The sequence below is a fragment of the Canis lupus genome, chromosome 12, assembly GCF_048164855.1.
Source record: "Canis lupus baileyi chromosome 12, mCanLup2.hap1, whole genome shotgun sequence".
NCBI classification, from domain to species: domain Eukaryota; kingdom Metazoa; phylum Chordata; class Mammalia; order Carnivora; family Canidae; genus Canis; species Canis lupus.
The window spans coordinates 7,959,785-8,187,384 of record NC_132849.1 but is presented as its reverse complement, the minus strand read 5'-3'; the positions used below and the strand labels follow the sequence as shown (position 1 = coordinate 8,187,384).

Genomic DNA, 227,600 nt, shown 5'->3' with positions numbered 1-227,600 from the left:
AGAAGTAAAAGAACCAGACAATACAAAGGGGATCTAAGATTCCACAATATTTCATACCTGAATGCTGTCAACACATCCACAAGTAGAGTCCCTCTTACATATTCCAGATAATCAACTCTCTATCCCTTCAGTACTTATCTATCTCTTTTTGGATAATATGCACACTCCTTGATTGTAGGGCTATTCCTGACCTGGCCAGTGCCCATGCTCCTGCCTCATTACACATCAAGTCCCCCTCATATCCTACTCTCTGATGTTACTGATTAGTTTGCACTTTCCAGAACATGCCATAGTTCCTCACACACTGGTACTCTTATCTATCCCATTCTCTCTGCATAAAGTGAGATATACTTACTAGACTGCTGCTGTGGGCTTTCAATATTCAGCTCAGTGTCCCCGGCATTAGGACTTCCTCAGCCTGGCCCCACAACCCTGCCAGCTGACCTGGTTTCCTAGTGCATCTGAGACCACATTCACCAGAGCATTTCCCAGATTTTCTGTGTCACTGATTTACCTGAATGTGTGACCCACTGACTATCAGCGGCTCAAAGCCACAGATTCTTTCTTATTTGCATAGTTCCTGGCATATTTTAATTAAGCCATAAATGTGAATAAACAAATACATAAATGAATGAATGAATGAATATTTACCCCAGATGCTTCAACTCTACTTTGTTTGACTTATAGTTGAGGTGAGTCTTATAAGTTCGTACAAATAGGCAAAGCACAAAGAGACACTGAGGTAAAGTAACAAGCAATCAATAAAATGCCCACAAGAAAAACAGTCTCAACGAAAATGGTTTCAGAATAAGAGAAAATAAACAATCATCTTTGAACACATTTGCCTTTTTTTATCAAGTACGTACTCTTCAAACACACCCAGAAGAGTCGTCCCTCTTTTTTCTCATCATGGAAAAGTAGTAACAAGTAACTTGTTTAGGATGCTTGCTTTTAAGTCATGTTCACATTATTTTTTTCAGGACATGTTCACAATGATTCTGATTTCAGATGAAGACAATGAGCTACATAGAGAAGTGACTTATCACAAATCCAGTAGCCACTATGTAGACAAACTGAATGTTTATGAACTCTAATTATCAGATTGCTGATTTACATCTTCTCTGCCTATCTAATGTCCTAGAAGTCTCTGTCTGCCTCCTGGAGAATACAGAAACACAAATACTTATTATGTGCATATATTATACATCATCTAATAACTTGGTACATAGATGGTTGGACCAAATTGCTAATGAGGATATAATCATGAGCTTGACTCTAGAATTTATCAGTTATCATTTTTCTCTCTCTCAGTCTTTTGCCAATTTCTCATCCCGTCAAGTGCCCCTCTCAGTGCCCGTCACCCATTCACCCCCACCCCCCGCCCTCCTCCCCTTCCACCACCCCTAGTTCATTTCCCAGAGTTAGGAGTTTCTCATGTTCTGTCTCCCTCCCTGATATTTCCCACACATTTCTTCTCCCTTCCCTTATATTCCCTTTCACTATTATTTATATTCCCCAAATGAATGAGAACATACACTGTCCTTCTCCGATTGACTTACTCCACTCAGCATAAGAAATTTTGCCAATTTCTAAGTTAAAAACTCCTCTGAAGGGCAGCCCAGGTGGTTCAGTGGTTTAGCGCTGCCTTCAGCCCAGGTGTGATCCTGGAGACCCGGGATCCAGTCCCACATTGGACTCCCTACATGGAGGCTGCTTCTCCCTCTGCCTGTGTCTCTGCCTCTTTCTCTCTCTCTCTCTCTCTCTGTGTGTGTCTCTGCTCTCATGAATAAATAAAAATGTTTTTAAAACTCCTCTGAGACATAAAAGGTTTTTCCATAACCTCCTTTTCCAAATCAATCTCTTTTCTTTTCCAACAGAAAGCATCTGCTACAGGCAAGCCAACCTCCCCCTTTCCCCATCTTCATCTCCACCAATCTCTAATGCACATTACTGCTTCCATACTTGTGCTTAGGAACCACCAGAAAGGCCCATTCTACTTCAGTGCTTATCCTGTCCCATCCTATCCTATCCTATCCTATCCTATCCTATCCTATCCTATCCTATCCAGTTTTAAAGACCCAGTCCACCATTCCATGAAGGTGGCTTCCAGAAAAGCCAGCCCCCAGTGATCTAGCCCACCTCTGAGCAAACCACCAAACATATGGTCCATTCCATTTTCTTGGTACTTAATGATGATAATAACATAATGCTTTATTATTTTTCATATCTTAACATTTATTACAGCTTATAATGAAGTCTTCAGTAAATGTTTGTGAAACAAACATTCTTTCTTATGAAAGAATAGTATAATGATTTTATTTAAATTTTCTAATGTCAGACTATGTTTGAAATATCACTGAGAACTGTTTGAGGACCATCACAGGTCCTGAGCCCTGAGCCTACAATACCTAATGGATCAGCAGCCTGGGCGGCTCAGCGGTTTAGCGCCTGCCTTCAGCCCAGGGCCTGATCCTGGAGACCTGGGATCGAGTCCCGCGTCGGGCTCCCGGCATGGAGCCTGCTTCTCCCTCTGCCTGTGTCTCTGCCTCTCTCTCTCTCTCTCTCTCTCTCTCTTTGTGTCTCTCATGAATAAATAAACAAAAATCTTAGAAAAAAATACCTAATGGATGAAGAGGCCTTGCTCCTGATTTAAAAGTGTGCCTCTGATACTAGTGTTTTAATGTGAAGTTTTGATGGTGGAGTTCCAATCTCATGGAAAATACAGAACTTACCCTGCTCTTCTGTAAATTTATCCTTTTTTTCCCTATGTCAAATTCCCTACACAGAATGCAAATTTCTTTGGGAACAGAGTGTGTATTTTATTTACTCCTGCATTTCCTCATATTACCAATCTCACATAACACGTTGTACAGAATAAGTGTGTAATCAGTGTTTGTCCATTCATAAATGGCATGCTGCTTGCTACGTACAGCTTCATGCAGTGGGTAAATTAACCGTGGTGTCAAAAGACTTGCACCAAGTCCCTGGTCTGCCACTCTCTAATTTTGAGCAAGTTATGTAACATTATTGTATTTACCCACATAATTAGCATTGCCGGGGCTCTCCATGCCTTTGTATAGATCCAGACAGTATCATCTTCCTTCTGCCTGAAGGACTTCCTTTAATATTTCTTACAGTGAAAGTCTGCTGATGATCAATTCTTTATGTTTTTATATGTCAAAAAAACATGTCTTCATTTCTGAAAACTGTGTTTGCTGGCTAAAAAATTTTTTTCTCTTTTCAGGGTTTAAAGACATTGTTAAGCTTTCTTATTGCTTGCATTGATAAGAAATCTGCCATCATTCTCGCCTTTGTTCCTCTATATGTAACGTCTGTCTTTTCTTCTGGCTGCTTTTAGAATTTGCCCTTTTTTCAACTTGCCTACATGATCGTTAGTGTAATATTTTTTCATGTATCTTGTGCTTGAGATTCATTGAGCCTCTGGATTTGTTGATTCATAGTTTGCTCCAAGTTTGGAAAAAATTTGGTAATGTTACTTCAAATGTTTTTCCTCTCCCTCATGCCCTCCCTTGCCAATGTGCAAAAAGGAAGAAAATTCCAGTTACATGTATATCAGGCCACTTGAATCTTCGAACAACTCGCTGATGCCCTACTAATTTCTTTTCCCAGTCATACTACTCTCTGCATTTCATTCGAATAGTTTATATCAATGTCTTCAAATTCCCCAATCTTGGGGTGCCTGGGTGGCTTAGTTGGTTAGGCTTCAGACTCTTGATTTTGGCTCAGGTCATGATCTCAGGGTTGTGAGATCAAACCCCAGCTAGGGCTCCCCACTCAGCCAGGAGTCAGATTCCTCCTTCCTCTCCCTCTGCCTGTCCCTGGCTCACACAGGTGTGCTCACTTTTTCTTTCTTTCTCTCTCTCTCTAATAAATAAATAAATCTTCAAATTCACCAGTTATTCTTCTATAAAGTCTAGTCTACTGTTGAGTCCATCCTGTGACTTTTCATCTCACACGTTGTAATTAACATCTCTAGAAAATTGATTGGAGTCTTTTTACATCTTCCATGTCTATATCTGACCTGGTCACTTTTCCATTAGGTCTTTTGAGTATATGGAATACAGTTCTCAGACTTGTTTTAATGTCCCTGCCTATAATATTTTTCATCTGTGTCAAGTTCTAGGTTGATTTTCATTAATTGATTTTGCCCTCATTATGAGTCATTGGTTTCTGTTTCTTTGCATGCCTGGTAATTTTTTATTGAATTCTATACATTGCAAGTCTTCCTTTTTGCACATTGGCAATTACTATTTTTCTACCCAAATTCTCAAGCTGATCAGGGATGTGATTAAATTAACTAGGAACAGTTCAATCTTTTTGGGTATGTCTTTTAAGCTTTGTTAGGCTATATCAAAGCAATACTTAGTCTAGAGGTCATTTTTACCTACTATTGAAGCAAGAGCCAGTCTCTTGTGAATTATGAGGGTTTCTGGTCTGGCTGGAAAGAATAGCAGCTGTGTGTGGCCTGTGTGAGCTCTAGAAATTATTTCTTTTAGAGATTATTTCCTGGATTCCAGTAGTTTTTTTACATGCACAAAGTGGTCAGCCTCAGCTGCAATTGCAAAAGACTTTCTCTTCCATATTTCCAGAATTACCAGTTTTAGGCTGGATCCTTTCCACTATTCTCTGTGATGTAACTCCATCTTCTTATCTCAGGGATACCACTGAGCATCACCTAGTTTCCCCATTTTGACCATGGCTTGGAAACTCTCCAGATAGTAAGCAGAGGCAATCATAGGACTTATCTTATGTGCTTCTTATTTCTCAGAGATGACTGTCTTTTGTTCTAACACCCAGTGTCTTGAAAACTAGTGTTTCTTATATTTGTCTTTTGTTTTAGTTGTTTCAGGTAGGGGATAAACTTGGACCCTATTACTCTATGTTGGTCACAAGCAGAAGTCCTGTGCAGCTTCTTTGAGAGCCTCAATTGCTCACCTCTGAAATGGTGTTGATAATATAAGTTTGTTCTACCTTACTGAGTCATCACTATTTTATGAACTGCACAATTCCTACATAAGATATATGACCTTATTTGCAGAGATGAAATGTGCATACAGGTAACTGTGAGAGAGGTAATATTTAGATTGTATCAGTTGGGATCCCTGGGTGGTGCAGCGGTTTGGCGCCTGCCTTTGGCCCAGGGCGCGATCCTGGAGACCCGGGATCGGATCCCACATCGGGCTCCCGGTGCATGGAGCCTGCTTCTCCCTCTGCCTGTGTCTCTGCCTCTCTCTCTCTCTCTCTCTCTCTCTCTCTCTCTGTGACTATCATAAATAAAAAAATAAAATAAAATAAAATAAAATAAAATAAAACTGTATCAGTTATTTGCACATTAGTGAGAATGGTAAATCCAAGATTTAACTCAAACAGATTCAGAATTGACAGTAGCATTAAAGATAGCAACCCGTTTGCCCCAGGCTTTCTCACTCTGTATAATACAAGAGATTAGGGGTCCTATATAGAAGAGTAAGTCTAGATGAGACTAAATTAATCAATGAATTATTCCAGATTAACCTAAAATACAACAATAAATGTTTCGATCAGAAGTTAAAGAACTGGACCTGGAGCCTGGGTAGAAAACAATACTGCCTCTTCGAAGATTTAAGGTTGGAGAAAGAGTAACTCTCACCTGAATATGTCAGAAGGTGACCTTAGAGGAGAAAAGAGTAATTCCAGGTCATGGATGGGAAGTTGGCTATCTGGAAGAGTAATGAAATTGAAGAACCTGTTAAAGATAGAGATTAATTTCTGCAGTGTAGCCAATGCAAACTGAATAAATGGAGACTTTGAATTTGTAACTCATCTCATATATATATATATATATATATATATATATATATATATATATATATATATATTCTGAAATCACCTAGGCAATGTGCTGTAGAACTTTGGACCCTTGGGCTTGAGAGATGTTGAGGAAGCCTGACCTTGGAGCCCATGGTTTCAGGGTGTAATGCTAAGGTTTTGTAGAGTGCTACAGACTGAATGTTTATGTCTTCCTAAAATTCCATATATTGAAGCTCTAACCCCAAAGGGATGGTATTTGGGGCCTTTGAAGAAGATAATTAGATTTTAAAGAGGTCATGGGGATAGAGCCTCCATATAGGGATTGGTATTCTTACAAGGGGATAAAGTTATCAGAGTGCTGTCTTTCTGCCATGTGAGGACCAGCAAGGAAGAAGCCATCTGTAAACCAGGAATAGGGCTCTTACCAACAATTCAGCCATAATGACACCACAATCTTGGACTTTTACCTTCCAGAACTGTGAGAAACAAATGTTTCAACCATCTAGTCTGTAGTATTTTGTTGGAGCAGCCTGAGTTGACTAAGGCATATATAGGAAAGTGGTTCAGTCCTCTACAGGTGTCTGATTCATTTTGGTGATGACAGGACATGAAATGGAAGAAACTTTCAGCCAGGTATCTATGTAGAGATATCCATTTTGTCTTCAATGTCACTTCCTGTGTACATGGTAAACATTAAGGGAGTGACAGTGCCAGGATCCTCTCCCCACCCAATTCTGCCCAAGACCCTAGTGGCATTGAGGGATCAAACTACACCTTCTCTAGGCATTGGTCACAATGCTTGAGTCTTCAAAGGTGTGTCAGAAGTCTGTACCTCAAGCCACAGAAGATTCTTCTATTTAGACGTAGCGTCTATGTTCTTACACTACATTAACATGAGAGGCTGAGTTCCCTGGTTCTTGCCCCTTGCCTCCCTTCTACTACTCTGCCAGCACTCACCATGATGACACCAGAATCTCTGCCAGCGATGCAGCCAAAGGCCCAGGAGGCACTAGAGTGATGGCCAGCGGGCCCTGCTCTCCCATAGCTCACAATCCAGCTCTTGAACTAGCTGGGGGTTGAGCCGCACCTTGTCCTTCATTTTCTCTTTCATCTCTGGCCTCAGATGTCACACTTGTCAATCACATTCAGAGTCACACCCAATTCTCTCCTCTGTTCAAAACCTACTAATATTACTCAGAGTAATAAATCAAGGTCAGTTCAATGGCCTACAAGGCCATATTCCTTCAGGCCCTTCTTGCTTCTCTAATTTTATCTCCTGCTGGTCTTCCTTACTGCACATAATGTATGGTACTCAGGCATCCTTTATCAACTAACCATCCAGGAAATAGATGCTTGAGGAGTTGGGAGGAGAAGGTGAGAGATTCCTCAGGTCCTGCCCATCCTGTCTCATTTGAGCCTTGACTAGGACTACCCAAGAATCTTCTTTGTTTGTTTTAAGGTGAAATTCCCTGGCTAACAAGAGGCAAAGTAGGGAAGGGTCCATTTAATGTTCCTTCTATCCTCTCTGTCTTCTAAAATTTCTTTTTGCTTCACTGCTGCTTAATCTCTCTGTCTAGGTGAAATTTTGTTGTTTTCACTTCACATGATTTCCAAGTTTATTAGTTTTCTATTGCAGCTTAACAGTCATCACAAAATCGGTAGCTTAAAACAATGCACCTTTATTCTCTTGGAGTTGCTGGGTTCCAAAGACAGAAATCAGTTTCATAGGCCTAAAGTCAAGGTGTCAGCATCACTGCTCCTCCCAGAAGCTATAGGGCTGAACCTGTGTCCTTGTCTTTTCTAGTTTCTAGACACCACCTGTATATCTGGCTTGTGGCTCTTCCTCCACTTTCAAAGCACATCATTCCAATTTCTGATTCCATCACCACATGGCCTTCTCTCTCTCCTCTGACTCCCCCTGTATCCCTCCCTGAGGACGTTTTTGATTATATCACACCACCCAGACAATCCAGAACCATCTCCCCCAAAAAAACTCTGTAGCATAATCACATCCCCAAAGTCCTTTCTGCCATGTAAGTTAGGTTGTGGGTATTACTCTGTGGACATCTCTGGGGAGTCATAATTCTGCTTATCAGACCAAGATTTACATTTCTCAATAAATACCAATATCTTGGGCAATTTCTTAGGCAACATAGAATCCTGATTTCTGCCTGTGATCAATAATTATAAAATTTGAAGGGCACCTTGAAGAGACCACTTTTAGGCAACAGGTTTGAGCAATGGAAACCTGAGCAAGGCAGAAGAACCCACAGCAACCACAAGATGAATGCAAATGGGCTCATTAAGCAACCACCTCAAAACGGTCATAGACCCTAACTGACCCTTTACAATCAGGCATACTTCCTAAGATTACTCAAAAAAAAGTTTTGGGGAGGAATTCCATATGTCCCCATACTCCCTCCATCTGCCCTATAACTGTGTCCTCTCACTATTAACTGGTTGCAGTCTCTCCTTTGCTGTCCTGTCCATTGCTTCCTTATGGTATATTCAATAAACTTCTATCACTTTTATTTTGCTTTGCTGAATTCTTTCAACACTGGCACCACCAGTCCCCACCCAATTGGGATGTCCCACATTTGATGAACCCCCCTCTCTGATCAGAGTACCCCACAGGGCTGGCTGCTCAGTTGGCAGAGAATGTGATTCTTGATTTCGGAGTCATGAGTTCAAGCCTCATACTGGAGTAGAGTTTTCTTAAAAAAAAAAAAAAAAAAAAAAAAAAAAGCTATAACATGAAAGCCTGTTGCACTGTTCCTTCATTTTACATTTTAACAATTTTTTAATTTGAGAGACAGAGAGAGAGCAAGCATAGAGGGGAGCAGAGATAGAGGGAGAGAGAGAATCTTTTTTTTTGTTTTTTGTTTTTTGTTTTTTGTTTTGGAGAGAGAGAATCTTAAGCAGATTCCACATTGACTGCAGAGGCCCACACAGGCTGGATCTCACAACCCTGAGATCATGACCTAAGCCAAAACTCAAGAATGAGACACTTAACCAGCTTTGCCACCCAGGTGCCCCTGTATTATTGTTTCTAAGTTGAGTATACTAATTTAGAGAAAGGAAGACTTTTGATTTTATTTTGAAAAATGCAAGGACAACAAAATTAGAAGTTTGACTAGAGACTAAAGGTAATGCTTTAATCATAGCTTTACAACCTATTGTCATGTAACTTTTGGCAAGTCATTTCACTTCTCTAAATTGTAAAGGTAGGCTGAATATTATCTCAGATTTACCATAAAACACAAATAATAGTGGCACCTATATCATAGAATTGTGATGATTTCCTGAGTTACACTTTAAATTAATCAATAAATAATTATATTATCATTATGACTATATTACACTTTGTTACCATTCCTAATCCTTGTAAATATGGGCTTCTAGCAAGAGGTTCATGGGATCACAGGAAGCACATGAGTAGGCTGTAAATGGTGTACAAATTCCGAAAACTGTATGAACAATTTAGAAGGTGAGTGGAAAGAGGTTTTGAGACATTGTAGTTAAAAGTAAGGAGACGAAGGCAAAAGAAACAAAAGCAAAAATGAACTATTGGGACTTCATCAAGATAAGAAGCTTTTGCACAGCAAAGGATACAGTCAACAAAACTAAAAGACAACCTACAGAATGGGAGAAGATATTTGCCAATGACGTATCAGATAAAGGGCTAGTTTCCAAGATCTATAAAGAACTTATTAAACTCAACACCAAAGAAACAAACAATCCAATCATGAAATGGGCAAAAGACATGAACAGAAATCTCACAGAGGAAGACCTAGACATGGCCAACATGCACATGAGAAAATGCTCCGCATCACTTGCCATCAGGGAAATACAAATCAAAACCACAATGAGATACCACCTCACACCAGTGGGAATAGGGAAAAGTAACAAGACAGGAAACCACAAATGTTGGAGAGGATGTGGAGAAAAGGGAACCCTCTTACACTGTTGGTGGGAACGTGAACTGGTGCAGCCACTCTGGAAAACTGTGTGGAGGTTCCTCAAAGAGTTAAAAATAGACCTGCCCTACGACCCAGCAATTGCACTGCTGGGTATTTACCCCAAAGATACAGATGCAGTGGACACCTGCACCCCCGGGACACCTGCACCCCGATGTTTCTAGCAGCAATGTCCACAATAGCCAAACTGTGGAAGGAGGCTCGGTGTCCATCGAAAGATGAATGGATAAAGAAGATGTGGTTTGGGATCTCTGGGTGGCGCAGCGGTTTGGCGCCTGCCTTTGGCCCAGGGCGGGATCCTGGAGACCCGGAATCGAATCCCTCGTCGGGCTCCCGGTGCATGGAGCCTGCTTCTCCCTCTGCCTATGTCTCTGCCTCTCTCCCTCTGTGTGTGACTATCATAAATAAATAAAAATTTTTAAAAAGAGATGTGGTTTATGTATACAATGGAATATTAGCCATTAGAAACGACAAATACCCACCGTTTGCTTCGACGTGGATAGAACTGGAGGGTATTATGCTGAGTGAAATAAGTCAATCGGAGAAGGACAAACATTATATGGTCTCATTCATTTGGGGAATATAAATAAAAGTGAAAGGGAATAGAAGGGAAGGGAGAAGAAATGGGTAGGAAATATCAGAAAGGGAGACAGAACATGGAAGACTCCTACCTCAGGGAAACCAACTAGGGAGGGGAGGAGGGCGGGGGGGGGGGTGTGAATGGGTGATGGGCACTGAGGAGATGAGCACTGGGTGTTACCTATATGTTGGCAAATTGAACACCAATAAAAAAATTTATAAAAAAAAAAGAAAAGATTCTGCATGGCATTAAAAAAAAAGTTCTTGTTGAGGAATTCTTGAAGATGTTCTTAAGAAAGAAGGGAACGTGTAGCAATGCTCTCAGGGCGAGAACAGATACTTCTTTTGAGATACGGATCTGCCACCCGCGCAGAGTGGGCTTCTACGGGCTCCCCAGGTGTAGGGAGGGCTTTGGCTGAGACTGAGAACTTCGTCGCTGGAGAATAATAAAGTGGGCGGGAACCGGCTCTGGCGGGAGGACGAGGCGGAGTCACCGAGAGTTTGAGTGTTTCGGTCCAATCAGAAGGACGCTGGAGGCGGCAGGCGCAGAAAGGGGAGAGAAGCGCGGGGCGGGAGGCCGAGGTCCCGCCCGGAGGCAGCAGCCCGCCTACCTGAGCCACGGCTTCTCCCCCAGGTGCTCCTGCCCCGCCGGCGGCCTACCCCGAGGCTGACGCCCGCGATGGCCTTCGCAAATCTGCGGAAAGTGCTCATCAGTGACAGCCTGGACCCTTGCTGCCGGCAGATCCTGCAGGATGGAGGGCTGCAGGTGGTGGAGAAGCAGAACCTGAGCAAAGAGGAGCTGATGGCCGAGCTGCGGGTAAGGCGGGCGGGAGGGAGACGAGAGCCGCCGAGCTCGGCGGCATCCCCTGCGGAAACGGCGGGGCCAGCGCGCCCCCCGCGCCCCCTGCCCGGCCCCGGGCAGTCCCGGGCCTCCCGCGTGGGGGTCGGGGGGGAGGAAGGGCGGCTCCACCGGGCCGCGGGCTGCACGCGGGATGCCCGCGCCGCCCCCAGCGCCTCGGCGGCAGTGGCCCCGGCAGCGCGGCGCCGCCTCTCAGCCCGCGGGGACGGGGAGCGCAGAGGCTTCGGCGCGGGGAGCCCGGGGACCGCCACCCTCCGACTAGTCCCGGCTCGGCCTGCGGCTCCAGCTTTCCGTGGGGGGCGCCGGCGGAGCCCCAGCCTGGCCCGTGGCAGCGGGAGGGGCTGCAGCGCAGGCCAGGCGACCGGGCCAGGCCCGCAAGCCCCGCGCCCGCCTCTCGTCTGATGCAAGACCGCCGCGCGCTCTCCCCGCCCCTGGGCCTCCGGGGAGCTCTCGGGGGAAGGGGGCGGGCGGGGGCGCCCCGGTCCTAGGACCGCCCCTGCGGCCGCCCCGCCCCCCCCGCCCCCCCGGGATCCCGGCTCACTTACCTCCCGCTGCCCGCCTCCCCGGGGGCCTCGGCCGCGGTCAGGAATGGCCAGCTGGATGAGCCCGACCCCACAAGCCCCCGGGGAGTCTCTGCGTCGTAGCAAACCTCTCGGGCCAGCTCGTTGCGCTCAAAGTTGGCGCAATCTACTTCGGATCTTTCCCTGCGTGTTTGTAAGGGGCCTGTGGGGCTGGCTGCCTCGTGCAGCCTTCGGACGTTTCTTGCGTGACCTCTTGGCTCTGCTCCTGCACCCAGCACCCCACCTTCCAGCTCCCACGACCCCGCGGCCCCAGCGCGCATCCACCTGTTCCATTTTCTCCCTGGAGGGCCCCTTGACTGAAAAACCGCAGAGGCGGCTGCAGTCGCTTTAGCTGTGCTGGAACCACACGGTGCTGGAAACCCACTGCGCTCCCTTGTCTGCCCTGGCACCTGCCGCTGTGTTTCTCCACGAGGCTGCCCTCCTCCCACCCCACCGCACCCGCGCCGGTGCTGTATCTGGTGACTTAGAGAGTAACCCTGTACTGTCCTGTACTTGGAGGAGCGGCTGACCCGGCCCTGCCTTCAAGAGGCTTGTGGACCAGTCAGGGGGCCTGGCCAGCGCTCCAGGGTTGACCAGATGACACAGTACAGACAAAGCCCCAAGTGAGACCCCCCAGCAGCCTAGCCTCCCCCTTCACCTCCTCTGCAAAAGTGGAACAAGACGGGTGCTTAGCCTGAATGGGGTGGGGGACAGGGGCTTGGGATCTGATCCTGGAACACGGTAGGACTGGATGGGAGGCAGGCACCTCACACTTGTCACCTCCTCTTTTGTATGGGTGCTATCAGTGGCCTTGGCTCAGGGCAATGGCCAGAAGGCAGTGCAGTGGCTTCTAGACCAGCTTCTGACCCTCCCTCCGCCAGAGCAACAGGGTGGGATGAGTGGCCTCACTTGGGGCTTTGCAGCTTTCTTGTGGAAATTAGAAATCCTCATGTCTAGGATTTTGAGAGAGGGACGGGGGGGGGGGGGTGTGGGGGGGGGTGTTAAAGGCAGAATTGAGAGGAACTGGAGGCCTCTCCTCTAGTGGAGGGGTTCCGAGAAGTTGGGAAGTTGGCTGCGTGGATTGCTGGGATCTGGAGCGGCAATTTGGAGGATATATTAAAGGCACTGAAATCTCCTGGCAGGAGAGGGGTGTTTGTTGGCTACTGGCTGGCGGCCTCGTTGGGCAGTTTGGGAACCCCCAGCCTTCCTGTCTGTCTTTGTAAAACGTTCACGTCAGAATACCAGTTGCTCAACCTGGAGAGGCCTCGTGTCCACACTATGTCTTCTTATTCTGGGTGGGGAGGTGTCTGAGTTGGTGGCCCCTGCCCTCTCCCATTAAATCTTTCATATTGACAGAAGTTGGAGCTCGTTGCCTGCCCAGGCCCGGCCTCTCTTCCCACTCCTTGGTATTCTGGGCAGGCACAGTTTGCTCTCACTGACTCCATGGTCGGGAAGTACAATTACCCCCGAGAATGGTGCTTTTCAGACTCCACGCAGGTCACAGTACAGTATTGGGGAGCGAAGTAGGTTTAATGGGTCATGATTAGCATTTTAAAAACCAGAATAAGAAATATCAGGGAGCAAGGCAGATAGGCAATCAGTAGTGTGTCGGGAAATTTGTTTCAATTATATGGGCAGTTGTGCTGTCTGTGTAGTTTGTGAGTATAAAATCACAACCTAAACGTATGTTTCGTGCTTTCTTAAAAAAAAAAAGATTTTATTTCTTTATTCATGAGAGACACAGGGAGAGGCAGAGACATAGGCAGAGGGAGAAGACATGGGCAGAACTCCATCCGAGGATCCTGTGATCATGACCTGAGTGAAAGGCAGACACTCCACGACTGAGTCACCCAGGTGTCCCCATATATTTCTTACCATAAGTCTTATTCAAAAAAGTTTAGAAAACCCTGGCTTAGAAGAGTAAAGCATCGTGTTCAGAACTCACAAACTCTTAGACCGGGGACTCCTCTTCCGTCAGCAGATCTGACATCTTACATAAACCTAATACGCAGGAACCTTTAAATCTTACCATGTATCCGTGGTTTTTAAACTCTGACCACGACCCACGAGAAGAGAAGAAATTCATTATACAACATAACTCGGTATATACATACATATGTGTACAATACACACAGTAAAGTTTCATGAAATAATACCCTTGCTATATGTGATACATACATTTTTCTTTGTTTTATTGAATAGCAAAAAAATAGCCAATAAGCTACATGCTAATAATGCACTTAACTTACTGAGCACATTTATTATTTTTGGCTCAGAATTTTAAAAAGGATAAAGAATGGGAAACTTGTCCATGCAAGAGTCCATCTTTTGAAAGTAAGTTCCGGTGCACCTGGGTGGCTCATTCAGTTGAGGGTCTGACTCTTGATTTTGGCTCAGGTCCTGATCTCAGGGTTCTGGGACTGAGGGCCCAGTCAGCCTCTGTGCTCAGCAGGGAGTCAGCATGAGGATTCTCTCTCCCTATGCCTTTCCTCCCACTTAAGTGCACTCTCTCTCTCTCTCTCTCTCAAAAATAAATAAACATTTGAAAAAAAGTTAGCAAGTTCTTGGCCTTTTGCAGTAGGATTTAATTTGCAAAAGTTAAATAGACATTTCCTAAATCAGGTTCTCACATATTGTGCCAACCGACACCTCCCTGCATTCTCTAGCTGAGCAGCAATGACCTGGAGAATTGGACTTTCCTTATGATTTATGTCAGAGGCACCAGCCATGCTAGAATTACCCTCAAGGCCAAGCCTGTCCTCCTTGGGAAAGGAGGCATGTTTGAACTTGAGAAACGTGAATGGCTTTCCACTGCTGAGTTAGCATAGTTTGCTTAGAACAGCCATAAATCCAGCAGAACCGTGGCCTTTTTCCAGCTGTAAGGCAGCTGCAGAGAGCAATAGACAGCAGAATGGGGGCAGTTTTGAGATTTGCCAAAATGGACTGCAGAGCCTTGGAGAAAAGAAAGTTGTAGTCACAGCACACTGCACTGTGGAAGGGGGAGGATTTGCAAAGGCCTCCAGTTTGCGTAACAGAGTAGAGGAGCAGGCATCTTGGAGTGGAGTCTTGGAGGGATGACCTTTGACTGGAGTAGGGGATGGTACCCAGGAGTGCAGGGGTCTTGAGGGGTCACAGACATAGGCCGCCAGTAGATGCGATCAATAGGTGCTGGTTGAATATCTCGATCGGTGATGCAATTGAATGAAGTGGGGGTAGTGGAGGGTGTTAAGCGACCTTGAAGGCTGGTGGGCCCTGGCCATGTAGGTTGTGGGACCAGGGTCTGTTGAAGGGGAGTCTCCAAAGGCAGATGCCCTACCTGGGTCAGGTGAGCTCTGAATGAACATCTGCACTGGTCTGACTGGAGACTCTTCAGACTTCCTGGCTTCAAAAAAGCTGGTCTGAGGGACACCACCCTTGTGGGAAAAGTGTGGAGAGACCACAGGGTAACAATCCTAAGGGAGATCCCTCCATGGCGAAGGCTGTGCCTGTGGAAGTCTGGTAGTGCCGTTTCTGTGCTTGTCCTGGGGCCTGCAAGCACGAGGTGGGTGGACTGCGGGAGAGCCTGCAGCCACCCCTGTGGGAGGCAGATTCCTAAGGTTTGGGGAGGGTGCTGGTGGCCTTGGAGAAAACGCTTGAGGAGGCCAGATTCTTGGGGCCCAGTGGAGGAGGTGATGGCCTCTGAGGAGGGCCAGAGCGCATGTCCGTTGCTCTCTCTATCACTTCTCACTTCCTCCTCACACACTCAAGACAGCCAAACCTCAGAATCCTAGCTCATGGGGGATGCAGCTTGGATTTGACCCCAGGCCTGCCTGATGGCAGACCCTTTCGGATGCATATGCTGTCTGCTTCTTTTCTCTGCGCACATACATCCGAAGTCGGCCGGCATGCAGGGACTCCCACTCTGGCAGAATGGGTGCAAGGCGGTCTTGAAGACCGGCTGTGGACAAGAGTGTCTTCTGCCCCAGGACTGTGAAGGCCTCATCGTCCGCTCGGCCACCAAGGTGACTGCTGACGTCATCAACGCAGCAGAGAAGCTCCAGGTGGTGGGCAGGGCTGGCACAGGCGTGGACAATGTGGACCTGGAGGCTGCAACCAGGAAGGGCATTCTGGTCATGAAGTAAGTCGCGAAGCCCCCGGGGGTGGGTGTAGAGGCTCACCACGAGTGGGGAGGGGGACACTTGGGTTAGTGAAGACCGGGTCAGAGTAAGAAGGGCTCCCACGAGGATGCCTGGTCCAGGCGGAGTCCAGACAGTCGGGTCTCGCTCACAGCGTCCTGGTTCCCCAGGTGTTTGAGGAGGAGGCTGTCCTTGTGATCTCAAATCACTGGACAAACCCACCCCACAGACATCTGCGCTGCAGCCTGGTTGGGGAATTAGAAGAATGTTTGTTAGTGAATCCATCTGCATCCCCTGTTCCAGGGGTACCCCCCCTCCGCTGCTGTGTCTGGAGCAGGGTTTTCCTAGGCTCTGCTTTGCTTTCTGCCCTGTGCAGATGCACAGCCTTTGCTAGTTGAGCGGCTCTACATCCTTTCCTTTCCTCACTGCCCTCGTCCTTCAGCAGCCAGGGTCGCAGTTTCTCTTTCACACTCCAGGGCCAAGAAGGGAAGGGTGAGGGCTGTTTTTGCAGAAACTCAGAGCAGAGGTTGTGACTGCATGCCAGGGCTGGGCCACACATTCCTGGCTCCCGGCTGGCCCTTAGATGATGTGGCCAGGTCATTGTTGCCCACTTCTTCGTCCTCAAGCCTTCTCCCTTCTCTCAGGAAATTCAGCGTCCCCAAAAATTTCCCCTCCCTTCTCTCCTCTTACAGAGCATGGGTGAACTGACCGGTCATCTGACTGAGGTCAACATCCAACCGAAGAAATGTTAAATGGTAACCCGTCCTACATTCTTCCCCTGGACACAGAGGCAGAGCCCTCAGCCCTGCACCCCTTCCTACATCCTAGTACAGCCTGTTCGCAGGGTTAGGCAGGAAGCTCGGTAGAAAGACAAACTCTGAGAATCCTTTACTCTTGACTTTTTTGGGGGGGATAAGATCTCTTGCCTTTTCCTCCTTGTAACTTTCATTTCCAGAAATGAAAAGATCCATAAAAAGAAAAAAAAAACGGTAAACATGTGTGTTAATAAACAGTTCAAAAACCAAAAAATAAAAAAAGAGTGAGAGAGCCTTTGAAAAAAGAAAAATAGATTCATGGATTTCAGCTGTATTCTCCTTTCTGTGAAATGGGCAGAGTCAGCATGGCCCTCGTCAACATGGCCCTGTGCATTAAGGTGTGAGGAAGCGTTCTCACTTTGGAACTTGTTGAGAGATAGGAGAAGTCAAACAGGTGAAGATAAAAATCCTAGCTTTGGGGATCCCTGGGTGGCGCAGCGGTTTGGCGCCTGCCTTTGGCTCAGGGCGCGATCCTGGAGACCCGGGATCGAATCCCACGTCAGGCTCCCGGTACATGGAGCCTGCTTCTCCCTCTGCCTATGTCTCTGCCTCTCTCTCTCTCTCTCTCTCTGTGTGACTATAGTAAATAATAAAAAAAAAATCCTAGCTTTGTCACTGATAGAGGCTGGGCTGGGCAACTAGGTGAAGGTGTGTAGGCAGTGGGCTGACGTGATGTGACGGGCTGGCTCACGCATCTTCTGCACAGCCTCAGTAAGATCAATGGCATAGAGTAGCGGGAATCTGTGGTTTCGGTGGGCAGGTAGATCCTGAAACAAGAGGGAAGAGAAATGCTGAGCCACCCACATATCTCCCCATCGAATGAGACACTTCTCTGCCTTGGGAGAAGGGAGTTTGGGTAGGAGGCCAAGTGTGTTGCTCTACCTGAAGTCCCTCCATGTGAAACATGCAGCCAGGGCAAGGGGGTTTCCCTCCCATGGGTTTAGGGCAGGTGTCCATCGGAGAGCCCAGGTTGGAGGCCTGCGGGTTGGGGGTTGGACTTAAGAGCAGGTGAGCAGAGGGGGCAGGAGCCTGAGCACACTTCACTCACGGCCTTCTCTTGGGACAGGAGTGGGAAGATGGGCTCTGGACGCACTGACATCCCCTCTCCTCTTCCATCTTTAGCACCCCCAATGGGAACAGCCTGAGTGCTGCAGAGCTCACCTGTGGGATGATCATGTGCCTGGCCAGGTAAGTCCATCTTCTCAGCAGAGGCAGCCTCTTCTGTGTCCATGATTACAACTCCCCAAATAACGTGCCCTGAAGAAGGGTAGAAACGCTTCAGCCTGACACTGTGCAGACAGCCGAGAATTTTCGAGGCCACCCGTCTTTATGGGACATTCAATACAGTGGTCCTGGCACACAAAGGTCAGACAGCTTCTCACAAATGAGTGGAGGGGGGGGCGTTCGGCATGGCTGCTCCTTACCTGGGAGCAGGCTCACCGAGAAAATGATTATGTGCCATCTTCCTCTCCTCCTTGGTCATTTCCTGTGTCCACGCCATCCTCCGGCTTCTTGCACCTCCAAGCCTCACAAATATGGTTTCTGCTCCCTGGAATATCCTTCTCCATCATCATTTCTTTTCCGAGTCGTTCTAGTACTTTATTACACTCGTTATTAAAAATACAACTTCACACAGGTTATAAAACAGAGGCAACACGCAACATTTTTATTTAGTTCAGAACATTATTGAGTGAATTAATGCCAAAATGTAGCAACCTCCATGCCTCAGAGACTCCTCATACCCCAGAGGTCCCAGACTTTGCTGCACATTGATAACATCTTGGATCTTGAAACACTCCTAATGCCTGACTTGCGCCCCAGAAATTCTGATTTCATTGGTATGGGATGAAATTTGGCATAGGGATTTTTTAACAAATTTTTGATTTTAGGAGTTTTAGATATAAAGAAAAGTCGTAAAGATAGAAGGTCCCACATATGTCATACCCAGTCTTCCGTATTATTCACATCATACGTTAGTATGGTGCATTGGTCACAATCAATGAACCAATGTTGAATTATCAATACATAACTTTCAACTGAAGTCTTCCCCATCATCTTTATCCAGATAACTCTTGTTCTTCAAGATTAAGCTCGAGTATTAGCTCATCAAGGAAGCGCTCTCTGGATTCCCCCCACTGGGCTGTGTCCCTCACTGACTGTTCTGACCCCGGGCTTACCTCTGTCACTAACCTTTCAGATCTTTATTGTGATAGGTTGGAGTAAGAACTGCTCTGGGATCCCTGTGCCAACCTGTGGATTCTTAACACAAGGGGACTCAAGTGGGGAAGTGTCTTGCTCTTCCAGCAGGAACTCTGGGGGTGTGGGGCTCTTGAGTAGAGGGCACAGCCTAAGAACCACCGGCTGTGGCACAGAGTGTACATGAGCCTTACTGTATTGGGTAGAAAATGATGGCATTGAGCCCTGCTGTCGAGTAGGCAATTCAGGCACCTGTGTGGCCAGTGGGGAGGGCGAGGGGCCGGTGGACAGGGCAGGGAGTTCACTAGGTCCCTTCACACAGCCTGGGATGCTTAAACCAGGGGACCCAGGCAGCCAGGGCTCTTTCTCTCTCTACTCAGGCCTGAAGCTTCTGGGGCCAAGAAATTACTGTTTTCCCCTCTGGAGACCTGTTCTCCCTCCTGCTGGGACGGGGTCTGGAGGAGCTGACCTTTGTTCTGATGCTCCTCAAGATTTCTACCTGAGCTCTTAAGTCTTCACTGCTACTCACTGGCCAGTGAAGAGAGGAGAGGAGACTGGAGAAAGCAAAGAGCATGGGCAGCGTGCACAGCAGAAGGGACCCAGCCAGGAGGGGGTCCGGGAGCTGGCTGTCTGGATCTCCCACAACATCTGGGCTGGACGTATTTCTCCCAGAGAAGCCCGATGCCCTGGTTTCACTTGTGCTATTAAATTCAGTGCTGCTTTTGGTTTTGGTTTTGAGTTAGGGACTGATCTGTCAGCTTTCTATCTATTTAATTCTCTTATTGGTTTACTGGAGGTGGAAGGGAAGGCTTGGGAGCCAGAAATCATTTTTCTCCTATTGCAGGACCAGCTTTGTTTAAGAGAGTAGATAAAGTGGAATGATTTCAAGACAGCGGCCCATTTCCAACCTCTCACCCAATGACCTCACTCATCAAAGATGCATCAAAACTAAGAAACAAGCACCCTATTGAGGAGGAATGGAGTCTCCCACACCTTCTGGTGTGTCTGCTCAGACTGCTTTTCCAGCAGGGCAGCAAGAGCAGAGTGGGAGTTCTGGACAGAAGGTTGAGAGCATTGAGCAATGTGGGTGGAGAGGGGGCCTGCATGGGCCTCACAGTGGGGGACTTTGAACTCACAGCAGGGGCTCCTGAGGTCTAGGAGCAGAACAATGACACAGAAAGAAAGAGGAGAATGCAACCTGTTTTGAAGTCATCTCTCCCACCTTACCTTCTCTTTCTCTAAGTCAGGATGGCTACCATTCAGTTCTTGGGATGCCCCTCCCCCACATCATGGTCCTCCCCAAACTGGCCCGGTGGGGACCCCAAAGTGCTAAAGCCTGGAGAGGATCCCTGAGCGGCCTGCCATCCCGTGCCCCACAGTGCCACATGCAGCTCTCTTAGATGGCACCGTGGGGCCAGGAGGGCCGAGAGCAGGACGTGAGCCAGACCTGAGAGGAGCCGGGTGGGCTCTGTCTCACTTGGTCAGGGGCAGGTGAGCGGGCTAGCCTTGCTGAGAAGGGGGCACTTCCTCAAGGCAAGTCATTGTCCTTGCGACATTCCTGAAACGAGGACCCTCTACTGAGGATGATGGACCAGAGCAGCCCACCATCCGTGACGGAGCTTCTTCCCCAGGAGGCTTGTTACTGAGGCTTTGGGAGTTTGCCCACGAGATCCCAGGAGCACAGATCCCCCGTCAGCTGGACTCGCAGATGGAAGCACGTCCTGGCGATGTGTAGACATGAGAGAATGCTTTTTTATAAGAAATCCGCGATGGACCTACAGGGACATTATGTTGGAGTCTCTCCCTCTTACACACGCCCGGGCATGCACGCCCGCACACACACACACACACACACACACACACAACCCCACTCTGAGTTTTGTGGCCTGCAGGAAAGACCGCATTTAAATCCCGAGGAGGCTCACTGCTGGGAATGTTCTTTGAGTCCATTCAACTACTTCCGATGGGGTGATGTCCTGCAAGATGTTGAGTCCCCAGTTGTCTCCATGCAGTTGTTGTGAGCGTTACATGCGCTAAAGCATCTCCAAGCATGTCTCATGGAGTGTCTAAAGTAGAGCATGGACTCCTTAAACATTTTAAACATTGTTTCCTGTCTCCCGGATTCTCTTCCAGAGAAGCCTGGGTGACCACATCCCACGTGACGTAATCTTGTCCTCTCACCTCTGACTCTGCCCTAACCCCCTCTCACCTCTGACTCTGCCCTAACTGCCTCTGTCCCTTCCAGAAACACGTGGAGACTCAGACCCCCCCCCGCCGTGTTAACCAATCAGAGGAGAGAGGCTGGGCTGGGGGTGGTTTGGAGAAGGGGTGGTATGGACTATAGCATCCCCTCCCCCCATTCCAGTGCAGCCTGAGACTGCTGGGGTTTCAGGAACTCTCGAGGAAGGGAAATACCCAGCTGTCTGCTGATACGGTGGAAAGTGCAGGTTGCGGGCTTGGATGAAAGAGGAAAATGAAAATCCGTGAACTTCTGGAGCACTGGATGTTCTCAGAGCCCCTCAACACCCCCATTTTGTTATCCCTGTGAACCGTGGAGGACTGGTGCTTGCTTTCTACATGCTTGTCACTCAGCAGTTGACTGACTCTCAGACTCCCAGCTGGGAACAGAAATCCTGGGGCTCCCACATCAGGTGTGCCTGACAGGTTTTCCTCTGCTCCGCTCCGGGTCTCTGTACCCGAGCTCTAGACCAGCCTGAGCCTGGTTCGCCCTGGGAATGACTGACTGACAGAGAGGGTGGCTGTGCAGACCTCACATCACCTCCCATGTGGGCCCACTGAACCTGTCTGTCCTTGCAGGCACATCCCCCAGGCGACAGCTTCCATGAAGGACGGCAAGTGGGAAAGGAAGAAGGTGAGCGGCCAGTCCTGCCTCGTCCCGCCCAGCTCGGCGCCCGAGGCCTCACTCCCGGGGCTTACTCTGGCCGCGTTGCCTCTTGCTTGTTTGGTTGCAGTTCATGGGAACAGAGCTAAATGGGAAGATCCTGGGAATTCTTGGCCTGGGCAGAATTGGGAGAGAGGTGGCCACTCGAATGCAGTCCTTTGGGATGAAGGTAAGAGGTTGGTGAGGCCCTTTGGTGTGGGGCTCCCTGTAGCAGTTTTGAGAGAGGCAGGTTTGCTTGAGAAAAGGTAAAGGCTTTTTCCTAGGAGGGGCTGACCCTCCTTCAGAGCCTCTACCGAAGTAGGCGGTGTAGCCGGGGAGGGCAGGGATGTTGGCCTGACCTCAGAGTCCGGGCATCCTTGGTGGAGGTCCCTCTGCTCTGGGGCAGTAATTGCCTTGAGTCCCAGCGGAACAGAGGGGCTCGTATCCTGTGCTGCTTCGCCTCTGCTGCCGCAAGGGCTCTTTGTTTTGCTGTGTCTGTTGCCTGTGATAATTCCGAAAAACAGGAGCACATCTGTAGCCTTATAGCAGGGCCGTTATCCATCCACCTTCTGGCTCCACTCCACAGTCAGAAGACGTGGCAAGATGATTGTGCAAATGCCGTGACACGATGTTAATCCCGTGGTGGCTGGAGCACCTCACGCATTTCTCAGCAATTCTCCCTGACCCCTGTTTCCCTCCAGGACCCTGCTTTACCCTATTCTGGGAACTCAGTGGTTCTTCTGGTCAAGGGAAGGCTGTCATCCAGAGCAGTGCCACACCCTGAGGCCAAGCCAGGAGACCTTGCAGAGCGGTGGCCCCAGAGCCATGGGAGGGGACCTGTAGGGGCGGGTGACAGGGTGGCTAGGTGTGCTAGCAGACATCTCCTTGTTCACTCCTCATGCCCTCTCTGCCGTGGGGGGATGATATATTCAAACTGCCACCAGGAAGGCTTTCGTTAAACATAAAAAAAGAAAAAAAGCAGTTTTGACAATCAGATCATTTCTAGAAAACTTTACATGGAGCTGCTCTGGCATTTCCCTTCTCTTTCCTTCTTCCTCCCTTTCTCTTTGTCTCCCCAGCTTCATAGAGTTAAAGGGAACCCTACGGATTAACCCTTAATTTTTATATTGATGTCAGGAGTTTGTGAATTTTTGCTGAGGCCTCCAGCAATGGAAGGTAAACAGGAGGGCATCCCATTACACCACGCGGAACATCTTCCTCTCCCTCCTGTCCTTATTCCCCACACAGTTATTTACATCAGCCAGACATCTTCCTAAGCCTCCGACGTTTCTCTAGATCCCGGAGAGGGGGCTGTGGCCCAGCAGGATACACTGATCATGAGAACAAACCAAAGCCAGTCCCTCCTGTGCAGGGCTGGCCAGGTGCCCTGTGCTGCAAGGAGAGCTTTCTCTTCCTCTTCTGTGAGGGATTAAAGTAAAGGCTTAGCTCACCTGGAATTCTGATCCTCTAAAATCAGGGGCTGGGGGTTAAGTAAAACTCGGAGTGCCATACTCAGACAGGTGAGCGCCTCATTGATGACACAGAGACTTGGGGACAGGCTGTTTGGCCCAGCTGCTCCTCTGTTAAGTTCCCTCCCCTTCCCCACAGCGCCACAGCTCACTGGACTCTGCTTGCTCAGGAGCCTTCATTATCAAGGACTTGAGACTTTGGGGGAGTGACTTACCCAGACAAAAAGCCCCACCTTGTTTGCTGAGTGAGGGACGTGATCAGTAAGCTTCTGTGCTCAGCTACTCAGCTGCTGCCAGGCTGCTCCCGAGAGGCTTGGAGGGATATGGATTCTGAGCATCTCAGTGGAAGTGGCTGACACCCCTCAGACATGTGTTTGATCAGAAACGTCTAGAACCTGTTCATGAATGTCATTCTGTGTGTCCAGGCATACCTCACACGACACGCCCGAATTCCCAGCGTGACTTTGAGGTTTTGCGTGCTTTTGTATGTTGCAGCACGTCACTGCTCCCCTCGGGGGTTCTTCTGTCTGGATATCTCTGGCCGGTCCCTGTAGGTTATCCTGCTTCTGGGACATGATCTTTATAAACCGCTGAAACACACCTTGAAACGGTCACCTGCCCCCTGCCCTTGCCAGCAGCCCCGGTCATTTTGCAGTGGCCCAAGTGGCCTTTGTTCACGCTCAGGGCTCACTTTGACTGCGCTTCCTAACTGATACCTAGGCCCAGAGGAACTTTGCACAGGGCAGACAGATTATGGACCTGCATCATCCAAAGCTCCTCAGTTGGTGTTTGAACATTTGGGGAAGCAAGATTTTCGAAAGTGCAAGGAGGGAAGATTCTAAAACAGGCTGTGAAAGAGTTTATCAGCATCCAGTCAGGAAACCATGCTCAGTGTTCACTAAGCACAAGTTGTTTTAAATTGGCCTTGTTCTCCCTTTAGAAGCCAATATTAAACCGATCGTCATGGACGTCCTTAGGGGTCTTATACCTGGATGATTTAAAATTGTATTTTAATCATGTAATAGGTGAAGGGATTTTCACAAAAATTGAAATCTAGATCCTCATCTCCTTGTTTACCACCCCAATCCTGGTCTGCTCCCAGTCACCTGTGAGGTAACATCAGTTTGCTGTGTATCATCTCAGACTTTTTTCTGTGCATTTATGTGGAACACATAGAGTTGTTTCCCATTGTGTGTGTGTGTGTGGGGGGGGGGTCTGTGCCTATAGAAAGTACAATACTGTACATGGTGGTAAAACATAGATCTTGGAATAAATAAATTTATCCTATTTGTAAACTCTTCCATGGGGTTCTGTTGTGTGGATGAATTGCTTTTATTTGGCTTCTTCCTCAAGGACAGATGTGTAGATTGTTTGGAAATGTGGATTTAGTGAGACATTGGTGAGATCTTCCCTGACACCCTTGGGGTTAAGATGGAGACTGTGATCTTGGTGCGAAGGCTTAGTAACGGGTTGAAGGATAGCTCCGTCTCAGTCTGAAGGGAGATGGTACAGGATGACGCAGGGCTATGCCTTACCCATCCTTCTCATCAGCGGTCTGGGTGATAGGAAGCAGGGGGAGGTGATTAATTCTTAAGACTGTGTAATCATATCCTAACTGATGTGAGAAGGCTAGCATGGTTGGGCATCCTAATAAGAAGTTGAGCTAAGATACCTACCAGGACCCTCTATATGGGCCCCCAAAGCAACCAAACACATTTGGATGTAGAGGTGTTGTTAAAACCCTTTTCTAGGGGAGGGGACCTTGGGTTGACAGAAAAGCAGTGTGGTTCACAGTGGCATGGCTAATAGAAAAGGTAATGTGACTTTTGGTAGCATTAAAAGAAGTACGACTTCCAGCACAGGGACGGTGACATTCCTTATGGTCTGTACTTCCTAAGGAAGGATTGGAGGCACTGGGGTCACAGCCCCTTCATGACTTGGGAGGCCATCGACTAGCTCTTCTATAGAAGAGTCATGCTCTCCAAGGAGTGGATCCAAGGAGGACCAGTAGGTACAAGCCATGGGGGACAGAGCTCCAGCCAGAGCTGGCCCCAAATGGAATGAGAGAGTTAGTCTCCCAGTACTGCAGATACTCAACATGAGACTGGCTAAGCACCTGGCCAGTATGTGAGGACGAGGTGTGAGCATGGGCAGAGAGGTAGAAGCAGATGGCCTTTAAAGCTGTCATAGCTCTGAGCACCCATTGCCCATGGGCTACGAGTTTCTTTATCTGCGGAATAGTCTTTAGCAGGGAGTTTTTTGTGTGATCATAGGAAATAGAGTAAAATTATTAAGGACTGTGGTTTGTTACAGTAACTCGTGGGCACACTGTAATTAAGACAGAGTGGGACCAGAAGGCATAGGGCACCCTGAGTAGTTCTGGTTGGGTGGCTCGGGCAGTGCTGCGAAGCACGTGAAGATGATTTTGATCACCCCTTCCTTCCCTGGTCCTGGGATGTCCCCTGGCCTATAATCTGTCCCCTAGGCTGTTAGTCACTAATTAGGCTGGGTAACTAACATCCAACCCTTCCAGAACATCGTGATTTAAGAGTTGACCCCTTTGTGTCACAGGAGCAATCAACAGAGTCCCTCTTGTGCTCAGACGTTGGGTAGGGACTGCCCCCTTTCCTTTCCCATCCCTTCTTTGTCACTATCTGCTCCCTCAGGGAAGCGGGGATCCTAGACCTTAGCTCTGCTAGGGAGCTCAGCCACCTGGCTTCCCACAGCACCTGGCGGGGGCGCTGTGTGTTGGGGAGAGAAAGCCCACCTAGGCCCCCATCCCAACCAGACAGGCCTGGAGAGGAATCTTCACGTGCCGCCACCTGAGCTACCTGACTTGCTCTGAGCCACATGGCACAGATGTGGGTGTCAGAATCATTCTGGCCATCTGCAGCCTGCTGGTTGTCGGAGTCATCTGAGTCTGATGCTCCATGGTGTTCTTTCTGCCTGGAGATTTTTCTCAACCCATTTGCTGAACATGTTATGTTGTACACTCTGGAGACACAACTCATTCATGCCAGCATGCCCGCTAGAGTGTTAGCAGGCCAAGCCAGCCAGCAACTGAGCCTTGCACTCTCTTACCAAGGTTTCCTGTGAGGAACAGGCCAGGATCTCCTAACGGTTTCTTGGTGGCCCGTGTTGTGATGAATCTGAAGTTATCCCAGAGGGATGGACATTGAACCTGAGGCACCAGATGTCACCAATTCTCTCAGGCCCAGCTAATGTTTACTGAGGTCTACTGTGTCAGAGACTGTGCTTGCAGTGACCCCTGCAGGGTCAGTATTCTTATTCCAGGTTTACAGACAAGGAAACTGAGGCCCAGGAAGGTTATATGATATGTTTGAGATAATAGGACTGGGAAATGGTGGAGTCCAGCTTGAGCTCCAGGTCTCCTGACTTCCGATCTAGTACGCTTTGTCTTGCATCCCCACCACTGTCTTCATGCCTGATCCAGGTGAGTTAGACGGTCTCTGCTCTGTCACTGTGCTCGACCTTCCTCGGGATGAAATCTCCTCAGGATGCTCCTAGCTCAGTCTGGTAACTGGAATTCCTACTGCGCCAGAGTACTGATTTTTTTACATTCTTCCCAGAGCCCCAAGTTCTGGGAAGGTACCTTAGGGACATGGGGATGGGACCCGAGAGAGAGAGAGTAAGTGGTAGGGCTCTGGGCCTTCACCTCTGCAGCTCTGATCGTTTTTTATAGTGGGTTTCTGAGTAAGATGTCATTGTGTGAAGGGAAGAGAGTTCTCATCTTCAGCCCGAAGAATTAGCTGTGAGGCAGTAGGAGGATGTGATGATTAGGCTCCTTTCCTGGAACCCCTTCACCGTGAAAGCCTCCTTGCTCTCAGGCATCCACTGTTAAGCCAGAGGCCCAGGGGAGGTGTAATATTCCTCGCAAGGCTGCCTTCTATGACACCAGCTAGGACGTGGCTCTGTAGCGCCACTTGAAAAGCTGGGGTTCCCCTGCTCCCCAGCGTTAGGAGCCTGTCCTGAGGCTGGGATTCAGGTGGAGAACCCCTTGGTGGCTCTCCCTCAGGCTCCTCCGTAGGGCAGTCTTCAGAGGGTACATACCTGGAAGTGCTGCAACGTGTGAGTATCGGGACATCTGACCCGTTCCAGGGTGCGTTAGGACCCTACTCAGACATTGTTCCCCTGGGCCCAACCATATACTCTTTCGACTCCCCCGCAACGTGGTCTCCTGGTGTAGGAATCCCAGCTCCTAGCCGTGTTCAGCTGCCATCTGCCCTGGGTCTCCCGAGTGAAAACTGAAAACCGTTTTCTCAGCCGAATTCTACCCTGCAGTTGTCTGCAGCCGAACAAGAGAAAGACAGCTGAGTCAGACCCTGCTGACCGCTGTGGAGGATGCGGGTCCCCTCCTTCCCCGTCTGCTCCCCACCAGCTGCAGGCACCCAGCACAGGGTGCAGGCCCCCAGCACTAGGCCCGGCTCCGCCCACGGGACCCTTCCTCCCAGCGCTCCGTGCTGCTTCTGGACTCCCGAGAACCCCAAGCCCCAGAGTGGCGGGAGCTCGCCTCCATCGGGGTCAGCTCTGTGACCTCTGCTGGTGGTCCCCGTCCTCCCCCGCTCACGTGAACGAAGTACATCTGGATTATAGATGAACAGGGCCCTTGTTCCAGGCAGCCCTGAGCTGGCAGACAAAGAGCACTTGTAAGGGATCCTCTCTCCTCCCCTGGACGCTGCTTGTTCCCCCGGAAACGAGTAGGTTACAGCTGAGGGGGGAATGACCACTGGGGCTGGTGGTTGTGAGCTTTCAATCCTACAGCCTCTCCCCCAAAATCTCCCCCTTGGCTTTGCTTCCTCCACAGGCTGATGATGAAAACTGTGATCTGAAACTTGTTCCTCATTCACGACCATGTCAGTCTCTTCTCTGCAAGGGCGGAATTGGTTACACAGGAATCCTCTTTGCCAGTATTTTCGAGATGACTTTTCTGTTTCCCACAAGGAAATTCATGATGAGCAGGGGAAGCATTACAAAGCACAGGAAAGCATAAAGGAGAACAAAAATGAGTTCCACCACACAGACATGATGACGGTTTCCAGTATTAGGCCTTCTGTTCTGCTTGTTACCTTTTGTTCAGTGCCAGGCCGCCTCTGAACATTCTGGGGTTCGCCCCTAACATTTCAGGGTTAAGAGAACTGTCTTTTCAAGGAATATTGAATGACTGAGTGTTGGAGCAGGCGATGACTTTGAAATCATCCACCCAGCTCCTTCACTTCGTACTGAGGACCCAGGTCCAGGTCTCCTGGGTCAGCGTCCGTCCCTTGGCTCCTGCAGCTGCGTCCTGCCTTCTTGAGGACACGATGCCTTTGAGATTGTTAAGGCTCCTACGCCTCTTTCCCCCAGTGGGTGCTGCGGCCCCGGCCAAGCCGAAGGAGGGAGCCGCGGCAGGCCTCCCCGGTGACCAGACAGAAAGTGGATTATGTCTCTGCTGTGTCAAGAGGTGGCTGCGTCCTGGTGGTTGTGGATTCTTCGAATCCCAGCTGCTGGTGCTGGCTTGATCACCTTTAGAGGCTTGCCCTTGCTGAGGACATGTGTGACTGGTGCCCGACACTGTTCTGATACAGGACATGTTTCCATTGACTCTACCCGGTTGCTCAGGTGGGGCTGTGAGCCCCCTGACCTCACCCCACCTAGAAGGGTGGGCACCAGGGGTGCAGGCTTCCAAATCCAGACATTCTTCTTATCCACACTCGACCATCTGCCAACCATGCGACCTTGGTTGAATCATTTCACCTCTCTGCCTTAGTTTCCTCGTTGGTAAATCGGGGCAGGCAGGAATCTGCCCAGAGGAAGGTTCTTTCTGGGACCTGTGCCTTCTATGGTGCCTTGGTGCATCCTTTTTTCTCCTCCTGATCCTCGCTCCCTATTCCCCGTCACTCCTGCCCTGTTGAAAGGATCCGTCCTGAGCATTGAGGCCTCTGTGTGGTGAGTCACCCAGTTATGCCTTCCGAGACTAGATGCATTTGGAGCCTTCTGAAAGGGCACTTCAGGATGGGACCAAACCTTGCCCGCTGGCGGGTCAGCACTCCTCCCCAGCGACCGGTCTTGGTCTCCTTGCCTGCCCTGCTCTGCACCGCTGCCCCAACCTACTTCTTTCTCAGTCTGTGCAAGAGTCAGGGCCCCTGCCTGTTCTCTGGCCCTGAGGGTCCTCGGCTGTGGCCAACCTGTCCTCTCTCGCCTGGTTATACCATGCTAGTGTAGTGTGTCTCTGCTCCCCACGTGGCTGTCCTGCCTCTCCTGGGTTCCCTGTTTGCTAAGGGTTCTGAGCTCCCCCTTATCCAACCTCACACACGCACATGTGCACACACGCACACACACGCTGCTCTTGCATCTGTTCATGGTTAAGAGCTCGGAGGTAAACAAACTCCCTTCACACTCTGGGCCAGCCCCTCCTAAATAGAGAGCCCCACTTTGTTCAGCTCTAAAGTAGAATAGTATCAACCCTTGTTGTATTACCGTATTTGGACAGACTTAGCAGTAGTACTTGGTAAATGCCCGATAAATGGCCTCCATCATAATGATACCAGTACTAGTAAGGAACAGTGACATTTGCTCGTCTCTCTCTCGTTTCTGACCAGACCGTAGGGTACGACCCCATCATTGCGCCAGAGGTCTCGGCCTCCTTTGGTGTCCAGCAGCTGCCCCTGGAGGAGATCTGGCCTCTCTGTGACTTTATCACTGTGCACACACCTCTGCTGCCCTCCACCACAGGTATGTGCGTCCCTGCCTGTGGGTCGGCCACGGAAGCCACAGACCAGAGAAGGGTGGGCCCTCAGCCTGGGCCTCCGCAGGCATGTGGACTAGGGCCCTCGAGCATGGAGTGATGCTCTGCTAGCTGATCCTGCATCCCACGGAGGAGGGATGAGCTAGCTGGAAATGCATGGCTCGACACGTACCACCCGTGACCCCATGGTGTTTGCTGGGGCCGCTGCTGGCCTTTCCGGTTCCGGGACTTACTCAAAACACTAGGATCTCCGGGACTCTAGGATGTTTCTAGACTGAGTTCGGTCTAAATCCACAACAGGGCCTTTGCCCCCGAGCCTGTGAGAAGGGAGAGGTGAGACCAGAGAGGCTGTCGGCGTGTGGGGAAGGAGCTGGTACGAGGCAGGGAGGGCTGCTGGCACTGGTGCTGGGGTCCCGGGCAGCGGTGCCGCAGGAAAGCCCTTCCCTCCTTGCAGGCCTGCTGAACGACAGCACCTTTGCCCAGTGCAAGAAGGGGGTGCGCGTGGTGAACTGCGCTCGGGGAGGGATCGTGGACGAGGGGGCCCTGCTCCGGGCCCTGCGCTCTGGCCAGTGTGCTGGTGCCGCGCTGGACGTGTTTACAGAGGTGAGTGCCTGGTGGAGGAGAGGAGCGGTGACAAAGGGCCCAGGGCCGAGAAAGCCCAGTGTGCACGAAGAAGGTCTTTGCCTTAAGGAGGCCTCCACGGCACTCAGGAGGAATTATGTTGCCAAGAATAACGCCTCTGTGGTTTGGGGAGCCCTCCGGAGTGCGATGCACAGGCCGCCGGGTGGTCTTTGCAAAACTCAGATTTTAAATAGGACCCAGTTCCTGGCCCCAGGCTCCCTGCGCTGCTGTCTTGTTGATGACTGCAGGGAGGACCGCGCGGCACATCCGTTCTGAGGCTGAGGGTTTGCGGCAGAGAGAGAGCATTTGGGGCCGGGTTTAAGGTCTCTTAATTATTGACCAAGGTCTCTGATGAAATGAATCCCGTTGCCAAAAAGACATTCTGCCCAGTGTCTGTTGGCTTTCCTTTCCTTCGTGTCTTCTGGGGAGGGAGGGCAGCCTGAGGCGAATGGCCAGAAGGGGTCCCCTGTGCCCTGGGGGGGCTGCTCTCCCCCAGTCTCTCTGTCGGAGCCAGAGACCCCGTCGTTGCTCGCCCGAGCCACCCCCCCCACCTTACACCAGAGGAATGACGGACAGCGCATTTCCAGCTGGACTCCAGCATCACAGATCCAGGGCAAAGAGCAGGGATTTTGGCTTAGGCACTGGAGGGTTGCTGGATATCTGCGGTGGGGCCCTGGCTCGTCCCCGGCCCTCTCTGAGCACTGTGTTGCCCTCACTGTGTATTCCCTGTCCTGAGCACGCAGGGTTTATACTCCTGGTCATCTTTCACAACTAGATGGTAAGCTTCTGGAAGGCAGACGTGCGCCTGGCCCTCTTTGTACTGACATTCCCTGATCAGCACCTTCCCCTGCCTGTCTCTGGCCTTCTCGTGGCACCTGCTACCAAGTGCACAGCACTCCCAGGCCCAGGTGGCCAGACAAGAGGCCTAAGTGACATTCCCAGGGGCAATACATTGTGCTCAGTGAGCAGAGGGGGTGGGCAGAGGTGCCCAGGTGGACCACCTGCCGTGGTGAGAGCCAGGATGGGACAGCTGTGCAGAGGGCCTGGAAGTGCTGCAAGGATTCAGGAGCGAGGGGGAGCTCGAGGCAAAAACCAGTAACAAACAGTAGCTTCACTGGCTGAGCACCTCCTGTATTACTGGGGTGCAGTCTGCACGACAGTGTTTGGTTCTGGGTAGTATTCACCCATTTTATAGATGGAGAAACCGAGGCCTAGAGAGGTGGAGATTTCTCCAAAGGCACATAGGTCTAAGCGGGGGAGCCGAGATGTGCATCCCGTCCTTAGCCCTGTCCACTCTGCTGTAGAGAGGTGTTGACGAGGAACCCGGCTGTTGAAACCAGAGACAGAAGGCGTAGAACCTTCTAGCAGAACCAGAGTAGAAGGCATCCTCGGCCCCACGCCTCTCCTCCAGCCTCCCTGGGCAGGCGACCGAGAGGTGTCTCTCTCTCGGCAGGAGCCGCCACGGGACCGAGCCTTGGTGGAGCATGAGCGCGTCATCAGCTGCCCCCACCTGGGCGCCAGCACCAAGGAGGCCCAGAGCCGCTGCGGGGAAGAGATCGCCATCCAGTTTGTGGACATGGTGAAGGGGAAATCTCTGGCAGGCGTCGTAAGTATGGCCAAGTGGGCCTGGGGCCGGGAGGTCGGAGGGAGGAGCCGAGGCCCGGGAGGGCGGGTGGTGTCCGGTTTGGGGCATGGTGACAGCTCTTGCGGGCAGTGGTGTGTTGACCAGATTCGGCCCTGGGGGTAGAAGATAAGGCCTCCTCTGGAGCCAGGCTTCTGGGTGGGGCGGCGGGAGCCCCCGTCCCGAGCTTTCCTAGTTGCAGCCTGGTTGCAGGGAGGCGGCTCGGCCCTGCCGTATTGTAGCCTTGGTGCAGAGATTGTGGCTCTTCTCAGGGCCCGGGCTCCAGAGAAAGGCTCCTTTGTTCTCCACATGCTTTGAGAATGGAGGAGCGTGGCCTGGGCGATGCTGGACGCCGTGGGGATGGCGGGTGGGGGCCGGGGCTGGTCCTTGACCTTCCTGGCTGACCCTCGGCGTGGGGACTTTCATTGCTGAGGACAGAGCAGTAGCAGGAAAGACACAGGGTGCTTTGTTCAGCCTGCCAGGCCTGGCGTGATAGCCCAGCTCGCCGGGCCACCCTGCCTGCTACACCCCGAGAGAGTAGGGGAGCCAGCTACTCCCCTGAAGGACCCACAGGACGGCGCTCAACCACAACACGTGGCCCGTCCACCTGTGCCTCTCCCTTCTCTCTTCTGCATCTCGCGGCTCCTCAGTGTGGGGGACACTTTCTCACTCCCTCTGCACATCTCTCCTCTGAGCAGCTCTCCCCAGGTGCCGTGCTGGGACCGAGGCCATTGCCAGCCAGTCAGGGCTGCACCTGTCCCTCTGCAGCCCTTTGCCGGGCAGGCCTCTGCCCTCACTGTTGCAGCCCTCAGGGGTTACCATGGAGTCCGTAGGTGGTGGTGGCGGTCCAGGCCTTTTCGTGAAGGGGGCTCCTTACCACCGGCTCCATCAAATGGAAGCATAGACTGTTCCCATCTTATACCAGAAGTAAACTCTCTTGGTCAAAGGCCTTCAACTGGGGCAGATTGAAGTCTCCACCCAACGTGACAGGTTGTCCTCCAGTAGGCTTTTAGAAAGAAAGACAGTTGTGTCACATGGGAAGTCCCTCCCTAATTCTTCTCTGCATCTTCCCCCGGTTTGGTTGTAACATTAGACACAGACTCACATTAGGGTCGGGTTGGTGCTCAATGGCGCCTGCCTCTTAGAGCCCTCCTGTTGGTTCTCCAGACCTGCCGTGAGCATCCCCGAGTCCACAGGTGCTGCCCGGAGGACACTTGCCTCCAGCGGCTGCAGGCTCAGCCCAGCCCACTGGCCCATGGCCCTTCCTCTCTGCTGCCAGCACTGGCCTTCCTTCGTCCCGCCTCCTGGTCCACGCTGGTCCTTTCTGTATCCTGCTGGAGAGGAGCAGAGGAGCCCTACCACAGGAGCCCCAAGCCAGGCTGCCTGCCTCCTTGGCCATTTCCAACACCAGCAGCCTGTTTGATTTATATCACACCCCAGGTTTCGAATTAAATCCTTCTTAGACTCCTTGGTTCTCTTTACAGTTTGACTCACAAAAGTGCCCAATGCTTCATTCAGAGCCAGACCATCTTGAACCACAAAATGGAATTGAAATTGTGACCCGGGACAAGCTGGCTTTGTTATCAAGCCGTGTTGGGACGGTCCCGCCGTTCAGACCCTACCCTAGACTTACAGCTTTAGGAGGAAATGTGGCTTTTGTCTCCTTTAGCTGCCTGGCAGGCCTCCTGGTTGACTCCACATGGGTCAAGATTTGAAGAATGATAGGATCATTAAGAGTATGTGAATCCAGGGGATCCCTGGGTGGCTCAGTGGTTTAGCACCTGCTTTTGTCCCAGGGCGTGATCCTGGAGCCCCGGGATCGAGTCTCGTGTCGGGCTCCCGGCATGGAGCCTGCTTCTCCCTCCTCCTGTGTCTCTGCCTCTCTCTCTCTCTCTCTCTATTATAAATCAATCATTCAATCAATCAAACTTAAAAAAAAAAAGAGTATGTGAATCCAGTGACACCTGGGTGGCTCAGTGGTTGAGCTTCAGCCTTTAGCTCAGGGCGTAATCCGGTCCGGGATTGAGTCCCGCATCAGGCTGCCTGCGAGTAGCCTGTTTCTCCCACCGTCTGTCTTTGCCTGTATCTGTGTCTCTCATGAATGAATAATTAATTAATTAAAAATATGTGAAACCAGCTTTGCAAATTGTAATATTTGGTCAAAGTGATTAATGACCGTGTAAACACTCACTTTTTTCTTTTCCTAAGCTTTTATTTATTTATTTGACAGAGAGAGGGAACCAGTGCTGAGCAAGTGCAGAGGGCGGGAGAGAGAGAGAAGCAGACTCCCGGCTGAGTAGGAAGCTGATGTAGGGCTCAATCCCCAGGACTCCGAGATCATGACCTGAGCAGAAGACAGTCCCTTAACCGCCTGAGCCACCCAGGCGCCCCCACTTTGTTTTTTAATTGAGGTGTAAAGTAAAAGGGAAGGCGTCTTGGAGTGACCTACCCCTCTAGGTCCCAGTGATCCGTGACTCCCCACACATCTTAAGTCAAAGACCACCTTCCTTGTGGTGTCCAGACCCATCATCTCAGGAACAACCAGTCTCCTGTGTAAGGGGTGAGGTGGGCACAGTTTGTGGGGGTAGGGTGCAGAGAAATGCCTTTTTCTCCCTTCTGGCAATTTTGTGCTCTTTTCTGGCTCTACAGCTCTCCCAAGCTGAAGGCACAAGTCTTGTGGTGGCTAATGGAAGTGGTCTCCACGCTCCCCACCCCAGGCACCCGAAACCAGGACAGCCCTGTGCCTTCTGCTCCCCACTGTGGAGCTGTGCTCAGGAGCCCTGCCCTGCCTCGTGCTGACCTCAGCTCTGCTTCCCCGTTCTGTGCAGGTGAATGCCCAGGCCCTTACCAGTGCCTTCTCTCCACACACCAAGCCTTGGATTGGTCTCGCAGAAGCTCTGGGGACGCTGATGCAAGCCTGGGCTGGATCCCCCAAAGGGACCATCCAGGTGGTAACACAGGGTGAGTTGGGGACACTGCAGAGGGAGGGAAGAGGTTGTGTCTGTAGCACGTCTCAGACAGCGAGGGGCTGGGAAAGGACTGGACATAGCTCTTGTGACGCCAAGTCCCCTGTTCTGTCTGCATAGGGCTCACTCGCTACCCAATGAGGACAGAGGGGACAGTCCAGAAAATACTAAGAAATACGTGTGATTTTCACAAGTCACGATTGTATAGTATTCTTAAGATGCACGTGTTCTGCATGCAAGAGAAACCTCCATGAGAGACAGTTTCATGGGAGAGGCAGTAGGATTGGGGGAGGGAGTCCCAGCTTAAGGGACAGGATCTTGATTCTGGGTTTGACCCTGTCGCTGTGAGATTTCCCTTTGTCTGAACCTGGGTTCTTCACGTGTAAAGTGAGAGTCGGGGCGGGTGTGCCAGATAGGGTGGTGGGACAGGGTGTGCCCCGTGACACGGTAAGGTAAGGTGGGTCCTGAGGCGAGCTGATGGTCCCCGGAGCATTGCTCAGCTGGGGGTGGGAGCAGAGAGAGTGGCCTCGGTCTCCCTTTGCGACTCTGCAGGCTCCGGCCACTTTCCCAGTGGGCCCAGCGTAGGCAGATGTAGTTGAGAGACTGCGCAGGGCTCTAGTTCCTACACCCGCAGAGGCTGGTCCTCCTCGTGGCCCGTTGAGCATCTGCTCACGTGGGAAGAGCTTGGGGGTGGTTAGACCTGGGCGCTGCTAGAAATAGGGGAGGTCAGAGCTGCGGGATCCCCAGAGGAAGCAAGGCAGGGAACTGGGTGCCTTCCAGAGGGAAGCGGAACTTGGCCCGCAGGCTGGGGCTTGGGCCCTGGGCAGTGAGGAGTCCCTGACCCAAGGCTGGGTGTCAGCGCCCTGCCGCTCCTGTGCTGCTCAACAAACAGCAACCTTATTGTAGGTTCTCTGTCCCCAGGGACGCCCCTGAAGAACGCCGGCAACTGCCTAAGCCCTGCAGTCATTGTCGGCCTCCTAAAGGACACTGCCAGTCAGGCGGATGTGAACTTGGTGAACGCTAAGCTGCTGGTGCAAGAGGCCGGGCTCAGTGTGCGTGGCCCCCGGAACGCTCCTTTCCTGTCCGCCCCGCCCCCCTCGGGCTCCATCCCGTGCTCCTTCGGCCCCGGCACCCAGGTTCTCGATCAGCTCGCCAGTTCTGGAAGCTCCTCATAGCTGCTGAGCGCCCGCAGCCCCGCGCCTCCCCTTTGGTGCCTTCCCCTCTGCTTCCCTTGTGAGATCCCAGCCTGCGTCTGAGCCGGGGGCAGCTGGCAGGAGCAGTGGGCAGCGGAGCTCCCGGGGCTCCCCCCCTGCTCCCCGCCGCACTGGGCCACTGACCTGCCCGGGAGCGGAGAGCCGGAGGGGCCGGGCTGCCCCTTCCTCCTCCTCCCCAGCTCGCACCTGCACCTGGACCCGCAGATCCCTCCTGCCCCCTGAGGGCGGGCGTTGACTGTCCCGGGCAGAGCCCTGGGCCCTCTCCTGCAGCCCCAGTGGCTGAGCGTGTCCGCCAGGCTGGCGCTCCGCAAAGCGGTGTTCGGGCCGCGGAGGGGAGAGGCCATGCAGCTGGGAGGCCTAACTGCGTCCTCGCCTTCTCCCTGCAGGTAACCACCTCCCACAACCCCGCTGTGCCCGGGGAGCAGGGCTGTGGGGAATGCCTGCTGACCGTGGCCCTGGCAGGTGCCCCCTACCAGGCGGCGGGCTGGGTGCAGGGCTCGACACCTGTGCTGCACGCGCTCAACGGAGCTGTCTTCAGACCGGAAGTGCCTCTGCGCAGGGGCCTGCCCCTGCTCCTGTCCCGGGCTCAGCCGTCTCCTCCTGAGATGCTGCCCACCATGATTGGTGAGGAGGGGTCTCGTAGGGCTTCCCGGGTCCTTAAAGCTGTGTGTGTGTGCGTGTGTGTGTGTGTGTGTCTGTGGCGGGGGGGGGGGGTCCTCTCCAGGGATGGGGCTTCCTGGACCTTTGCTTCCTTTAGTCCCACCCCCTCCCTCAGCACATTTCTGTACCATACAGAAGATCTGTCCTGCCCGTTCCCAGAACATTTGGGAAATGGATGCAGAGCTCAGAGGGCAAGCGCCTTCTCTCCTGTGTCAGGGCCCGCGGCAGAGTTAGAGCCCCAGAGTCCCTATTAGCCGGCCTGCTCACCGCGGTCAGCACACAGCGTGCACCTGCCTGCAGGGCTGCGTCTCGGAACTCCGGGCCTTTGGGTGCAGGTTTCTTTCTTCTGACCGCAGGCCCTGGGGGCCAGCCTGACTGCAACAAAGCATGTTGGGGCGGGTGCTCCAGCAGCTGGGGGCATCTTGAACCCTCCTCAGGACCCTGGCACCGGCCCACTGGGAGTTTTGGAGCACTTCCGGGCTTGGCGGTTGTGTCCACAGACCTCAAAAGGCCTAATTTCACCATCCTTGCCAACTGACCAAAGGAACTTTCCCCTGTTTCTCTCCTTTGCTCTTGGTCTGGATAAATCTGATGACCGGCATGGCAGGAGATTGCTCTCGCAATTTGTGGCTGGCTCATTCCTTCCCTACCTTGCGTGATGGTCAGGGGATTCCTAAAGGGTCTCTGAGTAGTGAGGGAAGCTGGGCAGATGCCCTGTTCTTCCATCTCTTAGCGCTTTGTTTCTGACCCCATCACCGTCCACTGCAACTTTGATCACAGAGGTCCACGGGTTCCGACCCCATTCCCAGCCTCTTTTTCTCCTTCCCCCCCTGCCTTGTGCCAATCAGCGGTTTTCCCGTCTACTTCCCAGGCCTCCTGGCAGAGGCAGGCGTGCAGCTGCTGTCCTACCAGACCTCGGTGGTGTCAGATGGGGAGACCTGGCACGTCATGGGCATCTCCTCCCTGCTGCCCAGCCTGGAAGCGTGGAAGCAACATGTGACCGAGGCTTTCCAGTTCCTCTTCTAAGCTCTGGGGGGCCTTTCGGAAGAAACCTGGCCACTGGGATCCAGAGAGAGGAGGTCCACATTCCTCAGCTGACACTGCTTACTCTGCAGACCCTGGCTGACCCCTACAGAGAAGTGATAAGCGGCCAATAAAGAGCCTACGCCCAATCTCCCTGTGCGTCTCTGTTATTACCCCGAGGAGCCACCAGAGGGGAGCCGTGGGCCGAGTTTTGGGCAGCAGGGAGGGCAGGTGGTGTGGAGGGAGGTGGGGGTGGGCAAAGTGCCCGCCTGGCTGTGTGCTCAGAAGAGGGATCCCTCTCCTGTCCGTCTCTCAGATTAGTCGAGGCATTTTCACAGGAAGTCCACTCGGTATGTCCGATCCCTCCCATCTGGGGATATACATGCACATTAACAAACATACCAGCAAACATGCAGCGCACTGCGTGCCCCCGACCAGGGCGGGTGATGTGCCCAAGAGGAGGGTAAAACCCAGACCTTTGGCACAGCGGTCCCCATTCGGTGGGAGGGACAGCACACAGAGGCCGCGGGGTGTGGGGGTGTGTGCGAATTCGGTGGAGTCCAGAGGAGTGATTTCAGCTGAGGGTGGTATCCGAGGTTTGGAAGGATTCCTGAGGGGAGAAGTGCGTTAAGGGGTCAAGCATGGGAGTAGTTGCCTAGTTCACAAAGCCAGCTCAGTACGGGGGGACAGTATATTCCTCGACTCTTCGTCGATGATTTTCCTGAGACGTGACAGAATGGCACTCCCTGAGCCTAAGGGCTTCACCTGTTAAGGAAACGGTTTCCCCCACTAGCAGGGGGTGATCCCTCCCTGGCTTGGGCCGAATGGCATCTGTTTTCGAGACTCCCGTGTGGACCGAGAAGGCTGGCCTGGGGCAGCTGATGGACACTGGCGGCTGTGAAGCACCCCTCTGGCCTCCGTGCTGTGACCGAGCAAAGGGTCCGTGGGAAGCCCCCGCAGTCGGGCTGCAGCGCGTCCGCAGCGCGTTCGGAGAACAGGTGTGTTCCGACCTGGCTGCAGCACGCCCGGAAGGGGGAGGCCTTCAAGGATCGTTTACTTCTCCTGAGCCTTTGTTTCCTCCTCAGTAAGAAGGATGGGGTGCCTCAGAGCCCCAGTGAGGGTTAAAGGGATGAAGACGTGGTTCATGGGAAGGGCCCGAGGCACTTGGTGAACACGAGTGTCTTCATCCCTTTGCGAGTGGGCAGCAGGTCCTCCTTCCGCCTCTCATTGAACCCCTCGCGCTGAGGACTTCCCTTGAGGGGAAGGGTCCCCTTGAGGGCGATCCAGGACTGCCCTTGATCCCAGAAAAACAGGAGGGACTGATAAAAACGGGGTGAAACTTTGAGCTCAGTATTCAGGTCTCGGCCTCGTTCCCCGAAACGCCCGGCCGGGCCAACACTGCGGAGGTAGAGCACGTTCTGGGCGCTCAAGTTCTGGAGCATCGCCCAGGAGCCGCCTAGCCCGGGTGGCAGGTGAAGGCTGGGACAACTTCCCGGCACCCCTGGCCCGGGGCTGTCCACGGAACTCCCAGGTCAAAAGCGTCAGGATTTTGAAATCCAGCGGGCGCCCCACAGAGGAGCTGTTTCCTCGGGATTGCTCTTGGCTGCGGCCTCTCCTCTGACCTCACTCCGAGCGCAGCGTCAATCCTGTTCCCTGGCTGGGAAGCAGGCGGGGGCCCGGCCCTTCTTCACAGCCCTTGCAGCCCCCCAGCTGATGCGGCCTTGCTGGGCCCGACATTCAGCGGCTCAGCGCCCTGCCTAGTGACTCCTCCATCCTCTCTGCTGCTCCTAGGCAGCCAGGGCAACTTTCTGCCTACACAGGGAAAGTCTTTCCCTGCCAGCTCATCTGGACAAAGAAATGGCCGTAGCCGACCTGAGGGTGGCCGTGGGACAGGGCACCTGGAAATCTTTCCCTTCTGTGTGGACCTTACACAGAGGGGAGCGCGAGGGCTCGATACCAAAGGTGGTGAAGGAGACTTGGCGGTGGGGCCAGGAGCCTCCATCTGCGCAGGGGGCAGCGAGCCTCGCATCCTGAGCATCCTGAGTGCCGCAGCTGGACCAGGGCTGATAATGAGCCTCTGTGCCGGGTCCCGGCGGCGTCCCTTCCACTGGCCAGCAACCCGATACCCCCTGGTTAAAGCTCTTCACCGTCACTCCCACATTGTGGCCAAATGACTCCTGAGTGGAGGCAGGCCTGGCCCCAGCACTGGGTGACATGGAAGGTCCTGGTTGCTGAGGCTGACGGAGGCAGTTTCAGCACCAAGACCCCACAGTGAACTCCGTGTGGATAGGACACAAGGCCCAGAGACTTAGCTCAAGACCTCCGGTGAGTCGGGGCTTTTTCCCGTGACGACAGACGCCACTCGAGATCTTAGGAGAGGCATGTATTGTGCTACCAGGAAGGCCAACCAGACTAAGGGCCTCCAGAGAGCTTGGGGGGAGGAGCAGGCTGCGGGGGCCAGCAGAGGGGGCGCCACAGCTGGTGTAACAGAGGAGTGCAGCACGCACCTGGAGGGGCCTGGGGAAGTCAGCCCCTGCTGTACCAGCTGCTCCAATCGGGATTTCACTCAGATTTTCTGGGGCCTGTGCTGACAGGAGCAGCCCTGGGCAAACAGTGACATGGGCTGGCTCAGCGTCTCCTTCCCGTGTGCCCAGCGCCCTATTATTCCAGACAGCCCCCTCCCAGCCAGCCCTGTTCCCCACCGATGAATCCATCTTCTCTCCTGCTGCAGGGCAGCTGAGGAAGCTTTTTAAAAGACCTGGTGTCCTCTGTACCCCTCCCCAGCTCAATCTCCACCTCCCCAAACCCTGGCTATTTGGTTCGAGGGTCCTGGAAAAAGTGGTGCCCTAATCCAAGGGAGACAAATCAGTCTCTGGCAGAAGCATTCCCTGCTAGGTAACTAAAGTCTCTTTTTTGGCTGGAGGAGTCAGAAAGCATGCTGTACTAACCTCGGCCCTGTGTTTATTTGCCCAGATAACACTGGCAAATTCTGAGCAAGGAGCTACGGCTGCCCTTGAGGTCATTTCCGGACCAAACTGCATGATGGCATCTTTACATCAGTGAAGGAAGCCGGGTGCAGAGGCCTTGTGTCCCCACAGTTTCCCCTGTTCCTAGGAGAATGGAATTGCATTAAGGCAGGTGTGTGTGAGGTGAGTGCTCAACAGTTTTACAGCTGTGGGGGTCGGTGGGGCTCCAGAGAGTGGGGCCCTCAGAGCCAGGAGGTCCAGGAGGCTCCTCTGCATGTCAGCTGGGGCATGTCAGCTGGGGCACGTCTGTGCTCTAGTTTCCAAGAAATACAAGACTGATTTCCTCCTCACTTTTGCAGTGTGTTTTATGGGTTTAGTACCAGCTACAACATTTGGAAATTGATAGAAAAACTTAAGAAAGGAATCAAGATGTAACAGCACAGAAATCTAATAAGGCTAATGGCCACAAGGGAACACGATAGGCAGTTATCTGGATTTGTATCCCAGGTCTGGAGGGCGGTGATTCTGGGCTAGGCCTTCCCCTCTTCCTCACTCCCTCTTCCACAGAGGACTCCTGCCCCACCACTAGCCCAGGACGGTGACTGCAGCAGAGAAAGGCAGGAAGGACCACTAAGGATGGCCCCTCACTCTCCAGGGCCGCTGCTTCTGGGGACAACTGTGTCCAATCCAATCCGTTTCCATCTAAGAGTGTGCTTTTAAAAACATGATCCATGGGCAGAAACTCTGCTAGTGTAGATTTCCCAGGCACCACCATCTGTAGGATCTAAAGAAGCAAAAGAAGGACATTCAGTGTGAGTCTCACCCCGGGCATCCCTCTGCCCTTGCCCCCAGTACCTATTTCTTGTCTGAGGTAAGGCTATGCAGAGGGGCCCTCCTGCCCGCATCAGGAGCCTGCCCAGCTCCAAGCCTGGACCTCTGAGCCACCTGTGCCCAATGTCACAGGAGCCAGGGGACGTGGGCAGGGTCCCCATGATGGTTCTGCCTGACAGAAGAGCAGGCTGGACAGTCTGAAAGTGCTGTGTGTGACTTGGAATGTTGAGAAATAATAAAGGTCAACAAACATAATGTTGGTGCAACATATGGGCAAACACACTCTTCTAGTCCAGGTATGTCCCACATAAGTGGTAGGATGCACATCCTGGATCCCATCTGACATAAAGTGACCAAAAACATTATTGAAAATTTCAAATCCATCAACTTCCTTTTAACCAGTTGCAACCAAATGGACATTAATTACCTCCTGCCTGGACTGTTTGCTGGAACAACCTGACTGGTTTACCCTTTCTACCTTTGTTTCTCTTCGACCTAGTTCCAAGTAGTAGCCAAATACTTGAACTACATAAATTAAACAAACATCATCCATTGCTTAAATCCCTTCAGGGAGTTCCTCAGTTCTTTTTTTTTTTTTTCTTTATTTTTGTTATTATTTAATTGTATTTATTTGACAGAGAGAGAGAGATTGAGAGAGAGAGAGAGAGAGAGAGCACAAGCAGGGAGATAGAAGGCAGAGGAAGAGGGAGAAGCAGGCACTCCCTGAAGCAGAGAGTCTGATGTGGGGCTTGATCCCTGGGATCATGACCTGAGCTAAAGGCAGACGCTTAACCAACTGAGCCACGTAGGTGTCCCCTTTCTTTTCTTTAAAGATTTTATTTATTCATTAATTTGAGAGAGAGAAAGCCAGAGATAGCGAGAGAGAGAGAGAGCACAAGCAGGAAGAGGGGGGGAAGGAGAGAGAGAAGCAGACTCCCTGCTTAGCAGGGAGCCCATTGTGGGCTCCATCCCAGGACCCTGGAATCATGACCTGAGCTGAAGGCAGATGCTTAACTGACTGAACCACCCAGGTACCCTAATTCCTCTGTTCTTAGTCCAGATGGGAGCCTCTGTACTGGTGAGGCAGAGTGGTTCCTTTTACCTGATGAATCTTACCAGAAGTGCTTGATAGAAAGACAGGACTCAGCTGGAGAAGCATCCCAAGACACTTGAAATTAAAAAAAACAAAAAACAAAAAACAAAAAACCTTGCTGCCAAGCCATAACTGTAAGGGAAGGCACCAATCCTGGAGCCAGCCAAGTCCTGGGCAGAGTGCCTGCACGTAAAGAAATCAAAACACAAGGAGCCCATTGGCATTATATTCTGCCCTTCAAATAAGCCATCAACCTATCACCCCAATCTAGTCAACCTCTTGTAAGTAGAAATGGGCTCCAGGCACTTTGCACAAAGAAGGGCTTTTAGAAGACCCTGGAAATAAACCCAGAAAGAAGGAAACTTGCCAGGAGAGTGGCCAAAATCCAAGATACAAAAGGCACATTGAACATAACAGAATTTGGAATATAAAAGGAGCTTCTCTCCAACTACAAGGACAAGAAGAGTTCAGTGAAATCTAAGGTTTGGAGGTCAGGCCACTTCAAGGCTTCCATGTTGTCTGGCAATGCTCAGCAGTTGTACCTTTTAAATCATCCCTTCATCAGTAATAATTTGATTGAGTTCATATATGTATCTCCTACATTATGTGTGGGTACAAGTACATAAAACCCACAAAACAGAGTATCAATAAAAGTAACAACTAGCATCTGAACACTTGCTGAACATTAGTATTTTAATGCCTTTACAATTTAACATTCATCAAAACACTGGACAGTAGGTATTGTTAGTGTGCATGTTTTATAGATGGAGCAAGTGAAGCACGTAGAAGTCAAGTATTTTTCCAAGATCAAAGCTAATAGGTGGTATTTAGACCTCACATATGGGTTCTACACTTGATCTTAGCCAAAAGAAGCTTCACTTATGGGTTCTAAAGCTACACTCTCCTAACCACCATGCTTTACTAAGGACAGAGATTTTAAATGGATGAGATAAAAATATGCATCAAAGTTCTACTATTTGCTTGCTTTATCCAAGTAGATCTTGCACATACCTTGACATCATACATCATCACTTTGGAGACCACTCTTTAATATTGATACTAAATCTGCCTCTACATGCACCTTTGAAATGAGTTTCTTTCATTATCTCTCATTCCATCTTCCTTCCTTAAAAATTTCTGAACTGGAAAGTGAACCAAACCTGGTTGACTCTTCAGACCATGGAGTGGGGCGTAGGAGGCGGGGCTAGGTGGTTAGGTGTAGTACTCACCGGGACAGAAGGGAGGCCAGGCACCCGTACAGGGATGAGGTGTACATATTCCTATAATGCATGGAGAGGTAAAGGGAGGCCTTGGTTTTCTTGTTGAATGTGTCCAGGGAGGCCTTTTGAAGTGCTTTATCCATGTCCTTGTTGTAGTTCCAGGCACCTGGGAGGCAGCCAGAGACACAGGCCAGGTGAGAGATCACAGAAAGGGAAGAAGGCATCAAGGGGAAAAAGTAAGAGCGTCTGGAGAGACTTTTAGGCACTTTTTTATTACAAAATATTTGGAAATACAGACAAGTACAAAGAAAAACAATGTCAATCATAGCCCTATGATTCAGAGAGAGTACTTGGGTCAGTTTTCCTTGTAGCATCCATCTCCATTTTCATAAGGCTAACTAGAAAATAAAATCATGCTGTGTATTCTATTCAGCATGCATCCCTAACTAATTTTCTCTATGACCTTAAATCACCATCCCTAAGCACTTTAAAGGCTGCAGAATGAGCCATGATATGATGTGCCCTACTAGAACCAGTCTCCCCATTCCTGTCCTCCCCAGTTTAAGCACTACATGTTCCCTTACACATGTGGATTTACTGAGCCAAAAGGTGTGCACATCTTTTGGGCCTTTGTTTTGTGTTTTCTTTTTCTCCCCAAAGCCCTTGTATCAATTTACACATCCACTGTTGCCTGTTTTCCCAGAGCCTCATCAATTCTGGGTATTCAAAAATTTTTAAAGGCTATGTAAGGAAAATGGTAACTTGTTTAAATTTGTTACTAATGAGTAAGCACATTTGAAAATAGGATCCTGTGCATTTCTTCTTTGAGGAAATTTCTGGTCCATATCTCTTGTTCATTTTTCTATTAGGGTGTTTATCACTGATGAGACTTCCATATATTAATGATATTAAACTATTGTCTTTGGTATATGTTAGAATTTTTTTCATGGAGCAAGTCTTATAAGTAGTGTTTGTGCTCATTTTGACGTTTTGTGTTTGATGTTAGTGGCAGGGTTAGTAATAGTAGTTAGTAATGGGGACAAATATTGGTAGAATACTCCAAAACTTGAACTTAACAGCGACCAAGAAGAAAAGGGAATATTTTGTTTCCAGTGGGAATTGTGTATTGAGGATAATTCTTTTCTATATGTCTTGGAGTAATGCATCAATAAACAATATTCTTCAAAGGGGGTGAGCTGGACTATCTCCATTTCATAGATAGGGAAATTAAGTTAATAGGGCAAGACATTAACTCAACAATGGCAAGTGAGAATGAGGCCTGATGCTCCCAAGCCATCTTTGGATGGCTCCAAAGTTGCCATCCTGTACTGTGTGTCACTACTGGCTGACAGGAAGTCATTGAACATCAGGCGAGCCAGGGATTTCTGGACCATCTTGCAGAAGGGTGTGTGAAAGATCATAAACTGTAAGTCATCGAGAGTGAAAGGCCGATCGATGCCAGCTGGAAGAGGAAGTGTGAAAGTAAGGATGTGCCATGGCAGATGAGCCGCGTAGACCTACACCCCAAGACCTAAGTGTGCTGAGGGACTTGTGGCATTCCAGAGAACCAGCTCCTACTCCAGCAAACACTTGAAAGGTTTGTTCGTTCACTTTACAAGTATCTTGCTAAGTACTCTATTTATAAGGAAAGAAACACATATTTTCTTCCTGTCTACTATTGCCAACCTTTGTGACAGATAATTCCTCCAAATAAAACTAGTGTTGTGTTACTTTGTCTATTTTTAAAAAGAGGAAACAAAGTTTCTAAAATATGAAGATAGGTCATGTGTCCAAGGTTACCCAACTTGAAAATGGCTGACATTGGATTCATTTTTATTGTTTATTTTAAAAAAGATTTTATTTATTCATTCATGACAGACCCAGAGAGAAAGGCAGAGACATAGGCAGAAGGAGGAGCAGGCTCCCTGTGGGGAACCCGATGTGGGACTTGATCCCAGGGCCCTGGGATTATGCCCTGACCCGAAGGCAGATGCTCAACCACTAAGTCACACAAGTGCCCCTGACTTTAGACTTTGGTTCTGATGTCCCTGACTCTATAGCCACCCCAGACTCTCTTTTAGTGCTGAGAGCCAAAGCAGCATCAGTCAAATTCCATATGAGGTTAAGGAGCAAAATTAGAATGCTGAAGGAATTCAGAGTTGGTGAGAGCAGTTAGCCAATAGGAGTGGTTGGAAGGTAGAGAAGTCCAAGTCCACTGCTTACTCATATGGGCCAGTGGTGATGGCTGGCATCCCTTTCAGTGCAGTGGAAAGGGCAAGAAGTGGCTCCTAAGGCCACCCCTACAGCATCCATGTTCTGACACTTCCACAAATGCCTTTTCCCACACTGAAAACTGCCTATCCAGGTGCCCTTCAGGCCATAGTTAAGCAGGTAAGAACCGTTTTCTTTTTTTTAAAGTAGATTGCTCTGTACTCTTAAAATATTGTTTCTTTTCTGATTATGAAAGCAATACATATTTTCTTAGCAGGAAAACTCAGAAACTAAAGGTGAAAATAAAATTAACTTATAACATTACCATCCAAAGAAAAATCACTAACACTTTAGTACACTGAGAGTAGAAGTAAGATTTTTCATCATCGATCAGACTTTAAAAGGTAGCAAATTACAAACTGTGAGTCAAATCAATCCTGACTTCAACAGAAACAAATCCAAGCCCCAGTAGGATGTGGTTATTCTGACTCACCACAGTACCTCTCCAGGTGGCTGACACCCACTGGTTTCCTACTGGTGGCTTTGGCCCTAGATTGTTTACTTTCTTTCATTTAGCTCAAGTTAAAGGCAGCTTCATACTTGAATTTGGATTGCTTCCAGATGGACTTTAGCATAGACCCAGAGAAGGGTGTAAGAGGAAGGGAACATGAAACAATTCTCTTGAGATCATTTTTGGAGGAGAGAAGGAACCTTGTCTAAACCTTTAGAACCAACTCATGGCCACAAAAATACAGTATCTACTCCTGTCTTCTGAGCCCTGTACCTTGCTTCCACTGGCTCTGGATTTTTTTATGGTATTATGCATAACACCTGTTCAAGGCCCATAGGTAGCACTGGATGGAGAGCTTCCCATCCACTTGGGTACTCTGTAGCTGTATCTGGTTTGTAGAAGTCATATATGTTCTTCGTGTGGGTTCCTCTAAGCTCAGGCAAGGCGCATGGAGAGATTCAGGAACTGTTTTATGCAGCCTTATGGAGCAGAGAGGATAGAGAGCCATGTACTAACAGTTTCCTCATCTTTCTCTGTCTCAGCCCACTCAACATCCCTCCTATGTTCAAAGGGAGTTAAAAGATGGTTTATCTTATATAAATGAGATTTATATTTCCATTTCCATACATATATGGCCTTAACAAAATCTGGAATAGTCACCAAAAGTCTCAAAGGAGAACCATTCTCCTTATATGCAATTATCTTCTTTCACCTTCAATTGTCAGTCAGGCTCCTTAAAGAGCCTCATCTGCAACACCAATGTCATTCATTCCATGCATCATTATTCCAATGCATGATGGTGCAGAAGAGGAAACCACACAGATCCCTCTCTTCCCTTCCCCCTTGCCCTTTGCTCCCCAGTTCAGCCCTTTGAAGGCAAGCCATGTCATCTTCAAATCCATACTTCAGCCCTGTGTAGTGGGTATGCTAACTTGGGATTGGGAGCTATGCATTTGCTGTGCACAGTCTCTTGGTACCACATTTCCACAGTTTATCACAGACCTCTTTCAAGGGTCAGAGGGGCCATGGGCCCAACCAGCACAGTCACAGCTCTGGCCCCACCTGTGGGGTGAGCATTATCACCAGTCACTATCACTGGGATAGACTGCAATGTCTCTGCAGACCACACTGCATAGCCACCTGTAATGAAAGACAAGAAGTAATTATCTCTACTCGAGATCACTACCCAAATCTCATGTAGACTCTGTGCTTCCTGTGAGCTAGGCACAATTTTAAGTACTAAAGATACACCAGTGAACAAAAAGAAAAATCCCTTCCCTCACAATAAGTCTATATATCAGGTATAGTTATTCCCTCCTTATCAACAAAGAAATGGAGGTCCAAAGAACTTAAGTCACTTGGCCCAAGTCACACAATTAATAGGTGGTATGGTAAGGATTCAGATTCAGGATTCCAACACAAATTCAATGAGAACCCAAGAACCTTCTAAGAATTATAACAACTCTACCTCCAACCCCAACAAAAAAGCATTGTTATACATATTGCTTGGAAACTATAGAAAAATATTTAGAAGACGTTAAGGAAAAGATTAGTAAATTTGACTACCTAAAAATTCAAACTTATCATCAGAAACAAACTCAGGCAAACTGGGAATGTATTTGCAGTACTTACAACCAACAAAAAACTATTTCCTTCATTTATAGAAGTCTCATTAAAAAAAACCCAAAAATATGTATTGGGAACGGCCAATGAACATCCTAAAAATATTGAATCTTTCTTATAATGAAAAAAAAAGCAAATCCTTATTTTTCCTTATTAAATTGACAAAGATTAAAAAGCTTGATAATATGCATTGTAGGAATGAACTTTTGTACAACATCTTGAAGAACAATTTGGGATATTTTTTTTTAAAGATTTTTATTTATTTGAGAGAGAGAGAACAAGCAAAAGAGATGGATAGAGGGAGAAGCAGACTCCCCGCTGAGCAAGCAGCCTGATATGGGGCTCTATCCCAGGACCCTGGGATAATGACCTGAGCTAAAGGCAGACACTTAACCAAATGAGCCAACTAGGTGCCCCTACTTGGCACATCCTATCAAAATTTTATATCAGCATAACTGGTAACTCCATTTCTAGAAACCTATTCTTACAATACATTATCACAAGCATGCAAAGCTATTATGTGATATTATGTAATGTTTTATAATTGCAAAAATATACAAAATCTAAATATCCATCAATATGGGACTAATTAAATAAAATTTGGAATATTCATCAATAGAATAATGTAAGGCTTTTAAAAGAGGAAGTAAATCTTATATATATTGATATAGAATGACCTCTAAGACATCATAGAGATAAGGAATAATATGTACAATGTTAAGAACTAAAATTGAATAGTTATGTATGTGTGTTCTTGTAAGTACAAAGAAAAATTCCGGAAGAATACATAGAAACTGTTGATGTGAAATTCTGGAAAGTAGTAATGGGGTGTCAAAATGGAACTCTGTCTTTGCTTTACACTCATTTGTGTGCATGCATATTTTTTTAGCTATACATTTCAATTACTTTCACTAACAACCCAAAAAATGACAAGAAAAATGACGTCTTCTGGACAATCTGAGGCTGTACCACTTTTTCTTCCATCATAGTACTGTGATTTGGAACTTCTTGGTGAGTCCCAAAACCACTTCTGCTCATCTGAAGAAACCCCAGCTGGATGGTTGGACAGGTCAAAGCTGACATCCCACCAACATTGGCTTTGTCTGGTCTTGGTGGTTGCCATCAGGCTCAAGCTTAAATATGGTTTTTGTTTTGATACAACTAATGATTCACATCTCAATAGTTTTTTTTAAAAAAAATTTCCCCTCTACCAAGGCATCATGTTAAAGAGGGAATATCTTGCCACTCATCAGAATCTACTCTTTTAAAATGACATAATTGAAGATGATGCTATTCCCAAACAAGGTTTTGATTTTCTGTTAGAGGCTAGTGAGTATCCCATGCCCTTCATTTCTACTCTTCAACTAAATGCTTGGCTGAAATATTGATGGTGATGGTAATAGGGGTTGCTAAGGAGGCAATAATCTAAGTGCCGAGTAGGAGAAGCACTCTACCAACAGATTTGATGATGTGGAGATTGGAACATCGCAAATCACGGAACAATTGATGGTGAGCCTATGCAGGGCAGTCAAAAACAATACTGAATAAATTAGGTGCCTGGGTGGCTCAGTCGTTTGAGCCTTGGACTCTTGATCTAAGCTTAGGTCTTGATCTCAGAGTCGTGAGTTCTCTCCCCACACTGGGCTCCACGCTGGGTGTGGAGCCTACTTAAAAAAAAATTACTGAATAGGTGTGTGGAATTGCACCAGATAGAAAACTGTCTAATTCTTTTTGACTTCGCTTTGAAATAAAAGAATATTTGATTAGATAATCTCTAAGGTCCCTACCAATATTAAGAATTTATAATTAATTTTATAATGTGTGTTCATTATGTTAATTGTAAATTATGTTCATTATGAATGTTTTAAATTCCAGTTTCCACTTAGTAAACATACTAAGTCCAGATAATATTTATTCACGTATCTGTGGATCTCTTGTACAGGCAGGTTGCCAAATAAGAACTCTGAGGCTCAAATGGTTAAGGGATATAAAAGAAAGATACAAGAAAATGTTAATATGTTAATATGTTAAGGAAGAAATATGGGGTGCTTTAGTGGCTCAGTAGGTTAGGTGTCCAGCTCTTGATTTCAGCTCAGGTCATGGTATTAGGATCATGGGATCATGATCGGTGTTGGACTCTACACTCAGCAAAGAGTCTGCTTAGCCCTCGCCCTCTGCTCCTCCCCACCCACTGTCTCTTAAATAAATAAATAAATAAACAAAATCTTTCTAAGACTATGTTAATCAAAAAATAATTTCCTAGTAACCAGACAAGGGAATAAGAGAATAAAGACTCTGTGTAACAGTCTGTCCTGTGACTCTTTTTTTTGTTTGTTTTATCCTGATCCTTTAAGTCTATTTCTACCAGGATGTTTTCTCTTTAATACCTAAACTTGTTTAAATCTCCTTCTCTCAGAGGCTTCAGAGAAACTTCTGAGACATAGGAATATATTTGATTTTTTTTTTGTTTTGGTGTCTCATCAATGCCACACACTATACGTAAGATATCAGATCCTCCATTTTTCTTACCTATAAATCAGGCATAATACCTACTTCCTAGGCTGTTGGGGGGGTCTAAATGAATGACTTGTGAACATGCTACCTAATTAACAGTATAAAGCTATAGAAGTCTAAGCAGTTATCAACATTGTGGTTGTCGATGATAGCAGCAGCTGTGTGAATAAGTTGTCGTCCCCTCCCTGATGAAATCACTTAGGAGATGGAGAAACAAAACTGAGGATTAAACCTCTAACCCAGCTCCTTTCTTACATAAGGTCTTGGGAAACACATACCATCCCAGGAGCTAGACTCCACCCAGTTGGCAGCATTGAAGAGGGAGGCAGTGCCACCATAGCAGGCATTGGTGGTACCTATGCCCTCAATGTCAGTATTCCCTGAATCCTGGAAGAGCTCCATGAGCACTGTTTTGACAGCCTTGGACTTGTCAATGACCATCTCTGTGCCCACTGCCAGCCAACCCACAGAGTTCCATGGGAACTGCATGCACTCCATTAGCTGCTGTACCACCGTCAGACACAGGGAGTTGAGGTCCTCCTGGACAGAGCAGAAGCCCATATGGGTTTGGCCAAAGCCCACCGCGTAGCTCCCTGCTTCCACATTGTTATAATTCTCCAGGTCTGTCTGGTCCATATAATGGGTGGGGAAATAGACCTCCAGGGCAAGGATACCATATCCTTTGGCCAAGTATCTGTTTTGGCCAAGGGGACAGCAAGGATTGTAGAAAACCTGTAGTGGAGATAACAATCAAAATCCTAGTAATGGTCTCCAGCCAGTCTTCTAAAAATACAATACAGCAATCATTTCATTCATTTTGAAAGCTATATTGTATATTTTGAAGCCATATTATCAGATGAGTGCAAATTTAAGGTGGTTATCTTTCTGTTAAGTTAATCCTTTTATCCTTATTGAAAGTCCCTCTTCCAGAGGGCCAGAAAGCATATTTGAACAAATCATAGCTGAGAACTTCCCTAATTTGTGAGGGAAACAGGCATTCGATCCAAGAGATAGAGAGCCCCCCACCCCAACAAAATCAATAAAAACCATTCAACACCTTGACATTTAATAATGAAACTTGCAAATTCCAAAGACAAAGAGAAATTCTTAAAGCAGCGAGAGACAAGAGATTCTTAACTTATATGGGGAGAAATATTAGATTAACAGCAGACCTCTCCACAGAGACCTGACAGGCCAGAAAGGTCTGGAAGGATATATTCAAGGTACTAAAAAAGAAGAACATGTAGCCAACAATAATTAATCCAGCAAGGCTGTCATTAAGAATAGAAGGAGAGATAAAGAGCTTCCAAGATAGGCAGAAGCTGAAAGAATATGTGACCATCAAACCAGCTCTGCAAGAAACATTAAAGGGGACCCTGTAAAAGAAAGAAGAAGCCCAAAGAAATAATCCACAAAAACAGGGACTGAATAGGTATTATGATGACACCAAATTTATATCTTTCAATAGTTACTCTGAGCGTGAATGGGCTAAATGATCCCATCAAAAGATGCAGGGTTTTGGACTGGATATTTGCTGTCTCCAAGAGACTCATTTTACACCTAAGGACACCTACAGCCCGAAAATGAAAGATTGAAGAACCATTTACCATTCAAATGGCCCTCAAAATAAAGCTGGGGTTGCAATCCTCATATCAGATAAATTAAAGTTTATCCCAAAGACTGTAGTAAGAGGTGAAGAGGGACCCTCTATCACACTTAAAGGATCTATCCAACAAGAAGACCTAACAATCATGAATATTTATGCCCCTAATGTGGGAACTGCCAAGGATATCAATTAATAGCCAAAGTAAAGAAATACTTAGATAATAATACATTAATAGTAGAAGACTTCAACATGGCACTTTCTGCAAATGACAACTATTACAAGCATCACATCACCAAAGAAACAAGGGCTTTAAACAACACACTGGACCAGATGGATTTCCATCCAAACGCAACTGAATACACATTCTTCTCAAGGGCACATGGAATGTTCTCCAGAATAGACCACACACTGGGTCAGAAATCATGTCTTAACCGATACCAAAAGATTGGAGTTGTCTCATGCATATTTTCAGATCATAATGCTTTGAAACTAGAACTCACAAGAAGAAATTCGAAAGAAACTCAAACACGTGGAGGTTAAAGACCATCCTACTTAAAGATGAATGGGTCAACCAGGAAACTAGAGAACAATGAAAACTAATGAAACTAATGAAAATAAAGATACAACCATTCAAAATCTTTGAGATTCAGCAAAAGCAGTCCAAAGAGGGAAATATATCGCAATTCAAACCTCCCTCAAAAAAAATGGGAAAAAACTCAACACAGAAGCTAACCTTGCACCTAAAGGAACTGGAGAAAGAATAGCAAATAAAACCTACACCAAGCAGAACAAGAGAGATAATAAAGATTTAAGCAGAAATCAATGAAATAGATATGAGAAGAACCTGTAGAACAGATCAACAACACCAGGAGTTGGCTCTTTGAAATAATTAATAAGACAGATAAACCATTAGCCAACCTTATTAAAAAGAAAAGAGAAAGACTCAAATTTATAAATCATGAATGAAAAAGGAGATATCACAGCCAATATCAAGGAAATACAAGTGATTTTATAAACGTATTATGAGCAGCTATACACCAATAAATTAGGCAATCTAAAAGAAATGGATGCATTTCTGGAAAACCACTAACTACCAAAACGGGAACAGGAAGAAATAGAAAATCTGAACAGGCCAATAACCAGGGAAGAAATTGAAGCAGTTATCATAAACCTCCCAAGACACAAAAGTCCAGGGTCAGAGGGCTACCCAGGGGAATTCTATCAAATGTTTAAAGAAGAAATAATACCTATTCTACTAAAGCCATTTCGCAGGAGAGAAAGGGGTGGAATACTTCCAAACTCATTTTATGAGGCCAGCATCACCTTAATTCCAAAACCAGACAAAGACCCCACCAAAAAGGAGAATTATAGACCAATATACCTGATGAACACAGATGCAAAAATTCTCAACAAGATACTAGCTAATAGGATCCAACAGTCCATTACGATTATTCACCATATCAAAGTGGGATTCATCCCCGGGATGCAAGGCTAGTTCAACACTTGTAAAACAATCAACATGATAGATCACATCAATAAGAGAAAAAACAAGAACTATATGATCCTCTCAATAGATGCAGAGAAAGCATTGGACAAAATGCAGCATCCATTCCTGATCAAAACTCTTCGGAGTGTAGGAATAGAGGGAACATTCCAGAGCATCTTAAAAGCCATGTAGGAAAAGCTCACAGCAAATATCGTTTTCAATGGGGAAACACTGGGAGCCTTTTCCCTAAGATCAGGTCTATATATACTCACTACTGCTATTCAACATAGTCCTAGAAGTCCTATCCTCAGCAATCAGACAACAAAAAGAAATAAAAGGCATTCAAATTGGCAAAGAAGTCAAATGCTCCCTCTTCGTAGATGACATGATACTGTACATAGAAAACCCAAAAGCCTCCACCCCAAGATTGCTAGAACTCATACAGCAATTCAGCAGTGTAGCAGGATACAAAATCAATGCCCAGAAATTAGTGGCATTTCTATACACTAACAATGAGACTGAAGAAAGAGAAATTAAGGAGTCAATCCCATTTACAATTGCACCCAAAAGCATTAAGATACCTAGGAATGAACCTAACCAAAGAAGTAAAGGATCTATACCCTAAAAACTATAGAACACTTCTGAAAAAAATTGAAGACACAAAGTGATGGAAAAATATTCCATGCTCATGGATTGGCAGAATTAATATTGTGAAAATGTCAATGTTACCCAGGGCAATTTACATGTTTAATGCAATCCCTATCAAAATACCATGGACTTTCTTCAGAGAGTTAGAACAAATTATTTTAAGATTTGTGTGGAATCAGAAAAGACTTCGAATATCCAGGGGAATATTGAAAAAGAAAACCAGAGCCGGGGACATCACAATGCCACATTTCAAGTTGTACTACAAAGCTGTGGTCATCATGAAAGCATGGTACTAGCACAAAAACAGACACATAGATCAATGGAACAGGAGAGAACCCAGAAATGGGCCTTCACCTTTATGGTCAACTAATATTCGACAAAGTAGGAAACACCATCCACTGGAAAAAGGACAGTTTCTTCAATAAATGTTGCTGGGAAAATTGGATAGCCATGTGCAGAAGAATGAAACTAGACAATTCTCTTACACCATATAGAAAGATAAACCCAAAATGGATGACAGATCTAAATGTGAGACAAGGATCCACCAAAATCCTGGAGGAGAACATGGGCAACACCCTTTTCAAATTGGCCACAGAAACTTCTTGCAAGATACATCTATGAAGGCAAGGGAAATAAAAGCAAAAATGAACTATTGGGACTTCATCAAGATAAAAAGCTTCTGCACAGCAAAAGAAACAGTCAACAAAACTAAAAGACAACCTACAGAATGGGAGAAGATATTTGCAAATGACATATCAGATAAAGGGCTAGTATCCAGGATCTATAAAGAACTTATTAAATTCAACACCCAAGAAACAAACAATCCAATCATGAAATGGGCAGAAGACATGAACAGAAATTTCACCATGAAGACATAGACATGGCCAACATGCACATGAGAAAATGCTCCGCATCACTTGCCATCAGGGAAATACAAATCAAAACCACAATGAGATACCACCTCACACCAGTGAGAATGGGGAAAATTAACAAGGCAGGAAACCACAAATGTTGGAGAGGATGTGGAGAAAGGGGAACCCTCTTGCACTGTTGGTGGGAATGTGAACTGGTACAACCACTCTGGAAAACTGAGTCGAGGTTCTTCGAAGAGTTAAAAATAGAGCAATTGCACTGCGGGGGATTTACCCCAAAGATACAGATGCAGTGAAACGATGAGACACCGGCACCCCAATGTTCATAGCAGCAATTGAACTCCAATTAAAAAATATACAAAAAAAATTTTTTAATTAATAAATCTTTCAAGTATTAAAAAAAGAAAGCAAAATGCACTCATTTATTTCCCAAACAAGAATATCATTTATTTGCCGATCCAACCTTGAAGAAAAGTTACATTAAAAAAAATTGGAATAAGAACAAAGTGCCATTTGGCTAAGTGCTAAGCTTGTTCAATATATGATTCTGTGTTATGAGATGACTGTGGATCGCCTGATTACTCGTTTGGGTCCTTGATATTTTTTGCCTTCTTTTTAGGGTTAACTGGTGGTGCTTCTTTCTGTTTGAACTGCATATACTGTCCTATCAATCTCCTGAAAAACACAACAATCACTGAGATGACTAAGAAAATAAGGCGCAGTAACATAATGGACACAATCTGTATTGGGGAAGGCGCCTCCTCTTTCTGCTTCCTCGCAGGCCCATTGTCAATGCTTCCTCCATACCCTACCTCCTCACAGAATGGAGGGGCCCAGCCATACATGCAGTGGCAGTTTTTTTTTTTTTTATTGTTGCAAATGCCTTGGTGGTTACACTTTTGAGGAAAACAGTTAAAATCCAAGACTGAATCGTTCACACAAGTTCTGTTAATACATAGTCCGTTATAACCACAGCGGGTACCATCATTTATTACACCTATGTCAGGTATTCCCATGGGTATCATGGCTTTGTGGTAGCCTACCCCCCAGCACATGAGATTTTCCTCTTGCAGATGAGTAGAGATGACGATCGTATGCTCTGGCAGATCAGGGATGGTGTTGACATTTATACACTGCAGCCTGCCGCACACTGCATTTGCCTTGGTACAAGCTTTATAGGCACGGACTCCTAAAATTTCACAGTTCCCATATTGATCACCCATTAAATTAACTGCGTGATAGCACTGATCAGGCGCCTCCTTGGCATGAGGTCCAAAAATGTTTTGGCACTGCACATATCTGGAACGGCACCTCTTTCTGAAACAAAGGGAGTTATGCTTGCAAGGGGTTCCATCAAGCTTATAACTGTCATTTGGGCAGAAATTTGAGATTCCATTGCAGTACTCTGCAAGGTCACATTCATTATCTTCCTCTCGACACATGTACCCAAGTGGACGAAAGTGGCAGTTATGACAGCAAAGCCCAGTGCTACAATTGGCACCCTCCGTGAATTTACAATCCGGTTGGCAACACTTGTCTTTTTTACACTCCTCTCTTGAACCACAATCACAGTCTTCATTCTCTTCCACAATTTTATTTCCACATCTCACCAGCCCTGTATCCAGTGCTGGGATATCATTCAGACAGAGTGCTGCTGAATTTACATGATCAAAAAACTGCAAATAACTACAATTACTAAATCCACTATTCCCAGTGCCCATGATACAAGTTCGCCTACCCCTACATTGACAAAATTCTGTATCATGTTTCATTCCTACACCATGGCCCAGTTCATGAGCAGACGTTCTGCTGGCAGCAAGAATATTTCGATTTCTATAACTACTTACTGATCCACTGTAGTTTGTTGTACATGCACCTCCAATATATGCCCATCCAGAAGCATGATGTAAAGGCATTGAAATATACAAATGTGACCAATCTTTTGCCGCAGTAAATTTGGCCTGATCTCTTAAAAATGTGTTTAGAATATCATTTGTTTCCATTCTGTCAAAATTTAATCTGTCCCTTTCTGTCCATATTTCAATACCTTGTAGATGTAGCCTCATACCAACCTCTTTAAAGAAGGTGTCCATAATTGCCATCAAAAGAACAGCATCATATATGACTCGAGTAACATTGGATTCTGAAAACAAATATACACCGTGATCAAAGAACAGGTACACTTCCATGTACTTCTGATGCTTATAGGAATTATAAAAGTCGCTACGCCTAGCCATATTCTCATTCTGGGCTGTTTTTCTAGTACATCATTAGTTAAGCCACAGGTATGATTCTGAAATTTGTCCTCTTCCTTCAGGAGATATATGACATGTTCAAAGCTGGAAGAGCCCCTGAGGGGCTCGATTTGGTAATGTTCCTCATCAATTTTCAATATGCCTCGAAGACTCCCCATGCATGTACTTAAAGTAGCCTCTGAATCCTGAGTTCCTTCAACCGAGCCTACGTAGTTGCAGTCCCTGGGTATGTAAGGATGATCCTCCAGGAGTTTCTCCTGTTCCGTGTAGGAGAGAACCTTCAGATTTCGGGGTAATAGAAACCTCTTGGGCCACAGGTGAAGGACATACTTCTTGCCTTTGACCTGCAGGAGGTAAGACACTTGCTCCACAGCACCCTGCTGACCTCCCCGGAAGCTCAGCTTCTTGGGAATGATGATTTCATACGACTCAAATCCCCACTCAGGGTGAAAAATCATATCCTCGCCAAGAGCACCCACCAGGAGCGCCACGAGGACTAGCGTGGGGAGCGAAGGGCCTTGGGGGAGTAAGGTCCTTCCTGACCTCATGGCCCCAGATCTCGGTCCTAGCAGGTCAGTCCCTGCAACTGGCCTGCGAGTCAGGGTCCAGGGGCGGCCTCTAGAGAAGTGGGAGCGCAAAGTGCGGAGCTGCCAAAGCAGGGTTTGCAGGAAACCCCAGCCTCCCAAGGCTCGGTCTAGTTGACATTCCCAGAACTTACCTATCTAGTTCGCTTCCTGGGCGGTGCCGTTGGGCGCACGAGGGAGAACCGAGGGAGAACCGAGGGAGGGGTGCGCGAGAATAAAACAGGCGAGAGGGAGGGGCTGCTGGCACGAGGGATGAGGGGCAGAGAGCAGCTTGGACAAAGGAGAAGGGCTGCAGAGAAAGGAGGACAACGCTCTTGCTCAAGGGTCAGTCCGTCCTATGCCGGTTGGGCTATTTCCATTCGCCCTAGGACACACCTGACGGTTTCCCTCGGTGGGTGTTTTCTAGGCAGAGCGGCAGAGGCAGACACCACCAGGGGTCTCACCCCCTCCCCTCCCCGGGCAGTGCCTGGCTTCCGGCAAGAGAAAGACTCCAGCTCATTTTGTCAAGTGGCTCTTTCTGCTGTGTGTCCTTGGGTGCCAGGGACTAGCCAGGTTGGGGGAGGAGGGGGTGGCGGAGGAGGGGGCGGTGCAGAATCTAGGAATAGAAGAGCACCTGTGAGAGCAGAAGAGCAGAACCCCGGGAGCTCTCCCAGAAAGGCATCCCAGTGGTTATGTTTGTAGTATGAGTGGTGGGTGAGGGAGGAGGTCAGGGATTCAAATGATTTCTAAACAGCTGACAATACCAAACTTTGATGAGGGTGTAGAATGACAACAACTCTTACACATCTCTGGAGGGAGTTTAATAGGCTGAACTGCATTAGAAAGCTCTTTAGTGGTATCTCATACAGTTGGAAATATGCAGACCCTACGATCCAGCAGTTCCACTCCTAGATACATACTCTACAGACATGTGTGCATGAATTCACCAGGATACATGAAACAGCAATATTCCCCAAATTGGAAACAATTCAGCTTTCCATCAACAGTGACTACAGCAATGGAGATGATGCATCAGAGTTATTTATATGCATGATGAGGACAAATATTACAAACAAAGAAAAACAAAACACAAACATAAAGATCAGAATCAGACGAAATTAAACGTTACTTTTAGGGCTACATGCACTTGGTAAACTGAATCTAGGAAATAATTACAGGAACCGTGAGGATGAGCTGTCACCCTACTTCTAGGGTGTAATCAGGAGTGGATGAGGAAGGGGCAGGGTATGGTTCATGTAGCTTCTAGAGTGCCTGGCTGTTGGGGTTTGCTGTACACATCTGTTAAACCATTCCTAAAAACGTATGCTCATTTCTGTGTGTGTTACATTTCACAATGAAAAAAAAAATGCTTTAATAGCCCAGAAGTTTGTTTCTACTTTCTGAGATGAGACAGATATGCTTTGCAATCATTAATCTTTAGGTTGACACATTAGCTGGAGTCATAAAGGTATCGGTAAGGGATAGTGCCAGTAGACTGACTATGGCTACTATCTTTTTAACTTATGTCTTGAAATTTTATAGCACGGAGTATTTTGTCCCTTCCTAGAATAGCCATCATTCATTATGTCCCTTTTGAAAAAGAATTATTAAAAAACTATAGATGAAGAGCTTCTAACTTGTTGATATTAAGATGAAAGTAAGCACAACACAGCAATGTTTCTCTGCAAAAGTTACCTTCTGTATCAGTCTGGGTTCAGTCAGGAGAAAGAATCCACATCATAGTTGAAGAGGGAAATGTTAGATAGAGAGTTATTAATTTGAACAGGGAATTAGAGGAATAAGAGATTTGCTGATAAACTGTACAGAGAATTCTAAAGAATATTGGAGATGTGGATAGAATACTTAATACAGCAGGTATGCAATGGTATTTCAAAAGTAGTGGTACTATTTGATAAGTGTTTCTGTGCAATTTCTAAATATCTTCTAACATATTTGTGTTGATAAATGACTTTTAAAATTCTTCATACAAAAAAAAAATTCTTCATACACATAGGGCTGCTGGTTGGTTACAATTTTTTTCTAATTTGATGTTGCTATGTTCAGTGATACCTGTCTATATAATACTGACCCTTTGAAGCACTGAGATTTTTAACATGGCTTCATCCATGTGCAATTTTTGTGATGTTCCAGATATTCTTAAAATAAATTCATCAGCGCTCACTGTCACAGTCCATGCTCTGTGTATAACATGGTGTGAAAATGGGATTCTTTCTGGCTTGGAGTTTCAGCACAGGCTTCTGTTGATGTCAGCCAGCCAGAGGCCATGAGGAGCACCCCTGAGAGTCAAACAAAGACGGAGTTATTGCAGATTTGCTGCAGGGAAACTGCACACAAAGGGGAGATGTGGGTTTGTAGAAGTGGGTGTAAGGCAGGGTTTATTATAGGATTGCCTTTGTGTTAGGTGATGTAGAGATGGGTTCAAAGATGAGCATCTTAGTGAATTTTATCCAGGTGGCAGGCATGATCAGATACAGTTATGATTTTTATCTAGCAGGTGAGAAGAATAGAGCAGCGTTAAAGCTATAATTGTTAAAGAGGCAGCAGCCACTGAAGTTGTCAGGAGTGGATGTATTTGGTAATATTTGTAGTAAGTAATTTTTTAAAAGGTTATGGTGTGTGTGTGTGTGTGTGTGTGTGTGCTATTATAAATGTGATATTCTCTTCCATTGCATCCCCCAGTTGGTTTTTGTTTATAGCGGAGGTTTCTTTGTGAATTAATTTTACATCATTCAATTCACTGGATTCCTAATGGTTAAGTGTTTCAGTAAGTTTTCTCGGGTTGTCTTATTAACCTCCGATGTAGATAGCTTCTCTTCCTCCTTTCCAATTCTTATATATAAAGCCCTATAATAACTACAGTAACACAGATTCTGGTATAACATGATTGGTGATTGGTGTTCATCCTCTGCCAGGTTCATGTTCTTAAACCTTTTCAAGGAGTACAGATAAAGTAGTCATGGAGGAGAAAAAGGTAGAGAGAAATAGAGACAATCCATGACAGAGAAACTGGAACTGGGTGCCTATAGCCTGTATTTGGCTGACTCAGTTCCTGTGATAGGCATACGAAGAAGGGGACAATTTGCAATGAGGTTCTTGCAAATCTCAGTCAGGTTTCAGAAGCTAAAATCAACCCCAAATATATTTGTACTGAGGCAGACAAGTGTCACCGGGTAGTGCCAAATAGCAGCCAAGATTCAGACAGAGATGGATTATCCAGCTAGCCTCCAGAACTCCTACCCAGGTAGCCAACAGCAGGCTCACCCCATCCACATAATTAAGTTTGCAATTATGCAATCCCACATTTTATACAATTGCATTTAAAATATATTGCCTTGTGGTTTAGGCTATTGCACATTAACAATTTTTTTTTAACAATGTTTTTAAGAATAAAATAATCCGGGCAGCCCTGGTGGCTCAGAGGTTTAGCGCTGCCTTCTGCCCAGGGTGTAATCCTGGAGACCTGGGATCGAGTCCCACGTCAGGCTCCCTGCATGGAGCCTGCTTCTCCCTCTGCTTGTGTCTCTGCATCGCCCCCCCCCCCGTGTCTTTCATGAATAAACAAAAATCTTTTTTAAAAAAATAGCCTGGAAACTATTAAAAAATAATAAAATGATCCCTACAAACCCATTTATGAAAACAAGTAACTGGGAAAGGAAACGGGGAGGAAGAGTGGGAGGGGAATGGGATGAGAGGGAAATACGGGAGTCTTTGTATCATCATTAAACATTTGAAACAAATATGATAACAAGTAACATTTTATATTAGATATTTATACATTTCTGTTATTATAGATATGTTTTATTGAAGTACAATTTATGAAAGTAAAATGCAGAAATCCTAAGCATAAATTACACAAATCTGTACATATATATATATTCCTGCAATCACCGCCCAGGTTAAGATATTTTCAGACTCTAGAAATATTTTTCTTGCCCTCCTCTCAGTCAAGACCCTTCTCCCAGAAGAATATCCACCATTATGGTCCCTATTTACCACTGGTTTATTTTTCTTGAATGTATATAATGGAATCATATATTCAGAATGTATTCTTTTGTGTCTGGCTTAATTTGCTCAACATTATGTCAACGACAATTCTTCATGTGGTTGCATGTTTCCTTTTTCATTTCTGTGTAATATTCCAATGAAAGGAGGTACCATAATCAGTAAGCTATAGGTCAAAAGAAAATATTTTCTGTTTCACACACATTCACACACCTACTCCTCCTCACCTACTTACATACTTCGCATATGCCCTCTCTCCCTTCCGGGCTTTACAAGCACTTGAGTCTCATTTCATTTTCAAAATATTGGCAGGCAGATGCAGCAATTGAGCCAACTACACGCACAGCTGGCTTGGAGCAGTGTTTGCTGGGAAAGTGTCCGAAGCAGAGGCAGTAAACAAAGTCAGTTTCCCCGCTGCCCATCCCATTCTGGACTGTGTACAGGCATTAAGGTTGATTGTTGTAGCCATCATGTTCTGAAAGAGGAGCTCGGCCTCCTGTCCTTGCGCTGTGAGGTAAGCACCAGTCCCTCTCATGGCATGACTGTGGCCCGGTGTCCAAGCCCACCATTCCAGCTGTGTGATGTAGCAGCCCCTGGCCTCCGGACTGCTCTCTCTCCTTGGATTTCATGGTTGAGAGAGGCCTGGATCTTTCTGCCACAAACAAGGACCAGGTTTCTAGATTCGCAACTGCAAAGGTAGGATGTGGTGAGCGAGCTAGTGGCCCATAGCTCAGATCCACAAAAGCAGGTTTCCAGCAAGTCTTTAGCTCCTAAATAGTCTGAGGAGGCAAGGTCAGCTCTGAGACGCCAGCCTGCAGAGGACCAGACTTGGGCAAATTGCTCCTTAGCTCTCAAATTCATTTTCCTTTTATATCATTACAAAAGTTAACATGAAGACTTAATTGTATCTTATATGAAATGATAATGCTCTCAGGATAACCAATATGTTCTATCAGTTGTGTTAAAATATATTTGTGCAGATCTTGAATAAAGCTCCTACATCTATTTAATTGAAGCATATCCTAAGATTTCCAGTCATTTAAACAAATATTTCTACTATTTAGAATTACATATGTGTGATTCAGAAGTTTCTGCAAAGCTAACAGAATATGGAAATAAACTCAATGCTAAAGTTGATACAGGACTGCTAATGCCATATATATCACCAATGTCAAATATTTGTGCTCAAATGTCTCCCTGATTGACTTCTACAAGTAAATACATAGAAGAACTTGGTGACATATTTATAGGCAAAATACTATTTTAGAATTATATATATATTAAATTCTATATAAAATTTACTTTGAGGGATGATATTGCAAGCTAACAGTTTAGGTAACAGTAGCATCAGCATTATTAGTCATACCTCACTTTTCAATCCTGGCTTTAGCAAACACACTCCATCTCCACTGGAAGGCACTCTGTCCTGAGCAAGTGTCGATTTGTCACCAACTAGTAAACAGAAAAGTGACTCTGTCTTGTGATGCATTCTGTTTGACGAAGTTTCTTTCCTCAAAAGTATTTCTTTGTAATCTGTCTGGAGAAAGAAAAAGATTCCTAGTGCTGGGCTTTGTGGGATTCAGAATGAAAAGAAAATTATTTATCTCTCAGCAAATTCTGACATCATCAGGTATATAATCGCAAGACCAGGGACACAGGAATGGAAAATAAAAACTGCAATGCCACAGAGTTTGACATGTAATCTTTATTTTGTGATAAAAATGTTTTCATATGAATTTCATCTTAACTACTTTGAATGAAACTTTGAAAAGTAAAAACATTGTGCATTTTCCTTACTGTGTCATAGTTAGGAACATGCAGTCATTTTTCTTGGTTACTGGGTTTCTCATACAAACAGATATAATATCACTTTTAAGAGAAATGTACACAAGGAAGGAGCGCCATAGTACCAAACAGTTACAAGTGGGAGCATCAGGTCTTTTAACTGTGTCCTCTCAAATGATCATTATACATTCAATGTGTTGGTTAAAACCACAATCTCCAAACTGCCTGCCAACAAAACATACCTTTGGTTCTTTTCTATGCAAGAATTGTGCACCAGCAAATATAATAACAAGATAGTATAATGGGCTTGAGCATCACGGTTGATTGCATACATCAAAGTCTTTCACTCTCTCTTTCCCTTACACTTTTCCTTCCCTTACCAACATGTAAGTCAGAAAATGATGCTTAACACAAAACAGAAGAAACAAACAGAAAAATCTATCCCCAAAGGTAGACAGAAGAGGAGTCAAAGGAAGAATTTATAAAAATAAAAATAAACCAAAAATGATAGGGGAAGGAAGGTGATCTATACATGGCATAAAAGATACATCCTATAAAAACTTAGTCTCTAATTCAGAAGCCAAATGAGAAAGTGGTTCTCCAACTCACCTTCTCTTTTATTAGGTGCTATACAACTCAAGGTTCTCAAAATCTAAGGGATTGATAAATGCTTGAAAGGCAGTGTCTTCTTCCTCAATACTGAAGCCTGTTGTATGTAATGGCAGCTTTCACATCCCCTTCCCCCAAGCCCTAAGAATCCCAAGAAGGAGAAACAAGCAAGTTAGGCCTACACTGTGGCTGGGGAGGGAGGAGGCCAGAGAGGATCCAAGCTGTTGGGTCAGAGGCTGATACTTTCAGGTAATGGGGATGAGATGGAATAACAGAGAGGGGCATATGTGGTGGGGTTCACAGTGGTCCATGCAGAGAAGTTCTCCCCATCTGAATTAACAATGGGTCCAAGGATAGAGAGTCGGTATTCAGAAGATAAAATGGTACACACTATGAAAGGACTGGTTGAGTTGCCACATGACAAATAAAATACAGAATGAACAAACAGTATGTTCATATTGAGGCAGAACTAATTATTTTTGTTGGCTTGATGAACTTGGGCAGGACTGAAAAAAAAATCTGTAGATTGTCATGTTAACAGACATCTAGGGGTTATACAGGAGGCCACAGAGAAATCAGGTTAAGTGGGATGCTCTGATGAGCACTCCTAGCCAAGGAAGGAATAAAGACCATCATTCAAACCAAAACAGAATAGGAAATTTCCCTGTCAATATCTACAAAATGCCCCAGCAGAACTAATTTCCCAGGTGTCATGACATCATAGCACCAGGTAGAGATGACAGTATGATCACAGGACCAACTATTAGCTGACTCAGGGAGAAGAGGAAGAAAACTTTTCCTCCTATTTCTAGTGTTGACTAGAATGCTTCTGCCCTTGACAGGGGGTCATGGAAGGTGCCAAGACCACAAATGCAGGAAGCAGACTCAAGTACAATATAATCACAATCTCAGCATGAGCATGATAAAGACAGTTAAGTCTTTCATTGTCCATCATCATCTAGAAAGTGAATCTAGGAAAGGAAAATGTCCCGATAAGCTTCTACATTCATTGCCTAAAAGGGAATGTCATGACTGCCATAAAGGAAAAAAATGGTAGCAACAAACAGCAAAGGCTGCCTCATGGTTTCAACTTTCTAATAGGGCTGGCGAGGACCCTAGAAAACCAGGCCAGCTTGCTTGAACATAGAAAACCCATGTGTTTGGCAAGAACCTACTTAGTTGCACAAATAACTCCGAGCACGCTGTGGAGAGGGAAGCCTGGTGAGCAGGCAAACAGTCAGAAAGGAGACTGCAACCGCACCACAAAAGGAACACAGCTGTCATGGGATCCCTCCAGCTAAGCAGAATTCAGTTCTCAGTGGCGAGGGAGCATCGTTTGAGACATAGTCTTCTATGGAGATACCTGGAAGGAAAGGCTCAACAGCTAAGGCTAGCTTCCCCTGCTGGATGAGTGAGTGAAGCAGGCTGGGGGTTCTGAGATCTGGGAACAAATACGTTTCACACAAGCTGACAGTGGAATGGTAGGCAGGAAGGGTCTTGTTAGTGGTAACCACTTCTCCCATGAGTTAACGTGTCTCTTGGTCATTCTGACACTCCAAATCTTAGTTTTGTTTTGTTTAGGGGGGCACAGTACCTGCACTGCCAACAACAAAACTTCACACTGACTAGGTCCACAAATAGAAAAGAAAAAATTCTCATCCCTCTTCCTGGTAAAGTTTATAGAAAGCCCTGCATGCAGGCAAGAGAATTAAGGCAGTCTTTTCAAAGGGTCTTCTGTCCCCAGGATGGGTTCAAAGAAAACTATCTTGCTCCCCTTCCTCTTCTAGGAATGATATTACATAAGAGACTGCAATAGATTCATTTTCTAAAGAAACATACTTGAAAGGTATATGCTGAGAACTACAACCAAAGCAAACCCTGTGAGACTCCTGGGGACACTGGGAAAGGAGGGTGAAGTTGCTTTCCAGAAAAGGAATGATTAAAAGCACAAAGGTCTTGTCCTGTAACATGCCGGTGGGTGGGGCTGCACAACCACAGAGAGGTGCAAAATGTAAAGCACCAAACGAAGTCAAAAGAATTTCCAAGGAAGGTAAGATGAGACAGGTCAACTTAGGCAGAATTCCAGGGTCCAAGCCCAAAAGGACTGTACTGTAGAGTCTTCTCAAGGATATGGCAGACACCCCCAGGGCTTAAAATGCAGCCCAAGATGCAAGAATGTCTGGGCTACAATAGGCATCCATTCTTTTCTCCAAAAGAAAAGAGTAAACATGGTCCCAGGTCTTATATTTGTTTTGCATTTCCACAAACTTGGCTTGATGGGTAAAAGATTAAAAGAGCCATGTTCCCCCCACCCCAATCCTGCAGATAGCCAGTGAAGCTGACAAAATTGCTTCCCTTGCATTATCTAAAAGATAAAAGCATCTTCTTTCTCCTGCCTCCAGAAGCTAGTTCCAGAGATTTCTTCATTTCTCTCCCGGATGACCTTCATTTGTTCCTCAGCAGCATTTATAATAGGCAGCTCTGTCCCTACACTGGAGGCAGGCTCTTTCATGCATAAACCTGCATGTTGCTGCGTGGTGGCTCAGACATGTGTGTTCCAGGTCCCCGCTGACCTCCTCCAGCACCCCCAGGGGTAGGGCTGGTGGTCACATCTGACCAGTCAGAAGCAGAGTGGGGTGATGAACTTGACCACTGGTCAGGAGACTCTGGGGATGGTGTCAGGTAGGGATGCTCACCCTGGAGGTGACCACTGTGACTAGGTGTTCGCTCAGCAGCATTTGAGGAAGCATAACTATGCTGTGAAGGTGGTGTGGGATACTTGCCCACAGATGCCGGAAAAGGATGATAGGCTGGGAGAATGGTCTGAGCAACCTGCCCATCCTGCTGCGGCACCATGGCAGTGGGGAAAGCCATACTGGGCAAACGAGCCATTTCTGGAATCTGATACATGGTGGGCATAGGGCCTGCAACAGGTGGAGGGCAGTTAGACTGAGGCTGGGGAGTCCCTGCTGGTTGGGCAATACTGCCTTTGGGGATTAGCTGGAAAGTCACAATGGGGGGCAAAGGTTCCCGAGGGGTAGTTATGTGCTTCCCTTCAGGCGGCCTGCTCTGGGGAGGTATGCCAGGATGCGTGCTCTCAGCTGGAGCCAGAACCATACCAAACATCTCATTGTACTGGGTCTCATTCATCTCCATGCGGTTCATCCAATCTGCCGAAACAGTGACAGGATGGAGCCTACCCAAGCTCCCTGCACTGCCGTTGCCTGGGGGAGCAATGTGGTGGTGGGACAGCAGCTGGCTAACTGAGGGAAGCACAGTGCTGGCACCATGAGCCAACGGCTGCATCTCATGCAGGTTAGAGAAGGACAGTGCATGCTGAGCATGGGCTGGGGCAGGGGGGGCAGCGGTGGCCAACATAGGGTTGGGTGAGGCCTGTAAGATTCCAGGGGATGTGATCATTGGAGAGGATGTGGTGTCAGAAACATATGTGTGAGGAGACTCTAAGGAATCAACGGGGGATAAGGTCACTGAGCTCTCAGACAGCTGACCCTTGTCACTCAGAGACTTCTTCCTCCTACTACCCTTGGCATCCTTGGCCTCCTTGGCAAGGTTAGGGAGGCTGGTAGGCATGGTACTCTTGGTATTGGGCCGTCTAGGCTTCTTGCCCATGGGGGTATGCTTTAGGCTGAGGAAAGATCTGTTGGGCCCACAGATGACAGGTGAGAGTGCAGAAGTCAGCACAGTGCCTGGAGGGCTTGGCGTCACATTGTACTCATCCAGGAGGCGCACGATGTCATGGTGCATGCGGTCCCGAGCCACATCCCGGGGAAGACGATCCATATGGTCTGTGATGTCCCGATTGGCAAAATGGTCTAACAGGATCTTGGCTGCTTCATAGCTTCCCTCCCGGGCAGCAAGAAACAGAGGTGTCTCTTCCTACAGAAAAGGCCAATTAAAATTAGCAACGCTCTTGAGAATATGCCAGGGTTCTCAAACTTTTTGTTATTAATAATCTCGTAGACATTTTTTTCTCCCTGTTAGAAATTTTAATACCACAGATAAAACGTCTATCTGCTTATGCACTGAATGGATATATGTAGCTATATATATAGAAAGAGTAAGATTATTTCTTCCTTCCAAGAATCAATTTTGCCCAATGTCTCCTTAGTTGGTAATGTATGAAATAAAGCATGCCCCTGAGACAAAGATTTGCTTAAAAGGGCACTGAGCTTGTCAAAATGAGTTCCAAGAGGAAAAGAAAGAAGTTAGAAATAAAAAAGGTAGGAGGGGAAGAACCTAAAGCAGGAAAATAAGAGAAAGCAAAAGGAAACAAAACATGATCAAGAAAGAATTAAAGTAAGGGAAAAGAGAAATTAAACAAGAGAAGGTAAGATGAGCAAGAGAGGGCAAACATGACCTAAGACTCAGAGGAAGAAGAGCAAATAGCAAAACGCTATGGTGTCCCAGGACAGAAAACAAAAGCCACAGCAAAGAAAATGAAAATGAACAAGAGAAAAGGAACTGAGTGTAAACAGAACAGATAACCAGGAGAAAGGCCAGGGTGAAAAAGGCAAAAGGTAGAGAAGGCGACACTGACGTTATTTATAGGATGACCTGGTTCAGACTGAATATTGTGGAGGCAGAGGACTCACTCTTCACACTTCCCTGGGTGAGCCCAATGCCCTCCCCTCCAGCTCTCCGGGGCCAGTTTCCATCCAACCTGCCTCCCTCTATGTGTATACTCCTCACAAGAGGAGCTACAGGACAAAAGGGAAGGCTTTATAATCTGAGGCACTACTCCGTCTGACCTCCAACTCAGAGCCCAGATTTTACCTTGTTGTCTTGCATGTCTCGGTTGGCCCCATTTTTCAACAGCAAAAGGGTTGCCTCCACGTTATTGACAGCAGCTGCCCAGTGAAGAGCAGATTTCCCTGCAGGGAAAAATATGTTTACAAGAAGACAGAGTAGAGGGACATGTCCTACTCCCGGTATAAGGAAGCATCATGACCTAAACAAGGAAACTTTGACCTTCCCAGAGAGCAGCAAGCCAGTTGTCTGTGGGGCCTGTGGAAAAAAAGCTGAAGTGTTGTCTTTTTATTCAGTTCTAAAAATACTTTTAAAAAAGGCTGCCTAGCCTTCAGAAGACATATAGGTTAAAGGGTCATTTGTCTATGGTACCCACGTCCTCCACAAGCCAGAACCAGCACACTGAGGACAATAACCTATTTATCACACACCGGAATGTCTATTTAAGATATTGCTCAAGGGATGTCTGGGTGGCTCAGTGGTTGAGCATCTGCCTTCAGCTCAGGGTGTGGTCTTGGGGTCCTGGGATTGAGTCCTGCATCGGGCTCCCTGCATGGGGCCTGCTTCTCCCTCTGCCTGTGTCTCTGCCTCTCTCTGTGTCTCTCATGAATAAATAAAGAAAATCTATTTAAAAAAAAGATATTGCTCATAAGGCCCTAGGGAAGTCAGTTCACAAGTCCTCATATCGAGAGTGATATGCCTGGGAACCTACAGAGGCAAGCCTTTTACAGACTGGCTTTGAGATCCAAGAACCTTCACTAAAAATCCCTTCCCACCTTTGTCTAGGAACTTCCCAATGGCTTAGTTCTCTGAACTTACAATGTTGAAAGAAAAAACAGATGAATGAAAGAATCTGCAGTGGATTCAAATCTGGGACAGCTCTTTAAAGATTGTGTAATGATTTTCCCCTTAGAAGCAAGGCATGCTTTGCAGGCAAGAATCCGACTCCCTGCCTCTCGGCCCTACCATGGTCATCCACTGCATTCACATCTGCTTGGCAGTTGATTAGTTCTGCCACCATTCCCTCCACAGCTAGGCGGGCAGCCAGGATCAGCGGTGTAGTGCCGTCGTTCATCCTGGCATCCAAATCAGTTACTCGGTTGCGGATCAGAATCTAGAAGATAAGAAAGTACAGAAAAGAGAGTTGCCTTGATAGAAGAAAATAATGAAGCTAAGTGAACAAACAAGAGCATCAGAGCTAATGCTACACTGTAAGTTCCTGGAGGGCAGGGAATGCTTGCTATCTTTGTGTCCAAGATTCTATCATCCTCAATCAATAAACGTTGAATAAATGGATGAATGAATGAATGAATGAATGAACAAATGGGTGCTCAAGAGACAATGGTTCATGTCTTCTACTTCCTAAAGAAAGGAGGGATGTGGGAAAATATGGTGTATAGTTTTAAGATGAATCAGAATGCTTCCAGTTTTCTCACAAGGGTAAAATAAAAGGGCATCAAGGAATACACTGTGAATATATGTCAAGAAAACCACCAAGGAGCAGCATGTAGCCAGAAAAATCTACAAAGGGAGAGCTGATAGTAGTCAAAAGCTATATATCAGGTACCACTTCCATCTGATCCATTCACTTGGGAGGCATTTTGGCACATCAAAAAGGACTGTGGCTAAGAATCAGAGGACTGGTGTGATCTGGTTGGCTCTATTGCTATCTGGCTGTTAAGTCAGTTGGCCACCATTCTTTTCCTGCTTTCCCATCCAGCAAGCATGACTCCATCACCTGCCCTATTCTCTCAAAGAATTTTTGAATGAAATGTAATTGGATCTTCAGTGCCTTAGCAAAGAGAAAACATTATAGATCCATGGAGAATCAGCCCTACTCCTGTTCTTTACCTGGAAGACCCCCTGGGCATCAGCTGCCACTGCAGCATGGAGAGGGCAACGGCCCATGTTGTCCTGTGCATTGGCATCTGCACCTGCATCCAAGAGACGCTTGGCAGCATCAGCCCTGGAGTAGCGGGCTGCAAGGTGCAGGGCCATCTCACCAGTCCGGTCTGTCTGGGCCTGCAGGCTGGCACCCTGGTAGACCAAGTCTGTGATGATGTTGGCAGAAGAGTCTTCTCCGTCTTCATCTTCATCACTCATATCTGAGCTGCCTCCTCGGAGAGAAGCCAGCATCAATGGGGTGCACCCATCTATAAGAAAGGAATTTTTCAAAAAGTATTCAAGGAGAAGAAGGATATTAATGTTCAATTAACCAAACTATTGGAATAGTTCCATTTGAATAGTTATTCTTATGGGGAAAAAAATCCCCCGGCTTCTCGTGGTAATTGGCAATTAGTTTTACATCTGCCATCTACTTTTCCTCTGATAAGAGTCCTTTCTGTGAAGAGTAATGGTAAAGTAAGTCTTTTTAAGCTGGGCTCTCTTCTAAGTTAAATGAGTCTTTCTGTTTAAGTTCCTAAGTACTATGCTATTTTAAGTGGGGCCATATTTTAAAATGTCCAGTATTAACAGAATGATATGCACTAAGGTATCAACCAAATTAATCTTCTATCCCTCTGCTTTGGGATATTATTTCTACTATATTATCCTACTAAAATCTTTTCCATTAAATCAGCATACCTATTCCCAAGCATGCTGTACATGAGGCAATACAAAATCCTTCCCTACTCATATAGGTTTTTAATTTCTGCAAGCCTGTATTCCCTAAGTATTCATTTCCTCGGTGATTTATTCTGTGCAATTGGCAAAGAGCATATCACTGAGTGGGGCAAGAACAGGCGCAACACAGAACCAAAGGCAGGCATGGCAGGTGGAAAGGGGGAGGCTTGAGGGTGCTGACCTGGGCCACGGACATTCACATCCAGCACGTCCACCTCCTGCTCTGCCTGTGGAGGAGTGAGTGCCAGTGATGGTGTCCTGCGGATATCTGCAGCCTCAAGGTGCTGCTGTGTCCATGGACGTCGATCAATGGCATCATCTTCTTCTGAGAGCAAAGCTTCATCTTCAGCCTGACAGGGGAAAACAATGCAAGAATGCTGCCTGTTGACTTGGACCACCATCAGGAGCTGCAGACAAGAAGCCAGTCCAGAGTCTTCTACCCATTTCTCTCTTTCTACTCTACCCTTTAGGGTGCATCATCCACACCAGCTTCCTGTTGCTCCCAGGAGGTGGTTCCTGTCACCCTCTTCTGTGCTATCAGTACAACTCTCCCAACTTGCCCATCCCAAATTACAGGCTTCAGCCTTAATATACCATCTATTTTGCCTACCAAATATACAAGCTGTAGATTCCCAAAGCACCATTTCCTTCCTCTGGACTTGTGCCTGGGTTGGACCCTCTCTATCTGCCATGTCCTGTCCTGATTCTTTGTCTAACTCCTACCATTCCTTCCAATAGAATTAGACTTTAATTTCTCTTGTGGGTCTCAAAAAGCACCCTCTGCTTACCTTTACTTAACTATGTGTTAAGTGCTTACAAGGCACTACATGGCAACTTCTACCGCTATAGGTTCATGAGAACAAGAAAACATACCTTGTTCAACATCACCTACCTGTACTTAACACACAGTGCCCAGCGCATAGCTAGGACCCAGGGAAATAACTATTGGGCAATAATTACTATTATAGTTTTAAAAGCAGCTCCCCTTTATTGAATATTTACTATGTGGTAGAAAATGGGTAGGATGCTTCATATGTATTGCCGTATTTCATCTTCACAACAACTCCCTATTTTAGAGATAAGGATAAGTAGGTACAAAGAGGTTAAGTCATTTTCCAGCTACCAAGTAACAGAGTTTTGGATTTAAATCCAGTTCTGATTGCAACTAAAGCAATGTTCTTAACCATCATGCCGTACCGCATGCCTGTATTCCTCAAGCATGCATATCTTCAAGTTGCTTTAGACTATCCATGGATATATGCATATCCCAGTCATGTAGAGCTATGGAAGGATTGTCTCCTTTTTCACATCAGCTTCAGCCCGATCTACCTCTTACTTCTATATGGTTTTAGTTTCCTGGGCTCAAGATTCAGAATCTCTAAACTCAATGGTCACTGGATTTCTTCTACTGTGTAACTGCACCTTCCTTTCCAGAAGGAGGAGTATCCAGACAGGATAAGGGAGAGATCTAGCAATAAAGGAAATAGCTACTTACACACATCAATCCTTATTCAGCTACCATCAGCATGATTCTTAAGGAAGTAAGCTCACTTGTTTTATTATTTTTAAAGAGTTCTTAATGAAATGCATATGCAGGAAACCCAAGGCCACTGATGACCTAACGATTCCTGGCTTTCAAGACAACTGGGGGTAGTAGCCATTGCCTGGCGGCATACAAAGACTATTACCCTTTTCTCCCATTCAGGACTCTAGATACCAAAGGACAGAAATCTGAAATGTGACCAGATAGTGGCTGACAATGATGGTTGTACCATGGCCAGCTTACCTTGGCTTTCTTTGGCTGGGGCCCTTCATCATCAACCCAATGTTCACTTGTTCCAGAACCAATTAGGTTAGCCTCTGAGACTTGCACTGAGAGATTTCTGATAGGACAAGATTAACAAGGGGAAAAACAAGAACACAGGTTATTATAAACTAATATCATGTTTTCAATCCTTTTTGCCATGGCTATCCTTAAAGACTTTCAGGGGCCTTGGCCCAGGAAGGATGGGCAGTATTTTATGTCCCGTTGCCTGAGTAGGCATCCTTTTCTTTCCCATGGATCAAGAGCTTACAACAAAAGTGTGCCTCAACACAGAAGCCAAGCACCATCGCTTGAGTATGTACAGAATAGTTATTTGATAGTCACTCAGCAGGAATTCAGAATCACAGTCAAGTATGGTAATGTGGTGTGGCCAGAGATTGAAATTTAAAATTCTAATTCAACAAGATCTCCTTTCTGATTTATCCCTGCTTATTACTATTGTGAATAGTAGCTTGTTGGCAAACCATCTTACTTCAGCCCCACGGCATCTTGTCCCACTGGTTCACGACGCTTGTGATTGCTGGAGTCTCGGCGAAGGGTGAAACCTTCAGGCAGCCAGAGGGAGCCATGCTTACGTTTTCTTTTGGCCATGATAACTCCCAGCAGGATAATAAATAGGATAATGACGACAGCGACAGCAAGTAGATAAAGAAGCTGAGTGGGTTTTGGATTCAGAGATTCACCTGGAAGTGCAGAGGGAGAGGGAAAGTGCTGAATAAACCTCTCAACATTAGCATAAAATTCATTTAAAGGGCATGGACTGACTGACCACACCAGCCCTGAAAAACAGAGTTGCACACTGAAAGGCATGCCCTTTCCTCACTGCCCTCAAGTAACACCTCCCCTTCTCCAAACCTTCTCCTTAACACCACTGTTACTCACTGACAACAGATACAAGAGGGTAGGACAAGGTCCCTTGGATGGCGTGAGAAGCCAGAAGAGCTGCTGCTGCATCTGTGTTCTTGAAACATTGGTCTGAATCTTGAACACACTGGCGGTTGTCAATTTCCAGAAATACCTTAGAGCTGTAGGATGCCAAGGGGAAAGAGGAAAAGGGGAAATGGTGAATAAAACAGAAGAGTGTCAGTCAACCAAGTCAAGTTGGAAAGGATGACATAAGCCTTCCTTCCTCACCTTCTACACTAGGCTCTCCACCTCTGTGATGGTGCCTCCAAAAGAACTCAGAAACTAAGACCCTGTCCCTTTAGATCCTAATCACTAATTCTCATTCCCTCTTGGACTATGTTTCACATTCCTGGCACCTTCTGACTAAAGCAATGCAAGACCAAGTGAGGAAAGTGGGTAAAGCTGGTCCTTATTCTCCTTTCTCTCTGCATCTGGATCCTAGCTAGGTACAGAGTCAAAAGTCATGGGACACACCAACCAATAGTGGGGTGCAGTGACAGAACAATTCAAGATCATTACAGAGACTTCTATAATAAATGCAGTGCCTTGTACAGAAGACAAGATTAATATAAAAGAGGAGTCAGTAAGTACTAAGGGGATTTGAGGCAACCCTGGCAACGGGTACAGGTTCTGACATTTGAGGAGGCCTCCCTGACATCCTGCCTTCTGCTTGCTCCAACGTACTTCTTAGGATACCAAGACCAAGTCAAACCTTCACCCTTAAACACAGTAACCGGCATAATGAATTTGTTGTACTTGGTGGGCTGTTCTACTTGTTTGAGCTCTGCATTTTTAGGTTGAGCTAGTCATTTAGGTTGTTATGACTTCTGTGTATCAAAGTACTTGGCTTTACAAGCTTTGAGAAATTAAGAATTAAGCTTTAAGAGGTCCAAAAACCAAAAACCTACCCAGCCACCTCTTGTTCTTGATCACCGGGAAGGGATCTGCGAGTCATCCTCTGCTTCTTTGTGGCAGCTGACTTCTCACCATAATAGGGGTAGACCATGAGTGCCCCCTGGGAGTCCCGTTTAATGTGCAGGTTGGTATGGAGCAGGGTGCCCAGTGCCCGCAAGAAGCTGCGGGCATCCTGGAGCAGTTGCTCTGGGGGCATGAGCACCACTATAACCAGGGTCCCCTCTGCCAGGTTCTCTGGCCGGTCAGCAGCACAGTCCAGCCCATCCCAGCCACACTCCTCACTGTTGCATCCCTGGTCACAGTGGTTGTCTTTGAAGTGGTCTGCACAGTATTTGTCATACCTAGACAAGGAGAAGCAGAAGAGGGAGAGAACAAGGAAACAGTTCAGAATAGACTACAGGGCTATTTGGTTTTCTACTTGGAACTGCTGTGGCTTTCCTTACCTATCTTCTGTGGCCCAGATGAGATCCCTTTGTCCAATCTCTTATCCCCAACTGCGCAGAGTCCATATAATCTACACCACTTCCTTTCAGTGAGCGTTCCTCAAAGGAGAAACTGCACTGTGCCCAGTATGCTGCATGGGTTCCAGCCCCCCAGGCAGCTGGTAATCTTAAGTCAGCTTTGTAAATAAAGCTGCATACCTGAAACAAAAATCAACCAGGGACACACTTCCTCTCTTTTTTTATCCACTGTGCCTGGTGAGTTGACAATGAGCTTTTAGAAGTAAAATGTGCTTCCAGGAACTGAATCATCAGGGCTCTACAGAGGACCCATTCCCTTCACAAACAGGACTGAATCCTAGCTCTGGAAGGTAGGTAGGTGTCCTATACAAGACACCAGATCTAAATTATACAGCCTCCTTCAAATCTGAGAAAAGGAAATCAAGTCCCCAAACCTAAAAGATGCACAAACTATTTCATCTCCACTCTCCTCCTCACTCCTACCCATTGATAGTTTTGCTATTGGTATGACTTGCCACACTGGCTCAATGAAGAGCTTGGGAGTCAGCAATAGCTGTATGGACTCTGACGAGTTCTCTAACCTCCTAGCTCTCAATTCCCTCACCCGTAAAAGACCACTAACAGTATCTATGTCTCATAAAGTTGTTGAGAACTCACTGAGGTTAAATTAAATGGGATGTCTGCTAGGAAAGTTGCTATGTAAAGTTACTATGTAAACCATAAAGCACCTTGTAATTGCCAGTGACGACCAGGGGGGTTAAGTGGCCTGATCTGGCTTATGCTTTCTGATAAATCTAGATGGGGAAACCCTGTTTAAGAGAAAGGATTGGGGTGAACACAGAGAGGTACAGACCTTTCCATTCATCCTGCAGGCAGGTTATGTGAGAAGCTGCCTGGGAATGGGTAACACGACTTCCAAAAGTTATTTTCCCTAGGAGGTCATGAGAGGCAGCAGGTGAGAAGGCAGAGAGAGGCAGAGAGAGGGTGGCTGCGCGTGAGCATTCCTGGACCTCTGTCAGCAAGGGAGAGCACAGGGCAGCGTGCGACGGGGCAAGGCTGACACCAGGAAGAGGGCCTCAGGGCGCCAGTCTGAAAAGCAGAGGCAGCTTGAGCTGAAGCCCCGGAGTGGTTAGGAGCAAGAACGAGGAACTGAGGTGTGTTAGTGATAGTCTCCCTCAGCTTCTGGGAACCCTGGACCCTTACTTGCATGTCTTGCTGTTCCCCTGGCATTCAAAATTGTCAAAAAGGCACTCCGCTGTGTTGCACAGCTCATCACACTGGTTGTTGATGTAATCCCAGCAGGGGAGTGGGGAAGAGCAGTTGGCCCAGGGGTTCTCCATGGTCAGGGAACAGTCACCCCCATCCCACTGGCAGGCATGGCTGTTGCAGGCCTCATCGCAGACGCCGTCCCGAGCTTTGTCGGCACAATACTGGCTCAGGCAGGTGGCAGGAGGGGTGCTGGTGGGAGCCATGTAAAGTTCACAATGGCTACCCCAGAATGGTGGAGAACACTGGCAAGAGTAGTAAGGAGGCTGGCGCTGAGGATAGCAGCTACCCCCGTGTTGGCAGGGACTACTGGCACAGCCTGATTCACAGTCCTGGGGGTTGGGGCAGAAGCAGCGTGGTCCTGAGGCCGTGTGCACACACTGCTCTCCTCTCCTGCACTTCACTTGTCCACAGCTGCTCTGACATTTCGCTCCGGAGAATCCCTGTGGAGATCAGTGAACAAATGAGGACAGCAGGCCTCATTTTTCCTCCTAATCCCTTCTCTGCCACACCTCTAGGAAGATAAAGATTAGACACATGGCTAAGATTCCTCCATGTAGCCTCCTGTGCCATGTTCTAGGAAGGAGCCTCTTCAAGTCAACCTAAGGTCAGAGATGAAAGTTCCACGGGATGAATGTAGAATTCTCTTGCTTTAAGAGCTTGCTTCCAGAAATTAAGTCCACAGGTCATAGGTGAGATAAGACTCAGGTGACATAATAAGCACCTTCCCTAACCTTCCTTACCATTCACATAATCGCTTTAGTAGGGGGAAAGTTATTTCAGGAATCTGGGACATCTAAAGCTTTCCATGTCACTCTATTCTTGTATTTCCTGCTCAGCCAGACCAAGGGTACTGCACAGGTTTCCTTTTGGTGTGTCCTCACACGTAGTGATCTCTGTTTTAGAGAGGTTTTAGCCTCTGGCAGAGGCCAAAGAGTTGGCAGAGCAAAGGGCTGAAAACAGGCTTCCTTCTAGTGTAACAAACAGCTTGCTCCCAAATAGTCCCTGCTAAGGAATGTAAGTAGAGTAGCATTTCCAAACAACTCTGCCCCAATCTAGGGGCAAGACTACCCTCTGGCACAGGACCCAAAAGCCTGAGACAGTAGTCTTGTTTTCAAGGGAACATTCCACTACTTCCTGTGGATTTCTCTTAGTGCTTCCAAAGACTGAGAGTCACAGGTTAGGGAACTCACTGTGTCTGGGAGTATCTTGACAGCTTTAAATGGGAAACCTCAGCACTTTTGTGAAGGAGCTAAAATTGAGAAATCTCCCCACCAAGAAAGTTCCAGATAGAGGTTGGAAAAACCAGTTTTAATCTGGGCTTTGTCCAGATCGTATGAAAGATAGCACGCCCCTTAAATAGACAACACGGCACTTACCGGGGGACAACGACAAATGAAACCATCAGGCATGTTGCTGGCCACAGCACACGTCCCCCCATTCAGACAAGGCATCTGGGGACACACATCGATGAAAGTTTCACAGTGACGACCTCAAAGCAGAGAATGGAAAGGAGTTTTAAAAGGCAGAAGTAGTAACTGCATATTACTGAACAGAGTGCTGCTGAGATGGGAGCTAGCCAAACGGTGAGGGATGGGGCAAGAGGTGTGAGTGCAGTCCTAAGCCTAAGGGAACATGAGAAGATGAGAAAAACTTACTGGACCGCCACTGGCTCAGGCCAATACCCCCATATGTCTTGTGCACACAGTAAATGTATGTGGCATACACTCCAAAAATAGACTCACAAAACAGTATGTACGTGGACATTAAAAATCACTCTACCCCGACCAAAAGAAAAGGAAAAAAGGACTCAGCTTTTCTTTTCTTTGAAGATACTTTAGCTTACATAAGCCAAAAGAAATATTCACTAAAACTGTTCAGTGCATTTTGTTAAAACTGTCACCTTCACAGAAGAGTCTACACTGGGCCAATACATCCAAGTGGTGATTTGTAGCTTACAGAGAATTTTCATGCATAACATCTCTTTTCAATCATTTTCTAGCCTTTCTGTAATCTGATCAGCACTGCTTTAAAGTACAACTTAATTTTTGCAGAGTTAATTTCCTCTAGGAACAGTTCCAAAACAGAAGGCACCTCAAGGCCACTGCTGCATGATAAAGTGAAGTAAGCAACTGAAACCGAGGGGAGACCTGGAGACACAGCTCCTGGCAAATAGCAGGAGATGGACCCTGTCTGGCCCACAGCCATTGATAAAGAGAAGAGGGGCTTTCAAAAAGAAAGTAAAATAGTAATAATTTTGGTCAGCCAGAATTAAGAGGCAGGGGTTACAGGTACCTTCTCTTCAAATCACAGCAGCAGCCACTACCCAAGAGCAGCCATCATGTGCACCTAGGAATCAGGGGGCAGATAGCTCCTCAATGTTCATCTCAACAACTACATCCTACAATAACTACAACCGATGAGCTCGAAGGATTCTTTTCAATCACAAGTGTGGAAAATGCATCACCACTACTTCCTGGTGGTGGGACCTAATTCAAGGTGGTCTTCAGTCCTTCATCTGTTTCCCACTTTCTTTGTAAGTGCTTGTCAGTCCTTCCAGATAAAGGAAGCCTCAGAGGCAATGAAAGAAGCAGCAGCCAGTTTTGCTTCTCTGGCTTCCCAGGCATCTCGTGGCTAATATGAGGCTGTAGGACAGACTGCTCATATTCCATCCAAAATTGTCTCAATAGGTATGATGTTCATAATGGACTGTTTCCCTTTTGACATCACATCCAGGCATCATTTGTAGTGCAAAATCCCTCCCATTCTTCATAAATTACCAATGTTCTTAAAAGTATGTCTTTAAAATTGGAAGGAAGGAAGCCTAGAGATGGGGTCACAATACAGCAGAATCCAACTTGCCAAATTACTACTAAGGTGACTACTGTTGCCTATTATCTGACTCCTAAGGAATACTACTACAGCATAAGGTCTGGAATGACTCCAGAAATGCCAAGCAAACTTCTAATCTAAGCATCTTGATGACACTGACAACGTTAGATATTACTGTAGTCCCATAAAGTCACCAAGCTGCCCATCTTCAGAGGTAACTAGTTAAGGACCTAGGACAAGCCTCTATTCTGAAGCAGGACTTGGTCATCTTTATGATCTGTGATGAAAAAGAAACCTAAGAAGGGACTTAGGAGTATGGCCAACTCTTACCTGTGCAGGTCATACCCCTACAATTTTCTAGTGCATACCCTCATGAACTGGTTTTTGCTTTAACATACCCCAATTTAGACCTATTCCTCTTAGATGACCTAAAAGATTCTAATACTCTCTGGGTCCCAGATATAGAAAGGTTACCGTGGCAGTGACTACCCAGTAACCCAGGTCATTACATGCAAAAGGAGATAGGGTGATGAAAGCAGAGTAGATGTATGGTTTCTGAACACAAGACATTATTTTCCTCAGAAGAAAGACTTCTGTGGATGGATTTGGTGTTGGCAGCACGGCAATGTGAATGTTTTTAATACCACCGAATTGTGCACTAAAAATGGTTAAAATGGTATACTTTATGTTATGTGTATTTTGCCCCAATTAAAAAGGGCTATTTTGCTCAACCACTCCCAACATTCAATTTTTTTCTGTATTTCTGCTAGTCTGATATAATCAATGTATAATAAAAGAGAAAAAAAAGGCAGAGGTGGACTACAACATCCATGAAGCACAGGCCTAGGGAAAAATTGGACCTCTGAATTAATCTGGTCTAGTCTTTCCAATGTAAGAAAAAAAGTTTCACTTGGGTCTGGAACATGACACTCAGGGCCCAATTTCCTCATTCAAAGGCCCACCAAGGGAGAGTGCAGGGGCACTGGAGAAGCTCTCACCAGTGAAGGCACTGCGACAGACACACAGGTAGTCATTGGTTAGCTGGATGCAGTCCAGGCTGCCCTCAGAGCTGCAGGGGTTCGAGAGGCACTCGTTGATGTCGCCCTCACACCGCTCTCCCGCAAAGCCAGGCAAGCAGCGACAACTGTAGCCCCCAATCCTATCCACACACTGACCACCATTGAGGCAGTGGGGACCCCCAACACAGTCATCAATGTTCTCTTCACAAAGCAGGCCTGGAGGAAAGAGAGAAGAGACAGAGAATGATGACATTCTTAAGAATACTTCTTTCCTGCAAAACAGAGTCACTCTTTATGGCACTTTGCAGCTATGCTGATGACATGTCTCCACCTGCCATGGGACCTTTCAGGTCAGGTGGGGCAAATCACACTCTTGATCCATGGTAGCTGCCGTCATCCCCGGTGACCAGTAAGGGTGAAGGAAAGAATATGCTCAGGTCATCATAGGTACTCTCCCACACAGCCCCCCAAAGTGGTCCCCTGTGCACCAGCTGGCATTATTCATCCCACCTGAGGGACAAGGAAACTGGAGCTCAAGAGAGACCCAGTAAATTTCTCATTAATTCATGCCTTTTATTCAAACTATAAAAACCAGTTCAAAAGAGGCTATCATAACAATACATAGATTATAAGTACATAAAAATATTGGTAAGAACTGGACTAAGTGTTGCGGGATTTTTTAAAAGTTTTAGACTCACTGACTTTTCTGTAAAATAATGTGTACTTGTTTCTTACTGTTGAAAATTATAGGGAAAATCTGTTAAGAACACAAAGGTTATTCCATTTAAAATAGAACTTATTTAATATACTACAGATGTAAATGAGTCACCTAATATGAATATCCATAAATATTTTTGAGAAAGTACAAAAGAAATCAACTGACAATTCTAGAGAAGATTCCATGAATGATTCAAAAAATTATAAAAGGAAAACAGTTCTGTATTCTTCCCACTTGCATTTGCAGCATACACTAATATAAGCAAGACTATTAAAAGGGAAAAAGAGGGGTGCCTGACTAGTTTAGTCAGGGAAGTGTCTGGACTTTGGCTCAGGTCATGATCTGGGTCCTGGGATGGAGCCCCACTTCAGTCCCCATGCTCAGTGGGAAGTCTACTTGTCCCTCTCTATCTGCTCTTCCTCCCACTCATGCTCTCTCTCAAATAAATAGAATCTTAAAAAAAAATAAAGGAAGAAAAGACCTCTTTTTCAATAACAATAGCAAAAGACAAAATTATAGGAATAATCTTAAGAAGAAATGTACTAGGCCTACATGAAAACTTTAAAATAGTCCTGAAAGATACAAAAGGAGATCTGAATAAATAAAAAGATGTTATCATTTGGTTAGGGAGATTCCTCATGGTAAAGAAAGATGCCAGTTTCCCCACACAGATTCATAAATTTAAAGTGACCCCAATAAAAAAATGCCACCAGGATTTTGTTAATAGACAATCTGATTCTAAAATTATATGAAAGAAAGAAAGTATAAGCCTAGCCTGGAAAACGCTGAAATCAAAGATCCTTAATAATTAAAACAGAGTGGGATTGATAAATTAACAGAATAAAGAAAACAAAACAAACAAAAGAAGTCCAGAAAAACACCCAAATACACAAGGGTATGTAGAATTTGATATAGTTGCCGTCTCCAATTATTGTAAAAAAGATCAAATATTGGGATGCCTGGGGCGTGGGGCATGATCCCAGAATTCCGGGATCCAGTCCCACATTGGGCTCCCTGCTTGGAGCCTGCTTCTCCCTCTGCTTGTGTCTGCCTCACTCTCTCTCTGTGTCTCCCATGAATAAATAAATAAAATATTTTAAAAAAGTGAAATATCCCATAAATTTTGTTGGGACAAATCAGTAGCCATAGGGAAAAAGTGCAACAGTATTCTAGTACCTGAAGAAAATATGGGAGAATTCCTTAATGATATTAAAGTCTAGAAGGTATTGCTGACTAGGATTCAAAACGCAGAAGCCATTAAAAGAGGTTAATAAATCCAATCTGATTAAAAACAACAAAAAAAAGCTCCAGGGGTGCCTGGGTGGATCAGTAGGTTGAGCAACCGACTCTTGGTTTCAGCACAGGTCATGATCTCGGGGTTATGAGATTGAGACCCACTTTGGTCCCTGCACTCAGAGCAGTCTGCTTGAGATTCTCTCACTCCTTCTGCCTCTCCCCCATGCTCTCTCGCTCTCTCTCAAAATAAATAAATAAATTTTAAAAAAATAAAAAAAAAACTCTGCATGAAAAAAATCATAAAGAAAATCAAAGACAAAAACCAATATATCAAGAATATTTTGTATCACAGTTAATCTCTGTAAAATATTATGATGAACAATGTAATGGGAAAAAAGAATATAGATACAAATAGAGAAACCACTGAAAGAGGAAAATCAAGGACTCATAGGTGAGAATATGTTCATCCACACTGAGAAGCCAGTATGGTCATATGCTATGATACAGAAATATAGATCAAAACCAGAAATGTACATAATTCTCTAATCCAGCAATTCCATTTCTGAAAATTTATCTACATATATACAGATTCAAGAAACCCAAATTTCTATTACTATGATATTGGTTCAATATATTAAGCTACAAGGGAATTCTGCTGGGTGAAGAAGATTAAGGAAGTTCTATAAGTTAATATGGAAACATAACCAATTAAGTACAAAAAAAATCAAGTGCAAGAGTAAGAAATAGGAGTGGGGTAAATAAAAATATCTTTGTATTTGGCTTCTAAATACATATAAAGAAATCTTGCAACTGATGAGTCACTGAACTCTATCCCCTGAAACTAATAATACAGATTAGGTTAATTAATTGAATTTGAATTTGAAAAAATAAAAACACACTCTAAAGGACACATAAAAAGAAAACTCTAGAAGATACAGAAGAAACTAAAATAAAATAAAGTGGAGGTTCCTTGTTGGTGGGAGGGGAGAACTAGGTATGGGGAAGGGGAACAGAAACAGACTTTTCACCTTATGCTTTCGCTGCATGTATATTGGTGTGTGTGTCTATATATAAAATCTGGGCCTGTGCATATATTGCCTAACTACAAACTAAATTGAAAACAGGATGGTAAAAAACAAAACCACTGTGTAATCCTACTTTCACAGAACATCTGGTAATTAGGGACTGCTAGACAAATGAACACTGAGGCCTCTCCTCCCATCAGCATGGGACCAGCAGTAATAGACCGACCTACCAAGTGAGAACGAGCTCAACCTCAGCCTGAAGCAAAGCAGTAGAGATAGGCAGAACAGCGAGCCCCTGCCCTGGAACTGCAGGTGCCCCCAGGCCAGGTTGCAAAGCTTCGGAGTACTGAAATAAAACAATTTTTAAATCTCTTCTATCCTAAAAACTGGCTTATAACTTAAGAAAATGCCCTAGATGGAGACGGGTAGGGCTGACTGCATACCTCGAGTGCCTGGTGGACAGGAGCACTTGAAATGGTTCACGAGGTCGACACAGGTGCCTCCGTTCTGGCATGGCTGATTCTGACACTCATCTACTTCATACTCGCAATTGACGCCCTGATATCCTGGGACACACTGATAGGAGCAAGCAAAAAGGAAGAAACACTGGACCATTGCTAGAAACAGACCACCAGAGCAAATGAGGTCTGGAAGGTTGCCATATACCTTTGCCCACTCCCTGCCCCCACCCAGCTCTCGGATGCTTCTCTGGCACCGCTTGGATGCTTCTCTGGCACAGCCACACGCTCCACCAATCATCCTGCGCAGGGCCAACTTGCAGCTTACTGTCATTTACATCTTCCAGCTGAAAAGCCACTTTATAGTGAAGGCAAGAACTCAGTATTCTGAGGGATATTTCAGGGTTGACCCCTGTGCAAAACTTTCATCGCTCCTCAATGCAGGTTTTCCCATCTTTAAAATATGCATTCCTTGGTGTGTGATGAGGACCCTGTGACTCAGTCCAATCAAAGTGTGGACAGTAGTCAACACACTGCATTTATTGATCTCTAGATTCAGGAAACCACACATACGTAGGAGAAACTGGTTGAGAAAGGGATGGGGGCGGAGTGTTAGTTAACGTGGTAGCTATAGGGGTTTGAGGGATTTCAGGGCTGGTCAGGGAAAAAGACCTTGACCATGAAGTGGCTTTATTGGGCAATGCTTTGACAAGTTTGCATGTGAGGCCATCCCTTGCAGCATGAGATTGTCCAGAGTGGAGAGGAGGGGAAGGAGAGGAGCGCAAGTGAATTCCAAGGAAAGGGAGTAACTGAGAGGGAACTAACATGGTCGGTGATGTCACTCAGCAGCCAGGCCAGTCTCTGGGTCAGAGATCTTTGAAGGGCAGCACTGGCTTGGGGTCTTTAAGTCCTGCGGCTTACCTATGGTTTGCAGATACTGGGTGCAGTTTTGCAGGATATGCAACGCAAAAAAGGCTCTAAATGGCTAAAAATTGGCTTTTAGGGCTATTTTTAAAACAACCGGATCTGTGAAAATTTGAGTTTGGCACCGATGGTGTTTGAACTAACAGGTCCCAGCCCGCATGAAGGAATAACTGCGGGCTAATATAAAGAGGCCAACTCTGGCTCATTTATGAGAAGTACGACTTCTCTCAGTGTTCCTGCGTGGCCTGAATTGGTGTCAAATTCAAGTTTCCAATGTTTTGTTGACATCTTGCTCTGACCATTATCAGCCCGGCCATTAGAGCAATATGTTCCTTAAAAGATACACACTTCCTCAAATATATACACATCATACTTGGTGTGATGCTACATGGAACAGGCTAGACAACTTCAGGACACACTTCAAAGTGGCTTCTCCTATATCAGCTGCTATTCAGGGATGTCCCAGGGGCCACTGAACTGCTGGCCTGTGAAACTCACTCTGGCAGTGAATGTTGGCTTCAGGGAATGGTTCTAGACCTCTATAGAAATACCTTACTGGAGCCCTGTGAACTTATTACACAAGGGGACTGAAACAAATGGTGGTGGTAAATAGCGTAATGGTGACGGTAAAGAAAAAAAAATGGTGACTCATAAAAAGTCACAAGCAGCTAAATCAGTATGCTAGTGCTCACGACAGTTCTGCCATCTTCGGGAGGTCTCTGACCTCTGGGGGCTTATCTTACCTCACATCTGTACCCGCCAATGAAGTCCCTGCAGGTGGCCCCATGCTGGCAGGGGTTGGATGAGCACTCATCGAGCTGCTCCTCACAGTAGCTCCCAGTGTAGCCCAGGGGGCACTGGCAGTGATGCGAGTTGCCAGCATTGATGCAGATGCCGGAGTGCTGGCACAGGTGGTCAGTGGACACCCCTAGGAAGCCGAGTACAGAAAGAAACATCACAGAAGAGCACACAGCATGTCAGGTTCAGACCAACTAAGTGTGTTCTCATCTACTTCACAACCCTTAGAACCAGATTTATGTTGAAAATAAACTCAGCCCTGGGGCACCTGGGTGGCTCAGTCAGTTAAGCGTCCAACCCTTGATTCCAGCTCAGGTGGTGATCTCAGGGTTGTGGGATGGAGCCCCCTGTTGGGTTCCACACTGAGTGTGGAGTCTACTTTAAGATTCTTTCTCCCTCTCCTCCTATATCCTCCCCTTCCCTCGCTCTCTCTCTCTCTAAAATAAATAAATCTTAAAAAAAAAAAAAAGTCCTGAAAGTGAAATATGTCTTCATTTCCTCTTACATGCATTTCTTTTTGGAATCTCTAAGCCTGTGCCTCTGCCCTTTCACCTTCTATCTCGGGACCGTTTCTGTAGAGCCTCACTCACCCACCACTGTCCACTCTTCCCATGGTAACAATACCTGCCCTAAAATGCTATTAGTTGGCTGAAACTTGGCAGAGTGACCCCAGTCTGAGAGGGCAGAGCTCACCTCTGTGTAAGGCCGCCACCTCACAGGACACATTGGGCACGTCACAGTAAGCACCAGCCCATCCTGATGGACACAGGCACCGGGACTCTGCTTTTTCCTGAATGCAAGTACCTTTGTTTTTACATGGAGACCGACTACAGAGGTTCACCAGTGTCTGAAACAGAAGCATACATCAACATCCAAGTATCAGAAAAGAATAAAATAAATCACACTACATTTTAAGAATCAAGAGAAAGCACACTAATATAAAAACAATAAAAAAGAGCTCTCAGTCAAGTCTTAAAATAGTCCAACACTCTCAGTAATCCAATTATTTTACTTATTCTAAATCTTCTTAGCTCAGCCATTTAAAGTTTTCACCACAGAAGTTTAAGAGTCTGAGGGAGCCTAATAGGTTAAAGTTATTCCCTCCGTTATGATTATGTCCTGTTCCGTGGGCACCTTAGACAGCCAGAAAAGAAAGAAATTATTGCTGTCAGAGAGGTCCATAACACCTGTGCTAATCATCTGGGAGAAATCTACATCAATCTCAATCAAATCTGTCCATGTGAATATGAGTAAAAGGATATACAGCCTATTAATAAACCTAAAAGCTATCACAGAGCCTTTTTAGAGGGGAGAAAATCAGGCTTACGCAAAACACGAGGGAAAGAATCTGAGCAGACTAGTCCCTTTCTCCATAACTCACATGTGGTGCCCTGACCCCAGGGAGAGCAAGGTTATACTCCTGGACCGTTTGCCAAAGAAGGGGCCAGTGGTTATGGGTGGAGCACTCCCTTGGCACATGTAGCCTTACACTGTGATAAGAAGCAAGAGCCCAAGGAAGAATGTCCTTCTGATCCACAGAATCAGCATCAAGGTGTTTAATATACAGAGGTAGTTATTTGCACATTCAATATAGCCAAAGCCTTATTGGCCACTTAGTCCTAAATTCTTTGGAGTTCTGTTATTCTATCATTCTATCATTGTTTAAGAAGTAAAAATAGCATAAAATTAAGTACAATGTGGGGCACCTGCAGGGCTCAATCAGTGTCTGTCTTTGGCTCAGGTCATGATCTCAGGGTCTTGGGATCAAGCCCCACCTTGATCTTTGCATCAAGCTCTATGTCAGGCTCTGCGCTCAGCCGGGAGTCCGCTTTTCCCTCTGCCCCCCACCTCTCACTAATTCATTCTTTCTCTGTCAAATAAATTAATTTAAAAAAATAAAAAATAATTAAATACCATGCTGTTTGGTATTCAACCTTGGAATGGTTGCTTTGCCCTCTGGGACTCAGTTTCTTTTTCCATGAAATGAAAGGCTGCCCTAGCTAGCTCTGAGAGTCTATAAAAATGCACATTTACATATTTGAAATTGAAAAACATATGACCAGCTTGATTTTGAGAATATTACAACACTGCAAAACATAATAATTATTATTATTCCCTTAGACATTGTATCCAAACTTTAAAAACTTTATTTTGATTATTCTTTTTTTTTTTTGTATTTCCAACATGAATACTACCTATGTGCTTATTTCCCATATGTATTTCTCTGCAGTTCTTGGTTAGCTGTTACAACAATCTCATGCTTGTTAATCTGCATAATCTTGCCAGTGCCACCATTTTGGAATCTACCAGTTATTAAGAAGTTATGCAGATTTATCTCAGGGACATCTCCCCTGAGACCCAGAATTTTCTTTTAGGAGGGGCTTATTCTGCTTACAAGAGAAATAAGTATAATATTCAGCTATTCTGAGTAGGACGAAATTTAATTACCTGACAGTTTTTCCCAGTGTAGCCTAAGGGACAGGTGCAGCGGTAGGTACCAAGGCCATCAACACATATTCCTTCATTTAGGCATGGGTGAGAGTTGCATTCATTGATCTCATGGAGGCAGAAGGGGCCAGTAAAGCCCAAAGGGCACAAGCAAGAGAAGGAGTTAATCCCGTCGACACATGTGCCACCATTGAAACAGGAGCTGAGAAGCAGAGAGAACAATGCCAGCTATGTAACCTGGTACCTCTGATCTGCTATTTAAAAGTAAGGTTCCTAGAATCTAACATGTTATAGAAGCAAAAACTCCTGAGCATCCTAAACTCCTAGACCCAGTAAATTTTCTTTTTCCAAATTAGACTGGGTGCCAACCAGCCTGAGTCCCAGCTTCCTTTCTACAACCAAAAAGGTTACAAGAGTATTTAAAAGGCTGAGTTTATTAGAGATTCCCAGAGAAAATGAAGGTTTCCAGGTTTTACCCAGTCCTTCAGTGGGTTTCCATGTATCACATTTCATTTTATCCCTCAAGTCAATTTAATTTATAAGAAAAGTGATAAGTAAATAGCTCTTAACTCTAGATTTCTTTCTGAAAAAGAAATAGAATAAACTTGTTGGGAAAAAAAAACACCTAGAAATTACTAAAAAGTGATGACAAATCTGGGGGTAAAAAAAAAAAGGAATTTTTAAATTGTCAACTGAAATGAACAAGAGACCAAGAGGAGAATGGAACAGAATTATAACTCTTCCTGTTCCCTAAGCATTAGAAATAAATGGTGGTCCATCCCACTAAGCTTTTCAACCTCTGATCTTTGACCTGCTAACCACACATCTACAGGGAATCAGGAAGTGGGCAATAGGAGTAGACGATGGAATGGGACCCAAGTGGATACCTTATCCCGTCCTGCAATCCCAGCACTGTGCTCTGTAGTTTTCCCTCCTTTCCCTCTTTTTCCAGGAAGACAATGGTGCCTGAGTGTATGTGTTGCTCACCTCTCAGTGCACTCGTCGATGTTGTTCTCACAGTGTACTCCATCAAATCCCGCCTGGCACTTGCAAGTGTAACTGTTGACATAGTCAGAGCAAGTCCCTCCATTCTTACAGGGTTCACTCAGACACTCATTCATGTCTGTTTGACACTTATCCCCAATAAAGCCAGGATGACACAGGCAGGAGAAAGTATTCACTCCATCTACACAGGAACCTCCATTCTGGCAAGGATCTAAGTCATTACATACAAGAATTAGAGCTCTGAACTAAAGCATTAGTTTAATTTTAGACCTATAAAGAAAGGTGAGTGACCTGAACTAAATCACACTAAGAACAGTAATAATTCTGATTCTACTTGTACTTTTCTTTACATCTGTTTTGCTTTGACTCCTCCATTTATGAAAATGAATGCAGTAACACTTGCCTGAGATTCCTAGCCTATTTGATAATTGGAATGAACTATGCATACATCACTAGCAATTTTGCAAACTTAAGAGTCCTAAAACTTACAATGATCCCCCACATTTGCTAAGCAAATATGTGCCCCCTATAATACACAGAATCTCAAAAATATCAGTAAAGATTTTCAAAAGGTGTATGAGTGGGTGAGGCAAGATAGGATATATACTAAGCACCCCCCGCGCTGATCTTTCTTTCCTATTTTTTCCCCTCCCTTCATCTTTCATTTCCTTTCCTTCCTTCTTCTCTTTTTTGTTTTTGCTTCTAGATTTAGGAAGAATTAAGAAACATTTAAAACATTTTAAGTATCACACAGCTCAATCTTAGAACACTCTAGGCTCACAGCAATAAATCAACAAACTTTGAGCTACTATCATGGCACAGTCCTCCAAAATATAGATGACATATAAATCAGAACAAGAAAAATAAGAGACAGCTCTTGCTCTTAAGGACCTTAAAATATAATCTGCAAAGACAGGTCATCTACATAAAAAGAGAACAAAACATCGGGTGGGTAACATAGTCCTGATTTTATAAGAGGCTTATTTAAAACCTTAATCATCTATTAAGCTAATTCCATTCTAAGGCTCATCTGCAATCTTTATTGGAAAAACTGTAAAAATCACATTATTTCTTCTTATCCACAGTGCATAATGGCACACTGTAATTTCCATAGCATCTTTCAAGAAACGCACTATAGCTTACTGAATTATTTTAAATTAATTATAAATATTGCTAGCTTTACTTCAAATAGGAAAAAATTTAAATACTGAAAATTTTGACTACATAACTAATGTGGAAAAGAAACCCAAATAATTTAATTCCACTCCCTTAAATTCTCCATCAACTGCTATGGACATATTTTTCTTCACTACTGCTACACAATGTTGAATTTGTCTACATATCTTTCTTTGATAATAGACTATGAGTATCATGAATGTAAGTAAGCACTGGGTTTTATCTATCTTGGCACTGCCAGGACCTAGTTTGGTACCATTCATATGGTGATCTGAAATTATGTATGCTGTGAATTAGGTGCCATTATTTTTAACACATCGTGATAACCTTGTTTGAAGTTCAATGATTTAATCACCACACAAATAACTGAGTACTGATAAGCAGTGAGCACTGATAAGTAACTAGGTATATCACATGCATACAATGACACCATCAAAGCTGGGGAAAGAACCATCAGAAAGAAGTAGGCAGATCAATCCCAAGAGTTTACATTATGCTGAGAATAGCTCATGTTCATGACAGTCCAAACAAAAAGACCTCCTAACTATGCACTAAGTAGGATCCTCAGAGAGTTCTGTCTCAGTAGTGAGCCATTTTTATCCTAGTCTAAAGGCCATTCTGGACCTAACAAATCCTGAAGAAAAGATCCAAAAGGATCAAACTGCTTCCACATGATCCTTAAAGCTTGAACATATTATAAAGATTTTTTTTTTTAAGTTTAGCATCTAATAAAAAAATTACCAGGTAGGCAAAGAAGCAAGAAATATATCCTGATGAGGATAAAAATCAACAATAGAAGCAGACCTAGGAATTTTCCATTTGGTAGAATTAATGTGAGGACAATAAAACAATTATGATAAAAAAAACAATTATGATAAATATACTCTGTTCAAGAAGAAGAAAGCATGAACATGACAAGGAGAGGAATAAAGGTATAAGAAAGACTCAAATCAAACTTCTAAAGATAAAAATACAATGAAGAGAAAAAAATATACTGGATGGGATTAACAGCAAACAAAACACTACAGAGGAAATGATTAGTGAACTAGAAGATATATCAAAATATCTTCTTAGTTTTTAGGGATTTTATGTATTTATTCATGAGAGACAGAGAAAGAGAGAGAGGTAGAGACAGAGGCAGAGGAAGAAGCTCCATGCAAGGAGCCCAATGTGGGACTCAATCCTGGGACTCCAGGACCATGCCCCAAGCTGAAGCCAGATGCCCAACTGCTGAGTTACCCAGGCATCCCATATCAAAATATCTTCAAATAATAAAATTATCTAAAATGTAACACTGAGGAAAAAAAACCCTAAAAAATAAGTAAAACAGGGACACCTAGGTGGCTCAGTGGTTGAGCACCTGCCCTTGGCTCAGGGAGTGATCCGGACCTGGGACTGAGTCCCACATCAGGCTCCCTGCATGGAGCCTGCTTCTCCCTCTGCCTATGTCTCTGCCTCTCTCCCTGTGTCTCTCATGAATAAATAAATAAAAACTTTAAAAAAGTAAAACAGAGCATTGGTGAACAGAGATAACTTTAATCAACCTAAAAGATGTATGATGAAAGTTGTAAAGGAAAGCAAAAAGAAGAAAAAAAAAAAAGGAAAGCAAAAAGAATCTGAAAAAATTTGAATATTTTCCACATTTGGGTCCATATATCCAAAAAAAGGTCAATGAACCCCACACCACCACCACCACCACCACAAAAAGAAACATGAAGAACAACTGGGGCATTATAATTAAATTGCTAAAAAACAGTGGAAAGAAAATACTTTAAAAGTAGTCAAAGGAGAGAAAAGAACATAAAGAAATAAATATAAGAATCATTGCAGATTTCTCCTCAGAAATACTGCAAGGCAGAAAGCAATGGAAGGATTATATGAAAGTGCTGGAGGGAAAAGTCAACTTAGAATTCTACTCCCTATGAAATTATCTTTGAAAACTACGGCAAAATAAAAACCTTTTCAGAAAAAAATTAATCACTAGGAGAAAGAATTAATCCCTAGGAGATAAGCACCACAAGAAACATTAAAGGAATTTTTTCAGACCAAAGTAAAATGATACTTGAAGGAAATGTAGATCTATGCAAAAGAATGAAAAACATCAGAAACTGTAAATATGCTGTTAAGTGTAAAGACTGTTAATTTATTTTTAAATTTCTTGAAAAATTAATTGGCCATTTGAAGCAAAAATAGTATTTTGGGTGGTTTATATGTTGCCATACATATATGGCAACAACAGAACAGAGGACAGGAGTGTAAATAAAAGTATACTGTTATAAGGTTTTTAGTGCCATACAAAGTGGTATAGTCGAAGGTAATGAATTAAAGTTGCATACTGCAAACCCAAAATCACCACCAAAAAGAAAAAGAAAAAGAAAGAAGGAAAGAAAGAAAAAATGTTAAAAAAAAAAAAGATATGGCTAATATGCCAGTGGATAAATAAAATGTAATCATAAAAATGCTCAATTATTCCAAAAAAAGGCCCAAAAAAAGAACAAAATGTAAAGAGATGGAAGATCAAATAACATGCAAGATGAACTCAGTCATATCACCATCAACCATTAAATTTAAATGGCATGAAGAGCTCAATTAGAAGTTAGACACTGTCATATTGGAGAGAAAAAGCAAGACTCAATATATGCTCTCTAAAAGAAACATACTTTAAAGACATAGGCCAAAAGTAAAAAAGATGGAAAAAATATCTAACAATAATCAAAAGAAAGGTAGGGTACTTATATTAATATCAGGCAAAGGAGACTTCAGAGCAAGGAATATTACCAAGTTAAAAGGGTCATTTCATGACAAAGGACTCAATTCTTCAGGAGAACACAACAATCTTAAATATTTTTTCATGTATTTAAAATCAGAGCTTCAAAAGACATAAGCAAAAACTGATAGAATTACAAGAAGTAAACAAGTGCACAATAAAAGTGAGAGATTTCAATATCACTCTGTCAATAATTTATAGAATAAGCAGAAAGAAAATCAGGGAAGATCTAAAAATACTGTTAACCAATTTGAAGTAATTAACACTTATGGAACTCCACCAAAAAACAGCAAAAGACATTCTTTTCAAGTGCACACAGAACACTTATCAAAACAGACCACAGACTAGGCCGTAAGACATGATTTAATACATTTAAAAATAATCCAAATGATGCAAAGTACATTCTCTGATCACAATGGAATTAAACTAGATATCAATAAACAAAACTACCTGGAAGGAACCAGCAACAAAAGATATTTGGAATTAGCAACAACACAGATGGAGCCTCGGCACTGCCCTGCTCCCTGTGTGCCTCAGGGGACTCAGGAACTGGCTGGCATACTCACTGGCAAGACAGTCATCGATGTCGTCCTCACAGTCCATACCACTGAAGCCCGGAGGACACTCGCACATGTAGCTGCCCTGGGTATTATGGCAGAGACCATGGTTCATGCAGGGTTTGGAGACACATTCATCAATGTCAATTGTACACCGCTGACCTAGAAATACAGGCACAATGAATGGTCCTGTCTTTGGAAGGTGAGTTCCACAGAAATGTATGGGGAATCCGAGCTGCAGCTGGGGTAAATAGGGATATTCTGATTGGTCTCCCGCTTTAGAAAGTCTTGTAAGGCTTTGTGCCCGGAGAACATCATAGGAATCTTCCAGCCACTAGGGGGCCCCAAAGGCATGAAAATGAAAAAGGCTTTCTAAATCATTCCAGTTAGCAGCTCCTGTACAAAGCTGGTGTTTTTTGACCATGGGCAGGCCTCAGAAGACTGGACCTTCCATGTTAATCTGATGATCTGACCACTTTGTTTAAAGCTCTTGGTTTCCTTAACTTCTGTGTTGTTACCTTGCCAGCCAGGGGCACACAGGCAGGTGTAACTCTCAAAATCGGGTGCCTCTTTGCAAACAGCAGCATTCTCACATGGGTTTGGGGAACAGGGAGCCAATACCGTCTGACAATTCTTGCCTGTAAAGCAAATGACAGAATTTAGAGAAAGAGCCACGGATATTGAAATTTTGCAAATTCTATACCAAAGGATGCTCTTTGAATTCAAGTCTAAAGGTAGCTTTGGAATCTGAGAGACCTATAGTCCTTTAAGACTTAGCTCTAACTTGATTACTAATTGTATGACTTCAGGCAAGTAATTTATCTCCCCAGAGCCCTCCACATAAGCAAAATGAGAACTAGGATGATACATAACTCATTGAGGGTTAAATGAAAAAAAAAATTTATAAAGACTTTATTAGCATAGAGCCTGGCACACAAAATGAGTGTTCAACAACTGCTGGGCTGCTCTCAACTTTATTATAATGGGTGGTTGTGCTTGCTTCAGCAGCACATATTTTATAATGGGTGGTTACACGGATCTGGAACTCTGCATCTCCACAGCTAAGAGTCAGCCACTCAGAAGCTCAGCCACACACAGATCCTCCTTCATGTGAGCCAGGAAGAAGCAACAACACAGTCTCCTACTCCTCATAACCTCTGCTGGCCTGTTCCAGAGGCAATGGAGTTGATCAGAAGGCTATGGGAAGCAGGAAACAGTGAGGTAATTCTGATTTCCTGCTAACATGTCTCCTTATATCAACAATATGACATTGATATTTGCACACCAATATTTCCTCCCTTAGCATATTGAATCTAAGCTTCCAGCACAGGATAAAAAAAAAAAAAAGAAAAAGGAATGCTTTTACTAAAAAGAAAAGAGGATTTTTAAAAATCAAGTTACAATGAACTCAATTTAAAATTCTATCCTAAAATTTCATATTCAAAAGAAAAAAATTACCACAAATGTTTACCAACATACCCAACCAGTTTTTAAGGTATCTGGTTAGAATAGTGGCTCACAAGGGAAGGCAATTTTGGTTAGTTCCCTTCATGCTGGCAAAAGCCCAATGACAGAACCCTTAGTTACACTCAACACTGAAATTTTAATCTGCTTAGGCTTTCAGTATAATATAATTTCCCAAAGTACACACACAGTAAATTCTCTTATTGGGATCGTAATCTGAAGAAAAATCAGTAGCCAGCAGAGAGTCAAATATTCTTACAGTATCTGAATAGGAAGAAGACAAAATAAATATTTTCGCACCTAAATTACACTCAAGTAAGCCTATGATGCCTGAGCATAGTGACACCTGTTTATATCTCCCTGCAGTCATCAAGTCTCAGTCTTTCTGGCTGTGAGATGTTCTTCTTACTACCAACAAATGTGATCAGCACTGTCATTATGAAATGTATTTTTTAGGCTTTCTTTGTCTGGGGATAGCTAGGGATCTCCAATAACTTTAATTTTATTTATGAGGCTGGCTAAATGCAGTTTGTCTCCATGAACATTTCTCTCAAAGAGGAACAAAGGTAACAATGTAGTATCAAGTCTTTCAGGTAACAGAGTTATGGTTTTGGCCACTCTGCCACTCTAAACAGCTAGAGTCACTAGTAATGGCTACTACTAACAGCACACTAGGGGAGTAAGACTTCAGCCATGCTCCTGTCTGCATGCTGCATACTGAAGAAGCATGCAAGCCATCATCCATTTTCCTGTTTTGTTCTCCACAGATGAAGAAAATGGATGAAGAGGTAAACAAGCCACACAAATACAACCACACAAATACAATCACAAGACAGCAGTAATGAGGCAGGAGGGTATAAAGAAGAAATAAATGTCCAAACATTCTCCTAAAATACCACCTGAAGCAAAGAACACTTGATACGAAATGAAGTCACACCCATGTCTTCTGTGTATGTAATCGCCATCCAAGGGGCAATACCTCTCTGAATGAGACGTAGTGGTACTGAATGTAAGGAGAAGAAGGGCTGTTAAAAGGACAAGCTTTGGATTGAGAGAGACTTACGGGCAAATCCTAGATCTACCACTTACCTATGTGGCCTTCAGCAGGTAACTTCTCTTTGCCTCAGCATAAAATGGTCATAGGAACTTCTACTTTACAGAATTATTTTGAGTACTGTATTAAGGAATCCAAAGTACACAAAGTACCTGGCATATAGTAAATTACCAGTAAGTGGTGGTTGTATTATTGAACTAAGATGAAGAACACAGGCCATGACAATACTAGGTCTATTCAAATAATGAATGAAACCAGCAGCCATACATAATTTTGAAAAACATGTTACAAAGAAGGCAAATGAGTTCCCCTATTGGTTGCATTTAGGTAGGCCACAGTGTTTCCTCAGAGCTCAAGATCTAGTCAGTGAGGGCAGGATGAGTGACCAGGGAGCAACTCCTCAGAGCAGCATCACTATTTCCAAGACTCAGAGGTTTAGAATGACAAGGCAAGAACACACATCTTCTCTGGTCCCTTGACCTGCAGAACTCACCTGTGTATGGCAGCACACAGTGGCAAGTGTAGCCACTTATGTTATCAAAGCAGGTTCCTTGGTTCAGACACGGATTTGAAGCACATTCATCAATATTCACCTGACAGTTATAGCCTATAGACAGAAAAGGGGAAAATCCCAAAACAGTGAAACTTCCTGTTAGCCTCTTTATTACCTAAATGAATAAGCAATTCTTTTCATGGTAAATAGTAACTGCTTTAGAAATTGAATTTCTTTAGGCCATTGGAACACCTGTTCATTCATTTCAGTGGCAAGTCCCTGACATACAGTCAGTCAGTAAAAGACAGTCAAAAAGATGAATGAAAGAAGTATATTCTAATGGCTTAAAGGTTGAATGCATCTCCAAATACAAGTGATTCCTCAAGAATGGACCAAGAAGCTCATTAAGGTTAAAATTTTGCCACTGTAATCTAAATATCAGCTCTTTGTATACAAAGTAGCTGGTCAGAACCTAAAAAGGGGTATAATTTATCAAGGGGTAATTTTTTTTAAAAGATCTATTCATTTTAGAGAGAGAGAAAAGAGTGAGTGTGAGTATGGGCAGAAGAGAGGGGCAGCAGGAGAAGGAGAGAATCTCAAGCAGACTTCCTGCTGAGCGTGGAGCCAAATTGAGGCTCAATCCCAGGACCCTGAGATCATGACTTGAGCTGAAATCAAGAGTCAGCCAATTCAACCAACTTAGCCACCCAGGTGCCCCAAGGGATAATAGTTTTTTAATACATTAGTTAAAGCCTCTGGTTTATGCCTACTCTTCATATGCACAGTCTCTACTAATAATGTAGTAATACTTCCTGAAGCCATAAAATTGTTTTCCCCTGATTCAAGACATGGAATCTATTTTCACTATGAAAAATAGAAAAGTAAGGAAGTATTAATGGGATAGGATAGTACCTAAATATTATACACCTTTGCATTTTCAACAGTACCTGACACAGAGCCTCAAGATAGAGGAACTATAAGCACTGTAAATAAAAATATATATATATATTGTCTGGGAGTACAGAGGTCTGGGTTCAAACTGTATACTGTTACTCACCAGCCATACAGCTTTGTATTTTACATTTTGATTTTATTTTGTTCGCTGATCAGCAAGTCTCAATGAGACAAAACACATAAAAGCACTTTTAAATTTCGATGCAAATGTAATATATCAGAAAATTAATGACTAAAATATAGTCTCAAAATTTTCAAATAATCAATAAATTGACTCTGGAACATCTTGATGTATCATGGTAGTCTGGCACAATTTTTGAGTAGGGAAATCAATGACTAAGTAGATAGAGGAGTGCAAAATAAATGATTTCCCCACAAATTTCACTTTCATGAGTTTCTAAGAGAAAACTGATGGTAGAAATACAATGACAACTCAAAAAATTATTTTTACACAATCCTCACTATAATACATTTTTCTAGAAATACATTTTTCTAGGAAGCCATAGGTACACTATATATTTATCTCAATGTGTAAGATAATTTGTTAGAAGGGTTTGGAACACATGGATTCTTCCATGGCATTATTGCTATCATAATTACAATAAAACAAAATTCTCTAGTAACTAAGTTCTAATTTTACTCCCCAAATCTCTTTTGAATTACCATAGAATCAAACCAGCACCAGGGAGCTTACAATTACAATACCTGTCCAAAGTTGTGTTAAGTGAAGTCCTAGCTGCCCACCTTAAATAGTTCTGCACCTCACCTCTTTGCTAGTAGAATCTATATTTATTTATGTTTTTATTCCCAAAGTGTAAAATATTAAGTTCTTATAAATACTAAGTTTACAAATTATGTTTGCCATAAGAGTGCATAGGAACAAAGAAAGGGAAAGAAGTCAAAGAATATGCAATAAGAAAAAGGCATGAAGGGAGATAGAAATAGGCATTTTTGTTTTCACCTTTAAAGCCCTTCTTGCAAGTACACCTGTATCCATTCACCAGATTGTCACAAGTTCCTCCATTCTGGCATGGGTTAGAAAGACATTCATTCTTGTCCACTTCGCAGTTGATACCAATCCAGCCTGCATCACAAAGGCACTTGTATCTGAAAAGAGATAGCATTCTTTAGTGTGGGGGGATGAATGTACAATTGAATCTTAGGTAAAATATAGGACTTAGTGAAGAAATGTGGAACAGAGGAGCTCATGGGAAAGCTAATCTCATTTCTACTCTTCTGGGAACCTATACTTGGATCACTGCAGGTACAGTGTGAATTGTGTGGTCCCATCTGGAGTACTCAGTAAAAAGGTTTTTTTCTGGTGCTTCCTAGCTCACAAAGATACTAGAGAAATTAATTAAATTATAGTGAGCTTTCATATGTAAACAGTGGTTGGTACAATACATTCGGCCAATCTGAAAGGCACATTAACATGGATAAATCTGTACTTTTATTATACAGGAAATTAAAGTAAAGCAAACATTAGGATCATTTGTTTCTGATGCAAGACAGACATTCAAGAAGTAGGTTCATATCAGAGACTCTAAGCTACTCTGAGGAGCTCCTGGGATGTATGACTTTTGAGACATACTTTGTCTCTCCCGAACCCTGCCTCAGAAAGTATGTTGGGTAGGAAAGGGAACAAAAATGAAGGTATCTGAAATATATGTACATTCTCCACAATTTGAACATCATAAACACTTAGATTATGGTATTAGGAAATAAAAGCTCTCTTGTCTGGAGATTTAGGAAAAAGGTAGATGGGTTGGAATGCTTTGCAGGCTGTCATACTCTGACACAAGAATATTGAGGCAATTCATTTGGAAATTACTTGATTTTCCTTCACCTCTAAATACATTCTTTATTCTTTCACATGTTTTAAGTATGGCAAATGGCAATCCCCAGAGCCTTATCTTCTGGCAGGCATAGCAAGCGTATAGGGACTATCTTATGTGACCTAACTTCACACTCTGAGTTTCTACAAAAGTAACTAGCAACACATCACACAACTCTCAGGGGCTTACAAACCATGAATATTTTATCAGGGCCATGTGTATAAAGTAGCAGAGACCAACTCCACTACAGTGGCACACCGAGGCACCATGACAGATAAGAATGGAGTTTTTAAGCAGGGGGAAAGATAAAATAGAACCTCCCTCAGAACTCAATCCTGCAATAATTACTAAAAGCACAATTGCCAAAGACTCATAAAATAATGCTGGATTTCTCCCATGAGCTGATTACCCCTCTATTTTCTACCTATTCAGTCATGGAAGGTAGAACAGAAGTGGCAGTTTGGAAGACTGAAGGAGACTACCAAAATCTGCAACCCACTTTCAGCTCAAGCCCATAAATGACTTTCCACAGGGCACAGTCTATACTGAAACCCAACTGGCTTGATAACAAGTCCATAAGAAACTATTCATACATGGCAGCGACTCACCCACTAGGGCCCCCGGTACAGTTTCCATGGATGCAGGGACTGCTCAGGCACTCGTTCACCTGTGAGTAGCAGCTGGGGCGATGAGGACCCTCAGGGCATAGACAGCGGAAACCATTCACATCATTGATGCATGTTGCACCCTTGCGACAGGGATTGGAGGCACACTCATCAATGTCAATGTTACATCTCTGTCCTGTAGAGAAGGAGAACAGTTTTTGTCATATTCAAAATGCTTAGGGAATAGACACAGAACTATGAGAGATACTGTGTTGACACCTTGCATCTGCACAGGTTGTCTTGGGCACTAAATGTCAAGATTTTTTTTTAAGATTTTATTTATTTATTCATGAGAGACAGAAAAAGAGAGAGAGGCAGACACACAGGCAGAGAGAGAGAGAGCAGCAGGCTCCATACAGGGAGCCCAATGTGGGACTTGATCCTGGGACTCCGGGATCATGGCCTGGGTAGAAGGCAGACACTAAACCACTGAGCCACCCAGGCATCCCTAAATGTCAAGATATAAATAATAAGACACCTAAGAGCACTTAGCGCGATGTGAGGAAGTAGCAAACAGTATAGATTTTGATAACACAGCCAAGTTAACAAAATGCTGGAACAGCACTGTAGTGTTTTGATGTATATTTCTTCTTTATTCCATCTTAGAAACAGGGAAACTTTAAAAGAAAACACCAAATGTTACCCAAAGTTGGCTGTTCCTCTGGCTGATGTTCTAGTACTGTTAAAGAAGCTTTTATTGGGGCAGCCCCAGTGGCCCAGCGGTTTAGCACCACCTTCAGCCCAGGGCCTGATCCTGGAGACCCGGAATCCAGTCCCATGTCGGGCTCCCTGCATGGAGCCTGCTTCTCCCTCTGCCTGTGTCTCTGCCTCTCTCTCTCTCTCATTCTCTCTCTCATCAATAAAAAAATAAAAAATATTTTAAAAAAGAAGCTTTTATTACTGCTTTTAGCTGATTCACCACAAACTATTTTTTTCAGTTAGTCAATCTCTTACATTCCTACATATGGTATATCTCAATTACCCGGAATACTTTAGTGAATAAACTATTAATTTAATATTAATATTGGTGAAAAAGAAAGCCATTTTGCTTTCATTCTTAGAGTTGCATTAATCCACTTTTTGCCTCAGAAAGAAGGTATTCTAAGTATTCTAAGCATAATTTTAATGTCTTCTGATAATTGAGAAAATAATCCTAGGATTCTTAACCTACTCAGACTTTAATGTGCAAAGAGTCACTTAAAATACTTGTTTTAAAAGGAGATTCTTAGGCCCTGGCACCATAATTTGTGATAGGTAGAGTCCAGCAAGCCATATTTTAAATAATGCAGATGGTTCAAATATTACATTTTGAAAAACTCTGATGTAGACAATTATTAGTCTATCATCATGCAATAATGTAAATGCTCAAAGTATATCAAATTAAATGAATATATTCTTCCCCTGAAACCTATACACTTTGCACTATGCACTTTGAAAAGATGTCAGCTCTAACCTTGACATTTGTTGCTTTAAGCTAAATGAAGTGTGCCACTTACATAAGAGTTTTGCTTTGTTAAATTTTGAACAATTGAGATTTAACTATATATTGCAAAATGATATAAAATTTTAAAACAACCCATAATTCTGTAAATAAGTGGCAACAAGTAACTGCTGCAAAGGAATTTATAAGTTTTAAAGAATATAATTTTCTGATTCAGATAAAAATATGCATTTTTATTTAAGAAAGAGAAACCTTGCATTTAGAACAGGAAATTCCAAATGAAATAGATCCACACCCCTTTAAAGTATGGGTATTAACATTTTTTCACTCTCCGTTGCTCTCTAAACCATTATTGGTGGTTCTTGTGGCAAAGACCCACAATCTGGTAGTGGTTGCTGTTTTCCTCTTAAGTGTTTTATTAATAACTTATTTAAAAAAAAGTTTTCTTAGCCTCAACCTCAGATTTTTTAAAAACGTTTGCCACTGGCACCAAGATAGGAGCCAGAACTCTTCAACTGCACAGCTATCCTTAGCTTCCTATCCAGTGGAGAATGAGAGAAAAACGCCTTCTTTTTCTGTCCTTTTTAGGAAGCATTTTCTCAGAAGTCACTCCTCTCAGGTTTCCCTCATTTGTTTTTTGGGGTTTTTTTTTTTTAGTTTCCATTTCTTTTATATATTCATTACTGTGGTTTCTAAGATTTTTATTTAAATTCAATCTGCCAACATAAAATGTAACACCCAGTGCTCATCTCGTGTGCCCCCATGCCTGTCACCGAGTTACCCCATCCACCCCCACCCTCATTTGCTTTAAAAACTCTTCCCAGAGTCAATTTTCAAGCCATCTTTAACCAAGAGGGTTAAGCACCCCCTTGTGCAGTCTACAATGTGGAGTGACTGCTGCTTCACTATCAAGGTCTCACCCTTATGGAGTTTCCACCCAGTATGAGAAAGGCCCAGCACAAGGCTATTGATCTTATTGGGCTTATTAGGAACTATTAAATGAGAAGTTAACCAATGTTTTTTACCCTGTAAGTACTCAATAAATTAGTGTTTAATGAAAAAAGCATGGTATAGTCCAGACTTTTTTTTTTTTTAAATTCATGAGAGACAGAGAGAGAGGCAGAGACATAGGTAGAGGGAGAAGCGGGCTCTGATGTGAGACTCGATCCTCAACCCCAGGATCACGACCTGAGCCAAAGGCAGATGCTCAACCTCTGAGCCACCCAGGTGTTCCTGGTATAGTCCAGACTTAAAGATTCTGGAACTGAATGACATAAGTCCCAGATCTGAGTTCTAGTCATTCACTCAACAATATTATTGAATGCTTCCTCCATGCTATATACTATTTTAGACACTGGCTAAAAAGATGATTAGGGAGGTTTCTGTCTTCTGGGAACTCACAGTCTTAGCTGTTTGACTCACTATAGGACTCGATATATACAAAATATGCAAGTGATATCATACAGTATATTTCTTTCTCTGACTCATCTCACTTAGCATAAAGCCCTAAAAGTCCATCCATGTTGTCTCAAGTGACAAGATTTCATTCTTTTTTATGGCGAAGTAATATGAACTGATTTTATTATTATTGCAAGATTCCTTGTTCTTAGCAGTGTGCCTATTTAGGATATGCCATTATTAGGTTAACTAAGGGCCAAAGAACCAAAAGCAATTCCATACTCAATGTTTATAAATTTGTGACTTTTGATTTTATATAGTTTTATAATGACATTAAAATGAGGATTAGGGCAGCCCCGGTGGCGCAGCGGTTTAGCACTGCCCAAGCCTGGGGTGTGATCCTGGAGACCCGGGATCGAGTCCCACATTGGGCTCCCTACATGGAGCCTGCTTCTCCCTCTGCCTGTGTCTCTGCCTCTCTGCCTGCCTCTCTCTCTCTCTGCACCTCTGAATAAATTTAAAAAAAAAAAAAAAAAGGTTAAAAAATAAATAAATAACTGATCTGCTCATGGATTTTTTTAAAAAATAAATAAATAAATAAATAAAATGAGGATTAGCTATCTTGGTAGATCTGTTACTCATGATTAGCCTTTCAAATGCTTTTTGAAAACCACTAGGGTTTGGTAGAGGGTGAAGCTTTCAAAATTTACCTGTTTCAGATAATATTGGGTTTCTAGGTACAAATAATGATTTACAGCTTAAAAATACAATCGTCTGTGGTTAAATCACGTAGCTCTAATTACAGTTGATACTTCTAGTACCCTCTATCTGGAAATTGTTGGGAATTTTCCAACAATAGTTTCTAAAATTGTGTTTAGTCTAATGTGTTTTTTTTTAATTGAGCTATAATTGACATATAATACATTAGTTACAGTATGCAACAGAATAATTTGGTATTTATATATTCTGTAAAATGATCACCATAATAAGTCTAGTTAACATCCATCACCATACATAATTCCAAAAATTTTTTTTCTTGCTCTTTGCCTATTTTTAAGTTGGATTATGTGCTTCCTTGCTATTGACTTGTATGAGCGCTTTATACATTTTGGATATTATTAATCCCTTTCCAGATATTTTGTTTGCAAATATTTTCTCCTGTCCCACAGGTAGCCTTTTCAACTTATTGTTCCTTGCTGTGCAGAAGCACTTTAGTTTAAGAAGTCCCACTTGTTTATTTTAGTTTTTGTTGCCTATGCTTTGGTTTCTTATTCAACCTATCCGCCTTTATGGACTTATAAGAAGTCAGCAAAATAATGGATATGAAGGTGAAACTGATAAAGTAGTTTGTAAAACTGAAAAGTAGCGATAGAGGTGTCCTTTGAGTTCTTTCATTTCCCAATCAGTAAGTGCAAAGAAGTCTGAGGAGAATACAGTATTTAGTCTGAAAAAGAAAAACTCATTTAAGTCTGTCAAAGCTGTTATAAGCGTTGAAAAAAAAACAAACTAGAAGTGTTAAAATAAAACAAAGAAAAGGATAAAACACCTCACATTTACAGCTCATGTATATATAATACCACAGTTGTCTGTGATATTTTCAGCAGCAGATTAAAAAAAACAAAAAAAAAAAATGAAAAAAAAAAAGTAGACAAAATCATTCCAAAAATAGAATACCATCCAGTAACCCAAATATTCCAGTTCTTGGTTCTGTAATTTCATGCTACCTTAGGTTTATTTTAGAATATTTTTAGCCTATGTCCTCCTTCCTTGACCTCCTCGGTTTGCTGAATGTCAAAAAGAGAGAGAATATGATTTACTGGCATTTAAAAAAAAAAAAAGTCTAGTGAAAGGCTTACATATCTAAAAAGAAACCACAATAGGCACCCACTTAGGCTGTCTGGTGAGGTGAGAATGGGCATGGACTCTCGAGCAGGACCACCTGGGCTGGAACCCTGGCCATAGTGCATTGGTAATGTTAGTTAACCTCTCTAAGCTCTGGGTTTCTCATCAATACCATAGGAATGATAATGGCTGTGATAATTAAATGAGATTAGGTGCCTACCACCTAGTTCAAAATAAGCTCTTAATAAATGATCACTATTCTCTTATTACCTATTTAACGAAAATGCACCTATTATCCTAGCTAGCAGGATATTTTTTGTGTATTCAGTTGGCTGTCACATAATCTTGGAGTAGCAAAAGTTCCAGGACCCAGAAGTACAGCTGGCCACTAAATATGACAGCTTTCATGATACCTGTCTTCTGAGCAATCTTCCACTGAGCAGAGATTACAGTGACCCATGTGAGCCACAAACATTACTCCCTAGCATCCACAATCATACCAAGCAGGAAAAGGGATTGTGAAATACAAAGGAAAGTAAGTTGCTGGCAAGTGAGAGACAGACATTCACTTCACTTGGTACTGAATGCCTTTTGACATCATGGTTTAAAAAGTTCTGAGGGAAATTTCTCACACTGGTCGCAAATGACCACATGGTATTTATTAAATGGTAACATTATTACATAAGTGCCTGCTTGCATGTGGCCTTGTCTAGAAAGAAAAAGATAGATACCATAAATGCCCTCTGATGGTGCCATAACAAAGAGATGTGTCAATAAGGTACCTCAGATTTCTCAGTAGCCCTTAGCACTTTTTGATCAGGAGCGTAAAAGATAAAGGCAATCTTACAAGCAACAAAAGAGAGAGATTTGTGTTTGTGTGTGTGCACACAAGCATGCGTGTATAAATGTTCTAGCTACTTATAATAATTAGAGCCAATTTTTTTTCTAGCCATTTACTTTCTGCCTCCTAGTGAGAAAAGATCTCCCTGCACTAGCCAAATTAGTTTGGTCCTCCCAAATTCTGGCCTCATCCAACAATCTCCCGCAAGATAAAGTACTCAGAAAAAAGCATTTAGTGTTTTCATAGAATTTATCTTGGCTATATTCTTATGGAAGGCATTCACTAATAAGTGTAGCAAATTAAAGGTGACAGAGATGCTATGTAACTCAAGTACAGTGACAAAAACACATGGTCTGACAAGAAATGCTTTTCAGGTAGATACAACACATGGTCTAAAAACCCTACCTAATGAAAAGCTTCATGCTTACAATTTTGGGAAGGACTATAAGTAGAAAATTGGGCCAGAGAAGTAAAGAAACAAACGTCTAGCCTTCGAAGAGATAGAGAAATATGAAACATCTGAAACATGATTTTCGTTTAGATACTCTTTTCCCAAAGTGATGGGACTGAAGAAGGGACCTCCTGACAAAATGGGCATTTGTTACCTGTGAATCCTGGTGAGCAGACACAACTGTAACGATTAATGCCATCCATACAGACCCCATGGACACAAGGGTTACTTGCACAGTCATCAAAATTGATTTCACAATTAACACCTGCAAAAATAAGAGCAAAAAGAAACCATGCAGTATTACCACAAAAATAGTATATTGAGAAATCTAAGGAGTATCTGGCCAACTCTGGATAGAGTAAAGCATCAGTTCTCCAAAGTGTAGTCTTCTGGACCCTATCAGGGTGATTATCAGGACAAAACTATTTTATTAATCATACTAAACCACTATCTGCCTGTTTCAGTGTTGGCATCTGCCCTCATGGTGCAAAAGCCAACAGGGGTAGGATTGCTGGCATGTTAGCAGGAATCCAGGAATTGGGATAGTAGTTAACTTCCATGCACTCACAATTTTTTTTTTTTAATTCATAGAGATGCAGAGAGAGAGAGAGAGAGAGAGAGAGAGAAGCAGAGACACAGGCAGAGGGAGAAGCAGGCTCCATGCAGAGAGCCCGAAGTGGGACTCAATCCAGGGTCTCTAGGATCACGCCCTGGGCTGCAGGTGGTGCTAAACCGCTGCGCCACCGGGGCTGCCCTTTTTTTTTTTTTTAATTTATTCATGCACTCACAATTTAAACCAGACAAAACATCTCACTTAAGAATGACTTTGGTGAAGAAGTCAAAATTATTAACTTTGTATTTGTATTGTATCTTGACCCTTGAATATACATCTACTGCTCTGTGTTCTGAAATGGGAAATAAAGCAGTTTTGTGGCATGCCAAAATACACAGTTACTTCCAGGAAAAGCAGTTGTTTGTGTGAGTTCTGAACTGAACATACTTTTTTCATGGACTCCCATTTTAGTTGAGAGAACAACTCACAGAGGAGCCAGGGCTATTCAGATCTAAATATCTTAGCAAACATTAAGTGAAAGAAGTAAACCTGTCCTTTCAAGAAAAACAACTGACAGTATTGTGTTCCAAAAATAAAATGTAAGCTCTTGCATGAAAACTAGAAGTTTTGAACTTATATCCACTGCCAGAAGCTTGAAACTCTCATTATTATGGACATAAGTTTTCAGGATAAATCTTAAAGGATCGGGATTCTTCAGTGCTGCCTTCCTTCTGGCCCATTCCCCAGATGAATGGTAGAGTTTGGCTATATTAAGAAAGGCTTAATTGACAATAATGAGTAACTAAACAGTAGGGATATACCAATCATAATTTTTACCATCATTTTATAAAAATACTCAAGATATTCTGTCATTTACTTAACATGAATTTAGTGATGTTTTATTTCCCATTCATAGAAAAATGCCTTGGTAGTTTTAAAAAAAAAATCTAAAAATAAAGCCTGGTAAAAAGGATATAAACTAACAAAATTTCCATGAAAAAATGTGGAAATTTTGGTTCACTCACACTTTGTATTAATATTTATTAATAATAATTAAGAATTAAGAATTTATTATGTGCAAGTACTTTGCCTCCTACCTTACATAACTTTTCTTGAGTCCTCTCACTCAAATGGCACATCAAGTTGCATTACACCCATTCTATCATGGACTTGCACCACCAGGATGTGAGCCAGGCATTTTGGATTCTACACTCTGCCACACCATATTGGTCACTCTGTGATGAATGAGGCCATGTTGCCTCACTAAGCCACAAATGAGGCAAGAGTTTCCCTATTCCTTGTATACAAGTGGACACTTTTACATGTGTCTAGCCATTGGCTGATAACCCCCCAATTACCCAAAACTGACCACAGCAGGTCATAGGAGGCTATATTTCATTCAAGCAGGAACAGACACCCTGCCCAAGATGGGCCAATGAGATTTACTCATTGCAACATTGGAATATGAACTGTGGGACCCATGGTCTACAAATGGCTCTGCTTCCTGCTAATCTCTGCAAAGCCTTATCGACAATTCTCACTTGGAATCTGTAAGATACTTCTGTGTGCTTTCAGTAAACTCTTTGTCTATTTTGTAGTTATTGTTTGTTTGTTTGCTAAAGATTCTTTAAACTAGTCAAATTGGTTTCTGTGACAACAGCTACCCATCATAAGACCACGGGTAAAAGAAGCTTCAGAAGGGACTCTGGGTGGTATATCTCATTTTAAGTACCCAGTAAATGAGTACCACAATTATAACCAGCACATTGTAAAGTATCCCTTCTGTTTATACTCATCCAAACCCCAACCTACCAACTCAGGACCATGTTATGAATGGGTCATGGATTCCTCCTCTAGAACTCAAGAGTCTATTCATAATGACTAATTAAATAGACCCATTCATCCAGGCCCCTAAGTACATGTCAGGTCTTTCTCCACCTACTACAGACCAAGATTTTTTCATCATGTCTGCATCTCTTTGCTTTAATTCTCCCAAGAGCCACAGGAAAGGATTTGATAGTTTTCTGAAAAATTCTGGATCTTCATTCTATGCTTCCTGCAAACTGCTCATATTTATTTCTTGCATTTCTCAGTGACAGCTACTTACACCTTGTCTTCTCTGTCCTCCCCAGGGAATACACCTGATACATCCTGGCATAATGATAGAATTCCAGAGAAAACAAAGTGCTTGCCAACCCACCACTCACCCAGGTTTCCAGTACATTTGTTATAATGGGGATGATAGCAAAGCCTAAAACAGCCCCACCATTCTAAAGGCATCCTTTCAATTGCTTGTAAATCTCTCAAATTTCTTTTCGTACTGCAATTTCTCATGTCTTGGGGACCAGCCCGGAAGCAAATTGCTTTTGGAAGGTTTCACAAAGATCTATTCAGCCCTTTTAGTAAGTTATCTAAATGTGGGGAGGGGAAAGGCATTTTCAACTGTGAAGGCATGGGATGTTTTTCGTATGCCTGAGCAACTCAAAAAGGACTTTGTTTTCAAACTTGGCATGTACGAGGTCCTGGATGAAGACCAGGGCCTTTGACAAGTTTGAAGAAATGGATTTGGAAATAACAAAATAAAACGAGGGTAGTTAACCACCTCCCCCACCTCTGCCCCCAACACAGGCCATTTTCTTTAAATCTAGAATGAGTTCTCAATAAATTACTCCCATGTATTGGTAGGTTCCCTTCTAACAAAGGTGCACTCTAGTTAATCTTCCACTAATACATTTTCTTTGATCTGAGACATAGTACTTCTCTGTCCATTAACCACAGTTGTGACCATAATTATTCCTCGAATAAGTAAAACAGACTCCAGTGAAACCTGTGAAATGCGTTGCCTGAGAAAATAATTCAACATTCCCCCAGTAAGGAGCAGCATGCCTTCCCAACTAACAAGCAGTCACTCAACCAGAGTTGAGAAACAGCAATGAATGTGGAGTGGGAAATAGCGGATCTGCATTCTAATTTACAATGACTGGGACATGCTAAAAAGTCTCTCCTCTCCCTGTGAATCCCCCTAAATGCCCAAAGCCCACCAGAGACACAGAGTGGAAGAAAAGTGTCACATTAAAGATACTGGATTCTTAAATAGAGAAAAAACTGAAAGCTTAAATAAATTATCTATGAATGTGTCTTGAAAACTGGACTGGCAATGGAGAAATTCATGCACTAAATAACTCATTTTCTCTATGATCATATTAGCCAGATATCTGTCAAGTTTCTGTTTTACTTTGAACTCTTTAGACACAGCAATGCTGATTCATCATGAAAGGAATAGAAGGACAGGAGGGAGGGAGAGGGGAAAGGGCCAGCTTCATTAAATTTGAGTGTGATGGAGGCTAAAGAAAAAAGGACAACCAAATCAAGCCACAAAGCCAAGAGGGTTCCCAATTTTAAATAATAATTTCAGTGTTTTGAAGTGGTATGTCTCCTTCTAATGAAAAACACACACCCAAAATCATCAGTTTTGCAAAGCTATTGTCTCTAATTTCTCCAGTGGCTAGAGACATCTGCCTCTGAGATGTTTCTGGCTGTAGCTTTGACTGTGCATCTCAGAATCAGGATTATTTTTCAGGTATCTGAGCATATGCCATGACAGTGTGAGATATCTGTGTAAACTATTTTGGGGGAACAGTGAAACCCCAGAGGAGACACAGACAGAGCAGCTTACCTGATGTGCCAGGCTGGCAGTTGCACTGGTAGCCATTCACCAGGTCAATGCAGCGACCATCATTCAGGCAGGGGCTGCTGTAACACTCATCTATCTGGTCACTGCAGATGGCACCCATGTACCCCGGGTTGCAGATGCAGGTGTAGGAATCAATCCCATCCTGACACTGGCCATGGTGGCAAGGATCAGGGTCACAGTTGTCAATGTTCTCCTCACACAACACACCAGTGAATCCTGGGAAGGAATTTTATCAAGAAGGCTTAAAATCAAGTTAGACATCCACACCTGAACATAAATGTGGCTGCATCCATTTATCCTACAGACCTCATGTCTTAAACAGTTTATACTATAGCAATGAGAAGTCAACTATTTGATTTACAAGGCAAGCCTAGAAAGTTGTGCTTAAAATAAAGTTTTTCAAATAAAATTTATAGAATTTAAATCCCTTTTTCTAAATGATCAATGGTTTCATTGCAGAGATACTTTAACTGCAGCTTCATTTCATACTGGGCTTCAATGAGGAATAGCTCTCAATATTTTTCCATTATACATTTATTTCTATATTCCTTTCTTCCCAAAACCAACATACAGATATTATATTAATGCTAACACGTACCTTATCTTCCCAATTCTGACCTTAGAGGACAGAGAACTTTTCTTTTCTTTTTTTTTTTAATTTTTATTTATTCATGATAGGCACACAGTGAGAGAGAGAGAGGCAGAGACACAGGCAGAGGGAGAAGCAGGCTCCATGCACCGGGAGCCTGACGTGGGATTCGATCCTGGATCTCCAGGATCGCGCCCTGGGCCAAAGGCAGGCGCCAAACCGCTGCGCCACCCAGGGATCCCACAGAGAACTTTTCTTTATTCCTTTCAGACCCTCCCAGAGTACTATGCTTATATACTAAGGTTTTTAATAAATACCTGTTAAATAAAATGAATGAAAACTTATTATTTAAAAGAAAAAGGGGCAAATAAAGCTTCCTTCATTCAATTCATTCTTTTAAAGAATTTTAAAGGAAGAGGGGCTCTCTTTCCTTTTAAACATGAATTCAAGGTTTTTAAACTCTCTCCAGTGAAGATTATCTCTGAGAATAATCTAGCCAGAGGAGGACAAAATCTGGAACTTCTCCAACCAAGGACAACATTTCATGAAAAGAGAAAGAAGTTAAGTGGTTCATCTGACAGGACCTAATCTAAGGAGGCCTAGTAAATGGTAATGTCCCAGTACTACCAAAATATTAATTCTCTGTTTATTTTTGTCATTTAGTTTGCTTTTCTGTCATCAGAAAGGAATCGTGTACATGATGTTTAAAATCCTTTAAGAACCCATCTTCTAAAAAGGTCTTGCATTATACCCATAACTTCTTTTTCTCTCAAGCGGTCATATAAAAAATAAATTGGGAAATCATCTTTTCTAATAATCTCTAGTCTTTCTCTATAATACTGGTCTGTGTAGGAGCAAATGTATAACAAGGGACATTTGGTTTATTCAAATCCACTCCCAAGTGAGAAACAGCCACAGATCAGAAATGTAGAATATTTGTAAGCAGATTCTTTGTCACTGTAGTAGCAGAAATCAGGAAAGAGGACCTAAACTTTCCCAGACATAGCTCTCTCTCCCGTTCAGATACACACCTGAGTGTCAAGGCCTGAGCAGTCTTTAATGCAGAAAACCTCTGCACTTGCACACAATGGCCCTTAGATTTCTAGGCCTTTGTTCAATCACTTGCCTCAAGAAACACAGAAACAGGTCTCTTGCTGAGAAGCCCCAGGGAAAAATAGCTCTCAGCTGGAATTCTTCCCTTTCCCAAAGGAGTAAGTCAAGCCAGCCAGAAACTCATCACTGCCAAAATTTGTCCCAGAAAGACATGGACACCAAATGGAAATGTCCAAGCCAGGCCACTATTGTGGTGGAGAAGGAGGCAGGTGTTGTAGAAGGAAAACAGTGAGAGCAGCGAAAAAAAAAAATATGCTAGAAGCAGCTCTCTCTTAACAGAGGGGCAGCCCATTAGTGGACTGGCTTGGTAGGGCAGCTAGAAGACAGTCTCCTATTTTGTTCACATGGACCTACCAGGGGAATAAAAAGTGAGGACAATCTTACCTGTGGCACACTGGCATTCATAGCCATTCGGGTGATCAATACACTTTGCCCCATTCAGACATGGAGTACTGGAACAGTCATCAATATCAATCTGGCAAACTGGCCCAGTGAAACCTTGAAAGGGCAGAGTGATGACAGAAGTCAAAGGACTATCCTATGTCTATCTATCTAAGGTCTACCTATGATGTCCCATGAGAAGGATGCCCAAGAGGGTTGGGTTACACTACCAGCAGAGCTTAAACCAGTGGCTCAGCAAACATAAAATTATTCTCCCAAACAGGTAACTGAGATAACTGAATAAAGCTCAGGGCATCAGAGGCAAATGCATGTGTCTCCACTTGTTTCTTCCCAGTACAGATTTCACTTCTAGTTGAAGTAGGGACTAAATGGTTATACATGGAACCCTCAAACAAGTGAGTACAGCTTCAGAGGAACTGGAACTTCTTTGAAGAAACACCATGAGAGGCTATCATTTCTGGAAGAAAAACTGGCATAGCAAAAGGAGACACAGAGCATTCTTTGGGAAAAAAAAAATTGACTTGTGCAGTCTGTTTTTGGACCCAGGGTGAAATATCTAAAAATAAAAATCTCACAGAGGGGCTTTAAGAATATGACCCATAGGGAGGGAAAAAAATCCTGAATAGCCTACAACCAAGGCTTCGGTGAGGTATGAACTTTCTGAAATATATACACAGACAGAGAGGTCATGGGCCAAACAGAATAGACTTGGACTTCTGGCCACAAAGGATTTGGATGATACACTAGCTGAAACAAACTCATTTCTGTACACACTCCTATCCCAAAGTGCTCACTTTAATGACTTCCTCATGTACAGCCCACACACACACTCTCCTCCTCCCTTCCCTGTGGTCACTCAGCTTTGTGCTTTCAAAGAAAATTGGGGCAGGTGGTGGGCACTTACCAGGTGGACATAGACACTGGAAGCGATTGACTTTATCCACACACTGACCATTGTTCACACAAGGGTTGCTCTGACATTCGTTTATCTCCAATTCACAATGTACACCTTTGAAACCTTGAACAAATTGGACCACACAAGTGGCTTAGAAAGACAGAAAGGCATATTCTAGCCAAGAAAGCACAAATTTGCAGAGTGGACTATTTCCTCTATGAGCATGAACATTTCTGCAGAAGTCAAAGGGGACTCTGCCATGATGGGAAATAGTCATTGCAAGTATCAGCAAGATAGGAGAATACTGCGAGATACCCATGTCACTGTGAAGAGGGAGAAGAGGTTACCTCCAAAGACACTGGTAAAACATAGCATGTCCCACATTCTCTGACCTGTCCCTGTTTCACTTTCAGAGCTGTACCAGGCCCACAGGGTCGCCAGTTGATGTTCTCAAAGACCAGCTGACCTGGAGATGCAACTGCTCTCAGGGTACAAGTCAAGATCAGGAGGGCCTCCCAATGCTAGAGGAGCTAAGCACCTTAATCTGGCAAAGCAGCCACTGCCATATGTCTTTTATCTAAGGATTCAAGAAATAGTTTCTGTAGAAACTATTTCATACATATAAAACTGTATGCACATTACTACGGATAAATGGCAAGTTCCTACAGAAGCACGGGTAAAATAATTTATATAAATGGAACAGTAAAGTATTTATAATATATCAGGAGATCAGAAAAGCTTACTATTTAAAGGATTCTTATGGTAAATCCTTTATTAAATCAAAGACTACTTGCATAAAAACACTCACTTCCGAATTTTTCTTACATGAAACTGATGTTGATATAAGGACTTACTTAATTTGGTCTCCATAGCTCTAAGAATTCTAGCACTGCGTACTCTAAGTAGTAGTGCTCTAAGGAGCACTACTCCTTAGAGGTCCCCTTGGTTGGGAATGCCGCCATTATTGGGAATTAAATGCTGACAGAGTTCATAGAATTGCCCACCCTAAACTGAAAAGTGCATGGCAGTGCCCTTTGTCTAACCCCACTCACTGATGGGCCCATGTACCTGGCATGCACAAACATGTGAAGCCTCCAATCTTATCCAGACAGGTTGCATCATTCTGGCAGGGGTCGGAATGACACTCATTGATGTCCATCTCACAACGAGGCCCTGCATAGCCCTTCAGACATTCACAGTGGAAGGCACCATCTGTGTTCACACACTTTCCTGCATGCTCACAAGGATTGCTATTGGCTGGAAAACACAAGCACTGATTATTGGGATCAAAGCACCCTGATGGACTTTCCACAAATGTGGATTACAGAAGTAGGTCTGATTGTTACAGCATTAGGGCCAGGCCTTTAATAATCTGATTCTCAATTTCGTATTTTCAAAGGAAAGGAAAGGAAAGGAAAGGAAAGGAAAGGAAAGGAAAGGAAAGGAAAGGAAAGGAAAGGAAAGGAAAGGAAAGGAAAGGAAAGGAAAGGAAAGGAAAGGAAAGGAAAGGAAAGGAAAGGGAAAGGAGAAAGGAGAAAGGAGAAAGGAGAAAGGAGAAAGGAGAGGAAAGGAGAGGAGAGGAAAGGAGAGGAAAGGAAAAAGGAGAGAGGAGAGGAGAGGAGAGGAGAGGAGAGGAGAGGAGAGGAGAGGAGAGGGGAGGGGAGGGGAGGGGAGGGGAGGGGAGGGGAGGGGAGGGGAGGGGAGGACAGACTAAGGTAATCTCAACTCTCGTGCATCTCTGCTGTTCTTCTGCCCAAAGTGTCGTCAAGGTGGGGCTTTCTATTAATAATCAGGTACAGACCTTCCATATATTCAATTTTCAGAACAGAGTATATGTTCACACAGAAAGGTTGTTTAACAGTGGGCATGTAACAGGAGAGATCTGAGATTTTGCTTCTGTCTGAATGCTTGCTGAGCTCTATAGATACCACGAGGAATAGGAAAAGTTCCACGTACTCACCCATAGCACACTCATCCACATCTTCTGTACAATCAGCCCCTTTGAAGCCTTGAGGGCAGGTGCAAATATACTGCCCGTTCAGGGGGTTGGTATCACACAGTGCCCCCTTGTGGCAAGGATTGCTGATGCATGCATCATCCAGATGACATAATAGACCTGGGATGGGGCAAAAAGAACAAAGAAAAAATGTCTCTTACCTGAGGAAGAGTTTTCTCTTTCATGGAGGAGGGAAAACCTTATGGTCACCTCACCAAAATCCAATATGGAGATTTAGAGGCAACTTCCCCTTTACCTAATCCTACCTTAGGGACATGCTACAGCTAGCAGCAAGCCAGTAGTTTCTGCAGACAACCTTGCTGCTTTGACCCTAAGCCCTCAGCTAGACCTCTCCTCAAGGGTCAAGTCATCCACAGGCCAGAAAGTGAGATGGCTAGACGATGAAGATAACTTTTTGACAGTGCTACTATATTTAGCAAATAAAAAGAGAGGATGCCCAGTTCAATTTGAATTTCAAATAAACAATGTTTTACTATATATTCTAAATATTGCACTCACTTTATATTTTATTTAGCAATCTACTTTCCCCCAAATTATGCTACCTGATGATCAGGGGCCACCTTAAAAGGAAGGAAAAAAATAGCTGAACATCATCAGCCTATACTAGGGCAGCCTTTTAATCATGTCAACATTCCTGGCTCAAGTGCCCTCAGCACTCCGAAGGTATTACTAGGCCCCACGTTCTGTGTAGTTCACATGGGAACTGGATTTTCCAGTCTGCAATTAGCTTAAGAACAGGTAACCAAGGCTTCTTCTACAAAGCTAGGGGTGGGGCTTTCAGAAAGGCATGGATATGAAAAGTCCTGGGCACAAAGTTCTCTCAGTTAAGCTAACTTCTTCCTCCATGGTCCTCCCCTTCACTGCTCTCTACTCCTAGGACTGGGAGCTGTTAACTTGAGAGTCTAGAGCAATATTAACTTTGCAGTCAGTAAAATTCCTCCCTTACAGGAATATTTCCATAGACACTGAGGGCTGGAATGCATTCAAATGCTTCTCTCCTCCTAACTCCTTCAAAGTAAAAAGTTCCTTCTCAAAATGAAGTCCCTAAATCCATTTATTAGTAATTTTATCTTAATTTCTGAGAAGTTTATCTTAATTTCTGAGGTGCTTTTCTCTCTCAGATCTTAAGGTGGTCAATAAATGCTCCTAAGGCAATAGCCACTAACTTCCATTTTTAGGGTATGAAAAACTGAGGTATACAGATTTGAGATGAGAGCCAAAAGTCCTCAAGAAGAAGACTAATTTCATAGTACTTCGGCTAGCAATTATATTTCCAGAACACTCTTGAGTAATATGTTCCTACAGATGCTAATTAAAAGGACACAACTTGGGGAGTCAAAGAGATCTTGAATGCTCTCTGGCCCCTTCCCTGAACTCCAGTTCTGTGCTGCTGGCCTTACCTGCCTTTCCTTCTGGGCACATGCAAGAGAAGGAGGCCACACGGTCAATGCAGGTGGAGCCCGGGGTGCAGGAGGCAAAGGCACAGTCATCAATGTTCTCACTGCAGTCATCTCCACTCCAGCCATTAACACATACACAGCCATAACCCCCATTGCGGTTGGTACAGGTGCCTCCATTCTGACAAGCATTAGGTTGTAGCAGACACTCATCCACATCCTCTGTGCAGAACTGTCCTTTGGGGGAAAAATGTCTTTGATTAGGGCTCTCAAGTCTCAAAGGATTAATACAATACTAGCTCCCACACATTCTTCACCCTCATGTGACCTGCCTGAAATTAAGGCAAGCAGATCTCCCTGCAGACTAGGTCTTCAAATGAATTTTAAGGCTACCATGGCTCATCCAAATGATATTTATTTCAGACAAATAACTTAAAGAAGAATGGAAATTGCTATCCCTAGAAATTATGACATGAGAATTGAGCCAACCTATCAAGGAGATTAGTCTTGTAGCATCCTTGATTCAGTTAAATCCCTGAGACAATGAATATGTAAGTGAGAAGAGTGAGGGAAGAAGAGCATATGAGATGAGTAAGAAAGATTGAGGAGAAGGACCTTACACATCAAAATGTCAGGGCAGTTATTCTATGTCCCTGCTGTACCAATGTTAACATCCTGGTTATGATACTATACGATAGTTTTGCAAGATGATGTTACCATTGCGGGAGCCTTGGTATAGGATACCTCTCTGTATTAATTCTTTTAACTGCATATGAGACTAAAATTATCTCAAAATAAAAGGTTTAATTAAAAAACAAAAGAAGGGCAAGCACAGGTAGAGAGAAGAGATGAAGGACAATGAAAAGCCTTGGTAAACTGTGGAGGTGAAAGGCAACACTGAGATGATGAAACTGGAGCAAACTGTGCATAGCCTAAGGCATCCAACCTTCAAGAACATGGATTTGTGGAGTAAAACACAGAAAGTTGACACAGGGTAATAGAAGATAGAAAAATGATCAAGCTGATCAGCCCGAAAAAGAGCCAACTGAAGGATGATATACCAGACTGCTTATGGATATAATGCAGGCCACTACAAGAGCAAAGAATGGAGGACTATGGAAAAGACTCTCAGGCCTTTGGACAAAGGAACAAAAGTATGTCTTCAACTTATAATCAAGGCATCTTTGATTAACAAGCAGTTTAGTGCCAGATCACTTGAGTTATAAAACAAGTTAATGAATCGTCCTTATTAATACCAGTTTCAAGAGCTACGAAAGGGAATTCATATTCAGATCATCTGAATTCTCTAAAACACAACAGGACAAGTGACTGAAACTTTAAAAAATCTCAAGGTGTCCTTTAATTCTTTGTAAAAGAACTCAATGAATAATTCAAAAAGGCATTCTGGTAAAGAGACCTCTTAATGAAAAAGCACATGATGTTTATACTCAGAAAATGCCAAGGCTATCCCTAGTCCTCAGAATACCAAATAATAATTCAAGTGGCTCAAGTATTTTCAGAAGGGCTTCAATGTACCCAGCTGCATAGCCATCATTGCTAACAGAAGTTAGTTGTGTCTGATCTAACCTAACTGACCATCTATCTTTTACCCCTAATATATACATCCATTATTATAGAACTAGTATCACTCTGTTGTACTTATCTGATTGCACATCCATCTCCCATCATTTGCCTACAAGCAACCTCAGTTCAAGAATATATTTTTGTATTTGTAACTAAGATCTCACTGCCCAGGATGGCAGGATGGGAATTTGGGCATCTCTGGAACTCTGTGCTCATCACCTTCCTTCTGTGTGCTTCTCCTCAACCCCACTTCATCCATATAATTATTTTTTTTACAATAATTCTTGAAGGAGCCACCATGTTTTTACATGATCGTGCTCTCCTACTTGAGCTGAGAGATCCAGGATGGGTATCTGATACAAGCTATATCACTGTGTCCCTTTTCTAAATTTTTGGACTAGGGACTCTTTGCCACATGGACCAAAATGATAAGTGGGCTGGTGACAGACAAAATGATATGGGTAAAATCAGAAGTAAACAGAAAAACAAAATCATGGTGGCATTCACGTTACTGGTTCCAGTTATTCCTGAAGCCCAACCGCTCCTAATGAGAGATGGCCCTTCCCACAGGTATCCTAATTCCAGATGGGGATCTGTCAACTGCAACTCACGGTATTAACTAATACAGACTGAATGAGTGAGTACATGCATTGGCAATCATTTCCCCCAAGGCAGATGATGTCATTTATTACAGAACACTTTGCTCCCTTACTATATGGGCAGAATGCTACCTCAGAGTAAAAACAGATGTGTAATTAGGATACAGATGTGATTTAGAAATGAAAACATGCCCAAGAAGTAGGTGAAAAGTGGCTGTAACCTGGAAATTACTGAGTGTTGTCTCTTACACTTTGTTCAAATATCTATGCTACCATCAAACCAAACTTATTTGCTTGAATGTGAGCAATTTGATGTTATTTTTCTTTTTGACTGGCTCTGTGATAACTCTAAGACACTGAGTGTTTAAAAATATCTTACATGTATTTCTTACGCAATATAATATCCAGACACTTAAATATTATAGTAAGACAGACTAGGTAAAAACAACAACAACAACAACAACAACAAAAACAAAAACAAAAAACAAAAAAACAAAACAAAAATAATGCTTGGAATGGGAATTTGGCACCCCTGGGAAAGGAAACCAAGAGTCATTGCTTACCTGCAATGAACCAGGCATTGTGCTTGAGCTGTCACAAAACTTATCTCATTTATAGTTGAGGAAATAGGCTTGGAGAGGTAAAAAAACAAAACAAAACAAAAACAAAACAGAACAAAACAAAACAAAAACTTGCCTAGCATGCGGCAGGGAGTGCAGGAGAAGTGGTATTTAAAACAGAGCTGCCTGCCTCTAAAACTCTTAATAAATACTTGAAGTGTGAGTCTGACCATATGAAAACCATCTTTGTGCACCATGGCTTCCCAAGTGCATGAAGGCCTAAGGAAGTAGAGAGGATAAAGCAGGAAGAGGAGGATTAAAATCATTACATGATCAGATTACTGGAAAAACTTAGGACTCAAAATTACTATCCAAAAATAAAATGTACTTTTAGGTACAGTTCACAACTTTTTCAATGAATATTGTTCTTAAAGATTAGAACACCTGACAACTGTGTATCTGCTAGATACGGATTGTTAGAGAAATCAAATCTAAATAGCTGAAAGCATACTGACTGGCTCACAAGTTATTTTCTACAAAGTGGATCATTTTTCTCTAAGATTCAGGCACATTTCTCCAAAAAAATATTCCCTTCCAGGCTCATTTCTGCCAGAATGTTTTTCTCTGCATTCCAATTCTATCAACCAGAATGAGGAAAACGGTAACCTGGGTGGCCACCACAAGTGTATGCTCCAAAATTCCCAGGGGAATGTCTGCTAAGATACTGCAATTCATGCCACTACTTCTTGCACAGGAGGAAATCAATGCAGAAGCCTAAGAATAAGAAATATAAGAGCTGGAAAGGTGAAGTAACCTTCCTAAGGTCATAAGCTAGTAAATACGAGCACTGCCATTCAAACCCAGACCAGCCTGACTCCCAAATCTACTGCCCTTCTCACTGTAGCACAGTTAAGTTTCCAAGCCTTGGTTTTGATCAGTAAGATCTGCAGACAAGGTCCCTGATCCTAGGGTGTTAAAGCACACCAAGAAGGCACAGAAGCATGCAAAAATTAAAGAACATCCTTGGTACAAGTGAATAAAGGCAGAAGATCACTACATATTGAAATAGAAGGAGCTTATGGCAACCATCTGGAGGGGTTGGGTGCACTGTCTGAGGTCATTGGGCTTTCCCACTACTCCACAACAAGAAAGCATAAATGCGGGCTCCAGGGAGAAGGCAGGCACAGTGAGGGTGGTAGAGCTAGGTTTTGAAGACATCAAAACAACTAAAAGGTATTCTCTGGGTAGGGTTTAAAAGGAGAAAAGGTTGGAGATCATTTAAGGTTTTGAATTCTAGTATGAATTCTAACGTGATACAACAAGCAAAGGGGAGTTATTATAGGCTCAGGGATAGGGGAAGACATGATCAAAAGTGGATTTGAAGATTAGTCTGCCAGTAAGTAGTATATAGGAGAGACTAAAAGCAAATGGTTCTCTGTTAGTAGGGAGAAGATGAGAGAGTACTGTTATGAGCTACCTAGCATATAAACACATCTGGTAAAAAGGGAGAGCTGTGTTGGATCCATGTCCTCCTCAGCTACTAAATCTTCCACCCAAACAAGTCTCAGCATGGATATCATCTGTGTCAACACATAAACTTTGCTGGTGAACTCCCAAAATATGTTGCACAATGCTCAGTTAGGCAAGTTTTTCAGGGCATCAATTATCCCTCTTAGTAACTGCCACCTGCCAGATATTGCAGGCTACTGCCATTTAACATGAAGACTAAGGCAGTGGGCTATGAGGCCCTTCCCATGTCCTATCAGCAAAGGAGAAAAGAAATAACTTGTTTTTAGTAACTACTTTCTCTACTGCCACCATGAGTTTGGGCTGACTTGGTACCAAATCCTTGGCTGCTACCTTAAATACTTGGAGCCACCCATAGCTCCTGATAACTTTCTGGCTGATCACTTTTGTCTCTTAACTATATCACAAATCCATATCTTTCCTTCATATATTTTACTCCAGATACTGTAGCTTATTGCTGGTTAATTAAACATTAAGTTCTTACTTAGAAATTTCTGCATATCCTATTCTCTCAGCCTCAAATATTCTTCCCCTCTTATTTATACGGCTAGTAACTTCTCATCCTTTGACTTCTCTTATAACTTAACTAGATCTCCAAAATCACATCTCCAAAATTTTCTCCATCACTGCATCTATTCCATTCAATCCATCCTGCCAACATCAGAAGTTGTACTTATTTATTTATTATTTATAGTCCCTGCCCCCATTAGACTCTAAGTTTCTTGAAGATAGAAACTGTGTCTGCCACTCACCTCAGTTTACATATGTGGACTTCACTAGACACTTGGTAAGAGAGGTGAAAGACTTAGACCTTAGATTTAATCTAACATGTTCATTTCACAGATGAGGAAAACTAGGGCCAGAGAGGTTCAGTAACTTGTCCACATTTGCACAGCTAGTTGGAAGAATGTTAGAAATTGACAAAATTAAAAATGGAAATCATTAAGTGCTAAAAAGGATGTTGGGGGTGTGAGGTCATAGCAGATCAAGTTAGTCTTCTAAATAAGGAAGGGGACTCGGACCTGGCTATTGAGAGACAGGGCAGGATTGAAAAACACAGGGAACGAGCAAGACGCTTCAGTAGTGCTATTAATGAAGACAATACTAATAACCCACCACTGGAAAAATGAGAATACTGTATCAGTTTTGAAAGAGTAGGTTGTTTTCATGTTGATCTTTTCTTACTAACTCATCCTATGGTCTTAAAACGAAAGGGTAAATACGTAAGATTATGGGCACAGCCTCCGGCAGTAAATATAACAGAGTAACCCGAGAGGATTGTACTGAAATGGAAACAGTGACCTAGGCTTCATTAGCAACAAGCTCTAGCCCAGTGAGCCGTGGACCACTAAACAGACATCATTTATGAGTTGCAACACACCAGGATACAAACAGCTCATTATGGCTCTCCCAAGGTACCACAAACAAACCATCAATCTGACTTGGAATTACAAGTGACTGGGAAGTGAGAGGAGGGGGAAAAAAAGAAAAGAAAAGAAATGATCACTGAGCCTTAGCACTTCGGGATAAAGTCCTTATCCTTCTGGTCATCTCTCAACTGTGAAGTGTGTGGGAAAAACTTTTATCACATCAATGGCCCTGTTAAGGGTCAACTCTCATTGCAACAACACATGAGGAACATATAAAAAATGAGTTTGCCTGGCCCTTGTCCTAACCCTGCTACCTTCTCTTCCATGGTTAAATCAAGAGAATTCAACCTCCAATATCTCCTTCCAGCCAGCAGTCACCCAAGCTCCTGGGTGTGGAGTTCAATCTTTTCATATCACAGCAGAGCACTTTTATAACTTCTGCCCTACAGAACCTTCTCAACACACAGATGATCTATTCTATTGCTGAAGTGAAAGAATAGAGAACAAGCTTGATTATCCTATCCTCCCGGGTCTAGAGTTGGTTGAAACATTCTGTATAAACCTGGAGTCTACAGGGTCTGCCTAATGAGGAAGTGTGTGCACTTGTGCACGAGCACGAGGCCTGGAGGTATGCAAGTGGCTAAGGGGATAATGTGCGAGTAGAGGATATACATATGGATAAGTGCAAGAATCTCAATGAATGTTCCCCCTAACCCAAGACACCATCATCTTTTCTAGGACTCTTCAAAAGCCTGGTTTCCTTGTATCCTGACCAATATATTTCCTGAAGAATCACCAAAAGGATCCCAGTATATACAGTGGGCTATGCCATTTGCCTGATCAAACCTTTGATGACAAATGGTTTGGTAACTTTATTACACCTAGGATGAATTTCTAAGGCCTATCCATGTTTTCTGCCAATCTCTCTAGTCTTTCCTTTGGAAACACCACTGGCTTTAGCCATTCTGGCTTTTTTCCATTTCTCAAAAGGATCAGAACCTTTCCCCCCACTCAGGGTCTTTGCACATGCTGTTCCCTGGCTCTGGAGCACTCTTATCTCCACTCTTACCAACTAATTCTTACTCACTATCCACAGCTGAAATGTCACCTTCTCAAAGACACATTACATGCCCACCCCCAACTCAATTAGTTCTGCCAATTAATACGCCATCCTAATAACCTCTACTTTTCCAGAAGACATTTATTACAGTTTAAAATTTTATAGATAAGTATATGATTTATGTCTGTGTTCCTCACTAGACTGTAAATTCCATGAAGAAATGGGTGGTAGCTATTTACTTCATTGGTGAATCCACAGCACTTAAACATAGTTCCCAGCTAATAATATTTAAGAAGTAGTCAAAAATATTTGTTAAGCAAGTTTATCTATATCTAAGTCTTCTCTTACTGAGGTCATTCTAATCCCAAAATAATAATCATCTTTCAACTCATCTCCTTCACACCTTTTGGGTATCTCTACTCTATTCATATCCTCAAAGTCTCCATTTCCCCCTAATTGACATTCATCAGTCAATACCCAAACTTTTTATTTTATCTCCCTGAACTCCATCCCATGTATGCCACATCCAATTCATCTCGCCTTTTAACCCTAACTATGTCTCAAGGGATAATTCTATACTATGGCAGGTACCCTCCCCCTCTTTCACTGAAACCTAAGATTTCCCTAATAACTGTACACTAGTGAGTCCACTTCAATAGAGGTCTCTTCTCCCCTTCTAATTGTCTCCATTTGCATGAGGGTAAGTAGGCAAAGAATCAATGTTTTCCTTATTCCCTAATGCTGCTACCACCTTCAAATAGTAAAAATATATTTATTAAGCAATTTCTAGGTACCACACTCTGTGATAAGTGCTTATATTGTTGTCAAATGTAATCTTCTCACACAATTAGTCTAGTTTCACAGATAAAGTATAGACCTGGTCCACAGTGAAGAAAGATACTAAAGTATCTCAGGAAGTAGGGAGAAGAGCTCCTGACAGAACTCAGTAACAGCCCTGAATTTGGAAGGAAGAGGTTGGGACAGCAACAACTGAAAAAATTAATGTTTTCATTCATTCATTCATCCATTCATTCAACAAATATGCACATACCATGTGCCAGGCACTGACCTATATATACTGAAATTATAATGGTAAAGAAAACAGTTGTGGCTTCTACCCTGTAAATAGGGATTTTACAACCAAACACACAATTATGACAGAGTGTGCTAAGTGCTCTAATAGATATAGGTTGCCTTGGGGGATAAAGTGGGAGAACAGAGAAACTATGTTCTGCAGATCCAGTTGGGGATGGTATGTTTCATTGGCAAGCCACAATTATGGGACCTAATGGTAGCCCATGTCAAGTCAGTAAGTTTTTTTGAATTTTATTTCCCTACAAACTTACCCCTTCAAGCTACCTAAGGTTACATTTACAACAAGAATTTATCATCCAAATATTAACAGTAACAGCAGCCTTTGTCTCAACATTTGAAGATCACAGTAGTGTCCTGCTTTAACTACTTCTAAAGTTTTTTATCCATTTGTTCACTGCTATGTGATCCAAACCCAGAGGACTCCCTCGTACCAGAGACTGACTGCATAGATCTATAAAAGAGATAGAGAGAAGCACAACAGAATATCTTGAGAATAAACTCATAAATATGCCATCTGATGATACCTTAAAGTTGGAATAACTTGCAGCATAGTTGAATAAACTTTAAACTACTGTTAACAAGAGAGAGAAAAAGTAACTTTATATGTTAACTGGTTTGTATGAGTGTGTATGTGTGTGGAAGCGTGTGTAGGAAGAGGGTAGAGGTAGAGAAGTAAGTGTATGTGTACTGGTTTGAACAGAAGAAAAAGCACGCCTCATTTGAGTCAATGAAAAAAACTCAGTGTGGTTCACTTATAAGACATGGATCAGGGAAGATATGGCTGGAGAGGGAATTATATACAGTCTTGGAACTCTATCCAAAGACAAGGAGGACCCACTGAAGCATTTTAAGCAAAGAAATAACACAATCCAATTTGTGTTTCAGAAAGCCCACTCTGTTGCTGTGAGGAGAATGGACTGAACTCCACCTCACCCCTCCAGGTCAATAGCAATTTAAAGCACTGGGGAGTCCCAGGGCTCCTGTGGCCGCTAGAGCAACAAGAGAGTCTGCAGTGAATCTGGGGCAAATTCCGGATGCAGCAGCACCAAAGAGCATACAGGCTCGGCCACTGTATGGAGAGCAATGGATGTTGTGCCAGTGCTGGATGTTCACAAAGCTGACCCCTGGCACAAAGGCTTCTCCACACAACAAGAAGAAAACAGTGCCAAGCTTCAATCCCCCTGCTAGGAAGCCAACACACTGGTTCTCTTGCCACCTTCTTGGGTTGCTGGGCTGTTAAACCAGTTTACATAAAGAGCCCCTCACCTCACTGCAGCAGGGGTTCCAAAGAAAATCAACCGATTCTATTTATGGGTAAGCAGTTACTATGAGCAGAATGAGTAAAATGGGAAAAACAACAACAATATGGGACCTATTAAAACATTCTGCAATAGGAAAGATGGAGAAGGTATCCCTTAAGATGTAGATGAAGAGCACACCTGTGGAAAAAAGTTCCCTTTCAGGATAGAAAGAATTGGCTCTGTATTCTCAAGAAATGTAGACAAATGTAGGTTTGAAAAAGAAATGAAAAATAATACAGGACATTGGACTCTGATGAAGAGAGATAGGCTGAGAAAAAAAAAACAAATATAGAGGACCTAGGTGCAATGAATAAATATATAAGAATATAAAAATGTAATTCAAATAAAAATCATAATCAGAAGCCATGAAGGACAGAACTGATAATGAAGAAAAATAAAAATAAATCAGTGTTTTAAGAAAAAGCTCAAGAAGCTCTCAAAAATGCAAAGAAAATTAAAATATCAGACACAAGATCTTAGCTATGGGAAGAATGAAGACCTAGTTAAGATAATAGGTGTTCCTGAAGATACAAAAGCAAATGAAAAGAATAATTTTTTCTGAAGTGAGAATAGACCTAAGTCTCCAGATCCAAAGGGCTCAAAAGTACTAGGAGAAAAAATTATCAGGATATACCTTTACCAATACCGGTTAAATATGTTATTTTAAAAAAAGAAGAAGAAGGGAGAGGTGGAGTCTGATACTGGACTTCCCTATAATGCTCACAAGATGCAACGGAACAATACTAGGAACCTTGTAAGATTGATTTGTGACCCAAGAATTCATTATCTAAACAGGATTCCATTTGCATATGAAAGCAACTAAATCAAAAGCTATTTTTCAAGTATCTAAGAGCTCTGAAGATATGCCAACATGCAGCTTTTCTGGAAAAAAAAAATTACTCCAAGATGTACTCATTTGACTGAAAAAATAAATCAAAATAAAGAATCCCGGAATGAAAAGGCTGTAAATCTAAGGTACTGGCAGATCAACACAAAACAGGTTACATACAGAATTAAGTCCAAAATATTATAAATTGGACTATAAAGCAATGTGAATATCAAGAATAATTTTTAAAGGGATGCCTGGTGGCTCAGCAATTGAGGGTCTGAGCTTCGGCTCAGGTAGTGATCCCAGAGTCCCAAGATGGATCCCATAACGGGCTCCCTGCATGGAGCCCAATTCTCCCTCTGCCTGTTTTTCTGCCTCTCTCTCTGTGTCTTTCATGAATAAATAAATGAAGTCTTTATTTTTTTAAAAGATTTATTTATTCATTCATTCATTCATTCATTCATTCATTCATTCATTCATGATAGACATAGAGAGAGGCAGAGACACAGGAGGAGGAAGAAGCAGGCTCCATGCCGGGAGCCCAACATGGGACTCGATCCCAGGACTCCACGATCACGCCCTGGGTCAAAGGCAGGTGCTAAACCGCTGAGCCACCCAGGGATCCCCAAATGAAATCTTTAAAAATAAAAAAAAGAAGAATTTTTAAAGAAAATGCTTAAGATTTTTCAAATTCAATAGCATTACTACGGTATGAATTTTTAAATCCTAGATCATATAAACAAAATCCAGAGAGAAGATACAGAGAACCAAGAGTATGCTTATTCCTCATCTTACAGAAGAGGCAATTAGTATATGCTGTTTCACTTTTGACGCTAAAAAGTAGAGATGGATTCAAACCCCAATTTTTTTTTTTTTAGATTTTTAAACAAATTTACTCATGAGAGACAGAGATAGAGAGAGAGGCAGAGAGGCAGAGACACAGGCAGAGGGAGAAGCAGGCACCATGCAGGGACCCCGACGTGGGACTCGATCCCGGGTCTCCAGGATCATGCTCTGGGCTGAAGGTGGCACTAAACTGCTGAGCCACCAGGGCTGCCCATGTATACCTTTTAAAAAAAAAAAAAAAACACTAAATACTATAATTTAAATCATCTCACCTAAATAAATAAATAAATAAATAAATAGATAAATAAATAAATAAATAAATAAATAATCTCACCTCTATCTCTTGTCCTCATGGACCAATTTCCACTTCCATGAATGACTTAAATACATGACTTACGATCTTCTCACTCTTTCCTTTCCTATCTCCCATGAAATTAATATCCTGGTTGAGAACTAATAAGGTCATCCAAATGAAGAGTTCTTTACTTTTCTCAACTCAACAGCCACCACCTCCGCTCCACATCACAAGCACACTCACATTCTGGATCTCATTACAAGACACTCATTGTTCCAACCACAAGATCTCAAATTTGGTACTTCAATTCTGACTTCCCATCTTCCTCTTTCCCCATTCCCAACAACCATTTCATCGAACTAGCCCCCATTAACACTCGTGAGAGTGAAGCCCTCCTAAATAATCCAGTTCATTAACCAACCCCTTTCTAGCTGCCCCAACTCAGTCTAGACAAGGTTCTACAGTCAGTCAATCGAATGAAATTTCTGTCCCCTCTAGCTACTGCCCTGCATTTCTCCCTCTTTTAGCTGTAAAAAATCTTGAATAAGTGATCTATATTCACTCCTCCCTTTCCTCCCTCCTCAATACCCACTTTTTCCCTAATTTAACCCCTTGCAATTTGGCATCCTTCCCTCCCTAATATTAAAACTACATTTTAGAAGATTTCCAATGACCTTAAAAATTGTGATTAAATCTTTGCAATTATCATTCTTATTTCAGTCTCTTGTCATTCATTCAATAACTACTATATGTCAAAACTGGTCCCAAGAATTCCAAAATAAGTAACACTATCCCCATCCTTCAGAGGCTGAGAATCTCTCAGGTGAGATAAGCATATATAAATCAGGAACAGTGGTAAGTACCAGAGATAGCTCCACAGAGGCATGCAGAGTTGAGGCAAAGGCACAGTCTTAAAATGGAGTCCCCTGGCTCAGGGTTTATTGTCATGGCAGAGCTTCTTCCCAACTCACACACATCCCTTTCTGCCACCTTCCGTCTTTGGATCCCTTGCCTCCTCCATTTTCTGACATGTGGACTTTTCTCATAATTTAGGTCCAAACTCTCTGTTCTTCTCACATCACACACTTTCCCTTACAGATCTGATACATCCCCAGGGCAACCAAAAACAAGACTCAAAATTGGAGTCTAGAGCTCCTGCCTCTCATCTGACCTCCTGGGTCTTTAAGTGTTTTTCTCTTGGAAAACTCACCTCAAACTCACCAGCATTTCTAGCCCATTTCTCTATCGCTGTTAATAGAACCCCCATTCTCTCATTACACAGATTCAAAACAGAAGTTAATCTACTCTATTTCCCCCTTCAACCAACCAAGTACTTAGATGACCCCCAATTTCTACCCATGTCTTCTCTCAAACTCATGTTCATTTATAGTTCCTACCTTCTACTATGGTTATGTATAGACTTTCTTCTTTTTTCCTAGTGAATTTGATCATCCTTAAAAGATAAGAATTTTTTGTGTGTGTTTCTCTTACAGCATCAGCATAATACATTTGATATAACAGTGAGTTACTGTTAACTGTTATTAAATATGTTATTGAAGATACCTTACAACAATTCTGTGGGGGCTTGAAAAGCCATGGAAAGAAACTATATCTTGCCTGGGATGTGGGCAAAGCCAGACATTGAGTCATGAACCACAAGGACAAAAAAGATCCCTCAGTCTTACCTCCTATGTTGTATGGGGGGCTATCCTAACCACCCTCCCCTGTTCACACCAATGTGACCACTCATCAACTTTGATACCTTTAGGATGAGGGTGCTTCAGGTTAGCACTCTGGCAATCTGCCCAACAGATAGCAAACTGAAATTGGGTGGTGAAGCAGAATTCCAGAAAACAGGCTTTTATCAAGTCCTTACAATCAGGTTCACAGCAGAGAACTGAAATGGGAGATGCATTTTCCCATTCCCTCATGTAGAATGCAAATGAGAATACTTTTCAGCCTCAGATATAAACAGTTCCCACTCTCAACCAAAAACCTCCATCCCTATAGTATTTAAAAAACAGAAAAGTGGTTGTGAGAAAACCCTCACCCTAGGGAACAGCTTGTCACCAACTAGAGGCTAGACTGAAATGAGGCATCTAGTTCAAAATCAAAATACTGCTATGAAAAGACTCCACTCCTAAACACAGGAGCTAGCTACGGCACCACCTCCAGGAGTATGTACTTGCTGATTCATGCCAAAAATTTTTAATGAAATTGGAACAATTGACAGTAAAGGGAGTTTTAAACAATTCTTTGGGCTCATCTATTATAAAAGGAGAGCTGAGAGAAAATGTGGTTGGTTTTATTTGACTCATGTCCACCTAACTTCCACTGTTCACTTCTGCTTAACGTCCCAAAGCACTATTCCAAGCCCAAGCTGAAATTACATTTCTGGGTTAATAACAAGCACAAGAAAATAAATCACGTCTGCCCTATGAGTGAACCCAAACCAAAAGCTGCCAGAGAGGAATTTGTGAGTTGAGTTTAGAGGCAACTTTAATTCTGAAGGAAATGAACCTTTAAAAAGAAAATTCAAATAATAATCTGTGTAGACAAAACATCAATCTACACTGGTTTAATTAATTTGGGAGCATTTATAACTTTTTTTTTTTTTCCTTAAGTGGATACCTGCCAGAGCAGAACTTCTTTCATAAGATGGCTTGGGGCCAAATATGGTAATAGTAAAAACATTTGTGCTCAGGCTTCACCAAATCCTTAGGTTTATTTCCATTTTCCTAAAGGAACATCCAACTATTCAGGCTTATCTCTATAACAAAATTCCTATAAAAAGTAAACCATTTGCCCAAATCCCAAGACCAATTTCTTTCTTCTACCTGGGCTTCAGTTCATCCAGAAGAATGATACCTTTTGAAGGTACAAACTAATACTGTTCCTGATGGACATGTCAGGTGAGAAGACTAGATTAGAACACAGTTTTGTCCACAACTGATGTGGCAACCACATTAGAACAGGCCAACATGCTTTCTTCTAGTGAGACAAACCCAAGGCCCCCTGTATAGACAAGTCTATCCCTTTACCAGCCCAGATCAGAGAGGATACTCCTACATAGTAGCAGCAGTTGTAATACCTACAGAACTTAACGTCTTACTTAAAGGAGTGCTGTCCAAAAAAATATATCATGAGATACACAGATTTAATTTAAAATTTTCTGGTAGCACTTAAACAAAAGAAAAGGAAACAGATGAAATCAATTTTAATATTATATTTTAACTCACTATATCCAAAATGCTATCGTTTAGGTATCTAAACCAATATTTAAAACACTATTAGTAAGACATTCAAACTTGGGTATTTTACAGCTGTGGCACATCTCAATTAGGCCTGTCACATTTCAGATACTCAATAGTAAAATGTGGCTCATGTCTGCCATATCAAACAGCACGGATCTGGAATGTTTTACATAAGTGCAATTTTCAGCTGTAATTGTAATTTACAATTACAATTAAATGTAATCTATATGATAAATGAAAGGCTCAAAAGGTTTTTTTATTATACCACTTATTCCCCTAATATCCCAGTAAAGTAACTAAGAGATGTTAGAGTTCTATGGATAGCAAAATAAAGCCTTCTGAAGAAAAGGAAGCTGATTCATTTATCCCAAATCAAACCATGAAAAGGCTCAGAAAAAATTTCTGGTTATCTTAAAGCCCAGAACTTGCTACTAAAGACCAAACCTTCTCTGTATGCATATTTATAAAACAACATAGTATCAGGCTCCTTTCATTATAAACTAATATAGTGCTGTATGTTAACTACACTAGAATTAAAATAAAAAACTTAATTTAAAAAAATATGCAAAATTCATAATCTCCTTTATTTCAAATTGATATCTAGTTTCTTCAGCTATATAATTCCATCCATTTTTTTTAAAGATTTTATTTAGGGGATCCCTGGGTGGTGCAGCGGTTTGGCGCCTGCCTTTGGCCCAGGGCGTGATCCTGGAGACCCGGGATCGAATCCCACGTCGGGCTCCCGGTGCATGGAGCCTGCTTCTCCCTCTGCCTATGTCTCTGCCAATCTCTCTCTCTCTCTCTCTCTCTGTATGACTATCATAAATAAATAAAAATTAAAAAAATAAAAGAGTGAATGTATCAAAAATACCATTCATACTAAAAAGAGTAAAAAAGAATATTAAAAAAAATGAAAATAAAGATTTTATTTATTTATTCATAGAGACAGAGAGACAGAGACACAGGCAAAGGGAGAAGCAGGCATCATACAGAGAGCCTGACATGGGACTCGATTCTGGGTCTCCAGGATCACGCCCTGGGCTGCAGGTGGCGCTAAACCGCTGCGCCACCGGGGCTGCCCAATTCCATCCATTCTTTTTCAGATACCTGGCAACTTCATTTCCTCTCCTAGTAGACTACTCCAAACTCCTTTTACTCTTTTGTCAAAACCCAGACCAAACACTCAAGTGCTTCAACTCTTGCTGCAAATTGTAGGGGGAAGTCTGAACAAAATTGCAATAAGGTTCCTGGATATAGTGAAAAAAAAATCACCTGCCCGAATATAAAATATTCACTCAATATTGACTTCTAATTTCAAAATAATTAGGAAAATTTCTAAAATAGAAAAAAAACAATAAATCACCACATCCTTAAATAATAAAACTGTAAATTGAACACTGTCTACTTAAAAGATTCAAAATCCTTAAAAAATAAAAAGGAACCTGCAGAGTCAATTTGTATAGAAAAAGACCACAGATTTGAGCACAGACCCAGGGTTCAACAAGCCTAGATTCAAACCCTAACCCAACCATTATGTGCCCTGAGTAAACTGTTTAACCCTTCTGAATATCCATTACTATCTGTAAAAAGGATATTTAATAAACTCTACCCTTGATTCAGTTATCACAAAGATTACACAAAACAAAACATTGTAATTAGCACAGTATTTGGTTACTAACAAACACTAGTCAACTCCCAGCTCCATTCATTTCTTTAATTTGTATAAAGCAGAAAATATTAATCTGAATTTATAGCTCTGATATCAGTATCTGACTCCCATTTTTCTTTCTATTCTTCTCAGACTGAGGTGAGGGCTGAGAAGGTGAACAGTTCAGCTGTATGCTACTGAGAACAAAGGTGTGTAGAGAGCTCTAGTAACTGTATTATCAACAACAGTTCAGTAACCCTATAACTTGGTATTTCCCTCACCTCAAGCATATAATAATGCCAAAATTAACATGGTGAACATTATCTCTGAGGCATGAACATACAGTGTAGTAAGGGAACCCAGAGAAAAATATGTAGCTCAGCCTGAAGAGAGGTCACAGAAAGCTCCCAGAAGGAGGGAACCATGAGACTTGAGCCAGGCAGGCAAAATTGGTGAGGACAACAGGCAGAGGAGTAGGGAAGGGAAATCTGTGGGAGAGGAATGATGTGAGTGAAGACATAAGATGTAGTAGATATGGGAGAACTGGAGGCAGTTCTTGTTGCTGGAATATAAAGTGCTGTTAGATGCATGAGAATACCGGAGAAGCCAACAAGGCTGAGACCTGAAGGAATTCATACAGCAGAGAAAGGACCTAGGACTTGATCCTGTTAGTAATGGGGATAGCAAAAAACAAGGCTGGAACAACAAGGCCACTAGAAATCAAAGAATCGGATGACTGAAAAAGAGGAAGGAAACCTATGGTAGGAAATCAAAGACTGAGAATCATTTTAAATGACAGCAGATCAAAAGAAATAAATATTGTCATACTAAACTTCTCTAGAAATCCGTCGTCCTTTCTAGAAAATACAAAAGCACATGGAGAAAGAGACATACGGTACTTATTAAACGTCCTGGAGCAAGAAATTTTGATAAAATATCACTTCACTGGGAGAGCTTTCCCAAGATTGCACCTTCCTAATTAATATCAAAGCATAAAATAGAGTACAGCATCAAAGAAATCATTTAATCTTCACTGGCATCAGAAGCCTAGTACCATGTACAACAAAGAGCCACTCTCCCACAGAGCAAAGAGAGATTAGAATAGCGCCAAGTTCCTAACAAGCATCTTATCCTGTCCAAAACCACTCTAAGGATCATTAAAAAGAGAAAAATTTAAATCTTTCCAGTTCTCTCATGTAATGAACTTCATAGTAATTTTTTTGAGTTGAAAAGAAAAATGGCATCTGAAAAAATCTACCAGAGAAACAGCAAAAGCTAAGGAGAAGAGAGAATATGACAGAAAAAGCAGAGTATTGGGAGTGAAGTCCTAGGATCAAGACACCAAGACACCAATTCTGGGGAAACTCAATACAAAGTATTAAAAAGGACAAGTTGGGGACGCCTGGGTGGCTCAGCGGTTAAATGCCTGCCCTTGGCCCAGGGAGTGATCCTGAGGTCCCAGGATAGAGTTCCACATCAGGTTACCTGCATGGAACTTGCTTCTCTCTCTGCTTGTGTCTCTGCCTCTCTCTGTGTGTGTCTTTCATGTATAAATAAATACAATCTTTAAAAAAAAAAAAAAAAAAAAGGACAAGTTGGGGATTAAAATCAGAAATGTGTGCCATTCTAGGAAATCATGTTACTAAAGTTTTAAACCCTTTTAATCTTTTCTATTATTAGTGTACAGCTCTAAAGGGTACTCTATATAATTAGCTCCTACAAAGAAGGGAAAGCAATTTGGAGATTCTAAAGAATATCAGGTAGTAATGGCAGCAATCCAACATTAAGACTTCTTTGCTGGGCAAAAAACTCTCACTGGTGCTAAAGTTTCTTTTTTTTTTTTAAGATTTTATTTACTTATTTCAGAGAAAAAGAGAGAAAGCACAAGTGGTGGAGAGGGAGAGGCAGGCTGCCCATGGAGCAGGGAGCCCAATGAAGGACTTGATCCCAAGACCCTGGGATCATGACCTGCAACAAAGGCAGCCACTTAACCAACAGTCACCAAGGCGCCCCTGAAATTTCTTCCTTGTAACACTAATTTATTCTTAGGTCTCCATATTAAATCATCAAGTTCTCTCAAAAAGGCTTAGTTCTTAGTCACTTAATCAGTTCTTAATTGTTTCCACTTTCAGTTAGATAAATAGATATAAACAGAAATTAGAACCAAATGTCTGCATAAAATCACTTAACTTTCAAAAATAAGTGGAAAATCTGCCTAAGACAACATCAGACACTTCCAAGAGGTTGTAAAATTAAACAAGACTAATGTCTGAGCCTGAAAAATCTGTTCTTGTCCAATGTACAAAAAGGGATACAAAAAAGGAAAAAGAAGTGTAGAGGGGTGTCATAAAAAGTATGTCATCAAGGCTGTCTGCCCAACCCTTTGCATAACTATAGGACATGGCAATAATATGAGATGGATTTCTGTCCATGAATAAGCTCTGAACTCTTGTAGTCTGTATAAGTTTTATTTTCATTTTTTAGTTGAAAGAAGAGTATTTTAATAGCCTTTTCATATAATTATGATTATTCTTTGATACTACATCAAAACTTAAGTTGCAGTGGTTTTTTTCCAGCTTTACTAGATATAGTTGACACATAATATTGTATAAATTTAAAGTATACATACAATGTGATGACTTGATACACATTTATAGTGTGTGTAGCAAAATTATTACTACAATAAGATTAGTTAACACACCATTACTAAGCATAAACCATTTCTCTGTAAGTGTGGTGAGAACATTTATATTTTCATAGTTAATTATGTTCTTTTCCTCTCAAATATGTGTTAAGTATCTACTATATCCTACACAATGTGCTGTTTTTCCCAGACCTCAGTCTGTCAGTAATTGCTCTTCTTTCGTATCTGCCATAGTACCTTAGCATAGTGCTGAAGTGCTGAGTTCAGAGCACCAGCCCAATAACCTGTGAAAATATTTTTCTTTAAATGAGCAGAGAAGAACATTTGGGGTTAGCACTATCCCCAATGATATAACACAGAGACCCTTGTAAAAGGTGTCTACTTGAAAAACAGCCTGCCTCTCCTTACCAATCCATGCCCCGTTCTGGTTAATTTACCACAGTGTGCATACCTGTCCACTGAGGGGGACAGCGGCAGTTGTAAGTATTAACCCCATCCACACAAACCCCTCCATTCTGACACTTGTGGTTAGGGCAGTCATCAATATTCCGCTCACAGGTGATCCCTTCAAAACCTGGATAGAGAAGAACAAGAGAAAACAATGAATTCTCATGCAGAAGTAAGTGATCAGCTCTTCCACAGAACATGGTCATCAGAACAGACCTACTTCATTATTTCAGTTCAGTAGCCAGCAGCCAGTCAACCCAGGACTCACCATACAAAAAAATCCCCCAATCTTCTGTCTTATCTTGCCTTGAGAGATGCTAGACAGTTAAAGTGACTCGTTATTCCAATAACATGCCTTCATAGTTACCTCACAAGTATTTCAAAGTGTTTTTGTGAAATAAAATCCCAGTGAAGAAAAATGTCTACTTAGACAACTATTCACTGGTTCTTAAAAAGGGAAGGGGGAGGATATTAGATTTTCCCCAGCTCCGTGCTAGATGAATGAGGAGAATAGGGGTGCCTGGGTGGCTCAATGGGTTAAGCACCTACTTTCGGCTCAGGTCATGATCTCGGGGGCCTGGGATCAAGCCCTCCGTTGTGCTCCCTGCTCAGCAGGGAGCCTGCTTCTCCCTCTCCTCTGCCCCTACCCTTTGCTCGTGCTGTCTCTCTCTCTCTCTCTCGTTTTCTCAAATAAAGAAATAAAATCTTTTTTTTTTTAATGAGGAGAACAGATAAAAGATCACCTAATTAAATTTAAAATAATTTACTTTATTCTTAGGATGCCTGGGAAAACTAAGTGGGGGTGCAGAACATAAAAAAAAATATTGAGCTCACAGTCTGAAGATATGGATCAAGTTCCAATCTGACTACCTATAAGCTATTTAACACATACTAAATTACAAACTCTGAATTAGCTTCCTCATCTGTAAAATGAGGCTGATTCCACCTGCCCAACCTGTCTTTCTAGGTTGTTATAAGTGCCATATCATGAGTAAAATATATTTATATTATAAATATAAAAACGTATCCGAAAATGGGGTGGCATTATTATTAATTAAACTTACCAACCCTTCAAATTCTTCATCCCTCTCTCCACATTTAAAGCATTACTTCCTTCCTTTTAATTTTTCCCTTTAATAAAAAATGAAACCAGCACACCAAACTTCAACTTAACTACCCATAGTGTGTTTGTCTGTAATTCATATACTGAGCTTTTCCTTTCTTTCTCCTTGCTACCAAATTCCACAGCTAGTGAAATAGAAGACTATCAGCTTTTTTTTTAGATTTTATTTATTCACAAGAGACACAGAGAGAGAGAGGCAGAGGTATAGGCAGAGGGAAAAGCAGGCCCCCCCACAGGGAACCCGATGAATTAACTCGATCCCAGGACCCCGGGATCATGCCCTACGCTGAAGGCAGATGCTCAATCACTGAACTGCCCAAGCATCCCAAGACTACCAGCTTTAAAATTGAATGTTCAACTGAACATTCCCATTTGAAATACAGTATGACTAAGTATTTGGCTCTTCAAAATGTCCCTGAAGGTTTTTCTTCTCTCACTCAAAACACTTATTGGGTCTTATGCTAAGCAATGGGGATATAACTGTGAGTAAAAAAGACAGAATGTCCCTGCTTTGGAGGTGTTTACAGCCTGGTGAATGGGACTGATACCAATCACACCCTGCTTTATTCATTCCTACCACAAGCTACTGTGACATTCTACATCTGCACTGGCTGCAACATGGCTGGTTTCTCTAAATAAAGTGGCAGTCATGTAAACAGGTATAAACCAAGCAGGAAAAAAAAAAAAAAATTACCGACACCAAAGGAAATCATGTCATGGAAGATGGGAATAATTGAAAGCTTGATAAAGAGAATTATATTTCTCTAGGCATCTGGTATACAGTCCATTCAAGGAGATGAATTACTAAGTAAGCTTAAGAGAGACCATAAAATTTTTTATAGACTCAGATTTTTAAAAATTTATCCTATTACTCATAGATCTGTTTAACTGTATGAAAGTCTTACAAATGAATGGAGTCAGAAAATACTGGTTTAAGCCCACCCATAATTAAGACAAAGTAAGCACAAATCTACAGATCCACCAAGTAGCAGTGTCTGAACAATAACTGAGGTCTTTGCTCCTACTGTAGTGCTCTTAATGGAAACATTCTTTAGAAAAGTAAAAGATACAGTTTTAGAGTGTGGGAGGAAAGTAGGGCTCCTGGCCCACCACTGCTGGAACGTGCATGGTCTAGTGGTATTTTATAACTGGTAACTTGATCTTTATGATGAGTAAGACTAATATGGTTGACTACAATATCAGGGAGGTGATAAAGCCCTTATAGCCAAACTATTAGGAATTGAAACTGTGACCCTGAATATACATTAGCTGATGCTACAACTAACTGAATTCACCAACCACAAAGAAAGCAGAAGCATTTCAGCATAACCACAACTATAAGAAATAAAATGTTTTATTTTTATAATTGACTATTTTCAAGGTAGTTTTCCCCTGTCAAAGGTAAGCACATAAGAAGGCAGGTTGGTAAGAGTTAATTCATGATTAAAGCATGGCCTTTGGGGCCATGGTTCAACTTTCAACATTTCCATGCAGTAGGTGAGTGAACAGGGGTAAGATACTAGAACTTTTTTTCCTCTATGGGGTAATTAACAGGGCCTACTACAGAGGATTACTGTAAAGAATAAACTAATTAGATACATAGAGAACTTAATTCAGTAAATGGTGCTGGGACAACTGAATATCTACAGGTAAAAGAATAAATTGGACCCCTTTCACATTCCATAATACAAAAAATTAACTTAAAACCTAAGAATTAAAATTATAAGACTCTCATGAGAAAGCACAGGAGTGAATCTACAGAGATTCATGCCTACTTGGGGTAGGCAAAGTTTTCATAAATATGACCAAAAGTATAAGCAACAAAAGAAAAATTAGTAAGTTTGGATTTCAACAAAACTAAAAACATTTGGGTTTCAAAAGATACCATCAAGAAAGTAAAAAAACAGCCCACGGGATGAGAGAAAATATTTGTAAATCATGTATCTGATAAGAGACTTGTATTCAGGATATATAAAGAACTCTTACAGCAATTATAAAAATACAGTATAAATAATATGATAATAAGGCAAATAGCCCATTACAGAATGAGTAAAGGACCTGAATAGATATTTCTCCAAAGATGATATACAAATGGCCATAAGCACATGAAAAGATGCTCAATACCAATAGCCATCACAGAAATGCCCATTAAAAGCACAATGAGATGTCATCTCACACCAACTAGGATGGTTATAATCAAAAAGACAGACAATAGCAAGCATTAGTGAGGATGTACAGAAATTGGAACCTTTATATACTGCTGGTTGGAAGGTAAAATAGAGCAACTACTCTGAATAGTCTGGCAGTTCCTGAAAAGGTTAAACAGTTACCACATCACCCAGCAATTCCTCTCTTAAATATACACCCAAGAGAAATGAAAATATTTGTCCACCCAACAACTTGTACAAGAATGTTCACAGTAACATTGTTCATAATAGCCAAAAAAGCAGAAGGAGCCCAAATGTCAATTAATTGATGAATGGATAAATAAAATGTGGTGAGCACTGAGTAATGATTGGGATTCTTGAATCATATTTCACACCTGAAACTAATATAACATTGTATGTTAATTATACTTTAATTTTTAAAAAGTAGGGGGAAATGTGGCAAATCTACAATGGAATATTATTCAGCCATGAAAGGAATGAAGTACTGATATCTCCTACAACATGAATGAACTTTGAAAACATTACAAAAACGTCAGGTGAAAGAAGCCAATCACAAAATGACCACATATGTTTCTATTTATATGAAATGTCCAGAACAGGCAAATCTATAAACAGAAAGTAGATTAGTAGTTGCCTAGTGCTGGGGGAGAATTAGTGACCAAGGCAATGTGACTGCTAATGGTATAGGGTTTCTCTTGGAATGATAAAAATGTTCTAAAATTGACTGTGGTCATGGTTACACATATCTGTGAATACACTGAAAACCACTGAATTGTATACTTTAAAGAGTGAATTATATGGTATGCAAGCTGGATCTCAATAAAGCTATTATAAAGGGGAAAGCATTTAAAACAGTGCCTGATCTATACATATTAGCTAATACTATTATGTATGAACAGAATAAAAGTAGTCCACAGAAATTATCTACTCTAATCCTTTTATGTTACGGATGAAGAGGTTGACAACCATGTGGCTGACTTATCCAAGTTTATATGGCTAGTAGGTAGGAGTCAGTACTGAACTAGTTTCAATCATTACGCTGTCTGGGACCCCAGAGTTCCATGCAAAAATCTGAAAAACTGACGTAGGTTAAAAGTTCCCATGTCTGAGAAAACTCAAACCAAATCAGTTCTCCTCCAGAGTTAAGACAGAATTTATGCTATAAAAATAAAGATACAAACCTCTTTTTGGAAACAGCTAGCAAATTCTTGTTAGAAAGTCCATCCAAGGAGGGGAGGTGGTGGTAAGGCTTATATGAATAAGTTACAGTGCAATCACTTCTTAAAAATGTATTTTAAGGTTCTAGGGGAAAGGGAAACAGACAAGTCTCCAGACCTGTGGGTGGGATGGTTGTAACAGACTTACAAAGAGGCTCACATGACCGTACTAAAAGGAGTCTACTGCTTAAAGCCAATTCACATCCTTAAAAGGCCAAAAAGAGAGAAATCAAACTTAGAAGGAACATTTTAAGACTGTGCTATTATAAAACCATGGCCCATGTAACTGATAAATGATGACATGAGGCAGGGGAGCATAAAAGAATCTTTTGACCTGGTCATCCCACACAGAGAACAGCATCTCTCAAGAAAGCACCCATATCTTTCCATTTTTCAGATGTTGGGATGTGTGAGGGTAGAAAGGCTTGTGGAGAGATACAAAGAAGAGAGCAGAAAGAGGAAGATGAAATGACACAACTAAGATTCTCCCAAACCAGGCTAAAAGTCATCCAGAAGAGCTTTAGTCCATAGGGATGAAAGAATGAGAAAAAAAAAAAAAAACACAGGAATATCTGGAACTAGACAAAGGCAAAAAAGAGCTACAAGGCTACTTTCCCCCACAACCCCCCAAGAAAAAAATCTGTCACAAAAGCAAACTGGCCCCATATCTGTCCAGTTAGTTTTCTTGGCATACATCTTCCTTTCTCACTGACCTTCATGACTGGCCATGTATCCCCCAGCCCCACCACCCACCCAGGCTGCTGCTCCTACACACCTCCCTTAATATCTCCCTAATGATTCCACTCTTCTTACTTCATCACCGAAAAAGTCAAAGAAATGAGTAAGCTGAAATAAAAGAAAGAAATTCAGTATAAAATATATTTTTAATTATAGAATATAATAATTCTCTTTTCTATCACATTTAATTCATTCATTTATCAAACATTCATTGGGTCTCAATTTTGTGCCAGGCACTAAGTTGGGTACTGGGAGGAAAAGTTAAAAAAAAAAAAGTGTCTATTAGAAAAGATGAACAAATAAACCATCAGTTTGATAAGTGCTGTGCTAGAGGTATACAAGTTAGCAAAAGACCTTAGGGAGGTCTCTAATGCCCTTGGGGATTGGGAACATAGAAGGCATTTCAATGAAATAGTTCCTTTGACACATCATAAAAAATAAGTCCTTAGCAACACCTGGGTAGCTCAGTTGATTGAGCATCCAACTCTGATTTTGGCTCAGGTACAATCTCATGGGATAGAACCCCGAGTCAGGCCCCAGGCTCAATACAAAGTCTGCTAGAAAATCAATCTCTCTCCTTCTGCCCCTCCCACTCACACTCTCTCTTTAAATAAATTAAATATTTTTTTAAAGAGTAATTTCTATATAAAAAGGCAAGAGGGGCAGGGGAAGGTAACAGAAAGCTAAGGAGATGGCATGGTCCAAACTACTGAGCATAGGAGAATAGGAAAGACCTCCAGGAACATCAACTAAAACTGGAACTAAAATAATGTACCCTGGAAAGTGGTATAATCATTTCTTCATCTGCTCTAAAGAAACCTGCCAAATTATGATTAGTATAATACCCAAGAGAAAGTCACATGCCCTTGCATCTGAGAATGCAGGAGGGAATTATTTATAATAGTTTTAAAGCTCAGACACAAAAGCCACAAAATGAGCCTAAGGTTTATTTTAATGATATAGGGATATCACATATAATCAGCCTGTGAAATACAGAGGTGGTTCACAGAGAATAAGCCTCCGTTGTTTGGAAAGGACGAATCAGAGATCTTCTTATGAATTTTTTAAAAAATCATAGAGGAATAGAAAGGTGTGGCAGAAAAAGAAAAGGAAAGTACATTGAGGACTGGCCAATCCAACTATGAACTCACAAGGCACAGCCAATAGATTCAAACAACCCACTGTTCTCTGATAACCTGTGCTACTTTTTAAAATATCCACAAACACAAGACTACCCTAACTGATTCTCTCCCCATTAATTGGTCCTAACCCAAAAATACTGGGAATCAATAATTCACTAATTTATTTTCTATCTTTTTCTTATGTTAAAATTATTCTGGCTGAATGTCCCTTTTCAGAGCTTCTTGCCACTAAAGATTTATTTAATGCTATCCCATGAAGGATCTGGATTATTAACAGTTGATCATTCAGGGAGAAGATGAAATATGGTTCCTTGGTTTGATTCTATTAGTTCCCTCTTGAATATACTCAATATATTTTTCCTTCCCTCTGTAGAGAAATACTTCTTTCTGTTATACAAGATGAGTCACTTTCCAGTTTTAATCCCCTCTCCATGAGTCTTACAGTAATACTCAAATATTAAACTCGTATTTCTCAACCATAAAATGGAATGAAATCTTGCCATTTGTGACAAAATGGATGGACCTAGAGAGTACTGTTTGCTAAGTGAAATAAGTCAGATAGAGAAAGACAAATACCGTATTATTTCACTTATATGTGGAATCTAAAAAACAAAACAGACTCAAATACAGAGAACAAACTGGTGGTTGCCAGGAAGGAGGTGGGGGGATGGGGGAATGGCAAAATAGTAAAAGGGATAAAGAGGCACAAAATTCTAGTAATAAGATAAATATGTCATGGAGGTGAAAAGCACAGCATTAGGGAACACAGTCCGTAATACAGCATTAGGGAACATAATACTGTAATACTGTTGTATGGGGACAGACAGAGAACACATTTACTGTGTTAAGTACTGAGTAATATATAAAATTGTCGATTACTATGTTGTGCACCTGAAATTAATATAACATCATATGTCAACTATACTTCAATAACAAAAGTCTAAAAATTAACTCACTGTAACTACAGTGTCCTTTGCAGGAAAAGAACTATAACTCGGCCATTTGAATGTAGTCACTAACTTGCGACTTTCAGAGTTGCAAAGGACTCTGAAGTTCTTCTCCAGTACCAGAGTACACAAGAACTACAGAGAACTCAAACTAAGTCTAGGATGTATGATACCAGAAAGAAGATGGGAAGACCAAAATTACCTTCTCAGTACTCTGATAGCATAGTAAATCCACTTGGTCAATGAATATTGGTGTGCCTATTATGAATGTGGCACTGTTTTGGGGTGCTTGAGATACGTCACTAAACAGAAACAAAGACTCCAACTTTCACTTGAAGAGGGGAAGAGGCAGCAGAATTCAGAAAAGACAGACAATAAACAATAGACATAATGAAGTGAATTATATCCTGAGCAGATGATAAGTGTTACTTACAGAAAAAGAAAAGAAAAAGCAGACTTGGGCCAATAATTAGGCGGAAAGGGGTTGGTTACTATCTGAAATAGAGTGATTAGGGTAGGCCTCAATTAAAAGTGCAAAGACTTTGCTCCCACATGGGAGCCGCTGAATACCCTAACAAGCCTTTTCCCTCCTGCTGACTTGGTTTCTCCATTTTTAGAACTGAAACAATGATTTTCTTCAAATAAGGGTGTTATTTACATTGAGACAGTCATTATTATTTTAAGTGATATTTTAGTCTCTTGAATAGTGCAGAGCACAATGGAAGGAGGAGCAAGGAGAATGATATTGCATTATGAAAAGGACTTTCTCAGAAAAAATAATCTCCAGGCACTATTTCCCTATATGGAAATAAAGTTAATACTTTCCAAACTCCACCTGGGACATAAAAACAATGAGCATAAAATCTTACAAATTGTGTAAATACATATTTATTCAGTGTTACTGCATTGTCTATTGTTTTGAATTCTTTTTTAATTTTTTTATACTTTGTCTAAGCTGATGTCATCTGTTTTAGATCATGCGACCCCAAAAGGCAAGAACTAGTCTATTTAACTATCTTAAATGTCTTCATGGTGTCATACATAGGTTGATATGTACATAGAGTATTTGATCATAATTAGAAGTATCTCCTACTTTTTTTTTAATCAAAACATCTCAAAGCACTTAAAAAGTTTCATACATTTTCAAAGTATGGAGGAGCAGTGCAGTGTGAGGCAGTAAGATACGCAGGCTTTGGAAATAACCTGTCTGGGTCTCAGGACTCAGCCTAACCACATGTTAGCTGTGCAACTTTGGGTAAATCACTTACCAATCTCCAAACTTGAGCTATTTCACCTGGGAAAACTAGGAAAATGATACCTATCCCCAAGATTTTTGTGTAATTGAACTAATGGATGTAGAAGTACCTGGCACAGTGCCTAACTCATAAAAGGCATTAAATAAATGTTAGTTTTCTCTTTGCCAAATCTTCTCCCCGCCCCCTGCAACTCCATCCCAAACCCAACACACACACACTCTCTCTCTCTCACACACACACACACATACACACACACTCTCTCTCTCTTCATGAGTGAGTAAACAAATGTCTTGCTTTAAATTACAAGCAGAGCGTAAAAGACAGCCAAGATCTCCTTACTCCATCCCACGAGCTCTGGCAGCCTTTCAGCTGTGGAATCCCTGGTTATTTCCTTTCTCAAGGAGGAGATACTATTCTGGTTTGACAGATTCTTTCCTGGACACACTCTCAGAATTCCCTAAGGTTCTTATCGTGGCTAATGGAGAACAATGCAGAGACTATAGGAGTGAACAATCACTCTCTCTTAGCTAAAAACTTCCTTTATTGACTTCTCTGACTTCCCGTCAGTATTTTGCTGCCAAATCAACTTCTTGTTCTGGGCAACTATTAAAAATAATTTTCTTACAATTGAAAAAAATACATTTAGCTTTCAACAATAAATCATGCTAACCTTAATTATTAGCCACTTAGGCTATTAGATTATTAGAATATGCATAAAATTAAATTGTTTACATTTCTGTCTCCTTTTTAACCCTTAGAATATGGCCAAGAAATATGGGAGTGAAGAAAGATACGTTTTAGTTATTTCTTCTTCAAGATAATATAGATGACAGTAATACTCTGTCAATAAAATTTAGTGTCTAGAATGACTGCATTATCTTCACTATTCTTCGTTGAAGAGAAACTGAAAACAATACAATTAATAGCTTGTTCTTGTGGCTTACAGTTAAATGGTATGGAGTTTTTTATTATGTGGCAGTGTCTCGTAACGCTCTTTTCTAAGCACATAGCACAGTGCCTAGAAAACAAGTGACAGTAAATAAATTTTTACTGAATGAAATGAATTAATTACCATTTGGCTTTATATCAAGGACCAACAAATGACCTTTAATCCCCAAAAGATAAAAGACACAATCCCGTTATATGTGAACCACATCCACAACACCAGAATCTAAGATTCCCATTTTGAAAGAGTAGCTATAACAACTTTTTGAGGCAATTCTGCTTACTTAGCACTTTACTCCCCACTACAGTTTTCCTTCTTTTGTTTTTGTACTAAGGATATTTGTATAAAAAACAGAATCTTTGTTGCTTAGTAATTCATCTGCTCCAGCTGCTTATGTTCTGTTCCCAAACAAAATTCTCAGTTTTCAGCTTCTTCATCGTTTTTACAAGGGGTTAGTGAATTGGCCAGGCTTGCTCATTTTCATTTCTCCCTTTCTATGGAACCCTTAGAAGGCCACAAGGTCTCATATGCTGCTCCTCTTTTGGCTTCTATCTTGTCTGGTTGTGCCATACCTTATCTATCAGCATGTATCAATGAGTGCCCATTGAGCAAACACAGCACCACCCTAATTCCAAAATTCTCTAGCTTCAAGTCAGGGCAAGGTTACCCAAAGTCACAGAGGTTACGTGGAAAGGGCAAGGAGCCCAGGAAATATTACAAAAGGGTAAGCAGAAAAGAATCTATTATTCCTCCAGAGGTGAAAGCATATAGGAAAGCTGATCACCTACTATTATTGTCAATTTAAAGTACTTTACTAATCACACATATTTTTCAACATCTAATTTTCATTGTGTTCCCTTCCATTCCATAGACCTATCTCTTTTTCAGAGCTGTTTCATTTCTTACTGTTCCTCGAAAAAGGACAATAAGAAATTTCCTAGCTACTCATCTTCATAAACTCTGACATGTTAAATTACCCTCTATTGTTTATGGACCCCATTAGTCCATAAAACTCTTCTCTCACCAGCAACCCACCCCACACAAAATTCTTATTTCCCCTCTTCCCCACTGGGAAGTCTATTTCCTAAAAGAGCAACTGAGCCACAGCCGTCACCTTCCATTGGTGCTGGAGGTACATCTCCAGCCCCAGCACACTAGGCACTCTCCTTACCTGGAAGGCAGTTGCATTCAAATGTGAAGTCACCAGTCTGCCGGCAGGTGCCACCATTAACACAGGGGGAGGGTGCACAGGGCACATAGGGGCTGTCACAGTGCTTGCCTGTGAAGCCCTGGGGGCACTGGCACTGATAGGAACCCGGTAGATTGAGGCAGGTGCCACCATGCTGGCACTGTCCTGGAATGTCACACTCATTGACATCAATCTCACACTTCTGTCCGGTGAAGCCTGTGAGGCATTTGCAGGAGAACTGGTTGGCCACAGTGGTACAGGTACTTCCATTCGCACAGGGATGAGACAGGCAGGCATCAGTCCACTGGCACAGCTTACCTAAGGACAGAGAACAGAACTCAGTGCTTCCCACTGAAGTGGGAGCCAGCCCCATCCTCAACATCCCACAATCTCCCACCCATCCAACATCAGCTTCTGTATGGAGAATCCCCAAGCTCTACGAACTTCACAGAAAGTCCAAAAAACAGAGCCTCCTCAAGATCATCTAACATAGGCACTCCCTAGGGCCCTCACCCAAATATAAAGACTCAGTGGAGCACATGGAAGGGACTATAGGCTAGTTATTGAAGTCCATCCTTGCAGGATTGCATCCATCCCTTTGGAGGCAAAGATGGTCTGGATCTACCTACTGTCTCACACCTTGTCTTTGCATAAGCTGCTCCTCTGGAATTCCATCTTCCTTTTTGTTTAGCTAATAAACTCCCACTTGACAACTCTACTCATAAGTTACTCTCTCACACACATCATCTACACATGTATAGACATAACTCAAATTTGCTGTTTCCTTTTATTATATCACCCACCACACAGGCAGGGGCTGGATCCCTATAGTAGGCTCTCAAATCATGTCTTTTGTATGCCTGAAATGCATTGATCTTTTCTACAATATACATTTAGTAAACAGACCTCTTATATAATAGAAACAATTCAATGCTACTTCTAATTCCTTTAAACACAACCCACACATATTCTGGGAAACATTTTATTAATTGTGGCCTCACTATAAATATTGCTTGATGTGTTTGAAGAGGATGAAGAATCTCTGGCTACTTCTATATGAAAAAAGAAAATAGAAGTTGTCATGACAATAAAAGTCTAGAAAGGTAAATCTTGTAGACTCTCAGGTAGGAAAATATAAGAGGAAGCCAGAAGACTCTGATGTGCTGGATCCTAAGACATGACTCCAAGGAAGCAAATTCTTTGAGGTAGAAAGACAGAAAAAAAAATTGTAAATCTGGTGTTCATATGGACTTTTGTTTTAATTAGCCTTAAGCTTTTTGTTTTTAGCTAAAGATTATGAGAACCCCTTGAACTTGTTAGTATTCCAACTGGTTGTCTAAGCAAATATCCAAATATTTGATGCCCATAGAAAAAAAAATGAGAGCCACGACAGCTTTTCTAAAAGGAAGAAGGAAATGACACATGAGCATACAGAAATGCTCTCTAACAAGGAATGTCACAACAAAGAGGAAAGGTGCAATAAAAATTTGGGCATATCGGAGAAGGACAAACATTATATGGTCTCATTCATTTGGGGAATATAAAAAATAGTGAAAGGGAATAAAGGAGAAAGGAGAGAAAATGAGTGGGAAATACCAGTGAGGGTGACAGAACATGAGAGACTCCTAACTCTGGGAAATGAACAAGGGGTGGTGGAAAGGGAGGTGGGCGGGGGCTTGGGGGTGACTGGGTGACGGGCACTGAGAGGGGCACGACAGGATGAGCACTGGATGTTATGCTATATGTTGGCAAATTGAACTCCAATAAAAAATATACAAAAAAAAATTTTTTTAATTGGGGCATAGCACATGTATCTCAGAATGCTAAGCAGAGAGAAAAAGAAGGAACTAAAATTTTTCTTCCTATTTTTTTTCATTCCTCTGAGAGGAACTCACCTACAGTGGAGAAGAGATAAAAATGGTTCTTTCTGGCAACCGTGTGTATAGATTATTTGCCTACAACTGAAACAGAAAGGTCCTGAATCTGTGTTACGTATAGGCACTCACTTCCCACCTCTGTTTCTTCAACTATGAGTGGAGATAAGCTAAGACGGTCTGACTAGGTGGGGTATAAGGGCTACCACAAAACCAAAAAGGCAAACTTAACCTGTTGTAATTACTAAAGAAAGACAAAAGTAGCAGATGTGCAAAAATGATCAGAATCCTGCAGAACACCAAGAAGAGATCCTTTTAATGGCAAAGGAAGAAGTTTTAATTTGGGGAGCATTTCAGAGTAACATTTTAATTATTAAGAAGACACCACTGTGTACATTTCCACTACTAGGATTAAAATGTCTTAAATAGGTATGCCTAAAAAAATAAAAATAAAAATAAATAAATAGATATGCCTTCCCTTTGCTTGTGGAGCAAAACAATTCAAAACTGACAATCAGGAAAAAAGTATTCTTTTAACCACCAAATCTCTTCAATGAATCACCATAACAATGCTGCCATGGTCATGATGAAGATAACAGACCATTCTAATTATCCTCTACCCCTATCAACAAATATTTTTTAATGAAAAGTCAGTAGAACAAATATTCCAAACTAACTGATCCAGTCTAGTTTATTGAGTATGTTTTCAATTTTTGCTTATCAGGTTTACAGAATTGCTGGCTAGTAGGGGACAAAATAGTGAATGGTTCTGCTTTCCTCGTCTAACTTAATAAACATCTACAGTTTATTTTGAATAAAGCTTAGACCTACCTCTGAAGAACTCATAATCTAATCAGATGAGAAACATGTAAAAAAATTATTACAATAAATGTGACACATAAGACACATAAGCTTAGACCTACCTCTGAAGAACTCATAATCTAATCAGATGAGAAACATGTAAAAAAATTATTACAATAAATGTGACACATAAGATAATAGAACATAGAAAATAACTGCTTAAAGGAATCACAAAAAAGTCACTAAGACAGAATATTAAATAACATTGGGCAATCACCAACTGTAGAAAAGGGCATTCCAGGCAAAGTGGTGTGCAATGGCACAGAGGCAACAGGAAGTATGACATTTTCAGGAAATGATGAGAATGTTATTGGTGTCACTAGAGCTAGATGTTTGTGGGAAGTGAAGCTATAAAAAGACGTAAGGCCTAGACCATGATGGGCTATGGAAGCCATGTTAAAGAGTTTGTACTTTATAGATGATGAAAAGTCTTTAGGCATTATAAGCAGGTGAGTTTGTGAGAAGATTGGTATTTATGATCAAAGATGTGGCAATGGGACAGGTAAACAAGATGGGGAGAAAGTAAAGGCAAGAAAACTAGTTAGGAAAACACCTGTAGGAGCCAAGGTGAGGGCTGAGCTGTCATGGACAGGATAGACCTCAACTGCAGAGCAGGAGAGGAAATGGAGAGGAGTAGTCAGGTGAGAGGTGCTGCAGGGGCTGAGTTAGGTGCCTGAGTCTAAGTGAGGTAAGGGAGGAGGGGAGTATAGTTTGAAATACTTGGACTGTACATCACTATCACCTATTTACATCAACATGTTGAGTGTGAGGTACCTGTCGAGTTTCCAAGGGTAATATGCAACAGATAGTTAGAAATAGGAGCCTGAATGTCAGGGTGGGGGTGGAGTGAAAAGGATGACTATAAGAGTCACCAGCAACTGATGAAGATAATGACAGCTGAAGCCACTGGAGATACTGAGATTCCCTGGGGAGAACTGTGATATGGCTCAAAACAGGGCTCAAAACAGAGTTCCAAGGAATACAAAAATTTAATGGATGAGGACAAGGCAATGCAGATGCAAAAAGAACTTTCAGAGTACAGAAAACCAGAAGAGCCAGTACTCTGAATGTCTAGAGAGAGATTTCAAGAAGCAGGTAATCCAACAGCACAGATAGCTTTTCTTCTATTGACAGTGAAGTATAGTTCTGATCCCCAATCTTGACATGCAGACTTTAGGCAAATACTTCTGCCTCTTTCTCTTTCTCCCTTCTTAGAACTCTCAAAACAAAGTTAAAGATAATTGTCTGGAATACCCAGTTCCTTATCATAATGTTAAATGTGCACAAGTGCACATCTTGACGCTATGTCAAGATCTAAGAGACGCTAAAGAAAAATATCCACTGAGAATAGGAAAAAACAGCTCTGAGTCACATTTCTTACCTGTAAAACCAACTTGGCAGGTGCACTCATAGTCATCCCGGCTATGCATGTGGCAGGTGCCTCCATTCAAGCAGGGGTGAGAAACAAAGCAGGGATGAGTGGTTGAGTACTGGCAATCATCACCTGTGAACCCCAGGGCACATCGGCATGTTGCTTTCCCCAACATGGCCTGGGCCACACACGTCCCACCATTCTGGCAGCGGTTCCTCTCACAGGGGTCTCGATGTTGACAATATTCTCCCAAGAAACCCTCTGGACATCTGTGTGGCAAAAAAAGAGGAGCCCATGAAAACACTTGACTTCTTGTAAATCTAAAAACTTACAAGATAATGTAGTGCATTCAAGAAAACACTAGACTGTCAAATAAGAAATCTAAAAGCACAACCTATAAGACTGCCTTAGCTCAGAAGTGCTTAGAGAACTTAACCACACAACCTCGTGTCCTTTTGAATCTTAGGTGACAGAATACCTGATGGGTGACCCAGCATGACCCTTATCAAAGGCAAATGTAACCATAGTTCTTCTCATGTAGGTACAGGATGGTATGATGTAACAGCACTGTTTAATGCAATATTGTTGATACTTGTCTGTTTAAATTCATTAACTTTCTCATTTTGACTAAGCCATTTGACAGGATTAAGACATTCACATGATAATGCATGGACTGACCCTCTTGCCCTCTTCAATTAAAAAAAAATAAAATATCATGTGCTTTCTCTCAATTAAGCACTAAGAAATAACAAGCTCTTCTTGTTTCCACTGAGACATCAACTGGTCTATATCTAGATTTCTGGGTTATGTACAGGGGTTACATTTTTCTGTGATGGAGAAAGAGAAAGGAGGTACAGGAATAGAGAAGGGTTAAAGGGGCTTTTTCAAAACTTAAATCTGTTAAGATATAAATAGCAGGCAACTTTTTTAACCAAATAAAAAAAGCACAAAATGTAATTAAAATAAAATAAAAATACCTGAGGTCCCATATAAACGCCAAAGTGAAGAAGACCAAACAATTCAAGAATAACATTCTATAATAGTCTCCACATGGTGTGTTCAGGAATCTTTTTATATGCCACCCATTGATTCATAAGCTATACACCCATACCAAATTGTGTGTAGTTTTTACAACAATTCTACATTCTCTAAGCAGCATTAAAAAAATAAAAAAGGTATGGGTAGTCTCCATTTTCCTAATACAGAGGTTGCTTAAATGAGACCTCTAAGAAGCATTCAAAAGTAACACAAAGACTTTGATTCTAACTATAAATTTTACCATTTGGCTATCGACTCATATATTTGGTTTAAACCTATTTCTCCACTTTACTCTTTGGAGAATAGAAAACTAAGCCTACAGGGCTGCTCCATCATTACCTCAGAGCTGACATGCTTAAACCAATAAAACTCCCCGCGCCCCCTCAGCCCCCATCACGGCTCCCTAAGTGCAGATTCTGTGTCCTGATTTTCCCTATCACCTAGACTTGAAGCTTGAAGCACTGGGGTTGTGTTTTCCTCCTTCTTCTCATTGCCCAGCAACATCTAAGATGTTTTGTTAGGCACTGGTTGGAAAGGTAACATCTCCCAGTTATTGAGAAAAGGAGGAAGACCAGATATTAAGGAACTAAGACAGAACATGCCCAGAAAAATTATGCAGTAGCTATCATAGCTGGAGGAGAAAACAGAGCTGGTGAGTAGCTTTAGTGTGCCTGTGGGCTCTAGAGCCTGCTCCCCTCTTCCTAGACCTGAATACAGTAAGCATGGCAGAGCAAGGAGCAGCTCAAGTTCTCAGTAGTTTCATGAGCAGATTAAGCTAAAAATGGAGAGGCAGTGAGGAGAGGGCACAGCACGAAAATCAAAGATTGACTGAAGTTTCTGTGAGGATTCTGTACCTCATATGGTCAGAAGGCCTGTTTGGAGTGAGTTCTGGTGCTGTGACCTTGGACATGTTGCTTAATTTCATTATTAGTTCTCTCACTTTTTTTTTTTTTTTTAAATTCATGAGAGACACACAGAGAGAGAGAGGCAGAGACACAAGCAGAGGGAGAAGCAGGCTTCATGCAGGGAGCCCGACACAGGACTCGATCCCAGGTCTCCAGGATCACACCCTGGGCTGAAGGTGGCACTAAACCACTGAGCCACCTGGGCTGCCCAGTTCTCTCACATTTTAAATAGTTAATAAGGTTACCTACATTGTAGGATTATTCTAAGAACTGAACAAAATCAAGTATGCAAAAAGCCTTATGTTAAAAAGCTTTGCAAATGAAAACTGTTTTTTCTCTCTTTGCACTTATTGAGGAAAATATGATGCTTTATTCAAATCACAGCTTGATTTGAGAATAGGTTATTTTCAGATTCTTTTTCAAGTAGAACAAAAACTGCCAATGTAGCACAGCTAAAATTAATCCTGAGCTGTATTATTAAAAGCATTTGTAACTTATTTTAAAAGTTTGTTATGGATGATGTTAAAAACTGCAACATAATTCTCATTCACAGTGGCAGTCCTATGGACTTTAAGCCTGGCTGACAACTCTTGATTCACCCATACGAAAATTATAAATATTTATAATTATAAGGCAAACTTCTAAACCTGGGTGGGCTTTGCCCAGCATTACTCCTGGACTATTACACCACCACCACTTTCCCAACACTATCATGTGGCATCTCCTCAGAGAATGCAAATTCATTTAAGTATTAGTATCCTAAACATGTAAAGAAAACATAAGGTTCCCAGGAAAACAAAAATGAAACAATATGAAAATTTCTGCAGCTAAAGAAGAGTATTCCTGAATTATGTGTCACTGGGGTTTAATCTGCATTGTTGCTCCCTACTAAGTATGGGAAAATAAGTTTCCACCAAGATATGTTTAAGAAACCATTAAAGCAGAGGTTGGCAAATACAGCTTGGAGACCTACTATGGCCCACTGCCTATTTTTGTATGGCCCATGAGCTGATAATAGTTTTAACATTTTTGAATGATTGGAAAAACCACCCAAAAAGATATTATTCTGTGACATTTGAAAATTATGTAAAATTCACATTTTAGTGTCCATAAATAGTTTTATTGGGACACAGCCATACTCATTCACTTATGGATTGTCTATGGCTATTTATGCATTACAATAACTGGGTTAAGTAGTTGTGATGAGACCATTTTGCTTGCATAAATATTTGCTATCTGGCGCTTAATAGAAAAAGTTTGCCAACTTCTGAATAAGAAAATACATGAAGCCCAATTCTAATATACAGCATCCAACATGCTCATTAATAATGATGTTAATGAAAAAAAATAATGATGTTAATGATAGTGAAGAAGAATGTTCTCACATCAGTTTCTGAAAAGAATACTGCACTCATTCATTCATGCAACAAACATTGTAAATGTTTATTATGTACCAGACATTGTTCTAATGCTAGGAAAGTCCTTGAACTTGTGGAGTTTAAATTCTAGTAAGGGAAGACAAAATACAAGATTAGTAAATAAAATATATAATTTGGTAGAGTTAAGTGCAATGAAAAAAAAATAAAACAGGAAAAGGGGGGAATGGGAAGGGTTGGAATTGGGAATAGTCAGGAGTAGATAAAATGAGGTATTTTGGTTTTATATAGGAAAATCAGAAAAGGCCTCAATGAGAAGGCAAACTTGAATCAACACATAAATGAAGTGCGGGACTAGCCATGCAGGTATTGAGGGGAAGTGTTTTCAAGGCAGAAGGGAACAACAAATACAACGGACCTAAAACAGTGGAAACAGTTCTGGAGTTTGAGGAATCAGAGCCAGTTCTGTGGCTCTACCAAAGGGATTTCAAAAAAGAGGAGCAGAAAATACATGAGAGCCATACTGTTAGGCAGATCATGAGGGGCCTGTAGACCACCATGAAGAAAAAGCTTAAGGTTTTTACTCTAGGTGAGATAATAAAATGTTTACAACTGACTTACTCTCCTCAAATCAATATATAAAACTACATTTTATTTTTATGTGAAACTAGAGCTACTTTTAACATAATACTTAATTTCTTATTTAAGATATTCTAGAGGGCTAGGACAGAAGTCATGTACAAATCTCTTTTAACCTCCATTTTTCACTAAGCCCTATTTCCCTTTTCCAAATTCTTCTTCCATCACAACCAAACTTCTTTAACTGTGGCCTAATTTCACAGATAATTTCCTTTTCCATCTAGTTCTTACTTGTCCCATTGCAACAAAACTTTCATTCTAATTATTTCCCAGAAATTATGCTCTAAGAGCAATGATTTTCCCATTGTCAAGTTCAGTCTGAAATTTCATCATAAAGAAATTCTCTTTCCTGGGGCACCTGGGGTGCTCAGCTGCTTAAGTGTCCGACTCTTGATTTCAGCTCAGGTCATGATCTCAGAATTCTGAGAGCCAGCCCCATATCAGGACCCACGCTAGGTGTGAAGCCTACTTGAGATTCTCTGCAGCTACCCATTGCCACGGCCCTTTTCTAAATTAATTAACTAATTAATTTAAAATAAACCTAAAAATACTTATTTAAAGAAATTCTCTTTCCTGTAGGAGTTGTCTCTATCATTTTAATCTTTTTACATTCAGTTTCTAGGACTCCCTCTATCTCAAAGCTTGGTAAATTCTTAGTCTAGATTGCTGATTCTTCTACTTCTTCCCCATCAATTATGGCCAACTTTACATTTGAGCTGCACTGCTCTTTCCTCTCATTCACATTTGTTACTGTTATTGTTGTTCATTTGGCTTTAAACAACTACCTTCATATATCCACATAAACAGCTCCAGTTCATATGTTAAGTTTAGTGAAAGTCATCTACTTACCCTAATATACTCTGCAGTATTTGAAACTGAACATTAGAAAAATGGGATCATTTTCCCATGAAACTTTGATCCTTCCATATTTCTAAAGTTTCCATTCACAATCTCAAAAGTCACTTTTGGTTAATGCTTTTAAGTTAAATATAACACTATCATATTCTTATAAGTCTTATTGAGTGAATCCCTATAATACTTATCATTCATATTCATAGTTTCCTTTTTGATATAAATTGTGATCATCTTAAAAGCCTCAGGCTAGATATTATCCTTGGAATAACAGAATCTTGGGATTCAATACACCCTAAGGTAATTTCTACCTAATGAGATAATTCTTTCTCAAATATCCTTAAAAAATAAATGTCAGTCTGCACTTGAATATAAGCAATTAAGCATGGTGCCTGAGTAGTAGTAAGAATTTAATAAATGTTTAGGAGCCATTATTGTTCTTGCTCTTAGGAGTACAAATTCTAGAATCAGACCACATGGATTTCTATTCCAGCTCCCCGTTTACTTGATGTGTGACCTTGAGCAAGTTATTAAACCTCCTTGTTGTAAAATGGATTTTTTTTTTTTAAGGATTTCATTTATTCATGATAGACACAGACAGAGAGGCAATGACATAGGCAGAGGGAGAAGCAGGCTCCTCACAGGGAGCCTGATGTGGGGACTTGATCCCCGAACCCAGGATCACACCCTGAGCCAAAGGCAGAGACTCAACCACTAAGCCACCCAGGCATCCCATTAAATGGATTTAATAATAGTGCTTACCTCATAGGGTCTTTAAGTAATTGAAAAGCACTTAAAATGGTATCTGGCACATAGTAAACACCATGCATTTGCTAAGTAAAATAAAATGAATGGCTCATTACTTCAACAACAGAACAGTCTTCAGTGTGGGGGATCTCATTATCAGAAAGTTTTCTTTCTGTTATCTTCAATTCTGCCTTCTTTCCTTGGTATATACTCAAGATAGCTGAAAATGTAAGTTCACACAAAAATTTGTAAAGAATATTCATAGTAGTAGTACTCATAATGGCAAAAAGTAGAAGCAACCCAAATGTCCATAACCTGATAAATGGATAAATAAAATGTGGTATATCCATACAATGAAATATTATTTGGCCATTAAAAAGGAATGAAAATCTGATACATGCTATGATATGGATGAACCTTGAAAATATAATGCTAAGTGAAAGAAGACACAAAAGTCCACACAGTGTATGATTTCATTTTTACAAAACATCCAGAATAGTCAAATCTATAAAAATAGAAAAGAGATTATTGTTCTCAGGGGCTGGGAGGAGGGGAAAACAGAGAAACTACTAAGGAATACAGAGCTTCTTGAGGGTGAGGGATAATAAAAATGTTTTGAAACTAGATACACGGGCAGCCCGGGTGGCTCAGCAGTTTATCGCCACCTACAGCCCAGGGCCTTATCCTGGAGACCCAGGATCGAGTCCCACATCAGGCTCCCTACATGGAGCCTGCTTCTCCCTCTGCCTGTGTCTCTGCCCGCCCCCCTCTCTCTCTCCTCTCTGTGTATTCTCATGAATAAATAAATAAAATCTTAAAAAAATAGTTAAAAATAAAAATATTTTAAAAATGAAACTAGATACACGTATCTGTGAATATACTAAATCCCACTGAATTGTACACTTTAAAGGGGTAAATTTAATACTATGTGAATTATATCTCATTTAAGAAATTATTTTGTCTCCCTAAAATTTCCATTTAGTAGCTATCACCATTCTCTAGAATAAAAAACGAGCCTTCTGCTTATCTAACATGCATCCCTTTAAGAACTTAAAGACAATTATGATGGTCCTTTCATTTCTTTTTTACAGGATTCAGTACTTTGGATTATGCCTTAGTATAAAATTATTTCCAGACTTTTTTTTTTACCATTTTGGAAGCTGTTCTAATCTTAGATAATAACAGTGATAAGAATGACCAACATTTTTAAAGCACTTACTGTGTATTATGTATTTGCCATGCATTTTACAGCTATTATCTCTTTTATTACTCCCAATAACAGTATTAGTATATTATCATCCACATTCTATATATGAGGACCTTGAAGCTTAGCAGGATTAAGATTTCACAGGTAGGAGATGGCAGAGGCAAGATTCAAACCCACAAATGACTCCAAAGCCCATGTACCCCAAATACTGGGCTAGCCTGCCTCCTCCTACAAGATGATTCTAGTTCATCAAATACCTCTTTAGAACAGAGCCCCAGTAGCACCTGGGTGTCTCAGTCAGTTAACTATCTGCCTTTGGCTGAGGTCATGATCCCAAGGTCCTGTGATGGAGCCCAGGGGCTCTCTGCTCTGCGGGGAGTCCGCTTCTCCCTCTGCACCTCCTCCCAACTGTGTGCACACTCTCCCTCCCTCTCTCCCTCTTTCTCTCCCTCTCTCTCTCTCAAATAAATAAATACATAAACTCTCAAAAAAAAAAAAAAAAAAAAACAGGGCCCCAAAACGAGGGGGAAGAAAACATAATACATGTGATCTTACCAGCACAGCATTGAGCTTTGGACTATCTGGACACTATAGCTTTACTATTGCAGCGTAAAGCTGTGTTCACTTTTTTAGAAGCCACAAAATGCTATTATAAGCTACAGAATGCTCAGTTAAAATGCCAGATGTTTTTTTTTTTCTTTACGTGAACTACTCTGCTGTATTTCTTGCATCCTGTACTTGTACTACACATTTTTTAACCCAATTATTGGACCTGTCACCACGCTGAATCTTTACCCCCAAATTTCTTTGACTGAGATAACTTTTACACTTTATTTCTATAATCACAGAATTTCAGCACTGCACCATACCTCAGAAATCAATTGGTCTGAACCCCTATTTTACTGATAAGAACACCAAAGCTAACTGACCTGCCCCAAATTTGCTGTCTGTGAATCTAGCAATTTCCCCCAGTTTTGTACCATATATAGCTATATCTCTATCTTTACCTAGATCTTTGATTATAGTATAAAGCAGTACTAACTGAAAGTATTCTATTAGGTATTGCCCCAACACTGGCATCTATTCAGTCAGCTCTATCATCGTAGCTGCACCAGCATCCTATTCACATCTCTCCATAAGGACAGCCAGGAAATCCCTTCCTAAAACTAAGCATAATACTTTCAGAATAAACCTTTTCAAGCATAATTTGATCATGTCACTTCTCTGCTTAGAAACCAGCACTAGCATCCAGCTCTTCCAATCTAACTTTCTTGGAATCTATGGTCTACTTGTCTGCCCTGCTTCTATCGTCAGTTCCCTTATTCCTTAGTAAAACACTCCAAATTACTTTCATAATTTTGTCTACTGTTCCCTACATAAAAATCTTCTAAAACTTTCCCATCTTATATGTCTCTAATTTTAGCTCCTTTCTTCCAACCTTGCTTCAAAGATCTGCTCAAAATCTATGTCTTCCATTAAGCCCCCTCCAAACCATTTCACCCATCTCTGAACAGTAGATACAGTGCCATGTTATGTACTACATTATTTCTCCCAGTATGGCACTACTTTGTTGAAGCTATTGTTATGTTATGTCTTTTCTGAGCTTCTCTTGAACTCCCATGTGATATCATGTGGGGAAGGGGATGTCTTGAAACACACTGGTCCAGGTACCTTGAATACCATGAGCACCATATGCCATTAAGCAACCAGTTTCAAAAAGGGTTAAATTTTATGTGATGGATACATACAATCAGTCTCAATCCAAATACATTCCCAATTTCCCTACCAACTCCACACTGTGCTCTGCCTGGTAGAAGAACACAGGCCAAACCAAGCCCAAGAATCATCCTGAGGTACAAGATTATCCCTCATGCCCCAGGAGGCTAAGGAGAACTATGGACATAGGAAGAGAGGGGGTAAATGGGTAAGTAAGACAGATAGGAGTAAAGGACCCCTGTTTCCTAAGGCAGGAGACCTTCAGATTTTGCAAGTTCCTGTTTAACTGTAATACAAGTATACCATATACCCTGGTAGTCTGAACAGAAATTAAGACTCTCTGCCTGAAAATAACTTAAATAGCTCCCTTCTTGAGATGGCTCAGGTTGAGTTTGGTCACAGACCAGAAACATGGGCTAATCATCCAAATTCTCTCAGAAATCTGTAGTTCCATTAAGCTATTGCCTCAGTTCAATTTTTGGAAAACAGCCTATATCTTCAAATAGAGGTGTGTGCTAAAAGTTTTTCTTAAAAATAAAACAACAAATAAATCTAACAGCTGCCTTTTGTTCCCAAAACTGTCTGAATGCCTCCCTTCTGAAGGCAATTTATCACTTATTTTAGTAGTTCTCTCAGTGACTTCCTCCTACTTTGTCCCTCTTCTCTAGCTTTGGAACTCTGAAAGAAGACAGTTAACAGAAGAGGCTGTGAAGACAGGAAAAGTTTTAGGGGGCTTTACCCTATAGAATAATTCCATGAACTTATCTGAATATTTATCAGGCCCATACAGATATATGCCTTTTTTCTGAAAAAGTCTGCCATTTCTGACATGAAGAAGCCCACTCTTTTCATTGATACTGTTCAGATACACATGGGGAATGGGGACAAGGTGGGGGAAAGGAGGAAAAGAGGGAGAAAAACAAGAGATTCCTCCTCGTGGAACTAGAAAGCATTCCAACTGGAAGGATGCCCATACCGTCCCCCCTCAATGAAACAGATGAGAAACAGACCCCAACTCTTACATGTCACCAGCAGCCTGGATGAGTTTACATGTAGCCACTTTACAGATTTCAATGAAGCTGGGATATGAATAGCAATTCCAATCTATGTGGCAATGGCTGCAGTTCAGCATCAGTCTCCCTAGTAATACAGGACAGAAAATTTTGTTCGTTCAAGTTCCCTAACTGAATAGCCACTCATCTAGAGAAAAGCTTAAAAAACACTGTAGCAGCTTGTGTCAGCTCCAAGATGACTGAAGTCTGAGCAGGAAATAAGCCCCCTTTTCCAAATAAAAGCCAGTGTTCTCTCCCCTTGTTTTTCCACCGAATGTTCTGTATCAGCAGGGTTAGCCCAAATTGTATCCAGGGCTTCGCTGCTGCTCTGCCTTAGCTTTTTTTGGTGAGGATTTGGTCATTAAGAAAATAAAACAACAAAGCAAAACCCCACCACATACAAGAAGAAGAAAAAGAGAGGCGTGCTTCACAAAACAGCTATTTCAAAATCATGATTTTTTTTTAAAAAAACTATACAGAATGTGGAATGGAGGGGAAAAAAATGTCTCATGTGGGTTGCGTCGGCCCCGCAGCTGCTCCTCATTAAAGCGCCTCTTTACTCCCTCTGGGCTAGTTTCCAGCAGAAAATTCTTTAAACAGAACTCTGCTTTCAACCCACTTTCTTCTTGCTCTGGACCTCTCGGCCCCCCAATCCGCAGTGGCAGCCTGCCCTAGCTGAGCTCTAGATGGGGGCGGGTGGGGGGACTGTCGTTAAGGTAAATGAGGTAAAGGCAAGGGAAAAAAAAAAAATAACAAAACCCAGAAACCAAATTAAGCATTGGTCAGTAACAAAGGTCTGCAGTTTGAAAAGGCCCCAAATCAGTCTGTTCTTTCCTGTGACCATAATGCCAGTTTAGTTTCCTGCCCCCTCCCCCACTCCCCATGTTAGAGTAGATAAAAATAATCGCTAACAGCCAAGGCTAACTGTAACCAGTGAAAGTTCCTCTACAGCATTTAATTCCCAAGGCTCCAGCTACAAACTTCTAGATGTCCCAGAGCCTACAGAATCAAGTCTGAGGTTGGCATTCAAGGGACCATCCGACTAGTGTAACCTCATTGTCTCCCCTCCTCCCATGCCTCCAGTTTGATATCTCATCAGAGTGTCAAATTTTTAATTCTGTAATAACTCTGGGTAAAGATAACTAACTGGGTTATGCTAATTACTGACTCAGTATTAAAAAACAACACACGAAGACTCCTAGTTAACTTCCTGGTAAAGAGGGGAAGAAAAGGCAAGAAGCTCTGTCATGTTAACTTCTTGCCATTCCTACTCCAACACTCACTCCCCTCCCCCCAAAAAAGAAAGAGAAAGAAAGAAACACTACAGCTTACTCAGCAAGAAAACAAAAAGAGCTTTAAAAAAAAAAAAAAAAAGGTATTTGTGTATAGTTAGGGCCCAGTATTGGGCTGGTTTGTGGTAAAACACACTTTCTAGGGCTTTGCTGGTTTGATTTAAAGGAAACAAAGACAAATATACAATCAATATCTTTCTCTGTGTGTCTGTATGTCTGTCCGTCTGTCTCTCTCTCTCACACACAACTTTTTACCCCAACTAATAAACAAAGACTACCAAATACTGTAGGACAGCCCATTTTTCTACTATGTAAATTCAGCTTCCTGAACAGCACATTTCTGCTTTTCTTGTAGAAGTATTTCAGAAAATGTTAATCTTGGTTCCCACATTAGGCTGAATGCTTCCAAATTAAAAGTTTCCCACAGGAAAGGAATTTTACAGGGAATTGTGAGGCTGGGAATTATCTTCTGAAACTGTACCTCACTTGGTTTCTATGTGTTCAGGTTTTTCACCCTCTCTCCCATTTAAACAAAGCAATAAACACACATGTATTTTAATAAATTCAAACCAAAAAGGAAGCTGCAGTAGTACTAGTTTTAAAGCTGTTAATTCACAGCATCATTCATCTTCATCAGAGACTATGAAATCAGTACCCACTGCAATGGGAAACCATGCTTTATTTACACAAGAATTTGCAAACACCCTTATCTTCCAGTTTACAGTTGGGGTTCATTTATCAGAACTCAAAAGCCGAACCAAGCACCCAGGCTCTTCAATCATCACTTGAAAGATTGGGCAAGGGCACACAAACAGTGTTGAAAGACTTTCATTGCTGCTGTAACAGAAGGTGGTCTTCCCTCTGTCTCCTAGCACTTATTCAGTGCCTTACCATATTCTATCGCACTGGACCCTGAGAAACTGTCTACTTCTGAATATAGCATGGCAAACATACTCTAAACATGAGTTTACAAAAAATAACCCTCCACAATAATAGGCAAAAACAAATGAGTTAAGCCAGCTGTTCCCAAGGTATGCACTGTACATTTACCTCATGGAATCTGAGAACACAGAGCACTCTCTAAACTATTAAAAAATGTCCTGTGTCCGTATTTAAATGGACTGCAAATACTGTTGCAATTATTAAAATATAAAAGGTATTATAAAGTGGCTATTGATTTTTTTAGTGGATTTTGGTATTATGTATTGCATTTCAAACGAGATGGAGAAATGGTTTCAATTCAAGATCACGTCTCCATTATGCAGTATACCCTTCTTTCAACTTCCAGAATGTGCTACAGTGCACCACTTTTCATCTCCAGACCTTTGTACATGCTGGTCACTCAGCCCAAAAAACTTTTCCTGATCCTCTTCTCAGAACTAAGCCCTAAAATTCCTTCAAACTCCCACTTAAATGTTATTTCCTCTGAGAAACAGGCTTGATTCCTCCACGGCAAACTCCCATAGCCCTAATATATCATATCACTCATTACCCTTTATTTTGATTATTTGTTTTCCCAACAGACTAAGATCTGTTCACTACTGCAACTATGCAATGCTCACATTCTTAACAGAAGTAAAAGGGCAAAATGCATGGGTCCATGGAATCATAAAAAGGCTCTTTAATTATTCTCAGAGTTTGGGAACCATCAGGTTGAACTATTTATCCAAAGGATTATCAAGCCTAATTAAGATTCCTAATATGGAAAGGACTTCTTAACCCTCACTCACCCCTAAATCATTCAAAATGGGCTAGCCAACCCCACATGGAGATTTTTTTAATCACACTCTCGCCCTAAATATGAAGTAAACTAACACACATGTGCATGCACACACAGAAAGTCTTTTTTTCTCTTGTACTTTTATCAATTTTTGTTAAATTAATATTTTGTTAAACATTAATTACAGACCTAAGAGACTGAACAGTAAAAATCAAACAAGATTTCAGGGAAGAAAGTGAGTATAAGTATAAATGCCTGCTTTCTGTTCCCCACCACGAGTGGATGACAGCCTTCAAAAGTCTGAAGTTCAACACAGCATACATTCCTGATCAAAACTGTTCAGAGTGTAGGGATAATTACTCAGCATCTTAAAAGCCATCTACAAAAAGCCCACAGCAAATATTCTCAATGTGAAAACCCTGGGAGCCTTTCCCCTAACATTAGGAACACGACAGGGATGTCCACTCTCACCACTGCTATTCAACACAGTACTAGAAGTCCTAGCCTCAGCAATCAGACAACAAAAAGACATTAAAGGCATTTAAATTGGCAAAGAAGAAGTCAAACTCTCCCTCTAGCAGATGACATGATACTGTACATAGAAAACCCAAAAGACTCTGCCCCAAGATTGCTAGAACTCATACAGTAATTCGGCAGTGTGGCAGGATACAAAATCAATGCCCAGAAATCAGGGGCATTTCTATACACTAACAATGAGACTAAAGGAAGAGAAATTAAGGAGTCAATCCCATTTACAATTGCACCCAGAAGCATAAGATACCTAGGAATCAACCTAACCAAAGAGGTAAAGGATCCATACCCGAAAAACTACAGAACACTTCTGAAAGAAATTGAGGAAGACACAAAGAGATGGAAAAATATTCCATGCTCATGGATTGGAAGAATTAATATTGTGAAAATGTCCATGTTACCCAGGGCAATTTACACGTTCAATGCAATGCCTATCAAATACCATGGACTTTCTTCAGAGAATTGGAACAAATAATCTTAAGATTTGTGTGGAATCAGAAAAGACCCCAAATAGCCAGGGGAATATTGAAAAGAAAACCATAGCTGGGGGCATCACAATGCCGGATTTCAAGCTGTACTACAAAGCTGTGATCATCATGACAGTGTGGTGCTAGCACAAAAACAGACACACAGATCAATGGAACAGAATAGAGAACCCAGAAATGAGCCCTAAGTCTATGGTCAACTAGTATTTGACAAAGCAGGAAAGACTATCCGCTGGAAAAAGGACAGTTTCTTCAATAAATGGTATTGGAAAAATTGGACAGCCATGTGCAAAAGAATGAAACTAGACCATTCTCTTACATCGTACACAAAGATAAATAAAATGGATGAAAGATCTAAATGTGAGACAAGATTCCATCAAAATAATAGAGGAGAACACAGGCAACTTGACCTTGGCCACAGCAACTTCTTGCAAGATACATCTATGAAGGCAAGGGAAACAAAAGCAAAAATGAACTATCAGGACTTCATCAAGATAAAAAGCTTCTGCACAGCAAAAGAAACAGTCAACAAAACTAAAAGACAACCTACAGAATGAGAGAAGATATTTGCAAATGACCTATCAGAGAAAGGGCTAGTATCCAAGATCTATAAAAAACTTATTAAACTCAACACCCAAGAAACAAACAATCCAATCATGAAATGGGCAAAAGACATGAACAGAAATTTCACCAAAGAAGACACAGACATGGCCAACAAGCACGTGAGAAAATGGTCCACATCACTTGCCATCAGGGAAATACAAATCAAAACCGCAATGAGATACCACCTCACACCAGTGAGAATGGGGAAAATTAACAAGACAGGAAACAACAAATGTTGGAGAGGATGTGGAGAAAGGGGAACCCTCTTGCACTGTTGATGGGAATGTGAACTGGTGCACCCACTCTAGAAAACTGTGTGGAGGTTCCTCAAAGAGTTAAAAATAGAACTGCCCCACGACCCAGCAATTGCACTGCTGGGGATTTACCCCAAAGATACAGATGCAGGGAAACGGCAGGACACCTGCACCCCAATGTTTATAGCAGCAAGGTCCACAATAGCTTAACTGTGGAAGGAGCCTCAGTGTCCAACAAAAGATGAATGGATAAAGAAGATGTGGTCTATATATACAATGGAATATTACTCAGCCATTAGAAACAACAAATACCCACCATTTGTTTCAATGTGGATGGAACTGGAGGGTATTATGCTGAGTGAAGTAAATCAATTGGAGAAGGACAAACATTATATGGTCTCATTCACTTGGGGAATATAAAAAATAGTGGAAGGGAATAAAGGAGAAAGGTGAGAAAATGGGTGGGAAATATCAGTGAGGATGACAGAACATGAGACACACCTAACTCTGGGAAACGAACAAGGGGTGGTAGAAAGGGAGGTGGGCAGAGAGTTGGGGTGACTGGGTGACAGGCACTGAGAGGGGCACTTGGCAGGATGAGTACTGGGTGTTATGCTAAATGTTGGCAAATTGAACTCCAATAAAAAATATACAAAAAAAAAAAAAAAAAAGAACCTATGGAGGTTCCTTGGAATCGCTATTCTTAACTCTGGAAAAAAAAATTCTTAAGTCCACAAAAACATCTAAAAGTGAAACAGTTCCAAAAGTTTATGGTTTGGTCTGAAAAGATCCCTAGTTCAAAAATAATTGTACCCAACGGTGCCCGGGTGGCTCAGTCAGTTGAACATGTGACTCTTGATTTTGGCTCAGGTCATGATCTCAGGGTAGTGGGACTGGGTCCTATACGGGGCTCCTCAGTGGGCGTGGAGTCTGCTTGAGCATCACTCTCTTCTTCCTCCCTTCTCTAAAAAGAAAATCAGTAATAATAATTGTACCAAATCCTCTCAAACCGAACCTGAATGTAAGAGAAGGCTGGAGAAAAATCTGCATTTCTTTAAACTTTTAAAGGGATAAGAAATATTCCTTCATAGGTTCTAAATAAACAAAAACAACAGCAAAACCCACAAACCCTCATCATATAGAAGATACTAGCAGCATAAGTGCATTTTAGCCTGCTGATGCCTATACTTGGAAGCATACTCTACCATTAACTATACTACTGGGACTGGGTTGATTTATTTATGTTTTCTTCTAGGTTATAAGCCTTTGAGAACAAATGATTATTAAACCATCACCATCATGGTAATCACCCCAAAATCTTTCCCACACAAAGGGTAACTTTCACAAAGTTAATGACATCAACATTTATTACTTTTATAGCAAAAAAATAACAGTTATTGTCAAAGAAAAAAATGTAATGTTTTCATTTATTTTATTAATACCACTCTAATTTAACAGGATCTAACTTTTGTGCAGACCTCCAGTATAGCTCATCTCAACTAGAAAAACAGCAGCAACCAAAAACTGACACAGGAGGATTCAGATACAATTCTTTGCTCTAACTTCAGCATCATCTGCTTCAAAAACTTCTTTTGTATGGTAAATAAATAAATAAATAAATACCTGACCACAAAGAATGGTTCTTCCAGTTTGTACCACACATACTTGGAAGATGTTTCAAGTAGCTATTATGCTCTAAGGTAAAGGTCGGCAAATATTGCTCTGGTTATATCTTCTTTTTTTTTTTTTTTTTTTAAGATTTTATTTATCCATTCATGAGAGATACAGAGAGACAGAGAGTCAGAGAGTCAGAGACACAGGCATAAGGAGAAGCAAGCTCCATGCAGGGAGCCTGATGCAGAACTCGATCCAGGGTCTCCAGGATCAGGCCCTGTACTGAAGGCGGCATTAAACCGCTGAGCCACCCGGGCTGCCCCTGCCCTGGTTTTAGATTTCCATCTCAGGAGCTGGCTTTTACATTTTTTAAAATGGTTACATCTTAAAGGGTTACACCTAGTACTTACATTATATCTTCAATTACCTCTTGGCCAGCAAAGCCATCTGGAACTTTACCATCTGGAACTTTAAGAAAAAATTTACTGATCCCTGCTCTAAGGCCATAACAGCATTAAAGTATATGTAGGCAAAAACACTTTCAAAACATGTGCTTGAAATTTAGGTAATTTTTTTGTTTACTATAAGTCAGGCCACTGTAGAAGAACATGTGATGAAGTATGTTTAATTTCAGAAAGACAGTCAAATGCTCAAAAGATGATCGTCAATTCCCACACCTTTGCATAATTAGAACCAAAGATAATATAAATAATGAACATCACGGGAAAAATTATGGTGCATAACCCTAATATGAACTCATGACAAAGACCACTACTTAAGAGAACCATGGCCCAGAGGATCAAAAAAATCCTTAGATATTACAATGATTTGTAGCCTTTCAAACCAGAGAAAGTGAGTATCAAACATGCATCCTGAAAGTGTACACTGAAGTTTACTCAAGGTGAAGATAAATGTATCTTCATACATAGTATCAGCAAAGCAGACACTATGAACTTGAAATGGCCCAGGCTGGACATGTGCTTAGCAATCAAGTTGAAGCTCTAAATAAAATCTCCCAAATGTATACAAAAAACAGCATTATAGTAGACACAATAATATAAATCACAGCCTAACCCATGTTTTCACACTAACTCTGGGGAAGTACTTAGGTAGTAACTAACCGAGTCAAGGCAAAGTGATACCTGATGTGGCTACATACTCCTGTATCAATCTGCTTAAAATATCCTTGTCTAGTGGCAGGTGAGATGTATTTAGGGCAAACTTGAACAAATATATATATATTTTAATGTGTGTATCACATATATACATATAAAGTCATGAGTTTCTTTTTTATCTGAATAAAAATAAAAATGTAATTAGTATATTGTTTTACAAATCTCTTACCTAAGACTTTAGCCTGTTCCCAGATCTTTTTATTTTTAATTTTTATTTATTTATGACAGTCACACAGTGAGAGAGAGAGAGAGAGAGAGAGAGAGAGAGAGAGAGAGGCAAAGACACAGGCAGAGGGAGAAGCAGGCTCCATGCACCGGGAGCCTGACGTGGGATTCGATCCCAGGTCTCCAGGATCGCGCCCTGGGCCAAAGACAGGAGCTAAACCACTGCGCCACCCAGAGATCCCTGTTCCCAGATCTTTTTGATAGAGTGGCTCCCCATAAGTTCTATACCAGCTCTGCCTCTGCCACTAGGTATTAACCTTGTACCAGCCCACTTTACTTCTCTGAGCTTCAGTCTCCTTGTGTATTAAAACAAGATGCTAAGCCAAAACCTCTAATATTCCCTCTATCTCTAAAATTGTATGATTCTATTTTTAGTATATTCCATGGCTCCTCAGATATCAATATAGGATAGACCTCCCTTATGAGGAACTCAAAAAGAATTTCCACACTGTTTTGTTTCATGGAATGTTAAAAAATAAAATGTATACCGAGAGTTAAAATTCTTGGTCTTTAAAACTCCCTCACAAAAAAACTAAAGTTTTTTTCTGAATTCTAGTTTTCTCTATATATATAGTTAGGTACATACATATATATCTCTAGTTGGAAATATAGATACATCTCTCTCTCTCTCTCTCTCTCTCTCTCTCTCTCACACACACACACGCATATACATGTTCACTCACATTAGTTCCTTGAGGGTTGGTACCAAGAATGAAAAGAAATAATGCTGAATCTTTAGATCACCTAGAGGGGTCTGAGGAACAATTTATAGTTCCAGCCTACATCCTAAGCAGTTATATAATACAGGGTAAGTCACTTAGTCATAGTAAGCCCTAGGCTCCTCACATATAAAGCAAAGTGAGTAGGAGTGCTTGCCAAACTCCTTCTAACCTCCTAAGTATGATAACTCTACAATTTTGGCTTTACTTGGGCAATACTGCCCAAGGATAATGATGCTTGCTACTGTTCATGCTTGGAGTCAGTGCTTCTGTGTGCCTTGACCACTGATCCACTCCAAGCTGGGGCTCCTGGTCCAAATGTTGTGCTTGTGTCTCTTACGTTCTCCATACTGCCTACCAATCACTGTTCTAAGTGCACAGACAATTCAATATTCACTGGCGTAAAATAACCTGCTGCGCACCTCACACTTTGAGCTAACTGCTCACAGGAAACAGAAAGAAGCAAAGAACAATATATTTAGGGGGCAGCCCAGGTGGCTCAGTGGTTTAGCACCTGCCTTCAGCCCAGGGCGTGATCCTGGAGACCTGGGATCAAGTCCCATGTCGGGCTCCCTGCATGGAGCCTGCTTCTCCCTCTGCCTGTGTCTCTGCCCCTCTCTCTCTGTGTCTCTCATGAATAAATAAATAAAATCTTAAAAAAAGAACAATATATTTAAAACAAGATATAGAGAATAAATAAGAATCCTGAACTTAAAAGGGAAAGAAAGCCCTTACTATTTTCTCCAAAACAAGTGACCAAAACATGAGAGCCTGTTTTCTCCAGACCAGAGTAGTGGTAGGCACTGCAAGTCTCTTTATGGAATTTGACCTGCTGATAAATTTCACAAGGTTAAAAATGACTGATGTGTGTGTAAAACTATGGCCTGGGAAGATCTAATCCAAATTTAAACTTGCAAGGAATAAACCACTTAAATTCACGTAGGACCTTTTCCCAGATACCACTTTTATATACCCTCTCAACACAGCATAAATACCTATCTTAATCATTTTTCCCACTCATGATGCTCTCATTAAGTAATAAAATTTAAGAAAGATTAAGTGATGTCCCATAATTCAAAAGATTGCTTCTGTGGAGACTAATTATGAACTTTGATATTCAGTGTCAGCCTTTGCCTGGAAGGAAATGAGTCAACTTTTCATGAGTAATCAAGTTCTGTCCATTTTTTAAGAGTGACCCAGAAATTCAAGACCATGAGTTTTAGCAATATGAGAAGCAGATACCACAAATATTATATACAAATAGGACTAAGACAGAAAATTAAAGTCAACGAAGTTCCTGAGGTATTTTTCAGGATGACTGAGGTTTCAGAAGGGGCCTAGTAAAATAATTCATAGAGGAGACATGTCTGGCTTACACAAGAATGGGCATTTTCAAAATCTTAAAGAGACAGGCAGTTAAATGGCTACGGCGCTACCATGGTCTAGCCAAGAGAATCATAACCATTGTCAAATGTTATCCACACAGAATAGGCAGTCCTGGTTTATTCTGGATAATTGATGGTTTGGATATGTACTATACAATCAGAGGAAACAAGCAGTAAAGGACATGAGCTAATTTGGGCTAACCAAAGATTTGGCTAACAGATGCTTCCTTACTCTGGATCCCTGTAACAAACTAGATCAGGCCAATGATATGCTGGACAGAAGAGGTCTGAGGATGGGATACCTGAATTCTCAAGCTAGGAGAATGAACTATGCCATACTTGAAAACTGATCCTGTTCTTAGTATCTGTTTTTCCATTATTCTCCTATCTTATTTTTTTGTCTCAGACATTCTTGGATCCTGAATTTCCTTGCAAATGGTGTCCACAAGTCTACCTGGCTGCTCTGTAGGACTAGGAGATGTGACTGCTCCTAACAGTCTCTCCCTTCCTGTCCCCTGCTCTTTCCCTCTACCCCACACTCTAGACATTTTCACTTCAAGCACTCAAGCCAACAAGTGTTAAAGGAATTATTTTTAAGATCAATTATGTATCTCTATGAGACCAGATGAATCCACATACTGGTTTAATAAAACCTCACACATACTAAAGTATAGACAGAAGAAAGCAACTAAGATGTAGAAAATTTTTAAAATTATGTCATTAAAAACAAAATGATGAAGATATTGGTAATGACTATTCCAGAAAACAACAGCCCTTCTGGTCCTCTCAGTCTCTCTACTTCCATCTTTCTATCACTCGTTTCCATCAATATGCTCAGATTTATAATATAACTGATCCACTAAAAAATCCTCTGATTTTAATCTTCTGTCCTTTAGTATTTGTTCTCTTGTCTGAATCACTATAGTTCTCATCACCTGTGCTAACACATTTGGTAGTTATAGACTACTGTATTTTACACATGTCTGTATGCTTCATGTTCCTAACAAGATGGCAAGATGTCAGAAGACTGCCACTATGTTTTATGTGAGAGAAACGTAACACTCTTTAGCAGACACTCCTAAGGTATTTTATACTTCTAAATAATTAAGTCAGAGAGCACAGGCCTGTTGGGCCTTTATGTCTATTCAGAACACCTAGCACAGTGCTCAGTCAGTATAGCCGGCTCAATAAATATAGTTTGATGAAAATTAAACTTTTCTTTGAATAGTGCTATAGAATGAATGTTTGTGCCCCCACCAAATTCATATAGTGAAACTCTAATCCCCAAAATGATGGTATGTGGAGGGGGGGCCTTTGGGAAGTAATTTGGTAGATAAAATCATGAGGGTAGGGTCCTCATGATGGGATTAGTGCCCATTGCCCATATAAGGAGATAAAGGGACCAGCACTTTCTCACCCTACTATGTGAAAATATATATAGTGAGAAGGTGGATATCTGCAAACCAGAAAGAAGGTCCTCACAGGCAACTGAATCTGTTAATACCTTAATCTTAAGATTTCTCAGCCTCCAGAACTCTGAGACATAAATGTCTGTTTTTTAAGCCACCCAGTCTGTGGTAGTTTGTCATAGCAGCCTGAGCTAAGACAAAGACTAAGAATCTTCAGTGCTTCAGTCTATCTGATTTTCAGTGTTCAGTATGTAGGATCATAGATAGAACCAGTTTAGAATAAGATAGAGCAAGAATAGATAGAGAATCTATAGAGATTCAGTACTCTAAATGCCACTATCCTACATAAGTCCTAATCATGTTATTTTTTCATTAATATCAACCTTCTCTTCATAACTTATGTGAAGAGAAAAAATTGGATATGATGTTCCAGTTGGATGGGTTCACTGAGTAATACCACCTGTCACTGAAATATCGCCTTTATTAGTCTTTACTTTCAGTTTTCTTTCATAAAAGCCTTTTGATAAAGACCCAAGTAATTGTTTAGAAGAGGACCACTTTAAACAGAAGGTATTGCATTTTTTTAAAGATTTATTTATTTATGATAGAAAGAGAGAGAGAGAGAGAGAGAGGCAGAGACACAGGAGGAAGGAGAAGCAGGCTCCATGTTGGGAGCCTGACACGGGACTCGATCCCAGGACTCCAGGACCATGCCCCGGGCCAGATGCAGGCGCTAAACCACTGAGCTATCCAGGGATCCCCGGTAATTGCATTAATAAGGGAAAGCTGAAGGCATCAATATAAAAAACAGTAAGACATTTTTGGACACAGAGTATGAAGTACTAGCAAAGATTACTGACAATGGGTAAATAGAACATGGAAAATTTTGAGAAGCCCTGAGAAACTATAATTTACCTTACATCGAAATGTAAAGTAAAACACAACTAAGACAAAAACAAAAAACTTACAAAAAACTTACATCACACACACACACACACACACACACAACAACAACAACAGGGATGGAAGAGACAATAAACTTTATTCCTAGTTACAAAATTCCTAGCTATGGGACGTTTAGAAGAGCACTTAAAGAAAACCTCCTTCATGCCCAAATTATGCTAGCTTAATGAAGAAAAAAAGTATTTGGAGATTTTTAGATAATTACATTTTATTACACTCTGATATCCCCATGCCTCTGTATTCAATTTGCTAGCCTCAATCAAAGATAGACAGCCAAAATTTAAAATTAAGGATTTAATTAAACTACTCCAGATACTAGAAGAAAAATATTTCTCATCCTGCTTAGTCACAAGAAAAAGGGGGAGAAAATAATTCCTACATGAAATTAATGGTGCTGACATGCCACAATGGAACAATAAGAAAGAAACTTTACAGAGGATTATGGTTAACTTGAGGACTGTGTTGAAAGAAACCTAGTTAAACTCACATCTATTCAATATGCCAAGTTTGCAGGCCAAAATTAGTTGACTTAACTCACTGGCAATCACCCACAACAGGCAAAAGGATATAGACAGAATCTAAGAATCACCTTCTCCTACTTCTTTATCTAACACTGAAGTTTATAAAGGTTCCAATCTAAAGAATAAAGATTAGTTGAAAACATTATGGGAATCTCATTGTTCTGTATTATAATCAAGCTGATAATTAACACTTACTTTATAAAAAATTCCTCGAGAACACCAAATATATTTGTTAAAGGATTCTTCAAACATAGTGTTAAGAAGAAGAATCACTTAGGAATGGTACTGTTAAAGTGCCCAGATCTCAAGTCTTAAATAAGGAAAGTCCCACGGGACATGCATCTATATAACTGTAACTCACTATGCAAATGTAAGGCACTATGTTTAACAACTTGTAACTTTTGAGCTGGCAGCAACATTTATCAGAAGTTGTTGAATTTGACCTGTCTCAATTCCATAGCTGCATAAAATCTGTCTGGACTTGTTCATTTTCCACTAGGGAAAAAAAAAAAAAAAAAGAAGTTTCAAGTTCTTCAATTTAGTTTCCTCTACCAAAGAACATTTCAATAGATAGTATTCTCTATCCCCACCTTCACTGCCTTCTGCAGTAATTGCACGAAGCTTTCAAGTCAAAGGCCACTTCTCAGAAACGCAGCATTAGCAAAGCCTGGCCCATGTACACTCACAGAGCTACAAGCAGGTTTCATACTCAAACATTATGTGAGCTATCCAGGTCTACTTAATAATATTGTCTCTGTTGAAAATCAGGAACTATGTAGAGTTTTAATCACATTCCTGATCTGAGGAGCCACTTTCAGTCTTTCAAATGTCCCACATTTCCTTCAGAAACTCCTGTTTGAACTACCCACTTTAATAGCTAGTTCTGGGGACGCCTGGGTGGCTCAGTGGTTGAGCGTCTGCCTTTGGCTCAGGTCGTGATCCTGGGGTCCCGGGATTAAGGCCCGCCTCGGGCTCTCTGCGAGGAGCCTGCTTCTCCTCTATGTCTCTGCCTCTCTCACTATATCTCTCATGACTAAATAAATAAAATCTTAATAAATAAATAAATAAATAAATAAATAAATAAATAAATAAAATCTTAAAAAAAATTTTTAAGTTATGTGATCAGACCAATATCCCTGATGAACACAGATGCAAAAATTCTCACCAAAATACTGTAAGCCAAATCCAACAATATGTTAAAAAAATATATCATTCACCACAATCAACTGGGATTTATTTCTGGGTTGCGAGGGTGGTTCAATATCTACAAATCAATCAACATGATATGTCATATTAATAAGAGAAAGGATAAGAACCATATGATCATTTCAATAGATACAGGAAAAGCATTTGACAAAGTACAACACCCATTCATGATAAAAACCCTCAACAAAGTAGTTTTAGAGGGAACATACTTCAATATAATAAAAGCTATCTATGAAAAATCCACAGCTGACATTATCCCTCATGGGAAAAAAATGAGAACCTTTCTCCTAAGGTCAGGAACAAAACAACGGTGTCCACTCTCACCATTTTTATTCAACACAGTACTGGGAAATCCTAGCCATAGCGATCAAACAACAAAAGGAAATAAAAGGCATCCAAATCAGTAAGGAAGAAGTACAACGTTCACAGATGACCTGATACCGTATACAGAAAACCTGAAAGACTCTACCAAAAAATCTGCTAGAACTGATCAACAAATTCAGTAAAGTCACAGGATATGAAATCAATGTACAGAAATCTGTTGCAATTCTATACATCAATAATGAAGCAGGAGAAAGAGAAATTAAGAAAACAATCTCATTTACAATTGCACTAAAAGTAATAAAATACTTAGGAATTAACCATTCCAAAGAGGTGAAAGACCTATACTCTGAAAACTACAAAATACTGATGGAAGAAATTGAAGATGACACAAAGAAATGGAAATTCCCTGCTCATGGATTGGAAAAACAAATATTGTTAAAATGTCTATGCTACCCAAAGCAAGCTATACATTGAAGGCAATCTTTATCAAAATACCAACAGCATTTTTTACAGAACTAGAACAAATAATTCTAACATTTTTGTAGAATCACAAAGGACCCTGTGTAGTCAAAGCAATCTTAAGAAAGAAAAGCAAAGCTGGAGGGATCACAGTTCTGGACTTCAAGTTATATTATAAAGCTGTAGTAATCAAAACAGTACGGCACTGGCACAAAAATAGACACAGAGATCAATGGAACAGAATAAAAAGCCCAGAAATGAACCCACAACTATATGATCAATTAATCTTTGACAAAGCAGGAAAGAATATCCAGTGGGATAAACACAGATTCTTCAACAAATGGTGCTGGGAAAACTGGACAGAAACATGTGAAAGAAACTTTCTTACACACAAAAGTAAACTCAAAATGAACTAAAAACTTAAATGTAATACCTGAAAACATAAAAATCCTAGAAGAGAACATAGGTACTAACCTTTTTGACACTGTACATTAAGCAAATGCTTCTAGAGATGTCTCCCGAGACAAGGGAAACAAAAGCAAATATAAGCAACGGGGACTATATCAAAATAAAAAGCCTCTGCATAGAGAAGAAAAAAAAAAGCTAAAGGTAACCTATGAAATGGGAGAAGATATTTACAAATGACGTATCCAAAAGGCTTGGTATTCGAAATACATAAAGAACTTATAAAACTCAACATCCCAAAACCAAATAATCCATTAAAAAATGGGCAGAAGACATAAACAGACATTTCTCCAAAGAAGACATACGCATGAAAAGATGCTCATCATCACTTACCATCAGAAAAATGCAAATCAAAACTAGAATGAGGTATCACCTCACACCTGTCAGAATGGCTAAAATCAACACAAGAAACAACAGGTGTTGGTAAGAATGTGGAGAAAAGGGCATCCTCTTCCACTATTGGTAGGAATGCAAACTGGTGCAGTTGCTACAGAAAATAATAGGGAGTTTCCTCAAAAAGTTAAAAATCAAACTAACTTATGATCCAGCAAATTGCACTGCTGGGTATGTATCCAAAGAATACAAAAACATTAATTCAAAAGGATACATGCACTTCTATGTTTATAACAGTATTATTTACAATACCCAAGATACGGAAGCAACCCAAATATCCCAGCAATTGATGAATGGATAAAGAAGATGTGGTATTATATGCAATGGAATATTCAGCCATAAGAATGAAATCTTGCCACTTGCAATGACTTGGATGGAGCTAAAGAGGATAATGCTAAGTGAAATAAGTCAGTCAGAGAAAGAAAAATACCATATGATTTCACTCATATGTGGAATTTAAGAAACAACAAATGAGGGGTGCCTGGATGGCTCAGCGGTTGAGCGTCTGCCTTTGGCTCAGGGCGTGATCCTGGGTCCCAGGATCGAGTCCCACATCAGGCTCCTTGCATGGAGCCTGCTTCTCCCTCTGCCTGTGTCTCTGCCTCTCCCTCTGTGTCTCTCATGAATAAATAAATAAAATCTTTTAAAATTAAAAAAAAAGAAACAAATGAGCAAAGGAAGCGAGAGAAAGAGATCAGAAACGCTTTTTAATTCTTTTTAAAGAAACAGACCCTTAATTGTAGAGAACGAACTGATGGTTACCAGAGGCGAGGGAAGGGGTGGGTTCAATAGATGATGGGGATTAATAAGTGTACCTGTACATGATGAGCATAGGGCAACACATGGAAGTGTCAAATCACTATATTGTATACTTGAAGCTAATAAAACACTATATGTTAACTTTTTTTTAAAAACCATAAAAATTTTTAAAAATAAAAGTTATGTGATCTTGGGAAAATTATTTAACTTCTTTGAGTTTTCATATATACTCATCAGTAAAACAGGGATATTAAGACATGTAAATTACATGAGTTCTATAGTAACACATATAAAAAGGTTAATTAAGCACAGAATATGGCATATAAAAAGTGTTCAATAAACACTGGCTAGCATATACTCTTTAACTTGCCAAATGTCTGATTGCTAACAAGAATTAGAATTCAGACTCCAGTCTATCTGGCATAAAAACCTATGCCCTCTCCATGTTACCAGGCAGGGATCTTTTAGATACCTTTGATCCACACACCAATACTATAATGAACCATACTAAAGCCTGAAGCAAAAGAAAAAATTCAGTTACACTGATCTCTTTATTTAAAATTTAAATATTTTTGTCATAGTTTTTTTAATTTTGATATTCTGAACTATTGCATTAATTTTGGTATTCTGAACTATTGCATTAAAATATTATTTATCTTGGTAACCAGGTTTTTTGACACCCTCTTAAATCTTACACCTGAGATGAAAGCCTCAGTTACCTTACCGTGGTCCCAGCCCTATCAGTCACTAACAGTTTCTGCTCTAACATTTCAGTCATTTCACAATTCACTTTGCATTAGTCTAGTAAGACTCATTCTGAACCCCTTTAAGAAGTCCAGGTTAATGAATCGATAATTATTTTATGACTTCCCAAAGACTGTGAAATAATGTGATAACACTATCGATTACTTGCAACTACTATCACAGGCTTCAGTTATCTGTTATATGTGGTATTCATAAACAGCACATAACAAGTAATTCCTGGGATCCCTGGGTGGCGCAGCGGTTTGGCGCCTGCCTTTGGCCCAGGGCGCGATCCTGGAGACCCGGGATCGAATCCCACATCGGGCTCCCGGTGCATGGAGCCTGCTTCTCCCTCTGCCTGTGTCTCTGCCTGTCTCTCTCTCTCTCTCTGTGACTATCATAAATAAATAAAAATTAAAAAAAAAGTAATTCCTGAATTAATATCTTCTGAAGCATCACATTAAAAAAAAGGATTACTCTGAAAAGTATATAGTGAACAAAAGACACTATTCTTCATTTTATGGTAAAGATTTTTAAAAACTATGGAAAAATGGCCAGTCTTCTAATAGCGTTGGCCAGAAAAACTGTATATATGATGTTCTGCTAAATAGAGCACTTCACTTGAAGGAATCTTCTTGGCAGAACCAGTTTTGCAGAGAAGAAAGAGAAAGTGATTTAACAGTTGACGTTTTTCCCAGTGTATCTCCTTGATCTGATATTGCCCTGAACAGCACTGAACGCACTTACAAGGTAAGTGAAAGGGGAAAATGTTGAGTCAGCCCTGACTTTTGAAAATGCCTTTCTAGGAGAGCACCACCACAACACAAATATTGATACTACATCCTCTACTCTAAGCCAGGCTCTGGAAGATTCCAACCTGGAGGATTCCAGTCTTTTCTGTCCTGACTGTATAGAAACACATCAAGAAGACAAAGAAGGCAATGGCTCTAGTTTTTTTGGATGGCTTTAGGAGGCCTGGACTACCAACATCATTCCTAATTCTGAAAAGGAAAGTTGTTAGTTGTTAATGTTTACGGTTTCTCACAGCTAGTAGACAAATTTTAGGTAAATTGTGAAACAAAGCTATAATTTATAACATTTTATATTTATGATTTACTTTGATAATATAAGGTAAAATAATTCCCTTTGATAATGATTACTTTAAAATGTAGTTTCTAGTTAGGTACTTTGGTGAAAAATAGAGATTCTCAAATGCAATCACCCATCCACAGGTACCTAAGTAACTTATGGTGACTTTCCAGTGCTTAACAAACACTGTGCTAGTTACCTCCTAGGAAGCATGTAGAAATTTATGAAAGAATCCTTTATAATGATAGTTTTTATCATTAAAAATAATGGCAGAGGGCAGCCCTGTGGCGCAGCAGTTTAGCGCCGCCTGCAGCCCAGGGTGTGATCCTGGAGACCCAAGATCGAGTCCCACGTCAGGCTCCCTGCATGGAGCCTGCTTCACCCTCTGCCTGTGTCTCTGCCTCTCTCTCTGTGTGTGTCTCTCATGAATAAATAAATAAATAAAATATTTTAAAAAATAAAAATAAAAATAAAAAAATAAAAATAAATAAAAATAATGGCAGAGTAATTATATCAGATTAACTCTCTTGCTTAGAAAAATTGGACACTGCAGACAATATATTAAAGGTACCAATGAGTAATCAAAAGGCAGAAACTGGGATACAAGTTTCCAAAAAAAGAAAAGCAAACTATATGAAACCTACATTTACATAGCTTTTTCCCTGAAGGTATTCCTCAGTCCGTGCAGCACAAGAAGAACAAAATGCAAGCAGAAAATGGAAGTTTTACTGAGCTGAGGAGTCAAAGCTATCTGGGACTGTCGAAATAGCTAGAATCTGGAGGAGGAGAAATCCTGGAAGGCAGAACCATAGAGCAGGTAGCTCCAAAATATGTATACTACTCCACTCAAAAGCATAAATGATTCCTGGCTGTGCATGAACAAGGTATTTAGGAACCCAAAGGAAAGTAAGAGCTCTAAGGCTGAAAGGCTGAGTATGAAGGGAGTCAGAAGTTTGAATTCAAGTCCTACTAAATTAGAGGGGTTGGGAAACACCGAGCTTGACAAGCACCTTATACTTCCAATTTATCTCCTCGAAGGATCATACCCTGGGGAGTAAGGATCACATTTCAGGACTAAGAATTATGCTGTCAGACAAAAGGCAAAACAGACCTGCCAGAGCAAAGCCTAAAACCAAGCTTTCACATAATCAAGGTGATCTTCCAATGATGTAACTGCCCATTGTAACAAAACTCACCATTCTTTAGTGAAATATAAACAGTAAAATGCATCACTCACAATGTCCAATAAATAACAAAAACTACTATAAGTGAGAAGTAAAGGGAAACTGTACCCAGAGTCAACAGAAAGAGCTGTTGATACAAACATACCCAAAGACAATCCAGAAGTTAAGAACTGACAGATAGGGACTTTAAACAACTATGATATATATGTCCTTAAAAAAGCACATTTTGTGAATTTTACAAGTCGAAACCATACCCTCCCCCAACATTCTAGTGAACTTGAGTTACCCATGATTTTCAATCAAATTGGGATTTGGAATGGTTTATCTCTGAAAGCCTGAGACAAACAACTTGAAAGTGATTAATGACAGCCAAACTTAAGTATATATTTACCCCTCCCAGTAGGACAAGGGAGAGAATAAAATGTCTTATCTCTCTATAGTGAGAGGGCTTTATTAAGATCTAACAACTATTTAAGGGCAATAACTGAGTTTTATGCAAGATTACACAGGTTCTCCTTGTCTGGCATCCCAATCTAATCATAGACTGATAGAGTACTTAAGCTCCTGACAGTGAGAAAAAAACAGTTGAGCTGTGTACAAAACTAACCTTTGGAAGTACTTATCCTCATCTGCCAACGTGATCTTATCAAGGATTTCTATAATTTCTATAAACAACTATTATATTTTAGCTGAATCAGTAGCATTATGCTCTTTAAACACTCAGATACCTTCTACTTTAAAACATTTTCCATTAATTCCCACCCTCCCACCCCCTGTAAAAAGAATTTGGCTTCAACTTTCTTTTCTTAATCCACTAAACAATCTCATGAACAAAAAGATAATCATATGCCCTGCACGTCTGATGTAATTTTTATAGAACTTCTAAGTGTTCTAATATCCATTTACCATTTTGGGAAAATAATATTTACTGAACAAGCTGGATTCCCTTCTTTACCCAAGGAAAACAGCAAAGTTGGTGAAGATACACTGAAAGGTCTGCTAAGTAAATGTTATTTTTGCTTAAAATTTTGCTTACCATCCTGTGGCCTTGCAGGGATGATTGACTCGGCCTCCCTGATATTGTTCTTGCTTTTCCTGTGTCCAGTTACATTGACATTGCCACTCCTGAAGATTCTAATACTTCTTTTACTGACATGGAGAAATACTCTCTCTTAACAAGTTTTGTTGTTCATATTGCTCTCCCAAAAGGACAATTTCACCCATGTTTTTCCTTACTTCTACCTTCTCAGGGGGCTTGTTTCCATCACAAAGGGTTGAAGGACACCTGAAGGGCCTGACAAGAACTATATCCATAAGCAACCTATTCCACTGACAGTTATCAAGCACCCAGGGACAGGTTTTGGGCAGCTCCATTTTTGTTGACCACAAAGTAAGCTCCTGTTCCCTAGCAGTGCTTCTAGAAACCATGGGCAACTTCGTCTCTCTCACCTTGGTTGGAGAGTTTGAGATTAACGGACCACAAATCTCTTTTCTCCCGAAAGTGACCCTTAGTGTCCTCTCCTGGTAAGTGCTCAGAGACTAGTCTCTCTTCTCATAGCAGACCACAAATACATAGGCCAACACTTAGAACCTATTTGAAATTCCCCTTATATAAATTACCAAGTCGAATTATGTCCAAATAGAATTAAAGTACAACCATACTAGGTGCTGTGTGAAGCAGATAAAATTCTCAGAGGAGAGGACAGTATCTTCTTATTTAAGACATAGATTAAAAAAACATGTGAATGATGAAATGTACTGAACACCTTTTGGTTCAAGAAATAACATACATTGTTAAGCTCTAGTGACATATCAAGCACCATATTAGGCATTAACTCTATAAAAATGCGTAAGACAAGGACCTCAAAATTCAGTAAGAGAAACAAATAATCCAAAAATGATCATAATTTAATGGGTTAACAACCACAAGAGAGCTGAATAATGGAATAAAGCAAGTAACTATGACACCAGGTACCAAAAAGGGACTGAAGATTTTGGTGGCCAGTTCTAAGGCCACCCCGAAGTTCTAAGTTCCTCCCCTTTATTATCTCCAGCTGTGTTACCATTCTGAAAGAAGACTACATCACATGTTCTTGCTTTTTGTTTTCCAGCTAGACAAACTAAGTGAGCAGCTCATTATCAGTTATAAAAAACATTTCATTTCCAGTATTATTATTCCAATCCAAATAACCTACAATTAAACTTTATGTCATCATAGCTTAAAATATTGTCCTTCTGCTGAAGAGCATCTTTCCTGACTTGCAAAAATTCTCACAACACTGAAGAACTTAGATCATGAGGCACCTGGGTGGCTCAGTTATTGAGCGTGTCTGCCTTTGTCTCAGGTCATGATCCCAGGGTCCTGGAATCGAGTCCCGCATCAGGCTCCCTGGAGGGAGCCTGCTTCTCTCTCTGCCTATGTCTCTGCCTCTCCGTCTCTCATGAATAAATAAATAAAATCTTGAAAAAAAGAAAGAAAGAACTTAGATCCTGGGATCCCTGGGTGGCTCAGTGGTTTAGCGCCTGCCTTTGGCCCGGGGCGCGATCCTGGAGTCCCGGGATCGAGTCTCATGTCGGGCTCCCGGCATGGAGCCTGCTTCTCCCTCCTCCTGTGTCTCTGCCTCTCTCTCTCTCTCTCTCTCTCTATCATAAATAAATAAATCTTAAAAAAAAAAAAAAAAAGAACTTAGATCCTGATGTCAGAATGGACTTGACTGGAACCAATGTTATCATTACATTTATGTCATTCAATTAAATATCCAAAGAAGAAATAAAAACATGTTGGGTAAACTCATGTAAAATGCTTATAAAGCAAGTACTGTTACCTAAGCAGAGGACAAGTACAGCCCATACAAGGGTTAAAGAAAAGTTATATTACCAATCTTATTTTCCGTGATATAAATACAATGAATACACATTCCTGTCAAAAATTTTCAACTGAGCCAGAGGCAGAAGGAAAACCATATGGTCCACAGGACACAGAGAGGAACTATTTATGAGATAATCTCACAGGCTTCCTCAAAGAAATAAAAAGTATAGCTAAATTAGGTGGTTGGAGAAAAAGAAAAACTGCTCTTGAGAACCAGCCTACACCCCCTAGTCCTGTCCCATAGCCTTCCTCTTATAACCCCATATAATGACATTTTCCACAGTGCCTGCTCCATGTCCCACCCCTACAGGTGCATATGCATCTTTCTCACGGTCTCTCTTTCAGAACTGGACTTTTTTACACCAGAAAAATAATTTCACGCTATAATATTTACTTACACTAGGCAGAATTAAAGTTGATATCTATTGTGGTTTGACTTAAGAACAAGATCATAACTAACATGTTGAGGAGTGATTCTAAGAATGCACTCGATATACATTAACTAGCCACTCACTGAAAAGTCTTTTTCATAATGAAAAAGATAGTGATAAGATAATAAGAAGTTCTTGTTAACCATTTATCTGACATCTGCATCCTTCCATTCTCATCCCCCACAAAGACTTTATCAGAAAAGTTAGAGAACCAGTAATACTTCATAGAAGTATTGAAAACAGAATTAAGCAGGACCAAATCTTGTCTAGTGTTATACAGAGGAAAAATAAAATATATAAGAAGGAAAAAGAAAACGAAAAACTTACTTGCAGTATCCTGTGCCATTGTGGTAGGTAACACATACTCCTTCATTTACACAGGGCTCATAGCTATCCCGACACTGCAATGCTAAAAATAAAAACAAACGCACATTAGAAATAAGTCACTAATCATAACCCTTAGCAAAGAAATTTTACTCAATCCAGGTCAACATTAGTTCCCATATCCAACCTGATCTGGGTTTCTCTTTAGAGTTTTAATCAGGTTTGTTTGTTTTGTTTTGTTTTGTATTTGTCCTGTTGCTTCTAGGGTCATAGAAGCATGGAAGCTCATCCTAGGAGTCTCTTCCTACAATAACTATTTTGTAGTCTTGAATGATGCTTTTAATTCTCTATGCTTCTCCATCTTCCCAGATGTTGCATCCCTATCTCCCAATAATACCAAGAAAATTAAAACTCTAACATCCATGACATACTATGAGCATCTTGAAATTTGAATCCTTCAGATAAGTAATGTAAAGATTCATCAATTAATATTTAGGAAGACCTGGGTAGATACTAAGTCACATGATATTAATGAATTACTTAAGCCTTCAAGTGAAGTTTCAGAACAAGTCACTTTAATAAGTAATCAGAAACATCAACAATATTCATTGAAAAAACTGTAATTGAGAACCTAGTATATACTAGGCACAATATTAGGATCCAGAGGAAAAGGGGAAATGTAATACATAAGAAATAAATACAACATAATCTCTAGGTTTAAGGGACTCACACAAAGAAAGATGGGGGAGTAGATGGGTCAAAGTAAAGAAAATAAAAAGTTAATTTTATATACGCAGATAAAATAATAACTCTCAAATTCTTAAACTCCAGTCCTTTTCAAGACAATGAAAAGGCACCTACCTCACCACCATAATCCCTCCTCAAAACAGAGTACTCAGAAATAAATAACAATAGTAGAAATTTTCATTTCAGTCACAAGAGGAGAAAGGACCTTAAAGTCTACCACTCACTAGCTGATAACCTGATTATTCAGCTTTAAGAGTTGGAATTTTCATCACCAAAATCCTTGTCAAGAATCCTAATAACAACTGGGAAGGCAGGACAGAAAGAAACCTAGTCAAACAACAAAAACCAAAATTAAAGTTCATGAACTTTTTCTGGAAGATTACATGCCCACCTCCTAGGATGGTTTGTATACAAATACCTGAAAGCAAAATTGAGAAGTCTCCACCTTTGAGTTTCCTCCAGTCATACCACTCTATGACTAGACTGCTCAGTATCACAGGCTCTAGGCCTGCCCCTCTGAGGCATCAAAATCACCTTCTTTTCACAGGGAGAGCCCAGGCACGAGCTGGGTGTTAGAACAACTCCTCCATTAACAATTACTGCATAAGAATCCTCTATTTGCCCGGTACCATCACCAAGTAATGGAACTATTTGACAACATGTTTATAGAAATCTCATCTCTTAAAATAACAATATTTTTAAAATAGTAATAATCACAGCAGCTAACACATTGCACTTAGTAAATCCCAGATGCTATTTTATGCACTCTACATAGACTAATTCAACATTCCCCACAACGCTGTGAGGCAGTTAATTTCATTATATCTGTTCCACAAGAAGGATAAGTGACCTGCTACTGCCACACCAGTGAATTAAAGAGCCAGAATTTGAACCCAGGGAGTCTGGAACCTGTGAGAGAGTCTGTGCTCTTAACTACAGTGATACACTACTTCCCACTACCTGACATTTTTCTTCTCAGATGGGCAGGATAGGTTTTGTTATACATTTACTACAAAGTGAAGGCCAGGGAGGTTAGGTGACCTCATGGAACATCACACCACTAGCTGTGGCAGTGCTAGGCCTGAGACCCAAGTCTCTTACTAAGTCCAGCCCCATCTCTATGACAGCTGCTGGGATCACAGAGTCACTAAACTGCAGCCTGAACAGGCAGATTCAGGAAGAGGGTCATCTTGTTGTCCACATCCCACTTCCCTGTAGGGCTCAAATGCTCCCTCTTCCCACACTGATAAGGCCAATGCAACAACTATAATTAAAACAGTTAATGTCAGGTTATTTCCTCCATACCAAAGTTCTCAAACTGCTTTTTTCATTCTCTTTAGACACTTTTATTAGTTTCAATGAGGACTTCCTGACTTTTTTCTATTTGCTTTTTTTCTTTAAATAAGGAAAACCTGTCAGTAGGAAAGGAATGTCCTGTAGGCACAGAGCAAGCTAAGCTGCAGCTCTGTCCTCCTCCTGCAGGAATCCTGAAATCCTGCCTCTACCACCAGCTGTGCTACTGCAAATAAAACACAACCTCATGGTGGCTCAATTTCCCTACCTGTAAACTAAACTGGGGTAAACTACATATTCTTGAAGGTCTCCTGTGATCCAACAGTGACACCTCTCTCATTAAAGTATGTGAATGGCATGCCTGGTACCTGGAGAAATCTATGCAGAAGGACATTAAGGACCTAGCCACCCATGACTCAGAAAGCCATGGGTGCAAAAAAATTACATTCTGTTCCTATTAAGTGTCCTGGCAAATCATTACAGTGACAGGTTCAAAGAAATACAAACAACCCAAAGTCAACATGTGGCAATCCATCAAGCAAATAACTTTATAGCCCAGCCTTAGTGAACCAATCAAATTTAGTGACCAAAAAAGAGGTGGGCTTACAGGGCTAATAATTAATGCCATTTGGCTAATCTGTAGGATCATACTACCTTGACCCTATAACATTTACTAAGCTATGGTGCTCAAAATGTGCATCAGAATCAAGTAGAGGGCTTGCCACCCCCCCACCCCCCACCACCCCACAGTTTCTGATTAAGGAGTTCTAGCAGGGGCCTGCACATTTGCTTCCTAACAGGTTCCTATATGATGCTAATGATACAAGTCTGTGGAACCAGACTTTAATAGCAACTAAGACATGAGTGTCCACTTTAAGGAATCCTCTACTACTATAGAATCCATTGAGGTCTTGGATAATCTAGACAGTAATGTATTGCCTGAATAGACAAAAGAAAAATAAAGTAAAATTTGAGACTTGTGACTTTGGTCAGGGGAATTTCTAAATGAATACTGTAATGATTTGTCATTCAAAGAGAAGGTAAAATTTTGATAACTCAAAAAAAAATTACAGTGAGACAAGAAAAGACCTCATTTAAAAATTCAATTTGCTCTCTTTCCAATGTAAAACACTTAAATTTAACAGTGAAATTGAAAGCACCTTTATATTTGTAAAGTAAAAAACAAAATGCTCAGTAATATACCATTTAGAGAACAGATGCTTAACTGATGCTTTTGTAGACTCAGAGAAATGAGTCCTTCACAAAAAGAGTGACTTTTTCCCAAATTTTCATCTTAAGCCATAATGATCACTCAATAAATACTGTTGACTGGAATCAATCTCATATACAGTGTGTGTGTGTGCGCGCACGCGTACGTGCCTCCCACTCCCCAAAAAAGGATAAAAGCAAAGAGAAGCAAGAGATTTCAATTTCATCACTCCATCACTTGGCAATGTGACACAAAATTTAGAGACCAATTTCTAATTTTCATACACTTTCTATTCAATGTATTTGGGGACAAGGGTTCTAATATTCAGAACATACTTATAACGCATCTATTCCATGAGGTACGGGCTCTAATGTCAGGGATTCCATGCTTAACAGAATAAAGTACCTGTCCCCATGAACCTTCTTTCTATTAGGGAAAGATAGATAATACATGAATAAATAATGTCATTTTAGACATTGCTTAAGTGATAGATTCTGTTGGAAACAGAACCCAGATATGGGAGACAGAGTAATCACAAAGGCTGGAGGTATAGGGACCTCCTTTAGATAGGGTGACTAGGAAAGTCTTCTCTCAGAAGGTATCTTTGAGCTAAGATTTAGAAGAACAAGAATCATGAAGATGCAGGAAAGAGCAATTCCAAACTGAGTGAGGAAAGAGTGAGGAAAGTGTAGAGGCCTTGAGATGGGAATGAGACTGATATTCCAGATTCATGTGGCTGGAGACTATTAGGCAAGGAAGGGTGAGTAACAGGAGGTAGTAAGGAGTTAGACCCCGGCTTCTGGTCCAAGTGAGTGGGTAAGTACTGCTCAGCTTTAAGCAAGGAAAATGACACAATCAGATTTGTGTTTGAAAACAGTCACAATTGTAGGGGCATATGGGTGGTATAGTCAGTTCAGCATCTGACTCTGGATTTCAGCTCAGGTCTGATTCCCGGGTTTTGAGATCAAGCCCAAGTCAGGCTCCACACTCAGCAGGGAATCTGCTTGAGATTCTCTCTCTCCCTCATCTTCTGCCCTTCCCTTGCTGTCATTGCTTGCGCGCTCTCTCTCTCTCTCTCTTTCTCACTGGAATAAATCTTTAAAAAAAAAGAAATTAAGAAAGAGAAAAAAATAAAGAAAAGAAATAAATTATAAAATGTTCCAGTGAGTGAAGGAGCTTTTTTTTCTTTTTTACATAAGCTTACTCAAGTCATCCCTTTTTAGGCTAGATTGAAGACATCTATTTTCTCAGCTCCCCAAAAGTGGTAAGGATTTTATTCTAATCTCATCCAACCTCCCATAAGCCTCACTTGCAAAGTGTTGGTACAGCACTCTCTAATCTACATTGGTTTTCAGTTCTTAATTCTCAGAACTTACTCTCAGTTTGGTTTCAGAACCAGCTGAGAGGTCTATGCAGTACCTTCACACAATGACACAGATGTCACTTCTTCCAGGAACAAGCCATTTCTTATTTTTTCTGGTCTAAACTCTCAGACTCCTTCAAGATTACAGCCCACCTTCCCTGCCCGGGATCCTCCCACCATAATAAATGCAGTCACTAGCTGGAATGGATCACCACTGCACTCAGTTCCATGCCTATCCCCATCTCAGCTTCCTCAGCTGCCACTTTCCCTCCACCATGGACACTACTCATTCTGCTGAGGCCCAGCCCAACTCCTCCCTCATCCTCAGAGCCCCTAATTCTTAGGACATTCAGAACCCACTTACAGTTTAGCACTTAATTTTATGCTGTCTTCTCTCTACTTTTCCATGTTTAAATTCCTAAAGGATAGAAAACATTTCTTCTTTTCTGTATATTTGAAACTATAGTTTTGTGCACAGGTGCCAAAATCAGGTTCTAAGTTTGGATTCTAGCACCATCATTTCCCATCTATAGCTGTATCCTCTTTATGATTCAGTTTCTTCACCTGTAAGATCATCTCCCAGAGCCCTCCTAAGAACTAACTGAATTAATACATGTAAACAACCTCGAGTGCCTGATAATGAGTAAGAGCTCAAAAAAGCCTAGCTCACATAGTAGGTTCTTAAATTCTTGGTAAGTGAATGCATGATAAATGGTGCCTCTAGGAAAACTTGTTACATCAATCAAACCCCAGTTTAAACAAAATTGAGAATCTGGAAAAATAGAATAGTCTTAGGCAGTTTAGGATGTAATATCAGTAAGTGAAATACATTCTTCACAGTTGCCATCACTAACAGTCTAACAAAAGAAATACTGAACTATTACTATGACAAAAAAGAAAATCAGAGGCCACTGCTTTAAAAAAGGTGTAGCACTGCAGGAATAAGGAGAAATGAAACACTAAAGGTAAAATAAACACTATATATAAACAAAAATGCCTTTTAATTTTAATACAGCTCTATATTTTTTTAAAGATTTACTGTGAGCATAGGCCTCTACGGGGCATTGCATAGAAACCAAACAGAAGTAAAACAATTCCTATCCTCATAGTCCATATTCAGTGTACTGGAGGGAAGTTAGGGGTAGGGGCAAAGAGAATATCATTTACCTAACTGACTCGAAGATAAACACAAACAAAATAAAAATTGCTTTTATTATATACATTTAGAAGACCCTCTTAACATCAATTTCAGAACCACTCCAAAAAGAACCTCTAAGAAGTACAACCCAAATCCTTGTGTTTAGCACTGTATAACTCAGTCCAGAACAAGGTTCTGGTATTTATTCAAGTTCATTGGCTCATTTGTCTATAAATACTGCATATAAAAGAATAAATTTTCATTGACTTTAACCACTTCCAGTGCCTCAGGAATTGGCTCATTCAGGGATTGGCCCAAGGTATCCTGATAGAATAGAATCCTCCTTAAAATTTCGTCTAGGCATTTGCCTAGGTTTTTCAGGGCTTTTCAGTATCATGCCAGCTACATATTGGTTTAAAAGCTTCCCTTTGTTTTAGGAATCTCTAACATGAGTAATTAAATCTGCACCCCAGCCGGCTGTAATCTGAGCAGCCTTCAATTTGTTTCACTTGTTGCATTAACATGTAATGGGTGTAAATTGGCATTACTTGTTGCTTTGTAGCCTCTTCAAATAAGCCTGTCTGTTGTCTATCTCACATGATTTTATTTTTCATATCCTGCTCTGTCAGTCTGCAGTATATGTGTTCATATCCACTGCTCACTCAAAAGATGTTTTAATATCTTAAATGGGTGAGGTTCCTAAAACATGTGAAGAGAAGGTATACAGGGCCCTTTTAGTTTTCTCTTCAACGTTTATGCAAATTTCAAGTAGCAGCATTTCAGAAAGAGGTCTGAGTTTACGCCCTAGAACCTTGGCTACAGCTGGCTGCTGTTGCTTCAGGCACATGGTGTCTGAAGAGGCTCAGTAAATGAACAAAGCAAAGTTCTCTAAAATGACTGCTTGCTTTATTACCAAAAGTAGGAGAATTGAGGGCAGACAGAGAGACATCAGGGATTTGCAATAATTCTCACAGCACCCTGTGATTTCAAACAACAAACTTCCACTGAATTTTTATTCCATTTTTTGGGATCAAGCCATGAAAAAAAAATCCAAACAAACAGAAGTGCAGAAGCTTAAAAATCCCAAGTGGTACATTTAAATAAAAACAAAGTAGAGAAACATCTGTCTTCCTCATTGAAATCTGTCTTGATTAAAAAATAAATGCAACAAGGGAGATACCAATTTTATTTTCCTGATAGTATTGCAAGAATTTCTCTATCCTTTACAGATACCATCTAATAGAAAATGTGTTTCCTACTTAAGAGATGCTGATCTCAGACCCACAGAGATTAAGGCTTAGGCTATACAGTTCATAGCAAAATATTACTACTTTTCAAAAATAGGTATACCTTGATTAAAGAAAATATAACCAACAAAAACTGAAGTTATAAATGAGTGTTTTTGACATTACTAATAGAATTAGTTTATAAAGACAACTGTCCTAGTGAGTTGATGAGTCTAGAATAATCTTTGATTTAAAAAATTCCAATTTGGGGGATCCCTGGGTGGCTCAGTGGTTTGGCGCCTGCCTTTGGTCCAGGGCGCGATCCTGGAGTCCCGGGATGGAGTCCCACGTCAGGCTCCCGGCATGGAGCCTGCTTCTCCCTCTGCCTGTGTCTCTGCCCCTCTCTCTCTCTCTCTCTCTCTCTCTCTATCATGAATAAATAAAATCTTTAAAAAATAAAGAAAATTAAAAAATTAAAAATTCCAATTTTGTCCTACTTTATACTACTGGATTTATTGCAAAGAACAAAATGCATCAATATTTGCTGTGCTATATTCACATATACTATGCATTGTGTTATTTCCTTCTTTATTTTTGTCTTCTTAAAGATGGCAGAAACACTTTAATTTATGAGTTAAATAAGATAAAAATTATAAAAATATATTTATAAATCAGATGTGGCAAATCTGTTAGTAAGTACCTCTATACACATGTACATCCTTTCACTTGGAAAATACTTCCCCTCACTTTCTTCCTTATCCATCTCGCTTATTCCCAACTATATGTCAAATCATAGATAAAACATTACCTTCCTAAAGAAATCCTCAGAGACCCTCCAGTCTGATTAACACATTCCTCCTCTGTACTCCCATTACACCCTAGGCAGATTTAATAAAAGTGCTGGCTCACCTGTCTCTCTCCCCCACCTCTCTGCAAATTCCCTAAAGACACTGAACATGATTGGCTCATCTTCGTATACCCAGGACCTAGCACAGTGCCTGGACCTAGCACAGTGCCTAGGCCATAGCAAGTACGGTCAATACTCATAAAATATTCAAGGAATTATCTTTAAAGCAAAACCTAATAAAGTCAACAACCACTTAATGTGTTTAATATTTTCTAGGGCTCCAATTTTAATAAGCATAGTGATACCCAAATATGACTGCGCCTAATAATTCTAATTTCATTTTGTAAAAGCAGAAAAGTAAAATGAGAAGGAAAAAATGGTGCAAATTTCCTGGCCTTTAACAGAGATGAGAAGTTGAGAAAGTGGAATATACTTTTCTAATCTTCAAAAACTGAAACATTTTGGAAGTTCCTGCCTTAAAATTTGCATAAAGATACACACTCCCAGTCTTCCCCATGAATCTAAATCCATGTGTATTATGGTTAAGAATTTATTAATGGGTTGAACAGAAGCCAAAGTAATTTCATCTAAACAGCAAATGCAGAAAACATAGTATTAAAAATTCTAAGTGAATAGAAAGCTAAGATGGTATTTTTCCATTATACAATACCATTTTCTCCATGAGAAGGTTCACTGGTCCACATCCACAGAAAAGTAAGGGTCAATCTGTTCCAAAATAACCTCAATGTATTTCTTCACTATTAAGTATCTAACACGAAAATGATTACAGGATTTTTATATCCAAAAGTTTCAAGATCTCAATATAATAAAACCCAAGAGGGGAAGAAGCTCTATCATATCTAGAAGTTAAATTATTCTCTGCACACATATGTATATATAATGGTCAAAAAAGGCCAATCTGGGGATCCCTGGGTGGCGCAGCGGTTTGGCGCCTGCCTTTGGCCCAGGGCGCGATCCTGGAGACCTGGGATCGAATCCCACGTCGGGCTCCCAGTGCATGGAGCCTGCTTCTCCCTCTGCCTCTGTCTCTGCCTCTCTCTCTCTCTCTGTGACTATCATAAATAAATAAAAATTAAAAAAAAAAAAAAGTAAAAAAGGCCAATCTGAGGTGATATTCAATTGTCTTCTATCTTCTGTTATCTCCTCTAGATCTATATCTGTTCTATCAGAAACAAATTCGGCCTGTCACTAATTTCCTGTGCTCTTAGTAAATGCTCCCTTTTTAAAGCTTTTTAAAGACAATTGTGTTAAGTACAGCTTCATTTTTTTAAGAAGCTCTTAATTTTAAATACATACTTTTAAGTGCCTTTGCTGGAAAAGAATTCTATAAATATATATAATCTTCTTGCTACCCACTCAAAAGAAATGAAGTGTTCTTTTAGTTTAAATTGTTCAGAAAACTTTTTAAATGTGGGGTGCTTGGGTGGCTCAGTTGTTTAAGGGTCTGCCTTCCGCTCAGGTCATGATCCCAGGTCCTGGAGTTGAGCCTCACCCCCTCACCTCCCAAATCTCCCAACCCGCACTGGGCTCCCTGCTCAGCAGGGAGTCTGCTTCTCCCTCTGCCTCTCCCCCTGCTTGTGGGTCTCTTGCTGGCTTGCTCTTTTCAAATAAATAAATCTTTAAAAAAAAAAAAAACTTTTTAAGTGGAGTAAACAAATTCTATTGTTTGTTAATTTAGAGACAGACCCCAATAAGAACGAACAAGGGACAAAATTATGTTAAAAATAAAAATGGAAAAACCTAAGATTGTTACTATATAAAATCAAGGAATTAAGGAGGGCACATGATATAATGAGCACCGGGTGTTACATGCAACTGATGAATCACTGAACTCTACCTCTGAAACTATATGTAATTAACTGAATTTAAATAAAACCAAATTCTTTAAATAAATAAAATCAAGGAGACTTCCCAAAAACAAATGGGGAAAATCCAGAGAACAGCCCCAGACTTTCTCATGAGTATCCTTCCCCCCAGTCTTTTTAAAGAACTTTGGTTGTAGCAATCAAGGCTACTCTCAAGAATCAAGTAACCAGAACATCATAGACTGTCATTGTATGACAAAAAATCTGAGTCCAGCATAAAGCACCACTACATTATAGCTAACTATTTTGAAGCCAGGGCTTGCAGAAGCTAAGGTCCTAACACTTGGATTACTTCTATGTTATTACCCAGATGACAGAGGTTCTAACCATCAACCAAAACCAAATCCCTATTCACTTGTGGACAATATTCAATGCAAAACCCCCACACACATCACTGAAAACTGTCTAAACCCAAGAGCTCAAAAGGTCCTAAACTCTGGGCTTGTAACCAGAATATTCCAGATAAGCACAGAAACCAGCATTGTGAAGAAAATGTCTAAATCTGGAGATGGTAAATGTATATTAATACTTCCCATTTGCAGAAAACACGTCTAGGACAACAACTTTGGAGTACAGGAAGGTTGACACTAGGAAAATATCAAATCTTTACTAACTACTGAGGGAAGAAAACATGTAATATAGCTTCAAACTTTAATTTTAACTTCGTTTTGTTTTCATTTGCTCTCTTCTTTTCACTTGTTTCTTCAAACACAGATCAATGCCACCTCACACCAACACGACTTGGGCTCCCGGGTCAACAGAAAAAAGTAATAATGATGTATACTTAAAGATATTTGATGCAGAGCTGATAATTTCAATGTTCAATAAAATCCTCTTTAAAACTCCTCTCCTCCAACTCAAACCTTTCAACTACTCACATTCTTTTACTGTGAATGTAAGTAAGAATTTATCTCCAAGAATACTTAGATTTCTATGGAATTGTAACAGTCATTTTAATAAAAACAGCCCAGCACACTGCAAATGGGCATGGCCATTCTTGTTCATCCAGTTGTTGCTGGATGAGCAAAGAAAGGCAGCAAAGACAGAAAATTTTGTCTGCATTAATAAATGACCATATCAGAAGTTGAGCTTTCCATGTTTGTGTTTTCCAACAGGAAGGAAATCTAGGTTTCTCCATTTACAGCAACACCTAATTTGGCAAACCCAAAATTTATGCTGCCTTTGACAAAGGTTTTCTTAGTTCTAGAGAGGCTAAGAGACTTCCCTTGTTTCAGCTTCAGTCCGGAGTCCTCAGAAAGAGCCCAAAATAATCTAAACCTCAATATATTAAATTAAAACCTGAGAGGTAAATCCTATAAGGAGTATTGGCTTTCTGGAGTTTAGTCTTCCCAACTCTCATAAATGAGTCATAAATTCCTAGAGGAATTAAAAAAAAAAAATTCAGGTGCCCTAACCCACCACCCATTTCATCTACCTTGCTGTCACTCCTCCTGCCTGGCAACCCAAAGGGGTTCCAGCAAAAGGCAGATTTTGGACTCAGCAACACCTATCCATGTCTGTTCTACCTAGCTTCAACCCAGCTATGATGCTAGGCATATGGTAAATGTTTGGAAATGTTTTCAAAGCCAAACTGTTGAAGGAGCAGGCCAGTTTTCTATCTCCCTCCAAGAGAACATAAACAAGTCCCTAATGTCCCACAAAAGAAGACAAAAATAAAATCTGCAAAATGATAGTTTATTCTAGCTTTCTAAGGTCACAAAGACCTGGCAGAGGAGATATTTTCATCTCTTTTGTTTATCGCTCTTAAAATACTCTCCTCAGTAAAAATCCATTCCACTCTGGGGACATGGGAGTGATATTCATGTAGAACAAGAGGGATTTAGAAAGGGAGTTTTACCAGTTACACTACTCCAGGTCAGTGGGAATGTCCTTCCCACCATCACCTCATCGTATTATAACAGGATTAAGTCCTTTGGAAAACCAGTATTAAAGCAAGTAACCCTGAGTTCAAGTAAAGGGACAAAGGATTTAGCAAATGTGGTTATTAGTATAACGCTGGTGATTAAATAACATTTCTCCTCCTCCCCACCAAAGTACACATTACCTCATCGAAAATATGAAAACCAAAGCATTGTAATCACTTTGGCTATAAGCCTAAATAAAAGTTACCACAGAAAGTCTCAAATACTTTAAGTTTTATATTAAATATGTCAAGTGAACCAAATATCCTCCTTCTCATGTGATCTGGCTTTTGAACTAAGTAGAACAAGGTTATAAATTTGTACACAGTGGGCTTCTGTACATGCTCTTTCAATGCCACAGAAAATAACTTACCCAAATAAGCAACTTTCCTACAGTAAAATATCTTACCCCCAAGGAGTAATTCTAATGATGTGAATTTCAGAAAGTAGTCAGTTACATCCTAAGTTAGTTGGCTGGTCATGTCCCTCCAGTAAAATGAGAGTAACAAGCACCTGCTCTACCTAAAGATGGGAGATGGTATTGACTTGGCAACACATATTTAGGATTAACATCTCAGCTTCTAATGGGCAGGGCTTTTTAGCTGATTTCCATCTGTGTTCCCCCACCCAAACCTACAGGTGTTCTAAGACCAATGTGAACACTGGCCAAACAAATCAGAATGTCAGCTCCCAACTCTCACCTTCTCACTCCTGAGAAATCTGACCAAAGGCAATGCTACAGTAAAAATACCTTCATAGTTTACAAAACATTTTCATACAAATGATTTCATTTGATCTCTACAACAACCCTGTAAGGCATGCAAATTAGTACTAGTATCATTTACAGAAGAGGAAACTGCAAGTCAAAGAAATAAGGAACTTGCCCAAAGTCATTCAAGTCAAGATGGCAGAACCTGCACCAGAATACAAGTCTTTTATCTACCAGCCCAGGATACTTCCACTCACTGTATCTATTGAGATGCAGTCAGAAAAACCTGGTATCACCCAAACCTGCAAACCTCCATAACAGAATATTCTTACATAGATAAATACCCACATACTGGCTATGTACATAAAAAACATTTGTGCCAAAGACCATCTAATGACCACATGCTTGTCAAAAACAAAACCAAGACTAAGTTCCTAGGATAAGAGGGGCCACAAATGCTGTATTTCAGAACCACTCTTCATGCACATTCCCTAACAAGGACATTCATTAATATCACTCTTACTCCATGACATAAGAACCCCACTTTTGAAAACTTGCCAACTCTAGGATTCAATATACTGCTATGTATCATTTCTCAGGAAAAACACAAAAACAAACTACCATATGAAGTAAAAGAATGGGTGAAATTGTACAGAGTTCTTCCTTTGTAAAATTATAATTAGATATAATTTCTTTTCAATATAGAGTAGCATCAAGAAGCAAAAGGAAATTATTGGAACTAGATCATAAGAATAACATCCTATGTTGACAAGATTTTACTTTTAATAACAGTGATCCCATTAAAAGTAAGCAACTCATCATCATTTGAGCAAGCTACCCAGAATTCAACTGATCAGAAACACATTCCTCCGAAGAACATATCTACAGTTAAGTTAGTGAAAACTGAACCTCTAAACAGGAAAAGTGTGGCCTGCTAGTCAGAGAAGGCACATAATAACTAATGTTGGTAAACAAAGAATGCCATCAGAGACAATATTTTCTTCATCTGGTCTGCTTCTCCCCAATTAAAGGAATCAACTGAGAGTGAGAAAAGACAAAAATTCACCTTCCCAAACCAAGGAATAAACTATTCAGACACATAACCTTAATCATATTGGATCCCATTTGAGGAAACCTCAAACAGCTCACAGCGTCACTTTTCCACAAGTCTCAGAACACCAGACTCTTCCAAAGTCAAAAGGATAGATTTCAGCATTACAGTTTGGTATAATGTTCCATAAAAACCACCCTATTTCATGTCCATGTCACTAAAAAACTTAGAAAAATAATGACATGTTAAAATAGATTATTTTTCTGTTTCTCTTATGACATTTTTTAAAGGATATCTGATACCATATACCAATCCTGGTCCATGAATTAGCAGATGAATTTGAACTAAAACTTTAAAATACAATTGGTTTATAATAAATAATATATTTTCATAAGTAAATACTCCATCAAAATTCAGAAAATCTTAGGATACAATGTAAGGAGAAAATGGATTTTTGAAAAGTGTCAGGCAAAAAGAAAACTAGCTATAATTGAGAAAGAAAGGAAATAGGCAACTTCTTTTTTTGTACATAAGCCCCACTTCTGAAACAAGAGCTGTCTTTGCTCAGATGGAGGAAAACCACAGGACTTGGAATAACTCATTTAATGTACTGTCCCTCCTTATGTCAAAATGACACTGTTGACTCACCCTCAGTAGGACATGTGCTTGGTTTAACTCATTTTTCCAGTAACAGTAATGAATCAAGCAGTTCTAATATTGTAATGATTTGCATCCTCACAACTGGAAAAAGTACTTGGAAATATCTGTATAAAAAGAATATATGTCCCTGAGTTTGGCTCTGCTGTATAGCCAAAATGAGTTTTATCTGTCTCTCTAATTTGCTCTGCAGTCTCTCCACAAATGATGATGTGTTATTCGTTTTTACTTCATTACAAAAATTAATTTCATCTAATTACCAAAATAATCTCTCACCACATTTACTCAGTGTATCTTTGTCTTAGCTAATTCCCACAGTCTTGGGCTTCTAAATCCTGAAATGAAATGAACAAATTTATTTTCTTCTGATTATAAGTCCTGCTCAACTCTGGGTGATACTGTAGAAGGCCTACAACAGATCAACAACTTTAGCATAGTACCAATACATTCACCAACAGCTCCATAGCAAATGTGGTATACTGTCCATTCTATTGCTCTGTCATTTCTGGTTTGCTCTCCAGTTAAGACTGAAGGTTTTTTTTTAAAATCATTGCAAACATTTACCAAGCCCTAATATGGAGTATGATGGCGGAGAAATCGTAATGACATCAAACAAGGGTTTTGCACCAACACAGACTAAGAAAGGGAAAGTCGTGGGGTGCCTAACTGGCTCCGTCTGTGGAGCATGAGACTCTCCATCTCCAAGTCATGAGTTCACTTTAAAAAAACAAAAGTAAATTTTTTTTTTTTTTAACTGAAAAAGGCCGGGGGAATGCTTGGGTGGCTCAGTGGTTGAGCATCTGCCTTCGGCTCAGGATGTGATCCCACAAGTCGTGATCCCACAAGTTGGGGTTTCAAGTCCCAAGTCTCATATCAGGCTCCCTGCAGGGAGACTGCTTCTCACTCTGCCTATGTCTCTGCCTCTCTCTCCTTGTCTCCCATGAATGAATGAATGAATGAATGAATGAATGAATGAATGAATGAAGAAAGAAAGAAAGAAAGAAAGAAAGAAAGAAAGAAAGAAAGAAAGAAAGAAAAGGGGAAAGAGAGAGAGGAGGGGGAGGGGGACTTGTTTATTTTCCTTAGATCAAAACCAGCATTCTTTCTCAAGGAGAGATTCAACTTAGTTCATGTACATTCTCCATTCTGACATAATACCCTCTGGAAAGATAGCCTTTTAATTCAAAACTTACATTCAAAAACTATTTTGCAGAGGGGCATTGGAAATATTGAGAGTAAAATATAATCTATTTAATGAAAGTACCAATAGCTTTGACATTAAACTCTTCAATTTTCATTCTGGACCAGTGGTCTTCAAAATGAAATGTGTGTATCCTAGAAGCAGAGGGGTCAAGACTATCCCATGGGGCACCAGAAGCACTTTAAGACCGGCTACACATTTACAGTCTAAAACACACATAATTGGGATATCTGGGTGGCTCAGCAGTTGAGCGTCAGTCAGCCTTTGGCTCAGGGCGTGATCCCCGGGGTCCCAGGATCAAGTCCCACATCAAGCTCCCTGCATGGAGCCTGCTTCTCCCTCTGCCTGTGTCTCTACCTCTCTCTCTGTGTGTGTGTGTGTGTGTGTGTGTGTCATGAATAAATAAATAAAATCTTTAAAAAACACACACACATAATTAAGCTTTACTAGGATAAAGCTTAATATATGCATGTTTAATAGTTGTAATGTATATAATTTGAAAATATTTATTTACCTAGTGAAGGAGGGGTCCATGCTAAAAAAAAACTTTTTCTTGGGGCATACATTTTATTAAAGTCTGGAGGTTCTTGCTTTACCCCTGCATTTCACAAACTAGGACACACAGAGCCCTGAGGGTACATAGCATTTGAGGGAAAATGCAAAGAAACTGGAGAAAATGCAAAGATAAACCTGGTACATGTTCCTGGTGCCTCTATTTCATTCACTCTAGGGTTAATTGACTGTTACTCTTTCCTGTAATCTGGTGCTTTGGAAGACAACACTGGTGAACTTAGAAGGAAAGGGGCCACAGAATGATAACCTAGGTACCCTGCCTACTCCTTATTATCTAGCTATCTGACAGAAAGCCAAGCACCTCGTTCCTCTAGGCCTTTTAGGATCCTTCTCACTTGAATTTTATGATTCACAAGTTAAGGTTTTCTTCCCATCCTTACCTACTTCTACACGTCATTCTTTTAACTAGAATGTATTAGCCTCTCCTCGCCACCAATTTCCATCCCTCTCTCACTCCTGATAAGGCCTTGACTTTGTATTTCCTCAGCTTCCATAGACCACTGGTATGATACTAAAGGGCACTTGCTGGAAGGGTTTGTAAGCATTCACAAGTTATTTCCAAATATCTTCCATTACTCCTGGACAGACTGTAAGTCCCCTGGTATAAAGTGTTAGGGCAGCATTCTCTAGAGGGACCAACATATATCACCACCTGATCATGTTGACAATCCACAACCCTGCCCCTGATGCACTGTACTGATTTAAGGGGAAAAGTATTAGGAACCTAAATTATCCATATAATGAAGGTGTATAGAGAAAAAAAGAAAGAAAGAAATGAATTTGAAACCAGGCCTAGGTAAGCCAAGCTATGAGGAAAATAGGCCTGAATGCAACAAGAACAAAATGAGGAACTGGGGACAGCACAGAGAAGTGTTAACTCATGCTGGTAGGATGCCCTCTCTCACTCCAAACCACCGAGTTCATGTCCCTGCCATGGTTACCCTGTCAAAATAATTAGTAATTACACAAGTTAATATACGAAAAATGTTTAGAGCCTGGCACTGTTACTTAATATCATTACCCTCACTCCATCAAGTATACCAGAACTAAAGGGAGAAATGTTACATCTTTATCTGCAGGCTTTGGAGGTTTCAAGGCAAAATTTTCACCTACCCAGAACACATGGACATTCAACTTCCCTTTTCAGGTTTTGTCAACATCTCTAAAGGTTCCAGAGCATACTTCCATCACGTGAAAAGATAACACTCAATTCCCAGGCAATATAGTACACTTTTAAGGAAGCAGCATGATGTGAGAAAGGAAGCAGTGGACTAGGGGCTAAAAACTCAAACATCTTTCTTTGTCTTGGTACTGCCACTGACTATTCTGTGCCCTTGAAAAATTATTTTTCTAAGACTTAAATTTTCTAATCTCTTTTTTTTAGAATGATGATTAGATAACCTATTCCACAGCCAATGAGGCAGTAGTTTGTAAACATTTTTTACTGTGATCTATAGTAAGAAATATATTTTAAGTCAGAACTCAATATTTACACATATATACAGAGAAAAAAACAAAACTTTCAAGAAGCAATGCTTATCCTATGTGATATTTTCTTTTCAATTCCAATTTTCCCCCCCAAAGTGCTGTCTGAGACCTACCAAACTTGTTTTATACCCCACGAGTGGTCACAGTCTGCAGTTTAAAAACCCTGGACTACAGCACAGTAGTAAAAAGCATGGCCTTGAAATCAGATAGATCTAGCTCCATCTAGCTATATAATCTTGGGTGAGTTACCCTTTCAAAATTCATCTTTTAGATAGAAATGGAAACATCAGGGCTGTTCTAAAAATTAAATGGGATAATAAACGTAAAGCACTTAACTGCACTTTTTCTGACATAGAACAAGCACTCAAAAAAAAGTTGTGGTAATGATTAATATTGATGTCATTATTACCAAGTTCAAAGATTCCAAAAGAAAGTAAAATATGTAGAAGGGAGCTAAGAAAAGGAACAGGCTCACCTGCAAGCATCAATAAGCAGCAGGGCTGCTATCAAGTTAATCCCAGCCTATGCTCACTGAAGTTCCACAAACAAAGGGATTTTTGTGTGCTTTCTTCACAGTATTCCCTAACAACTATAACAGTGGCTGGCACATAGTAGACACTCACAGACTTGTTGGATCGATTAATTAATACCTCTGGAAGCTCACCTCTGTGCACTGGAATAGCTGTGAAAAGATCCCAGCCAAGCTTACATAGTTCCATTTGCCCCCAAAAAACACCTGATGTTGCTCTAAGCCAATGGTTCTCAAAGTGTAATTTCTAAAACAGAAGCAGCATCTGGGAACTTGTCAGAAATGAGAATTATCAGGTCCCACCCTAGGCTTACAAAATCAGAAACTTGAGGGGTGGGCCGTGCGCCCAGGAATCTATGTTCTAATAAACCTTCCAAATGCCCACTCGAGTTTGAAAACCACTATTCCCACTGTGATGGCGTGGAATCTTAGAGCAATCCCAGGGAGCTACATGTGCAACTAAAGGGACTCCTGCAAAGTTCATTAGTCATAGGAACTAGTTACTCATCTAGTTCAACCAAGACTCTTTAGAGCCAGCTACAACCTCCAAGGAAGTTCTCAAGAATGGCTTCTCCTCTTTTGCTTCTCCTTAGCTCACCACCAGCAGCCTAAACTGGACAAACAAAACAAAACAAAACCCTGTGAAACAACTACTCGAACATTCAGCACAAGGCCTAACTCTTAGAAGGAACACAAAACCTATTCCTTAAATGGTCTCTCACCTAAGTGCATTCCCTGGGCTTACACACTATCCCACACCAAAATTTCTGGGTGAGTTCTGAAAAATCTACGTTTGTTCTCAAAACATAAATCAGGTCTCACAGCCAGTCTGCACACAGCAACCTTGGCAATGAAATTGTACAGCCCTGTTCTACCAATACTCATTTTGCATTTTGGCCACTTGCCAAAATCAATGAGAACTAGCTAAGCATCCATTTTGTGCACAAACACAAGCTTCAGAAAGAAGGTAGTCAAATATTAAATCTCCAAAATTTAAAGTTTATAATGTGTTAATAAATCAAAGAACACATTTGCATCACTAGATTAAGTCTGTTCCTTCAGAAAGTCAAGGAAAGCTAATTTCTATAAAACCTTAATTTTCAAAAAACAAAAAACAAAAAACTTAATTTTCTAAAAGATACCTTAGTCAGAATCCCTGCAGTGCCAGCAGACTCTAATAAAATTTAGAGATAACACAATGATTTTTTTTTTTATCAAAAGGCTGGAAAATATCTTCTTTCCACTCTAGAAAGAACTCCTAACATAACTTCCAAAGCCAAGTAAACACCTTTTAAAAACCAAAAGATTCCATATTTCTGCCAATAAAATGGTGATCCAGTTATACACTAAGGAACAGAAAGAAGACCTGGCTTTGATTCTCCAGTCAGCCCTGGACTTGACAGCGTGACTTTTGCATAGGTCTCAGAGGGTCTCTGTCACAGTCTCCAGAAATGAATACATGGTCTTATGAAAGATATAATGCACTTGAAAGTGCTTTGAGGGATGCCTGGGTAGCTCAGCAGTTGAGAGTCTGCCTTCGGCTCAGGGCTCAGAGTGTGATCCGGGAGTTCCAGGATCTCCAGTCCCACATCCGGCTCCCTACAGGGAACCTGCTTCTCCCTCTGCCAGTCTCTGCCTTCTCTCTGTGTCTCTCATGAATAAATAAACAAAATCTTTTTTAAAAATGCTTTGAAAACTATTAGATATTATCTTGTCAACATGCAAATTTATTCCTATGAACTGATTCCCTCCCTCCCACTCACAGTGATCAAAATGATTTATATTAGAAAGTGCTCATACGTGATTTGACAGCAGTTGTAACAAAAATGTAAATGAAAAAGGATACTGGATACCTCTGTACACATAAAGCAGCATGAAGCCAGAGACATGAAGGCTTTCCAATGACAAAGAAATGGATTAGAAAAATCATGGATAATACATTGGCCGTTCATGGTTTTGGGCAAAAATTTAAGCTAGAAAGACATGATTTTTAAGAAAGAAAATGAATGACAAGACACAACGCGAGATACTTCAAAACCTCACAAGAGGATATGTTTAAAGAGTAGTTTGGGGGGATCCCTGGGTGGCGCAGCTGTTTAGCGCCTGCCTTTGGCCCAGGGCGCTATCCTGGAGACCCGGGATTGAATCCCACGTCGGGCTCCCGATGCATGGAGCCTGCTTCTCCCTCTGCCTGTGTCTCTGCCTCTCTCTCTCTCTCTGTGTAACTATCATAAATTAAAAAAAAAAAAAAAAAAAAAGAGTAGTTTGGGAACAAACGGTTAGGGAGGGCTATGTTTTTGTCAGGTCTGAGTTACCCTTTGCTATGGGTACATTGTCTTTTCATGTGGCCCCAAAGAAATAGTTGAGCCATTATTGTTGTTGATAATGACAAGCAGATGCTGATGGGATGATTGCACATCAACAGTTCTCAGACTCAGGTCTTGTGTAATTGGGTGTGTCCATCTATGTCACTCCACAAATGGTTATTAAACTCGTTACAACTTCCCTAAATCTTTGCACTAGACCTGAGCAACATTTGGATAGCTATTCTCTGCCAACTGAGAATGGGCACCATGATAAAAGAAAAAATTTAACAGTTCCAAGGTTTATTCCTCCTCCCAAAAGACAAACAGATACACACACACACACACACACACACACACATTTAAAGTAGGGATGTTTGTTTAATTCAAATTCTAAATTATCAAATTTGAAATTCAACACTTTACCAAAACCATAAATACTCCTTTACTGCATGCAGTAAATGTTACAAGTCTATTAATTTCAACATGTCATGAAGAAAAACTAATCAATTACCAATTTTCTATTAAGAAATTATATGCATTCTGAATAAGCTATGTACCTCAGGAGCAACACTGCTGTCAGGGTTATCAAAAGTCTCCTCAGGACGATGGAGAATGGGGAATCCCAGGTCTCAGGACATACAATGCCAGACTTCCTAGTGAGAAAGGTGCATGGCTAGATGATAGTGGCCTTCATCCAGGAAGCTCTCAGCTGACCACAGGCCATGGCCAAATGTCCAGCTGGATTGCTGAAGGGTTCAAAATGGTCCACTTGACATTTTGTTGATATTGAAGTGTCAAACCTTCAACCAGTTGGCCACTCAGTGAAAGCTTTCCTACACTGTACACCTGAAGGAAGCATTTGTTGAAATGGCTCCCTTGAATGAAAAGCACAATTTGTGAAATGCATCTTGTGGAAAGGCACAGTATACTTTCATATACTAATAGATGTAAACAAGGCAGACTCCTATAAATTATTGACCTTAGAATTAATAAGCTAAACTAAAGTGCAATATGAGAGCATGATCGTTTTTTTCTTTCCCTATTAACATTTAGCAGACTTAAAATCTTAGCCATCATGTATTTTGTTCCCTGAAATGTATCAGTTACATTTCCCACAGAAGCTAACTACGCATTTCCTCGTGGGTGTATGTGTAAAGCTACCATAACAAAACATTCTCTATTTCCTCATTTCGATTAAAAGGAAAGAAGAAATGCTAAAGTGCACTTACATAAGTGACAGTGCAATACTGACACACCTATCTGCATTCACAATTTATACTCTGCTTAAGTTAAGGAAAGAACTGCCAAGGGCTACGAAATAAGATTACGTTGGGAAGCCCATGCTGCCTGCTCCTCAGAGATTTTAGGGAAACTTTAAGGAACAGGAAAGTCACTTCAGGCCACTCAGGAACAACTAAGGCTTGAGACATTAAAAACAGCTGAGAAAAATACTAAGAAATAGACATAAGAGCACATGAAATGCATATAAATGAACATGACATTACAGACCCATTGACAGAAGGGATGGGAGTTGTGATGGGCTAAGCTGAGTCAGCCACTCTCTCCTGCCTATTTCACTTTGGATCAACATCCTGTCTAGGTAACAGTTAACAACTGGTGACTGCAGGCATAGAAGAGCTTTAGGAAAAGCTAACTGATCATCTGGGGAAAGAATCCTCAACTCCTGCTTCATTGCTCTCATGCTCTGACACACCTAATCAAACAGAAAGGAAGAGAATCCTTTCCTATCTTGGGGAACAGAATTCAGAGTTAGGTACATTATGCAGGAAGCAGTGTGGTGTAATGAAATAAGAACTGCCCTAGAAATCAGAACCTGAGTTCTAATCCCAGCTTTGCCACATATTCACCATGCGATCTAGAGGAATTCCTTTGAGCTATTTGAGACTTACTATTCTCATGTGTAAAACTAAAATAATTATCACCAGCCCTCCCTCCTTAGAAAACTTTGTGGCTCAAGTGAGATCATGTTTACAAAAGTGACTAAACGCCAGAAAGCACTATTTAATATAAAACTCCCAATCCAAAATTCTGTGAAACAGGAAATCCTCACCATCTAGCCCAGAAATGACAAACTATTACATGATTCAAATTAGCTCACATACACCTATGTTATGAGACCAGCCCAAATGGGGGTAGGATGTATATTGGACTGGTGTAATTAAGTTCAACATTTTTTTTTTAATTTCCTACTGCTCTCCCAGTGTCTCGACAATGCTCAGGAATAACAAGCAAGAGTGATAATCTCCTCAACCTCCTCTAGCCTTCTCTGGCACAGAAATCCAACATAGGCCACTTCACATGCCTGATTAGATAAGCTTTCCCAATGCTGAAAACCAACTGCTTCTAATATTTCAAACCCGATTTCCATTAAGACTCAGGAGTGAAAGATGGAAACAAATAAGACAACTAAACAGATCCTCCTTATTAAACGAGTTCTCCAGCTTTAATTGGAAATACTAAATAATTTTTTCTATGCATCAATTATTTCTGAGATGACAGATGCAAGATGCTGCAAACTTAAGCAGACAAAAGGTTAGGGAGGCTTTTAATATCTACATGGTTAATTTACAAATTTGAAATTACTAGACAATAGTGCTTTGGTCTGCTCTTTAGGTGATGCACTGCCTTAGTAATGAAGCAGAGTCTAAAAGGAAATCCTTGAAAGAAACTGAAATAGGAAGGATCAGAGACAGAATTCTCAGATCATATCTTCCAAAGGGGGGAATTACTATGAGGCCAATGAAGTTTTAAACTTTGCCCCCCCCCACACACACACACTTGAGTGTCTATTTTGTGCCTAGAACCATGCAATTAAATATGTTGTTTCTAATACCTGCAAATAATCCTGCATGTTAGGTATTACTATTAATCCCATTACATAAATAAGGAAACTGAGACTTAGAGAAGTTAAGGGGCTTGCCCAATATTCTTAACTAAGAATCAGAGCCAGGTCTAGGTAGTTCTAAAAACCTAACAGCTATGCTAAAGCAAAAATCAAAGTGTAGTGGGAAAGGGTATCTAAAGTCATTCCAAAAGATAATAAAAAACAATCAACCTATACTGTCATTTATCTCTTTCATTATCCTTAATATCCCTGAGCATTTTCCCTTTCAACATCCAATGGGCAACTAACAAAACTAAACTCTAAGGAGAGACGAGCATATCTGAAAGGACCCACATGTGTGAGCATGCATGTGCAGGCTGTATTTTAAAATAGATGGGATTAATAAAATAAAATAAAATAAAATAAAATAAAATAAAATAAAATAAAATAAAACAAAACAAAACAAAATAAAATAAAATAAAATAGATAGGATTGTCTGTTGGTGTCAGACACATTCTCTCTTCTATTAGTACAGATGACTTTTGATTGTCAGTAACAAAGGAGGTAATAATAAAGAGAAAGTTCACCGTAAAGAAGAAAAAATGTGTGCTTTTTCTATGATATGTGTAGAAATGCACTTCCCAGGCCAAGATAGGTTAGCACTGGGTAGTTTCAGTAATTGGCTATGTCCACTGTTCATAAGCTGAAGCATTCCAATTGTTTTACATGGTTTCTTACATCCCTTTCAAAATTCAACGATAAGAATACATTCTCATGTGCAAGGTCAAGAAAAAGCTATCTGGAAAAAATAAGCTATCTGTAATTGAAAAGGCTGGCACAAATATGACTCTGGATGGCCATTTTCGATCTTTCAAAATGTTTTTTATTAAGAAAAAAAAAAAGCTCCCCATTCATTCCTGGTCTTAATCTACTAAAGAATTTCTTTTAGGATCAAGATATAAAAGGGAAAGAAATGCTAAACAACTTTTCTTGGATTATGACACACATAAATCCATTCTCCCCACTTCCAAAAAGATTTAGAAAGGACTCCAAATCCTTAAAATGGAATTTTGAAGTTTAAATAATTCCCATATTATGCAAATGTTCATTCAGAAGTAAGACGATGGTAAGGGTAAAACTTAAATCAGTTTAGGACACAAAATATTATTATATCCAAAGTTACATTATCTGTGACCATAGGATTCCACCAAATTGACAATGGCGTCACTTAGTGTGTAAGTGTGTGAGCTCTGGAGTTGAGCAAGAGAAGTTCCAATTGCTAGCCTATACCAATGATCAGCTGAGTAGCGTCGATGACCATCCCTTAACCTTTCAGTAAATAGGAATCAAACACCTATTATAAGGACCAAAGGAAACAGGTCAAGTACTTTCACCAAGTACTGTCAAGCATCTGTCAACATAATAAACCCTTCACATAGGAAAGCTATTGTTACTGCATATAAACTCCATAGGGACAGAGATTTTGGTCTGTTTTGTTCACTTTATTAATAAGGAGGCATGCCTCGATCTGCTCTCATGCATATACTCTCAGTTCCTCCAAAGTAACGTTCACTTCTTTCTATATTAATTATATTCGAATGCTGCTGTCCTTAGTGTACACCTCCTCTCTTTTACCATAAGTGGCTCCAGCTGCTTTTTTGGAAAGATTTAAATTATTGGAAAATATTTTAAGTGTTTTAAGAGTATTTGAGTTACCATATGCACCACTTACATTTTCTGTAAACAGTATGCTTACACATAATTATAAATATCTCAGACCATAAAAGAAAACCTTTCATAGTATTCCCACAACCAAAAAACAAAGTCTTAGAAATAATTATAGAGGGAGCAGAAGGGAGTGGTAGGTAGAATACGGTTTACTAAATCAGCAAAATAAAATGTTGAGTTTTGTCTTAAAACAAAACAAACAAAAAAAAAAAAAAAACCTGACAACCATTTGCTCAAGGCTGCCAAAACTTGAGAATAAGCAAACTGTCATGGGAAACAAATGTTAAAAATACGAAACCCTTTTCTGAGAAAGTAACTCCACCAGTCCTAGCTAATCCATTACTGAATCACTAATGACACCAGCCCCACTGGCTTGTCTTAACCACTACAGAGAAGTCCAAAGGGACATGCAGGGGCTCACAGTCAAATATTTTCTTTGCTGTCACTGACATTTTCAATATGGCCACACCCCTTCTCTCCCCTACTCTTCCACTCTTTTATTCCCTTTTCAGATCTCAAAAAAAAAAAAAAAAAAAAGGTGGTTGACATACTGATAGATCATTTGAGTAGTGAATGCACAGGAAAGATCACTTGACTAGAAAACAAGAGCTTGGATTCAGGCCCCAACCTTGACCTAGCTCTGGGTCTTTTGGCCACTCATTTCTTTGGGCTTTAGTTTTCTCCACCTATAAAACACCTGGAATCTCAAAATCTCCAGGAGCCTCTAAAGGTGTTAAGACCATAGGATATTTCTATTATTTCAGAATGCCTAAGAGAGATAGTCCATTAAAGTGCTATAAGGCTAATTAAAACATCAAATATTTTAGGTTTAGACTAGTATTCCACATGGTGACACAGAATGGCATGTGATATTTGCCATATCATATGAAACTGGGGAACAATGGAGTTGGACCTGATATTATCCTTAAAGATATACCTCAGAAAAATCACAGTTTTTGTAGTAAGCATAACATCCAACCACAAATGTCTGATTAATAAATAATGGGGGGACGCCTGGGTGGCTCAGTGGTTTACTGTCTGCCTTTGGCTCAGAGCATGATCCTACAGTCTCGAGATCGAGTCCCACATGGGGCTCCCTACATGGACCCTGCCTCTCCCTCTACCTATGTCTCTGCCCCTCTCTGTGTCTCTCATGAATAAATAAATAAAATATTTAAAAATAAATAAATAAATAAAATGGGAAATAAGTTAACATCTATCAGTGAAATTTGTGTAATAGACAAAATTGCTTCAATTTAGAAATACACTCCATTAATAGACTCCAATAGAGTACCCCTAAATATGAACAGGATCACTGAAAACCAGTGAACAATCTACATGCTGAAAAGGTGAAGCTCCTATTTCTCACTAAGGGTCCAAATAACTTATTCCACTCTTTTTTTCATTGAAATTCCATTAGCCAACATATAGAACACCATTAGTTTCAGATGTAATGTTCAATAATTTATCGGTTGTATATAACACCCAGTACTCATCACAACACATGCCCTCCTTAATGCCCATTACCTGGTTACCCCATCCCCTACCCCCGCCCCTCCAGCAACCGTCAGTTTGTTTCCCAGAGTTAAGAGTCTCTCAGGGGGGCAGCCCGGGTGACTCAGAGGTTTAGCGCCGCCTTCAGCCCAGGGTGTGATCCTGGAGTCCCGGGAGCAAGTCCCGCCTCAGGCTCCCTGCCTGGAGCCTGCTTCTCCCTCTGCCTGTGTCTCTGCTTCTCTCTCATGAATAAATAAATAAAGTCTTAAAAAAAAAAAAAAAGAGTCTCTCATGGTTTGTCTCCCTCTGATTTCTTCCCACTCAGTTTTCCCTCCCTTCCCCTATGATCCTCCGTGCTGTTTCTTATATTCTACCTAACTCATCCACTTTTGATTAAAATGAAAGCAACAAAAAGGTCCATACTGCAACATAAAATAACACCAACAATTACTATTTACTGTACTCTTACTATGTGCCAGGCATTGTATTATGAATTATTATTACATTAAACACATTAATTTACTGAATCCTCAGTAACTCAAATCAACTAAAGTAAGTCAAGGGCCATGCGTCAACTAATGTCCATCCATTTCTTTTATATTCAGAAAATACAAAGAATTCCTAATAGGTGACCTCTACATTCAAAGAACTGCCAGTTTCATGAACTAATTTTTAGTTATACATACCATAAAAACATGCATCTTTAGTATGCTGGAATGAGTAAGGATTTCTGAGACAGATAGACATACCTTTAAATCTCAACTCTACCACTTAACTAACTGCATTATCCTGGGTATTTAATAAGCTTCAGTTTCCCCACTTAGCCTACTACTCCTCATCTCATAGGGTTGCTGTGAGGATAACTGTATGAACGTACATAAAGTGCCATAGTTGACTGCAGAGACTCTGGAGCCAGATAGAGGTTTGAATCCTGGCTCTATTATTCATTAGCTGCATTATTCACCCCAACACCCAAAGCTATGAATCTAAGTTCCAATTTCCTTATCTGTAAAATGGTTATATACTGTCTACCCTAAAGGATAGCCTGTAAATTAAATGAGGAAATATATGTAAAGCCCTAGCAGAATGACAGACACATAGTAAGAATTCAACAGTGTTAAAAAAAAAAAAAAAAAACCTGAGGTTTAAAAAGTCAAACCACAAGTTTAAGTCCAAGCTCTGTCACTTACTATCTAGAGCTAAACAATGGTATACAAGCCAGTATTCCACTGAGGCTCAGTTTCCACCAAAGTTTTGTGAAGATTAAAGGAGGTAATTATATAAGAAGGTTCTGTAAACTCTACATTGCTATGTAAATGTTGAGGTTGTTTTACTTTATGAAAATGAGTTGTATGTTAGTTATACTGACTGATCCTTCCAAATACTATCTTCATCTTTAAAATGGAAAAACAGGCAGAGAAATTTTAAGCCATAGAGGGAAGGCTGATGGTTCCAAAAGAAGGATGGAGAAAAGAACTGGGCCAAAATAAATTCAGACCATGACAAAGCAGAAAATGAACAAGCCTTCAAGAAGAAAGATGAGAATAGGGGATCCCTGTGTGGCGCAGTGGTTTGGCGCCTGTCTTTGGCCCAGGGCGCGATCCTGGAGACCGGGGATCGAATCCCACGTCAGGCTCCCGGTGCATGGAGCCTGCTTCTCCCTCTGCCTGTGTCTCTGCCTCTGTGTGTGTGTGTGTGTGTGTGTGTGTGACTATCATAAATAAATTTAAAAATATTTAAAAAATTAATAAAAGATGAAGAGCGAGTCAAAGCGTTTAAAAAAGAAAAAGAAAGATGAGAATAAATAAATACCCATTACCTTGTTTTTAATCAGCAGCTTCACCTGCTGATTAAGCCTCTCAGTGGAGGCTTAAGAATTCCCTAATTCCTCCTAGAAACAGTATTAAAACTCCAGAGTGAGAAAGAGCTTCACTATCAAATCTCTTTTCCCACTCAAATTAATTTTGTGGATGGGGCATAGAAACAAAGACCAATGAACACAAACCCAAACTCCTAACTGGCATTCTCTTAACCACAGCTTAAAAAAAAAAAAAAAAGAGTCCCAATCCACTTGAGAAAGGTTTCCTTCTTTGGTTGGTCAGAAATGTCCCTGTTCCCCAGGTTTCTTCATGCTAAATATGGCAATAGCTGGCAAACAACCAGCCCAGTAAATTCCAATGATACTTAAGAAAGCATTCATATTGCTTGAAATTACTCTGAATCAAACACTGAAGACCTGCAGGGCTTCCACATACAACAGTTCAGCTGGAGCTCTTAATGTCCAAAACAGCAGGGTACCTTAAGAACATACAAGCTTGAAAAACAAGCAGTCTACTCTTCTTTATTGCAACATTCTTCAGCAACAACATTGATCTCCTACCCACTGTGCACACAGCACTGCACTAGGGCAGTAGGAGGCTAGAGGAAGAAATGGAACAAACAGGTGGTGTCCATGGGGTGCCAAAACAACAGGTTGATTCAGTCAGCTCTGTCCCACAACTAATCAATTTGGTGAGGAGAGAGGGGAGGGAATCTTAGTCATCCTGTTGTCTGACCAAACTGACTGGCTAGACCACAATACAACTGTCAATTAGGTCAAAATGTCAGATTTAGTAGTGCACTAGTCCTGCCTTTCAGGGATGTTACATACTTCAAAAATCTTGATTATCCAGGAAGACAGGATATAGACAGATTACCCTCAACCCACCAAAAATCACATATTTAGCTCCAGAATTTACTGTTTTCCTCTAGTATCTTTTTATAAAATGTTAAAGTGCATTTCCTGAGCACATACAACTGATAGCTTGGTCAGATTAGAATTTTAAAGTATCTAAAGAAAATAGCAGTTAACAAATACAAAGAAAACTGACCAAGCTCATTATAAGTCAAAGGATTAAAAAATTAATTAAATATATGGTTTTTGATATCAATATTGGTAGCAATGAGTAATGGGAATTAAGGAGGGCACTTGTTATGATGAGCCCTGGGTGTTATATGTAAGCGATGAACCACTGAATTCTACTCCTGAAACCAATATAACACTATATGTTAACTAACTAGAATTTAAATAAACATTTGGAAGAAAAATACATATATATTTGTAGCAATTTGATATTACGTAGTTTAACCTGTCCATAAATACTTTTGTCCATAAACACATTTAAGACAAAGAAAGGACTAATATCTTTCATATAAATAGCTTTTTCAATCAGTAACCAAAAAATGAATGCCTTGAGGGGTAAAAGACACAGTTTATAAAAATAAGTAAATAAGAAGTGGCCATTGACCATATGAAAAATGATTCAATATCACTGTGTAATCAGAAAGGCAAATTAAGGTCAGGTAGCATTTACCATTTATCAAATTGGTTAAAAGCTTTAAAAATAAAAACTACTGTTGAACATAGTTGGCAACACTGACGGTTTCATATTCTGCTGATGGAAGTATAGCTTGGTCAAACTATATGGAAGAGAATTTGGCAGTATCAGAGTCACAAAAAGGTCCATATTCTTTGACACAACAACTTGACTTCTGAGAGCTTAGTGTTAACAAAATAAATATTCCTACCAAAATTTAGATATAAGAATTTCATTGTAACATTATTTATAATTATGAAAAAAATTAGAGGAGCACCTAGGTGGCTCAGTCGGTTAAGTATCTGTCACTGGCTCAGGTCTCCTGAACTGGGCTCCCTGCTCAGCAGGGAGTCTGCTTCTCCCTCTGCCTCTTCCCCCCTGCTCATGCTCACTCACTCTTTCTCTCAAATAAATAAAATCTTTTTTAAAAAATTAGAAACTAAGAATTGATTTCAGTTTAAGTTATATATATAGCTGATTCTTAAGACAGAACAATATGCAGCCTTTCATATTCTTAAAGAACATATATATATAAGAAAATATTCACAATATTTTAAGTAGTACAGAAGCAGATGATAAAGCTATACGTATGCTAAAACCCCCAATTGCAATGATAGACACAGGAAAAAAAAACTGTCTAGAATGTATCAAAATATTAACTATGGGTTTTGGTTGGAGGTGATGGAATTATTGGAGATTTTAATTTTCTTTTATGTTTTCCAGTTTGTTTTTACCTTCTGTATCCCTATTTTTTAAAATCACTCTTTGACATAGAAATTCTTCTTCTGCAAATCTAGCTTAATGAGGAAAAATCCTAATGAGGAACGTCTTTTTCTGTATGAAGAGGATCAGTATCATTTATACAGAAAAAAAAAATGAAACCAATTAAATAAGCAACCAAACCAAAGAATGGCCAAAACATCATAACCCTATTAATAAGAATATTATTGAGGCACCTGGGTGGCACTGTCAGTTAAGCACCCAACTCTTGGTTTCAGCTCAGGTCATATGATCAAGCCCTGCATCAGGCTCCACACTCAGTGCAGAGTCTGCTTAAGACTCTCCTCCTCCCCATCTGCCCCTCCTCCCCCTAAAATAAACCTTTAAAAAGTCTTTTAAAAAATAAGAACATTATTTAATCAATAAAAATTTATAAAAAGTGCTTGAAAATATGAAAAATATTCATAATCATCAAAGAAAGTACAGAAAATTGTGTTTATATTATGAATCAACATTTTAAAACTAAAGGTAGAAAAAAAAGACCAAAAGATGTACACCAAAATATTAACAGTGGTATGATTGTGAATATTTTTCTCACACTTTTCTAGATTTGTCAATGCCTTTAACTACTTTTAAATATAATTACTTTTTAAGTAACCTTCCCCTCCCCCCAAAAAAATCTTGTATAAGTTAATTAGGTATAACGTGAGAATTAATTGTTACTATGTAAACCTACCTTAAAATATTACAATCTTTGTTTTTAGTTATAACCATTTTTCTTAAATCTCTTAGGAAGTATGTCATAGGATTCATGAAATATTGTAACTTACTTTCAATACTAACATACGACCAAGGACTTGCATGATTCACAAAATATGTTTTTCCTATAATAATCCTCATAAAGATTAGAAAGTGCTTTAAATGTAATTAAGTAAATGTCCTTAACATCTCCAATTAAAGAAGACCTAGCAAATAAATAAAAGCATGTTCATAGCAAAGAAAAATATAATAAAATATCATAATCAAAATATACACATCCTCAAACTTCAGTGAGTCTCAACACTTTCTGGACAGACAAAAGCATGTGAAAGCAGAGTTAATTTCTTTGCAGCTTATTACAATTACCATTTAGAGAAGTTAACACATTAGCACTATCTAGTTTTCTGAATATTCAAATTCAGAAATTCAACATAAAATATTAGTGAATAAACACTATTCAATTATTCTTATTTGAATGTTGAATAAATATGCCAGTCTAGCAATCCTTTCCCTTTTAGGGTCTAGTTTAAAAAGACTATTTAATCTTCAAGGTTTAAAAACTTCAGAATCTCCTCAAAAGACAGATGAGAGGAATCCCTGGGTGGCTCAGCAGTTTAGCACCTGCCTTCGGCCCAGGGCATGATCCTGGAGTCCTGGGATCAAGTCCCACATCAGGCTCCCTGCATGGAACCTGCTTCTCCCTCTGCCTATGTTTCTGCCTCTCTCTCTCTCTCTCTCTCTCTGTGTCTCTCATGAATAAATAAATAAAATCGTTAAAAAAAAAAAACACAAGACACATGAGAGTAAAAAGAAATGAAAAAGAAGCAAACAACAATTTTAAAATGCACCTGCCTCTGAACAAGATAGTATACTTGAGAATGTAACCACAGCTTCTTGTACAACACTTTATCCAGCAAGCAAAGTTGTATTTTAAAGTGATGCTACTTGTTAAAAGACAACATATTATTAAGGGGGCGATATCCAACTCTAATCAAAATATTATAGTCATGTTCTCCTTACTTTGTAAGATACACAGATGCTTTCTTCATATGATTAAATGTATATAAGGGTGGGGGAGCTAGTCTTAACACAGAAACAGGTTCTGTAACACCCATAAATCCAACCTGTCTTTGTGAAGCGATGAGTCCATCTTGGCATGATGTTTGGCTGATGTGTTCAAAGAACTGGAGTTACTGCCTAGGCGCCAATATTCTGAGAGGAACTGACTTGAAGACCAGAAACTGCCTCAAGCAGACCTCTAGGGAAGGTGCTTCAGTCAAGGGGAGGAAAGACCAAGGCCCCTTGCTGAACGGCCAAAGACCAAGGGTACCAGAGCTGAACCACGGCAACTGGTCTGCCATTCAAGAGTGGCAAGGGACAGTAAAATGACCCCCAAGACTTTGTTCAGTCATTATCTAGTAAAACACAAACTTTAAGGAGCTGGTAGAACAGGGTTTTGCCAAGACAAGCAGAGGGGGTGATTAATCAATGCCACCTGAGGCAGCAGCTCTGGGTGTGTCCATACTGAACCTCTGTCACTGCCTGGCCATGACAAGAAATTCCTTCAGCTACTGCCACTGAGAACTAGAGCTTCCAAAGAAGGAAGGTATCTCTACCTTGACTCATCCCAGATCAGGCCTGACATCCAGGACTAAAAACACAGCCCTCTCTTCTGCCACAAACCCACTGACAGACATAATACATACCACAACCAGTCCCAAATTTACATTTAGACCCCCTAATAGACAAAGAGGTCTTTATCTTTTCCCCAAGTTAAGTTTTGATACTTCTAAATTACAAAAGAGAAAGGGGAGAATAGCAGACTCCCAGCAGGGGTGTCCTAATAGACCTGCAGCTTACTTCCCCAGACCCTACAGCTCTTAGTCACCCTGACTGCAGGAAGCTGCTTTCTGAGACCATAGATAAGTGACCTAAATGACTTGTATTTCATATTCCTAATTGTGTGCTCATCTGTCTTATCTCCATGATGATGTCTGCTCCTTGGGGGCAGGCCCCTATCTTCTGCTTGGTCAATGATTCCCACATCTACCAAAGCAGAATACCCTTTACTCCCTACCACATGATGAAACACACAAATTAAGGATAACAACATACCACAGTCCTCCTTAATACATGACTGGGACAGGAGAGCTACAAAGATAACAAATCTCAAAGCCAATAATTAGGGTTCCTACCAGAGTTGTATATAGAACTTCCATATTTACACATATAAATAAATTAATACAATGATTACCTCACTTTTCTCACTCCAAGCTATGGTTTTTATTACCCGCCCCTTCTTGGTTTTACTCTTCTTTTTAAGGTCACAATGTATTTTCTGCCACACAACTGGTGTTTGCCTCAGAAAGGAGAGGAGGGCAAAAAGAACAGATTTACGGCAAACCCCCTTCCCCTAACAAAAGAACACTGCAGTTTGTCTCATCCAGAGGCCAAGAGCCTATCCTTTCAGATTTGAAGCCACTTTCTAGTTCCTACAAAAGACAGCAATACTAAGCATCTTTATTAGAGGAGCACTTCTGGGCCCCTTCTTACAAAATGCTCTATTCTGCCCAAGAGATCCTAGGTTCCTTCTTCACTCTCCTTCCTTTTTCAACTTGCCCAGACAGCCCAAAGGCAGGACTGCCTGAAATAAGTGACTTTTAAATCTTTTTGCGCTAACATATCTGAAGGAAATCCCTGACACCAGATGTGTGTTCATAGGTTAACAAAGCAGACATCCTCAAAGGCAGTGTCATTCACAAGGACTAGGGACAGAATTCCTTAGTGGACTCCAAAAAGACCATGGAACATCTCTGGTAACATTCTGATGAAGGGATAAGGAGGCCAAATCACACACAACACATACACAGCAGCCCTAAGATTCTGAACAGTTTGTAGATTATTTTTTTAAGACAAAATAAACAACTTTACTAGCCTTTTGGGGATATCAGAGCTAACCCCCAGCAAGCTAGGCATTTAGCAAGAAGCAAGCACTTTCAAGGGTAAAAAATGATCACAAGACCCAGGCAAAGCAACCTATCTCTAAGTACCATCATAGAACAAACAAACAAACAAAAATTAAACCAAAAAATCCTATTTCTCCAGATTCACTCTGCAATGATTCCAAACTTCCCTAATACAAAAATTAACTGGCTATTTCTTAAACATACACATTCCCAGTTACTATTCAGACCCATTGAATCAGAATCTCCAGGAAAACACTCCAGATGGAATCATCTCTGTGCTCCTTACTAGGTCTAACCTTTTATGGAGGTGTAGGTAACAGTTCAGTAAAGAGTGCCCCTTTGGATCCTTGTCACTCGCGCAGGTCTCAGAACTCTATAAGGGAAATTCCTGAGAAGATGCCGATGGGCACAAGTCATATGAAGACAGATTACAACTGAATATAAGAAAATCTTTCTAAAAATCGGAGTTGTCCAGAGATGAACGAAGCTGCCTCCAAAGGCAGGGAGATACCACAAGAGTTGTTAAAGCATAAAGAAGGTAGGCTACCTCTTGACCAGGATGTTGTAAGAGGAGCAGATCCAGTAAGGAAAGGATAGAAGGACTAGATGAATTTTAAAGTTTCTGCCAACACATAGGTCAACAAAGAGGAAAATTTCAGCTACCCATTAATTAACAAAAAGAGATAGCATAAATGTCTGTAGGTGAGGTCAGCTTTCAACTGATCTCTTCTCTTCAAAGGAGAAAAGAGCATAAAGACACACCCCTGATCACCATCAGCCTCTTCTCTAGAATGTCCCAAAGGTGGGGAGGACAGAGCAGGAGTCACAGGTGCTGTGACAAAGCCAACCTGCTGCTTGGATGACTCTACATGTTTGGCATATGCCAGACAAATTTTATGTACCAGAGAAGGGATGTGTGTGACAGTGTCTACCCTCAAGGAGCAAATCGTGTTGCAGAGATAGCTCATGCACTATATGGTTCTCTCAAAGTTTCATTTATCACATCTCATCTTTAGAGTTTTGTTGGTGGTAGTGGTTTTTAGGGAACTTCTCTGGTAGGAAAAAAAACAAACTTTATTAAATGTATGCATCCTCTTAGTCTAATACTAGTTTGCAATATTCAGCTCATAATGTAAAAAAACTCAAAAAAATCATCAAAACAAGCATAAACTTAGTTAACTCTAATTTTAAAACTATTCCAATAATCCCCCAAATGACCAAATTACAATAAAGTGTGGCAATTCTGAGCAAAATAACAGAAATTGCTGGTCTCATAATATAGTAATACAGGAAACTGTAGAAACAGCTCAAGTAAGAGGCAGGGGGTGGATGCCAGTGCCTTTGAGGTTAAATTCCAAAGTCAAAGTGACCTTTATGATTTGCAGAAGTGATCAGAAAAAAAAAGAGAAAGAAGAAACTACATACACACACACACACACACACACACACACACACAAATTCAAAATGGCAAGTTTAATCAAACTTCAGGGGAAGGGAAACAATTGTTTTTTCCCCAAATGTAACATAAGCAATGTATCTGGAAAATACTATCATAAATAAATAAATAAATAACTGTCTTGGAGTACAATAGTAGTTCAGAATAAGAAAATAAAAGTGGGGTACCTGGGTGGCTCAGTGGTTGAGCATCTGCCTTTGGCTCAGTTGTAATCCTGGGATCCTGGTATCAAGTCCCACATCAGGCTCCTTGCAGGAAGCCTGCTTCTCCCTCTGCCTATGTCTTTGCCTCTCTATGTCTCTCATGAATAAATAAACAAAATCTTTTTAAAAAGAAAAGGAAAATAATTAAAAGTAATTGTTCAATTGAACAAATATTAAGTATCTATTAGATGCCAAGGCACTGTGCCAGGTACAGGGTAAATATACTAGAAAAAAACACATAAATGAAAACACAGTTCTCTTCCTCAAGAAGTACATATTAACAATAAGCACTTGAGGATGTTCTAAGTGTTTCCGTGTACATGAGTTCATTTGTAAAAAGACAGAAGTGGTGTGGAGTGTGAAGGAGGCATGGACTGCAGACCAAAAGAGAGAAATTCTACTTGACTCTAATTGGCTCAGTGACTATGGACAACATACCTGAGCAAATGGAGGCACAAAATCCCTCCCACAAGATTATACTACTAATCAAATACAGACCTGGAGGAGAATGATGGTCTTCTGGTTCCCAGTCCAGTGATCTTTCCAAAATATTATACATATGTTAGACTAATAAAAATAGAAGAGTAGAACAGGGATGCCTGGGTGGCTCAGTGGTTGAGGGTCTGCCTTTGGCTCCAATGGTGATCCTGGGGTCATGGGATTGAATCCCACATTGGGCTCCCCATAGGGAGCCTGCTTCTCCCTCTGCCTATGTCTCTGCTTCTCTCTGTGTGTCTCTCATGAATAAATAAATAAAATCTTTAAAAAAAGAGTAGAAGAAAATAAAACCTTTGGTGTCAAATCATTTGCAGAGAAGGAGAAGAAGGAGAATAAGGAAAAATAGTAGGAAAATGAAAGGTTCAAGTTGTGGCATCCACGTAGAGATGTCAAGAAAGAAAGCACTTAAATAACAAGTGGAAACATAATATAAGGGTAATGTAAAATCTCTTACATTTTCATTCAAATCATGGCTTAGGATTTTTTACTCTAAAACCACTAAGGACAAATAAAGGGAGTCCAAAATTATATATATGAATGAAGCTTGAAAAAAAGACAACACAGAAGAAAAGGATCAGGGAGAGGATTTATAACATATCATTCAAATATAAGAAGCCCTTCTAAAGAGACAATGGGGACCCATTGTGTCCAGATGAACAAGAAGAAATAGCATTATACTCAATAGCTTTTATATTAACGATTTAAAAAATCTTTGACAGTGGAGGAATATTTGATACTGGAATAGTTGACTAAGGTTAGATTAATTCTGTCAATTATTAAAATTAAGAAGGAAAGATCCCCATATACACAGTTGAAGACAGAATAATGAACTATCAGTGGGGTTCCAACAAGTTACTATAAACCTTGAAAAATACAGATTCTCAGACCTACTGTATCATAATCACTGAGTGTTGAGTCCAAGAGTTGCCTCAGCTGATTTTGATGCAACCAGGATATTGAGCTTTGTTCTATCATAGGGGACGGGGTAAGGAGAACCACTAGGAATGGCATCAGAGTGGGAACTAGATTGATGCAAATTTTGTGGGCAAAATAGAATTTCTGTGGGTGTGATATTTTTAAAATGTATTGTAAGGCTGCTCTGAAGCATCCAAGCATATCCCACTGAATTTAAACATTTTCTAAAGGTCCTGAAGTCAGCAAATACAATTCAGGTAAACCAGAAATTACTCCTCGATACCACAGAAAGCCTCTGGAAGACACAGTAGTATGGGAATAGTGCAGAGGGATGCCAAGGAGATGTATATAAATATTTTTAAAAAACAAAACATCAGGAAAAAGAAGAGAGACAAAAGATAATCACTCTCCTTCCTCCCACCCACTGCCCCTGCAAAAGAGACTAATAATACAGAAAGAACAAGAAAGAAAAAGGAAAATAGTCTAAACTTCATCTTCATCTGAAAGGGAAAAAACATTCCTCTTTGTGATTTTTTTTTATAAAGCAAGAGAATTCGGCTGAGAAATTATCTAGCAGGCTACAAAACCCGGAAAACACTTCCCATTGCAAAGTAAAAGAAAACAAGGAGCAAGAGGTGGTTTTGGATAGCTGTTTGACAATGACAACTGGGTTGACTGCTTCTTGCCTTAGAAACTCAAGTGACATTTAAATTAACAATTGGCCATAATTCCAAATACAGGAACACTCAAAAATTTGAAAGAGTGCAGTACTTTGACAAAAACAATGATAACAGATTAAGAAGATTGAAGAAGCCTCCACCGCTAGACTCTGAAAAGACTGAAGATTTGTACCAAAAAACAGGTTTTTAAATATCTTTTATTGCAGTAGTTTAGTATCTGAAGAACTCCTGCCTAAAAAAAATACCCATATCTAGTCCTCTGAGGTAACTCTCAACTTGTCCACCTAAGAGCTAGCTGGTAATAGCAATACCTCATCAGTATAGAAGTATAGAAAAGGATATTCTATGTACTGAGGTCCTAGAATGTGAGAAGCCCTACATTGCCAGAGAAATCCTATTTCTGACATCAGTCTTAACCATTTAACACCTAATTTTGCAAATCGCCTTGCAATCATATTTATTATTCCCTGCAACTCTCTAAAGGAGATCACTTCTTTAGTTCTTTTCATAGGTAAGGAGACTACTGATCATGAAGATTAAGTTATTTACTAAAGCAAGTTAATGGTAGAAACCAAGGATTGTAATCCTCAGACTAGCCCACTGTTTATACTCCTTTTTATTCTAAATCTACACTTGCAGTCAAGCTTTCCACTCAAAAGAAAAATCAAAGGCAAAAATGTCATCCTGTTTTGTTAAACTCTTCCAAAACAATGATTTTGGTTCATCATCACATAGCCTCCTGGTCCACTTCTGAAATTCTTAGGGACACAGAGGTGCATGGGATGTGAGCTTTCCAAAACGGATCTGGTTGGTGCTAAACAACTCAGTACCGCGATTTAAAAAAAAAAAAAAAAAAAACTTGTTCTCGTTTAAACATCTGTGATTGGCATGCCAACTATCTGTTAACAATGAACAAAGAGCAAACGTTTCTAAAACTCTTAACTTTTTCTTTGCAAAGACTTAGCTCTTGGATCAGCTGTTTTTTTGTTTTGTGGTGTGTGTGTGTGTGTGTGTTAGTAAAGGTAAAATCTTCCTTCAGATGAAGCTGAAAAGAAGGAAAAGAAGGAAAAGAAGACCCTATCACATGCACAAGCTACCATCCCGCTGGAAGCAGAGTTCATAAAAAATAAAGCACGGTCCTGCCCTGAAAGGACTTTCTGAGTACCTTTTGCCTGCCATGGGTTTAATATACATTCTCTTAATTAATCCTATTAGCTGGGTAATTTCATTCTCACTTGATTGGTGAGTTCATGCCGCAGAGCTGGATTTGAACCCAGGATTGCAGAGGGCTGCAAAAGCCGCGCTCTTTCTACTGAACAGTCTGAAGAAATTCGGAATCTAAGATCGTGGGTGGGATGCATAAGACGTGATTCGGTTTCCTTTCCTTGGTCCAACCGTGTTCAGAAAGATGGTTGCTAATATCCAACCATAGAGAGGCTTTCCAAGGAAGCACTTTGAATCGACGTATCCACTTTTCCTCACCCGCCCCTGCCCCACCCCCACCACGCCAGAAGAGCAGCAAACGCTGCTGCCAGGTTGGAGGAGTTGGTGATCGTCACACCACATTCCTGGGGCCGAACACAGGCTCTCAAACAGCGCCCGAGCTCAGCGCCTCGGAAAGAATAACAGCAGTTGAGATTTTTAAATCATGTGGCTCCGCATGCAGCCACACCGGCCTCCCTACGGCTCCTGCCTCCACCTTTCAAAGACTCCGGCAAAACACAGCGGACCGACCGAGAGCGGGGACTGGGGTGTCAGGACCCGGGCGCCCCACGAGACCCTGCCCCCGCCCGAAGCAAGCCCACCCACCCGGGGGGTGCCTCCGGCTGGCAGGGAAGGTGTAAGCGGCTGCGCTCCAGGCCCTGCCCCCTCCCTGCACGCCGGAGCCCGCATTCCTTTGCTCGGCCCATCTGCGGTCCCCGGCCTGGGATGGGGGGCGGGGGGGGCGGGGGTCGTCTCGGGCTGCTCGGCCCCAGGACACGCGGAACCACAAGGCACAACAGCCCAACTGCCCGAACCCAAGAACTTGGAGAGCGAGTCTCAAGGCTCGTGGCCCGGCCCCCCTTCCACCGCGGAGGCGTGAGTGGGGCCGGCGGCCAAGGGGCGTGGGGGCAGCGGGGAGTGCGGAGGAGGCGGCCCCGGCGGTGTCCAACCTCGGGGGACCGAGGGGCCTCCTCGGGGCCCGGCCTTCCCCAGCGCGGAGGACGGGAAGCGGGTGGGGAGCGCGGGCACGGTCGCCCCAGGTGGCTCGGCGCAGCGGACAGCGACCCCGGCCCCATACTCACCGCGCGCGGGGGCCGCGCAGCTCAGCCCGAGCGCCAGCAGCGCCCACAGCCGAGCGGGGCTCAGGCCGGGCATCTTCTCGGTCGCCGCCGCCGCCGCCGCCGCCGCCGCCCGCGCAGATCCACATGAGGAGGGGGTCCCCAAAGAGGGTCCCCCGCACGCTCCTCTCCTCCCGCCGCTCCGGCGGCTCCCGGCCTCACGCTGCGCGCCGAGGATCGGGCGCTCGGCGCCCCCCGCGCCCCGCCGCGCCCGCCTGCCGCTCCCGGGCCGCCGCCGCCGCTCAGCCGCCGCCCGAAGTTCGGCTGAAACTTTCTCGGCAGAGCGACGAAGCAGCCTCGTGTGTCCTTCCGCCTCGGCCGCCTCCTCCCCGCAAGCCCCGCCCCCTGTCGCCGGGCCCGACCCGCCGCCCGCGGCACCCAGGGGTTTCCCGCAGGAAGAAGCGCCGGCCCGGGCTGCGCGCGGAGGGATCTCCGCCGAGGCCGCCGCCGGACCCTCCGCTTCTCCCCCCGCTTCTCCCCCCGCGGCGGTCCCCGGGCGCCCTGGCTCGTCGGCGCGCGGCCAGCCCGGCCTCGGCGGGGGGAGGCGCCGAGAGGCCCCTGAACTTGAGACGCCGGGGCGGCCGTCGTGAACTTGCGCGGAGAGACGGAGTCGTCCAGGGACGTGGGGCTCGCCCCCGCACACCCACACTTGCACGCCCCCGGCCGCCTGCAGGAATGCGGCAGGGAAGGGCCAGCGCCGCCAAGGGAGGGCCCGGGGTGGGGGCTCAGGCCAAAGCCCACCGAAAAGGAACCGGGCCGTCGACTGGGCCGTGCTGCACCGCGCATCCATCCATCCATTCGTTCAGCAAATACTTCTTAGTTAGCAGTGTGCTCAGCACAAAGGGATCATACGGAAGATGCAGGATGCACAAGCTAGTTTTTTGGTTTTTTGTTTTTTTTTTTTTAAGATTTTATTTATGTATTCATGAGAGACACAGAGAGAGAGGGAGAGACGGGCAGAGGGAGAAGCAGGCCTGAGGCGGGATTCAATCCCAGGACCCCGGGATTCAATCATGACCTGAGCCAAAGGCGGACGCTCAACCCAGATGCCCCTGCACAAGCTACTTTTGAGGGGAAATCCTGCAGGATTCAGGGAAGGTTTTGCTAAGATATTCGTGGTCACATTGTTTGTAAAAAGCGGACAATTAGCATCTATGACACTCTGAATCCCTGTAAAAGCCGACAACTGGAAACAACCTAAATCCCACCCATGGATGCACGACACACAACATAGAGTAATAGAATATAAGCAGGATAGTGGTTACTTCCAGGGCAGGAGAGTGGGAAATACTTCCATGGGCACCTGTGGGCTTACTATTGTGAAAGAAAAGAGCTGAAAACAAAACAAGCAGAAAGATTTGTGTGGTTGTAAAACTCCAGGGGATAGCCACCATAAAAATAAAGGTACAGATAAGGGAATAAGTAGGTGAGTTCTGCTACTATTTGCAGTGACAGGAGTCAAGGAGGGAAGGGGGGTGGGGACCAGACTGGTAAAATCTTAAAGGGCAAGCTGAAAGGGGTGGGGGGGGGGAAGAGTAGTTATCTCTCAGATCATAGAAAATCACTGAAGGCTTTTGAACAGGGGTGAGACTTGATGGAAAGGAAAGTTCCTCTGATAATCCTGTGTAAAATTGATTGTCAGGAGCAAAAGGCGAACTGGAATCTGAGGACCAGTCAGGAGTTAGTGAAACACTCCAGGCGTGGGGAGATGAAGGCCTGAACTAATGAGGTAAATGTCAGAATGGAAAGGAAGAGATGGATCTGAGACAATGGGGGGGGGGGTGGTGTGTGTGCAAACCTATGTAACTAATTGGATGTGAGAGTTTACAATCCTACTGGGAAGGAAAATCCTACCCACAGAGCCTCTCCCTCCCTACTTGACAGGATAAAGTCCAAACTTTTAAAAGCAGTAAATAGAAGGCCTCTACTTCACTAGGCCCCATCTTTCATCCTCTCTGCCCCATTGTGAACTTTACACCATAACAGTATTGAACAATTTGAGATTACCCCCAAAATATATCTTCTTATTTCAGTCTCTATACCTTCTGTTCCCTTGGTTTGGAAGGACTCTTGTCATCCCCTTCCCTCCTTCTCTTAGTGAACTTCTAATCATCATTAATACTTCAGTCCTGAGAAGGCTTTGCTGACACTGTAACAAATTCCTGCCCCTCAACAGACAGTCTTTCCACTGTACTGCTCTTAACTTATTAAAATATCTCTCTCTCTCTTTTTTTTTCTTTTTTTTTTTTTACACAGGACTGCTGATATTTCTGTCTCCTCAACCAATTCGGAGAAGACCTTATGGGCAAAGGCCATGGCCTTATTTATTCCCAGTGTCTATCACATAATATATTTTGAACTAGAATGTAAAATAACAGTAAACAAGTGCAAGTCGGTATGATTAGAGGCTTATGAAGTTCCAAACTGGATTTGAATAAGTACTTTTCAGTAAATTAGCAAGTACTATTATTGAGACTAGTCACCTTGGGATGCTAGAAACTCTTTTCAAAAATAACATCATCAGTCAAAATAGCTTTGGAATTTCCCTTGTGCAAATATGTTCAGAGAATGATAATAACATTACTTTTTAGTAGTTGACCCATAGAGTTGCCAGTTAGAGCATTCTCTTTACTCACTAAATATAGTTCATGGTGACTTGGCTCTATACAAATTTTAAACATCACCTGCAAAGACTGGATTTGTCACTATTAAAATATATTCATAAAAATGTGAAGATACTTATCCCCAAAGAGTGTCTCCAGAACTGACTGTGGCTATGACTAATGAAAATAGGTATGCAGTTTCCCAAGGTGACTGTTTTAAGAAAAACAATTACTATGTTCACATATAACTTTGGTTGAATTTGTTATAATTTTAAATGTTGCATACATTCCCACACAGGTAAGAGGAAAAAGATTAGATGTTATGAATGAAAGTAGCAGAAGGATATGATCAAAGAGGTGTTTTAAAAGACATCTTTTGAAGGAAGCCATGGATATAAAATAGTCAAAGCAAAATGGGAGCTGAAAATCAAGGGGAAACTGGAGTTGACAAAAATTGAAGAGGAGAACAAGGCAGTCTGACTCATCAGGTAGCATTTTGGTGAATATTGCCATAGGCCAAATGCTGTGTGAGTAGCTGAGGAATAAAGACAGACCAGTAACCAACAATGAAAATCCAGTATGACGAGTAGAA

General features: G+C 41.7%; 2 protein-coding genes, 2 long non-coding RNA genes and 2 pseudogenes across 7 annotated transcripts; 3 read left to right on the top strand and 3 right to left on the bottom strand.

Moving 5' to 3' along the window:
* Window positions 1-8,939: 8,939 nt before the first annotated feature.
* Window positions 8,940-11,258, bottom strand: LOC140601055 (uncharacterized). The gene is made up of 2 exons (XR_012004108.1): window positions 10,271-11,258; window positions 8,940-10,183 (listed from the first exon to the last, which is right to left on the bottom strand). It is a non-coding gene; the product is annotated as an uncharacterized lncRNA (long non-coding RNA).
* Window positions 10,870-38,261, top strand: LOC140601052 (D-3-phosphoglycerate dehydrogenase-like). 4 transcript variants are annotated; one of them, XM_072769562.1, is made up of 12 exons: window positions 10,870-11,184; window positions 15,752-15,903; window positions 17,839-17,904; window positions 21,730-21,784; window positions 21,885-21,983; window positions 29,862-29,994; window positions 30,462-30,610; window positions 32,082-32,234; window positions 35,078-35,210; window positions 36,137-36,267; window positions 36,816-37,053; window positions 37,961-38,261. In XM_072769562.1, the coding sequence occupies exons 1-12, from the start codon at window positions 11,047-11,049 to the stop codon at window positions 38,113-38,115; spliced, it is 1,602 nt and encodes a 533-aa protein (XP_072625663.1). In that variant the 5' UTR covers window positions 10,870-11,046; the 3' UTR covers window positions 38,116-38,261. The 4 variants fall into 4 exon arrangements, with proteins under 4 accessions (XP_072625663.1, XP_072625661.1, XP_072625660.1 ...); XM_072769560.1 differs by having other exon boundaries at window positions 36,137-36,351; XM_072769559.1 differs by lacking the exon at window positions 10,870-11,184 and having other exon boundaries at window positions 15,491-15,903; window positions 36,137-36,351.
* A 3,164-nt stretch (window positions 38,262-41,425) lies between these two features.
* On the bottom strand, window positions 41,426-60,639 carry LOC140601890 (hydroxymethylglutaryl-CoA synthase, mitochondrial-like; annotated as a pseudogene).
* A 3,585-nt stretch (window positions 60,640-64,224) lies between these two features.
* Window positions 64,225-224,888, bottom strand: NOTCH2 (notch receptor 2). Its single transcript, XM_072769558.1, has 34 exons — window positions 224,370-224,888; window positions 184,322-184,403; window positions 151,653-151,912; window positions 147,519-147,854; window positions 136,815-136,937; window positions 117,755-117,988; window positions 116,298-116,453; window positions 115,406-115,594; window positions 114,347-114,460; window positions 113,425-113,538; window positions 111,321-111,554; window positions 107,246-107,356; window positions 101,062-101,254; window positions 99,580-99,725; window positions 97,665-97,778; window positions 95,172-95,291; window positions 94,663-94,815; window positions 90,136-90,364; window positions 89,149-89,350; window positions 87,394-87,547; window positions 86,646-86,830; window positions 84,964-85,096; window positions 81,521-81,757; window positions 79,070-79,182; window positions 77,628-78,133; window positions 75,957-76,304; window positions 75,025-75,167; window positions 74,615-74,825; window positions 74,104-74,200; window positions 72,499-72,667; window positions 71,547-71,848; window positions 70,662-70,809; window positions 69,723-69,820; window positions 64,225-68,825 (listed from the first exon to the last, which is right to left on the bottom strand). The coding sequence occupies exons 1-34, from the start codon at window positions 224,440-224,442 to the stop codon at window positions 67,437-67,439; spliced, it is 7,416 nt and encodes a 2,471-aa protein (XP_072625659.1). The 5' UTR covers window positions 224,443-224,888; the 3' UTR covers window positions 64,225-67,436.
* LOC140601053 (ubiquitin-conjugating enzyme E2 D3-like) lies at window positions 125,706-126,064 on the top strand (annotated as a pseudogene).
* Window positions 224,012-226,829, top strand: LOC140601054 (uncharacterized). The gene is made up of 3 exons (XR_012004107.1): window positions 224,012-224,163; window positions 226,048-226,134; window positions 226,662-226,829. It is a non-coding gene; the product is annotated as an uncharacterized lncRNA (long non-coding RNA).
* Window positions 226,830-227,600: the final 771 nt, after the last annotated feature.

Coding starts and splice junctions, on each gene's coding strand:
- NOTCH2 (XM_072769558.1), bottom strand. CDS start 224,442: ATGCCCGGCCTGAGCCCCGCTCGGCTGTGGGCGCTGCTGGCGCTCGGG. Junction 72,668..74,103: donor CCCAGCCAAAGAAAGCCAAG/GTAAGCTGGCCA, acceptor TTCCCCTGTCAG/GCTGAAGATGAAGCTTTGCT. Junction 71,849..72,498: donor TGTGAATGTCCGTGGCCCAG/GTCAGCACCCTC, acceptor CCTTTCTTATAG/ATGGGTGCACCCCATTGATG.
- LOC140601052 (XM_072769559.1), top strand. CDS start 15,599: ATGGCAGACCCTTTCGGATGCATATGCTGTCTGCTTCTTTTCTCTGCG. Junction 32,235..35,077: donor GGAAATCTCTGGCAGGCGTC/GTAAGTATGGCC, acceptor CGTTCTGTGCAG/GTGAATGCCCAGGCCCTTAC. Junction 35,211..36,136: donor CATCCAGGTGGTAACACAGG/GTGAGTTGGGGA, acceptor CTCTGTCCCCAG/GGACGCCCCTGAAGAACGCC.